Source organism: Anabas testudineus, chromosome 14 (genome assembly GCF_900324465.2).
Source record: "Anabas testudineus chromosome 14, fAnaTes1.2, whole genome shotgun sequence".
In the NCBI taxonomy this organism is placed as follows: domain Eukaryota; kingdom Metazoa; phylum Chordata; class Actinopteri; order Anabantiformes; family Anabantidae; genus Anabas; species Anabas testudineus.
In genome coordinates, this window is record NC_046623.1 from 16,016,924 (window position 1) to 16,260,716 (window position 243,793).

The 243,793-nt window shown below is 39.8% G+C and overlaps 5 protein-coding genes across 11 annotated transcripts; 3 read left to right on the forward strand and 2 right to left on the reverse strand.

Annotated features, from left to right (window-relative positions):
- Positions 1-20,240: 20,240 nt before the first annotated feature.
- On the reverse strand, positions 20,241-82,470 carry kctd16b (potassium channel tetramerization domain containing 16b). The gene is made up of 2 exons (XM_026372455.1): positions 81,187-82,470; positions 20,241-20,698 (listed from the first exon to the last, which is right to left on the reverse strand). The coding sequence occupies exons 1-2, from the start codon at positions 82,010-82,012 to the stop codon at positions 20,241-20,243; spliced, it is 1,284 nt and encodes a 427-aa protein (XP_026228240.1). The 5' UTR covers positions 82,013-82,470.
- Positions 82,471-93,987: 11,517 nt separating this feature from the next.
- Positions 93,988-99,747, forward strand: yipf5 (Yip1 domain family, member 5). Of its 2 annotated transcripts, XM_026372983.1 has the most exons (7): positions 93,988-94,071; positions 94,987-95,104; positions 95,251-95,423; positions 97,109-97,254; positions 97,392-97,573; positions 97,826-97,990; positions 98,185-99,747. In XM_026372983.1, the coding sequence occupies exons 2-6, from the start codon at positions 94,995-94,997 to the stop codon at positions 97,986-97,988; spliced, it is 774 nt and encodes a 257-aa protein (XP_026228768.1). In that variant the 5' UTR covers positions 93,988-94,071; positions 94,987-94,994; the 3' UTR covers positions 97,989-97,990; positions 98,185-99,747. The 2 variants fall into 2 exon arrangements, with proteins under 2 accessions (XP_026228768.1, XP_026228767.1); XM_026372982.1 differs by having other exon boundaries at positions 97,826-99,747.
- Positions 99,748-119,835: 20,088 nt separating this feature from the next.
- Positions 119,836-172,961, forward strand: LOC113169602 (glucocorticoid receptor). 3 transcript variants are annotated; one of them, XM_026371156.1, is made up of 10 exons: positions 119,836-120,320; positions 122,204-123,486; positions 153,571-153,740; positions 154,937-154,963; positions 159,535-159,651; positions 162,332-162,592; positions 164,111-164,255; positions 165,927-166,057; positions 168,033-168,190; positions 168,407-172,961. In XM_026371156.1, the coding sequence occupies exons 2-10, from the start codon at positions 122,213-122,215 to the stop codon at positions 168,557-168,559; spliced, it is 2,436 nt and encodes an 811-aa protein (XP_026226941.1). In that variant the 5' UTR covers positions 119,836-120,320; positions 122,204-122,212; the 3' UTR covers positions 168,560-172,961. The 3 variants fall into 3 exon arrangements, with proteins under 3 accessions (XP_026226941.1, XP_026226940.1, XP_026226942.1); XM_026371155.1 differs by lacking the exon at positions 119,836-120,320 and adding an exon at positions 120,913-121,200; XM_026371157.1 differs by lacking the exons at positions 119,836-120,320; positions 154,937-154,963 and adding an exon at positions 120,914-121,200.
- Positions 172,962-173,491: 530 nt separating this feature from the next.
- On the reverse strand, positions 173,492-232,111 carry LOC113169604 (rho GTPase-activating protein 26). Its single transcript, XM_026371158.1, has 24 exons — positions 231,395-232,111; positions 205,790-205,885; positions 204,059-204,120; positions 203,469-203,540; positions 199,340-199,441; positions 199,139-199,249; positions 198,691-198,795; positions 198,000-198,129; positions 197,371-197,471; positions 196,390-196,484; positions 194,805-194,883; positions 193,910-193,946; positions 193,722-193,787; positions 193,118-193,192; positions 192,932-193,016; positions 192,284-192,342; positions 187,364-187,469; positions 184,592-184,751; positions 183,871-184,015; positions 183,461-183,638; positions 178,046-178,081; positions 177,820-177,930; positions 176,747-176,838; positions 173,492-175,383 (listed from the first exon to the last, which is right to left on the reverse strand). Exons 1-24 carry the CDS (start codon positions 231,546-231,548, stop codon positions 175,295-175,297), a joined length of 2,346 nt encoding a protein of 781 aa, XP_026226943.1. The 5' UTR covers positions 231,549-232,111; the 3' UTR covers positions 173,492-175,294.
- Positions 232,112-236,312: 4,201 nt separating this feature from the next.
- On the forward strand, positions 236,313-239,688 carry LOC113170219 (putative fibroblast growth factor 1). Of its 4 annotated transcripts, none has more exons than XM_026372211.1 (4): positions 236,313-236,394; positions 237,203-237,419; positions 238,256-238,359; positions 238,670-239,688. In XM_026372211.1, the coding sequence occupies exons 2-4, from the start codon at positions 237,251-237,253 to the stop codon at positions 238,853-238,855; spliced, it is 459 nt and encodes a 152-aa protein (XP_026227996.1). In that variant the 5' UTR covers positions 236,313-236,394; positions 237,203-237,250; the 3' UTR covers positions 238,856-239,688. The 4 variants fall into 4 exon arrangements, with proteins under 4 accessions (XP_026227996.1, XP_026227994.1, XP_026227995.1 ...); XM_026372209.1 differs by having other exon boundaries at positions 236,315-236,386; XM_026372210.1 differs by lacking the exon at positions 236,313-236,394 and adding an exon at positions 236,536-236,688.
- Positions 239,689-243,793: the final 4,105 nt, after the last annotated feature.

Genomic DNA, 243,793 nt, shown 5'->3' on the forward strand with positions numbered 1-243,793 from the left:
TTCACAATTTACTGACAACAATCACCTGGATTACTGTTGATAAGACTCTTAACTTTGTGTCTCCTGTACTATTACTCAAATTCTTCTTGCAGTCAGAAACATGTAAAATCACAAGAACAGTTCCATTGTGGATTTTACGTCACAAGGCTGCAAACGTGTTGCCATCAACCTCGTCATCACTGATCTGTCTCTGCTGAAAACTCCCACCATCTGTTTTCCAGGTCTGACAAAGGCAGTAGGCCTAAAGCCTCTGTATTGTTGTGTTGCCATTTTATGACACTATTCCACTGTTTTAATAACATAAACCTTCAAAAAACATATCAGTTCTTATAATAAAGTCATCACAAAACCCTCAGTATTGATCAGGCTATTTGACCGACCTGTAACATGAGAGAAATGGTAAAACCTATAGAAGGTGTAGGTTTAGCAAAGGCAGATTCCCTAAAGAGTAGAATATGAAATGTTGCAGCGGCTGGGACTTGTTCACCTTTGGATCTGCTGGTAAAACAGCGAAAGGTTCTCTGGAGGCCATAGCATATATGTATTTTTAATGTAGGCTGGAATTTGCTCAGCATTTGCTGTTAAATAATTTTGTTTCACACGTCTCCAGTCAAAAAGTAATATTTTTCAGACAATGTGAACTGAACAAGGAACAATTAAGTTTAATTTGATAGTTCTCTTAGAGATTCAATTAGAATAGATTGTGATACATGGAGAAGATGCTTGTGCACAGGAACATAAACCCTGAAAACAATACTGTACATATTATACCGTATACATTGTCTGTATTTATAGAGTAGTATAGTACAGTTTATTTGTTCACTACTCTATTAGAAATCAGAACTGTATACCTTTAATACAAATACAACAATACACCTTTAGTTAATTTAACTTTTTTTTATTATAGATTATCTAACAGGGAGCCTTGTTTAAAATGACAGAACATCCCTGGTTACAACTCCATGCAACAGAGCTATGAGCCGGCCATTGTGTCTATCACAATGTGGCTATCAACTGAATCTTGGAAGAATGAAATGACAACCAGTCTTTTTTCCTTTTCTCGACCTGTCACACAGATGTTCTGCATATTTCCATCACCAGCTCGACTTTGCCACACCAAGGAAATTGTAATTATTTCTACACAAATTTATATAACTGTCCACAGCTGAACATGTAAGTTCAGGGCTCAAAGCACCAAGAAATACAGGTGAGGTCTTACAAGCTTTTATTGGTTAATCCTAAATCAGTACTGTAAATAACACTGTAACTAAAACTCTATCTCTCAAGCAGTAAAAGTAAGTAATGAGGAGGGAGGAAGATTAAAGAGAAAAGGATGGGACAGTAAAGATACAAAGGCAAGAAAAAAGAAAATGGGGAAAGAAAGGAAGGGATGGGAATAAAAACTGAAATAAACTGAAATGATGGAGGAGGAGGTTAAGTTGATAGATTTCAGTAGTCGGCTATAGAAGGAGTGATGTGTCCAAGTGAATGTTAGTATGGATTTCCTTGTGTTAACAGAATACCTTGGCTTGTCTTGGCTTGTCCAGGGGCTTAAATCTATCAGATCTATAATCCATCATCAGCCGCAGAGATGATGATCAATACTGCTGCAGCTGGGGGCTGTGGCCTAATTGAACAGTTAGTGCTTTGTGTTGTAAATGAAGTGACTGGAAGTCAGCAAAAAGACCAAACTGAATCTAAATATGATGCTGAAAAAAGGTGAATGAGTGTCTCTGTGTGCGACGTTTGCAGGCTTTCACCCACAAATGCTTTTTACCTGAATGCTGCTTTCCAGTGTTAAACATGAGTCATCATATCATCTCAGTCAGTAGTAGAAGGGTAATGTTTCTCTTACAGATAGTGTTATGGCAATAAGAATTTACTAAACGTCACAGAATGCAAAAATGCTGAATAGTCAGGCTTCAAAGTTTCTTTCATACATCATAATCCTTATATATGTCCCATTGGCTTTAACAGCTCTTAAAATTATAATTATAAACTGTCTATATAATCAATTTCTAAACTGTAAAGCTTTGTCATTCTGAACACGGCTTGAGCTCTACTGTGAGCCAAGGTGTGCAAGGCAGAGGTGTCTGTGTTCAGAGCGATATAACTAGCCTAGCAAGCTTCTAAAAGCAGCTAATTAGTGCTAAGATGAATGCCCAGCAGGGAAATGAGCCAAGGTTAGGTCCCATCTGGCCCTGTTTCACACAGATAACAACTGCAATAGGCCTTCAGACTCATCTAAAGATAGCTATGACCTATGCATGTGTCCCTAAAATCAAGTTTTTGTTTTTTTTATACACAACACGACGTTTATTTTGTGTGGCTGATGTATTGCTTACTTGTGCAAATGCTTTGTAGTATGATTCCTTACAAGGTTACTTAAGGGTCAGTGTGCTTCTTGTTTAGGGTAATTAATTTACTCCCAGTCATGGTCAAATGGAACGGTGAGGTATATTAAAGGTCAGTTTCAGAAATGAGTTCATGACTCAGAATGAAGGTTGCATGTTTTTGTTTTTAAGTTTAATAAGAAAACCCTAAATCCTCAGGCTTCTCATCTAAAACATGATTATTAAGAGAAGTAGTAGTACATTAACCTAATCACCAAACGTGTAGATGATTAGATACTAAAATTCCTCATTTTAACAAAGAGCCGGAGTATTTGAATATTGTGAAGATTAGAAACGAAGTCACCATTTATCTGAAAATTACACTGATGCTCTATAAAAAGCAGGAGGAGTAAAACAAGCCGGGCTGACCATTTGACTGGCAGCTGGATTGCAGGAGCACATCAAATCATTGAGACAGCGTCCAAGTGACCGTGACAAACACACAATCTGTAAAACAAGAACAGCTGAGGTTTTTATGGTGGGTGTTTGAACAGGGAGGGTGAAAACACATTTGCGTTTCTGCCAGCAGAGAGCTGAGTTCTCGCACAGCCAGATGGCTAGTGCTGGTGCTGTCTTGATTCGCCTATCTGGGGCACCTAAAATAGACAATTACACTCCTTGGTGCCAGAAACTGGTTGCTACACATCAGCTGAAGTGGTCGAGTGTGAGTGCTACACATAAGTGTAGTGTGAGTGCTACACACAGCAGACTAAATGAGACGTGTAGTTGAATGTGGTTAGATGTGTTTTTTTCATCTATGCATGTTGCCCATTAGCAGATATTAAATAACTAAATTGGTTTTAAGTTAAATAATGGTGCTGTTTTTTTTATGTCAGGGTATTTCAGTAAGTATTCACAAATGTCACATTTGTAAAAACGTTTTTAAAATATGCATGATTGCGAAAATAAATAAAGCCATATGGGCACTTTAAATGTTTACTATTTGTATTAAGCCAATATTGAAACATGATCAAAATATTGCCAACATTTGGAATGACGGTTTCGTGGCTTCGATCCACAGGGTCCCAACGACCAAACACAAGGTTTTTTAAGCTGTTTCACAACATACAGAGAGGAATACCTATTATACCTTAAGTAGATAAAGCAGAGATGCTCTTCAAATGAAACGCTTATTTATTAGATATTATTTTTTCCTTTTAACAACAAAGGGTTTTATTTTTCTCATTAAGCACTACTTCCTGGTCTTCCATGTGTTTTTAGCCACAGTCCACAGTTGCCTCTCTGTGAACAGGCACTGCGAGACGAAAGCATGCTGCAGGTCAGAAGGCTGTTTCTCTCAGGGTGGTAAACAATGAAGCCAAAAATAGGCGCTCCCAGATATGCACACCATCTTTGTTATGAATCTGTGCATCCCTGCACCTTTTTAGGGGTGGAGTGAGCTGTGGGTCAGAAGGTGTTTGGTGTACATTCCCTGAGAGAGAGAATACGGCGCTTAATAAGTGACTTGATAACAAGAGGAGGGATCTCATAACAAAGTGTGGAAAGAGGGGAGAAAAGCTCATGAGTTCACCACTACGATGGTTAGTAGCTAACAAATTAGCAGCAACTGAGCAAATAAGAAGAAATGGGTCAGAAGAAAGATCATGTATTCCTGCTGTGGTTTGGCATAACTAACCCTGTCTCCTAAAACTAACATCCCTACGATTTACATCTACACTGTGATCACAATCACATTCTGCAGGCTGCATAAACACATCTATGTTTTGTATTGACATGAGGATGTGTTGACAGTTGACAGAACAAGTTGTTAAGTTGCAAATATGTTAGAACTGGACTTATCAATAAAATGTTTCACAGACACTTCACCACTCTTTGCAACTCGCTTTATATTAATAAATATTCTGTCAATAATTACATTGCATCATAATAGGATTATATTTGCTACTAAAGTGCAGTCACACTTACAGATCATTTGCACAGAATGTCATTTTCAGCCATACATAACACCTACACTAGCCTACATTGTAAACTAGTTTAAGCACACAACCTTGATAAGATACTATACTATATATCCAAAACACAGCCAACTGGGTAGTCTATCTATCATTTTTATTGTTAGTTCTTCTGAAGAAAAACACAGGTACTGTCACACCAGGACCAGTCAAAATGAGTCTTCAGCTCAACAGCAATGTGGGTTAAAGTTTATTTTCTCTGCCTCTCAGCGATGCACCCTCTGAAAAATCACCAGTCAACCTGCTGCTCTGTCTCAGTTACAAGTGCATCTCAAAGGTGAAGTCACCAGAGGGGGTCGAAAAGACTTCCAGATAGCCCTCATCCAGACATCTGTTTTGCCAGGTGTGGCTCATAATGCCTCTTCATTTCAAGCCTCGGAGGAAATAGCACAGTTAATTGAAAAGGCCTTCAGGTTCAAATGCTTCTTTCGTCTCAGTGGACTTTACTATAGGAGCGTTTTTACCCATTAGAAGTGCAGGAAAGCACTGCGAGAATGCTAAAGTATTAATTAAAGCTTCAGTCAATGAATGTAAGGGTGATGTATTACTACATTTGCCTGACCACAGGCTGTGAAGTTTGCATTTTGATTAAAATTCATCTAAAGACAAAATCCGACTGAACCCAGCATCTGAATCGGATGTTCTGTCACTGCTGTAACTTCTCATACTTACAGTTAATATAAAATATGATAACTTAATTTTACTGGTGGTTCGTCACCCATCACTTAAGTGAGGATCCTATTGACAATAAAATAAGAAGAAACAAACAAAGTTTAACAACCTTTTAAATGTAGTTGGGGACTTTTAACAAAGTGTTTCTGATTCTACACATTTCTCTCTTATCTTTTTTTCTTTTTAAACAAAGCAGTGCTAATTTAATTTCTGATTATTGCAGTCTTGCCAACCAAGTCCAACGTCAACACTGTAGTGCTGAAAACATCAATCAATCAAATGGTTAATGCACATAGCATTAATCAAAACTGTCTCTCAAGTCATTTATCACATTCTCAATCATAAATGGGGAAAAAAGTGACAGTTCATTCTGTGGTGATATGATATGATGATTTGGACTGTTGATTAAACCAAACAAGCAATATGACGACACGTCATGTATGAAGAATTATAATCATATTGATCTTCTGACAGACTAACTCATTATTTAAAAAATTGCCAGTTTCTTCAATTGTAGTTAATTGTATTGTTTTTTATTTAGTTTAAAATCTTACTTGGCATTTGATTTATGGTTATTTAGTTGTTCTGATTGCAGCTGATGGGACCTAATGGGCTGCTATCATTGGACGTTAACTCCCTGCAGGTAAAATTTATTTGGTGCAGGAATGAATTGAGAACCACGCTGTAGATCTGCTCCCCTTTTCCAAAACTTATTGATGACATTTCTAATTCATGTACCTCTCCTCAGTCTCCCCGAGGACATCTCTTATTATGGGCTGATGCTGTCTGGGTGCGGGGAGTGTGACAGCTCACTCTCCACAGCAGCATTTGGATTGTTTGCTGCTGCGCACAAAACAATAATGTATTTGTCACCCACTGCCAAATGCGATACTTTCCACCGTTCATCTTTTTTGTGTTCCATTTTCTGTACAACAAAGCAAAAATATGTCCTGTTTTTCCCATGACAGGCAGGGGAATAGATGGCGATCTGAAATCTGAAGTCTTTGGTAAAACTGCAAGCCATTACTCCAGAAACAATTGGCTTGGTGTTTTCATTCATGAATGTCCAGGCAAACCAAAATGGTCTGACATGATGCTGCGGAAAATTAAGACACACAAAAATAAATGTCACATCAGAGGCAAGAAACATATTAAGGTTTCAATATTGCATGAGCTACGATGAAAAATGTGACACGGGTACCTACAAGTACTCGAACACATTGCTGTTTTTTATGTTTGGAATTCACCACAAAATGTAATGTGTTTTTAAACTTTATTACAACTTGGATCTAACTGTAGTTTCATGCAGTAATAACGTTGTATTTACAAGTTAAGTGATTTAACAGGGCATAGGGATAGGACAGGGGCTGAAGCGGTTTTTCATTAAAGTTCAGATAAGCCAAAATTATTTTAAGAGAAGACAGAAAAGTGATTACCTGAAAACCTTTTTCTCATTGGCTCTGTTGTACTGATGCCAAAATAGATGTTTTCAGACATGCACTGCAACCTGGACTTATCTAGACGTTACCTGGAGGAGCTGGATGTGGGAATGCATATGTGAATATCAGTTGGATTAGAATCCCAGCTGTGGCCTACCTCAAGTAGTAGGTCCTCAGGCAAGACCTCATGACGCTTACCCTGCCTTGGCTTTGTGCCTTGTACCTCATTTGTAAGACGCTAAGGATAAAAGCATCTGCCAAATGACTAAATGTAAATATAAATGTAACGTGTAAATAGAGCATATCATGGTCTGGATGGCTGTGGGGGCACCTTGACATTTCTATCATGTGACAGGTGCAAAACCACTCTACTGTAAGTAAAACACTGCAATTTCCACAACATACTTTTTGCACCATGGGGCAGTTTTGGATAAAAAATGACTCTTGAGATACTTCCAGCATGTGTTGCATTCAGTATTCATTTACTTGGAGTGCATTTGTGTTCTGCCTCTCATACCGTTTATTGTAATTCATGTTATGAGCATTTGTGTGTGAAAATATATGAGAGATTAAATAAAGGGCTATTTATAGAGAATTGTGTAAGGGGGGTATTCTCTGTGTGGGTTGGTGCATTAGTCTCTTGCAGGAGTTGAAAGGATTAGTTTTCCTGGAGCAGAAAGATTGGGACTTCCTCTGTGTTGGCTTGGAATGTAGTCAGAGGCATGACAATGATGTCACAGCGGTGACCCAAGCATTCAGACGGAGACCATGGGGTTGGGTCTTATTTGAATATTTCTCTTGTAAGAATGCAGCCCTGTCAGAAGTAGCTGTCCCATCCATTCTTGTCTATCTAGGAGTCTGGACCTAAGCACTGAATTGATTCCCTGTGATTGGCTTGACTTCTGGAGTACAGATCAAACCCCTAGTACACATCATTCACATAATGAATGAGCCAAATTAATTGGATGGATGGGGGAGCTTAACAGTAGCTTAATAGTTAAAGCTATTATGCTCGATTTGTCATCCAGTGGCAGCAAGAACACACTACACACTGGAGGTGCCTGGGTTTGCTCTGCAAGAATCAAAATGTCCTTTTTTCATCTGTCATCTTCTTTTTTTGTGATCACTGAATGAACTAAACATAATTGGTAAATCTGAGGGCTGAGATGTGTGGTACTGTGGCAGTCCAGTCTTATCTACTTTCACATTGAAACACAGTGCCATTTTTCATGTGCAAAGCGGTTCAATATTGATCTGACGTTGCCAAAAGAACCAAAGTTTTGCTTTGCTTTTATTAAAAAGAGAAAAATGTAAACAGTTCTGTTTACATTTGAAACCCCAAATCTCCCTACACTTATCTTTCAAATCCAATTTGTTGTTGTTTCAGTTCTAGTCACTCCACGTCTGGATGGACCTAGGATTTTATAGGGTATTTTACAGTCAGACAGTTTCATGGAAATCTCTATTTGCTGCTGTGCTGTTTACTGTTGCGTGTAATACTTACTGTTGCTGCAGACATTTGTCGACCATTTCCAAGTCTACCAGAGCATATATTTTTTTAATCCATCCATGTAGGAAACACAGCGAAGTCAACATTTGCAAATGTTTCTTAGTCTTTTTTTATTGGGACTGAAGAATTAATCATACAGCAGGTAGTTGTTCACACTTTATTTTTTTGTCTCATATAATATCTGTATTGATCTGGCATAGCACACAATGTCTATCAGGTAGGATAGAAGAGCTTGCATATAGTGATTACTAGAAGGAGTAGCGGTTCAGTGATGGACAGATGGATTTAGCTACACGGAGGACACGGGCGATTTACATTTGGCCTAATGTGCCATTTGCATTTAAATTTTTAAAATATTACATATAAAAGCTATATACTTAAAGGGTAATTAATTATACACTCCTCCATTTACCAGCTTCCTGTCAAAAATTCACCCACAGACAAGCATTTATAGTATCCCACTGGGACGGGAACAGTGACTCAGTGTAATCTTATCAAGACAACCCACAGCCAGACTAAATTGTCTCTCTGCCACCTGCAGTGGTAAGGATACACCACCTTTTCTGCAGGCCAAAAAACACATTTCTTACATATGTGCAGTCAATCTATGAATGTGTGAAGTAGGTGATGGCTGGCGAGTACAACAAAGAACTAACAGTGCACACACAAGGCAGCAAGCTGGTGTTCAAAGGTGAAAGGAGCATTTCATATGTTGCCTTGACCTAAGTAATAGTTATAAAAACAAAAGATCCACAGAACAGCTATTATATAATAAAACAAGTGGTTTTATGTGTATGAAGAGATGCAACATCATGACCATACACTGCCAACACTACTGCTCCTTCTAGTCCTTCAAAATCTTAATGTTAGGATTTTAATAATAATCTAGAAAAATGTCCACTCATGCTGTGAAACCAATTTGTAAAGACTTGAGCTGACATTAATTTTGGATTTCATACCACTGTATTACAGGTTGGGACACCAGCTTGACTAATGAGCTCTATGCATGAAAAAGTAACTCATTTGTCTGCTTGCACCTGTCTGCTCTGAGCTGCTGACCCTGGTTCGATGCTTGGGGAGTTGAGCGTCTCTTAATCTCAACAGCACTCACCTTGCCAACCTAACACAGGCCCCTCATCCTCTCCGCAGACCCGCACTCAGATTTCAGGCTTCATACACGATAATATCTGGACTGCCATGTTGGCAGGTTCCACTGTTCTCCACCATTTAAATCACTAGTGGCCTCATTGGCAGCAGTTAACAGGTATTCACATAAAGAACACACTGTTTTTAGATCTCTCTAGTCAGACTCTCTCTGCTTCTTCTTTGTTGCTAGAGCATATTGGCTTTCAGGCTTCCCACTTTGTAATCATTGGCGAGACTTAAATTTAATGTTGCTGTCACTTTGCCCAGGAGGGAAAAATATTCTATTTTAGAGTTTTTTAGATTTATGCTTCTGCAGCGTGACTGTGCGAGCTTGATAATGGATCAGGCAATGTAAGATATTTTTGTGGCAACAAACTTGTCTTATTTTTACACACTGGAACTTATTTTTACAACTTATATTTTTAATAAAATACTGGAGCAGCTAAAGTATTATAACCCATAGTTATTAATTAATTATAATAAATTATATTTTGGGTGGTGGAGGAAGCTGTTCCACTTACACAAGCTTCACTTTGGTCCACAGATGCATGAGGTTGTTGACTTTGCATTTATGTGCTACTCTAGTTTAAGCTGTAGTTCTTGTTTTTATCACGATAACTGCTTAAGTGCAATAAAACAGGGTTAGATTCAGTTCACTGTTGTCGCCCCCAGTGTTCACTCAAAGTTAGTAGTAGTAGTATTCGAGGTAAAGGTCCATTAACACCATTTTAGACAGAATATGCAGCGCACACTAAAGGTAAAAACAAAACAAACAGCTTTGACAGAACAGATCTAACATGATTTATTATGCACGACTACACTTATCTATGTCATACTATATTTGTTTTCCAGCCACACCATGCATAGCACAATTAATTACAGTGCTTGTATTAATGAGCATCCTCTATTAATCCAACAGAGTGTTACATAGTCACAGCCTCGTAGCGTAGCTAACAGGGCCGGATCACAACGTGTAAAACGAACACTAAATCTATCATACAGTAATGCACACACACAGTAATAATTATGCACACATAAACACAAAAATGCACGGACCTTGCTGGCGTAAGAGATTTAAAGGTGATTTTGCACCAAGTCGACAAAGCATGTTTTCTGCTATTCCCTCAGGGCACTTTAATTAACACATTAAATATTACAACATGGTGCAATATTCATGTCTCACACATAGCGCTACCCCGTCTCTGCCCTTTGTAGTGTGCTCATATAGCCTCTGTGTGTGTGTTTATATGCACAAACATAGAATATATGTTTGTGTGTGTTTGTACAGTATAAACTGATTTTATCACTAAGTTAATGAGGTTATGGAAACATGTCTATTGCAACAAACTGCCAAAAGCACTGCAGAAATGGCAGCTGAGTGTTTTTTTTATTTATTTTGGCACTTGTTAAACTTGGCGCTCTGTCTTGGGATGGAATAATAGACGCTTCTGGAAAACATTCTGTGGAATAACAATACGCTTCAATATCCAAGGCCTTCAAACAGCACTAATGACACGTTTTTCCTGATTGAGCTGTCATGAGCTTATATTGGCTTTGTTGATCCAGTACCAGCAGGAAAAATACACAAGCTGTTGACAACAGTGGCAGCCAAATATTATGAGTCATCTAAAAATACACCAGGTCAACAATACGATAAAAATAGTTGGGATTGGAGCTGGAGAATTGCTGTATGCACTCAGTTTTTCAACTCATCCCCGACAAATGGTTAAACTTTAAAGAAATCATTCCCAGCACTAAAGACGATCATCTTCTATTTGAACCAACACCAACTCTGCAGATGCACATAACACTTACACATCTCACCCTATAATTTACACATCAGACTGAATAACAGCAGGCTAATGGACTGGGGGTTGTTGGAGCTTTCTAACTGGAAATGGCATTCTCTTCATTTGTGAAAACATAGTGCACAAACAGGCGCTGAAGTGATAAGTGATCCTGTTCGCTTAAAATGAACTAATGAGAAATGTTAAATGTATTGTTAAAGTCCAGGTAAATCATTTAAATCTGTGCAAATCAGAAAGTAACAGTGCGTGAAGTGGAGACTTTTTGACTTTAAAAAAATGTTTTTTTCAATGTTGCCTATTATCCTTCATCTGACTGATACATTATGCAGTGTTCAGTGTGCCGCCAGAATAATTACGGGCTTTTCACTGTTTAATTATAACAAATCAACAAATGGATTAATTAAAATGTGCATTTAAATGGTGCAATAACAATTAAGAGTAAAAACAATACAATTCCCAATCTTTATTTTATTTAAAATTCTATATTTAAATAGTAAAATTAACTATTTTAAAAGGCTTTTAAATTACATCCATTTGATGTTATGCATCATCTACTTCCTCTAACAAAGCAGTTTCATTACTACTTTTAAGAAGAGACAGCTGCCTTTAATTTTTAAAATGTGTCAGCAGTGCGTCAACTAAAAATTACATCTGTAACCTACAGAGCAGCAGCAACAGCAGCTGTGTTTGACAAACTGTCATGTGCTGTTGTTATCTGTGTATTCTGTTCACTTCTGTTTCCTCTATGTGTTACCACATGTTACGCTGAGATACAGTACATCTTACTGAAGGAGGAGAAAAACTACAGTAGCAGATGAAAGAACACAATGCTGTATGAACCTGTCTTTAACTATAAATGTACATAAGACTACATTAACTAAAATTATTGCTTGAGTATTTATAAAATAAAGTGTTCCACCGCTACTAGTGTTTGAGCAACGTGCACTACCAGAGTTAGAATAATAAACCTAATTCCCTCAGTGAATATAAAACTGAAATTAAAGGTTTCATGTGGAATTTTCCTGTAAACATATTTACATTCAGCATTTCTAATCAAAGTGTATCATATTCATTATCGAGGCCTAACAAAGATGATGCTGAATGCATTTTATGCCTGATGAAATGTGCAAATCTAGTTTTCAGACTGCAGTGGCAAGAAAAAGTATTTAATAAATAACGTGGTGAAACGTGATCTGATCTTCATCTAAGTCAAGAGCATTAACAAATATAATGAGCCTAAAGTAATAACACACGAAAAATTCTGATGTGTCATGTCTTTATAGAGAACAATCATAAATACCTCATCGTGATAGTGGAAAAAGTATGTGAACCCTTGGATTTAACTACTCCCTCTACCCCCCCCATTCCTCCAGAAGAACAGCTTTGGTCACCCACTTCTTGGTAGAGTAGCCACAGTCCCGAAGTGTCTCCATTTGTAGAGTGCTTGATTAACTGTAGACTGGTGAATATCTTTGTCTTTGACATCACTTTGTAACTCTTTCCATCAGTAGAATGTGCTTATGTTCTCTGAATGCCCCTTTTGGTCAACTATGGCTCACATGAGCACATTCTTCTTGGGCGGGGTATTAGATTTTGTCAATTAAAGTAGCTCTTGTCCACACCTCCAAACTAATTTTTTTAACTCAAGCTGTTTCCTGACTCCAATTAGTTTTTTTGAGGTCATTATTCAAAGGCTTCACATATTTTTCCCACTATCACTGAGTTTTTTATGGTTGTTCTCAATAAAGTAAACGTAAGTAATTAATTAGTTAATTATTGATTATAATTTTTCCTATTTTATTATTTTAGGCACATTATATTTGTTGACTCTTGACTTAGATGAAGATCAAGATCAAGATTAATGTAGAAAACCATGAACTACCACTCTTGCCACTGTAATAGGTAACTTACATTGTTCAATCGGCTAGCAGACTACAAATTCTCTCCTTTTTGTTGATATATTTCTGTATTTCTTTGCCTGTTACAGCCAAAGACTACTGTAGCGAGACTGAATTTAATGGACACTGTATGAACTATTTGCATTACTGTGCATGGCAAGAATAAATAAATGAGTCATCATTAAATGCAAAGCATCTCTCATTCAGGGAAACAAAAGGCTCTGATGAGCTGGACGGAGAGACTGTATTAAGTTTACCTGTTACTTTTATATTTTTACTGTGCTATTTGATATTTGTGGTCACATATTCCATTCTGCTGGTTCTGATCTATAAACAGATAGGGGAGAGACAAACTGCAGCCCAACCTTGTAGATGACTATATTATGGATGTGGAAGTAATACAGGGGTGAGGAGAGCTCGGGTCAGGGGGCATCATTCACAGGTGGATAGGCTATGAACTATAGTGCGTGATAGCCAAGTGTGTTCAGGTGAAAACTATTCCTCATGGAAAGTTTTGCTGTTTTTACCCACAGAGCTTTTGGACTCCACAGTCTGCTAGAATCCTTCATCCACAGTCAACAGAGGGGACAGGACCTCACTTGTTCATGTCTTTGCTTGCCTGCTCGATAACACTGAGTAAGTACACTACTGTAGGTTGAAGTTCTGCTTGAACAAATGGGATGGTTGGAGAGTGATGTTGTTCTCACTAACATATAGAAAACCAGCAGGAGTCAGTTATGAACTACGACTACGCTTAACGACAGGTTTAGCATTTAGAATAGACTTAAACAAAGACAATTAATTAGTCGGATTGAAACCAGCGAGGATACAAATACACATTCACCTCAAGGTTTGGGCTTTGACTTTGTGTAACATGACCACCTGGGTTCATATGTCTTCACATATGTCTCCTCAGAACCATGTAAAGCATTCTAAGGCCCCTTTAAATCTATCTGCATGTATGAGGTATATCTCACTGGAAACTGGAAAATAAGTCTTAAACTGATTTTTATGAATAGAAAACTAAGGTCATGTTTACTGGCTAATGCAAAAATATGCATTTCTGCTGCAGTGCATGCAGGATATGTTGTACTAAAAGCTATGCTGTGGTTTCCAATGCACAGCAGGACCTTAAGTAATGTTTGGCTTGGTTCAGTTAACACAGAAGAAGAGATAACACATTAAATGTTCCTTTACAATTCTTGTCAAAGCAATAGTGGCTTCAGGACACAACTGAAGCTGATTCAGCCTATTGTGGACAAAGGCTTTGTACCATTGTTTGCGCGACAATGCTTGGCAGTGTGCATCATTGAGCAGTGTTGATGAGAAAATCATCCAGGCTAGTGGCAACAATGGTGATACACATGGATGATCTGATTGCAGTGCAGGAGCGTTCGCTTTCATCTGTAATGCTGGAAACCAGATTATGGAGCCAGGGCTCTAATCATGGAAAGTAGTGCCAGCACAGAATCTCTCGCAGCTCCTAATGTTTTATTTCTTCTTCTGCATCTGTCTCCCATTTCTGTTGTTGTTTTGATCTTTACTTTCTTCCCCTACACCTCTAACGCTGTTTGCCTTGTGTTTGCTTCTTTTTTCTTGTGTGCTCCTTCTTATTAGACAACAGAGAATTTACTTATCCATAATTCCTGTGATTTATCTTTTTTCTATATTCTGTCCATCCACAATTGCTCCCGGTCTCTCTAAGAATCACCTGCTACCCCCATTGCCTGATTTTCAGATGATAACCAGTCCCACTGATGCTATTTTAAGCCTTCAGTGCATAATCTCCCTCCTCCTCCTTTCCACGGAGAGCTGGAACCCACAAAGAGGAACATAAAGCATGCAGTCTTCACTCACAAGACTTTTTTTCCGATTGTGACTTTGAAATCAGTATAATTAACTGTATTGTCAGGGGACAAGCCTGTCTGATAGAAATAGCGGATTTCTCTCCATATGCTGTTTCTGAATAGACAATTTATTTGTCCTGTAGTTTTGTTAGAGTAGGTAGAAGCATTTTTTTCTCTGGTTGATTACTCAGTCATTCACTGAGTTGAAAAAGGTCAAAACGATTGCTGCACCTTTCTCTCGTGCTACGTCTGATTTGTCTCGTCTGTCGTGGTGGCTTCCTGAAGAAATGAACTTTCATGGACTTTAATAATGTCATCTGCATGATCAGATAAAGTGCTTAAAGTAGAAGAGGTTGCTTAGTGGAAATTGCCTGACTCGAATTTCATATAGCCAACGTACCCGACCTTTATTGTAAGGACCACGGACAGTTTTGTGCCATATGCTACAGCACCACCTTCTAGTCAGCTCTTCAATTTGTATTAAAACGCTTAGTTTAATTAACGGAGGATTACTGCATTTACATTTAGTTGTTTGGCAAATGACGCTTTCACCTAAGCAACTTACAAGGTACAAGGCAAAAGCAGGGTAAGCATCAGGAGATCTTGCTTAAAAGGCCACTACTGGATGTAGCTAGGATTCGAACCCCAATCTCCTGCATGGAGGATGGGTTTAATATGTCTTCAAGCATTGTTTATTTCAGAGGACAGTCCTGAACCTTAGATGTCACTGATCATCAAGCAGTTCTCAGTTAAGAATTAATCCTAAATGAATAATGAATCATTATTTCTTTTCTTACCCCATAAGATTAATGTCACCGTCAACAACAGAATGATCATGATGGATCCAACACACAGAGAATAAACACAACTCACAGTTTGCTGTACACAATGTCTTGTTTATTGTTTGTACTCATACATTTTCAAAATGACTATATGCTTCGTATCTAAAGACTCTCAGATGAATCGTAGTGTCTCTAAAGGCAGACGTAGTAAGAGGACGTCGCACCTGGAACACAGGGCGACTCTCACCGAACTTGCACAGTTGTTGACCGCTCACAATCAATTTGATCCGTTCTGGAAGTAAAGAAAACCTTACAGGGACATGTTTTCATAATTTCACAATTACTAAAATACCATTTAATATTTGTTAGAGCCACGGTGTACCAGTTATCCCATGAGCTGCAGGCACCTGGTGAGAATCGCTCTGTTTTGCAGGAGCTCAGTCCCACTGCAGAGTTGACTTTTTATTTGATAATGTTACATACCTGTGGAGAAACAGCAGACACTATCAACACATTTGTGCTTATCAGTTTTTTTTTTCTTTTTTTGCAAGTGTTTTTTTTTTCTGTTAAATATCAGTTTTTGACATAATCTTTTTCACAAGAACAGACTAAGTAAAATCTGTTATACGTTTTGTATACCAACATGCTCACAATGTTTCTGAACCATTTTTTCTTTTTTTCTTGTTTGTGTCAACAACATACATCAAAACAGACACCCCCTTTTGTTTCAAACAGTGTGTGCCAGGTCTACCATGGTGGTATCATAATATTGCAATTTGCCTTGTGGTTTCGCAGGCTCATCAAAGGCAGGAGGAAAATAACAGGTCCTGCACTCACATACACAGGCTTCACTTGCAGGGCATGACTATAACTTCAGAAAGAAAATCACAGATTGCAATCGGGCACTGCACAATAACAAACTGTCAAACTTCAGCCTCATCCTTCTCACACATCTCATTCCTCTGAACAAATTCTCAGTCATTGTTCATAAATAAAATTTACATCATCTGTTCACTTCAGCCCCAAAGGTGAAACTGATTTTCTGCTTTGCTTCTCATGACAGACACATTATTTCGTGACTGTATTGTGCATGTAAGGTGAACATAAGTATATCTTTTTCAAATACTTTCTTCTTTGTGTTTATTAATGCTATATATTGTGCAAAAACAGCTGTAGTCTACTCTAGAAGGCCACCAAGTGTCTTGGTATTTATTTTCAATCCGTGTCTGTCTATTCATATCTGTTGTCTTGTCGTTTATATGACGCTCTACCTTGTTTCTGATTCATCTCCAAATAAACAATCTAACACATTTAAAAAAATGGCAGACAGAGTCAAGCAAACACAACCCTCTACAGTTACAGTATTTCCTCTCCCGTACTCTTACTGGATTCAGTATGAACAGACTAGTGCAAATGTCAAACAGTAACTTCTTCTTAAATTCTTTATCAATAATCAGAGACGTTTATTGTTCTAATCAATCAGGTTTCCACCCGTTTACTCACACTGTTTAATGTGTTTAAATCATTTGATCACATGAGGAGTAATTGATGTAAATGTCTTGATTTCAGCCATCGTGCTGTTTTTCGCAAAGTTTAACAAAGCAAAAATCAGCCAGAGGCAAATAGTTTGCGAGGTCAGTCTGAACCTACTGTACGTAATTCATCAACAAAATCTCTTTAAGTGAGTATTTTACCTTTGGTCTAGACCTATGCAAACTGACAGGGAATGCACCTCATCTATTTATAATGTACAGGAGACAGTTTTGTTGTATGTTGGCTCTGTGCTAATAGAATCTGACTCTCAACTTGAGTGTGTGAGATCAACAGCATCATAAATGACAGGTTGCATTGTCCTATACTTGGAGGGAAATCGAATAGAAACATGCTTGAACACTGCCAGCGGCTGAACCTGTTGAGATTTGAGCTTTTCTTTTAGTTTTGGGGCTGTTTTTGAGCACTGCATTAATTTAAAGATCTACCGAGTGTATTTCTGTGTCACTGAAGTATCTGAGTCTCCAGTGACTGCCTCTGTGGTGCTGTCAGACAAACATCCTGACAGATCATTTACGACACTGTTGTATTGAAAAGCAACTATGTTATCAGAGTTGTAGTGGCAAACAAATAACGTGTTATAGGTGTGCATTTTATTGCCCCTTGTCCCTGATGGCGCAACACTATAAATGATAAAATGTCTGTATTACATTAGCATCCGTCTACAGTCACTAACAACCTAGTAGCAGCCACACCTCATGGATTTGCATGTTATCTACAGAGAGTATAATACATTATTCTGGTTTGGTATGATCTATGGAGTTTATTTACATAGAATATGTTGTTTCGATTAACATATTTATAACTTCAACTCATAAGATACAGTAAATGACTTTAAAATGAAAATGTAATGTTCGGTCAATGTATAAAAATAAGTCATATTGATTTAGTTTACATGAAGAAGGTTGGTTTTTATCTAGCACATATTGCAGCCATTTAACTGTAGACTCTCATAAACCATTGCAGGTATGTGGGCATCACTGAATATAAGTAGCCTTCGTACCCAAGGACCACCTCTCTCACAGGAAATTCAGTTCACTGGCGATATAAGACATTTGATTCTATATAGATTTAAAGAGGTCTGGATATAAAAATAACTAGAATTAAAACAGTTTAACATTTTTATTACCATCCATCCGTCCATTATTGTGACCGCTTGTACACCCTGGACAGGTCGCCAGTCTGTCATAGGGCTGACATATAGTGGCAGACAACTAATCACACTCACATTTACACCTATGGGCAATTTAGAGTCACCAATTAACCTAAATGCATGTCTTTGGATGGTGGGAGGGAGCCGGCAATTATATTAATATATAGGGACATATTTAAAAAACTTTTGAATATGTCAATATGATGCATATTCTATTATCTCTGTATCATTTTAATTGAACTGTATACTGTGATTATTCATAAAGCCCACTCCTCTGCACTTTTAAAAGCTTTCCATAACTAATATATTAGAAGTCCGATCATGTAAAATCGCTTTTCTGTTCCTCTATTTTTATTTTCTTCCACTACCAAGGTCATTTTGAACATTAATCTAAACAAGATGATTCATAAATATTTATAACTTAGTAACTCAAACACACCCCTCATCACAGATGTCTGTCAAACATTTAATTCTCGTTCCTATGTTTTGCTGTATCCATGATCAGCCCAGTTGTTGCCAATCATTTACTTCAGCTACTTCCGCTTACTGACATTCAGTTGAATAAATTACGTGATGAGGGTTTGGAAGCTTCCTTCAGTATTTGTAGTGGGGTGCATTTCATTTGCGTTCATTCCTCACTGTTACATCTTGAACTGTAATTCTGTCATAAATGTATTTTTTTATGTATGTGTGTGTTTTTGTCTTTTCTAAATTTCTCTTTTAAAAAAATTGTGATGACAATAACACCACCCATTCTTGCATTGTGTGTACTTTTTTTTTTTTTAATTGCTTTCTGCTTTGTGTGTAACTACTTTGCACGCCAATGACAGGAGTTCATAAATGAATACATAAATTCATTGGCCTATTTCTGCAGAATACATGAGCAGCTTGTCTTTGTCAGTATCCCAGGAGCTGTAAAAGAAGAGCCGTGTCTCTGGGTTTTATCACCAGACCCTGTCATCAATAACTATCGATTACCACGTCAACAGTCGGTGCAGAAAGCATCAGTCTGTGTTGAATGAATTACCAAATGCTGCAAACCTGCCTCACTCTACGCTTCTAATGAAGATGTTTCTATTATCTTTTGATTGATCCCTCGCTGTGTTTCTATGTAGGAATAAGTGGCTGTTCATTTTGGTAATATGTGTGTATAGGTATGTTAAATCAGAAACTTCATATTTCCCCATGGTTTGACAAACAAATCCAATCTCTTACTCTTTCAGTTGTGCTTTACACAGTAACCTGGGTATTGTTCTACATCTAGCCAACATGGTAAAAATCAATGCAAAGCAAGGCAGTTTGATTCACTCGGGGTACATTTGCAATTTAACTGATATGAGAACGGAAAGTTAATTCTGGTGCTGATGAAATTGTACCTCCTCCTGCCTCAGAAGTCCCCAAATGTTGCCTAAAAGTAAAGTTATCAACCCAGCTGTTTACGCCACCCTGGCAGCACAGAGCTCCGGGTGTATTTATAGTGAGAGCACTGTTGGGACGGCATGAATTATTAATGGATCTTGATGCAGATTTATCTGTGACCTCTAGGCCACCTGAGCACGAACACACACACGCACCAGCAAACACACACATTCACATACCAAGTCACTATTGTGTTTGTGGGCTAATTTTGTGACTCTTGTGGTGTCTTTTTCAGCTAAATAATGATAGATTACCATGTGTGTAGTCCAGTAACCCTCAATAACAGCCACCAAAGACACTTGCAAGCCTTCGGTTCGTTGATTGGTTCATTGAGGAGGCTCTCAGGGATAAATTATTCAAAGCTCTGAAGCATTCAGCAATGTACGGCACATACTTACAGTACATACAGTAGGCCTAAACTACATACACACATACTACATACGTCAATAAGAGCAAATGTCTATTTTTATGCTTCTTTTTAGGTTCTGTGTTGACTTTCAACCTACTGTCATACAGTTGAAGATCCCCCCAGAAGCTGGATTTAAATGAGTTTAGTATTATCTCCATTTTGTTGCAAAAGTCATGATCAAAAAACATGTAAACTGATCCTTGGCCTCATAAATCTGCTCCCTCTGTCCAGTTTCCTGGCTCAGAGGCGATACTTTCTCAGCAGGTCGGCTTGCCACATGTACTTCCTCTCAGGGAACCTTTCTGGGATCTTGATCTTGCGGAAGTCTTGAATGCACTTTTCCAGCTCTTCCTCGACTGTCGGCTTCTCTTTTGTAGGTCTTTTCTTGCAGGTGCTGGTGTCACGGGAGCTCGCTGTGAGCGTGCGCAGCAAATCACTCTTCCGCCGATGTTCAGACTGCTGGAGCATGGTAACGGGGCCCTTTTTCAGTGGCCTATCCAGGGTTTGGACATTGGCATGGGGGTGTGACTGGCGACTTACTGGGCCACAGATGACTGTTCCCTGGGGAGAGCTGGCCTCTGACTGACTCTCGGAGCTGGAGGTGGAGAGCTCATTGAACGAGGTGCCACTCTCACCATCACCTTTGTGGTTCTTGCAGCAGCAGTCACATGGAGGAGAGGACCAACGTGATGGACCACCTGAAAAGACAGAAAAATAGAGAAGGAGCTAACATTATATTTTATGCAGAGCTATTTTTTCACCTTTTTTTTGGGGGTCAATCATCATGAAGAGAAAAATGAGACAATGGCACAAAGAGAGGCACAAATTAGTCCGACGGGAGAAGAAAGGCGACGTAATAAGCACTGAAGGCGCAAAGAGAAGAAAAGTCAGCTAATACTAAATGACTATCACCTAGAACAAAGTGACATGACACAAGGGACAACTGGCTTGCATCCAATCCAGCCATGGAAGTGAACTGAATGACTGTGACAAGCTTGTATTGTGCAGAGAACACAGCTCATAGATCCATGCTGTCACACAAAACAAGTAAAAATCAGGTGCAGACACACAATGAAGGTCCAGATTCACATGCTGCAAATGTGTTTACAGCAAAAACACTGAAGGAAGTGGGAGTGGGACTTAAAGAGGAGTCACTGCAGTACAAATATAAGGTGTTTTTCTTTTTTGCTAATATTTAGTGTATTTATATCATATATTATATTATTATATATTAAGGTTACAAAGAGTCATTCAGTTTAAAAATGAATGTTTCAGCAGCATTTAAGTGACCAGCTATATGCAGTGATTTTAATTAAACATCTAAACCTGGAGACGTCTTTTGACCTGCTAATTGTCAGTTAAGTGCCCCCATCAGCAAACATGCTGATTCCGGTTAGCGTTACTTGAAAGCCATACTTGACAACCTCGTCTTTCTTTCAAACCTTTGAAGTGTTTTCCCATTGCACTGTGAAATAAAATTCTGCGCAATGTCTAGAATTGATGTGCTACAGGTCATAGGAGAGTTTATATCGAGCTGCTTCCCCTCAACAGTACAGTAAACTCTACAGTAAACTCGAGGCAGGAGTGTGTGTCAAAAAAAGTTGCAGTATCTCACAGAGTACCTGAGGGTTGATGCGATTGGTACAGCTGCCCTATAGTTGTGGTCTAAACCAATAACGAGACAAAAGCAGAGATTCACAGTCATTGCTGTAAGAAATCAATTGCTCGGTCTAGCTTCTGTGCGAGTGTGCAGTAAACTGAGGGATTGAGAAGAACCATAGAAGCACTGCACCTCTCACTCCAGGAAACAGCCATTCATTTTTCATGCTAACCCCCTGAATAATTGAAGGGGTATCTGTTGCTGATGGACTCCTCTCTGTTTAGCGAGGCGAGGGATCAAAACCCCGGAGGCAAACACACACGTGCGGCGGCGCACACAATTCTGAAACCCCGCCCTTCATCATTTACTCTACCACACACATGCAGGCAGGCTTCAGCTTTTCTATTCATCAGTAGTACCATCATCTTTTTTCCATGTGCTGCTATCATTTCACTTCAAACAAGATAGTAAGAGGCTATAAATAATGCTGCTTAAAATAAGTGGCCTCCTTGCTTTTAATTCCCTTTGTTCTCAGCAGCATGTTTGGTTCATTTTTCAAGTAACAGAGTAGAAATCAGTTCATCTAAACAATATTTGTTCCTGAGTACCAGTAATGAACAGTTACCACATATTGCAGCTACATTTAATAGACTATAAATAGAAACGGTTCTTGGACTGCTTTGACACTGACTCCCACTGTTAGTCCAAGTGGTGAGAGTACTAACATTAAGTACACAAAAATATACTTTCTATACACACACTGTTTGTGAAATGAACATCATCCATGTCACAAATGAAAACTAGATTAGCCTCAGATTTTAAAAAGATGTAATCGTTAGGTGTAATCTTCTTGATCGCCGTCCAACCTTTTTAGTGGCTTTTTAAAGTACATTTATGTCACCATGACTAAACAGCAGACCCTCTGATTGTAAATGGTTTTTTAAATTTATGGTCTCAGACTCTGTATTTGCCTTTAGCTAATCTGTCTTTCCATATAAAGTTAACACGATGGGACAGGTGAAGCTGCAACATCTCATATCTTATGTGTCTTAAAGAGCCTTGCTAAGTGTGTGTGGTGGTGTGTGTCCATGTGTGGCCTTGTGATGTACATTTGAAATGTGACCCTGTGTTTAAACTTTGGCATTTAGTAATTATATCCACAGAGATTCAGCTCGTTCTGACAGTGACATGCTGCTTTAATTTGCAGGTGTTGTGAGAGGCTATCAGCCTTGCTAACACTCAAGCCTGCTAAGGAGGGGTGTGATTTAACATTTCAACCAGTTCTTGTTAAAGTTTTACCCTCATGACAAATAATTCTGGTAAATAATTCAAATAGGAACACACTTTAGAGCTATTTTAAAATTGAAGCGCAGATTTGTAAAATAAGTCACTGAGTGGTATCTTCTGCGCATTGATACTGTAACCACAGAAAATTATTTGTCAGTATGCAGGGTTGATGCTTCGAAGCACAACGAGACATATTAGCAGTTAAACCAATTACTCCTGCTAATTGAAGTAAAAAAAAAGTTTGTAGACTTGCACTTTCTAATTAGTATTTACACTGCACCACGTCTTGCAAATTGAGGTGAAAATTAACTGTTTATGTTTCACTTATTCAGGTTTATTTCATTAATTTTCCATCTGCCTGAACTAATGTTTCTTTTTTAAAGTTCTTTCCATCTAAAAAACTGTAAGTAATGTAAATTTCTCTTCATCATCCATAAGGTTAGTGCTGTTTAAGTGCAAAGAGGACACAGTAAAACATTCAGAAATACTTAACACAAAGCCTTTTAAATTTTTTAGCTACTTCCCATTTCCTCTGTGCAGGAACTTACAGAAAAGCATCATCAGCATATATGTGTGTCAGTATGTAAGGACAAACTAAACAGTAATGGTCCCAGTACGGAGTCTCCCAAGGCTCCATAAACCAAATTAAGGCATAAACTGTTTCTCAGAAATCTCCAATCCAATTTTGCCTCACCACAGCGGAATGATGCGTTTTGGCAGTGTCTTTTGGAGCTTCCAAATTTACACTGACAGAGGTGCGATAATTAAAGGTCAAGGTTTTCGAGTTTCAAAGGCTGTATTAGCTACACAAACCGGCTCATGTAATTATGCTGGGGACAGAAAGATGCATCTTGTTACCGAGTGGCCCAAAAGATGCCTGCATCCATCACTCAGGTGGACATTCGTAATTGGAGGGTTGTTGTTTTTTTTCTGCTCATGGAGTCATTTAAACTGCAGGAACTGTGATAAATTTCCTTGCATCATGCCTGAGCAATCCGTTTAATAGGATGATGTCATGTCCCTGTTCTGTGAAAGACGTGATTGTGTTGTTTAACAGGTAGCATGGACTATATAGTTAAGTTCTGACCCAAACAGGGACTTATTTTATCCTATAATAAAAGCATACTTCACTATTAGAAAAGGATCAACTTCCTGTCTAGTCATTATCATAGAGCAGGTCTTTTAGGTCTTTAAATGCCATGAATTTGACAGTTTCTCTCTGTGACAGCTAGGTGACTCACCTGAATGATCCGCTCACTCATCAAATAACCTGAGGTTGATTGTTCGTACCAGTCAGGAGATGTCTTGAAGAGAGGGTGTCTCCCTTCCCATCAATCACGCCTACGTGCATGTCAGCACTTTTGGATTATATAGAATAAATCACAGTGGTGAGGACAAGGCGCAGTTTCTGTAGCAACAATGTGCCTGAATTTTAGCTGAATGTTAGCAGAATAACATTTTTATATCTTATGGTACCTTAAACACATCATAAAATCTTGACACCCATTCATTATTTCAACATCAGTTTAATTTCCAATTAAGACACTATATTCATTCAAAAGGTGCCACTTAGAAAAGGTTGCATTGACAAGCTTATAGTTAAGTAAATTGTTCTTTTTCCCTTTGTTCCTCATGTTGTATTAATTAATTAATATCACCACTTATGTGGACAGCACAAAGGAGACAGGGGTGGTTCCAGGCCATATTCATCTAACTGTACTTTTCCTTAAGGAAGCGTCTTTATGTCTTTATTGGCTTCCTTGTTAGCGGTAAAAGGCCCGGTTGCTCGTTGCCATTATAATCTCAATGAATTATATATTGGTGAAAAAACTAAAAGGTCAGAACAACAACAACATGTGTGCTGATAAACTACAGCAACAAGGGAAATGCAGGTAAATACGTATTTCTTAATGATAATCGGTGTTGGAGCGGATCTAACTGCTACATTCTTGTATTAATTGTGTAAATTTGAGGAACATCAAACCTACAGCATTACGGATCAACAGAGATTAGGGCTTTTCAAGGTCAAGTATGCCGTTACATGACGTGGGGAAAAGGGCTTAAATTCCTTCCTTCAGGGCCAAATGAGTGTGTGTGTGTCTGTGCGTAAGTGAACATCGAAATATATACATGCCCACACATGTAATGTGAGATGACGCACCAAATGTGAGCGCCTAACGTAGGTCAGTGTGTGTACTTGCCTGTAGTCATACATCATACTTGTTGTAGTGTAGCATGCATGTGTTTCTGCAACCAAAACTCTGTTTCTATATGACTAAACTGCAGGAAATGTAGTTGCCACAGGATAATTTCTGCCAAAATACCTGATCTGTACAACGTCCAATTCTGTAGCAAAGGTGATCACGCAACACTTAGTTGTATAGGAGTGTAATTGTATGTGTGTGTGTGTGTGTGTGTGTGTGTGCCTGTGGTCATCCCTCAGTGTGAAAGTGACATTGGCCTTGGAACTATTATCTGTATGCCGGTGGGCAGAGGGAGGCTGGTGTCAGCTGGGGTTCCCATTCATGTCATCAGAGGTGACAGATTGTCGGCCGTGCCTCCGGCCTGCATCACTCAGCACACACACCGTCAGGTTGTGTGTGTGCGTCCGTGTGTGTTGTGTTATACTGTACTGTATGTGCAGCAATTGATTCATGTGATCTCATGTTGTTTGTATTCCAGGGGAGGTGGACAAGAGCTCTGACATGAAGTCTAATGACTACCACGTGCTGTTACACACTCTCACACACACACACACACACACACACACACACACACACACACACACACACACACACACACACACACACACACACACACGCATAAACAGACAATGCTTCTTGACAGGTGCTTCTAGCTTTGTTGTATTGATCTCAGCGGGGACATCCACAACTTGTGTTGGCTCTGGTCAGTAAAAAGGCCTGACACTACACTCACAATTAAATAGACACAGACACACTCTCTCACACACACACACACACACGCTACATAATGAAAATACAATCACACACAAACCTGATTTTCTTTCCACATGTTTCTATGAGCTATAATTTGCTTACATCAGTTACTATTTAAGGGTCGTCTCATTGTGTTGAACTCGCAGTTGTATAATGTGTTGTTTGATTTACAGTTTAGTACACAGACAGTTTCAATATGTGTGATGGTTATCTTAATATAACACAGGTATTTGTATTCCAAAATAAGCCGTCAACACTAACACATTTTGTGTTATGTTTGCGTTTAGCTGATACAGTGATTACCCAGTATAGCTAATATAATAAGTGCAGGTTTAATGCCCAGATTTTGGACTCTCAGACTTTCTCTCAGGCTAAACAATTTCTTTTCTCTTTCTCACAGTGTTGATAGAATTCAGTGGCATAACTCTGCCCATTTAATTAATTGGCGTGAACATAGTTTCTTCACTTGTGAAGCTTGTGGACAGCAGTGTTATCTGGAGACAGACACAGAGTGAACACATATAAAACACTGAGTGTGTCTCTAATTCTACTATCTTCTCCCACCCACCCACCAATTTAACATGCAACACCACTGACGTTTGTCAAATCAAAGAGAGCGGAGATCCAGAAAGCACAAAAAATTACTTTTAAATGTCTCCAAACAACTAAACAGCATTTCCTTTCCAAGATATTACACGGTGAGTCCAACAGACTCAGATATTTATCTCATTATGTTTTCTTCCTGGCAAAACAAAGCTTATTTTCCTCCCAGTTTTCCTCTTAATTTATTTTATAGTGCAGTTTCTATTTTTTGTCTGGACACTTTCCCCGTTCCTCTCTTCCTCTCCCCATGCATCTCTCCCTTCCCATTCCTCTCTTAAGCCTGTATCGATGGGTTGGCGCATCAGTGGAAGTGTATGGACGATTGCCCTCTGATTGATTTCTGTCATACAGCCTCTCAGCACTGGGAGGCTGTTCACCGGAGATAAATGAGGTTGGCACAACAAAAGCAAATAAACCTCTTCTATCTATCACTCCCTTCTCCACTTCAACTCTACTGTCTGCATCTCTCTGCTTTTGTGTCTCTCTCCCTACTTCTTCTTTTCTCAACTTCACGTCTTTATCATTCTCTGTCCTTCTCAGTTACTTTCCTTTTTTTTACCTCCCATGTTTCTCTCCAACAGTCGGTCCTTCTTATTTATATCCATCTTGGCAAGTCAACATCCACAGAGGGTGTCGTGTTAGATACAACTCCTCAAGCAGTCGCTTCAATTGAGTCAAATTAAAACTGAACAAACAACAGAACAGCTCATTTATTATTTCTGGGGATAATGCAAATTAGCTCGGAGACATCGTCAGAAACGGCTCTAAGTGAAATCTGAAGATACAGTAAGCTCACTGATTAGAGTTCAAATTGAGTCATTCCTGAATGGGCTTTGACAGAGATTATCTGTGCACTTACACATTGTTAGATACCATCAGAGCTCATTTTTGGATTAAGTGTAACTTTTTCTATGGACTCATCCATTTAACTTCAGCTAGCTCCATAAATGAGGGGTCGGTTCAGCCAAAAAATTTTATAATAACCAGCAGATTATAGTACTTCAGGCCTTTGTAAAAAGGTCCTACGATCACATAATGCCATGAGGATAAAATGTAAACAAACCATTCTGTATAACCGTTGGTGTCAGTACTGAATGAGTCTTACGTCATTTATGTAGTAGTACAGTTTCTGCTGTGTTTTACGCTCAGCACACTGGTGACTTTGATGATTACCACAATTCAAATCAAAACTGAAATACTAATTGATCTCAACCCTCACACCGCTGCAGTTCCAAGGGAGGTTAAGATTATACGACTTAGCATTCAGATTATCAGAGCAAAAACAAAGTCAGTGTGAGAGATAGTCTGTTTCTCCCTTGAGCATCAAACCAATGTGTAGCACCATAGAGAATCAATCACAAAAAAGGGAGAATGAGATGCTGGCTGTACTCTGTGTGATTTTCTGGGCATATGAGTCTATTTTCTGGTTCAGAGCTGATATCAGTTGTATAAAATGGATTTTATTTTATTTCAAAAACTGCTCTTTGTATTCACAAAGTCAGTCTGTTTCTCGCTGCCAGCCGAGCAGCTTCCAGCACTAAGGCACAACCTGATGTCTTCACAGGTTAAATGTAATAAAACATGTGATAATGTGTTTATCCCTACAAGGAGATTCTTTTTTTCTTTCACAGACCTTACTCCACGGAGAGGTCGCAAGAATGGCAATTAAAGTTGGCAGTGATTCAGCATCTTGCCCAAGGACACTTCAGCATGACAGATGCTGGTCAAGCCAGGAGCCTGAGCCTGCTTTACATCTCAGCTGTCTGGTTTTTAGCTGTGGGAAGAAGCTTGGTTCGTCAGATATTGATTAAACTGTCCTGGCCATGGGAATGAGTTCTGGACAAAAATGTCAACTGTCAAATGTAAAATCAGCACATTCAGGATGCAAGAGGCATGTATTCCTTTGCAAATTGTTAGTTAGAGCCATATTTGCAAGGTTGGCATAATAAATAACAAGAATTAAGCACCCGGCTCCCTCCTTATTCCCCCTCTCTTCTTCTTCCAGTTTTCTCTTGATGCTGCATAATTAGTTCCTCACACAGCAGCATGAAGTGATGTGCGACTGTTCAGCTTCTCAAACCAGTCACTTCGATTATGCCAGCATTTTCTCCCTCCTGTATTTAAAGATTGCATACCTCGGTGTAGTGTAGTGTCTTTCTACACTCATGTTTGTTTTGTTTTGTGCATTTGTTAAATGAAAAATGCCTCTCTCTCCCACAAGCAGGTGTTGTATTACGGAGAGCAACACTACTGTATGTGGTTGCTGGAGTTTCCACTTGTAAATGTACATTTGTTTACCTGTCACTTTTTCTACCCCATTCCTTTCTGCCTCTCGATCCCATTGTCCCTATAATTTAGAGTTTACTGTAAACGTTAGTGTCTCTCTTTTAAACCCAGATCACTCTGCAACAGCCTAAAAAATGTATACAACACATGCCGACGCATTCATAATTCACCATATGTTACAGAAACACACTGGCAGGCTTTCCTCAGAGATTAAAAGTGGAACTTTGAAAATCTGGCACAGCTTCATAAAAGAAATGTGATACCACTATCACTGGCTATTATTTTAATTTTATTTTGGATGAGTAAGAAACTATTAGTAGTTGCAGTAGGGGGAGGTGCAAAGCAGAGTAAGAAGCAGGGAGAAGAGAAAAATGTAAGAAAAGTTGGTCTTTTTTATTTTATTTTATTTTTTTTGAATGGTGGAAAGTTTTTCTCAGTTTCAACATGAAGAAAAATAACCAATTAATGTCTGACATAGAACAGCCGTCCTCCCGTCCCCTCATGCACAAAACCTAATTGCAACAATGGGGACTTGGTTAGCTGTACTGATGCGGGCACAATGAAACTTTCCTCTTGAAGACCAGCTCTGCTGATTACTAATCAAGCCTCTACACATGCAGAAAACAAATCTACTTTAGAGTTTTTTTACACAGGCACCAGCCGCTGCTAGCATTCATTAATAATACTTGTGAAAATTATCACTTTCAAACCCCCATATTCAGACTCCACTCTTAAACATGATGCAAATTAATGATCCTCTTCTCTCAAACCACCGGCGCTGTCCGGCCTCTCACTGAATAACAGACCATCACTGCTCATATTGTTACTGATCATATTCACCTGTTCCCTTTCATTTACGTTACCAAATGTTAGGACAGAAAATTTGAAAGTAGCAACTGCATCATTTGCAAGATCTATTGTGGAGATGAATCTGTTGCTTCATGTATTGGTCTATTTTGGTCTTTCAGAATATGCAGAAACAAGGATAATGTAGCCAAAAGAGTTTGACGTGCGTGTATCATTGAATATATGAACAATATATTATAGAACAAACCAGCCATAAAATATGCTTTTAGTTTCACAGTATTTCTTGCAAAGTTTGTTTGCTTTGCTGGGCTTTTTATTCTGTTTAGGTCTATTCACAGTCATCCATCAATCCACAGAACTCGCACTCAATTCTACATTACTTTTTCTCCATCACTATGATGAAACACCCACCTTGATTTCTTTTTTCATCATTTGAGGTATGAAATGGCAGCAACAATTGATTGCAAATGGCAATTTATTTTCTACAGCATGGCGTTGCCAGTTCCCTTGCACTGCTTTCATATATTTACATGTGAACACGACTGTAATGTCACCTGTGGGCTAACAGGTGAATCATGGGTTGCTATGAAAAGGTGATTCTTCACGGTGTCAGAAATCCAGTTTTTTTGATGAGAAAGCAACCAAGCCAGAAGCCTGTAGCAGCAGAAATGTTGACACCGTGTAGCCAGCAGTATAAGGAAATACAGTAGAGACCACACATAGGTAGAGTGCTGTGTTAACAAAAAAGGAAACAACTGAACTACACAGTTTAGGAGTGAAAGGTGTACTGGTTAGACAGAGATGACAAATGGAAACTTCTAAAAGGCCTATGTAGCCAAAGACCTGAATATTTTATTAGAAGAATCAGACCAACGCACTCTGGAAACATTTATTTCTGATGCTGGGTTTTTAAGACAATGATGTACAGAACTAAGAACACACTGAACATGGATACAGTTTGTGGAGACACACTCAGCCGTTATGTATATTGACATGTTTGTGGTTATAAAAGTTCACACTGCATATTGGTGCTGACAAACAGAAATACTCCGTCTGCAGATGAATTATCTGCAGATGATGTCGGCACAAACAAAAAGGCCGTAATCGGCAAACAATTGCAAGAGCATTATCGCTGCCCAGCAGAGCACTCACTAGTCACTATCTCTGTCTCTCTGTCACACCCATTCCCCCATTATCCATTTGTTACACACACACACACACTTACACACAATGTTAGGAACGTAAGGAAGGGTGCTTCCATCCATCAATCAATTTTCTGCTGCTTATCTGGATCATTTAGTTGCAGACACCTCTCTCCTCAGTTACATTTTTCAGCTCCTGTTGGGGAATTCCAAGGTGTTTCCAGACCACACACAAGACATTGCCTGGAAAACCTCCAGTGGGAGTAAATTAGCTAACGGAGAAAGCTAATTTCAGCTGCTCATATTCGTAGTCCTTTATCTTTGATCACTACCCATGGCTCGTGATCATAGGTAAGGGTTGGAAAATAGATCGACTGGTAAATCAAAAGCTTTGCCTCCCACTTATTACTGCTGACACCGCCCCAATGAACCTGCCAATCTTATGGTTCAGTTTACTATCACCTGTGAAGAAGGTCTCAAAATACTACTACTTGAGGCAGAAACCTACACCAGAACCGAAGGAAACAAGCCCCTATTTTCAAACAGAGAACCATGAAATTCTGACACCATATTTTAATTTTTACTATTTCCATCATTTGCATGAGTGATCATTCATTTTTCATCTTAAAAAAAAGACTATATTATTTTTCCCCTCGTTTTTTTATCCCTTTCCCTTTGATTTCAGTTTCAATTCACTCATTTCATCCACTCTCAAACAGTCTCCACTCTTTGTCTCTCCAATCGGTCATCTGACCCCTCTAACCCCTTTTCCTCCAACATAATGAAGTGCCTTGCTCTCTCTTTTTTCTTTCTTTTGTCTCAGTCTTATTTCAAATTTTGGGAATTGATGGTGGAGCCTCAAAAGCCTTTTTGGGTGTCCATATTATGGTTGTCAGCAAAACTTAATCTACATTACAAAGCTGACCCGCCTCATATTCAGGTTATACCTAATGTATTTACTTGAGGGTTGTATTGAACAGTGTGCAGGAAATGCCGCAGCTTCGACTTCTGACATTTCTCATTCTATTTAATCCTCACGACTGCCTGCTGCTATTTATGTTTATTGTCATTCTTGGAGACTCAATACACCGCGGTGCAGGAAAATCCCAGAAGGCTGCCTGTTTCTGAGCAGTAATGATAATACAATGTTCAGTTAATTAAGTCACACATCTTGTCCGCGGTAATGTAACTGAAACTCTCAACACTGTCTGCATGAGTGACTGCTTGACTGAGCTGTTACTACACACAGGTGGAACAAAGCAGCCATTTTGTGTATTTATCTATTTTTTTCCATATGCAGAAAACCATTTTCATTATCACTCATGACTCAACATCATAAAATGGGGTAAAATTGTGTATTTACTTATTGAGCAGCTGATGATGATAAATGATAATGGATGATGGATCATTGAATCCAAGAAGCCTGATTGGTAAAAAATAAAAAGGATTTTCAACATGAGCAATTTTAGATACAGGCAGAGTCAATGCGGATGTCCAGGATGAATAGTTGGAGTGATGACAGGACTGACTGAAAAGTAGAGGAATCAAAAGATTAAGAAAGGCTGCTGTTGGCTCAGAAAGGTATACAGACTGAAAGGCGTCTGATCAATACAACCTTATCATGGTGCTAAATCCTCTCACGTCCTGGCAGGACTCTCTGTACTTGCCTTCTTTATCTCTGATTCCATCATGGTCTCTTTTTTACTTGATCTGTTTTACTCTTTTAAAGCAGGCAGCCACATGGTCCGGAATTGTTGTTCTTTATTGAGAGGAAAGGCTGAGAGAGGAAACAGATGCAATGAGCTCTGAAGAGATTTGGGCTGAGGCCAGAAAGGATAATTTTCAATTTCGGCTTTTAGGCAGGGTTTTACCACTCCACCACCTTTCAGCATTGTGAATTTCTCTATCTTTTATCTATTCTGTCTGTGCATGTGGCTGTGAGAATGCATGCTTATGAGAGTTTAACGTCTCATCCCCATGAACTGTGCAAAAACAAAACACTACGTGAACTTGAGAACTGCTTTTCCCTCTTTACGCTCCACTCCACGCATCTACTTCATGTTAAGGGCCTCAGTCTGGAGCATCATCTGTAATGGCTCATCACAGTTGTCCCATTTCACCTGGAGTATTCCCAGCAGGGAGGATTTAAAGAAAACAGAACAGGACAGGATGTGCAAGAAAAAAAACATGGTTGGTGAACCAAAAGGAATAGGGTATTCCCTGAGGGGAAGTGGCATTCTTTAACATAACCTACTATAAATCTCTACATGTTGATACTCTCAGTACAGCACAGTTTGCAGCCTCTTCCTTCCAAAACCTCTCATCTATTTTCCAGCTTATTCTTCCCACTTCGCTGCCAGTCATCCATTCTGTTGCCTTTTTGGCAGCATTTTGTTAAAACTGGAGACGTAGTGTTTCTCTCTGTGTGGTCGCTGTGTTAGCAGTCACCACTGCTTCTCCTCTAGCACCGCTCATGATGAGATGGCAGACAATGGGAAGAAGAATGAGGAAGAAATAAGAAAGAAACAGCTTTGACAAACAAAATCCACATAGTGCAAGCAGCTGTAAGCAGTATGTTGTGTGTGTGTGTGTGTGTTCTCTTGTCTGTCTGGGCAGCTTGTTAGTTTGTGTAAACGTGGGTGTAAACAAATGGTCATACAGCATTTGTCTCAAACAGGGGACGGACATATAGGCCAAATCTGATGGTGCTAATGTCAGTAAGGACAATGACAGAGCTGGAATACTGGTTACCAACCACAGCACTTCAAAGGCTGTGCAGCCTTGAAGGCAGCAGCTTTGAAATAGAGTTGGAACAGGAGCGGTTTTGGAGAACCACAAGCTCTGGACAGCTTCCCAGGGGCCTCATTAGGGACTATGCATGATGTGTAGATGGAAGAAGTAGGGCACAGCTATCAAACACACAGACACAAACACAAGATCATAAATGTTCTCACATGTATGTATGCACATGAACGCACACATATGGTCTCTCTCTCTTTGCCAAGCACATTCATACATGCAGACACATAGCAGGGGGCAACAGACAGCCTTAGAGCATGACTGAATGCAAACGTAATTGGCAGTAAAGCGAATTGTCAGACTACTGCCATCATATGCACAACAGAAATAGGTTTAGACAGATGAAAAGCAATAAATGATAGTGTCACATATGATTTGAAATTAGTTTTTTGCAAAAGCGATAGGAGCTAAATGAAATTTTAGTCCTTAGTGTGCTATTTATGCTGTTATTACGTCAGTTTAGTTAATTAATTTAATGTGGTTGTGTGCATGCTTCTGGGTGTGGGTGTGTATACGTTTGTGTGTCTGTGTGTTGAGTCATTTGCTACAACAGCTTTGGCACATTGTGACTTTTAGAGCGTTTCCAGAGTTGATCTCACGCTAAGTGTCATTAAGCCACTCGTCTTTTCACGCAGCTGGGGACCGTGTGTACGTCTCAGTCTTTGTGGGTGTGCATCTGTATATGTGTTATGTCTGTGTGTGCATACATCTGTTTGCACGTATACCAACTCTGAACAGTCTGGTTGTGGACACCCCACATTTAGCTCTTATACAGCTCACTGATGGAGGTCCATATGGAGTCAGTCAGTATCTGCTTCATACATCCATCACAATGTGTGATCAGTGCTTTTTTTAATAGGTAGGCCTCCTCACTCACACACACATATATACCTACATGAGTGTCTCCTTGTTTAAATGTATCCACAGTGTCCATCCAGACATTAAAACGATTAAAAGCACATAAGCCAGACACACCTTTCCACTGTGTGACGTGGCTGTATGTCATTCCAAAATGCTTGGTCAAAAACATTGTTGACATTGACAAGTCAAGCAAGTGTTGCATCTACTGAAGTAATGAGTCTGATGTGTCTTTCTGGCTATATGTGCTATTAACATTACATGTGATACAATAGACATTGACAGTGGGCAGTCTGCAACTGAGAAAAAAAGCAGCAAACAGGTATTTATGTCTCAGCGCTACTTGTCAGTAGCACCATTCAATAACAGAAAGAAACTGTACTATAATGAGCCCAGATGGCACAGTAGGAGCGTCTGTATTCCTCCCCTCCCCACCACGAGTACAAGCATTTACAGTATATCATATTGCAACATATTCTAATGGAGGCAGAAAAGCAAAACCCAGATTTCTGTGCTGTTAAATAAACTCAGGAAGTTTAGACTTATGCGCTTAAATGTATTTTACTTAAAAGGACAAGGCCACAATGTTCTTTATAGATCCAGGGCTATATGACACGTGTTTATGTACATGGATGTGTTTTGTATACTTGAGTGACCTTTTAGGATCAACACATCAAAACATTTGTGACTCCCAGTTCAACGTCATTTTCCTGTGATGAAATTCTCTACAGCCATTTCTACATGTGTCTATGAGTTCATGTATATACGTATGTGTGTGTGTGTCTAAGTTGAAACTTGCTTGAGCTCATCAAAAAATTGTGTGTGTGATTGAATGTAAATTCAAGTGTTGGTGTCTGCGCTTGCATGTGTGGATGCTTGAAGGATTTACCAGATGTCAGCTCCCTTTAGCAATACGTGTAGCTCAGCAGGACAACACAGGGACCAAAATTCTCCCTGAATCGCTCCCATCTTTCGTTTTTTCTGTTCCACTCTTCTAAACATATGTTGCTTGTCATATTGGATTGGATTTTGAGGACTCTTAGTGGCACTGATTCCAATACACACCTCTCTCTCTAGCCCTCCGCTCTCTCTTCAGCTTACCAGCTGTCTGCGTGAGATATACCACATCCCTAATCTTCTAATTGGTAGCTAGTATCGGCCATTACCTGAGCGATGACAGGGTGGAATCGATAAGAGGCACAATGCTAAATGATGTGTCCCACTGTTTCTCTCTCTTTCTCCATTTCTCTCTGCCTATTTCTCAGCTTCTGCCTATTTTGTTCTATCACCCTCTCTGTTTAAATTCACGGTATCCAAGGCAACTGATGTTCAATCTCCAAACGGCGCCGAAACAAACACTCTGTTAATTTATCTTTATTACTCCCTCATTGTTCTTTTCTTCATCTTCCTCCCATGTTTTACACACATCACGTGCATAAACTTTGCAAAGTGTCTCTCCACTCTTCATCAGCTTAGAAGTACTCAGTGAAAACCTGCTTCTCAATCAATGCCACTAATTTAGCCCCAGAGCTCATGATGCATTATTCACTGTCTGTCACTGCGTGACATAGTGCGGCCCACTTGATGAACAGTCCTTTAATGGACTTTAATGAAAGATGTGAATGAAGGGATGCTTTAGAATATTAGTAGCAAAAAGCAGAAGATTCGATTCATTTTTAACACAAGAGATGGAGAAAGACAAGAAAAGAAAGAACAAGCGTTTTTGCTGGGTTTTAGAGTTGCTCATCATCGCAGGCAAATGAGCATCATCATCATCATCAAACTGTTTAGCAGCATTCATTTAGAGGTATATAAAAACTATCTCAGGACAGTTCCAAGCTGTGGGTAAACATAGGTCTTTCATCAGTTTTTCTTTTCAATGTGACATTTCATACAGACCATTTGAATAAAGGTACCCTCATTGCAAGCTGTGTGAATATACTGCACTTCTTGGACCATTGTCACGCCTCAGTTTCTCAAACATGTGCATGCATACAAAGCAGAAAATGAATAAATTCCCCGGGGAGAATTATGTAGGGTTGAAAATCGTATTTGAAGCCTTCAGCGAGCGGCCCCACCAGATTATTCTCCCAGGCAGAGCCAGAAAATGGTGACAATCAGTGATTTCTAGCACAAGGCAGAACTTCATACAGCTCTGTCATGGTCGATCAAACACCAGTAAACAAACAAACCCCAAAAATTAAAATGAAGGGGAAAAAAAAGTTGACGGATGTTCTCTTTTATGGTATAAAATGAAAAACACATTTAAAAGTCCACACGGAAAAAAACAAAATGAGAGTGAGGGAGAAATTCGTGGAGTTGTGGTCAATATATCTGACATCTTATGAAAACAGTTTGTAACCTGTAACAACCAAACTACAAAGTGTTATTCGATATACCATTTGAATCACCTTTGTTTAAATTAAATCCTTAAAAAATGTCATTTAAATGTCAGAAATAATGTGGAAATAAAGAGAGAAACACACTGGAGCTCCTGAGCCTAGAAATAATAAACAATTTTGTTGTTCTGCTCCCTATTTACTAAACATGAGATTTTGTCAGTCTCCTGGTACGAAGCCGCATCAACCCTTCATTACAGATTGTTCTCCATCTGCTGGGGAAACAAACAGCCAGGGGTGAAAGAAATGTGCATGGTTCCCTCATTTTAAAAACAGCCAGATAAACAGAAAGAGACATCTTAATAGAAAACAGAGAGGGCTGTAAAATTTCTCCATTCTTCACTTTAGCATTTTTCTAATTTAGCAGAATTAGAGTTGAAGCGTCTGTAATTTCTCTGCAGACTAAGAATAGTAGCTCCTTTATTTAGAACAGGCTGCTGAAACTCCTGCTTGCATGTTGTCTTTTAATTAGGACATTTTCATAGTTTCAGGTTGGTAATCTGTGAATATTCCTGAAAAGCTCTCACTGTTCTCCAGACCAATTAAAATAAAACGTACAAAATGGCCTCGGAGGGCTCCTTAGGTAGTCTCGCCTTTTGCTCGACAGGCTCTTTGTCAGAAACCCATCTGGCAGGGCAGAAGATATTTACATATTGAGCACAGAAACAGATATCATTACACTGATACTGAGCCAGTACGTCTGTATTAAGGGTGGAGGACGGTGGGGTTAGATCAGCCCAGCCTCATTCTGTAGCACTAGCACTAAAGCTCCATCTCAAGTTTCAAAGCCATGTCACGTTTAGACAGCGATGTGCAGGGATTTTATCAGCAGAAGTACTTCTGATTTTTCATTAGCATCCTTGTTAGGCACATGCTGACAAAATGTGATGTTCAGTCATTAAAGCTTGTGTTAACTGAGCTCTAATCACCCTGTCAAAGCTCAACAGTGGATAAATGTTGAGCTGGGTGAGCTGACAGGTTCACTGTCATTCTCCTTTAAATATGTTATTTTGTGCTCAAAACTAATTTTATAAAAACACGGCAATACAGAACGTTAACATTTATGGTGTTATAAGGTACAATCAAGTAATTAATATCTTTTTTGTCCCCACAACATGCTTGAATATGTTAACCACACTATAAAAAGACTAAATATGCAAAGTAATGAAAGAGAATTTTGGATTAGTCAACGTTTTTTCCATTTGCCACAACAGATCACTCTGAGCTAATGTTTACTTGGTTCCTATGTTCAGTCCAAGGCCCCTGGTGAAATGCTAAGCAAAGCTGCCTTTTTAAAGTTTTTCTTTCTATGAAAGTGAAAATAAAACACCAGCAGGTTATGTCAGTGGTCTCATAGCTACAGCAGTGAATGTGAAACACAGTCTGTTTACAGTGTCTACCAAGGACATAATGATGTATATTGTTATATTGGACAGGTAGATTATTGAATCTCAGCCCCTGCCCCTGAAAAACCCTCTCCATGTCTATGACTTTTTCATAAGGATACTGTTTATTAATGCGTTGTCATTTGAATGTATATATTCACATGTACACCACTCTGTCTGTGTTCAGGATTATTTCTATTTCTAGATGAAGTTGCTGTTCATCTGTGTCCTTGATGCTTCGACATTACACGAGGAGCACGTTTTATTAATAAGAATCTTTCCCTTTTGGCTGTCATATTATTTATTCATTCTATCCATCCTTTAGCTATACCTGCATGGCCTGAGGGTTTTGGGGGGACTGGTTATTATCCCACCTGAGGGTGGGTCAGGGGCAGGATTCACTATGGAGAGGTCCACAGTCTATTACAAGGCATGACACACAGAGACAGACAACCAGTCATACTCACACACTCAGTTATTTGCAGTTTAGGCTCATATATTAATGTGCATATCTTTGTATTGTGGGAGGAAATCTAACACCAATAATATTTGTATTTATTTTTTTGTTAATTATTCAATTTCCTGTTCACTCTCAGGCCTGTGCACCAAGATAGAGGATGTCAGCGTTGGTCTATTGTACCACGAGAGTGGGGACAGGATTTAGACAGACACTCATTAACCTCAACAGGAACAAAATGCCAGTGTAACAGCAGCACTGAACAGGGCTGTTCACCTGTTAAACGAGACAGGTGCAAAACACTTAGTGACTCACTTTGTTCACTGCTGCCATTATACTGTGTAACCAGAAGGGGATGTGTTTTAATGGAGCAGAGAAGAGGATTTTGATAGCTGCCATTTTAGGAGCAAACAGCTAAGTGTATAGTTTGGTCCCTATGTAAAATCCATGGACGTGCTGCCCTGTAACATCAGTGACATTACATCAACTGTTTATCACTTTAGATCATCTGTTGTTAAACCTAACAACTCATTGACTGTGTGACTCATGTTGAGGACATGCCACCGCACAGACAGTGTTATCTGTATTACAATTATGTGGATCATATTATAGTTTCCATGGAACATATAATCTGGTTACTCGGATTTCTTACATAGCAGGGCGAGCAAATGACCCAGGGAGTTGGAAAAGTGGAAAAAGCTGGCAGCAGTGTAATCTACAGTCTGTTCTTGCTGCTTGTTGTTGTTTTAGTTGCCTGCTGTTCTTTTCTCTCTTCTCTTTCCACTCACCCTAACCGGTCGAGGCAGATGCCCGCCCACTATGAGCCTGGTTCTGCTGGAGGTTTCCTCATCTAAAGGCAGTTTTTCCTCTCCACTGTTGCCTAAAGCTAGCCCAGATGGGATTGTTGGGTTTTCTATATCATTTTTTGTATAATTATTCTCTGTAAGGTTTTAAACCTTACACTGTATAGTGCCTTGAGATAACTTCTGTTGTGAATTGGCGCTATACAAATAAAACTGAATTGAAAATTGAATTGAATTGTCTGTAGTCTCCTCTCAGGTGTTTGATGCAGTTCTTTTAAAACAGTGTTAGAGATGCACAGTATGCAAGTAACTCTTTAACAAAATGCAAACACCATTTCCAGAAAAGTTGGCTTTTAAAAAAGAAAATGAATAAAAACTAAAACCTGTGATTTGTCAATTCACTTGAATTTGACAGTATTTTTATTTGATCAAAGTAATTCTATTTTATAAATGGAAAAATATTTAGAGTTCGGTGCCTGCAACAAGCTTAAAAAAAGTTGAGATAGGGGCTAAAAAATAGACTTCTAGAAAAGTTTATAAAATCTCCAGGAACAAAACTAAAACTAGCAATTAGTAAGAGGTAAAGATGTTGTGATGAACATACGTATGACTGTTTGCAAGCAGAGGTACCAAACTTTGTGAGAGAATTTGCATTTGTTTATCAGTTCAAAAAGAGAAATTCTCAATGCAAGACTGCAAAGAATTTTGCACCATCTAGAGTCATAACATTTTGGAAAAGACTTGCAGACTCTGGGGAAATCTGTGTGTGTACAAACAATTGACAGATTTCATTTTTATTGCATTTTATAAATAGTCCCAACTTTTCTGGAAATGGGGGTTCTGTCATATTTCTGCCCTGAGTCCTTCTTTTGTTTTATTTTTGCTTGTTTCCCCAGTTTTTAGATCCCCAGTGTTTCCCTACTCTGTTATCTATGGCTCACAGACACACACACAAAGTTACCTGTTCTCTGCCACACACACTCTCACACACAGCTGCATTCACTCATTGGTTGCCTCTGCTCTCAGCCACACACCTGAATTCAGTCAGTAATTAGGTCAATAGTGTATATATTCCACCCACATTGTCTGTTGTGCTTGTTAGTGTATGTGTCATGTATCATGCTTGTTTCTTGGACTATGTGATGCTTTTTCTGGGTCATTTGTCTATTTCTTAGTCTTTTTTGTAGTATTTCTTAGCCAGGTCTGATAAAACGGTGCCATTCTGCACTGGGGCTTGTCATATAATAGTAGTATAGTTGCAATCTGTTTTCCTACAACATTCAATGGTTAACACTACATGCATACATACAGTAGACTTGTTGCACAAAATGGATTCAGGCAGTAATGCAAGATGCATAAACATATTGTACAAATAAAGAATACTCAATATATTCATAAATATGTTTTACATTTTTATAGTGGGTCGATCATTTTGACTTGGTCACTTTATAAGTAACTCACATGCTGAGAAAGTGTGCGCACCCCTGAGCTAAGTGTATAGTTTGGTCCCTATGTAAAATCCATGGACGTGCTGCCCTGTAACATCAGTGACATTACATCAACTGTTTATCACTTTAGATCATCTGTTGTTAAACCTAACAACTCATTGACTGTGTGACTCATGTTGAGGACATGCCACCGCACAGACAGTGTTATCTGTATTACAATTATGTGGATCATATTATAGTTTCCATGGAACATATAATCTGGTTAATCTGATTTCTTACATAGCAGGGTGAGCAAATGACCCAGGGAGTTGGAAAAGTGGAAAAAGCTGGCAGCAGTGTAATATACAGTCTGTAGTCTCCTCTCAGGTGTTTGTTAAAAAGGACTGCATGTAAGAGATGCACGGTATGCAAGTAACTCTTTAACAAAATACAAACACCGTTTCCAAAAAAGTTGGGATTTGTCTAAAAGGGTAAAAACTGAAAGCTGTGGTTTGTCAACTCACTTGAATTTGACATAAGTACAAAGGAGAGATGTCTTTTTCACTGATCAAAATAATTATATTCTATAAATGGAAGAATATTTGAAGTTTGAAGCCTGCAACACGCTTGAAAATTGCGATAGAGGCAAACAAGTTTATAAAATCTTCAGGAACAAAACTAAAACTAGCAATTAGTAAGAGGTAAAGATGTTGTGATGAACATACGTATGACTGTTTGCAAGCAGAGGTACCAAACTTTGTGAGAGAATTTGCATTTGTTTATCAGTTCAAAAAGAGAAATTCTCAATGCAAGACTGCAAAGAATTTTGCACCATCTAGAGTCATAACATTTTGGAAAAGACTTGCAGACTCTGGGGAAATCTGTGTGTATACACAATTGACAGATTTCATTTTTATTGCATTTTATAAATAGTCCCAACTTTTCTGGAAATGGGGGTTCTGTCATATTTCTGCCCTGAGTCCTTCTTTTGTCTTATTTTTGCTTGTTTCCCCAGTTTTTAGATCCCAGTGTTTTCAAATACTCTGTTATCTATTGCTCTCTCACACACACACAAAGTTACCTGTTCTCTGCCACACACACTCTCACACACAGCTGCAGTCACTCATTGGTTGCCTCTGCTCTCAGCCACACACCTGAATTCAGTCAGTAATTAGGTCAATAGTGTATATATTCCACCCACATTGTCTGTTGTGCTTGTTAGTGTATGTGTCATGTATCATGCTTGTTTCTCAGACTGTGTGACCCTCTTTCTGGGTCATTTGTCTATTTCTTAGTTTTTCCTGCACCTTTCAAAATGTCCTGTGTAGTTTGTTTTTCTGGATTTCTGGGAAGACCTGTGAGGGAATTGCACAAAGTCAACATAAGGGATTAAGCCAGGATTTTCCACATATCCTGGTTGAACTTGTCCTTGACTTGATTGCACAAAAGCTGGATCAATTAATCCCAGTCTGGTTAACATGGAGATTTATTCTTTGTTGCCTGTGTTGTGGTTATCCACTCATCCTGGCTTTGTTTAGCCCAAAGCAGGTTAAATAAATCTCTGAAATTAGCCTAGTCCAGAGCAGGATATACGATTCCTATGGGGACTTATCTTTATGTTTAGCTCTCTGAACTATTAGAATTTAATGTTTTCTGCTATATATTCCCTCATTTCTTTGCTGTTTCTTGACAAATAGCAGCCGGGGCACAATGACTCAAAGCACTTTCCCAAAATCTTATCACAGAAAAGTTGCGAGGTCTGATAAAACGGTGCCATTCTGCACAGAATTACAGGGTGGATGCACTGGCTGTGGCTTGTCAAATAGTTGTAATCTGTTGTTTTCCTACAACATTCAATGGTTAACACTACATATTTATTTCCCATGTTCTAAAACATCCAAATGTTGGATCTGGAAAGAGTTTTCAGTAGTAGCATCAGTGGCATGATTCCAGGAAGTCCTAATCTGGACCAGGTGTTAGAGGAATGGATTTGAGTGTCACTATGTAAAATAGGTAAACAGGCTGGGGATGCTGTCTACGCAGCCTTCCAGGCTGATGAATGAAATGGCTTACAGAGGACACAAGCACTGTGACATTGATGGACAGTCCGATATTGCCTCCCTAATCTTACCTCCACTCAGTCTCATACACACATTCTTCTATGTCCCTCTCACCGCTCCATCTCCCACTTTAGTTTTTTGTTTTCTCAGTTTTGTTCTGACTCATCTCTGCTCTCTCTCATTTATCTTTCCTTCCTGCATTCATCTCTCGTCTCATCATGTCCTTATGGGCTCTTGTGCTGTTTCCTGACTGTTCTGTGCCTCGATCGCACTCTGCTGTACAGCCTCTTCCTTAAGCGCTGCTGCTCCTCTCTTTGTCCTTGTTTGCACACACACCAACACACTCACAAACACACAGATTCCTATAATCATTTCACAAGATCAAGCAACCACTACTTTGTGTGAAGGACACAGGGGAAAGGTACCAGCCAGCAATCTCGAACATGATTCACAAGTACACACACAAATAAAAAGTAGATTTCTTCTCGACTGTAATAGATAATTCAATACTTTAGTCTACCTAGCTGTCACTTTGTGCTAAAAATCTCTCAACTCCCATTTCTTTATGACTCTATTTCCGTTCACTTGTTTATCTTGTAGCCTCTGATTTTGATTGTATGAATTTACTTTTCTAACTTGTATTATTTCAAGGCCAGTGTGAGACATTTAATCAAAGATGTAGTTACACTACTAGACCAGAGGGAGGCAGTGAAGCAGGAAACTGTTTCTTATCCAGAAAACTAAAACACTTCAATCAAGTATTGGGTAAGGTCCAAGCACCACTTTGGATCTGAGGCTTCACTGAAAGAAAAAGGTTAAACCCAAGAATATTGATCTTTCTTTAGATAAGCCAACGAGTCCCAGTGGTTGTATCGTCGTTTTAAGCAAGGTTAACTAATTAGACATTTGCCATCTACACGACAAACCAAACTAACAAAATGCAATTTAAAATTTACAATATTTTTTGTACTGCATGTACATCACAGACCAGGCAGTCTTCTAAACGGATCTGCCATGAGCCTGAGTCTGAAGTAAGCCTGCAGATCTGCTGTCTGAATCTAGCTTTGTTCTGTTTCTGCTGTGAAGCACCTTGTCTGCTCTGACTTCCTTTCTGCTGCCTCTCTGCCAGCTTGACTCTCTGCCAGACGATTAACCTGCGTGGACTTACTGTCACTTCTGTCTTTTTGTGCCAGGAAGGAATATTTTTCTCTCTTTCAAATAAGAAAAGCACTGCATTGTGTGATGGTACAAAATAAATGAACATCCATTAAGGCTTAATCATTTTGCATTTTGTCTTTCCTGTTTGTGTCATTTCCTTTGCCACCCACTAACTCTGCTTTTTCAGAGTGATGCTTTTGTGTTCAGCTTTCTTTCATCTTCTACCTATGTCCTCATTCTTTGTGTGACCTGGTTGTGCATAAAATGGGAGAAGTCCAGCCACCATGGGTTGGAGAAGTGGAAAATAGCAAAGCACTCTGATATGCCTTGGCTACAGTCTGTGGTTTGATTACAGCAATCAATCGAGAGAGAGCGATAGATGGAGAGAGGGAGAGCGTGTGTCCACGTGTGTGGGGGGGGGGTTGTGGGTCGGACAAAGCAGAACAGACAGTCACAGAGGACTCTCAAACACACTCAACTCTGGTGCTCATCTGAAGAATATGTGGGACGAATATCAAAGAGAACACTGGATTCTCCTGAAGGAGATATAATAGAACAACAAGAACACATTATATCCCTTCTGGACCACAGTTTGATTCCTTGACTTTCTGTTTTGCTTCGTTAGAGATCGGCCAGTGTGGGTGGTTTCGTTTTGATCCTAACATGCTTCAGTGCTCTGTGTCAACATATCATTGGTTCCCAGTGATGCATTACTGCCTCACCCCAATAACAACTTGAGTGTGGAACACAGGTCAGGTAAACCACTCGGATATTAAAATCGTCCTGTGTTGAAGGACTACTATGAGTTGTTGCAGTGTCAACACTGCAGTATACAGCAGAAAGTATTAATAAATGATTGTTGTCCAATTAAGAATAAGAAATTCACAAGTCATATCTCTGCAACAACTGTTGCCAAACTCCAGTTAACAGGGCTGCATATTAATGAGTATATTACACAACACTTTCTTCAAATAGCCTTCCTTCAAAGACTACCAGCCAGACGAAAATAGACCGACCAAGTTGTTTGAAATGCACTGATTTGACCAAATGACTTTGAGAAGCATAATGATGCAACCTATGTTTCAGAGGTGAGTTGCACACATCTGTTAGCAATGGTCTGTCTGGAACCAGCACCAGAATCAGAATGACTGGATAATGATCTCAGGGACTGAGAGAGATTGATTCATTCTTACGTCACTGTAATGAGAGATTATAAGACCCTGAACAACACTGATTGGACTCCCTGAAGAACTGGCAACTAATGTTGGACAATTTCTTCTACTGACTTTAGAGACATTTTTAAAGTGCCAGGAGAGACTCTGAAAATGGAGGAGCTGTCACATAGTGTACAGCAAGTCCTTACATAATTTCACAGTTGCTGATGAAGCAAGCAATTGAGTTTTAACATCAAACAGCAGGATCCACAGGGAAACAGATCCAGTCTGTAACAACAAATGTTATCCTGATGTGACCTTGTATATAGTAGACATATTGAACAGGAAAAAGGCAGGATTGATAGATTACATTACATTAACTTAACATTACATAAAATAAAAATCAACATCTCATCACAAGCTCTGTCAATTCTGTCAAATACCCTTTTTGTTTGTGTAGCCTGACAAAGACAACTGAAGATGTTTTCTGTATTTTTGCAACCATTATATTGTTTCAGATGTACCTTCTACCCCTTGATGACTTAACCCTTTTTCTAAAAAAAGCCATTTCAATAAACCTCTAGACTGGATGCACCACTCTCACTTCACATTGTTCTAAGCAATATATAATAACATATGAGTTAATATACATAACATCAGTCATGAAACTTAATTCATAAATTATCCCACATTTTCATATGCAAACATCTCTTGAGCTCCCTCTCACGACTTTTTAAGCGTGTTTTCCTATGTCGTGATGGTCTTGTGGACCTGTTGCTCGTTTTCTGTACTAAAGTGCTTTGTTACTGTCACAGTTTCATAATTTCATATCTTATAATCATCATGAAAAATCATGCCTGCACCCTATCTGGCATTATGTTGGGTTCATTTAAAATGGAAATTAGAATTCAGGGCCTCAATTGAACATCAAAGATGTATCCAGAGTGCTCACTTTAGAGAAGGATGAAGCTGCATGTAATACAGCTTTCCTTTATTTTAGTTTTTTTGGTCCCATAATCACAACCTTTTATTAGATACTTGGCATCATCAAAAGAAAGTGGCCCCCATCTCCCTCATTTGTACTGCCATCTACTCACTGCTCTAGTGTTTACTACCATCACCTTCGCCTTAGCTACCTTTGAACTGGCCAGGTGTTCATCTGGGTTTCATTTCCATAAATAAATAAATGCTGTGCAAACAACCTCAGAAAATGCATAATTGATGCACAAAACAAAAAACTGCTGCAATCAAATGGAGGCAAAAAAAACAAAAAAAAAAAAACAGCATTAGTGTTTAGTATTAGTATATTCTTCAATTTTAAGAACATGTTTAAAATGTTGCATTGATAGATGCTGACATTCCTGACCTACCATGTGTTTAAGTCCACCTTTTTTGAGGTTCAGTAGAATTTAAAGAATAAGTAACAACCTGACAGACTAAAGTGAATAAAAAACCTTAGTGAGCTCTCTCTTCTCTCCCTGCAGAATCGTAACCTTCATCCCTCCCTCTGCTCTCCTGTAGTGTCCCATTCCCGCTCTTCTCCATCACTCTAGGAAGCCTGTGCATCACCTACTCCTCAGTCTCTGGTACTGCAATAGATTATTTATTCAGAGGGAACACTATAAATCATGTCATTCTTACCAGCATGCGATGCCCAGTGAAGGAGAGCAAAAGAAATATGAATGCATGTGAGATTTATTCTCCTAGAACAGTGTGATATCGAGGCTCTTTCAGCATAAAGTAAACTTCCTCTTCCTCTAGAGGAAAAATCTAAATGTTGAAAAGCATCACAAGGCCAAGCATGAAAATGTTTAAAGCGCTGATTTATATAATATATACTTGTATTCAGCAAATACATAAAATAGAAATTAGAGGCACATTAGAATGTATACAGTACTTTGTAAAAGTTTGATATCTAATAAAGAAACGCAACACGTTATGCTTATGTCTGCAACATGATCGCTTTGTATGAAAGAGGGGTGCAAAAAGTAGCTCACTGGAGCTAAAGGGGCCATTTTTCAACTTTCTACTTTTAGTTTCCTCTCTTGTTTCAATCAGACACGACTACCCCTAACAACTGAATTCTGTGATTGTATGGTGGTGTTCTGTTTAGTTTTGTTAGTCAAACTTCCTGATTGTTTATCAAGTAGAATTGATGTTTCCCCCCCCAAAAAAATCATGTCAAGTGTAGTTTAAAGGTGAAGCCCTACAACACGAAACGGCTGTGACAGTTTAAAAATGTTTACGTCTCCGGAGGGTGCCTTTTAAAACTTTGCAACAAGCGCACCAAAGATGTCAAAGAGTGAGCCAGGTGACAGCTGATGACAGTGCAGCTCCATCTTATTGGTGTCATGCACTCTATAGCATGCCGGCTATGGAAAGGCTCGCAGAACCGAGATAACTTAGAACCTTCTCTTCTTACCTGTCTGCACAGACACAGATGATAAAACAGAGAAAGAGATGTGGACAAAGGGAGAAATAGAAAAAGCGGGATAGAGGCAAAGATGAGATGGCTGTCTTTCAAACTGTGTTGAAGACAAAAGGACATATGCAGGGAAAGTGATGGAGAAGGGAGTGACTTAGTGAGCCAAATGAGAGCATGGCCATATATATATATAATATATATAATTACAGCCATTACCATCATTAGTCTTGTACTCTGATTCACTTGGCTCCCCCTCTGCCTGCACTCTCGCCAGCCTGCACAACGCCCCTAAAATAGCCCTGTGTTTTAAATTATGCATGATAATAGAAACAGACAAATTGCAGCAGGACAATTCCCTTCCATCTCACTGGCATACTACTGTTTAACAAAGTTAGGAAACAATGAAATCTTCTTCTCAGGAACAATCATTTTACCACAGCAATCAATTAGAAATATTTTTATTTCACATCCTGTGTCATTATAAGGCCTTCATTAGAATTCATAAAATGTTGGAGTGCATGCAATCCAGCCTGCACACTCTTGATTTATTACAGGTGGATGAGGCCAAGGCTTTCTTCCTGCTTGGATGGGTTGTGGGAAATGAAGTGAAAAACAAATTTGTGCAGAATAGTGATGAAATATGTCCAACTGATATAATAAAATGGGAAGACTTTTTGATATACACCGTTCTTTAAAGGTCTCATTACCCATGAATAGTATACCTCCACTGCCCTTCATTTTCTAGAGTGTAATACCACAGCTATTCAAGGAAAAATAATTATAACTTATTTAAAAATGGCTGAAAATGCCTTCAGAACAGGTAAATAAGAATAGCTGTGGCCTCAGAGCTTTTGAAAGACATTTTTCAGTAGACAATGACTCAAGCATGTGCATTAAGTGATATTTTAGCTACTTAGTCGCAGAGGAAACCAGCTGTAAAACCAACAATGATAATTTATTTACATATCCCAAAAACACAGAACTAATCTCAGGTGATAGTCCAAAGTTAGTTGCTAATTAGCAGAGATTGGTTATAATTCTGACATTCAAACCACTTAATGTTTTTACTTTGAACAAAATGTTTTGTATACTATTCTTTTAAGCTACGTATGTGACATTTGGGAATGGAGCAGTAGCTTAACACTTCAAATCAACCCTCTCTGCTCTGCCAAGCCCTTCCCCTCCCTGCTCGGCCTCTGCTAAGCTTTGCTGCACTCTGCCCAGCCCTTCAGATGTTAGTCTTGAAGCATGGGGACCACCTCCTTGGATACGTACTGAAACGTTTCAAACTAACAAGTAGCTTTTTCAGTCTGATAACTTCACTTAATAACTGAGAATCTGTAGACATACATCAAGCATTACTCTTATAGAATTATGACTGCGACAAAATTCAGCCGAGCAGAAATAATTGCCCTGTTAGGGCTGGCTAAAAGTGTGGATTTCACTCAAGAACCTTTAGAACAGATGGGATATCACTATGGAGCTGGTGAATTGTTCACTGAGTCTGGTTCACAGAAGCCGTTTAAAGTACCTCTTTATATTAAGCTTTTGCTTTTCATAATAATATCTTGAATTAATTAATTAAGCCTGACTTTGACGTTAGTTTACTACAAAAACTACATGTATTTTATGCAGGAGATGGGGTTTAACATTCACCATGTCTGCAATAATCCTGTGAAATGAGATTAGTACTGAACAAGAATCAGTAAACTTAAGTCTCATCATTTTGTTTACCGCTTAGTTTTATGTATCTTGTTGACTTGAGTTTGAAGGCTCTAATCGTGGCAACTTGGGCAAACAGAATATGGGTATTTTCCTGCGCTGATTTAAAAAATGATTGAAATTGTTAATTTGAAAAGATCTTGGAACCGTGTCTTCCCCAGTGACTCAACACTGACTCAGAGGAGTTTTCTAAAAAGGGTCGGCTATGTATATTTTTGTTTGTATTGTATTTTTTTTTTTATTGGCCCAGCCTGTGCTGTTACAGCAGAGTGCCTTTCAAAGAGCTCTCATTAAGAATGCAAATAAGATAAGGTTCAATTCAGCAACCACAGAGGCCTGAGAGCAGGAGGGAGGGAGTGGAAGAGAGGTTTTCATATGAATTCAAAAGAGAATCTATGAGGCAGAGAGAGAGAACGAGAGATGGGGAAGAAAAGTGAAGAAACGCAGTTTTAGAAAAGAATTGAACACCAAAGGAGAAAATGGGGGGGCAGAGCTTCCCGCACAGACTTTAACACACCATTGACTGTTCATTTACAGAGGAAGTGACTTGGAGGAAGCGTATAGATATGTTTGTGGAGATACAGTGGCACTAGTTTAAATTGCTTAAGGTATTTTCCATTTAGATTTGTGTATTTATGTGCATCACCAAGCTGTCAGTCCTGTGATTCAAGCTCCAGTGAGCTCGACTCTGTGGTGCAGGATTGTCATTACAGGAGCCGCTATGGTACAGGGACCCATACACTCTTCCTTGTGGTATGGCACACCCACACTCTCATGATGATTATTACTTATTAGTGATGCAGCAAATGGCAAATCAATCCTCAGTTAGTGACTTGCACACATTTTCTTTGCCCACAGAAGCATTAGATGTTAGTGGTCATCCCATTTTCAGCTAGCACCTTAGCCACTAAATCTGATGAATGTGTTACAAACGGGCTAACTAGCAGACCCAGTTGCAGAATGACATGACGAGTGAAATTTCCAAAACAAAATTTATTAACAGACGTAACACAAAAAATACAGAACAGACTTAATGTAATGCAAAATAAAAACAAACAAAACCCTCAAAAGGAGGAAAACGACTAAACACTGCAAAAGGCAGGCAAACTAGAAATTCACTAATCTCAATAACTAACAAAGAAAAAGCAGTAACCGCGATACAAACGGAAACTTAAAATCACAGCCAAAGCTGGAAATAAAGAACTGCACTGTGAGAAAAGCGCCAGGATGACAGGCCAGTGTAGAGTCTAGAGTCTGTTGGTTTCCTGAGGTTGGGTACAGTTGTGTCTGGTCGACCTTACTCTCTTGGATGGCCTTCATCAAGGCCTCAGCCTCTTGCTGCAATCTGGATGGAGTGACACTGGCTTCCTGCTCACTCAGACGCAGAGCGAGGTCCATCATCTCCTCCTCTGCCTTCTTTGTCACGATCCCAGCCTGGACTGGCCTCACTTGGTTCCTTTTGTCTGTTGCTCTTCGATCGCTGGGACTAAATAAACAAAACTAGTCAGCCGAAGTTGGAACTAACAAGAGAACAACACGCAGCAAACGCCAGAACAAGATACAAGGTAAAGCTAACGCTAACAAACAAACTGTACTCAATCTTACAAAGCATGAATGAAGGCCAGAGGTCGGGGAAAAGGTGAATGGAGGGAGCAGGATACAAACGAGGATGACAGTTAAGACACTAGCAAATGACAAGGGAACAGACAGTAACTTAAATACACTACACACTGAGTAACACAAAACACCTGCTAAAAACACACACCTCATGTCATTCGTACCAGGCGAGACATGCCCCCGGAAGTAAGGGGGGAAAAAAACACTAAACTAAAGGAAAACTAATCGTAACAGAGCAGGAGATGCCAGCACACTCAGTCCCACGTGGATCGGCACCGCCAAATGAGAGCCCAGATGGAGGGCATGGAGGCCCGATCTGACTGATCAAGGAAGAGCGGGGGCTGGTAGCTGTACGCGGCCTCGAACGGCGAACAGCCCAGGGCGAATGACGGAGGGGAGTTGTGGGCGTATTCAATTCATACTCACCATCATCTCCTCCTCTGTCTTCTTTGTCCTTATCCCCGCCTGGCCTGGCCCCTCTAGCACGAAACAGCAGAGGATCTTCCAAAACCTTAAAGTCCACAATTAGTCCCTTTTTGTTTTGCCGATGTTCAGCAGGAGGTGATTCTCCCGACTCCAGTCTTCCAGGTGGGAGACCTCCCTCCTATAGGCAGTCTTGTTGTCAGAGATCAGTCCCACTACCATGGTGTCATCTCCTCCTCTGTCATCTTAGTTACGATCTCTGCCTGGACTGGCCCCTCTTGGTTTATTTTCCTGTTGGTTGAGGTTGGGCACAGTTGTATCTGGTCAACCTTACTCTCTTGGATGGCCTTCATCAAGGCCTCAGCCTCTTGCTGCAATCTGGATGGAGGGACACTGGCTTCCTGCCCACTCAGACGCAGAGCGAGGTCCATCACCCACCCCCCTGCGTCTTCTTTGTCACGATCCCTGCCTGGACTGGCCTCTCTTGGTTTATTTTCCTGTTGGTTGAGGTTGGGCACAGTTGTATCTGGTCGACCATACTCTCTTGGATGGCCTTCATCCCCACAGTAGAGGCAGAGATCTCCCACCAGTCGGCGCTGTTTCTCGGCTGCCGGGAGACGAGTCCGGCCCAGATGCATCTGGTCCCCTGGGTCCAGTGACGGAGGAGAAGGAGGTGTGGCCAGGTGTCTGTCATTCTGCAACAGCGAGATCCCTGGAGGTGAACCCCCCGATTCAGTCGGGGAAAGAACTGGAGAGGCAAATGGAGGGAGCAGGATACAAACGAGGATGACAGTTGACACACTAGCAAATGACAAGGGAACAGACAGCAACTTAAATACACTACACACTAATGAGTAACACAAAACACCTGCTAAAGACACACCTGATGTCATTCGAACCAGCCGAGACATGCCCCCTGAACTGCCTCAGCTGGCCGGAGGAGGGAATTGTAACACAATGTGCACAATAGCAGTACAACTTAAAGCAAAGGGCAGCAGCAATCTACTCTCTGTCAGTCTCTCTGCAGAAATAAACTTCCAGTAAAACCTTGTCATACAATTTAGATATTTAGTGATTTCTAAGGTACAGCATCTGGCCCTAGTCTATTCTTGACATACTCCACATGTGTCTGCATGATTTTACACTCATCCATTCATTTTCTATACTTCTGTTTTCAGTTAATGGTTCTATAATGAAGTCGAGACCACCAAATGGTCAAATGACCAAAAGCTGTAATGAAAAGTGGTGTACAAGATTCCAGTTGGACAACCAACCAAAGCAAATGTCAAACCTGTGGGAATCAAGATTTAAGCTGCAGGTGGTCCTCGACAAACCGACTAGCAGAAATGTTGGTAAACCATTGCATCATACTGTGTAGGAGTGAGCTTGAGGAAAATGACAAAATGTTTCAGTGACAGACTCCCTAAGTAAATGGACGCTGCTAAGTTATGCATCAGATGGAGCTTTGAGGAGCATAATAAATTACAGTAGGATGTGCCTTTAATCCAACAGTTTGAAAGGTCAGAAATGAATTCTCACACATGGAATTATTTATGAGTATATACCACCAGATTCCCACAGAAAATGTTTTTTCCAGGGCTGTCTGAGCTGCTAAATGAATGTTCTCAGAACAACAATAATGTTTTCGTTGTGATAAACAAGTTCAATCAATCACAGGAGTGGATTTGATGGATCTGTATGTACTGATATGTTTCAACTGCTGATTACAAAGCACAGTGAAAATATGAAAGCTATTCTTCAAACAGATGCTTGGCTAAGTAGACACAGTATATTTTCATCAAGGCTGCTGTTCATATTTAATCTTATTTTCCACCACAGGTGAGAGCATGATAGGTTCTTAATTGTGGAAATAGGATGTACCAGCACTAATTGTGAAAATTATCATTTTAATGGAAGTTCAAGCATTAAGGGGAAGTGCCTTGCAGTGACTGCATAGTTAACTCACTTGGTAATCTGCACAAACGAAGCTGGTTAAAAAGTATTTCACCACCTTGCACCCTATGTGTGCTCTGTTATTATTCCAGCACAGTATTTTTTTATTTCACTGAACTCCAGTTGCACAGCATCATTCATTATTAAAATCTAGTACTGCTTATTTTGGTGCAAAATGATATTTTTATGAACCTGTACACTGTATTTTAACATTGTGGCATTGGAATTTGTAGAAAATCTTTACAGCCCAGAACCATGTTCTTCTAGTGCCTTAAAAACACAGATTAATATGTCAAAGGCTACGTTAAAAGCAGCTGCAGCGTGTTTGCCTTTGATAAGAGATACGCAAAATCAGTGAAGTGTGTTGAACTCAATTAAATTAGAATTATCTCCAAAACCTGTCCCTTCATACACAGTAATTATTCATGTGTATCTTTTCATTAATTTTCTTACAAGTAAAACAATCTTATAATAAACATAATTTTTTAAACACAAAAAACTATTTTATTTTCTTAATTAGAATAGATTTACTGCCACTGCCTTGTCATCTTGTTCCTGTACTTAAACAGGACCTCCATCACTACTGTATTTGTGTGCATGTGTGCACCAAACAGGCTCAGGCCATTTATCAGAAACTACTCAATACCCAGATCAATGATGTGAACATTTAGAAAATGGAATGAGCTATTCCTTCACCTGCCTTTAACGTGAAAATTGATTCCTGTAAGACAGCCATTGCTGATTATAATGATGTGAGTGAGGCCATCGACTGGCTACATAAGACTGAGTAAACCTGCCACTGTGATCTTGTCTTCCCTGAGCGATCTTACTTGCTTCCCCACAGCCCTGCTGAGAGCCTCGCCCTGAGCTCATCTCTAGCCAAGCACACCTGAGATATGGCCACAGACACGGCCTCCGCTGCTGGGCCAACATTCTGCTTCATCACATGCTGCCCTCAAGAACCTGTGAGTAAACCTGTGGAAGCAAGGCTGTAATCATAATGATGAAGGTTTAGACACCACACATGCAGGTGTTGCTTAATTCCCTGTTTATGTCACTGTCCATCTTGATGTTTTTTTCCTTTCCCATGTCCTTCCCTCATTGGTTATTTAGCTTTCCATTTGTTTCTTCTTTCTCTTATTGCCCAGATCCACATTGCTTCTTGCCAATGAATTGCCAATTAGAGAGGCAGAATCTTAGGGGTTATTTTAGGAGGCACTTCACCTTCTTAATTTCCTGTTTTCTAGGGATGCAATTAGTGAAGAGGAATAAAACAACAGCTAACCAGAATAAGAACACCATTCAACCAGCTGCCACAGCAAAACTAGATATCAATGCTGATGTAATTGGAACAGTGCTCCCTTGTAATTGGCTTAGTTTTCTCTGAATATTACACGGAAATGGGAAAACTGACTACAATATAAAGAGAAAGTAATAGGATTGTTCATAGTAATTATCTGTGTGTGTAATGCACACACAGAGGCTTTCTAATGCTTCTGCATACACGTTTATGTGCACACAAAAACAAAGGGCTGCTCACAGCACATACATATACAATAAGTGTTTGAGCTTACTAGATATTACTCACATTGCACAAGCAGACATAAATGGGTCAAAGAGTAGTTGAAATGTGTGTAGGGACACACAACACCACCTGAAGTTTTTGCCCTGTGTTCTACCAGATGCCTCAGTTCACCTCCTGTGCTTCATCCCTGTTCTCCGTAGATGAAAGGAGCTGCTGACTCTTTTGGCATGCATTAGCATTCAGACACCCACCTTCCACCTTATCTGCTGTCAAAACAGCCACCTCTAACTTCCACAGAGAAACACTTTGACCACACATCAATGACAAGCCTCCTTATCAATAGCCTAAACAAGCTTGGTGCACGTCAAAACCACAGGCAGCGGGAGCCGAGAAGCTGGAAAAAAAAACAAACAGTGGGGAATGTGCCTCTGCAGAGAGAGACAGACAAATATACAGAAAGAGAGAAAGCAGTGAGTGTGTCTGACATTTCTAGCGTTGGTATTTTGCTATATGAGGAGACCGAGAGGAATTGAAGACACATGCCCTCCTCCTTCATGCACCCACACAGCCCTCTCTAACATTTGTTTAGGACATCTTTGCAATGAGTTGCCTGGACCAATAAAGCACAGAGGGAGACGATGACTTGTAATAGAGTGGCTCAGAAATGGATCAAGCAAACACAACCAAGAGAAACTGTAAGAGAGGGAAGAGAGATTGACAGGATTAGACAAAGAGACAGCTCAACTGATGACAGAACAATTGCTAGGTCTGATGGTCTGTCATGATGAAGCACATATCTGCAGAGGGCAAATCTGGATGCTTGCCATTGGCACTCTATGTGAAGCACTGTAGATAAAGAGACTGAACAGTGTTTCAGTGTTGTTCATCTATAATGTTGGAAATGGTTTCTGTGATTAGGAAATCCTGGTTAGATGTTATACAAATAGCACATACTCACTTTATAAATGTATCTTAAGTATAAATGTTCTGACAGTAACTTACAAACTTATGACTAATTGTTCCAAACACCTACTCCAGAAAGTCTCACACTCCTTTTAGAGACATAAAAAAAAAGCAGCAGAAGTTGAAGTAAAGACTCTTCACTCTTTGTCACTCGGTGAGTCAAGTTCCTGCTGTTCCCATAACTGTCAAAAAACTTTTCGTTAAAGATGTCTGAAGGCCACATTTTTCCAGCTCCACATCCACACACTGTGTAAGACAAATTTCATGTTATTAATTTATAGACTCCAGTTCCAAGCCCAGAGACGACACTGGTGACATTTTCTCAAATTTGATAAATCTCCCCACAGAGCAACAAACATGCCATTATACAGCTGTTTTCACAGCCTCTGTTGCACTGTAACAAGTAAACAACTTTTGATGTGACTTTCTGTAGAGTTATCCCTTAAGATCAGAGGAGTGTTAGACACTCCATCCGCTGTTTTAATGCTGCAGGACATTTTCCGTCCATTAGTACCTCTACAGTGTTTACTACTCTGTCTCAGCTAAAAGCTGGTCGGACAGGAGATGTACAAACAAAATATCTCTTCCATCTCGAGATGATTAATGGAGACTGAATGACAAACAATGGGAGAACACATGGACGAGTAGCCGTGTGTTTAATGACCTCTGTCAAAAAGGTCTCAACTTAGAATCCAAACTGAATAAATGTAGCTGCGCCTTGAAAATCAGATGCATAAAGACACAGTAAGGCTCTTAAAACACCTTATATCCACTGACTACAAGCTAATGTTACCCTTTTTACATAAGTGAGGCCCACAAATGGCTAGAAACACCTCCTAATATGTTGTGCTCCACGTTCTGACAGTTTCAACAATAACAGACATTATAACTTTGTAAAGTGGAATTCATGGCAGAGTTGCATTAAATTCTACAGGTACCAAATAAAGTGGCCGCCGACTCTACTACTCTTGATCTTCTGACTTTAAAAGTCATGCCTGCTACTCTTCTACTTGATGCAAAGCCATTTTTGATATCTTTATTGCTGTTGATGCTGTGTGACAGCTTTGCAAAATGCTGACAGTGATCAATGGGTATGGCATGAACCTGACCTATAAACCTTTGCCTCTAAAATTACCACCCTCTCTCCGCTTCATTTCTACCTTCCCTTCATCTCTGCTCATATATTTGTTGTATCAGCGGAGTAAATATGCCAGCGGCGATTGAGAGTTTAAAGGTCATCTATGGTTCTTGCAGAGATGGGGTGGGGTTGGGGGGCTGAGAACAAAATGTTATTCGCAGTCTGGGTAGCGTAGCCGGTGCCTGGCCAAAGGGGAGGTCACAAGGTCTAATGAAAACAAATCCATCACTTTGCTACTCGGGTGGCAGGTCAGAGAGCTGAAAGGTGGCAAGGGGCACAGAGGAGCTTTAGGTTATGAAGGTAGAGGGAGGGGTGGACAGAAATGAAAATTTACATGGTGGTGGGATGATGGTAAACAAGGCTGAGTTAGCCATGTGGAGTGAAGGAGATCATCACAGCCAGGCCCATCAGAGGTCTCAGAGATCTACTTAAGTGTTACTCAGTAGTAACTGAGTAGAGTACAGCTCAGGTCTGTCTCGTGAACTCTCGTGGTTCTTTCTGTTGCTTCCTGTGATGATGTGTACACAGGACTTTATAAACTAAAGTCTACACTTCATAAACAAATGGTGTACATGTACATGTGCATCAGCAAAACAGAGGTGCAGCTCTACAGCACGTGTCGACTACCTTGATAACTGACCTTGCTGAAGGGTGATTGGTGAAAGGAGAACTTCCCCTCAGTGATCACTGAGGCATTATTAAAAGGATATGAGCCTTCAATTCATATCACTTTGACCGTTTTACCAGCATGTGGCTTGATATAGTATAAATGCTTTACAAATCACAAAACCTGGTGTGTAAATCTTTTACAGGAGGCACACAAAGGAAGATACGGGCACGGTATTGAATGCTGCCAATACATGTCACCAGAGCACATTTCAAACCAAAATGTTTAGCATAAGGCTGGCAATGCCAGGCCTATTTCTTCAAATAAGCAGTAATGCATTTTATCCAGTTATGGACACAAAACAGCATTCATAATCTGATCCTACTGAACCTACACATTCACTTACAAATATAGTAACGCCCACCATGAAATGCTTAGTCATTCTTAGGGGGAAGGCAGCTTCATTCTGAAATCTGATTGGAGTGCTGACTCCAAGTCCCAGGAAGTTTAGCCAGACAGTGTAATTGCTAATCGTTCAAGCTTGAGACACACCTAACAAGGCATGCCCCTTGCCTTGAGTGCACGCCATTCTCTAAGGCTCTCTGGCTATAGTGAAATTGATAGGCTACCCCTTGAGACCAGAGTAATGTATATCTTTCTGCAGCTTCTAATGGGCTAATGGGGTGAGTGTGGAAAGAATGGACAACATCCTGACTGGCCCAGTGTGAATGGTGCGGACAAAAAAAATCCAGAGAAACCGAGGCGGTGGTGAGAATAACCGCGCAGTGCAGGAGGAGAAAATTGAAGATAAAAAGAAATGCCAGAGAAAAAGAGTGAGTGTGATGAAGTGACAAGGCTAAGAAATTAATAGATTTGGATAAAAGAATAAAAATATAAAATGCACAGTCGTATTAGACGTAGTATAGTAGTTGTAAGAGGGTGGGGGGTTAAGAATTGAAAGGGAGAACAGAAAGGTGAGAGGTAATTATAAAGATAGAGAGCGGTTAAGCTAGATACAGAGAAAGAGAGGCCACGAAAGAAACTGAGATAGGGTGTTGGGCGAGACAGAAATTGTTAAAGCGCTAAGAGGTTGAGCGGAAAAGCAATTTAGAGCTCTAATCAGATTGCTTTTGAATGTGCAGGAATTAGACTTTTGGCCCAGAAGCTGTCTTGGCTACAACCAGAGACACTGAGCATCCAACACCCAAGTACAGTTGGATCTGTGTCAGCCAGACAACGCTTACAACACCAGAAACCAGTCGTGTGTGTGTGTGTGTGTGTGTGTGTGTGTGTGTGTGAGCACAAGTACTTCAAATTAGGGGATTCCATGTTGGACTGTCAGGTGAATCTATGCAGTTTTGTTCTGTGTGTGTGAGGGTGTGTGTGTTGTAAGACGCTGTGGGGGAGATTAGCAGATTATAAAAATTAGTTTAGCACATTCGTAATGGTTGTGCTGAAGAAAGATTAGACGCTAGTTGTGGAGTTCATTGTTCTTAAATGTGCAGTAAAAGGCAACGGTAACAAGGATTTCAATTAATGACTCCATGATATTCATTTTACAAAAGGCAACTCAATGAATGCATTTCATATAAAGGACGCATTTGCAATATGGCTGGAAGGAGCCAACTTTGCTTATCCACAGTATAGGCTACTATATTTATTTATTTATTTATTTTATGTGTTACTATACCAGTGCTTGTCTACTTGTCTGTGTTTTCTAGGCTCTCTCTCTCTCTCTCTCTCTCTCTCTCTCTCTCTCTCTCTCTCTCTCTCTCTCTCTCTCTCTCTCTATATATATATATATATATATATATATATATATATATATAATATATATAATACTATATATATATATGTGTGTATATTATATATGTGTGTATATATATATACTATTGTGTATATATATATATGTGTGTATATATATATATATGTGTGTATATATATGTGTGTATATATATATATATATATATATATATATATATATATATATATATTATATAGATATATATCTATCTATTATATATATATAATATATCTCTATATATATATGTGTGTGTATATATATACATCGAATTATTTTCGACACAATTCACTGTCAGGGCAAATTGGTGCAGTGGGCTGAACTTGAGTGTCATGGGTGATGGAGAAGGAGAAAGGATAATGAGGAGATAGACGCAGGGGGAAGCTGGGCAAAGAAAACTAGACAAAGAGGGTGATGGGGTAATGGAGAGTTGGAAAAAGGGGGTGGTGCTACTGAGGGTAGATAAAGACACAAATAGATTGTGAATGGAGATGACGATGGATGTATGAGAAGCGAAACAAAAAAGATGAGTAAGGAATGATTAATAACCACAAGTGAGTTACTACTATTACTACTACTTGACAGTACAGTGCTTAGTTTTACATTTCAGCTTAGACGTAGGTTTAGGAAGTGGTTAGGCATTTGGTTTTGGTTACAGTGAGCACATAGTGGATGCATTTTGTCAATGGCTGTCTTTACAGCCATAGAAAAAGCAACGTGAGCGTGTGTGTAGGAGTGGATGGTGAGGTGGATGAAGAGGCGGTGTACCGTTTGCCAGCATGTGAGGGAATGTGGAAACAGAGAGACATCCAACTGATGAGATTAACAGTATATTCTCTCTCATTCTTTTCCTCTCGTTCTCTCACTTCTTCTGTCTTTGTGTAACCTGAATACTTTGATGTGTGTGAGACTCTGAGGAAAAACTTCAGCTCTTTCCAAAGGCCCCAAACAGCAGAAGAAGCGTTTGAAGAGAGAAGGCAAACTTGCCTAACTGTGTGTGGGTGGGTGGGAAGCACAGATCCTGGCAATAAGAGCAAATGATTTTTATTCTCTAATACAAACACAGTGAAATCCACAATATAACTTCTACTGTTCAGCTGAAACATACTTTAATTTAATATCATTTCTATTTAGTTTTACAGTAGGCACCTTCTATTACAGTATGTGTGGTCGTAAATCTCTGCACATTCTAATGCACAGAAAGAAAATCAAGCTTTGAATGTTGAGACCATATGAAGAAAAGCAGCATTTGAATGTTTCAGCACCATGGAAAGAGACTGAATATTTCAGCACCAGGGAGAGAGACGTAAGGAGCTGAAGAGGCTGTGTCCCAATTCTACACTACAGCAATTTTAAGTATACGTTTGATGTCACAGATGTAATAACTGACATAACCCCCAAAATGCTACCAAACGTCATATCACAGATTTCTTTATTGTGTTATTGTGTTCTTATATGGTGCTGTAATTGTGTAAGAAGAAACACCCAAGAGAAGTGTTTTGACGAGACCTAAAACATGGGACGTAAGCTGATAAGTTGATCAACTTGTATTAAGTGTAGCATGTTTCTGATGCATTAACAGATTGGTTTATTATTATTATTGTCTGAGGTTCAAAGCAACACAACAAATGCGTCACTGTCCACAACAGCATCATCGTCTTTCCAGGAAATGTTTTGACTCAAAAGACGTTTAAAATGTTGGTACACTCGCATGTGTGTTCTTATTATTTTATTACCATTTCAATGTGTAAAGTCGTCAAAGACAATAGAATATTCTTTCATGTAACGAAGCATTGTTGTCGTCTTAAGATCTTCTGCCTCATTATTTCTTGTTGTGACTCAGGAATAAATAGACAAAGAAGAAGATCACTGTCTCTAGTCGCATCCTTTCCAGCTGGCTGCTTTTTAAATCGGTTCTTTCAAGTGAATTAGTGCAGTGTTCAGTCTCCCTGAGCCACTGATACATTTTGTATTTTGCCAGGTCACATATGTCCAAGTTCATTATGCTTTCATCTTGCACAGAGAACAAGTTAGGTGCTTGTTCCTCTGGGGAATGAGTGCACTCTCCTCCTGTTTGGGTCAATTTAGTATTTGCTGTCATCATCCTGACCACTTTGTTTTACTGGATGTTTGCTTGGAGGCACAATCCCAGAGAGGGCTGAACTGTCAATGAAGGATGCTCTGTGTAATCTGCATCCCTGTGGATCGAATGGAACCCTCACCTTGGTAACTTCCCATGGCAACTTACTCCAGAAACTGTGACATGAAACTGATTGAAATTCATTTATTAAATCCATAATGGTGACCATGACAACAATAAGATGCTGTTTTTGTTTGTTTTAATAAAACAAAGATATGGTTTGTGGTAGATTTTGTAACATGAAACAGAAATAAGCACATTAAAAACCAGCCTCTTTTTAAAAGAAGGAGTGGAAATAAAAAAACCCAAGAGAATGATCATCATCTATTTGCATCTATTTTAAACCAGAGGAGGAAAGGAACTGGGTTTACAGTGTCACATAATGACGCGTCACACTTGGCATCTTCACAGACATGGTGGGTTAATACGGTAAGTTAGATAGGACATCAACATTTTTTTTTTATAGATGCAGTTCTCAAAACATTCAGTAATTTAGGGGCAAATCTGTTGTTGAAAATTCTCACAAAGCACAACGAGGATCAGTTATATAAGCTTCATCTATGTTCTAATCTAGCAAACACTGAATTTCAACAGTTGCTTCTGTGCAAAGAGTGGAGCAAACAAATTCCAAGACATGCTATATATCAAATTATGCCTCAAAGCCTCAAACACTCTTTCAAGTCCAAGTCTTTGAAGTTTCATAATTCTGAGTTTGTCATAAAAAGGGTTTTGTTTAATGTTGTCTGAGTGAGAGTGGAGGTGACTGGTTTGACTGCAGGACAGTCATGTGGCTGTAATGTCTTTTCTTTTCAGTAGGTCATTGTTACTTTACCTTGATCATAATAAAAAAGCACCAAATTACTGTTTTTAATTTGCTTTTCCTCACAAAAGTAGCCTGAAGGTTAGATCGGTTCTCACGCTCAAGATGCCTTTGAGCAAGGCACACAGCCTCCGATTGCTCCATTGTAGCTGCTCAATAGTAAATTGTTGTTCTGCAGAAGTCCCTGAAGTTATGATATGAATATAAAGTGTGTTGGTGTAAAGCGCATGCTTGGGGGGGAAGAATTAAGATTAATTTCCTGGATAAGTGAATGTTGCTGATTATAACGAGGCAACAGCTTTGCTCAGTTTTCACTTTCTAGAGAGGGTTCGCCCTCCAGTTACAAAGGCTATCAGTGGCACTTTGTTTAAAAGAAGTTTTAATTCTCTCTCTGCCTTTGTGTGTCTCTCCCTCCTTCTCACTGGGAGCAGCCTCTAATTAATTAATAGCATGCAACTGTAAAATTGCTTCCACCCAGAGTTCTATATTATGTGCTACGCCAAGTATTTGTAGCAATTATATTTTCTGTGGTATTGCCAGATTAATGATTGAGTATTAGCTATGTAGTTATTACATTAACTATTTGGGGTAAATACTTGCTTCGATGCATCTTTTTGGCGTCATGCTAAACCTGACAATGTTGCCATCCTTGTTAGAACCAGAGGCTGGTTTGAGATTAAGTTTAGCTTTAGGTTAGTTGCAAGCTGATGCTTTAACCCTGTTTTCTGTTTAGTAGAAAACAAAGCGCTTGTTTTTCTGTAACTGTCACCACTGTAGCATTTACTAGTTAATATCTAGAGCTCAGTATTGAATGAAGACAGATTGATTTTGATGAATACTGATTTGTGTAACTGCACTGTTAGTGTGGCCCTGTCTGTGGTCCTGATCATTCTGACAATGCAATGCATGGCCATCTGGTAACATTTTCACAATTTGTTGATTTGATGGAGGAGAGAAGACGTTCAGTTGAACATGTATAAGCAGCAACTAGCAACAAATATCATGCAACAGCGTTAAAGTCAAATGAAGAAGACATGGAAACCCGCAAATGTTATACACGACCTCACAAAAGGTGCCTTTCACAGACGTTGTGTTGCTTTTACTTGTTTACGTTACTTTCACATCTCGGTGACTGTATGTGTAGAGAGTCTTTTTAAGTCTAACCACCCTTCACCAAATGCTGCTAAAAGGTAGACTGTCTCTTAAGTGGGCACTCTGGCCAAGAGGGTGAGATAATTGCGTAATCCTTTCTTGGCTTTGCAGAGTTGAATTGTGGGCTAACATTCTTTGAATGTAATCATCCACATTGATGTTCGGCAGTCAGCGCTCATCCAGTCATGTACTTATATGTAAATTAGTTTGTCCATCGGTGGCAGTGACTTGTGTAATTTTGTGCTTTTATGTAAATCAGGTTCACATGAAATGCATAAGGTGAATGAACCTCTTAGTTCAGCAGACATTATACAATCACCAAATACAGAGGTGAGGACACATGCATTAATTACAGCTTGCATATTTCTTGATGACACAGAATGACTGAAGCAATAGGGTAGAGCATACAGAACATTAGGTGCACTGTGGGATTCAAACAGCAGCAACTCTTTAATTCACGAGATGAGCACAGAATTAAACGGGCTGCGTAATCAGTAGCAATTCCATGTGAAGAAATATGTCGAAAAATGGAAACATACGAGCGCATTCAGGGTCCATAATGGCTTTTCATGTTACCTTAACAATATGCTGATTATAGCTGTATGTTTTGGGCTGAAGTACTGCTCTTTCTACAGGACTATTAAATGCAATATCCACTCTCAATGCAACACCTGTCTCTTTCCCTTAATGTCTCTTTCATTCGCTGCCTTGCAATTGATTATACAAGTCAAAACAGTCCTCTGAATTAATGAGAGCAGAACAAGCTTTTCTATTCAAACAAATAATGAGCGACCTCAAACTATTAGGATGGCAGTTATATAATGTTTGCTGATGCTGTTTTTATTGAAAAATGTGTATTGTGTAATGAATGTATTTTGCTAAATTACGTCTCTGTTCAACTTTATTATGACAAGAAAAGGGCAACACGGTGTTCGAGTGGTTAGTGCTGCTGCCTCGCAGCTAAAGTTTGTGTGTTGTACTCAACCCTGTTTAGGACTTCTCTGGATTATCCTGTCCTTCCACAATGCATTGCAATATGCTCCTAAGTTACATACAGTATGTAATTGCTGAGTTTAAATTGCTCACAGGTGTGATGTGAATATAAGTGTCTCTTTAGATCTCTTTGTCAACCCACCCAGGGTGTATCCCTCCCTTCACCCCGTGACAATTAGCTCCACCATCCCTACAACTCTTTGCAGGATAATCTGTTTTTAACAAGGTATGAACAAAAACTTTTAAAATCTCTTGACGACTTATGGAAGAAAAGCATTATTGAAGTGAAAAAGAGCGAACTGGGACCACCGTCTAGATCCAAAGTTTTGTTGAGCGTTTCAGTACAATAAAGGCAGTTTCAGTGGTTCAAAGTCAAATCAGCTTTCCTGACACTTAATTTATCAAATATCAGCATGAATCCCTGCTGTTAACCTCCTGCAGCAGACGGTCACACTGAGCCCTGGAAGTTGTTTACTTTGAGCGACTGTGAGTGGAGGCTCATTTTATTTTGGAGGGCTATTATTACATCAAGTAAGACTTACAGACAAGTGCTATCTGTTTTAATTCATTTTGACATCTGGAATAATAGTGTTATGAGTGAGTTGAAATATTATACAGGGACAATCTTGAGAAATAGTTATAAGATTGATAGGTGCAAAATCTGGATGAAATATCTATAGCCCGTATTGCTTTTATTGCATGCTATGAAGCTAGAGGTCCCCAGAGCACACTGAGACACACAAAAATGAATTCAATAGAGAATTCCATTTGGGACCAGACATTTCCTCGAGCCATCAGCACTCGTATCATAAGGTACAAAAGACTCCCAGTTCGTTTCTGCCAGAACAATCACAACTTCAAAGGCCCCCACCCTAACAGCTACAGTGAAAAATCATTTTCAGGCAAACCTCAAGGTCATGTCTCCCTGAAAGGTTCCCCACCAAAGAGTTACTTTTAGATGCTTTCAGCTTGTCTGAAAATGAATACTGGTGAAAACAAGACTCATTCTTTTCATTTTTCTCTTTTCACGATGTCCCACTGGAACCCTGGTCATGTGGTTTACTCTCTGACAATAAGAAGGGGGAAATATTTAAAATCTCTAAGCAGCCTTTGCAGATAATGCATTGATGAAGCTGTGTTTCAGTTGAGGTGTCACAGTTGGAAAGGCCATGTTTTATTCTGGTAATGTAACAGATGCCATTTGCCAGCAACTCTCTGGGCTACACGCCAGGGCTGCAACTAACAATAAATTTCATTATCAGGTCATTTGCTCATTAGTTTAGCAGTAAGTCGATCATTTAGTCCGTAATATGTTACTTTCCACAAACCAAGTTGAAATCTTCCAATATCTTGTTTTTGCTAAAGTCAACAGAAAATGTTATTTATTTAGTTCCTTATTTGTGGAAATGTGCTCCATGTATCAGAGAGAGGTGCAGTCAACCTATAAATCCCATAAAGTCATAATCACAGAAGCAGCAGTGCAGAGAGATTCACTCCCTTCTAACCAACCACATCATTTCAACCACTTCTGTTTGATTAGTAATTTTTGCAGCATTCATCTAATTGTAATTTGATAAAGACTGATACCTGAATGGCTGTGCAGATGGTAGAGAAGTGTAGTAGAGCAAGAATAGACAGGGATGGGTGGAGAAGAGTGGATTGATTTCAAGTTTTATGCTAGCACTAGGTGCATGAAGTTGCACATTGTGGTTTTATTGTAATCTATCCATCCATTATCCTAACCACTTGTCCTCTTAAGAGTTGTTGAAGTGCTGGAGTCTATCCCAGCTGCCCTTGGGCGAGAGGCGGGGTACACCCTAGGCTGGTTGCCGGTCTAACAGAGGGCCGACACATGGAGACATACAAGCGTTCACACTCACATTTACACCCATGGGCCATTTAGAGTCACCAATTAACTTGAACTTCCTCCCACTTTGGACATTGGGAGGAAGCCGGAGTACCCAGAGAGAGCCCAGGCAGACACAGGGAGAACATGCAAACTGCACCCGGCGGATTAAAAGATCAAAGTACAACGGTTATTTCATACAAAACAGTTTCTTGGTTACACTTCTTGTTGCAGTTACATAACACTGCATGTCTGTCTTTCTTTCTCTAGGTTTATGTCTGTATCTCTCCATTGTTCATGTGAATCTATCCGTGTGCGCTATTCTTGCTGCTAGTTTGAGCTCTAGAGTGGTGGACTCTCCAGAGGCACTGCCAGCCAATAGCTTCCTTGTCAAAGTGCTACCTTATCTGATGATCCATGAGCGTGTGAAGCAGCAGTGAAAGCCAGCTCATGGAGTGGAAATATCACTTGATAATAACAGCTCAGATTCCCTCTTTCATAGCACATGACCTTGCGATTGATGGTGCATACAATGCTGGAGATGCATGGGGGAAACTTCCAGGTGAGACAAAGATTATATATGTTGGCTTGAACTGATGTTTTTGTCAGCTGGAAAAACAACTAAGGGGTGGAAGCCAAAAAGTAATTCTCTCCCCTAGTGTCGCGGTGCCTTTGAGAAATGCTTGTAACTTGTAGTAGAGGGGCATGCATACTGTAAGTTACAAGCACATGACAGAAAACTGTACCCAGCAGCTAATAAAACAAAGCAATCCTAAGAGAGAGAAAGAGTTCTTTTCTTGGGGAATTGAAGCTAAAACTTTTTCTTTTGATAAATGTGTTAAAACAAAACAAACATCATGTTCTTGTTAGAATGAATCACCAATCTTTTCACAGCTTAATCATTGTGCTCCTTGGTGTTAAATATCAGAATGCACACTACACACAACTTCCTTTCCAAAACGTATCCCAGCACATCTAGTTAACAGCAACATGGCATCATGCACTTTGACTGGCAGTGCTAAAATAGGTAATGGACAGGCTGACAGGTTGCCCAGTGGTCACAGAATGACAGCGGGACAAATGGACAACATGATAAGACAACAAAGCATGAAGTATAACCATATGGGAGAATTCTGACATTCCGACATACAATTTATTTACCTGCTACCACCAATAGGATAACCTAGACACTGAATCCCCTGTGTGCTGTTTGCTTGGTGGTGCTGCAGTGGTTAGGACACAGTCCAAATCACCTGTCTACTGTCCAAATACTTTACTATAAATTGTAATCTCATGTGTATAATTTCAGTCCATTTCTCTCTCCACCTGCCACATAGAGTAGCACCCTTGTTGGGCCATTACTATGTGTAATATTATATTATTCATACTGCAATTTCAATCTCTTTCTCAGTTTCTTTCTTTCTCTAATGCTGCTCCTTCTCAGAAACTGTATTCTTCATTTATCTTATTTTATTCCTGTTATGATACAGTTGTCTTTTCTGTATAGTATCTGTTTTTTGTAAGTATATTTTTTAGATACGTTTCTGCTTCTGCAGTGTTTGTGGTTGTGTTAGATCCTTTTCTTTCTAAACATCAACGTGACTATACTGCAGAAATTTCAACAAATTCCAACTGAATTGCAATAAATTGGAGAAACTGCTTGAGTTTAATTGAATGTGCATGAGGATGCTAAGTAGGGGTAACTTTAGTGAACTTTTACCTGCTAAGACGGGCTTTCACGCATTATAAAGTCATTTTGACAGACTAGGCTTTTAAGAGTCAATATTCTTCCTAGAACATAAAAGACATAAGTAAAGAGAAAACACAGACATGTTCCAGGAGCTATTGGCTAAAATACTTCTTTGTGGTATGACAGCCATGAAAGGTTCTGCACACTACACAGGTGTTTCGAGTTACCCTCGCTGATTAGGCATCTGCTTAGGTTGAAATAGTGAGGGGCTATGTCGCCAACAATTATTCTGGTGGATGTTTTCCAATTAAAGCTAATATGAGTCTGAGGGTGCATCAGTCTAGCTCAGTCTGTCACCGTCTTGAGTAAAAGTTTAATAAGACTGACCTGCACGGGTGTAAACACAGATGTGTAGAGCCTGAAGAGGGCATTTCTATTAAGTAGGTACAATTAACTTAGTGAGTGATACTGTAGAGAACAGAATTAGGATTATCAACAGCACAGGATTCCTGTAAATTTACTTTGTTAGCTGTGACTCTGTACAGTCAAAATCTGTGATTGGACACCAAAGATGTAAGTCCATTCCTGCCAGAAATACATTTTTACCTTAACCACTGTAATATTGAAAGATATCATCAGATAAAGTGTCATTTAATATTTTAGACATGATATAATGAAGTGCACACCCTACGACGTGAAGCAAAATGAGAACCTGGAGCCAAAAAATTCAAAAATCATTCTTATTCTGCCGCTAAGGCTTCCAGCACATCACCTACCCTAAATGAAGTCACGCTGAATCGCATTCATCACACCATAACCGAGTTGATCACATGAAGTCCTTCACTCAGCATGAATGCACAAAGTCATCACTTCAGTTGGCTGGTAGCTGCATGCAGCAGATGAGAGGCATCCATTCACATTAGCACCCCACCCACTCATAAAACATCACTCATTCTCTCTCTGTGCTACTCCATATTGATAATGCATTCCTGTCTTACTGTAAGCATTAGGGTGTGTGTGGGCATGTACGCGTGTGGGTGTGTGCTCAGTAAACCAATGTGTTCCCGAATGTCCTGCCTCATTTTCTGGTCGTTTGGCTGGCAGTTTTGTTTTGATATCAAAATTTAGATGTCACTGTGACTTCTCATGCGGTCATTCAGCATCTGACTGACAAGAGCGAGCACATGAAAGCACGCACCAATTATAGTAGAGATGTAGTAAATGCAAACGGACAGGCCAGATACATGTGGTCAATTATTTAGAGTATGCTACACGCAGGTGCATGCATGCACATTGGCTCGCACTGTTATCCTGAGATTGAAGGTAGGAAGCATTTCTATCAGTGTTAGCACGAAGGCAGGAATATATCACCACCACAGAGATATGGGGAAAAACAGGAATCCAAAATCCTAAATGTACACTCCAAACCATCAATGTCTGACAGAATAAAAAGCAAAACCAAAACCAAACAAGCAACCAATTAAAATAAAGAACAACTTAAAAGGATATTAAAAGGTAGCTTTGTGCCAGGGCCAGCGTTTGGATCTATCCATTGCTTTTATGATAATATATCAAACTTAGGATTTGTCTAATGAAATTGGAATTTATATTCCAGTCCTCATCAGTGATCATGGGCTTTGGTTAGAGACCAGACAGATGAGATGAAGATTCAACAGCCTCACAGTCTCACCCAGAGCTGCTTTGTACGTCAGCTCAGGCAAGAGTTATCACATTTTACACAGCTAGTATCTTAGACGTGGACATTGGTGTGAAGCCATATTCTGGCACTAGCTTTGGAGGCTACATGTGTTGAATATCCAGATGTGTCCATACTATAGCTACTCTCCTCAAATGGAGATATGTGTCTGCAGAGACAGCAAGAACTGTGATGGTAATTTGGGCTGCTTGTATTTTCTCCAACATGTTCTTTTTTACAGGCTGTTGATAAAGTAGTGAAGACTCAGTTATCTCTTCTTCAGTTAAACATTTTCTTGTCTGGCAAGGCCGCAAGCTCACTTTCTAAGAATGTAAACACATTTTGGGGTGTGTAAAAATACACTTGATGTTGTAAAACACATCCTTCTAGTGTTGCAGTAATGTTATCAGTCAGTGAAATCCAACACTGAACTAAATGACTTCTTACACTAGGAGCATCACTGCGTGGTGCAACAACAGCACAGTGACAAGCAGGAACACTTTCTAAGGTGTCAGGGCTTACCTCTTCAGAACGTACAATAACAATATTTTAGAGGAGCTTATAGAATTATTGCTTCTTTGCACTGAGTCAGTTCTGCTGAGCATCTGATCAGGATGCTGGTAGGATGCCTCTTTGCAGAGGTATTCTAAGCACGTCCACCTGATAGGAGACCCTGGGGCAGACCCAGAATGTGCCGCAGGGATTACATATCCCATCTGTCCTGGAGATGCTTCAGGATCCCCCAGGAAGGGCTGGAGAACGTGGAGAGAAGAAAGGTATCGGCCGCGTGCATTGTTTGATTCAGATGCACTGAACAGATGCATGCTTGGTCTACTGTAAATAATGTGTTTGTGTTACAGAAAGAGGCATACCTAAAACACAGAATGGATCAAAGATTGAGCGCAAAAGGCAGGTAAAGGTCGCTTTCATTCAGCATCAGATGGCATGTAACACAACCTCTTGCCCTTTTTAATACATTTTCAAGACTTTCAAGACAGGGAGTCCACCCAGCCATTGGATGATGGAGGTTTAGGGTGCATGCTGGGATCACTCCACAGAAATTCTCTCTAGCAAAACAGCACTATAGTAGAAATTGAAGTTGATAACCTCCTGACAGAGGAACCTGAGAAATTGTTCATAATGTGGCCTTTTTTTCCCCAACTTTTCTCTTTTCACAGTTGAGCAGCGTTGACTCATAATAAAGTGCAGAAAACACCTAACAAGGAACCCAGCTTGACTTACCAGTGACTCGCAGTCCCACTCATCTTCTTCTACTGACCTTTAAAGGTTTATTTTAGTGTTGTGGATGACCGAAAAGTGTGGTTGTTTAGAGTATTTATGTTTTTTAGGAATAATGTAAGAGCAGCAAATGGCAAAGAGGTGCTCTCCTGTGCTGAGAGTGCCCCTATTTCAATTTCTCTTGCACGCTGCGAGTTCCTCTTTCTCTCTCCATGGTGGTAGTAACTAGTGAAAAACCACACGTAGCTTTCAGCTAAACGTGAACAGTAAAAGAGAAGCAGAAAATAGAAATGACCAACAGGACAGTTGCTTTGGCTACTGTTGATTTTAGTCTTCAGGCACTTGCAGAGAAAAGTAGAGGCCAAACAAGAACATACAGTAAAGACAGAGTATTAAAAGCAATAGTACTGTTACAAGCCTCACAGAAATGAGAGCCAAATCACAGCTAACTCCAACTCTTGCAGAAAGAAAATGGCAGAAAAGAGACAGATACAGAAAAGCCTGGAGCAGTGAAAACGGCACAGACCAAACCCTCCACTCGAGTTATCTGAAGAAGACGCAGGCGAAGAAAGAGAGGAAAAGAGGTGGGTTAATAAGAGAATGGGCTGCAGAGTGAGACGGAGCAGTAAGAGCAGTGAAAACAACAGCAATCAAAAGCATCTGCCAGCAGCTCCAGCGCTGGCAGCTGTACCACTTTGGGCACTTCAGGTGAGACATTTGAAATCAGCAATCCACCAGCCAGAGATTGTTTACAAAAATACAGAAGGCACAACACCTTGATGCTTTAAATGCTCAAGAGAAAACCAAAAAAAAAAAAATCGGATCGGTGCAAAATGCTCAAAGCAGCGGCAGATACAGAAGATAAAGGTGAGACCCAAGAAGAAAAACAAAACAACAGAAAAATATGCTTGTGGCCTGGGTGCTTGACGCCCACTTGTAGATTTCGATCCAAAACATGTTTCTATGCTGCCAGTGAGCTAAATCTAAACATGTATTTGTATTTTTGCAAGCGTTTTTGTTGTCTATGATGGATTTGTTCATACTTGGCTCTCTCCACAGGCCATAGCTTAAAAATGCTAAAACCCAACAGGCACAAAGATACACAGATACCATCACTGGAGAGTAAGCATTGCTCCATTCTCTCTTTATATCACACGCATAGTATAGTGTGTGTAATATTATTTTATGCTCTTGTTTGTTTTTCCTTTCACCGTGATTTTCAGTCCACATTTTTGTCCCCTCTGTTAAACATTTATTCTCTCTCATAGCACATATAATGGCCATTTGGTATCATAATATTTTACACGCTGTACACCCGGCACATAACAGCAAATACCCAGAGGGTCCATGTGGTCAACTCAGGGATACTCTTAGTGTTACAGTGAGAACACAAACCCCCGGATCAGTTGGAAATAATTATACAAAACAAGGCAAAGCCCCTTGATAACCCAGAGGAGTTAAGGTATCAGCCAAGCTCTAAAGTAAACTCTCTGTGACAAACATCCTGAATGTTTATTTTAAATTACAGCTCATAGGTCGACCAACTCAGTTTGCATATTTTTTCTTTGACTTTGTCTCTATTTTAACCTGCTTTGGATTTAATTACCTGTACAACCTCACAATCGTTACTATCACACAGTCCTTTGCTGAGGACAAAGAAAGTGGAGCTGAGGAGGACACGCATGAAGTGGAAGTGAAGCTGGGTGAGGTAGAGGAGAAGAGAAGAAGAAAGGTGTTTTGCTATATCGTGAGTGATGGCTGAGGATGGAAGGTAAAGTGACATTTGCTATTAGCTGTTGCATGAAAACAGGGGAGTGGGATCCGAAAAGGCCAGTGTCCTCTACTCCACCTCACACAAACCATCAAGAACACTGCAACACAGGCCTAATCAAGATAAATGAGTATTGCTCTTCAACAAGGACATGGTATTATATCATGAGACAATAACATTATTGCTCTGATCCCACTATAACGGCCTGAAGTGTCCTGTGTTTGCGTGTTTGTGCCTCTAGAAAATGCACATGCATGAAAGAGAACATCAGTGATCAAAGGGACAAACTGCTGCAATTATTGTTTTCCTAGGTGAATTCTGAGATGATGAATGTTTGTTTTACTCCATTTGTTGGTGTTTTATGTTCCAAAAACATGTTCATATACAAATTAGGCCTATGCTGCACCAGAAACAAGATCCAGACTTCCACTTAGACTTGAATCTATATGCAGACACAAACAGATGCCCGTTAGTTGGGTTAGTTTGACTCTGAGAGGCATGCATAGCTTACTAAATTCCCTAAAGCTTTGGCCAGGTTAATCTTGGTGCAAACAATGTGTCTTTAGGCTAGATTGTGCTGTCTTCTCTTATCTGCATAAAACATGTGAGTGTATGAGTGTGTTTGTGCGTATGGGCTGATGAGTGTTTGCGCCGCGATGTGCTTGCTGTTGTCCTGTAAAACCAATTTACCAACAGACCTCCTGTCTGCAGACCATAATCACACAGGTTCACATCCAGCAAATCATTATCTACACAAAGCTAATAAAGGCTTGTGTGGTTAGGAGACCATTATACAGGTTGCATGTGAGCATAGAACCCCAGGTAGCAACCCATTACTTTTGCAAACAAACAATCAGACCGTCTGTGTTGATGCCACAGATTGTGCAGTCCTCTGTGAAAAACACTGAATAGTAAACAGGAGTGTAGGCTAGATGGTATGATAGTGGACTCCATAAATCATCTTCACTATACGACAGAAAACACAGAGTCATTAACCACAAGCTCTTCAAATGCACTCGATCGAGCACAGCCAGATGACAGCCGCCAATCTGATCCTGACATTTCATTATTTTTTCTTACAGTCCAAATAGATGATGTGTTTTTTATTCTTTCATTATGTGAGTGTAATGCTTTCTTTTGCACAGATCTCTTAAATTAATAGTCTGTATCATTGCAAGACATCTTCGATTTCTTACTATTTGCTCACAGCATTGGTTAAATCTAATTAACCTTTTTAATTCAAAGCAGGAGCAGGTCAAGTGCCCTGTGAACTACTGTAGCAGAGGGCTTCAACAAAATCCCCTGTTCCTCTCACTCACTGCAAGATGTCCATTAGCAAACTAAGCTCTTATTGTTTTCCTTGCCAATAATAATGATAGGAAATCATATCACCAAACTAAATCACCAGAAGGCATTTTGGATTTGATGATTATTGAAGTTACTCGAGGTATTCGCCGCTGTCAGATAAGAGGTCACTGACTTTTTTTTATGTGTTTTTAGTCTGGTCTAAAATAGACTCCTGAACACACAGGGCAGTCAGGCTACAGCCTTTGTCAGCCTTGCAGTTCTTTAAATTGAATAAAGTCTTTTGTAGCTCCAGAGGGAGCTGTGCAAAATGGACTCAAATTATGTTATTTGGGACAATTTATTAGATTTCCCGTATTTTTCTACATTGAAGACTACATGTTGAAAACTGGAGGTATGGAGTTATGAAGATGTGAGATTACTGAACCTTCCTGCTTGAGAGTAGTGTAGAGCACTGTAGGTTGACGTTTTGTAGCACCAGGTTCCTAATGTGTGTTGGTGTGTATCACTTTACCACAACTCCAGCAAAATTAAACCAAATTCATCTCTTCCATCAAGGTGAAAATGCATGAGGTAAATCTCTCTCTCCTCTCCCTGTTTTATATTCATAAGGAGAAGGGAACACCACAGTGGGAGATATTGTGTTATATCTATAGACACAGTACGGGTGTTTAAGTGAGCAGTCTAATCTATAATCTTCTTTCTAATGAGAGCTATTTTTCATCGGTGAGCTTCTTGCATAAATGTGTGTGTGTGAGGGGGAGGGGCGTATGTGTGCATGCTTATTCCTGCAGTATATGTGTGTGTTTTAATGGACAGGGAGCTTCACAGCCACTTAGGAACGAAATGGTGATGACAGTATGCTCTAGCGAGCAGCTGAGTACTCTGAAATGACACGGAGGGATTAGTAATGAGACCGCAGTATGGTTTGGAACCATTCACTCCAGTAGCATAACTTTCAAGTAACTATTCTAACATAATATGGTCATTTCTACTTTATTTGATTTTCACTGTAAGTGTAGCAGCATTAATAATCGGTCTGGATATTATCTGGACAAGATGTATGTAATGTTATAACAGCCAGAGAGGAATTATTTGTCGCATCTTGAGTCTGTTAAATAAAGTCAAACATGTTTAAAATATACAGTTTTATGCCTTTACTTGACCTTTACCTATATCTTTTTCTGTGGCATTAATAAAAAATGAAGCTAAATGTCATCTCTCCTTCATTACAAATAATAAAAAGAAAAAGAAAAAGAAGAATGGTGATATCATAGTTTTATGAACCATCAAAATACATGATGAGTTACCATTGGTGGTTTAGTTAATTTTCTCTGGAGTTGCTACATTAGTGCCTCTAGCTTTCTTAATGGACATGAAGATTTCATTTCCACTTACAAATGAAATGCCTCTGACATTCTGCCCCAGGACTCTATAAAGAACTGTGCAATGAAATTAGACTGCTATGACCATATGCTCGATCAAGCAACGGACTACTGCTGTGTGAGTGACACTGTGTGACTCTAACGAGGCACAGGGGAATAAGGAGTAATCCAAAACATGATCGACCTGTGAAGTTTCTTCACAAAGTTTAAGTGCTGAAAGTGTGAACATTGACCAGTTGACAGTCACACTATCTTCAGAAGATGAATGAGGTGGAAGGAGGTAAAAAAAAAAGATGCTGAGCTAAATCTCCAAAGATCCTGTGTGAAGATTTCTGTGAGTTTCTGCCATGTTGACCTCAGGAGACCAGACTTTAATACTCATCAATAGACACCGCAGCCAGAAAACCTGGGTTTAGGCTACTGTACCATGCTGATGCAGTGGTAGTTAACAGAAAGAGCTAATGAGGGAACGTACGTACATATTTTTAAGTGTTCTCACTTTCCTTTTGATCTAAAAAGTCAAGCATTGATCTATCTGTGACTTTGTAAGTCTCCAGGTGACTCTTCTAGTCAAAGATTTATTAACTAGTGAGCACTACTGTTTCAGTATGGGCTGGAATCACCAATAAAGATAGATTTTCCTTCAGAAATCATGTCAAACCTGAGCAAACCCTACATGAATACTGCTGTTTATGTTTAAATATTTCATTACAATTACATGCATGTTCAGGAACTCAGGAAATCTATTATTCTCACACTAGAGGCATCATCAAATGTCATGTTTTGTATCACATCCTCTCTTAGCAGATATTTATCTGAACTGTGACATGCACTCCCATAATGGAAACAGCAATTACCAGGGTGCTGGGAATTCTGTGCATCTTTTACGTTGCGTTTCCAGCCAATCTGGACTTGCACATAGCGAGGCTAATAAAGCATTGATGCATTGCAGCAGCCAGCCGGTGGGTTGAGCGAGTGAAGAGGCTCTCCAGCTGCAGTTGCTGTCATTATGGCAACGCTCCACACCTCGTCGCACCGCAGAGAACTTATTCCAACACAACAGGCGAAGAGCATCAGCATTATATCAACTGTGCCTACCACTGCAGAGAGAATAGAGTGTCAAGAGTCAGAGAAGAGGAGAAAATGGGGTGATAGACAGAGAGGAGAGGAGGGAGGGGGTTGTTGTTGATGATCCTGTGTTCACTGTCTTTTCATTCTCAGCCTCTCCCCTCCTCTCTCTGTCTCTCTTGAGCTCTGTAGTCCCTCATCTCCTCCAAAGGCTCAGGATTATGGGGAACTATGCTACGTAGCTACACTTAGCTCCCAGGGGAAAAGGTCAAGGGGAGACTAGACAAACAACAAAGTCTATCTTCTTTGCATATGACTCACTAGCCATTTATTTGCTCAGTGTCAATCTATTCACTTTGACCTACATGTATACTGCAACTGAGTTCATTTTCATTCTGAAATTTAGCTTTCCATTGCTCTTACTCACATATCAGAGGTCCTATCACACTCCTATCTCCCTCTTTCTTTCTTCTGTCTTTAGATGGATGATTAAACTCCAACTGTTTTTAACAGTAGCAATCCTATCGACCGCCTAAGGGCTAACTTGTGTTATGGTAGTGGTAGTTGCAGGAGTAGCACCATAGTCTTCACAGTAACGGAGGTATGAGTAGGAAGCATACAGTACATCAAACAGTGGTCTCCACCTGCTTCTTCTCTCCTTGCTTGCGGTCTCAGTCTGAATAATGCAGAGCTGAGGTGTATGGTAGTGGACTCCCCTGTGGAGCTGAGTCCAGGGTAGCAGCTGTCCCCATCAAGACTCTCCTCAGAGCTGTCACGGCCTGTCTGCTCCTCAGCTAATCACTTCCCACAAGCCTGCAGCATGGGACCGCCGCTAATGCCGTCACCGACTGGGCTGGGAGAAGCTCGTGGGATAAGCGTGATGTAGTTTCATATGGAGACACGTTTGTGTTTGTGCAAGTTTGTGTATTGTGTGAGTGTGAAGGGTTTGTTGAGTGCAGGTGTGTTTTGCTAGCAGCTCAATGGGTGTGTAAATGTCTCTGGTAGTGCAACATGGGTTACACATTAACACACAAGCACCATAACCATTACCATAAACCTGTTCTTCCCACCTGCCAAACACATTTGCCACAAAAGGAGTTACTCATCTGTAATAACAAGCTAATGGCACAATGTGTCACATACCGGCAAATACATATGGTCATATCAGAGCGGCCAATGGTAATGACACACACCTCACTTCAGTTGAGGCAAAAATAAAGCAGAGAGAAATACATACCAAGCTAAAAAAAAATACAATTTCCCCATCCGCTCAGCAAAAATATTTCCTTTCTTGCAACACAGAAGATGTTTTTCGACATTTCTGTTGCGATATGCTCTGTCAGGCCCTGCAGTGAATACTACGGAACCAACTGTCAACAGAGATGATTAATTATCAGTCACTCCAGCCATGCAGCAAATTGGTAAATACATTTGCCTTCTGGAGTTTCAGGGGCCATCCAGAATTTGAATGCCCACAAACAGAAAAGAGATTGACAGGTACAATCAGAGAAGTGTAGAATCCGGGGCAATAGATAACAAGCAAAATGAGGATTGAAAGATATAAGGGAGGTTCAGGCTTGTGGCAAGAAAAACATGAAGCTTGTAAGTGGAAGATGGTAAAGTTGTGTCAGTCAAGTTGTGGCACAGAAAATGAATAATTGAGACACTCTACCTAAAGAGTGGTGATACCTGAAGATTTTTATGTTGGGCAGATTTATTATTATATTGTGCATGTTTGTTCCTGGATGTGACTCTCTGTGGCTCAGTCTGCTGGCCTTCCAAACCAGCTACGGTAGCTTTCAGTCATCTTAGGAAGCTAATTGTCAAGGGTAATGCTAGCATCTAGTCAATAATTCTCAGCAAATCACTTGTCAAAAAGGCAGATACATGATGTGTGTACACAAACACGTGGACAGATGAATATCACACCCATATATGCATCATTTAATAACCTCCATTCTTCTGGGAAGGTGAAGGCTGTGGAACCTAAAACCCATCAGCAAGGTTTAGATAAATACAACAATAGCAACAATGTCGATGTATAAAGGGGTCACAAACATGAAGAGGCAGACCACACAGCTGAAGATGAAGGTAAATAAACAATCATGAAGATGGACAGGCACCCAGACTGAGATATGAACAAGAAGCGAGACAGGAGGCGTGGCAGTGCACTGAGGCATGTAAAGGCAACTGGTGCTGCCGTGCCGCTCCCTGCCCTCGCGGTCCACAGAGCAAAATGAAGCTGGGGAATGGAAGGCGGGGAACTGAGACAAGAGAGAAAAAGCTGGGTATGATTGACTTGAGCGAAATGAGCAGACATGAAAAGAAAAGGCAAGGAAGATGACGAACAGGGGGAGGGGGACAGGGGAATGATGAGTGTGCCGAAAAATGTGAGAGGCAGATAAACAAGGGAGGCTGTCAGTGACTACATTTAATCCACTGGGCGACTGCAGCATTTAACAAACTCCCCACTTGATTCTGTGCGTGTGTGTATGCATGAACACCTGTGTACAGTGTGTGTGTGTGTATGTGTGTGTGTGTGTGTGTGTGTGTGTGTGTGTGTGTGTGTGTGTGTCTGTACATGGCCTTCATGTGACTGTGTGTTGAGGTACAAGCCAGACAAACCTGTGAGTATGTACCTTCTATCACACTGAACAGTTGTCAACACAGCCAGGGAGCAGTTGTTGTTTGTTAGTGAGCATAAAGAGGTCTTCTGAACCAGCCCACAGACATACTGCAAGATATTGCATAAGCAGGAAGTGTATTTGTGTGTGTGTGTCTATATGAGACTGTGTGTGTGTATCATCTGCCCCCACCACCACTTGATTTGGCTTGTTAGCACTACTTCTGGGGGTTGTGAGAGCCAAGAGCCATTCAGTTATTGTAGCTGCTTCATGCAGGCCATTAATGCCGAGCTCATTTAGCCTGGACTCAGCCCAGATAATCGTTTTCGTGTGTGTGTTTCTTTTTATTTTTAACTCCTGTTTGCTTTGTGACCATGTGATCTGTTGACCCTTGTTAAGCTGGTAGTGTTTTTCCTAAGGCAGAGCTCAGAGGTTTTAACCAGAGGTCCTGGCCCCCTTGGAACAATAACGGCCAAACATCGGGAGGATTGGGCACAGGAATCATCAGTGGCTAAATACTTGGTTAGATGTTCTTCTTGAACTAAAGTCAGCGTCCCCCGTTTGATTCACGACTGTGTAAATTCTACAACACAGCATTGAAATGTAAAGGAAAGCTGCACCTATTCAGTCATGAAGATCATCTTGGCCAGGTCTTTGACAAAGACGTTGTCAACATTAGTAGAATTTCCTTGGTTACAAAAATGTTGAGTTAAAAAATAAAATAAAAAAATCAAAAAAACAACGTTCGATTTCAGTATTGTAAGTATATTGTAAAATTGTACACGTCACTGTGACTACGGGAGCAGTAATGTATGCTGTGTGTTGTGTACAGTATTAGTGAATATCATGATAGCTGCCTGACACATTGATCTCAGTACTGTTGGCAGCGTCTCCAGTTTTATTTGTGGCACCACTCAGCACATTGTGCAGTGTTTCTTACTGTAGTTATGTAACAAGACTTTAATTTAATGATATTTTAAGGTAGAAAATCTAAAGCATTAATTTCCACATGTGTATTAAATGGTTTCACTGTAGCTTTGTAGCTATTCATGGCCACAAAATCATGGTTTTTAGAATCAGACGCTGAAAAGAACTGTTTTTAGACATGTCATTGTCCTACAGCATACAGTGGGATAGTTCCAGACGCCCAAAATCTAGCTGTTCTTTAAGTAGTTAATGACATCTTCACTTTGTGGGCTTCATCCATTTACATCTAAATATGTTCTGTGGGTAATAACAACTTAGGCACATTCACTACATTGTCTCTTTGATGGCAGCTTCACTGTGTCACTTATAAAAGACTGTGACAAATTAAACACTATCAGATCGAAGATTATTTTGTTGCACCATAAAATCTTACAAGAGCCAGTATACAAGTCTTGATAATCTCTTTTCCTCTACTACTCCTGCCAGATTTTTACCAGATAGTCTGCCGCAAAGATAAAGAAATGGAAGGGAAGAAATGGGAAAAGCCAGAAGGAAACGCAAGAAGTTGAAAGGATGGGTTGGATGAAAGCAGAGGGGAGGTGGAGTAGAAAATTGCACTATGATGGGAAATTGCAAGCTCTGACGAATCAGTGCTCCGGTGATTGCTGTTTCTCAGATTGGAGTGAAAATATTAAAATGGGGTTAAATCTTGAAACATCAACCAGCCTGCAAGTGCGTGCTGAATGCTGCAATATGCTGTAATAGGTTTGAACGCACTGAAGTCAGAACATGAACTAGCCTGTCAGTTATGTGCCTGCTGCTAAGGTTTCCCTTCCGTGGAGAGATAACAACACCTTGGCTTAATCCCTATTACCAGGAGTGATGTTTAATTAGTTTTGTTCCACAGGGCTCAGACAAAACTTCACACGCTAACCAAGTGTGGATGGTTTACTCTGTTATCCAAGATGAAGCAGGCTGCACAAGTGAAACTCCTGCATGGTGTTTAGTTGTATTTGTTCTAGGGAGCAGCTCTGAGCACACTCTTCAGAGAGTCTTTGCCAGAAAGGCCCCAACCCCAGATGTTTGTAACACCTGCACCAGTAAAACAAGTGCGCCTACTAGTGGTGGTCTGCAATTTGTGTGCGTGCATTTGAACTATGTACGTGACACTTACGGTAGAAGACGTATTCTGTGTAGCTGGACCAGACTTTGTCCTCAGTGTGCTGGTTGACAAACGAGGCTGTGACTGATGAGTTGCAGGCCACCATTTGGAAACCACACTCCGACAGCATGTCAAAAGCCCTCTCCAGGTGCTTGAACTTAAGGTAAAACCGGGAGGTGTACCGATCCGGGGTCCTGTCCGGGTCCCGGCTCTCGTTCAGGGTCTCCCCAAAAACTTCTTTAGCCAGAGCCACCCGCCCGCATATCAGTATCCGAGGTACCCTCCTGAACTTGGCGTCGGTCTGACTCTCTCGGCCCATGGTGCACGACCCTCGGTACCCCACAGTGATGAAGCCGCTCTTTCTATCCGCGGGAACGAGGGAGGGCGGCGGGCACTGTCGGTGGTCGCTGCCCTGGGAACCATCCTCATAGTCGCTGTGGAAGTAGTCATCCGGGCTGTGCTTTATGTCCTCAGGGGTCAACAGCTTCACTAAGTCGGGCAGTTGGAAGTACTCCGCCTCTTTCTTGAGCCTCCCTTTCTCCGGGAAGTGGTCCGGGAGCACGACTTGCTTGTCTCGGAGGTAGTCCAACACATACCGGAATAAAAACCCGTCTCGGTCGATGAAATACCGGCCCTTGGGGTCTCTCGCCAAGTCATTAGATGCATCTTTTTTGGAGGAGAAAATCTTACCAAGCAATGAATTCGGGGTGCCCACCAAAGTTGAGTGACGCGTATAATAAACCTGCCCCCCTACGTTTAATTCAACCACATCTGGGAAACTGTTCTGAACCGACGCCTGCTCTTTGGGGTTAGTCCTACAGTTTCCACTCAGCGCCATCGTTTGCGTCCTGAACAGCTGCACACAGGCTGCACACCTATTTTATAGCAAGTTTAAAAAAAGGAAAAATATAATGGATCGGTGTCAGAAGTTACCTTTGCTGCGCCCTCGGTCAATCTGATCCACAAGGCCTCAAACTTCATCTCACAATGATGTAGAAAGGCATTTTTCATCGATCTATGCCCATTCTCACCTAGCAGTCTTTAGCAGTTGTCGAAAATGGGGTGAAGATGGCAGTCCGGGGCGCCCCTCTGTGTCTGCTAAATAAAAAAAGCCTGAGATGAGTGAGAAAAGAATCAGTGCTGCTACAGAGGAGAAACGTATCCGGGCGCATCAAGAGCGCGCATCAATGGCTGTAGGACTCCCATCGCTGCTGGAAAAAGAGCATTGCAGACGGAAACGTTGGAAGCTGAGAGAAGCCTATTGCACCAAATAAAACAGAAACTTGTCCGACTTGCCTTTTTGCTTCTGAGAGTATGATTCAACTAAAACAAATCCTTCTGCACACAAGCACAAATTTACGCAGCGGAATTTATCACACGAAAAAGTCCAACAACTTATTTCAGGCTTTAGTCCAAACAGAAGCAGCTGCTCATGTGCTGTTGTCACTTTTGTTCCCTCTTCTCTTGGAGAGCAGCGGATTTTCCGGGATGTGCAGACCGGCAGGAGGAGGCAGACTGTTTTTCAGTGGCGAGAAACTTCGCAGAGATTACACACGCAAACCTCGGGAGCCCTGTAGTGGTTCTCCCTGTAGTCTGTCACTACAAATATGTCGTTCCGGTCTGACTCGAACTACACCTCATTCCCTGAAAACATATCTCACGTGATGTCCTCGACAGGTGTTAATTGTCTGTTTCAGTGTTTGTTTTCCAGAGCAGCAGAAAGAACCGACCCGCTGCTGCTGGCTGCTCAGACCGGGAGCTGTCCGCGGTGCTGAAACGAGCATCTCTCACCCTCCCCCCTCTTTTCTCACCCTCCCTTCCTCACTCTCCTACCGCCTCCCCTTCCCTACATAGCTGGGTGGTGTCTTCACGGCTGCCCCCTTCCCCTCACACGCACACACACACACACACACACACACTGTGAGCTACTACCAAAGTCGAATGGGGCGATTCCAGGCTGCATTTACTGCTGTGTGTACAGGAGGGGAACAAAAGTGTCATGACTTGATCACACTTTCACATGGGAAACCACAACTGGTGGGTTTCCAGGTGAAGCGTGCAGACTCGGTGCTGTCAAAGGTTAAATGACTGTTTGATTTAATTTACATAAGTTTTAGCAGCTTCGACTGTCGTGGAATTGCTGCATCCATCTTTGTGCTGTTATTATAATAATATAAACACTCACAATGCTGCAATTTGTCCCCCAGCTTGAATCAATTAGCATGGCATTTAGTTGGAATACATAACGACGTATGGCTTTCATGGTGCAGTGTGTGTGTGTGTTATCCGTAACATTATTGTGTGTGTGTGTGTGACGTTTTCATTTTCGACCGCTTTCACAAATTAAAATATTTTATTGCCAGTTGTATCCTAGATCAGGATAAATGGCTGGAAGTGTCGCTGAGTTGTAACATTGTGGGAGATTTCTTGCACTAGAAATGAGCAACAGCGCCTCCACCTGCTTCTTTAGCGACATTCCCATGAGTTCCTCTTTCAGAACCGCCGGCTCCTCTTCACACAGAAAAGTAATAATTAGTGTGTGACAGCTGTTTGTTTAGCCAGTTTGTTCCTTCTATGCATTGTCATATGTATTCATCTTCCTGTGTTGGGGGTGCATTTTGAGCTGTTAAGGACATGAAGTCATTTTTTATTTGTTCCTGCTACTTCAACACCTGTCAGCCGCAGGACAAGACTTAAAAAGGACAAGATTTAAAGATTAAAGTATGCACAATGTAACGTAAACACATTAGCTGCAGGGAATATAAAATATGAAAGATCATCTGCATCACAGAAGGTCAGGTTATTTTCCTTTGGGTTTTTATTTGTCCAAATCTGCTTCAAGCCAAACTACATTTTCATCACTTTTACATCTACAGTGTTATAATTTCTGCCTCTGGCAATATTATATCACTGCTGTTGTCGTTACAATTTGGAATTACATCATATTCAGTTTGCAAGCATTGACTTTAATTTTGTAAAAATAACTTCAGTAATTTTAAATTTTTACTGGGACGTTAGGAAGCAAGATCTTGACGCCTGTGTAGACTCTTAGGCAGCCGTGCCTGCATGTAGCCTGAATTATGAATAACTCTTCCCTCTGTCCCACATTTGTACCATAAGACTTATTCTAACCAAATGTGTGTATGATGAAACCAAAGAAATTACAAAATGGGGGTCACTTTGAAATGCAAACACTCTTCCCAGAATCCAGTATTTAAAAAGTATGAACATGTTAGAAGAAAAGATAAGTTCTTGTTTTTGACACGGTTGTAGCTCAATATGATAACTACCAGCGCGTGCATTGCATCATAAAATTGTAAAAGAAGAAAAAGTATTTTGTTGTTGTGCATAATAACAAACACATTGGTGCACTGTGAAGAATACTACACAGAATATATTAGGTAGAAATAGTAATATAAAAGTGGGATGGTAGTTTTTCTGTGCAACCTCTGGCAATTCATAAAGAAGTTCTAAGATTCAGTCAGACAGAGCTGACGCTACAAGAGAAAAATGGGGCAAGCGAATGAATGATAGAAACAAATTGAATAAAAGACCGAGTAAGAGCAAGGAGGTATGCCTGGCTGGGACCTGAGCAGTCACCCAGAAGTAGGCCATGACTGTAGCTTCATCATAAATACATAGTCACTATGCAGCACCCTGCTGAGCTGCTATTTAAAGACCAGATGATTGACCACCTGTAAGGAGTTAAAGCTGTTTGTGCTAACATAATTCATTTCAACTCAGCCTTTTCTGTCCCCAAGTGAGCACTTGATTTAAAGACATAAAAGCCTGCAAAACACACACGGGAGCCGTCACAAAAGTGGATGACACAATCCTGCATCATTTCTATTCTGAGTGCACGTTTCAGAAATATTTCCACAAACACTGCAACACATCTTAGGTCATGACTGTTAAATTAAAAAGCCAGTAAAGACCGTAATTTTATATTTCCCAAGTATTCAGTGAGTCAAACAAAGATCGTTTCAAAGCTTGAAGGACAGGTTGTAACATTTGTTCTAGTTCTTAGTTTGTTTGATGCTTTATATCTTTAAAATTTACTTTTTTATTTTGTTTATGCAAAACATATGATGAAACAATAACTTAACAGGTACAATTAAATTTTCCCAAGATATATACAATATTAGATTAGATTAGATTTTGAATTTCTGATTGCAGAAGTCAATCCACTGTCTGAACTTCTTTGACACATATCAACTCACAGCACAGTCATTTTCTTTCTCTGCTGTGCAGACAAGACTATTAAAGGGAATTATCAGGCCGGTCACAGATGGTTGAAATAAACAGCACACTACTTCCACTTCCATCTCTCATTACAGCCACGCTGAATGATGCCAGGCCTTAGATGGGAAATCTGCAAGTACAGCAGGCATTCAATACATAAATTCAGTGGACTCAGAGAGGATGAGTATTTACCAAAATGAGTTTCTGTGCTAGCCGCAACTATCCTTCAAACGTGGACAATTATTATTTGTTATTTCAACTTGGCCGTCTATTTTTAACTTTCAGATGTTTCAACGAGCAACAACTGTGACTCTTAGACTTGGATTTTAAAAGAAACTAACTGGCCAAGGAGAGAAGAGGTGACTAAGGTAGTGTACGGAGTTTGTCAGGTGGAATAAGCGATTTTGTAAAGTGATTGTAGATGTCACGGAAAGGACATTGCTGATGGCATTATGCCTGCTTATTTTGAACTCATCAGTGCTGCCAATAATGAGCTATCAAGTATTGTGAGTCACTGCATGATTAGATGCTCTGAAGGCAAACTGGAAGGGGTGTGTGCAGGTTTGCATAAGAGCTTTGAGAGGGCAGCAGTTGGAGAGTTGATCTGTCTGCAGAAAGAGAGAGAATCAACTTAATGAGGACTGTGATGTTGGTAATGATCAGTTGTATTGTGACTAATCATCAATTATTTTAGACAGTTTGATTATTTATCCAAACACCCAGAGTTCTACATGTTTGAAGAAATATCGTCTGCTGATGCTCATTCCCCCTGAGATCATGAGATGTTAAGAGGCCGATGTCCTGGTTAAACTCCCACTGTCTTCCTGGGCAGATACACACCAACACCTCTGGCTACTAATGCAATGAGTCATCAAACTTAAACGAGTCTTCCAAGACTTTGCTTTGAGGTTTTTAGCTTATTATAGATGGCTGCTGATGAACTCGTCATTAAGAAATGTCCTGCCTCTGCAGTATTGATCTTCAAAGATAAACTCCATAAAATCCTTGTGGGAATCAGCAACAAGTCCCAATGCCCCAGATTTGCAATCAAAACAAGATATTTTTAGCTGATTCCAGAAAAATAGCGACTCACCACTTGCAGTCAGTTAAACTGAAGAAGTAGATGTAGTTGCTGCATTTATCATCACATCTCACATGATATGATCGATATTATGATCTATTATCACTTTCTTGTAGAAACTAATTTCTTCTGAGGGCTCAGAACACAGATCAAATGGCAGCAGAATGACAAATTGAGGACACATTTCTCCTGAATGCTAAGGTTTGATATTCTCTTGGTTATTGAGAAATAAAATTACAATATCTCTGGATTTCTGCCTGTCAAAAAAAATCAGTTCCTTCGTGCTTTGTGTCGTTTTGCAGCGCTGCTCCTCAATCCCTCATCATCCACTGTGAACAGGCCGAGGCAGCTTTCCCCACTAAACTAGGTCCACTGCTCTCCCTGGAGACAAGGCTATTTAACGGAAAGCCCACTAAACATTAAGGGCTTTGGCAGGCAAAGCAGAGCAGGGTGTTGAGGGGCAGACAAGTGACTCCTGGAGCCAGGACAAGTAGAAGCCTCCAAGATGCCACAGAGAGCTGGGAAGTCTCAGCTTGTCTTCTGGCCAGTAACACAGCAACAGAGCTGTCATCCCACTCACTAACACTGATTCTGCAGGTGTCATCAGTACTGGTGAAGGCATCAAGAAAGCGGGTGCATCACTGAAGCCAAGTTTGAACAGAACAGGGAAAAGGAAGCCAGTGCTATTTTGGATGCTGCAGGAGTTATTCTCATGTTTATATGTTACCTCTAATTGTGAAGCTGGCAACAGGAAAGATGCTGAATGAAGCTCAGGCCATTTGTTATCATGTTTTTGTTTGTGCGTTCAAACCAAATTGTATCTCAGATGTAACTATCCCACTTCCAAGTTTGTCTTCATGATTCTCTTCATACTGTCTAATAAATGTTTTAGTGTAGTTTAAACTCCTGTAGCATAATCAGAATTCATTATCATGGTCAGTGTGTCACTGAGACGTTTATTTATATTGCTAGCTTTGCTTGATTTAGCCAGAAGCATACTTGGGTTTTTTTCTGTACTACTGCAAGTGGCCAAGTTCCACATGTTGAAAGAGACTCTTTGTGATAGTGCTGCACCGTCGTTTCGAGACCCTTTGTTTGTTTTGCATTTGCATTTAGTTGTTTTGGACCCTTGTGCTTGTTTTACATTTGAATATCACTGCTTTGTATCTATGTTTAATTGTTTTATAACTATAAATATAAAATATCTATTTGAGGTAGTTCTGGCTGTTTCATTTATTTTAGGATAAATGGTAAATGTCCTGCATTTATGTAGCACTTTTCTACCTTACTCCAGCTCAAAGTGCTTTTACACTGCGTCTCATTCACCCATTTGCACACACAAGTACACACGCGTGTATTTTAGTTGTAATGTGTCTCACTGTGCTTGTTCTGCATGTCCTTCTTCTTGATTATAGCCCCTAAAATAGAGGGTCTATGAATAAACTTGTCTGTATTTGTTCCACATGGTTCATCCAACCCTAAAATGAAAGCTGAGAATCTGTGAATTGTTTCTCAGACTCAAATGATGAATTGTGTCCAGATATACACATACTGTACTGTATGAGTCTACACATATGTGTTTTTATTTTTCGTGCAAATTTCCAGGCCTGGGTTAAAAAGTTGACAGGCACTGTTTACAACTTAGAAACAATCAGGAATGTGATTCATTGTAATGGCAGATGGATTGGGGTGTGACATTTATTAGTTTTACTGACAAGGATTTAAAATATCAATTATCACTCAAATATTACAATAACCCTAAGTGCATAATGATGTTGTTGTGTTGTTCAAAGTAAACAGATAATTGTTAGTTTAAGAATTAAAACAGAACCGATTCACCAGCATTAATCAATGTTTTATTCCCACATCAGATCAAAGTGTAATGTTGTTGAAAGTTAAAACCAGGAGGTTTTGTTTGCATCTTACTGTAGCTGGCGTTTTATTCAATTTGCACCCTGTGAGACTCAGGAAGCAGTTGGCCAGGATCAAGTTGTGGGTGTAGTGAAAGGATGGGAGGGGGCGGAGGATCTGACAGTTCCACAGTGAAGGAAGAAATCTCTGTTCGTTTGTTAAGAAGAAAACATCCACTGAGTCAGACTGTGTGTAAATGTATTCTGACTCATCTCTCTGTCTTGTTTGCATTAGACACAGATGAGCTGTAATGAGCATGTATGGAGTAAATCATTCAGTCTGATCCATGTCAAACCTTATATGCTGCACATTAAGCTCCAGTCAAATGTTTAAACAGACATCTGCAGTTTGTCTTTGTTCTGATTCTTTTAACACCACTTTTTTTTGCTGCCTTTTTCTTTATTCAGGCAACTGGAAGCAACAACAACAACCTGCCTTCAGCTTTAACACATAAAACGTCCTGGCACAGCAGAAACTGCAATTACAACAGGTGTACTGATCACTTCTCATTGGCAACATTGACGTTTTTAAGAAGAATAAGTCCTAAAGGCTAAAGGCTGAGATAAGCAAGATAAGATTGGATTTTTGCCAAGAAGAGAGTCGTCCCATATCCGTACCATTGTCTCCAGCTCTGAGGCAACTCCTTGGCAGCGCACAGCACAGTCAAGCCTAAAGGGATCTTGACCCTGTTGATTTGGCAAACCATGCAGATGAGATGTTGCTAAGCACCCAGTCTCTGTCTGCCAGTGTAAAGGCCATGTGGGAACGCTGGGGAGGGGCAGATAGCTGTGCTAGTTTAGTGCCATAGTCAGCGCTCCTGCAGTGTGTGTTTCGTGTCTCTCTCGCCTCTCTCTCTCTCTCTCTCTCTTCAGTATTATCCAGGCATTACTTTAGGGCTCTTGGGATTAAAGGTTGGTTTCCACATGTCCTCAATGTGTGAAAAATCTCTTGATGGGTCTGAGTCTCCCAAAGTCCTTTGAACTGTAAAAATCCCTTTAAAGGGGTAGTATCCTATTTTCCTGTTTAACTAACACCATCAGCGAAAGCTCTAAATGTTTCAGAGGATGTTCAGTATGTGATTCATGCTGCATGAATTTATTAATCGTTGTACCATCTATTTATTTACCAAATGTATATTCACCACGTTCCACACAATTCTCCTCTCTGCTCCAGCACTGAGATACAGAGATGCAGTGTAAAGTAAAATGAATGAACTGGATGAAGCTCCCTGCACATGCAGTGAAAATGAATAATTTCTGTCAGTGTGAGAAAGTGAAAGTGACAGATCGTGAGTAGGAGATGTATAATTGAATGTGTGGTGGGTCTCTGTTCACTCCTGTCATCGTTTCTTTCATCGGGAAAGCAGAATGTCTAGTGGGGAGTCACCCCAAACAAAGAACACGAGTTAACAGTACATATAAATCTTGAATGTTTGCAGCTTTATATTCAGCTATAAATACTGTCTGTATTCTGTCTGTGAGGACTGTAAATAACCATCTAAATCAACTATAAAGTTCAGGTTCAGTCAGGAGTCCATGCTTATGCCTGGACTCATCTTTTTGTGCTGATGTTTAACATGCTTACGACTGCGCATTCAATGAAAGAGAAACTGTATACGACTGTCATTTTTCCTCAGCTGCAATATCCACAGGAGCAAAGCACAGCTAAGATCATACCTGTTCTCGGAGGAGTGTCAAAAAGCATTCTGGGAAAAACACGATGAAGCAGAAAACTGAGGAGACGGGTTGAGGGAATAGGTTTACAACAAAAACAAAAGAAATTGCCACACTTCATCATAGCTGCTGGAAGTTCTGAAATGCATTAAACATCGAAAACTGATGATATGAAACCGTGTGAGATTCCGTGAGGGAGGATTTTCTGGCACCGAGTGGCCAGACGATGATTGGATAATGTAAGTTGGCAATTCCAATGGAGTCCCAAAAGAAATCTCTGCCTCTTAGTTCTTGGACCCACTTTTACCTCTACCATCAAATCTGTTGGATGGGAAAATGGACACTGAGGGAGCAGAGCGAAACATTTCAGGAGGCTGTTACAATTAGACTGATGTTATTGGCCTATTACTAACCTTAAATGATATTGAGTGTGTCCTATATTTTTATTAATATTTTTTATTGGCACAAAATATTGCTCATTAACAAATCTCCAGCCAGACACAATGATCTTTGCATCAACCCTCACGTCAATTTATCCATGCATTATCAGTGTAAAGTGCTTTCACTGTAAGATGTTGATTCTGTATCGGCAGAAACCAACATGATGCTGTCCATGTTGAAAATGAACTTACCTTTATTAATATATTGTTAAAAAAACTAATAATAGAAGTGTATACATGTCCATAAAAACACATCTTACACTGAATTGAGTTAGTCTATGGTCAAATCCCACAACAAAAGTTAAGAGAACTTGGAAATTAAACTTGGCAGCATGGCTCTAGGAAGGAGAACCAAGGCCATGCAACTGTTTATAATATGAGATTTATTTTAGAAGCCTCTAAATCTGTTTTGACAGGTAGAACACTCGTGGGTCGACTGGTGCTGTCCCTGATCGCAGCCAGAGGCAGATAGGACAAGGATGGCAATACTCCACAGCACACTCCGCCAGGAAGCATCGGTCTTCTATCAGGGCTTACCATTTCAGAACCAAAGGTTTAAACAGATTGACACCCAGTTAATTGTGCATGTGTTCATTTAGGTTAAAATGTAGAAGAATAAATTAGGCATAGATATCTCAGAGGAGCACATTTGATGCATTTAATTGTCTATTTGTGTGATGATATGATGTCACATTTGAGTAGTGCCTCTATTCCAGCATGGATTCCTCAACATAATTTAATCACTCAAATAAAAAACAACATGTTCTTTTTGAAGAAGAAAGTTTGCTTTTACATAACAGCCCTTGCACCACAGTGTGATATTCTTGTACTGTTTAAATGTTGTTATATTACCGGCGTTATCAGTGTATTCAAATAAGATGTATTTTCATGTTGATTATCATTTTGTCAGGAGCTGTTTAGTCTCAAGTGGGTGAAAATCCTGTTTTGGAACAAACAAACTTGACTAACTCTTCAGATGCTGATTGTTATTTTTGTGCTCACTCACAGAGCAAAGAAAGCTGCTCCAGAGAAAGGGCCACGCAAGTACCAGATGCCTACTAATTCACGATCTGTGCAGCAGTCCTATCAATAGCGTGCCAGGATATTGAATCAGATGAATTAAGGGAATTTAATCTTGTAAGTGTTCTGAGGAAATATGTGCTTCCATGTCTGCTAAAAACAGAGCTATTTCTGTGTCACATGCTCATTACATCATGTGCAAAAGGAGCAAAATTATCTCCTGTACCTACAAAATGTCTTGTTCAGAAGAACATACAATAAGATAGCTTGACTCCTACTCTTTGATCCTGGAGAGGCAGGGAGAGAAATCTTAATTGAAGGTACAGTAGGTGGTTTGGGATGAGAGGTTGCTGCTGTAGAGGAAATTCTCATTCATTTTAATCCACTCATCCACCCAGGCAGTGACAGCAGGATTACAGCAGAGACTTTAAAGAAGAAGCCAATTATGACAGCATGTGGAAATACACTGCCCTTAATTCAATTACCCTTTCTGGCACTTTTCAATTTTCTTTCATTAAGTGAATTAAAGAAGAGAGGCAAGTTTAGAAATGACTGAAAGTCAAAAGAAAGATGAGAGGCAATGGAGTGGAGGTGACTCATTTCTGCTTATGATTAGTCAGGGGTGTTTGCTGGAAGAATTCATGTTTCTTGCATCAAATTCATTTTGTTCATCACGAGGCAGAGAAATGATCCATGTCGGGCCTGCACAGCAGTGAGGTTTGTTAATCATATTCTTTTGTTGTTATTGTTTTCTCATCCTTCCCAATTTCATGTGATGTTGCACTCGCTTGTCAATCAGCATAAAAGGACACCTTTAATGGAAACGTCTGAGAGCTATCTAGGACCGGCGGTGGTTCAAAATGTGATGGTTTGCCACAAACTTTATCTTAACCTCACCTTAACGTATGCTACCTCATTGAGGTAACTTCTTTGTGCAGCTTTGCCCTACAGGTTTATTTGTGTATTTTTGTGCGAGACCTGTAACTCAATCAGTGTTTCTCTGTCAAAGATGGAAGAGGCTCAAGATGTCTCTCCTGAATAATGAGAACGTTTCCCTTTATGCTATTTTTCCCACTATATTATTTTTCCTATTTCTCCTTCTCTAACTCCAGGCTAAGAGCCACGTTTATGTAATTTAGTTCCGTTTCACCCTGCACCAGTTAATTTATGGTTAAAATTCAGACATTGTTATGAATGCCAGAGGTGCTTTTGTTTCAGCACAGAGGCAGATATAATCCAGTTTTAATAAGCCCTGGGTAAGAGGACAAGGTGGTAGTTGTTACAGATGTCAAATTGGTTATTATGAATTTCCCGGTTTTGCATTGCAATAATAAAAAGTTGCTATTTCTTATGCATTCTCCTGACCTTTTAAAAATTCAAACATGAAATGAAAAAACATTGTACTGTAGATTGGGAGCAACAATTATGTTTTTATTATTGTTTCTCATATGTAATCTGTCACTCATTACTGGTCACATCCACATCTGTGATGCTCTCTCTGTTGGTCATTTCCTACTGTACATATTTCCTCTCAGCATAGGTCATCTGCCTATTAATTATTTCATGTTGTTTGTCATCATCAAAGAAGATGGATCTTCCTGCAGTCGTTGGTAGCTGTGCAGTTCTGCTGCACAGGGGGAATGATTGATCTGATCCTCTGTTCCCTGATGAAAGAGACTACATTGCTTGGAGCTCAATTGTCCTGTTAAATCATCTTCTAAATCAAGTCTGTTTGTTCAGCCTACATCCTGAATCAGAATCTAGTAGGGTCTCATACCTATCCCTGGTGGGCAAAGCTATAGATTCTGAAACATACCCCAACTCTTTGAGTTCATCAGGTCTTTTTTAATATTAATTTGTCTGTTTTTATTGTTTCCAAATTAATAATGCTTATAGGAAGAATTGCATATTTTTTATAAGGACCTATAATGCTTTTTATACACATAGAGCATGACCTTTCAATAATTACCTGGTACTTTGATTCCATTTTGTCACATCATGATAAAATCACTTAATGGACTATCCCTGTGACATTTGCTCAGCATTCTTGCTCTTGTAAAATGCTGATGTCCTTTTTTTCATGAGGGCAATCCATAACATTAACAAAGTGCAATCACTTCACGGCTTCTGACCTTTAAAATCAAATCATTTCTGCTGCCATAATATCTCCCACTCTGTGTAAAACCAGCATTTCAGAATAGTTCAAGAGGACTGTTTAATTTAGAGTCAGCCTATAACATTCAGCCTAGCATTTGTTTCAATCGGGTAACTGTACTGTGAAAGATGTAAATCAAATGTTTACTGTTTTAAAACACTCATGCAGTAGCAAAGCTTTTCAGTACATCTCATTGGTGATTATAATATTACGCCACCATTTGTCTGTAGGGGGCGCTATATGTTTTGCAAACGGAAATGTGTGTGTCCCTCACGGCTTCCCGTTGGCTACATTTCAACCCGGAACCTTTCAACTTGCTGCTGACACGTAGCAACCGCAACCAAGTTGGCAGAGCTCTGGGCATATTTATCACAGGTATGAGCTTCTATTTATGATCAATTTGTACGTTAAAAGTGTTTATTATGTAAGAAAGAAAGGTTAGACCAGCGCTACATATGGACGCCAGGTCTCTTACAGTTATTACCCGTTAGCTAGCTAACGTTAACCTAAGCAACAAGCTGCAGATTTAACGGTACGTTAGCCACCCAAAGGTTAGCTAGCAGTGTTGTTTATGTGGCAAAGCTTGTTTTCTTTTCTTGAGTTTACAATTACTGTGTCATGTGGTAGTTGAGATATTTAAAAATAATAGGATAACATGCAGTGTTATCTTAGCCTTCTGTGTGAAGCAGTCTGCGTTAGCTACTTTAACTAGCTTAGTTAACTGTAAGGCTAACATCGTGTGGAGTTTACGTTAATGTAAACGTTGTTTTTGGCACCTGAACCAAAGATTATTATATGATTTCATTTGTTAACGTTAACAGTCGATAGACGTGTTAGAAGACGTTAGGCTACATATTTTGGCTTCAGGCTAAAGCTAGCGGTACTTAACCATCATTAAAAAGCACAACCATGACTCTTAATGTTAGTGAAGCAAGTGTGGACGTGCAGTCGCAAAGGTTTTCGCATCTCTTGGCAAAATACTAATTTGGTTGATTTTTAAAGTTTGTCTTCGTTCAGCATCAATGCAATGTTGTTGTTGTTTTTTCTTTCCACGTACAAAGCATAAAGCAGTGGATGTGGCATCTGCCAAAGTTGGGACAACCCAGTTACTCAGACTTTTGCACAGTTTCTATTTTGTTTTTGATTGTTGGCTTTTAGATGCAACACTTGTATTAACCCTAACCCTTACTTTCACCAAAAACCAACAACATGGACAACTGGATATCAGTTAAGTAATAATGTGATCTATGTCATCTGTTGATTGTTTTTATTTTTCTGTGTTCCTACCAGATTGAAAGATGTCAGGGTTTGACAATTTCAACACAGATTTTTACCAGTCCAGCTACAGTGTTGATGACCAAAACCAGGCTGGCTATGGCTACAGCAACACTGAAAATCCCTACAACAAGTAAGTGTAGAAAGCTGCTGATTCTCTTTTTGTTAGCTGAAGATAACCACTTTTTGAAACATCATCATTAAGACAGTTGCTGTTATTAATAGATATGTGCATTCTTTCAGTGAAAAAAACCTTTTCAATATTCTTGTGTTTCCCAGGCAATATGGTCAATATGACTACTCCCAGCCCGTGGGCTATGCCTCCCCAGGAATGATGCAGCCCCAGCAGCCATACACAGGACAAATCTTCCAGCCCACACAAACCTACACACCATCCCCATCACAATCCATGTATAGTAGCAGTTTTGATGATGAGCCACCGTTGCTCGAAGGTAGGTAAACCACCTTCTTTAGCTTGTTTTACTTCTGTCACAGCTTCTCCTTAAAGAGTTTAGAAATGTTGAAAGGAAATCAACTTGAATAACACCATTAACATACTCATACATAATGGCAACTGTGCTAAAATTCTTCTTTATTCTGTCAGTTAATTGCTATTGCTGTTTTTGTAATAATAAAAAAAAAAAGACCATTTTACTTTTTTTTTCTTTTAAAATTAACTTTCAAAGATGTTATTATCACACACAGATGTATTTATGTGTATGTGAATAAAAAAAACTGGTTTTAATGTATGTTATTGAACATACATTTTTACAGCTTTGCTGTCCCTGAACCAGAACCTGTATTTAATACTGCCTCTTCTTTATAATTGGCCTTTTCCATAGAAGAAGCAAACTGACAGCTAATCAGCATGAGAGACTCAGCTTCTTGATTACTTTTAAATAGATCCTTTTCGTGTTTGATCCAGCTTATACTGCTTTGACCTAGAGATGAATTTTCTTTTTGCTCTTCCTGTGCTTATGTGTAAATTTCTGGTGCTACACAACTACAGATAGGTCCCAAATTAAAGGAAAAAAACAAACACTTGATCCCTACAGTAAGAAGATCTGGTGACATGGCATATTTGCTGTCATGGTTTGGATTCACTTGTCCTCTTAGAGAGAAGGATCACTGGAAATCAGTACAAAGTCATTCTAAGTGACCAACCTGTTGCGAATTATCTCTTCCAGGATGACAGTGTCCCCATTCATGGTGCACGGGGGATCACTGAATGGTTTGATGTATGAAAATGTTGCATCACATACTATGACCTTCACATTCTCCAGACCAAACCAGTTGCAATCCTATGACAGATTTTGGACCAACACATTAGATAGCGCTCTTCACTACCATCATCAGAAGAATGGTGATCTTTCCTTTCCGGTAAATTTCCAGAGACATAGAATCAATGCCAGGGTGCACTAAAGCTGTTCTTCATTTAATCCAAAAAGTGGCACTAGGAAGTAACCGTCTGTACCAGCAGGTGGCAGTAGTCTTCGTCATTCTCAAAGGGAAAGCAGAAAAAGTAGGACTGCATGTAGACAAACAGCTGGATAGTGTTGTGGTAAGATCACTGGTTTGAATCCCGGCTGTGGCCTACCTCCATCACCTCCAGGGGTCCTTAGGCTAGACCTTCTTACACTTACCCTGCCTACCCTTGTACCCTTGTCTCACTTGTAAGTCGCTTTGGATAAATCCCAAATGACTAAATGTAAATGTAGACAAGCACTTGGCAGCGCTATTTCTAGTCTACTCTCATTCACCATAGACCGTTAGAGCTGCTTCTATTCAAGGATATGTCTGGTAAGTAGTTGTAAATACCACTGGGGTCAGTTTCCCTTCCCGTGCAGTGATTTACTAAGTTGAACAACCAGTCAGAGTGGTCCACTTCATCATTGGATCCAGAGATTCAACACGCTGAGTCAACCTAAAAGCCAATTAAGGGGTCCCACTAGTGCCAGCAGTAACACAACACTAAAATTTTGAGTAGTGAGAGTTTTACGACCTTTACTTTGTGCACTTGTGGTGATTTTCCTTATGAATTTGACAGCAGCCTGTATTTCCTTTGGAGTGTCTATGATCATAGTTATATATATAACTGATGTAGGTTTTTTTTTTTCTTTTCCATGTCTTCTCTTAGAATTAGGAATCAATTTTGACCACATCTGGCAAAAGACTCTGACTGTGCTCCATCCACTAAAAGCAGCAGACGGCAGCATCATGAATGAGACAGACCTGGCTGGCCCCATGGTTTTCTGTTTAGCCTTTGGAGCAACACTCCTCCTGGTATTTCATAATTTGTTTTTATTTGTTAAAAGGTTGAATTGTTAGAAAACAAAACTTTAACATCCTCCTACAACTTTTGGGTCAGCATACATCTATCTGCACTGCTATCATCATGTGTCTGTTATTTCCATTCACAGTCAGGTAAGATCCAGTTTGGCTATGTATACGGTATCAGTGCAATTGGCTGCCTTGGCATGTACTGCCTACTCAACCTGATGAGTATGACGGGCGTCTCTTTCGGCTGTGTGGCCAGCGTGCTCGGATACTGCCTCCTCCCAATGATCCTCCTCTCCAGCTTTGGAGTACTCTTCTCTTTACAGTGGGTACACAAAACAGTTATGATGATATAACCTAGACATCCTACCTACACCTACATCATAGACTGTCTTTGTACATAGTCCAAACTTTCATTTGCCGTCTAGTAGTACCTTCCAGTTACAGCGTTATTATATGAGAATAGTGCAACTTCTGTATGTCAGTGTTACTAGAGCTTATTAGAAGTGCTGCTTTCTGACAGGTAATTGCTGAAATAATTGAAGCTTACTTTCTGCTTCCTTCTCATCCTTTTTAGGGGCATGATGGGAATCATACTAACAGCAGCAATCATTGGCTGGTGCAGCTTCTCCGCCTCTAAGATCTTCATCTCTGCGTTGGCCATGGACGGACAGCAGCTGTTGGTTGCTTACCCCTGCGCTCTCCTATACGGGGTGTTTGCACTCATCTCTGTCTTCTAAACGTGATTAAAAGTTTAAAATTACTTCTTCGCAGTTTCTGTAATTGCAGTCTAATTACCGTCAGTGTAATTATTGGCTAATTATACTGTTATTACAGAAAAGGGAGCTGCTGTAAAAAATGGCACCATGGTTTTTGTTTTTTTCTTCTTTTTATAAGCCTTCACCTCTCACTACATTCTGACTTGGATATCTGCAGGCTGGACGTGATCGTCTCACTCATGTCTACTCTCCTTCATGGTCCCTTCATGCATTCTGAGAGACAGGACTGTTGAACAACCCTAGTGTGGACAACTCTGAGCCTTAAATGGCTTTGCACAGTCATATGATTTTAAGAACACGAAGGGGAAGAAGTGAAAACCAGAGGAGAGAAGTTAACTTAGACAAAGGAAGGAAAATGTTCTCAGCAAATCCTGCAGCTTAATTTGGAGCCAGTGGAAACGCCACATATCATGATTTATGCAGAAGCTGTTGTAAGCCATGTCTGGCAAACATGCATAGAGTCTACAACTGCAAGACCAAGGGAAACGCTTTCCATTCTGCACAGACAACACCTTCTGCTTCTCCAGGACTGAAGTGGTCTCAGCAGTGATCTGATATTTGATGTCAAATCAGCAGCTCTGTCTTCTCGTGTATTGTTTTATCGAGATTTATTTGAGTTTTGATGCCTTTCAAGAATGGAAAAATACAGATTGCACAAAAACAATTTCCAAAACCAAACAGTTGATTAGTTATTGAGAGTGTCACAGATACTGTATGTGTCTAGATAAAGACTTCTCTATAGGTTGTTGCTATAGCTACCATCCCCTGCATTTCTTACATCATTATTTTAGAGTCGACTCACTTTGTATGCTTTGATGTGTCATCTCCTGTTCATGTCTTCTCATACACATTAAAGACGTCTTTAAAGGTTATCTGCCTTGTGATATTAAAAGGTGCATTGTCGTTTCAGACAGGTGTTTGTTGTAGAACCTCTATTAAAGACTGAGACGGGGATTTTCTGTGGCCTGTGGACTTCTATGGTGTTTCCTGTGGCAGAAGAAAGGCCACAGTGCCCTCAAAGAAGGTGAAGTGTTATACATAAACGTGGACATTTTATGACATGTCGTTAGATCAAAGGAAATTACCTGCATGCTTTTGACCACATGGTTGCCATTTTATTAGCTCTTAGCTCTGGACGACCTTTAAGGTTTAGAAATGGGTGTATATGTACAGAACGTGTGCAGACGTTGACTGGACTTCCAGAGAATATGTTGATTATTGGGATTGGCATAGTTTCTCCACTTTCAGTTGACCAATCCACTGCTACCATCTTTCTTTTTTTAAGCTTTATTCTCATTAATTAGGGAGTAATTATTGAGATGTGCACCATTTTCTCAGTGAAACCATATTCTATACCCCCAGGCACATAACACAGGAGCTAAACTTAAATGCACTCCTCAAATGATTGATAACCCAATTATAAGGAATGAATAATTCAAAAATTATAATTAAATGCTTTTTTCTAAACTCAACATTAAGGACACACTTTGCATTTCAACCAAACATAGCTTTGACAGTCTGCTCTACCATGGCACAGTATTCATATACACATCTGTATACACAGTATGATCAGTTTTGTGTATATGGATTTCCAAGGACAGTAACATCAACCTGTTCTTTAGTGTCAGATTGTTTTTATGGTTGAATGTTTCCACTGTCACACTTTCAGAGGGATGTATTTAGCTTCTGACTAAATAAAACATTGCTTGTATTTAATGAATTGCTTTTCCTAATAATTTTGTGCACACACACTTCATCTTCTGAGCTCTCACAGAACATTCTTATATAGGTAAGCAGGGTATTGATTTGCACTCAGCTTTTATGTATGTACATTAATAAAGTTAAGAAAATGTGTGTGGGGAAGTGATTTTAACATTTTAGTCCAATTTAGTATTTTAGTATTCACAAAACATGCTGCAGTGAACTTATCCACACAACACCACTGAAACCTTCATTATTTATGTTCTACCTGGATTTAATGAAGCTGACAATGCATGTGAGTAATAAGTCAAACGTTCTTCAGCTGTGTTCACAGTACAGATCGAAAATAGCAAAACTAAAAGCAACAGTAGAAATTTAAGACCAGGAAAGTGAAACTAGTCAATATTAGAGTAGAGTATTTAGATCAGTAAAGTTTGAAAATCTTGGTAGGAGCCAGATGGTTGCTCAAGTGATGGAATCAGCAGCATAACAGCAAGAGACGAGCTGTTTTATATTTTTCCTTTTCACCACCTCCTCTAACATTTACACCCAGCTGCCTCCAGATGACAGTGTTGAGTTACATATGATCAGTCCACCCAGATGGCTACAGGTCGTGTTTCTGCTGTGTTCATTCATTACAGCCTGACGTTTCCCCACAATGACTACGGGACCACCTTTTTTCTTCCAATCATTCCTTAGTCATTAACAGGAAAGTGTTGACACACCATGAATTAGATGTTCATGTATGAGTAGCTTTAGCCTCACCCACACCAGCTCGGTATTCATACGTGTTTATTTCGTGTTTGTTTGCTCAAACCTGTCTGTCTTTAGGCACTTCTTATCTCTCATAGTGGAACCTGTCACTTGAAAACCACAAGAAAATAAACTAATTTTGCTTGATAATTAAAGCTTTTTAATGCACACACATGGAAATAAAGTGATATTATTATATCCACTTACTGAAATACATTCAGTCTTCTTGAGCTGCTGTCACTAACCCCACTGATTTTATTAAAAATGCCAACAAGTCAGAAAAAAAACACCATCAGCTGCAGTTCAAGCTGTTTTAGGGATAGCTGACTAGTTGTCTCCAGGGAATAAGGGCCACCATTCTGTTATGTTATCTAATGGAGGATAATCTCACCTCCATCTGGCCGGTCTGAGCCAGTGCCTCTTTATCTGAGCTAGCAGCTAATGATGAAACCGTCTCCTGCCCTGTTAGAAAGAAATACAGTGGAGAGGAGAAGAGGGGAGTGGACAGAAGCAGAATTCAAGACTACAAAAAAATGTTGGACCCTCACGCCGTCCAGGGCATGTGGCATAAAACCTGTGCTAAAACAAAAGTGCAGACCATGATCCTCTGTGGTGAGACCATGTGTGGGATAAGTCGAAAGAGGACACAGACAGAGTAATTATAAACGTTACATAAAATGATACGGGTGTCTTTTTACAGGACACAACAATAATCCTTTGTAACATCCTTTACAAAAATGTTAAATTGTTTTGCACGTTCTTCTTTTTCTTCTTTTGAAATTAATATATTTTAGACATGAAACTAGAAACTTGTTGGTCATATGACAAATAATAAAATTGCCACTTCTGGTGATGCCAGTATGGACAAACTGTTTAGAAACAAACTATTTCTAAACAGTGTTTTCAGTATGTTACTCATAGAAATAAAAATAAAGCACAGATGTCATTTTATTATGTTTATCTCTATGAACTATTTTTTAATGACTGAGTTGCCCTCTTGTTACTGTTCTTCAATAAAAGTTTGATAGATCAATACGTCACATTTTCCTAAAAATAAATACCAATTTGACTATTTTTAATTATTACTTTAAAGCGTAAATACAATTGTTAAAAATACAATTCAACGTGTCTTTTCAGTGGGAAATAAACAGCCACCAGAAAGTGTCTCTGCACTCATCACTGAAAACAAAACAGGAAAACACATTACCAATACCCATTCAACCAATGCAACATACATTATCATTAGCTTTGCCAAGTCAATTCATTTAAAAGCACATTATAAACGAGAGGGGTTAAAATAAACAGAGAACTAAAACACATCATACAGCAAGGAGACACACATAGAAACACCATTAGTAAAGAGTAAGTGGACGATATCGCAACCAGGCTTAAAATCATTTATTTTTTACAAATGGACACATTAAATGTCATATTTTTTTAAGATTTCATTGATAAAAAAACTACATAAAGTACAGTTTACTGTCATTTTAAGTAAACTTCAGTCGCCCACGTGGTGACTTGACATTACGCTCATTAAAGAGATCACTGTGATGTGTATTAATTGTGTTGTAAAAGGTGAGAAGGTGTTTATGTTTGAAATGACAGCAGCAGATGTCGCTGGCTTGGGGACCAGATGTGGCCTGTGCTCGAGCTGAGATGCTCGTCAAAAAAGCCTCCCAGCAATGAGGCTCATTAGGATATTATCTTGAATGAGGGAGCAGACAAGCGACAGGTGGAAATGTAATGATTGGTATTCAGCAACGCAGCTCCGCCTTTTAATGCATCTGCAAAGCCAACAGCACATGAATATTCACTGAGCAACTGTTAGCACAGCACTGAGTGTGATTTGCTCCTGCACTTCATTAGGTTAATTGTCCCCCTTCATGGCACTGCGGATTCTAACAGTTGATTCAGAACTCAATGAACTAACGCAAACACTTTAAGGGACCATCAGCAGAGTCCAGCTGAGGAGGAAAGCGTGGTGTGTGTCAGCTTGACAGATTTGCTATGTGTAAAAATGAATAGAAGAATAATCTGTTAGATGATACACACGCAAAAAAAAACACATTCACAAATGCATTCTGCATTTTCCTGTTTGTAGCCCTACTCCATGCTACACGTTTTCCCCATAGAAAGGTTAAGAACAAAAATAAATGTCATTTTGAGTGTGTTTCTGAATTGGCAGTGAGGAAATTGTGCCGACAGCAAATTCAATATTGCTTGAAGGCCACTCTCACAGCAGGACTATGGTATTTCATACCAGGTGTAGCTAAGAATTGTATTAATGGGCGCTTGTTGAAAATGTTCAACTTAAAGACTTACTTGTAATTCACTGGGTATGAATTTGCAGAACTAGTGAGTTTGTGGAGCTATTTTCTACAGAAGAAACTCAAATGTTCATGGATAACATCACTGCACAAGGATGAAGTCACTGATCAATAGTTTGAGACAGTTTCATTCTCCACACTAAAAACGTTCGCTCCTGAGATCCCATTCAACTTATTGGAAGAAAAAGTGCTTTCTCTTTCTCTTTCAGCTCCCTGCACCACTGCGAACTATCTACTCCAGTCTAGAAGAGATGCTTCACTCCTTAACTTGATTCTTTTACCAGCATCTCTTCTGTTTGCTCTGGATTCCTCACAAAATGTGTGTTTTTCATTGTAAGTGTGTATCTCTATGTCTGCAAAAGTACTCTCCTCTATACCAAAAAGCGGTTTCCTCTGTGGCAAAGGAGTGGATTGGGAAGGGATTATGAGATATAAAAAACAAACAAAAGGAATAAAGAAGGATAATCTAGATTACCTGATGCTGAATAAGCCCAGCAGCATCTGGTGGATGACAAAGACTATTGGAAGCACAGTATTGCATAATAAATTATGGACGTGTATATAATGTGTTCAAAGGTTTTATACATGCTGCGTTTTTATGTCATATTTTTAGTTTGACACTCAGTATCAGTCACAGTCTGTGCAGTACACACTCTCTGATTCTGTTCAATGGGACAGGGAATGGTGCTGAACATACAGTAATGCTAAGAAACAGTAAACAGTCCCTCATCATTAGAGTCTGCTTGTCAATATCGTTTAACCCCATTAATCTGTGCGGATACCATACAAAAGGATTTTACTGTTCACTTAACTGAGCAGTAAAATTGTTTGCAACTCCGAATTAGAGTGGCTATAAAGACTGGAAACCCATCTGGTCTAGCTGGGGGCATACTTATTCAAAATGCATGACATGAGCAGAATAATTCATTCAGCTAACCACAGTAAACAGCAACTGAGTAATGTCATGTTGTGTTTGTGTTTTCATTAGTTTTTTTATATATATATATTTAAATAGCTCATACCCCAGATCAAACATTTGCCTTCGGGTTTAACAATATGTAAAACCTTGAATTGGATAAAGGAAAAACACTAATTTAAATTTGTGACTTGCACTGTGCGTACACTCAATCTTTAACACCACGGCATGAATTTGATTCCCCTTCATTAAAATTAGAACACAGAAACTAGCAGTACTCATTCATGTTTTAACCTTAGAAGTTTTTTTTCTTGCAACCCTAACAACCTCATACCATTACATCTGAACGGTCACAATCACAGATTTAGGTCAGCTTTGGCATGACCCTGGTGCCAGCATCTCATATAATATGTTGCTTTGCAGCGCTCTGAGAACACAAAGCATCTTTATTCTGTCAGAGAATGACTCTTATCAAGAGTATTATATTACCATAATTGACTTTTCTAACAGTGTTTACCAGGGCCTGGCCATCACACAGTCGTCGGATGAATTCTGCACTGCTCCGTGGGGTAAGGGTAACATCATGATTATTTTAAGAGTCATCAGCTGAGTAGTTAAAAGTAGTGAATGCAATGGCAGCAGCGGTTTGAGCCACTCTCTCACTCCTCTCTCCAGGAGCCTGGAAGTAATTGCCGTCATGCTGGAGAGCTGCTGAGGGATCTATATACACCATATTGCAGCAGTTGCAGAAAAAAGTTTTGACAGGGCCCTATATAACTATGTGGTTTTAATTATTAATAAAATGGTCAGTGAGAAATGATACTGGACTTGACACCATGGACCAAGACGCAAAGTAGAAAAAAGACATGACAGAGGAACGTCCAGAGGAGAAAATGACAGCAGCAGAGGAAAAACCAGGTCTAAAAATAAATAAAAAGCAACAAAATGTATTTTGAGATGTGAAAACTATAACGTTACTTCTACACTTCACCTTCGCTGGCGTCAAACGTGGCTCCAACAGGGAGAGGAGACAAGGTTTCATTTAGGGGAAGTGGTGCAATATGATCTGTCATAATTTATCCTTACAGTAGACATTCACAGTGCTTTTACAAAGCCTCGCCCTATTAGTCATTAAACCAGGGTCTTAAATCAAGAGTTTTGTTGTAAGTCATGTTGGGATATTACACAAACACGACCCTGTTCTTTATGTATGTGTCTCTTATCTAGGCTGGTGCAGAAAAGGGATACAGCTGAAAATTAACCTGGTATAAACCTGACACATACTTACAGTGCACTGAAATAAGTTGTTGCACAAATTAAACACTTCTTTCAGTTCCCGGAAACCTGATGGAGAAAGCTGAAAGTTGCAGTAACAATCTAGTCATTTGTTTCCAGTATGACAGGGGGTGTTCAGAAATGACAACCAATCAAAGTGTGTGCTCTGTGGCTCAGTAGATACTGCACAATGAATGGAGCGCTTCCAGACAGTAATGGAAACAACTCGTTGTGCCAGGCAAAATAAGTAGTCTGGCATTTGCCACAACTTGTAAATGGACTTACTTCATTTAATCAGCTGAGTTTTCTGATTTTATTATTTACACAATTGTTGTGTAGCTGTTGTTGTTGTATGTGCAGTTGAACAAGACTTTGTGACTTTGAAAGAATTTAAAACCTATGATGTGTGATTTGTAAGTCCTATTAGACATATTAAGGAAGTATGAGGTGAACTATACAGCAGGTTAGTGTAAAGTTTCTTAATGGCCAACAGAAACACGCTAATGTCAATCATTTGACTGTTTATTCCCTCATCATAATCACTGTTTTTCTCATCCTCACAGAACTGTACAGGCAGTGCCTCTGTGTCTTCAGCCACGCTTGCGTGATGCACAGTTTAATGGCAAATGAGATCATTGTGCTCTAATTGTTAGAGTACTAATCACCCAGAGCAGAGAACTGAGACTTCTAAACTAGAAACTTCAGCAGCGAGTTTGTTGGGAACCGTTGAATGTGTCACAGCACTGGGTGAACAACAGTAAGCCTCATGATGTGCTGTCACTAGATCACAATTAAACAGTCCTGAATCTGTAGCTGCTGATACTCTTTTACACTATATATTTATTGTTATGGCATAAAGGGAGCTACACCCACACTGGGAATATAATACAACAGTTTGGTTGACATACTGCGGGTGTTTTAAGGCTATAAGACCAAATCTCTTTGGTCTGCCGTGCAGCACACCTGCAAAGTTTGGTTATGTTGGAATACTGCAGAAAAAAGTTGCTGCTACTTTTGCTGTTCACTGTTGCGTATAATAAGTAAGTGTGCTTGCCAATGTTATTCTTTGCTGAGCTGCTTCGCTCCACAAAGCTACTGTAGGTGTTGGTGTGTGCATAGTCTTGGCTATGTGTACTCAGTGTTGGTGTGACTGGAAAGAGCTTTGGCAAATGAGTGATATAATGAATAAATGAAGTGCTATAAGAAATTATTTTAACAGTTCATATTCATTTAATATCAGTGGCAATTATTTTTCTACAGTTTTTGCCAATATTGTAAACTAGGATGCTTTTAGTCAGACTTAGCTGTGACCACAAGAGAGGTTGTTATATCTACCAGTATCCATCAGTGATCTGCAGAAAAAGATCTAGTGATATAAATATCTTAAAGTCCATATGTGACTTTACTGTATAGCAGACAGTTCAGTTCACACTGATGCAGAATATCAGCTGTACAAATATTACATTTTATTTTCACAAGACCCTCTCTCTGCTAATATTTAGATTAAGAACTACAATATTTTTTCTGTCCACTAAACACTCAGATTAGAAGCGCTCACCCTTCTATCTTGGGGCAAATTGTGCAACACAGTCTTCATAATGGCCGTGTCCAACCTGGAGTAGGCATGGGAACATTCACTCCGGCTGCATCCTGATTGCACATTAAAGCACTATGACTGTAATTGATGCTAATTTACACATCTAATTACTCCTAGATAAACAAGCTTCTCATTAGCGCAACAATTAGCCAGGTAATAAAACTCTTGATTTTGGATGACTTTTGGATGGAAGAGGAGGGGACAGATTAAGATAAAATATAGTGCTTAGGTAACAGGGACATCTCTGAACAAAGGGTACATGAGGGAAATGTCTTTTCTGGTAGGGGCTTTTATTTTGAAGAGGAGATTTGTTTGCTTGCTTGTGAGGTTAAGTTAACTCAAGAGTTATTAATCTCAGCACCTACAAGATGAATACATCTTTTTCTAGCTGATTTTACTTAGTTGTCAACAGAAAATCTTAATGCAAAATGAACACGTGAACCGGTGTTTTTGTCTTGTTGGTTAACTCAAAGCTCTGAGCTGATTTATTTTCCCACAACAGAAAAGAAAAAAGGTTGTGTCAATCAGTGTGTTTTCAGTCCTCAGAGAATCAGAGATTGATTTCAGTTTTACCTCCCTATTGTTGTTCCACTTTGGCACACATTGATTTCCACTGGACTTTGTCTTTTGGACTTTAAGTCTTCAGTCTCAGGGAGGTCTTAAGTGTCTTGAGTGAGTGAGTTTTTTGTCTCTGTGCTAACAGCTCATTGACTTTAGAAACTGGTGATTCACTACAGTGTGGGCTTAGATGCTGATCATGTTGTATTTCATCTGTAGATAGGTATTAATAAATATAGTTTACTTCCCTGAACAGGATAAATCTATATAGAAAAATAAGTATTAATTAAGTAAAGAGGTATGTAGGCAGTGGTTTACTGAAGATTTCAGTACGGCGATAATATATGAAACATAGCTACCGCTAATACTAAACAATACTCAGTCTTTACTGTACAGATTTAAATAACTGTTTTACAAGGCAGAAGGACGTCTGGCTAAAAGAGCAGCATTTGGTTCTTTCATTTCATCCAAAACATTTGTGAATGTGTTGGAACTGGTGCAGATGAACATGAGAAAGTATTTTGATCCTTCATGGAAACTGTGGTGTGAAGTTTCAGTTGGTGTGGGTTTGCCACTATGTGACTCATCATATCACCATCATCGCAGAATGCTGCTATCCCGTTCGGGTGTGTGCATGTGTGGGCCTGTCTATTTGCGTGACCCCACCACCACCATCATCACCACCAACCGCTCCAACCAACCCTTCAGCATCAGTCTCACTCACTCTTTGATCACTAATGTATGAGATGTGATAGCATGAGCAGAGGGGAAAAATCTAAATACACACAGAAATGCTGATTTTTTAAAAATAAAGCAAGTAGCGATGTGTTTGTGCCATTACGTGATCGTGTTGTGTAATGTTTTCCTAGTGTTTTTATTCAGTTTTCCCCACAGCCCACAAACCTGACGGAGTATCAGTAACAGAGTTTGGCTTGTTTGAGATGCTGCAGCTGAATCAGTGCAAATATTTATTGAAAACTACTCCAATAAAAACACAGTTACCAAAACATAAAATAAGAAGGTAGCTGTGCATATTTATTGCACAAAAAACAGACAGCCATATTCCTGAGCTACTCAAGGTTTTTTTGTTTCCAACTTTTGAATAGCTGAGAATACTTCCGACTCCGCTGAGATGGGAGCTGACTCACTGATGCATGAATCACAGTCTTTTCTTCTTTTTTTTTTTTAGCAGTATACTGCCTACACCCACCACAGTTCTTTTAAGGGATTCTTCAATTGCGCTGAACTCTTGCAACTGCCTCTCATCCTCGTATGAAGAATGAAACTGTTGCAGTAGGATCAATTTATAAGGACAAAATTATAACTATTGATTTCATTTATTATCACTTATTGTATAAATATTTACTATAACAGAAACCACACAACACTGATATTTTAACACCATACAGATTTGATATTCTGGACCAAACATGCCCATCCACATACAGTGTGATCATTTTTTAAGTCCTGTATTCGTTTAGTTGCTTTCTTTTCAAACAACATCCTGTTGCTTCCAGATGGCCTAACTGGAAACATTTTATTATATGAGGATTTCCGTTCACTACCAGCACAGTGTTGTAGTTGCACTATTTGAATCTGTAAGCACTACTACCCTAATGCGTGGCCCATCAAGAGTGTCCCATTGTGTGGATACTACCCAGCTTTAAGCCGTATACTCGGTGCTTAGTTTATACCAATCATTTAGCACATGATAGGTCGACCCTGAAAGGTCACAACATGGCAAGTATCCATGGTGACAGCTTTGCAAGTAGAAAAATGAGCTGGGATCAGAGCTGCAAACTAAATGAAATCAGTGTGCAACCTAGTAAACACATAAACACACACACACACAATGATGTCAGAAGGGAAGGAAGCTGAATACAAAGGAGGAGAACAAGGGAAGGTGGAGTAAAGATGAAGAAAAGATGTTTAAACTGACCACGTTTTTTATCCTCACTGAGCCACAGAAAACAAGAAACTTTCACCTCATGCACACAGTTGTTGTTTTATGGATTTGGCAAATGAAAAGATGTGTCAGCTGTTCCCCCAAAACCATCTTATACCACAATCATTTTCCTGTTTTCTTTTTGTGATGTCCGCAACTCCAAACATAATAATGACTGAAGCAAAAAGAGGCATCGATCTGTTTGTAAAATGTTTGTTTTCAACCCGGGCTAAATAGATGATCAATACATATGTCTTCACTTTGCAGGCACTTTCTTAATTGTGAGCAGTTGAATCACAGCTCACCAGACATCAACACACAACACGAGACCTGAATCTGGATCAAAAGCAAGGGTGGAACTGTAACATCCCCTCGCATTCCCTGGAGGATATTGCCTGTGGTCATGCAGTATTGGGGAAAAATGTGTTTTATTGGAGCTTGCACTGAATATACTTTAACTTAAGCCAACAAAATCATCCTACAAGGGCAAATTATTGCAGATTGTAAGAGTAAAAGTAATATTTAACACAATCTTTTTTCTATTTCAGCCGCACAAAAGGTGTGCTCTCCATCAAACCACAAAATATATAACAAATGTGTCCCTGTGGTTTTCTTGAGGTCGGTGTTTTGAAAGGATTTGAAAGGGCTTTTTTTAGACTGTGTCACTGGCTGTGAAACCTGTATGATCCATTTACAGCAAACTGAGGATTTGTTACCTGATTCTGTTTCACTCTCTTTCTCTCTTGCATAAAAGAAGAAGTGAGTGGGATCGCTGTCTCTGTCTCCCCATCTCTGATTGCCAGGTGAGTGAATCAGCTGTGAAAACACCAGCTGGCTAAACCCTAAAACAAAATAAGCAAATAACCTAACAGGGATTCTACAAATGAGTCAGGGCTGTCATCAAACATCGTTATCAACAGGGCGCGTCCCCTGCTTTCGTTATATTCACACACATTTTGCTGATGTAAACTCAATACAGGAAACTTGGCTCATTAAACAACACCTTAATTATGAGTGCATGGACCCCTATTTATGTTGTTGTGATATTCATCATGAATACATTGACTTTATTTTGTGTTACACAATGCCAATTTGTTTACACTGCACACTACTTCTTCTTCTCTTCTAAATTTAATCATTTATCATCCTGTTTAGAATATAATTGCCTTTATTTTCAGTCTACATCATGTATACAACAAAATTGAATGAGCTCTTGGTGTAAACAATATAGTACAAATATAAACTACACAGATGTTCCACACTAGTCACTGTCTGCACGTCTTGTAGAAAGTCTGTATGATCTGTATGTGAAAGTTATGTAGTGTTTTGAAGTCTGACGGTGCAGGGATATAATCTGTTTTTCAGCCTATTTGTCCGGCTTTTCATTCTCCTATATCTCTTGCCCGAGGGCTGGAAAGTGAAGAGACACTGACCAGGGTGTGAGTCAACCCTTAGGATTTTCCTGGTTCTGCTGAGACACAGAGACTTTGCAGTGTCGTTTAGTGAGGTCAGGGAGCAGCTGATGGTTCTTTGTGCTGTACTTCTTACCCTCTGTGGAGCTTTCCTGTCCACGGTTGTTGAACCGGCATACCATACTGTGATGCAGTGTGTAAAGCAGACGCTTTCTATCATGGAACGATAGAAAGAAGTCAACAGCTGTTGTTCCACCTGATTCTTCCGCAGCACCATGAGGAAGTGGAGTCTCTGTTGAGTCGTTTGGATTAGTTTGGTTTTCTAGGTGAGATCTTGGCTGATGTGTAGACCCAGGAATTTGCGCACCATGCAGTCATGTGTACAGCAGGTATAGGTGTGGACTGAGCACACAGCCCTGAGGAGAGCCTGTGCTGAAGATCCACGGGGCCCAGCGCTCACTGTTTGAGATGTTAAAGGACCAGTCTCTCAAATAGACATGTTGGACATAGAGACTGATCCAGACTGATCTTAATGTTTTGTTAACTAATCACAAGCATGCAGAATATTAATGAGAACTACTAGAAATTAACCAAAAAACATTTTATACCTTCATGGTTATTATATATATATATATCTTTAGATTTCTTACAAACGTCCAATTGGACTCGGTGTTGAATCAATTAGATCTGATTTTTGTCAGAAGAAATTTAATTTTTTCCAGATTTTTTATAATGTAGGACTGTTAGTTATTTTTCTGCTGGTCCTACTTTGTTACCTAACATAATATCACTGTTCCCCATTCTTAAACCATGTAATCAGAATATAACCTCTTGTTTTCTTCCTGTGCACAACACAGTGACTCTTACATCTGTACATGTAGTTTTTTTTATTAATGACTTATGTACAATATATTAATTAATTTGTGTACTTCAATCAAAAGCATCAGAAAAACATTTTTACCTTATGACTTTCATTGTTTTCAGTTAAGGTTTGCTTTGGATCTTTGGACGACATCATTTACAAAAATGATAATGTTCCATCAAAGCCCATAAAACAGTAACATCACACAGTCCATTCTCCTGAGTCAGATATTTAGAAATAGTGAAGTACAGCTTTAAATAGTACAGAATTTACTCAGGAAGTCAGGATTTGGCAAGAATGTTTCCAGAAAATGTCCATGTGAGCAAAAGTCGTAACCAACTGTTGACACATCAAACACTTTAGCTTTGACTTAGCATGCTGATGGTATGCCTGCTGCCTCAGAGCCAAAAGCCAACGGTTAGTTTCATTTTCACATAGTCAGGCAGGTGCTGTAAAGCCTGTTGAGACTGGCAATATAACTGTTAATCCCCCTCCCAAAAAAACACATCGTTAACTGTCAGCAGAAGAAGAGGAATCATCACTTTATTAGTGAATTTATTAGGCTACTTTAATTTATATGTGAACTGTCGTTAACGAGCGTGATCGTTGTCCTGAAGTAACTATTCATTAGATATTTGCAGCACTTTCACCCACAGCTGCATCGTGGCTTTAGATTTTCATCTCTATAAATGACTCAATGAATCTTTAGATAGCTAATTTCACATAACCAAAACACAGGTGCTTTCCAGAAATGTGGAAATGCAAAGACCACTGAGGTGCCTTCAGGTTCCATCGGCCCACTCATTGCTGATCATGTGGAGGTTTAAGTCATACTATACCACTGTTCCACTACACCAATACCACTTTAAACCAGCAGATCTGTTTTCAGCCTCTTTCCAAGCATTTATTTTAACCCAGACCTGCATCTCTGTAGCCGGTCTATTTGTATTAGGTGTCTAATTATCTTACACCTTTATAAATTTAAAATTCAGACGTGTAGAGGTTTGACATTTTAACCTATTTACTTCTGTATTGATTGAAAGTTAATCATTATTAATCAGTTAATAATTGTCAGACATGAGTTTTTTAGAGCAGATTCTTGGGAACAGTTCCAGATTAACTTAATGTTCTCTTACACTTTCAAAAGACAACTTTTTTAAACTTGCGTTTTGATTTCGATAGTTTTATCAGCGCGCATGGTTCGCAGTGAAATAAAAAGGAAGACAAAGGAAGATGCACTAACTGCTCCAGGATTATTAGCGTGACTACATTCTTAAGGGCTATTAAGTGTTGTTTGCCCTGATTGTGTTAGAGCAAGTATGGGCACATAACCTATGGTCATAGTTTAATGATTCTAGCTTTGCTCTTGTTTTTTTTTTTTTTTTTTTTTTTTGCTGAACACGTTCATTAAGTACAAAGTTCAGTGAAAATGTCGTAAACTTTTTTTTGCGTGTGCGACAGATCACTTATGAGTAATTAAAAGTGAGATTTTAGATTATGAAAATCACCCTGGAGCACTGACTCTCAACAAAATCCTTTGGGGAAACAGTACAGTCAAGCCGACAGTTTTGAATGCACAGTGGCAGTTGACTGTTTTTCCCCTCCGGATGTTTATTACAGTGCAGTAAACGTACCAAATTATTAACTTATCATATGTTTAGCTGCTCCCTGTGGGTTTTTGTGAGCTTTCCCTGTGTCACATTTGCCATTTGCGCTATTTGCCTGTTGTTGTTTAGATTGTTTCCAAGTTTAACAGTGAGTGGGTTAGATGCAGGCAGAAACTGGAGCTAAGTGCAAACATTAAGATAGGGGGTGGTTTTAATCTGCCAGAATTTACTGTACAGGCAGTGAGGAGCACACACACACACACACACACACACACTGGAACAATCTCATGCCACACAAAACATTTTCAATTCTACTGTCTTCTAGCCAAAAATCCAAATCAAGTTTTGGGGTTCATGAGCAGAATGAGAACAGTCTGTCCTGATCTTTAATTGCATCGAACCCTTTAAAAGCTCATTAGCAAAGCTCTTCTTAAGTTCAGCTGATATGCCGCCGCAGCAGCAGCACGTTTCATCTGTCCCTGACTGTTACTGGCATCACTCACAGCACACCGAGAGCGAAACCGATTCTTTCTCCCACTCTTGGTCGTGAACTCTGTCTCTCTTCTGAACTGTCTTTCTCTTTTTTTGTTGTGCAGTCAGTCAGATTAGACGTTACACTATCAGTGAATTCAGTGGTTTGATCATGAGGAATGTAAACAGCACCTTCGCCTCAGCTAACCTAATTTCCCGGTTGGAGGGAAACCATCAACTGTGTGTCTTGAAAAAATAGCTGAAGAGTAAGTTCCTCGCTCGTTTCTGTTCTTGTTTTGATAACAGAAGATGTAAAGATTCAATACAAACCCTAACCCTAACCCTTATTAATCCCAGAGAGATTGTTTTGCCTTGTTGCAGCTGCTCTCAAAAATAAAAGGAACCAGAACCACACAAATACAGAATAATATCAATACAGAAAGAAAAGAACATGTAAATGTGGTGAATAATAATAGTCCAGGGTGGAATGAAATCAACATGGCCTACAAACCTACTAATTCAGTCGACAGTGCAAACATATCAGGGACACCATACTATATTATTGTTTGATATCATTGCATGTTTTAAATACTACCTGCACAGTTGTAGAGTTAATTGGTATTCGTGTAAAGAACTTTATATTTCTACTATTTGAATATCTGCAACTCTCTAATCTGTCTGCAAAAGGTATCTGTGCCTCACTCAACTCCTCTTTGCATATGCAGAAAGAACTTTATGTCCTGAATACGCAGTGAGTTAGGGAGTTTCTACACTTTCCACACACTAACACAACTGTGGATTAGATACTGTCACACAATAAGCACAAGTAAGAAGCTCCAACAGGTCCCATCATGAGGAATTTTGTACCAGCACAAAAATAAAATGTTTGTCTCCCAGCTGTGCAGCCACTTTATAGTGAGCTAATTGCTGCCTTGTAAGGTTGATCTCCACTAAACCCCTCTTTTGCTGCTAATAGATCATATTACTTTGTGAGCTATTGAATTTAAAGGTCACAGTGGGCAGTTGACTTGAAGGTTAGCTTAATGTGGTGCTCCATATGCAAAGCAGATACTGATGCTGAATTGTGACGATTTAAATCGTTCGGATTTGTTGTTCTTGCTGAAGTTTCCACACATCACAGACACAGACAGTTTCTACTTTTGCTATCTGGGACGTTTCTGCCACTGTTCAAAGAATATAGCACAAAACAAATTAATGAGAGGGATGGAATGAGGTTAGAGAAGTTATCAGTTTCTCCCTTTTTTCTTTTCCTGTGTTAATGATGATGAATAGCTCAATGATGGTACATAATGAGTTGAGCTTGGCTCGGCGTGATCAAAGAAGATCCTAACCCTAAGACAATGAAGAGCACAGGTGTGACCTGAAATGTGGTTATGTAAAGTACAGCGTATAATTTATGCCAGGCTCAACCAGTCTATTATAGTGCAACACTTAATAATTAGTGTACAATAGCACAGGGCGATCTAAAGTCACTGCGGCATTTAAGAGGTTGTATCCTACTTCACATTCTTCATGTTCATAAGCTGAATAGGTTGTGGTTTTAATAAATCTACACCCAGTGGTGCCCCTCCCACTCTGCTGGAGGTTGTGCAGGACAAGCTGAGCAGGATTGGTTGACGTGTGAAGGTCACCTGGGTCTTTTGACTGCAGAAACTGGACCATGTGGGGGTTTAACTCATACTTACTTACAGGTTTGAAACAAGTCGTGTTCTGGTTATGCTGCAAAACATGGAAATACCCAAATTATTATTTTTGAACAAGGCCTTAAGTAAGTGAACTTACAGTTACTAGTTGCAAAACTGACTGAAATAACTCTACTTGACATACATTTCCTGATTTCCTGAACTCTGTGACACTACTGTATCTTCCCATCTTTCAACACACCCATCTTGCATAATAATAATTAATTTCAGATTTGTTTCGTAGAAACCCTCCCGAAGTCACGGAGGTGTGTTCACAAACACGTGAGCACTTATATTTCACATAAGTCTACTTTCTGTTGTATGGCAGGGAAGGAAGAAGGACATGTGCCAAAAGCCATTTAGGAAATTGTAAGTTATCGTTCAGACCTCCTGTCTCGGCTGAAGGTAGTAGTTTTGTTCGACTATTGTATGTAGGAAGTACTGTACAATACAACATCTTAGGGGCTGAATCCACTTGATTGGTCTGTCATTCACTGATGTAAACGACACTTCTTAATCTATTAATAAATGTGTGAAATGTGTGATCACATTCAGAAACTCAAGGCTGCCAATGACCCTATTTATTATATCTAATCCAAAGCCTCTGTACATTTCTCTGTTCACATTTCAGTTTATTCTTATGTCAGATTTGTGGCTGACAGGGTATCATCGCACATAAATAAAAGCAGTTCCGTTCTCCGAAGGCCTCGATTGTATTTGGGTCAATGAGTTTCAGACATTTCACGTCAAGGTGGAAGTCTCTTTGGACGATCCCCTGACTGGTGGCGTCAGACTCTGGGCTGGGCACACACACATGCTCACACACCCGCATTTCACATCGTGACTTGTTTGTAGTCTGTCCACAAATCCTTCCTAGCTGAGTCGTTTTTGTTCTTTTTCTATGAGATGTTTCCTAATGTCTGTCACAGCTTTCCCTGTGTGTCAAAGAAGAAATATTGAAGGGTGTGAACAGCCATTAGTATTTCTTTAAAAATAAATCCTTCCTTCCTTTCTCGACTTCCTCAAGAGAAATTCTTCCTTCCTCACTGTACTTTCTAGTCAAAGTCTGATGTAACGTATAGTTGTGTAAGTTCTGTGTGAATGTTTAGTCGTAGTAGTAGTAGTAGTAGTGTTACAATCCTTACTTTTCTTAACTTTAATTTCCTTCTTTACTTTATTTATTCAGAGTAGTTTAACAGAGAAGCCACATCTCTTATGCAGGTAAGTCCTGATCACATTCACAAGCTTCCCTCTCTAACATTTAGGCCGCCACTGCTCTTTGAGCTGGACCTCGGCCTCACAGTTTACCTTTTAGACTGTAGTATTTGGTTTGTGTAGGTACATACACTGACAATTAAAGGGACAGTGGCTTCACATAAGCTTCATTCATAGAACTGCTGTAATCTTTATCATCCACAGGTAACAATCTGAAATTGAGAAAGAAAGAACTCAGTGAACTAAATGAATAAATGCTATTGTTCATGAAACAGGAGACAATCAGGAAATCTTTGCAGAAATAACAGCAACAGGGAAGAATATTGGCATTCTCTGATACTACAAGATTTATTTTTAGGTGGGCTACTAGTGCAAGAAAAGGGCGATAGGTCGAGTCCCAATACTCACTCTGTATAACCCTCCATCCAATTACAACTCAGAGCTGGGCCAAAAGGCCTGCAACCTCATCAGTAGCTGGTTCACTGGACAAATTTTGGCAAGCAGACAGCCCTCAAGGTTAGAGATTTTGGCAAATGGAGCAGTAAAAACAAATCTTATCCTGGCCTCTAACATGATGCACTTGTCTGTCTCTTTTAATTAATTTACCTCCATTAACACCAGTTAAGCAAGAGGCTTGGAAAGTGCCCCCTTGGGTTATTTGACAACAGGGATAAACCACAAACGGCAGCATCGTTGATTCAAGTCCAAAAAATGAATCTTTATTACAAACACTTTATCATGTCATGGGTGAGGTTTGAGAATGAGTCCTGGTAAAAGGGACTCTAGGGAGTTTAGGTTTTTTAGCGGTACTTTCCGTGCTGTGTGACACATGTAAAATTCCTTTCACTCCAGTGTGTTCAGGTGGTGGCGGACATGTACGAGCCAGATATCTAAAAATCTCCACAGATAAACTAGCTGCAACAGCCACACGACCAGATACCACTGGGTTTAATGAGAAACTGTGTCTGTGATTTGAATGAACTGGTCCTTTTAACCGTGGCTCTTACCTGTGATTTTGCCAGATATTTAGATAAGGCCGCAAACAGTGCGCTGTGTTTTGGTGTGTGTGTGTGAGTGTACATCATGTGCTTCTGCCTGGATCACGTCGTTCTTCAGGTAAAAGTTTAATTCGGCACTGTGTGTGTGTGTGTGTGTGTTTTTTCCAAAGGTCGACATTTGAAACCCACACTTTGGCCTCTATTAGCCTCTATCAGCACATGCAAGTGCATGTTGTTCAATGAATATTCACAAGTAGTTATCTATACAGCAGCACATTCACTGAAACCAGTTGAACCTACACCTACAGAGTAATCCCAGTAACGTACGTCTCTGTGAATTCCCGGTTGAACATACATGCACACAGAGCACCACACGTCCAGTGTTTTTAATTACTTATTGTTAAATAGGATCACCCATTTTTACCAAGCTTAAAAAACGCACAGTGTTCCCTGGGATGTTTTGAGAACAGTGTGGTTTTCTTGGGCCCTGGGGAGCTCCTACCTCTCTCCAGCCACACTTGCTCTTAATGAAACATCCGCATGCACAGGACACACTCCTGCTCTGTCTAATGAATTAACTTGCATGGAGGGCCACACCTGCACCCACCCTCCCCTTTTCCTTTTTCCGTTCTTCTTCTTCTAGCTGTTTAGTTGTGCGTCTGCTCCTTTTCTTGCAGGTGGAACAGCTTGGGTGTCTGCGCCTGCCTGCACAGCCTGGACTGTCCACTTTCCTTCCTCTCCCCTGCTCCTCGTCTTCCTCTTCACTCTCAGCCCATTCTGCTGAGCTCATAACTCAAATTGGTTGTTGCTCCTTCAGTGAAAAGGAAAATTAATTTCTAGATGAAACCTTGTCTGGAGGAACTGAACAACAGAATTGCATATTAGCGTTGTAGCAAAACATGTCGGCCTCCTCTATAGCAGTTATTTACATTTTTATTTTATAGTTCTCAAACATTAATTGATTAAAATTAGCTGTTAGCTGATCAACTAAAAACGACTAAAGCTAAAATGTTGATAATTTATAAATTCTTAGATATTAGTTCATGTTTCATTCTTAACATGCTGTTGTTCTGTGTTTTATGTGAATGTTTTATTTTTTAGGTTTTGAACTCCTTTCTTCTTTGCAGTATATGTTGGAGATTTGTTTATTGTCATTTCACGACTCATTCATTCATTTTCCTACGTACTGTGACAGTAACACCTTGTTTCCTTATCTTATCTTTTCTTTTACATTAACCTTGACCATTCTCCTAATTTTGCAGTTTGCCTTTATCTCATCTCTCTGCAGGTGTTTTATTATTGCTATTATTATCATTACTAATAGTTTAGTGTCAGAGTATATGTTTTATGATTTTACCATCTGGAAGGTGTTGGTTGTCTACTCCACTTTATCTCATCTAAAACAGATAGCCTCCTAAACGGGGGCCCCTCAGGCAGAAATCCCATCGACCGCTTATCTATGTAGGGGGTTGAAAACCATTAGGAGTCAGGTCTAGGCTGAAAGCTCCCAGAGTGCTACCGACTATCGACCTGCGATTTGACCCCTCTCTGCTCTGGCAAAAAGCTCCCCAACTTCAGCTCTGCTGTGATGATTAATATCTTCACTCTGGAAATCCTGGAGGAAAGTTTGCCTGGAGGTTGTTGTTTCTGAAATCTGCATAAAGGGATGTGGTTTAAATCAGCACTGGCTGTGTTTGGAGTCTTTTATCAGTGGCTACGGCTGAACTGAATGCCTGAAGTGCAATTTGCCTAGCAGGAACCCTGGATGAATGGAACTGAAAGTATGAGGTGTCAAAACAAACTGGTCTCATGTTTCTTGGTTAGATGTAGTAGCTGGAGTGCCTTGTCAGCAGTCCGCTTTGGTATAGATTGATTTATTAAGATATCAGTTAACAAGAAAACAACTTATAGCCTAATTAAAGGCTTAGTGGTTGTATTATTTCACTGGGCGAAAGCATATTTGCTCATTTTTACTCAGAAACTTGACCCTAAAATGACCTGCAATGAAGCTATAAATGTTTTTACAGTAACCATGCGTCCTGGCGTTGGTGGCTGCAGAGGCTGTAACATAACTTATGTTACTGTCTCCTCAGTTCCACGGTGCTTGAAGGTTAGACACGTTTTGACAGATTCCCCAGCAGTTCCAATGGGGAAAGGGGCGTTCACCGGCAAGTGTCAAACTGAGAGCTGCGTCAAGGTGCCACAGGCGCACAGGTGACAGGAAGTGGAGCTATTTTACTTTGAAATAAAACGAAACAATCACATTGGAAAAACTTCAGTGATTGAAAACGGTTTAGTGGGATGTCTCACCTGGTAATAAATGCACATATGTCTGAATTAAACGTCACTTTTCCATCCTTTAGAATAACTGTAGCAACCACAGAGCTTTTATTCTGAACGCAGGAGGAGGAAGTGCTTCTCTTGCTGGAGTTGGTTTGACACCGTCTCTCTAACTGTCCGCCCTGCCCTCCCTGAGTTTGCAGTTGAGTGCGCCAGGGCAGCACCGCACGGCTGAATTATATATCTTTAATGCACTCACTGGTTTAATGGCGCAACAGCAGAATAATGTGCCGCAGATCCGTCGATTCATTGTGGATTTATCGTGAGGCTGCGAGCAATTGACCCATCGATCACTTTTTCCTCGCTACCGGCAAGTTATTGACACAGATCGGCGAAACGGCGCACACGGTGGCTCGCCAGCTCCAGCTAGGTCAGCGTCGTTGTTGACTTTAGTTATAAAACAGTTGATATTGCGGAAAGCATTTGTTTCTGCAGCACGGGAGAGAGGCAGCTTCAAATCCAGCTGACATTTCAACACGCAACATTACTTCAAGGAAGGGCTACTGTTGCAAAGGTGGACTGAGGGGACACTGCGCTATTTCTCTGATGTTTTTCCAACTGGGACTTACTGGAGATGACCTAAACGGTGGAGCGCAGTCTTTTTTCACTACAGGTACCTGCCACTTCCAACCACTTGTGTTTATATGGCTGCAGAAATAGGCAGAGAGAGGGAATAGAAAGGGTTTTTCCTCCGAGGTAGGCCGACGGTGCGCGTCCTCGGCTCAACGCTGTGGGCAAACTGACAGCACTGCGCCGTGTGAGACTCCGACACTATCGCCACCGCCGCTCGTCGAACCGTTTTGTACCGTCTTGTAAGGAAGAGAAGTGTTGCACAAACTTCAACGGCCCCGTGGCTTATCATTCTCCCCGACTCTCTCTCCGGCTGTAGGTTTGTGATGAGTGTAATTTCCCATGCCAGCCAACAGGTTGCACTAATTCTGCAGCGTTGTTCTGTGCTGTTCGACAGGAAAAGTACAGAATGGAAACCTCAAACTTTTCATGTGTAACACACCAAGGCCGGTGTTATCTTTAATCTGTTTCAGTCTGGGAAGGTTGTGTGGTTGAAATGCAGTAGTTGGCTCTCTGCACTTAGAGCCGTCTGTAACGTAGTGTGGGCGGGGAGAAGTGGTGAAACCTATTGCATGACCAAAGTGAAACTCTTTCTAATTCTCCACTAGAGAGTGCAATAAAAATAACAAAGCATTTCTCATATTTGCAGAGAAATCATCGAGACTCTCAAGGGATTACGCACACGTCTCTATTGGACTTGACTTTAAGAACCACAGCGCAGTCAGTATGTGCACAGTCAGGCCTGTAAACAGCTGCCTGTGTAGCTCATATTTACAAGCTGCATGGAATTAGGTATTCTAGGATGAATGTCAACGCAGTTTGAGACTCAGAAAAACAAAAAAAAACACCTAAAAGAGCCCATCGAGGACTAGTTCTGATCAAGGCGCAGGAAACCGAGCTGCTTGGCAATGCGTTTATTCGAGGTAACAGTTTTATTTTGGATATTTACTGCGTTTCTAAAGTTCAACATGCGCCGCACGACGTCGCCATGTATGTGAAAATGCGTAATTTGTAATATTATCTTTCAATTCAGCCTGGTTTCTTTGACTGGGCCCCTCCAGATGTGGCAGCTGTCATTGTTAATGATCAACAGAAAAAGGAGTGAGCTGCAGAACTCGTACTCGGGAGAGATTTCTTTTGCAGAGGTTGCGTTTTTATTTAATTTCTTATTATTTTAAAAATCCATGGCTGGTCTGATTTGTTAAGAAGCAGTCTCCCTCCAATGGAAATGGTGAATCGTGACTGTCACAGCTGCCCAGAGCCCCACAGTACTTAAATGTCTTTAGAAAAAGAAATGTTGTTGCACACATGCTGTCTGTGCCATTACTTATAACACAAGTTATGTCTGGGCATGTCTTGTTCTTCTTGACTTTTAAAATGAGAGCAGTTGAGAGCAATAACATGAATGTGTCTCTCATTTATGCTATGTAATCCCCGTGGTCTACTTTTTTTAAAATTCAGAATGCAGTCAGTCTAGTTTCTGCCATTTGAGTCTCTGCCATATTGTTCCAGTGTGGGTGTGAAAGGAGGAGATGGCTTTTTTGAGTTGGCTGCAGTCGTTTCTTAAAAAATAAAAATAAATAAAGAAGAGTAGAGTGTAGGCAGAGGCGTAGTGGTAGACGAGCCTTGTTCTGATGGTGCTGGTAAACTGTGCCATAACACATTTTCAATGCAGATGTTTCAAGAGACCTATTATTGTGAAAGATCAATATTAAGTAGGCTTTGCCATTTTCTTTTCTTCTGGATGAGCGTCATATGTGCCACACTGTAAAGTGTTTTTATAGGCTAACGTCGTCTCTTCTCTCTCTCACTGTCTGCGCGTGTGTGTGTGTGTGTGTGTGTGTGTGTGTGTGTGTGTGTGTGTGTGTGTGTGTGTGTGTGTTTGCGTGTTGTGCCCTCTTTCACTCACACGCACTGTCGTGTCAGGATAAAGAAATGGATCAGGGTGGACTGAAGCGCAACGGTAATCGAGACGACAGCCTGACATTTGGGGAGACAGGAGCCGGAATAGGCAGAGATACGAGTGGCACAGCTGGTTCAATGCTCCAGTCTGCAATGCACCTGCCTGGCACTGGGTCTCTGACCCAGTCCTCAGTGGCTCCCAACGGACGGGGTGGGATCAAAGACCAAGGAGAGTTTGGAGGCCTCTTTGAGCCCCCTCAGCATCATGTCCTGTTTGACGAGCCGGACATGAAGGAGGGTAAAATCAACAGAATGCAGAAACAACACCAGGATATTGGTCTGTTGAGCATGGAGGACAGTTTGTCTCTTTCTGATCTCGACCAGTTGTCCACTTCTGTTATTAACACCTCAGACAACTCTGTTCTGGGCAACCTCCCCCTACCTGATCTTTTCCCCCAGAACATCAAGCAGGAGGGGAGTTTTTCTATGGATAAGGTCTTGGGAACTTACAGTGGACAGCCAGGCACTGGGCCATGTGCTTTGGATGGCAACAGCGGTCACCTAATTGAGGAAACAGAGATTTGGCAAGACCTGGACCTTTCTAGCTCTCTGCCAGAAATCAGTGATTTTGAGCTGGATTCAGAAGTGGCACACTTGGATAACATCCTACATGACACAAGTGGTGGTGGTGGTGGTGGTGGTGGTCCTGACAGCGGCTTGCTAAAGGAAACAAAATCTGTGGTTGGTAACGGCGGAAGCTGTGCCAATGTGAACGGCACAGAGCAGCAGCACCACCCCATACACCATGTGCATCACCAGCAGCAGCAGCAGCAGCAGCAGCAGCAGCAGCAGCAGCATCTACTCCAGCACCAGCAACATCAGCTTCACCATCAGCATCATCCGCCTCAATCACTTCTCTCCAGTGTTATGATCAAGGAAGAGAAAGATCCTGATGATTCTTTCATCCACATCCGTACTCCTGGCGTGGTCAAACAGGAGAAGCAGGACAGTGCTGGTTTCTGCCAGGCGCAGTGTCTCCAGGGCAGCATGAGCTCGCTCCAAGGAGGAGTCCCCATGTCCTCGCCTATGGGTGTGGGTGCAGGATCTGGCTACCACTACAGAGTCAGTCCATCCTCCAGAGTGGATCTACAAGACCAGAAGCCTTTTGGCATATACTCCAACCTGCCTCCCGTGGCTGATAGCTGGGCCGGAGAAAGCAGACATGGAGAGTGGTCCGGGATGCAGAGAGGCAACGATGGAATCCCCTCTGCTCCATCCTCCTCGACTTTTTCTGTCAACTTCTCCAGGTAGGTCTCTTTCCTGTCTTTGTGACTAATTCAGTGTTAGTCTACTATTGTGTTGTGCTTGACTTTGGTGTCTGTGTGCTCTTAGAAGAGACAGAGGGGTGATGACATTTTTAAGAAACGACTTGTTATCATATCTGAGCTTGAGAAAAACGTGTTTCAGTGTTTGTAACACTGAAATTAAATTAAGTGCGGAGTGATGTGTCAGGACACCTCAGTCTCCCACAGGACACTTTAGGTGTGCATATAGGATACAGAAGCATCACTTAAGCCCAAACCTTTCAGTTCACTTCAGTAGACCATGTGAGCTCAGGTGGTGTTGCATTTTCGTCTGTAACTTTTTTCTTGTTATTGAGTGCAGGACTGGCACCCCTGGGGTGGAGGACCTGCAGCTCTTATCACCTCTAGTGAGCAGACACAGCAGGGCACATATTGCTCCAATCCATTCACATTTTAAGAAAACCACGATAAATGACGGTGTGTTTTTTTTAACAGGGTTAGTTACTTGTCAGTCACTTGTTCTCCCTTACTTAGCAAAACATCGTGATTTGTCCGTGCGCCACCGTCTGGTATTCTTCTAAAGTTGTGCTTCTACACGGTATCATAGAGTTACGTAAACTTGTCAACCCACTGGAAATGAACGATTAAGAAAACAAGATATGTGAATTTCTGATGGAGGCAGGATGGTCATGTTTTATGTGAGGCCAGCGAGTCCTGGGAGAAATTCTGTGCGTACGTGCAGCACAGTGAGAATGAGAAGTGTCTAGTGGACACACCTCACTTCAGCTCGGAAGTACTGTCTGATAACTGCAGTGGTCGTTAGTGAAACGTTAAAAGGGAGATTTATTTGTACAGATTTTTGAGGATTTTAAAAGAAGCCGTAATCTTCATAGTTGAAGCAAAAACACATTTTACAGTTTGGCTTGAAAAGTGACTTCACTAGTTACTCAAATAGTTATTTATCATGTTTGATAATTACCGATTGATGTGTTGATGTTACATCTCTACATGATCGTTACTTTGCATCTTTCAGTACAAATACTTTAATTATACACACCATAGTTATTTTACACATGTACAGGACTAAGTATGGCCTCGTTACCTCATGAGCAAGTAGAGCCGTCAGTGTATTTTATGCTGTATTTCATCAAGCTCAGCTAGCTGTATGGGAATTTTCAGCATAGTTGGAATGCAGTCATGTTTCTTGGCTCAGGGCTCTTGTTATATAACTAATCATCAAATAGACAAATGTTACTTTATGCCCAGTATGAACCTTGAAATAAACATTCATAAAATCTAAAATGAATTAATCTAAGATTTTGACATTATGTATGATGGTCCTTTTATTAAGTAGATATTCAGTTAATCAACTTGAGCATCACATTTTTTTCTACATGCTTCAGATAACACAGTGATACAGAATATTGCTGTTAATCTTTCCATCTGTTTGCAAGTAAAAAATCCTATCATAAAATGTTCTGAGCAACGCTGACCCGAAAAATGGGTTAAGAAGCTGATGTAAACTCTTCTCCGTCGCTGTGCTGCGTGCGTCAGTGTGTGCCAGAGCAGAACCGCAGATAGCAAGACTGTGTGTGTGTGTGTGTGTGTGTGTGTGTGTGTGTGTGTCTCTGTGTGTGTTTCTGTGTACACACAGAGAGTCTGTGAGGCCACGTGTACAGATCTGCTGGTGTGCTGCTGCCTCTCTCTCTTTAAACTGTCACTCAGTCACTTTTCTTTCTCACCTTTTCACCTCTGTATACATGAAGATGTCGTGCAAACACACACACACCCATACTCTTACGTGAGAAGTGCACTGTTAGAGTCAGAGCAGACACTTATCTAAATATCCTCACATCCTTTTTAAATATGACAACTGCTCTTTTGTCCATTGTGTTTTGGAAGTGGTAAAAGAAGTGTTTAAAACTATTTTTAATTATTATTTTTGCTAATTCATAATAAAATTGATAGTTTTTTAGCTGCATCTAAAAGCTTGTACGTGCTGGTCACAGTGCAAAACACATCTGGCCCTCCACCTGGATAGAAGCTGCAGAATAAAGCCTCTGAAAAAGGCCACACTTTTGTTCGAGTGTAGCTGTCTGGTTGTCTGACTGACTGTCGTGTGACATTTTTTAGATACATGTTTTTTTACATGTAGTTAAAACAGATATCAGTCTTTTTTTTTTACTAGAAGTGGAGTGTGGTAAAACTAGGTGACCAAACTGACTGGAACAATAATGTAACTTATAATAGAAACCCTGAGCCAGCATTGCAATAATACCAATAATAGCAAAACAATATAGCTAATTGATTTAGTTCAGTCAAACAGTGACAATATTAAATAATATAATTAATAATAGCAGTTACACTGAATATCTACTTCATTATGTATGCCTTGTGTACTACATTGTAATTTATATCACTATAAGAATATAGTAATTTTTATTTTAATGTTGATTTTAACAACTTTGTATTTACGTCTTCTGGTAGAATTCAGTGTTTAAAACCTTTGTTATAGTCATTTTTTTTTTACAGGTCACATATATAAGAAGTACACTATATAAACTGCATGCATGAAAGTCCTGCTGTGTGTCCTCTACAGTCATTTCGCAGCAGGTATCAAAGGCATATAAAACAAAGCAAAGCTGAAGTAGGTCAGAATTGTGTCTGTTGACTCAGTTTCCTGAATTTGTAATCACTTAAGATTATGCCAACCTCAATTTGCACTGTTTGTTTGAGTTTCTGTTGCTTAATAGGCCTACTGATAACCTTTGCTGTATGCAAGGCTTTGCAAGGCTTTTTGTCTTCCACTGCTTCCACAGTAACGTTTTAAACTCTACAGCCACCTTCCAGTGTTGGAGTGGTACAATGAGACTGTTGCTGTAAAGAATCAGGATCAACTGTGCTGGCCAAGTAGGTTTGCACATACAAGGAATTTGACTCCTGGAGTGAAGAAATCCTTCTGTGAAGCCTGCTAATGTTTTTGTACAGACTCTATCTTTGATGGCCCCCAAAGGCTTGTGTGAAGGCAGACATGTCAGCGGACAACAGCAAAGACAAGTTTCCCAACAGCGTGACAAGGAGCTCTTTCATTCATGCTCTATTCTAACTATCCTCTAACTGCCTGCCCAACCCTCTCCACGTCCACGGGTCTACTGTACTGAGTCTTTGAAGTAAGCATCAGATCACTTTAGTGCAGGGAGCCAAACAAGATCTTAACAGCCAAGCTGTTTCTTTTTTAAGGCTGTTTGGGTGACTGCTGACTTGTTTACCCTGGTGTTAGGTGTTGTGAACATATCTAAGGCCTATTTCACAGGCCACATGGTGGATTTAACCTTTTTAACACCCTTTGAGAAAACTTAGAATTTGAACTCACTTCAAAATATGAAAAGACATGCACGATAAAACCCAAATAAAAAGAGTATTATGCATTCAATAGTCCCACAATAAATACTGTTATTTGCCAATCTCTTTATAAAAGTGCTGAATCAACTCAGCTGAATCAATTCAATTCAGCATGTACTGTAGAGCTGCTTCGCTGTGCTGTTTGTTCAAAGGGAATATTATTTTGTTCATGATGTGTTTTTGATAATCCACTTCCTGTACTCTTGCAAAGATGGCTGCGCATATCAGGTTGAATATAACCATTTTATTTTGTTCATTGTGTGCACAGGATTAGATTAGGTATCAATTGTGGTGATCATTGTGCTTACTCCACACACATTTGTTCTATTTAATACATGTATACATTATGCCACCATACTGTGCACTATGATACAGACACACAAACCCGCAAATGCCTCGTTGGACATCATGTGATCACTGTACGCTTAGCGAAGCAAGTTGGGAGGATATTCTTTGGTGTGTTGTAAATCTCCTCCTCCCCTCGTCCTGACTGGCTTACTGTCCGGCCTAAACTAGCTCAGTTTGAAGTAAGAAGACCAGAAATTTATAGCATCAATTTGATTGCTGTGTGTTGAGATGGCAACAGATTCTTTTTTCCAGTGCTAATGCATTCTCAGCTACATCCATATCTAGAAAAGCAAACTGTGCCGGGATATGACAGAAGTGAGGATAAAAATAGCCCTGGCTGATCTGACTCACAGTGCTTCATAAACAGACGACGAGATTATTATGTTTGGAAACAACTCAATTAGGAAACAGGAAGTGTCAAGTCTGGTGACTCAAGTGGCTCAGGTCATCGTCCCCTCTGTTCTGTTCTGAATTTAAAAGTTATGATTATTATTGTTTTGATTATGTTGGTACTTTGCCCTTACCCTTACCTGAAATGAACTAGTTGATCAGGTAATCTACACTTAGCTCAATTTATTTATTTTTTGGGGGGGCTCATAAATGACAGACATGAGGCTCTTAATGGTTTGCGAAAATCCTTTGCAGTCAGTGAGTGCCTGAAATCACTGACTGTTGAAATAAACCACCAGTGACATAGTTCCATTGGCTTCCCATGGCATCCTTCCACCATGCTTGACAGATGATGTGGCATGCTTTGGGTCATGAGCTGTTCCGTTCCTTTACCATACTTTTCTCTCCGAGTCATTCTGGTACAAGTTACCAGTGTTTTGCACCTAGTTGTAAATCTGTATTCTTTTTAAGAGTGTTCCAAACTACTATATTGGGCACTCCCAATTTCTTTGCGATGTCTATGATGTTATTTTTTTTAAGCCTGATGGCTCTCCTCACTTGACTAGATACCTCTTTAGTCCAATGCAAATGTAACACTCAACCACCTCCAAGTATTTTATCTGCTTGATTAATCATGTAGTAGGCTAACAAGGGAACAGGCCACACCTGGCCATGCAACTGCTTGTTAGCAATTCTTGTCACTATTATGACCTCCAAAATGGGGGTGTTACTGTAATATTATTGTAATTCCTTAATGATTAATGCCACACTTTTTGTAAAACCTCTTGAAGACAGATGCCCCCCAGATATATAATCATTCCATTATTTATGGATCTAACTGTATTTGACTTGGCTTTAAGGGTACTATGCTTGAAGTGCTGGTTTTCATCAACATTTGTAATGTCTTTAACTTAAGCAGTGGAATAGTGCACAAAGTTACTTTTTTCCAGGGCAAACAAACAAACAAAAACAACTTGTACAGTTTGACAAAAAAACAAAAACTGAACGTTAGCAACACGGCCACAAACAGCAGCATGTGTAAAAAAACAAAAAATAATCCCAAGCCAAAAAAAAAGCTACAGGCATTTGAAATTTGCATTAACTAGAAACAGTGCAGAGCATCTCATCGTTTTCCTGGGGAAATTGGTCAGTGGAAATGGTGAGCTAATCCTCAAACTCCCAACAAAAACAAAAAAGGTTTTATTATTTGCCCTTGTGTCATGCATGTACGAAACAGTGAATCATTGTTTATCGAGTTTGTACCTCTTTGTGCCCCCTTATAATCAAAAAATAATAAAACCAGTCTGACTTGTCTGTGCATTTTTTTCACTATGTTTCTGCTGGCAAGGTAATTTTTTTTTCTCCTGTACCATGTTTGTGAAATTAAATTCTATTAAGTTTGAAACATTTAAATATTAAATACTCTATATATAGTTGAAATTACTTCACAGCATGACTCATGCAGATAACTTTAATGCGTGTGTACAAGCCAAACATTTTCGCTTCATTAAATCTAATAATTCTTTGATGATTTGAGAACTATTGAAGCACACGTGTTTGTTTTACTTGCACAAATGAGCACACAGCTCTCAAGAAGTGGCATGAGCACACATGATTTATTTTCATGCGTAAACAAATCGAAATTTCTTGACTGCTGATTAAACGCAGTGTGAAATGCAAAACGGTTAGTGATATTCCCTAAAGTTAGCGGTGAATTAAATAAAGTACTTGTCTGATCATTGATTATCGTCCACTCTTCCTGTTTCCTCCATTTGTTGTCTGAACAGATTTTGAAGTAAGCACAAAAACGTTCAGGTTCAGGTTTTGTCTTTGTGACACTAGTGCAGAGAAGAATGGGGAAACTCCCAACAAGAACACAGATATTACAAACAGGACTTAGTGCTGTGTTTCTCCGCTAGTGCTGTATATTCTCTGATATGTCATGGCTTGTTTTCTGATCGATGAGTCAAGTTGGTGGAATTTCCTGCCTTCGTTGCTTTCCAGTTTAGCCCGTCACTGTAGAAACCCTGAGAGCAGTTGGGCACTGGACCATTTTGTGTTTTTCTGTTCTCTTTACTGTTGGCTTGGTTTTCAGTCTGCTTGCTCACTAAACTGTGAGATATTTTGTTGTTCTGTATGTGTTGTGCAGCCTGTCTGCCTGCATGTGGGTCGTCATCGCTTGTTCTCTGTCTATCTTTTATGTAATACAGATGCGATCAATTTAACCTCTCCTTCCCAAGTCAGCAAGAAGGGGAATGCCCTTAATCTCTACAAGGAATTTGCACACTTCTTGATTTCTGGATATTGAACCAATAATAAGAGCTGTAAATGTAACCTCAATGATTTTAGTTATGTTTAAATTATCTCACTGTTTTTCTAAAATTCTATTGCAAATAACAAATATTAGTGATATAAAAAGTGATTCTGTATTTCATATGATTTTATTGATTTTAGTTAAAGTCTAATTTGAAACTAATGTACAAATATGACTTCAGAGAGGAGCGTTTCTGAATTTCTTCAGGAATATGCTGCTCCCTTTGATCCCCTATTGGGTTAAGTTTTAAGAAATGGGAGTTTGGAATTCTGCTTCCACCTGATACCTTCAGTGTCAGTAGGGTGGCAGAGTAGCCTGGGAGACTGTCCCCACAGGGCTACAGACCCTTCTGGCACAGAGCATCTAACCTGCATGTGTGAGAAACTTGATAAATCCCGCTGCACTTAGAGCTGCAGTTAATTTCATTTGCTGATGGTCTTTTAATCATAGCTAATAACAAATACATCCTCAGGGCCATTCTTTCAAAGAGTTAATTGGACAAGGTAGAGTTACTTTGAAAGGGAAGGAGCTGATGACTGTCAAGTGTCAAATTTAAGATTTATATTGATATTATTCACATATGGTTTTGAAAAATGCCTGATGGAGTACTGAAACGCCCATTTTGATTGGCAAAGCCCCAACATGATTATAAGGAGCTATTTATATTTTTTGTTTGTTTAAAAGGTGTGTTAATCGAGTACTGGCTGGTGTAAAAATGACAGTTTCCTTGGAGACTCGGCCGTCTTTTTCAGTCAGACGGTCTTTTTCACACTGACGTTAATGTAGGTGGATTGTCATGCTGCCCAGTTAAGTTTATTTTGTAACAACGGTGATATACATTTTATTTTATTGCATTAGACCTACTGATTTCTTTATTTTTAATCTGAGCAAACATGCATGGAACAACTTTCTCTACAGTACTCATTTGCGGCCTGCTGGCTATGGCGTAAGTTGTCAGACAACGCACCTAGTGCCATAAGTCAATGATTTACCTGACCAAGGCAACTATACATGTGGAAACAAACAATAAACCCCCACAGCTGCTCTTCAAACTTGGTGTAATCATATGATCCATTGCAGCTGGTTTGAGGTAAAAATGATAATGACCTAATTTTGCCTTTGTTAAATGCTATTAACAGGATTCAGTATTGGTCTGGCCTTTATTTTTATGAATGACCCACTTCTCATTGCATGTTTGAACTATTGCTACACACTGAAATCAAGCTCCATCTAGAAATTGAAATGCACTGCTATTAAAAGCTGAACTGTGCTGTCAATAGTTGCACTACAGGTTGCTTTGCTAGACCGTGTGTTTCCTTTAACACTTTAAAACACACTTTCCTCCAAAGTCAACTTTAGGAAATGACTTCAGATGTTACCACATACTGTGAAAGCACCCCTTCATTTCCCCAGCTTTCAATATGTTGGTACCCTCCAGTCAATATAAATTAGTGTCCACTCGATCCTGTAGCTCTATATCGTACATAAGAATGAAGGAAATAAGACATAAATTTAAAAAGCATGCCACACATTCACAAGAACTAGCCTTATTTATTTCCAATTAGAATCAGTTTGATTGCTGCAATTCACAAACCAAGTAGTTTAAAAATATAATAATAGCTTTTCTTAAAGTACACACCCTATTGTTAATGTGTGCAGTGGGAACAGATCCTGTTTTTTATTCTAGGTCTGCCATGCTTGAATCTACATTACCCGAGGTAGGACAAGTGGAACTTTGTCATGCGGTCATGGTGTATCTGTCTGTCGTGACCCTTTTTACTTTCTTTATCATCACTTTCTACAAAACTTTGGTTTGTGTGTTGGGTTAAGTGAAAGTAAAATAACCCCAGCCCTTCTTGGTACTTAGATTTAATGAATTTGAATGGGAATATTGACCCATCTCTCTGTTATGCATTAAAATAGACTACAAGCCCCTCTGTGTCTAGTGCTTGTGTATTTTCGGCACAGCTAGTGCTAAGGTCAAACCACTATTTTTAAAGGCGCTTTAGGTTGTGATGATAATGTGTCGCTGTGAGTTACAGTGTGCCAATTTTCCCCCCGCCAAAGCAATGTTGGAAATAGACCTGTGTGGTGGAAGACGCAATGTGCCAGTTATATTATATTTATTACTTATCTAGTGGCATGAGTTAGATGGATTTCAACTGTGGGGGTAACACTGACAGCATTCAAAGCGTGTGCTTTTTAAAGTTGTTGTTACCCCTGATAAAGCTCACAGTGTATTGATGGAGATGTTGCCCTATTAAAATAGGTACCACAGATATGTCATCTTAGGGCATTGTTGGGGCTAAAACAGCATTTAAATTGAAACTTGATACTGGTTGGTTTGAATTTATAAAGTGATGACTAAGTTAATGTTATTATGATTTTCTTTTCTGCAGTCAATTAATTACAATTGTAAACTGAGTAACTGTAGTTGGAGATGAAAATTGAATTGAATTAATTTTAATTTCAAGTCTGTTGGATGAATTGGCGCTTAATCTGGACTAGACACTAAACATGCATCGCTGACAATGAATCTTATGTTTGGTTTCACAAGTCAAAATTGAGTTCCCAGTTGAAAATTGTAACTGGAACACCCTGTGAAATTGGATTTTTTACTCACAAAGTTGGAAGAACCTCACTAACCACAACCTCAAACTGTAGCTTTGCACAACAGAGTGAAAGCTGTAGTAATATATTGTTTATCAGCACTTACGTCTTATTTGTGTCTCAGTTCAAACAGTCTTACGCAGGCCTGTCTAACTTGAACCTTTACCTGTAGACATGTTGTTGCCATGTTTGTTTCCTGTATAATATGTTATGTGCAAGAGTCTGAATGTATGAATTACGCCTAGTTTACAGGCTTAAAAAGAAAAGAACATTTTACTTTGACTCTAAATTGTAGGCACATTATTTTAGGATTAGAGCTATTGTGCCACATGCCTACCAAATCTTCTTGAGAGCTCCTACCCTCAACTAAAGAACATGTAGCTCTACACCTGTGGGAAACAGAATGATTATCAAAAGTGTAGCACTGTATAACCAACACCCCCGCATTACCCTCTTCCTTTTCCTCCGAACACTGGCTGCCTTTTTTGATGTCCCCTGCTTACTGCCTTCCTTTGTACTTGTCACCTTTTCCTCTTCAGATATCTCTTTGCTTCATTGACCGCATTCTGTCTTTCTGCCCATTCTAGGCATTCCCCTATACATCCTCTGTTGTTGCAGCCAACAGTAAAGAGTGGTACCCTCGTTGTTTCCCTGTAGCAGGCTACTTGTCTTCCGGAAAGTAGGCTGGTATACTAAAAGGTGTAAAAACCGTGAAGGTAGTGAGAGTAGCAAGGACTATTTCTGTGATCATGAGACATGAAGAACAGGTTCACTGATTGCTGGCAATAAACATTTAATGCTTACTGCAACAGTAAGGTATGTTTGTTTTGTTCCCTTAATTACAGTAGTAGAAGACAACACCCCTTTGCAAGAGAAAGAGGATTTTAAATTTAAACATAACTTTTAGGGTCAGATACCGACAGTGAATCGGGCTGCAATGATAGCCTCATTTCTTTATTGATATGTTTTTTATTTATTTGGATATGATGTGAAAATGTTATATTTTCTATTGGTACCATTCTGCATGACTAACACATGGGAAATGGAGTAGAGCTGTTTTGTTAATGGTGTTATTGAAAGTAGATAAATCTCAAAATGCTTTGAAGTGGTGCTATTACACTGTAGCAGGAAGAGTGACGAATCATTGTGGTCATCACTCATATCGCTAAATCAGTCACCGTATTTAAATTCAAATTCCACCTTCGACAGTGGCCTCGATGTCTCACGGGGATGCGATGGAGATTACAACACAGCCGTGCATCAACTAGTTTCTCCTTTTTTTGCTTTCTGCCACCGGCTTTTTCTCGTTTGAGATAGTGTTGTGAAACCCTCGAACGTTTCAAGCATCCAGCATCCAGAAGCTATACTGGCACTGGGATCCAGCGTAGCCCGTAGCCCGTAACCTTAGAGGACCTTTCGTCTCTTCAAGCTATAATGGGACTCATCTGAAGTCATGCCTGATCCCTTAATCATTACGAGTGGAAGCTACATTTTTTCTTAGATATGTTATTTGCCTTTCTGTCGGCTTGTTCACATAACTTACACTCAGGATATTAAAAACACTTTTTCATCCTTCAGCGGCAATTTAGCAGTAGCTTGATGTGCGTCAACCAGGCTGTTTGGACAGCTGGCAAGTGAATCCACCGTCTTATCATAGAGGCTTGCAGAAATAGCTGCCACAGTGTCAACAAGTGCACGGTCTTGATTCAGCTCGAGTCCTCTGAAGGCATTCTGCAGTTGTACACAGCGTGCCAATTTCTGCTGCTAAAGGGCACTGTGCTAGCATGATTCTAGTGCTGAAGTGGGACCTTGGCTAACTGCTTTGGCAGCTTTCTGAACATATTGGCTTAGATCTGATCTGATCCCATTTCACATCGCAGTCATTGTTTGTCTTGTGGAGAGTTGTAATACAAAGCAGCAACGGGAGCAAACATGTTTGGAAGAGGAAGCCCAGATAGAAAGGTGTGTGAAACCTGCTGTCATGCCTGATATAACCTTACAGGGCAGAGCTGGTGACACCAGGATTTTTGAATATTAAAGAAAAAACACTCTGACTTACTTACGGGTTGCTCTGACCTGTTTACAGCTTCTGTGTTTTTACATCTCCTTTTGCTCAGGCTTGGAAGCTGGCCAGCTGTGTTATATAACGGCTTTCACAGTTGTATTCAAGCAGACTGGAGCAGCTACTTCTGGAGCTCTGGCATTGCCCTGTCATGCATACCTTGAGTGCACCACAGAAGGCCATGATTTAGCTGCTTGGAGTCATGGGTGGCCCTTTTTTTTTGCACAAAAGCACACATAGATTACAAGTAATTTGCAGAGGGTCTCAGAGTTAAGGGTGCCAGCTGAATCCCTGACTACACACCTCTGTCGTTCAGTTACCTGAAACCCATTAATAGTAAATGTAATGATGATTTCTTTATTATATATTACTGTAGAATGTATTAAAAACACAATCTACACAAACTACATTCCCACTATGATCATACAGCTGAATTAAGACCTGTCAATCAGTTTTTCCTGTGGTATCAGACTGTTACTGTGAGCGATCAGCTGAGAACTGTAGTTCTGGCTCCATTAAGGACCGTTCTTCTTTGTTTCTTTTCTGACTGTCCTCACTCTGGGAGAGGAGGAAAAGGAGGAGGAGCTCTACTGTAAACGGGCCATAATCCAGCTGGGCTGCGTTCTATATCTGTCTCTGTCGGCAGCTTTCTCCCTGATGCTTTCTCTCACTCTCACCTCTTTCCTACTGTTTTCTCGTCTCGTACTTTCTGTTTTTTCCACTCTTCAGCACACTAAGTCTTCACTTTTCTTCCCTCTTAACATTGCAGTTTTCAACTCTTTGATCTGCCGTTGTTTTTATCAGACATTGTTTAATAGTCAGAATTGGTCTGAGCACGACACGGCTTTGTTTTCTACACTTTCATGTTGTTTGAGAGTGCACTTAAAGTTTGTTGTTGTTGTAAAGCTGCAAACCAGGGCCGCTCTTGCTCAAATTCCTGACAAGCTTCCTATTTACCAAATTTAGGTCACCTATTTCTCCTCACATCTTGCAGAGGCAGAGGAAATACGGTGCACAGTTAACGCAATCCATGCCAAAAAGTTCAAATCAGAGATTAGAAGGCGCCAGATTTCCAGGAGGAACGTGTCATCAATCTTATTATCTAACCCTGGAGCAAACAATTATTTTTACTTAAAAAAATGTCAGACACTAGTTCAATATATATATATAGGATGTACAGGTTTCAGTTATATAAAACAAGTTGGGACCTGTCATTTTTGCTTGATAAATAACTAACCACAGTGAGGCCTTAATACCACAACATTCACATACAGTTCATGACTTGATCATTCCCTCATCGCCTGTGTCGACTTGATAAAAATGCTAATGATAAACTTCTCGTGTTACCTTTCATACATTAGATACAGCTCAACGTACGCTGCTGCACCTAGAAAACACGTGCATTCATCAGATCTCTTCGCCTGTGTAGCACTTTCATGAGTTTGGACTTTGTTGTTTTGTGTCTTGCATAATTAATATTGCGCCTGCTCATCTGCGGATGCCTGCTCACCCCAGCTTTTGCACATTAAACGTCTGGGGCCTTATTCAAATGTCAGTCATTCCCCAGCTCCACATTAGCCACCTCACCATTAGCCTTTTAACCATTAATTACAGCTGACACTCTCCCTTTTTACCTCAGCCTGCTCCCCGTTGCACTCTCTCCTTTCTTTTCTCTGGATGTTTGCTCTCTTACCACTGTTTCATCACTCTTTCCTCTCTGTGTCCCTTTTGCAGCAAAGCGGTTCATTTAGAATTCATTAGCCTTCAGCTCTATGCAGATTGATTTTAGCAAATAATATATTAGTGAGAAATATATTTCCTATTCTGAAAATAAAAAAACAAGCTGCCAGTGAAATACATTTCCTTGAATTTTTATGATCCCAGCTGCATAATTACCTTTTAAATATGCTACAAAAGCTTAGATGTATATATTTGTAAAGTCAGGTGCTTCCATTGCACATATTTAAGGCCCAAAGCTTGAAATGCTCATGTGTTTGCATGGTGGCTGGTAGGGAAACACTCAGGTTCTGGTGTCTGGCCAATTTTCTTCATTCTCAAGAGTTTTTTTTCCAAAATGATGCATTCCCGCCCACCCTCTCAGGTTATCTGCCACAGCTCTGCTTACAGGCCAGCGCTAGTTTGACGGTTTGTGCAGAGGCCAATATATCTTGCAGGAAGTGTTGTCTGGCTGTGAGGGAAAATTAACTTTGCTTCTTTCAAAGATGAAACAATTGAACAACAATTGATGCAGTTACAGGCCTGCAACAAACTTCAGGCAGTGTCATTATCTGTTGACGGGACTTCACAGGCAACTGTTTCTACAACCTTCCGCAGTGTGTGGCCGGGTTTTCGGTTAGGGCGTTGCTGAAAGATGGTGCTATTCCAACCAGGCATAGTTTGGCCCACTGAAAGACTTTGACAACCTGGCCAATCAGAACTGAGTGATTGGAGGAGGGGGGAGACACAGGATCTCAAATGAGCACTATTAGTCACTAGACACTATTTAGTGTCAAGACCAGAGGAGCTGTTGCACAAACTTGCATTATAACATGTATTTGCACTTATTTAACTTCAGAAGTATGTAATCTTTAAATGCTCAGTATTTGTAGGCAGGAGTCTTGTATCACGTCAACATGTCTTTGAGCAATAAACTAAATCTCCGTTTGCTTACTCATGCCCTTCCCAGGTTCCTCCCAAAACGTCACACAGTAATATAAATGCCTGAAATATGGTGCAAAGCTGCACGATCACAAGCTAGTGGGCAGGAGTCGGATATTAACAGGAAATATTGTCTTGTTTACACACTTGTGGATGTCTGCAGGCTGATGTTGGTGTAAAACATAACACTGTGAGTGAGAACGCTCCACCACACTTACTCATGCTGTTTCTTTAGTGCCGTTGCTATAGAGCTGAACTCCAGGGTCAAGTTTTTTCACCATTATTCTGAAAACCGATTTTTCAGCCTGCAGTGTCTAAGTCATTTGGGTAAGTCTTGCTGGGATGAAATGCCTTTGACCCGTGTTAAGTTGTAGCTCTGGAAGACAGTCAAGTGCTGTTAACTGCACAAAACGCCCAAGCTGCCATTTATTTTTAGGTCCAGATAGTTCTCCTGGCAAAGTTCCCTGTTGTTATGAATTAATTTTATTAAATTTTTCTGTCTTAACTTACTCATGTGGCTAACGCTCAAGATAAAAATAGAGAAAAGACACCATTGTGAGCAAAAGTATATTTGGCAAGCTTTGCCTATATTTGAAAAGAAAAATGTTAATCTAGGTTAATCACAGCCAGTGCTGAAAATGACATTCTTATGCAACTAAACTGCAAATGTGTTCTTCACAAAACAGGATTACAGCTTTCAAAATGTCATAAAAATCTAGAAGAGAAAAATGCAGCTTATTTCACACATTGCAACAAATGTGCTTCTACATAAATCAAATAATTGAGAAATAAATAATGTAAAATAAATTTCACATTATATTAAAGAGAAAAACAATTCTAATCTTGATAAATTATTGATTAATGTAGAATCACCTTTCCTGCTGGTGGATTATTCTTTAGCCTTCATGGTGTGTTTTTCTTTAATGGTTTGAAATCCTGGTCACATTAATAAATTGTGGAGCCGGTTGTGATCATCATTTTCTTGTTTCTTGTGTTTGTAGTACACCTAGATTTTGTTGTACACTCACTTGACCTGCTGTTCCAGCCTAAACACAGTAGCAGTCCTCCCACATTTATTCATAATCAGCTCAAAATCATTTTAACGGCAGATGTTATGAATACTGAGCTGCCTGGAGCTGCTTGGTGCCACCTGGGGAGATAATCATGGAAAGGAATGAGGAGTGTGTTTGTGTTTGTACATGTGTTTGTATGCATGAATGCTGGATGAATTGGTACATACACCCTCCCTTAAGCACACCTCTGATTGGGGGACTGTTTTTTGGCCCATTAATGTTGACCCATGGTGAAAAGTAATGGTTTTATTTAGCTCCTCTAAATCAGTGCTGTGAATATTTATTTCTTTTTTCAGGGAGGATCACATGTTGCTAATATTTTCTTTTTACTTAAACCACAGGCCTTCAGTGTCAGGAGACTCCAAACCAGCCTTTATCCCCCTGTTCTGCCACGCTCTGCTAGGCTCCACTATGCTCCTTATTTAATATTAGTCCTTATGAAATTACAGTAAATAACAATGCACTTACCACTCAAGCAGAAATAATTGACTTCCTATGAATATTTGGGACAAGCCTCACTCAAAGACCTGTAGTGAACATCTCTGCTGAATATTTAAGGAGTCACAGCGTTCTTCACAATAAAATATGTTTTGGAGCAGATTTCTGTGTGCAGCTGTGATGGACATGGATAATGGTGTGGAAAGGAAGCTTTTAATGAGGAGATCAAAAGATAACTACATTTTATTTCCATTTCCTTTTTTCCTTTTTCCATTTCTTGAGTTATTGTTATGAGAAGATGCAGCTGACGTGCAGCTTAACAACATTGTGCCAAAATGTGGAAATGAATGGGATCATTTGAAGATATTTCCAAATGTTGGGTCTGTTGTTGTTTGAATGATTTGTCTGGACACACTTTGTGGAGGTTGTAGACACACACTGTGTCAGATGTTTCAGTTTTCAGTTCATTGTGGAGATATAAAGGCTTCAGCATGTGGTTTACAATGCTCTCCCTGCTGTGTGGCTGCTTTGTGATCTATTTTAAAGATATAATCATCCCAGAAAACAGAACAAAACTAACCTGGCACAACACCCACGGGCACTCACTGGGGTCATCTGAATCAGAAAATAAAACACACTCAAAAAAATGGTCAAATGGGAAAAAGTAATTAAAAATGATAGCTCTTGTCAGCACTCCAAACCCTCCTCGAATGGGATGTGGTGGAGGAGTGGGAAGTCTGTCCTTAAAAGATCTCTGCTTGGCTATTCACATGTTGATTGTGCCCTGAAATGAAAAGAGCACAGGACTAAAGGAAAGCTCAGATGAACAATGATTTGTGCTGGCTCGAGCACCTGGGGAGATTACCATGGAAAGCTATGAGGAACGAGTGTGTGTGTGCATTGTTTGTATGTGTGTGTGCATGCAGGATGCATTAGTACACACGGTGTCCTGAGCACACCTCTGAGGCACTGCTTTGGGGAGTCTGTGCTTTATTGTGGTTGGTCCATTAATGTTGAACCATGTTACTTTTACCACTAATGGTTTTATTTTCCTCTGTTAAATAAATGCTGCGGATATTGTTTTTTTTTTTTCTTTTCCATTTACTTGGCTGGCAGGGCGACGTTTGTGGAGACTCATTGTTGGTCATGTGTATTTTTAAACTCCAGGTCTCTAAACACATTTAACAATATATATTCATGTATGTTTGTGGCTTTCCTGTCTTAACAACTAGAAACGCTGTCGTCATTTGTATGTGAACCAAGCCACCAACCTTTGGATGTGCTCAGCTCTGATAAACATACACTATTCTAAGTGCTGTTGACAGAGGCACAGGCAATTTCCCCTCTACCTGCTGTGAGCTTGTTGTAGCTGCTATGCTGCTGTGGTTGTTTGGATTACAATAATAGGAGCATGGACAAGTGAATCACCTCTCCAGAGCTCTTATCAGGCACTTTATGCTTTCATGTTCTTCTTTACATCAGTCAATGAGTTCACTTGAGAGAAAGTGAATATCTGGAGGAGCCCTCCCTCCTGTAGGCAGAGCCAAAGAGCAGCACCGAGGCTCATGATCCATTGGCCTTCTCAGAGGAAGCTGAAATGTTAGAGAGGTAGGCCAGTCAACTTGCTGTCAAGGCCTCTGGCCACATGTTCTTGTCTTCAGTGATCCAGACACAACCAACCCTCCTATGCTGCAGTCTGTCACAGTGGCTTGTTTTGAGATCTCTATTTTGAAATCCTCCTCTCCGTTTCCCTTTATCATCGTTCACTTGCTGTGTTTGAATAAGGTCATAATAACAGTGGGTGCTGTTTGTGAAATCTCCGTTGTGAAATCTGAGAAAGTGATTTGTGCAATCTTGTTGTTTTTTACCCCCTAAATTTATTACTTAAAACTAGTTTTATTTGACTGGGCTTTATTTTCCTCTCATCTCCTCACTGCAGTCATTTCATAACTCGGGGAATTCTTTTTTCTTTCTCTCCGGGATAATAGTTGGCCTCTTTTATTGATTGAGGGAGAGCAAGCTCTGCATTAAAACCAGGACAGTCACAAAAACGTAGCGCTGCGTCCTTATGGACGCAAGGTGAAAGTTTGCCTTTGAATTCAGAACACACAAAATTTGTTATGAGTCTTTTTAATGGGATACGAGATTTGTGTGTGTGAATATCTGTAATTTTGTGTTTCAACAGTTGGTAATGTTGTACTATTGTAACATATAAGTAGTAGTCGAGTATAATTCGGCCTTGTTTTATCTTCTTTGCTGGCAGTTTGACATCTGTTGAAAAAAACAAACAAACTTTGCTTCGTTTAATAACGGCTAAATATTTAACCGATCTTGCTTGTAATTCACCAGACGGCATTGTTTGCAGTGCGCCTTGGGCTGGGGTGGAACCAAATCAAATACACATTCGTGCAGTGCTTGGCATGCCTTTTTGTCACGGACCAGTTATATAATTTTAGGAGATGAGCAACCACAGGTGTGTGGGTTTCTTTTTTTTTTCTGCTTTTAGTTCTGCCTACATAGCTTCGCCTGCAGGCAGCTGAGCTCTGCCATGCTGTTTTGTTTTGTCTCTGTTATGGTTTGACTGCTCAGCCGCTCTGTCCCACATTACTGTCAGCTATAAATAAATATATTATGGATGAGATGATGGTAAAAAAAAAATATGAATAGTCAAAAAGAAAGGAGTAAGGTACACGTTTTAGACCAACAGACATATGTATTGATTTTTCTATTTACTTAAAAACGTCTCCATAGAGTTTCTGAATATGATTCTGAGTTTCCTGGTACCAACGATAAAGAGTTTGTTATAGTGTCAATTTTACACAAGGTGAAACTTGAAATATATAAAATATAACAGTAGAACAGTTTTGACTCTGAAGACTCCCAAAAACAGTGCTGTCAACATCACTGTGAGCTGATAATTGGATGTAAATAGAGTAAGATGTCATAATGGTCGTGGATTGTGAAACGTCGTCTTAGCCAACAAGTTAACGAACAAATCACACTACACTGCTGAGCACAGCCCTCTGTATCATGATCGATTAGTGGAAGCTCAGTGCCAAAATGCTGCTGGAGTGGGGAATTTAAGGTGAAATCACAAGTGCTTGTAAATTTAATATTTGTCATGTTGCTGTGTTTAAGAACCACTATCGATATCCAGAAACACTGACATAGAGAGTTAATGTGTTGCATTCAGAAGCTCTGAAAATTTGGTGTCACAATGACATTTGCTCAAGTCTGAACTACAGCAAGGTTTAATATGCAGCATATTTTAAAGTCTAGAAAAGAACCAGCTGAATATACAGTTTATGTGCTATTAGCTGTACTGTATTGGTAACAGTGCAGCTGCTCGCATGAACTAACCAGCCAACTATGCACTGTATACTGTTTGTGTATATAAATACAGTAAGCCAGCACTTTGGAGCTGACTGCAAAGCTAAAAAAATGTGTTTCCACGTTAACCAATTAGGAACAAAATTCAACAGGAACTAACTCAATTTTACTCAAATGCATCATTTGTGACGGGAGCCGTCAATCAGTCTGCTTCTCTACATTCTCATTCCGTGCTGCAGTAAATGCTTTGTCATCTTAACACAGACGTCTCTGCAACAGGAAACCAGTTTGGTGGAGTGATTACATTTCACACTAGCACAGTGTAAAACTTAAGACGCGGCTGCTCTATGTATCACCAGCGCTGTAGAATAAACATAATTGAAAATATGTTCCTTAACAACCCTCTGCTGCTTGTAAAGTTTTTGTTCCAGTTAAGAGTTATACCCTGAGCAAACGCCTGTGTCCTGCCCTCTCTTTGCTTTCTCGCTGTTTGTCAGCAGCATTCATTTAGCATCTTTTACTTCATTAATCTCTTTGCAGGCAGACATGGTGGGTGTATGCAAATTGAACCCTCCATTAGACAGCCTAAACTGTAACCACTCTGCTTTGCTATTGTCGATGCTGCTGTGGACATTTTTTCCGCATGCTTGCCTACTAGCTCGGCCTACCTTCCTGCCTCACCGAGTATGTGACCTGCTTTCCACCATCACTCAAAATGCTGGCAGCGAAGGGCACAGTACCGACTCGAGCCGACTTACCAGCTCCCACAGCACAGCACACTTTCAGATGTGCAGATTGTCCCATAAAGTTGCTCAGTGAGTGTAAATTCATTTAAATGTTTGTAGAGATGATCACCAAACGCCTGCAGGCCACAGCACCGTCTGCATAGTGACTGAATTAAAATTGCATAAATTCAACAGAATTAAAGTAGATAATCTTAGGAGAGATACAGTGCAAGGAAAAAACTACTCTCCACTCAATTTTTCCACGTATTTATTTGTGGTTAGAACCAATTCTATTCATTAGTAACTAGGGGGTATATAAAAACCACTTGAATGTGTGTAGTAGCAGGCAGTAATGTTAGTTATAATCTCTTTTCTCTGGTTCCCTGGGCACAAACACTTATTTTCGTAACCTGGTGTCAGGTCTGCCTTGTGCATATATCGAATTTCAGTTTCTGCTGTATTTTGTGTCTAGTGGCCTGACATTCAACACTTGGTTAACCCTAGCCCTCTTTCTCTGCTATGTTGTATATTTGAGTCTTTTATGTGTTTTAGTCCAGTGAATGTAGGTTAAACAGTGGAATAGTTGTGGGTTATTTTTCCCACAACAACGTGGCACAACACCAATGCACTATTTTAACCCAGAGGGAACGTAGATGGTGGACAAATATTGAAATTACTCTCACTAATATATGCATCTGAAATCTCTAACGATCTTTTTGTTAATGAAAGGTTTCTGAATGCTTTTAATGTCAACATTATTCATGTTCTTCTTTTAGAAAGACACTGAACACCGCAAACAGTAAAACTAGCAGGATGTTTATATCCCTATGATTTACATGTTTATGATCTCGATAAATATTTGTGTAGCTGTGGTAAGCTCCTCTGCTATTTATCTGATTTTGGCTGCTGCATGTCACTGCTACTTGTTCACAGCAACCAAACAATACAAGTCGACAGTTACATTGGCACAGTTGCCCTTTTGTATAGAATTACAGCATCATTATTATATCGCAAGTGTTGTGATATTAACACAGATTTTATCATAATAAATCATGACTATTCTGTTGTGTTGTTGTGAGTGAGAGAGAGAGAGAGACAGACAGAGAAAGATCGTGTGAAAGCAGGGGAAGAAGTCTTTCTTATGGGTTATTTGTGGGGGCTAAAGGATTAAGGTGCTAAATGAAAGCTAATTACGTAAGGACACCAGGGGAAATGGGTGCAGTGTGTCCTGAGGCTCCAGACATCTATCTGATTTAAGGCACACAACGTGTCAGCAGCAAATCGAATCTGCAAGAAGCAATTCAAGGTTTCATGCAGCACACACACAAACATACACACATTTCATTGTGTTGAGAATTGAGGTACAACAACACACAAATTGGTTTTATTACAGCAGTTTAAGAATCATTCTCCCCGGCTGTGGACAGAGGTCCTAACACATAGTACAAGGATTGTTTCACCTTTGGGCCGCTGAGCAGCTCCACCGGAGCACTTTGGGGTGAACCTCTGTGTTGTTGATTAGGGAAGGACATGCCCTGCTTTTCAAAATTGAATTAACAATCAAAAGTGTATAAGACCTTAGACCTTACAAAATATATAATGAGTCATATTCACTCGACAGTGGAGAGGTCTTTTTTGTTCATCCAATAATCTAAAATTCAAGCGTTTACTTCGAGTCAATCGTGAGCGGCTTTGAGCTTAAGGAGTCACAAGACTCTGAATCAAGTCACTCCACTGTGCCCAGCCCTCGCTCCTCCTGCTCTGTTATGCTCTGCCCATCCCTTCAGGTGTTAGTCTGCTGAAATTACAGTAAATAAGAGTGGTACGAAATCAAAAATAATTGATTCATTAGAAAGACAAGAAACTTCTGCCAATAGCTGAAAAAAACTTTAGTATAAAAGAGCAAATTCACATTTGACTGAACATGCACTTTTTCCAAGAACCAGATAATTGTTTATTTGGAAAATTACTAACAATGTGTGATTATCGAAATAGTTACGAGTGAGTTTTCAGCTATGTGACTAATGATTTCATTTCCACTTGCAGTTTACATTTTGTAGCAAATCAGTCATTTTTTATTTTTTAATTATGTTCATTGTCACCCTATAACCCAGGAAATTTACTTTTCACAATTTGAATTGTTTTAATGCTTAAAACATCTTGAAGTATTCATAATTGCATCAATATGAAATAGTCATGAATAATAAAATAGTGCAAATAAATCAGGACAAATGTAAACATGCAGCAGTTTGAACTAGCTGCCGTGGCTGTGTGCATTGAGAGCTCCAATAAAACGCTCAAAGTCTGTGTTTACTAAGATGGTATCAGTTTGACACGTCATGATAAGAATGCTCTCGCTGTGCTGTAGAACAGGGATGAACTTGAAAAATTGAGCCATCGCCCTTCATTCTGTTTCCTGTGGTATACACCATGTGGCCCAATTTCCTGTAAAGCGTCACATTCCAAAACAGCATAGTTACGCTCCAGGGATTGAACACATGACCTCATCTAAACTGTAACCTTCTCAGAGAAATGGAGAGAAAACGTTTTGTCTCACATTCAGCTGCTTTCAACTTTCAATTGAATGTGAAGAGGCCTAAAGTCCGTCCTGTTAACACACTTTACATTTGATCAACTCTTTATCTTCTTTTCTGGGCTGATCTACTCGGCACTGAACATTTACATTTATTCATTTAGCAGACACTTGTATCCAAAGAGACTTACAGAGTACAGGGCAACAAAGGCAGGGGAAGTGTAAGGAGGTCTATGTATGTATGGCAGCTGAAGTTGGATCAGGCAGGTTAGTGCTGTAAGCAATGACTTTGACTCAGCTGTTAAATGACTTTGCTGTCCATTATGTTAAACAGCAAGATAACATTAGGCGTGTCAAACAGAAGGTTACATAACCTTATTTTTGTTTTTAATAAGCTTGTTATCGTCTGTTTTGACAACATAATCGTGTATCATGATATGCGTAGTTTTTGTAGTATCTCCTGATTATCACAACATAATTCTGCTAATGTTAAAGTCTGTTCACTCAGTCTTTTTGTGTTCTTGTTCTGATGTAATTCGAGAAAGGGGCAAGAATTAAATTGTTGGAGCTGTCTCTCTGTTGTTTGTTTTCACACCTCTGTGAAACATAATAGCAAATATAAATGCAAATTTACAAATCAAACGCTCTAAAACATATCACTTCTCAGCCGCACATTTTTTTGTACTGTGTTTTACACGTCCCTCATATTTTGCATTATGTCAGGAAAATGCAGTGCTTTGCATTGTGCTGTATCTGTTGTACCATAGTTTTAGCATGCTGTGTGAGCACTCTGCATAAACACACACTGCATCAACGCAAGGTGTGTTTAAGACAGAACATTTGCATTCAATGCCACTGACCTAAATTTAGAATCTGAATTACAAACTCCCTGGATCACTTCCAGGTCACAGTGGAAGTTACTGCTAATGAGATGCCCTCATGGCTGCTTTGCTAATGATTCTCTATGAGCATATGTGCCAATGTATGTTAGAACACAGAAGCACAGACAGAGACACAATAGAAAAATAGGGAAAAATAAATGGTTGAATGGCACAAACATCAACTGTAACTCAATACATGAGAGGAAGTGTCTGCTGAAAACTCTTTTTTTCTTATTTGAGCTTTCACTTCTCCAACCCTCTGACTCACCTCACTCTCCTCGGCCTTTGCTCATCACACAGAGGCTCAAAAAGATGTGGTGGGCGATTTTCTGAAAAGGTTTCCTTTCACGTCGGGATATGTGGAATTACAAGACTTAATTTGCATCTGTTTTCTAAATGAGTAAAGTGGGATCAAACTGACGTGAATATAGGCAAATAATACTAAATGCAGGAATTTCACTGCCTCCAAGCTCAATGTAAAGCGATATAGTTTGTTGTTTGAAATATATTCGGATTTGGTGTTTGTATCAACATGATAACATTGTCAGTTGTAGAAGTTGAAGAAACCAGCACTACTACAGAATGGATGTGAACAGTGGTCTCTGTTGCCCAAGTGTTGACTCATCCACCCACCCCAGCTTCCCCACTAACAGATTTTGCAGCTCAGTTTTGTCCACCTCTGCTTCTGACATGCTACATGCTCACAAAGGTCTAGTCAGGTAAATGTGCAGAATGCATCGCATGAACAAACAGCGTGTGATGTCATTTTTCTAGTCCTGCCTCAGTGTCTACATCACAGGAGGAAATGACCGAAACAGTTCAAGTTACGTGGGAGAAAAAGACACAATAGGCTGATGCTATGAAATGATGATTGAAGTGACAGCAGTGTGTAGGAGAGATCTGAGGAGGGGAGGGTGGGTGAGTGGAGTTTAGTGAGAGAAGAAAAGAGGGAGCCATCGACGATCACATGATGAATTCTGAAACAAGGGCAGCTTTATAACTGTGCTCCTCTCTGGCAACCAAAGGCTCCACTCAGTAATTCAAAGACCAAATCAACACGCTTGCACAAACATGCACATGCACGCATGTAAACGTGTCCTATGACACACACAGAAAATACACACATGCACTGTGTATGCTTGTCTCCGGGTAGGTGAGTTGGATAATCCCATGACTCGCCTGACCTCCTCCAAACTCCCTGCCAGAAGTGACACTCGATTGGCTGAGAGGCAGAGCAAGGGAGGGGGAGCTGTGGGTGGAAGGCGTGTGCTCTGGCAGCGGTAATACGAATATTATATAACCTTGGACGATGAGGTGGGGCGAGGGGAAGAGGAAGGAGGAAGAGGGGGAAGGAGCTATGAGAGGGAGCTGGTGAGAGAGAGAAGGATGTGATGGAGAGAGGAAGTGAGAGTAGGGAAAGGCAAGGAGAGAAAAGTACAGTAAAACAGTGAAATTACCCAACAGTGATGATGAAAGAGGTTGAGAACCGGACCGGATTGTTGCAGTTGTGACTGCTCAGTAACTGACAGTTTACAAAAAGTGTAGTGTAGACACAGAGATGGTACTAAATAATTATTTAAATATATGTCATGCTCAGTATGTTTAACACTCCTTATCTGACGTCATCTTTTCAATAGAGTACAGGGAAAATAATAATAATGAATTAAACATGTGTAATGTCTGCATATTGCATATCAAATTATACAGTGTATAAGGTTTCAAAACAGTATGCCAAATATTTACATGTTCCAGTTGCTCCAATGTGAGGAGTTCCTGTCGGTTTCTGTTTTATATCAGTGCAACTCAGTGTCTAATAGGGTGTTAGACTAAACAAGACAGTTAAACGTATGTTTTGTTATTCTCTGACATTTTCCCTACGAAAAGAACCATAGGCTAATGGAGAGAATAATCAGCAGGGTATGAGTGTATTTATTAGCAGCAGGCCTACATTATATCTCTTTTCCTTTTAGAGGAGGATGTGTCACAACACCACAGTTTTGCAATACTTAATATATTGCAACACATTATTAATATGGCATGGTATCTGTGTTAACAACAAAGGAATATTGACACTAAAAAGGACAGTAATAACTTTTGTTGCTTGCGTGGCATCTTGACAGAATTGAGCAAGAACACAGTCTAATAAATTATCGTCTCTGGCTGAAAATTGAGCATGTGTACCCCTAAAATGGGCTAGCGGGACACATTTCGCATTTTGAATGCAGATTACACTTCTTAATAATAGAATAATAGATGGCCTTTCAAAGAACCCACTCACTATCAGAGATTAGACAGAGCATGGCGAATTGGTGAAGTGCCAAGATTATAATAATAAAGAAAATGAAACACAAATGTATAATCATTCAGCAAAGAAAATATATATTAAATGGTAAAAACAGTATATTAAAGAAATTAGACCTTCTCCTAGATTTTTAAAAACTAAAATATACCCTAAATATAGGTTTTACAATGTTAATTTTATGAAAGAGAATAGGTTTGAGACATTTTACTCGCGATTTATTAAAAGCAAATCTGTGCTTATACACAAAAACATTTACCATAGTGTTCAAAATCAATATTTCCATATCTGTGTCAAGCATCAGCGCTGTGAATGTTTCTCACGAGCCATTTTCACATAAACTCCAGACAATGTCAGGAAAATCAGGTCCAGACATTGTGTGGGGTGGTTCTTTCACACATGTAGCACACAGCGGGCGATTGCGTGAGTCAGCTGCGTTCTCACATGGGGAGAAACTCCACTTGATCACAGTGAGGGGAGGGGGTGCCTGTGAAGAGCGTGTGGGAGGCATGACATGACTCAGCAGGGGTCACATTCCAACATTACCCGGACTTTGTGCTAGAGGTCCTAACATGCAGCTCACCCAGGTAATGTCTAGATATGTTCACAGCTCCAGTCCACGTCTGACAGCAGCTACATCCTCCATCCTCTGCTGGAACAAACCACTTCTCTCTACCACCACCCATCTTGCTCCTTCTGCTCCCACACATTTGCCTAAAAAGGCTTTGATCTTAATGGAAAAACGATGCTTGCTTCATTCCCACTGTAATCACTAGTATATGGTTCCCTGGTGACAGAGCGGGTCAGCCCAGGACACTCGTTCTTCTGAGTCTATTTGAGCTCTATCATTTCATCCAGAAGTGAAAATTGACTTCCTGTTGTAGAAGTACAGTATACTATTTGTGTGAGAGGATTTTGCTTTGTAAACAAAACAAAAATCTTTGGGCACATACTGTCTGTTGCAGCATGATTTAATTTAATTTAATTTTTTTGTTTTTGAGTTTTGTTGCCAAAACCCAGCACACACACACATGCAGTGGAAATGTGTTCACACACACTAAGGCCGGGATAGAGCTGTTCAATGCTTCCTCTTTAAATAATTAAAGACCTATTTCCAGTCTGTGGGTCCTGAAAATTTTCTTTCAACTGTTGAAAGAACTTTTAAATGCTGCTTTTTTCACTGAGCATCAGTCTGTCTTCAGTTAGCATCATAATACTACTGCAGTTGCAATGGGAACTATATCATTGTGGGACATGACATTGTTCGAGAAGCATTTATTGATTTGTCCTTTTTATATCATGGACTATGCCTTGTTAAAGCAGTTGTTGCTCAATATAAGGTTGTTTAACCAAACAGTAGACTGGTTTACAAAGTACCAATCAGGTGGTGCTCAGTGTGTAAACGTTCATGGATCCCTTTAAGATTCAGTGCTTAGTCCACTTTTTTTTATATATAAATAGTTTATGTTAATGCAGATGGGACTTTTACTAATTAAATTATCTAAAACTAAATGAATTGTCATTTATAAATATGCTGGTTGTTTGTCTTGATTCATTCCCTTTAAGCCACATACTTTTAAAAGCTGAAGAAACTAAGAATGAAGTAAAAAAGGAAGTCATGAACGCCCGGCTAGTTCGCAGTTCTCGATTACAGTACATGAACCAGCACAGCGTCTTCATATTTCACATTCATCTTTAATTATAATGTCGGATCACAAGGCCTGTATGTGTTGTCTGTCCCTGGCTCAAGGACAGAGATGAAGAAAGAAAGCTTTCATGTTTTCTGCTCTGATCTCCTCAAATAGTTTACAGGGGGAAAATAAAGAACTTCCCAGATTAAATTCATGGTGGTTATATTAACTTATTCAAGCATCATACCTCATTTCATGGTTTATAACACTGTGTGTTAGCTATTGTTCCGTGTATCTGCCGTGTATTCCACAATTGGATTTACCAGGTACAGTACAGTATAGCGATCTTCTGCTTTTTTTGTTTCGTCACATTTGCATTTTTATTATTAAAGTTTTCTTTATGATTTCTGTTTATATCTACCAAACCTATGCATGTATGTGTTTCATTGTCATTAGTGCTCTGTGTGTGTGTGTGTGTGTGTGTGTGTGTGTGTGTGTGTGTGTGTGAGTGAGTCACTGTGTAAGTGCATATCTGTTGCACTCTGGTCCAGTATTGGGGCGTTCCTAATGATGCTTGAAGCTGCCCTGCATGGCTCAGAGCCACACTTGTTTACCGAGCAATGGGAGGAGCATGTGAGTTCAAGCAGGAGTGTGTTTTGTGTGTGTGTGTGTGTGTGTGTGTGTGTGTGTGTGTGTGTGTGTGTGTGTGTGTGTGTGTGTGTGTGTGTGTGTGTGTGTGTGTGTGTGTGTGTGTGTGTGTAGGGGGGATATAAATGTGTAATTCAAACACCACCCTGTGGTCATTTTACATTTGCAGGGTGCACTACAGTTAACTTTTATCATAACAGAGTAGAATATTAATAGAATAGAATGAATGGCAACATATTTTTGTGCAAGTCAAACAGCAATCAGTAATCAAAGAAAAAAACAATAATGAATAACACAACAATGCAAAGCGATCATCTTGTAAAGAAAACGGTTTAAGGAGCAAATGCAGTGTAAATGCTCCTGTTCCTTTTTTTTACTTAATTGGTTTGTGGTTGTGTCAGGTTATCTCCCACGTCAGTGGAGGTCTGTTGTGTTTCCTGCTTCTGAGCAATCTCGAAAGAGCTGTCACAGGTCAAACTCTGCCCTCCAGTTAGCTTTCACAGCATCTTTTAGTGGAATCCAGCATTAGCTGCTTTACATTGACAAATAATGAGAGTGCCAGAAAGATGAAAGATAACCCAACATGATCTTTGTAACAGAGATAAGAAGAGGACAGTTTCCATAAATAGGCTACCACTGCCAGACTGACGATGCAAAGATAAAGTCGGTGCAAATTAGACAGCAACAGCCAAAATTTGCAGATATACTGTGTTGTATACGAGGTCTAAATAAAGTGTGTACAGATCGTGATAAGGATCAGCAGAATTGGCTCATTTCAGTGAGCTTGGTAATAACTGAAAGCCTGCAGATGTCTTAGGAAACCATAGAAAAATCTTTCACCATGGAGTCTGTGACGAATTGAATAGTAGTTGCAACTGTTCCACAAGGTGAAAATGACTGTTGGGTACATACTTCGGTTAATACAGTGGCATCTGGGTTTCAAATTTAGGTCATATCTGTGTTATCTCCTGCAAAGAGTTAAAAACAGATGGAAGTTGTGGGTTTAATAGGTTTCAGAATGAGCCATACAGAGTCATTTAGGAGTTAGTCATGAAGCCGTCTAGGTCTAAGTTGGAGTGATGTGTTTTATGTTTGAACAAACATTTTGTGCTGTTGTATTTTTCACCTTTTATTTTTTTCGGTTCACAAAGCAGTGGCATGATGTATTGTTACTGGACAATCAGATATTTCAGTTGGATTTTCTGTTTTCTGTTTTAGCATCTAAACAAATGTGTGGAAATAATGTCATAACTGGGAGGATCATGCTCCCTCTTCCAGACTCCCTCCCCCCTGTGTTTACGCCATCTGCAAAGCAGTGTGATTGTATATTTTTTCCTCACTGCTGCCAATCCTGTCTGCGTGTGTTGGGATTGAACTAGGGCTAAACATGTTAGCTGGATGTCTCCCAGGATCCACCACCCCTGCTCCACCTTGGTTGCAGTTCAATTTACATAAGCAAGTGTTGTCTTTCCAACGACCGTGAGCCCCTGGCTACTGTGTAGTTAGGTCCTGCTTGTTTGTGGAGTCGGGTGGGGGCGACTTCTGCTCTGCAAGATGGACACTAAGAAGTTTTATTTAAGTAATCTGCAAACATGACTCTGTAGCTTGAAACCCATTGAGAGGGAATATGGAGACTCACCCCTGGATTATTAATAAATAATGACCCAGCATCAGCACCAAGCTATCATGTCTATAGGTCTGCATTTAAAGTCATTATCATGCTTAGCAAACCAACACTTACATAATATTGCTACATATTCCAACAAGGGCACTGCCAAAACAAACGAGAGAGAATGTAAGCCTTTCTAATGCTGTCAAATTCCTGTAGTGGATTACACAGCAGTGTCATTCTAACACAAGTCTGGAGTCCTAACCTGACTCTCTCTCACTTGACATGTTTGCAGTTTGCCTCCAGTACATCTGACAAATTACTTTCGGGACCTACATCAGTTAAATTCCTGGGTGCAGTTCAGGTGTCGTAGTTACTCTAAACCTAATTATAGACAGTGGGGATAATGACAACTCTGTGTGTGTGTGCAGTTTCTCAAGAGGTTTAAACAAGGCTTTAATTTGCATCCTAACACAATTGGAGGCTTGGAATGAGATTTAAAGCTTAGTTACTTCACAGTGAAGCTGTTGCCACTGCTAGTGATTCGCTGGACTGGTGTGTAGAGATCTGAAAGTCACAACATCACATCTGCGCTAGCCTCAGTACAGTACCACTGCCCTCTGTAAATGACAACCAACATGGTTTCTTATCTGGCATTTCATCCTCATGTCTGTAAAAAAACACGTGTGTGTTCTTGAGTGCTGCTTTACATATTCTAAGCCATCTTTGCATCTCAGTTGTTCAACTCGTGGATAGTTTTGTTTCATCCATTAAAAAACTTTTTTGATTAAAGTTTGTGGAGCCTGTGATTTCTTGTGAGAACATGTACAAAAGACTTTTTCTAAGTAATAGCATTATCTCTCTAAACATTAAAGGCCTCGTTCCCATCCAATTTTTAGAGTTTGCTATTGAAAAAAGACTTTAGAGATCAGTGATTCAGCGGTGCAATTAAAATGTTTATTACTTTCAGTTTAGATATTTTCCTTAGCTAACCACACGCTCAAAGGGAATTCATGTTTGCTGGCAAATGGGGCTGTGTAAACCCATAACCCGTCCTGCATTGAATTCTACATAAACATCTCAGTTTTTACATGAAGATCACATATATTCTCTCTCTCTTTCTCTATCTATTCTAGCTCCTCTCCCAGAGCAGGAGAGACTGGCAGTTCTGCAGCAGCAGGCCAATCCAAGCCCAGTGGGCAGACCCATAAGATCTGTTTGGTGTGTTCGGACGAGGCCTCGGGATGCCACTACGGGGTTGTAACCTGTGGCAGCTGCAAAGTGTTCTTCAAGAGGGCCGTGGAAGGTTGGTTTCACACACCTATACTTAACTACACTATTTAAAGTCCCTTGATCACTTTCTCATTCATTCAGACAGGACACACAATGATAACTGCATTTTATACTAATCTTTATGAGACAAAAGGTTAAGAACAACTATGTAACCCATAAAATATGACGTTATTTAAACCCATTTTCTTTTGGACCAGTGAATTGCAGCCACGTTCATTCATCCATTATTCTGCATCTGCAATCCCAACCTTGTGAGCCCGATAGCAATGATTGATTCTATCTGAAATATTCAGTTTCATTTGAATTACAAAGCGTCAGTCCTTGAAGCTGTAGCACAACAAGTGAAACATGTCTGCTTTTTTCTTAAGCAGCGTTAAATTGAATCATATCTCATAATTCAAGGTCAGAGCTGAACAGTAGATTTTCTGTCACGCTTTAGTAGAACCACACATCATAAAGTTGCATTTTTGTGGTTTTGAATCTTAGTCTTGACCCTATGTGGCACCAGCTTCTCTTCTCTTTTCTTTCCTGTTTGTCCTGAATGAAATTGGAGACAACTTGCAATTGTGATTAATAAAAAACGACAACATACCACGGCCATGATACTAGGTAACACAGTAAAGCCTTACAGAGGAGCCATTGCTTCACAAACACTTCAAACCTTGTAATACGATATTCAATTGATCTCTCAGCCAAGCAGCGTATGTGTCAGGACACTTGTGTTGAATCTAACTACCCTGACAAAATCGTGTGGTGGGAAGGGCAGGAATGCACCTGACAAAGAGAAAGTAAGGAGTGTTAGTCTTTCTATTGTGTATTCTGCCTCCCTCTGATTGTGTTCCTCCATTTCCTGTGTGAAGGTTTTCTGTGTCCTCTGTACCTGGGGAAATACTTACTCTAGGGACGTAGTTACTCTGAGTGTAAATTGATTCAGTGAACATAGATAGTTCGGAAACATTTAAGAACAGCTGTTGGTTATTTACAACATTAAACATTATTTAAAGACTAATTGTACTTGATATGAGCAGGACAGTCTGCTGTGGTTCTGGAGTTATCTAGCATATCAACTAGGCATCAATTCCAAGCTCTCCAAATAAAGTGTGTTTTTTATTTTTTAAAAGAACTGCAGAAAGTAGCACTGAGAAAGTTATATCTGTTACTTTTGTTTTTCTCCCCCCTCTCCATTCTCCGGTTCTCTCTATGGTGAAGGATGGAGAGCACGACAAAACACAGATGGTAAATAAATGCACTTTTAATAATAACTGTGATGATCATGATGGTGATGATGATGATGATGATGATGATGATGGTAATTCTATGACCTCTGATTTCCCATGTCTCTGTATTCCTTCAGCACTGAAATATGACCAATCTGCTTAGACACATGCATCACGTCTCCTCCCAACTATTAATGTTAATGCATGCAAATGTTCTGATTCACTAATTCAAGACAGCATTAATTGCCTGTTAGTGATTATTATATTTTTTGCTCTTTAGTTTCTGTTTGGAAGCCCACACCTCATCATCCTCACAGGTGGTCGATCCGATAATTGCAATCACACTCCGTCTAGTCAGATCTTTACTTTTGTACGTGACCCACACTGACCCTCCAGAGATCTGATGTTAGACATCACTCCTCCTCTTCTGTTGCTTGTGTGGTTTATGTGTTTTATTTGCACAGAATGTTTTCATGCATAGATACATAGATGCATAGTGTTTAGGCCATCTTAAGGTTAAATTTCTAAAGTTTTATTTAGCTCAAAACCTGGGGGAATTTTAGCAACCTATAAAAAATTGTTTAAAACTACAGTATGTGACATTTATCTTATATGTTTTATTTGGAATGTGCTCCACAATATATTTTAATATAGAACGATGTTGACTGAGTCTTCTGTGACTCTGTACTCTGCACTGCAGCTGTTTCCTTGAAGCTTTTGAGTGAGCCTCACCCTTTTAACCAAAGTAGGGTTGGGAGCTCATGACTGTCAGTCAGTGTCTGAACACGCTTCTGCTGTATTGCTCGTATGACACTAAGCTGCTAGACTGAACTGCAAAATAGTTTAAGAGCCTTAAATAACAAATCCTTCTTAAATAAGTGACCTGAGTCTAAGATTATAAATATTAGATTTTGCTGGTAAATCAATTTAAAATTGTCAATATCATCGCTTCCCCTGATTCTGCTAAATGAACTACATTTTGACTCATACTGTGACTCAGCATCATCTCTAAACTTGAATTTCTGGACTTTTTACGACGTGCCTGTCCATACTGGTTTACAGCTCGTTTCTGCAGTGCGTCATTTTTCCTCCATCTCATTACTCAAACATTGGGTATGAATGCAGATGTGGTTTCTATGGTACATTTTAGAAGAAATTCTGAAATCACAGAGCATGTTTTAAGTATACTTGGAAAAAGTTTCCCACACAGGAATCCTTTTTCAAATGTCTTCCAGTAAACTGCTTCAAAGTCCTTGAATTACCTGCATGTTTTTATTTACATGTAAACAAGCAAATCAACAAATCCACTAAATAAAAAAAATAAAAGAAAAGTTTGCTTAAGTTAATCATTAGACAAGAATACCGACATGTATAGTTTACTATATGGTCATATTTGCTTTAGATGGCAGGCATGCAGATTAAGAAACTAATAATACGTGAGTTAAACCCTCCGGTCAGGTTCAAGGTCTGGTCCTCCTTAGTGCTAACCACAGGCCCACTGAACAAACACTCATTAATTGCAGTCCAACATGCTCGTGTTACCTACAAACCCAGCTAGAGGCTTCACCAGCCACTGCTGATCGGATCTGCCAGGCCCTTGTTAAGAGATTAGGCCAGGTTAAGGGAGAGAGGATATCAGTGGGATTCAGCTGGCGCATTTGACGCCACAGATGGCTGGTTACGCTGTTGTTTGCACCGACTTCCTGTGATAGCGGTGATGGCTGCAACTGGCAGCCTGCAGGCTGCTAGCTCGTCGTCACACCGCCAACTCTGCAGATAGATTTCCAGTCAATGTTGAATACAATTAGTAGGAGGTGGGTGTTGAAAGTGATTGTTGCTTTAGTTTATAGTGCTATTTCAAAGTACAGTTCACATTGCTTGCTCCAGCTTGACTGCAGCATTCATTTAGCTTCAGCTGCCATCAATGTAGGGCACTGCTGATCTAAGCGTCATTAAGCTGAGCTAATCATTGGCTTGATGTCCCAGATTCATTGTTAGCTGGTGCTCACAGTAGGCTGCATGCATTTAGACGGCTGTATTAGGCTCAGTGGTTCCTTGTGGGCAGAGTGATATGGAGCACTGCATAAATAGATAAAGGAAATTAAATATGAGCTGGTTCACTGGTACTGAAGTGACTACAGCCTGTCACATATGAACACCGGTTACAAGTCTAAGCTCACTCACAACTCCTGACTTTAAAAATATTTTCTTGGCACACACTACTCAGCCTCAACAGAAATGATCACAGGAGTCACAAACCTGGAATTTCCAAGGCAAGCCTCGCATTTCTCTTTTCTTGTCAGTCACTGATATACTGTGCACTACCTCGAGTCATTTGACATTAAAAGTGCTCATTTGTTTTTCTGTATCGACCGTCTTTTCCCATTTTCTCCCCTTTCCTAACATTTTATTTTCAGGCACTGTTTATCTGTTTACATCAGATTGTGATGACACACACTCGTAGTGTTGTACCTGTCATTGACAAACTGGCTCAACCCGTTCTGTTCTCTGTACTGCAGAGAATCAGTCATTGTTTATTAGCTCAGCATTAGATGAGCATTCAAATTGTGATCTCTGACTCCTCTTCCTGTCCACATTTGGAAGTAAGTTGTATGTGTTTGTAGCTCAGTGCTCAGTCACTTTGGATAAAAGTGAAATGATGAATGTAAATGAAAGGGTTGACAGCAACATTAATCCTCAAGTAATTCTTATCAACTCATACCTTATGACCTCTACAAGCCTTGATAATGACATGTAAGTTTACATATACACATATTTTTCTTACAAATAAATCGGCTGTAAGATGCATATCGTGACATTACAGTACAATATATTGTACACTGTATTGTTTTTTTTTGTTATTATTGCAATGAGGTACTTGCTCCATTATGATGTAGTGATCCAGGAAAAAAAAGTTAGATAAAAAACACATTTCTATGTGTTTTTTTTTTTTTTTTTTTTTTTGTATCTTCTGGTTGTAATAGTCTGTGTAGATGTGTTCTATAATCAGTAATCCCACTATACCAGGAGTGACTAATGAAACTTACCTGTTCATATCTACAGTAATTGGTGATGGGGGAGTATGTTATAATTTAGTCATTCTGCAGTCCACAAGGGGCATATGAACTTTAATAAGGTGTACGTCATATTTTTCATTAGAAGAATGCAACCCCTAGGGCAGCATAGTGATATGGCTGTGCTTTCCAGTACTTACAAATACTACATTAGTACGGGCCATGGCCGCAGTATAAAGCTAACTTTGAGTGGATGATTTCAGCTTTGATTAACGTGTTTCACTTCATCTTTTTTTTTCCTCTCGCTGGCAGACAACATTTAGTGACACGTTTTTCTAAATCACTGACTACGCTCTGTTCTCCACAGTGTTACATGATCTCAGCAGCAGATGTGAAGTTTCTTACTTAAGTTCGTGACTCATCTAGATCATCATATGTGATTCGAAATAATCTTGACAGTTGTATTTGATGGAATGGCGGTCATATTGAAAGTAAAGATGATGGCCGTGGCATTGTTGGCATAGGGCATCCACTTATTAATTGTGTATATTAGTATTGATTATTTCTAAGTCTGAGCTTGGACTGATGATGTAAAGTAGATTTTCAAGGCTGGACATGATGTGAGGTTCAGAGCTGTTACTCAGCACGTTATGATATTTGTATAGAGAAACCATACTGATGTGAAATGCTATGAATGTTTTTTAGTTTGGGAGACTTTGAATCTAGTGAAGATGATGACAGCACCAACTGTCAGTAACAAGACAATACTGTACTTTTTTATTTTTTTTATTGTTGCCAGCATTCCCATGATAAGCATTCACAAGTATTATCTGTGTAGGCGAAGTCTGGTAAACAGTGAATGCCTCCTCTGTGCCACAGGCCTCCACTGTCCACACAAACTATTAAAAACACATGAATGAACCACTCTGTTGTTCTGGCTAACACGAACACGGACATTGTCATGTCGTTTATTTCAGTTGATGTCTTGTTGCTGTAAATACGACTTGTGGCTGAAAAAAGTCCCCTTTGATCAACATTTGCTAAAAACTACAGTTCTCAGCTGTTTTACGTTACTTGCTCGGGGTGGAGAGCCGCAGACACTGTTAGGACATTAGAAAGTACTGGTTGGTCTTTTCATCTGATCTGATTTAATTTATTTCTATGTTGTTTGAATATCAATTTAACAAACATTACTCCTTAAATGTTTGATTGGGACAGCTCACTTTCTCCCCTCAGGCCAAACATGATATGCTGCCTTCTTGTTGCCTTATTTATTTTTGCCTTATTCTAATTATGTAGAACATCAATCCTCGGTTAGCATAAGAGTAATTATGCAAAAAGGAAAGTGTTCAGATTGGCTGAAGGAGCTCTGTTCATGATTATGGATTGTGCCAAGTGAAGATTTGAGGAAGCGAAGGTGTCGACAGCAGAAGGATGCAACACACTTGCCAGGCTTACTGTAGAATCAACAGGTGGTTCATAATACATTAGTGCTCAGGCTAATCCTCCTCAAACCTTCTTATCAAGCTAATATGTCTCCCTTTTTTCCTCCTTCCTCTTTTTCTCCATTTTACAGGCCAACACAACTACCTGTGTGCAGGGAGGAACGACTGCATCATTGATAAGATTCGCAGGAAGAACTGTCCAGCCTGCCGCTTCAGGAAATGTCTTCAAGCTGGAATGAACTTGGAAGGTAAACAGTCTGAGCCTTGTTCACATTTTAAAGTCATAATGATGATGACAGGGGAGCTTTGGCTTTTGTAGTATGACCTCTGTTACAAGAGATGCTTTATCATGTCGTTTCGTTCAGTAGAGATAAAATGAAAAGAATAAAAATACACATTATCAAAACAGAAAACTAAAAAAAAATTAAAATCAATATAAGAATATAAATAGAAAAGTCACTTGGGAGCCTGAGGGTCTCTGAGCAGTGTTCCTATATCCACTGTAACCACGTTTGTCCACCACTAGAGGTGTACTCAGCAGATGCTTGTATCGTCCAGCCAAGAAGAAGATAGAAGTAGTGGCTGGTTCCTCATCCTTCCTGTTGATCTTATAGAGTACCTTAAGGTAGAGAGGATGATGGTAATCTCCCTACTGACCTGTAATCCTGGCTCCTGTAGCATTTGTGTTGTACCTCATCAATCTCTAGTTGTGACTTCAGGTGTTTCTTATTCTATTGGATAGCTATCAGATATTATTTGTTTCAGTGTTAGTCTAGATGTTGGTTTTCGAAGTATCCATAGTTCATCCTCTTCATGTAACATTTTGTCCTAACCGGGAATCGAACCTGCGCCCTACCGTAAAGTCAGTGGCGCTAACCGCTGAGCTTTCCAGCGGACGTACATGCTGAAGAGGTGTAGCAGCAGCACAGTGCAACTATTACAGAGAGCAGCTGGTGAGGAACAGTATTTATCATGGGAATAGCATTGTGGTAGAAGCTGTCCTTTAGTCTCTTAGTTTTAGCCCAGATGCTGCACAGTGTCCTGCCCGAAGGGAGAGGAACAGTTTGTGTGCAGGCTGGGTAACGTCTCTCATGATGTAAATAGTAAGTGGTTGGTGTAAATGTCTGAAAGTGTTGGCAACGTGCAGCCGATTATTTTTCCTGCTGACTTCACCACATGCTGCAGTGCCTGCTTTTCCTCCAGTGTGCAGCTAGCGTACCACACAGTCATGAAGGAGGTTAGGGTGCTCTGCACAACACACCTGTAGAAGCAGGTGAGCCTGTTGAAATGGAATAAATAGATCATTCAAAAGTTTGGCATGGCTTAGCAAATACAGAGCAGAATAGAAATGTAGGGGACTGATAGCCTCCACCCACACCTTCCTCACCCATGATATTAAGAAGTGGAGAAGCACAGAAAAATGGAGAAATTAATAAGTTGGACCCCAGCCAGCTTCAATAAATAGAAACAAGGTTTTTGTCTGTGGTAAACAAAATACAGGGATATGTTATGAAAATACTTTGACAGAGATACATGATGAAACCAGCCGACTTCCTTGTCACTATGACACTGCTAAACACTCTTTCCACTATAATCTCTAGTATGTCTGATTTCTACTTTGCTGAACATCACCCAGATATAATGGAAAATGGGCACCCACCATCTGCTGTCATGTCACAACACGTCCTGCCCAAAAGGATAAGATGTATACAGTAGAACTACAATCTGAAGTGTTGGTAAAAAGCGAATTCTTAAAACGGCTACAGAGATTGAAGTAGATAAGTTGTGGCCTTTGGACAATGCTTTTTAAGGTCTGTGGATTTGAGAACAACAGAGCAGAAATTCTGAAATTAATAATTTCCTTTGATTGACCTTGAAAACCACATAAAATTCTTGAATAGCATGTACCTGAACAACCAGAGTGTGAACATGTTGTTCTAAGCGAGTTCGAATGGGTGCAATGTGGATCTGCTGGTGTTAGTCACTCCTCTGTGAACCTGCCAGTGTGCTTTTGTTTATGAATGTGCTTTTTTTTTTTGTACACATGTGCTGGCATGCAAGCGATGCAGAATGAGAGAGTGCTATTTCTGCAATGCACTATCTTCTGTCAAGACTAAGTTGACAGCAATGAATCACGTGCTGATGTTTCACCTGATTCAGCTTCAGTGTATCCTACGTTAAGGAAGCAACAGGTGGAGCAGAACAACTGCCTCAAGTGCTTGGCTGTTGTGTTATTTCAGCTGATGTTCCCCTGAACATGATGATAAAATTGTTGTCAATAGTTTGTACAAATCAGTCTTGAGTGAGATTGCATGCAAACAGCGCAGTGTTTGTCAGACAGAGGTGAAGGTAGCTCCATATACAGGGAGAGACAGACAGAGAGAGGGATTTGATGGACGTCAGTGCATCAGCAGACAAACTCCCACCAGAAAGGCTCTTAGTTGCCATAGAAACACCAGGAGAGGAAATTAAAAAAGGTAGAGGGATGGAAAAAACATGTTTTTTCATGGTAACCTCCCAACCCTTGGCATGTTTTGCACATTTAGTGGGAGAAATTGTCAAAACGATGCTCAGGTAATGTGCACGGTGTGAGCAAAAACACAACAGGTTGCATTTACTGTTGTTTCACTCGAGACAAAGTGCGAAAATGTGAAAGAACTGTTCCTCTGAGAAAGGGAGTTGCTTTGAGGACTTGTGGTATTACTGGGCACAAACCAGCATAAATACCAGTATTACATCATGACATTTAAATGTAAGTTCAAGTTCTACTTAATTTAATCGTATGTGTTTGTTTTAAGTTTATTTATTGAGCATTTTGTTAATTGTTTCAAACAGTATATATCAGACCAGTGGAAGGATCAGTAAATTCTCTTTCTTATTGGTTTCCTTTTCCCCTTTTGTATTCCTTTGTCCTGCCGTGCACCCCAGCGAGGAAAAACAAGAAGCTGAAGATAAAAGGGGCTGGAACATTAGAGCCCGTCAACCCCATGCCTGTTCCAGTTATCCCCAGGTGCATGCCCCAGCTCGTGCCCACCATGCTGTCTGTGCTCAAGGCCATCGAGCCAGAAATCATCTACTCCGGCTATGACGGCACACTGCCCGACACATCCTCGCGGCTTATGTCCACTCTAAACAGGCTTGGGGGACAGCAGGTCATCTCTGCAGTCAAGTGGGCTAAGTCGCTGCCAGGTTGGTGCCACTCCTTACCATGTGTTGTCTTTGATTTGGTTTAGATGCAACTGCTCAGCTTGTACTTGAGTCTAATGTGCAGTGAAGTGGAAATCACTTATGGAATTTAGAAATGTGTGCACATCATACATCCCACACACAATCACAGTGCCTTTACTTTTGCCTTCCAGTTGACATCTGTTTGGCAGCATAATTCAAATTTCTCAGTAAAAGTAAAGAACATAAGAAGCTTCTAGTTCCAGGGAAGAAACACAACTTGGTATAATTCAACATGCAACAGTGTCTTTCTAGTGGTTAGAACAGGCAATAAGTGGTGCTGTAGTCAGAATAGTAACTCTGGTAGTTGGCAGTGGAGTCAAAGAGCAACAGATGTTAAACTATCATGTAATGTGTGCCCTCTGCAATGGCTGAATCCATAATTACACATGGGAAAGGAGAATAATTGTGATTTATAAAGAAAACACACACATTGTATTCCAGGCACCCAGCTTTTCCAGGTTCTAGATTTAGATCACGTCATGACTAAGGCTAATGTATTTTAAAATCTGCATAAAGATGACGCTAAATTATTATCTCTGCAAAACAAATGTCCTTACAACATATCTTAAAGTAATTCCAGATCAGTGCATTTAATGTCAGTGTAACCTTTAAGGACAAAGTGTCAGAATTCATCACTAGGTTTAAACTAAACATCAGCTCTTATGGAGCCATGACATTCATAAAGAGACCATTTGCTGTTGTCTCCAGTAGGTTAATTAATGCCGTAAATATTAAGATAAGGTTATTGCATAGTTTGAAACATTCCCAGTTTCCATTTCACAAAAATGGAAACTGAGTTTTTAGCCACAAGTGCTAGTTTATAATCATGACAAATAAGCCACATGACTTGATAATCACTCCAAGTATTTGCTGGGAGATTTTCAGTACTCTGCCACAGATCTAAAGTCAGGTTTCTCAGAGAGACCATAGAGTAATTTTTTACTGTGAATTATGTGTGTGACAGCGTGATCAGAGACAAACGTGGCTCACTCCATGTTGTGAGTGCATTGGCCACAGCTGGCAGCCTGTCAAGGTGACAGCGAGGAAGCACTGTTACGGGAACGGTTCAGGAATAAGCCATGGTTTTAAAACAAATGTAATGTGAAAGGGTGTTTCATCTGCAATTCCACTGTCATCATTTTGCCAGTGTAAAAGGAACTAAGCAGCAATTTGAATCCAATTTGAACATCAACTTAACTAGATCACCCTTTATTGTTTTGTTTAAGCTGTCTTTGTAATTCTATTTTAATGATGTATTGAGCAATTACTTTTTCTTCTATTCAGTGTCTCTATTCATCTGAACTCAAGATGTGACATTACAGAGCTGCACATTTAGAAAAACAGACATAAATTTGAAGATTTATTGAATCTTTATTGTTCAAGAACAAGTATATAGGTTTAACTAATGCCGATAAACTAAGCTGAGCAGTGGCCACCTCATCTCTGTTATTCTAAACCTTTGTAATTTGACCTTCCTAGGCTTCCGTAACCTGCACCTGGATGACCAGATGACATTGCTGCAGTGCTCCTGGCTCTTTCTCATGTCCTTCAGTCTTGGTTGGAGGTCCTATGAGCAGTGTAATGGTAGCATGCTCTGCTTTGCCCCCGATCTCGTCATCAACAAGTACGTACCACAGCCAGCAGCCCTTTCTCCAACACGACATTTTGTTTATCATTTTATTATTTGAGAGTTAGAAATGAAAATTGATACCACACTAATGTCTGTGACGTATTTATGGAGAGGAGTTAATTAGGCTCTCTAAAACACTGAATCGGGTATGACACGCGCCTGTGTCAGGGGTTTTAAAAAATCTGCCTATAAGCAGTTCTATGGATTATCAGCCAACGTGTCGTACCTCGTTTGTTTAATTCACACACAAACGTTGAAACATGTGTTGTCTGTTTTTTTAGATCCGTGTTGGAACTACTTCTTGGTCTCTGCACTCAAGCTCACAGACATTAGTGTAGTGTTGATATCTGTATCTCACAGTGGATCAATCAGCCAATGTTAGCCTATTGCACATATATCGGTATTGGTTGATGCGTCTGCCAATAAATAACACCAAATTGCAGGGGATGGGAGAGATGCCATACTATATCTGAGATTAATTAGATCATAAGGTGAGCCTGAGTGCTCAGTGCACTGCAGTATCAGAAAACACATGCAAATGAATTAAGAAACCGACTTCACTAATTCGTCAACAACAAAGGTGCAAGATTCAGGAAAAAAAACAAACAGCTTCACAGAACAGAACCGATGCTCACAAATCAGGAAAAGACAGCAGAGAGTGGATCAGCTAAATACTGAACCATCCAGTAAATAACCTTCTACCACACAAGTGTCACAGAGAGACAGTTCCCATGCGACTGCAGTATGTTAATTACAAAACCTCAATAATTTAACAAGCAGTGAGTAAATTGATTGTTCTTAGATGTATCTGTGCTAACCAACGTCTTTGGAGTCCCCAGAGGAAACAGGATAAGGCACAGGCTCATCTCCTGATAGCTTGTCTATTTGTACAGTGCTTTCAGGCTTTTGAAGCTCAGATTTCAAATACTTAAGGGAATTTAAACAACATCGTCACATTTAATCCTCTGCTTATCTTACATATCTTGGTTTCATCGGTCTGTTAGCACTTGGCGGGGTTTCTGGCTCTTGTTTTTATAACCACCGACTCTCATGCAACCATTTGGAACTAGTTCTTTTGTCCAAGGTATAAATGCTTTTTTCTACATACTGAAAAGCAAAGTAGCAGCAAACCTGTTGAACTCCTGCCACTGAGAAACCTGAACCAACTAATCATTCTTATTGGAAATACATAGAAACAGAAACCTGAAGTGTGATGTCATTCACAAATCACACTTAGACTGTTAAAGGGGTAAAAATAGGTATGAAAGGTGAAGAAGTCGTGGCCAATAGCACCGCAGTCGGTCAGAATGAATAGATGGCTCTGAACCCGAGGCTATGTATCTGGAGAATGTGCTGTATTGATTTTAGAGGTTAAAAGTAATGTGGGCTGTGTGTTAGTGGAAGTGAGGTGTGAAAATCCATCAGGACTGATTTCACAGTCCGGTTTTCACCTGAAGGGTTGAAGCGCTTTCCTGCTGGGGTTATATATGGAGAATTGAATAACAGGATAATGTGAAAAAGCTTTAAATCTAATCTGTATGTTTCTCCTCCTTCCATCTCCCTCTTTCTTCTCCTGCTGCCTCTACCTGTTCTACACTTATCTTTTCCCCCTCCACTCCACTCCACTCCACTTCCCTGCTTCGCTTCTATTTCCTCTCTGTTCAGGGAGCGTATGAAGCTGCCCTTCATGACTGACCAGTGCGAGCAAATGCTGAAGATCTGTAATGAGTTTGTCAGACTGCAGGTGTCCTATGACGAGTACCTGTGCATGAAGGTCCTGTTACTGCTCAGTACCGGTAATGAAACACATTTTTACTTTACTTTTAAATTTCAGTAACGGCACTTATTCTGGGAATATTTCATCATCACGTTGTCACTGTATCAACCACAAAATCCTGCTAAAACCTTTTCATTGCAATTTGATATATGCACAACTTGTCAGTGTTGTATGTTCAGTGGGATCAGGATAAACAGTACTTCAGTAGAGTTACAGAGAATGGATGAGTGAATATACAGTATCTGGGTCAGTGTGTCGTCTGCAGACATTTCTACATAGAGTTATCACTGTAGGCTGATAGGATCACACTGAATGAATGAATGAACAAACATTTAACTCCATGAATCACTGAGCATTTGATTTGATCAGGGTTCAAAATGTGCACTCATTCAGTTCTTGTGCTCATGCTACAAAGAGGTAATAACAAAGCATCATTATAAATTAGTATAATTAGTTTATATAATATGATATAATTATACCACAGTGATATCAGCTGCGAATGAACTGAGTACTGTACAGTTTCTTGTCAGAGTTTTCGATCTCAGACGATTCAGTTTGTTGTTGTGTAATCATCACAATCACAAACTGCCAAATGAAAGCACATTATGAAAAAACTCATTACAACAAAACCTTCTTCTAGTTTCAATTATTTCAGTGAAAATTGGTCTCAGTAGAGATTTTCATCTCATATTCTTTGGAATTAATGTTCACTTGTAGGTAGTGATTTCCTGGGTTACTTTAAAATGTACGAATTAGTGAAAGAAAAAAAAAGTATAGTTGAAAAGGTAAAATAATAGGTAGTTATGAAAGCCATGGGCTATTCTAGTCAAGCTACACTGTGTAATTGGTGATTTAAAAAAAAAAAAAAGAAATCACTCAAAAGCCATGCAAGGCATAAAAGTGTGCAGATACATTTGACTTTTTCTTATGTGGCTAAGCGGCTAAGCTAGTGTAGTGGTAAGATCACCGCGCTCCATGTAGGGGTCCTTAGGCAAGACCTGCTTTGTCTGGTTCCTCATTTGTAAGTCGCTTTAGATAAAAGCGTCTGCCAAATGACTAAATGTAAATGTAAACTTATGTAAATTTCCCTTTGCTGAAGAGGAGAACATTCAACTTTGCACTCGTTCTCGTTGAATGACAGGGGAGAGGATGCTTTTAGAAGTGATTTTCTCGTTATGCAGCTGAAATGACATTTCTATAATGAACAGTGGTTGCATTTTATAACCTACAGTAAAGGACTGTTTGATGCATTGTGAAGTACTTTCAAAAGGCACTTTTTTCTTTTAGCACAATTAACATCTGCAATACAAATTTTGAAATATTAAAAGAACACAAATGGATAATAATAATGCATTGAATAAAAAGCATTGACAGTATTTCACTAAATAATCAAACGTAGAGGGCACAAAGGCAATTTGTTTTTAATCTTTCTGCAGACACATTTACCACCCAGGCCACATGTTCTGCACAGTAGCCACTAATGTTACCTTTAGTTTAGCATATTTTCCACTGTCTGCAGGATTCTGGTCAGGAGGTGTGTGGATACATGTGTGTGTAGTTAACCAGCTCTTCCTGAGGGTCCTTGCTGGGGTCCAGTCTTAATGAAGTTTTAATGTCCTGTGCTGTTGGGGCAGAGAACAGGATGAAGAACAGACTTAGACTAATACAATCATTTGTGATGTTTTTTTTTTTTCGTTCGAGACAGATGTTTGAAAAGAAAGATAAATACTAGTGACTACTTTCACTATTCAAAGTTGTGGTCTTGGTCTAATGTGGATTTATTTCCTGCTAATAAAATGAAATTGCGAGTTTAATCTCAGCAGGGATCCACTGATGTTATAAAGGCTTCAACATTTTCAAATAATCTCTGTGTCACTCATTAAAAAATGAGTTGTTTTTTTTTCCATTTTGTTTTACGAGTCACTGTCTCGTCATCGGCAGTTCAATTGCAAACTTATGCATCTCTTGTGTTTATGTTGTTGTTTTGTATCTAGTACCAAAAGATGGTCTGAAGAGCCAGGCAGTGTTTGACGAGATCAGGATGACTTACATCAAGGAGCTGGGAAAGGCCATCGTCAAGAGAGAAGAGAATGCTAGTCAGAACTGGCAGCGCTTCTATCAGTTAACTAAGCTACTGGACTCCATGCAGGAGGTTAGAGAAACACACACAGTACATTAGGTTTTACTAATTACTATTCTCTTGACATACTTGTCAGTTTTTTCTGTCATATCCTGTGGTTCAAGTGCATCAATGAACTTGATCCTTGGTGTAAAAGCCTAAATACACTCTTCATTCACCTTCTACTTTCTGTGTGATCAACTCTCACTAACCTACCTGTGTCTCTGCCCCCTTGGATGTTTCCTCCAGATGGTCGAAGGTCTTCTCCAGATCTGTTTCTACACTTTTGTGAATAAAACCCTCAGTGTGGAATTCCCAGAGATGCTGGCAGAGATCATCACCAACCAGATACCAAAATTCAAAGATGGGAGTGTCAAGCCTCTGCTGTTTCATCAGAAATGACTGCCTTAAACTGTGAAGCAATGCCTTAAATCCTGCCCTGCCCTGCCCATGTACCTCTCTGGGGCCCCTAAGCTTTCGCTTGACCTGCTACCCGAGTGCTTTGATTTGATTCCTTGGTTTTCACTGGACCCCCTCTAGGAATTCTGTCGTGCCCCTCCAGGACTCACCCATTCAGAATGTGGCCTTACAGTGTCTGAACCAGTCCCAGTTTTGGCCAAAGATGAGTAGGACTCCCTACTGCCAACCTGCAGCCCTTCCTCTTGGCTAACCAAGAAGAATGTGACCTTCAGGGGGAAGTGTTTTGGCTCTGAATGACTCTGAGGACACATTTGGGGGGATCTGTTATTTTGTAGCCCCACTATCACCCTGTCCACCACCAATTTTCTTTTTTTAAATGTAGTTTCCCGTGGTGGCCACCTACCCTATGACCTTTCCTCCCGCCTCCAGTGCTGTTCTGCTGTTTTCATTAATAAGCCAACACTTAAAAGCACCTTTTCCTCCTAATACTCCTAACTCACTGGATCAGCAGCCTGTTGCAGCTTGCCCCAAGTACGAGCTTACTGTTCCTCTGCTCACCTGCTCAGCTCGTCTCCGTTTGCCCTTCCCAGTTCCACTGCGCAGAGAATGTAACGAGTGTTCACTTGTGGTTTCCAGAGAACTGTTGGCAATGAAAGGAACAAAGAAAAACACAGAAGAATTAGAAACAGAATCTTTTTTTTTTTTCACCTCTGGACCCAAGGACAGTGAGGATGACATGTTTCCAGCTCTTTACTCTTAGTTATAAACCTAACTAATGGAAGAAAAAAGAGGGATATTCTCCATATATTTTATGCAGACATGTATTTCAGACCGCACATGCAAAAGTCACACCTGCACACACACACATTCACTGAAGAAATGTTTACACAGGTTGTATCTGAGAAGGGAAAACCAGTGCCTTTTAGCCTGTACAGCTCTACATAGCCATCTTCTCTAAACTCATTTTTTCCCATTAGAATCAAATATTTGACATCCTTCCTTATGTTGTGTCTGCTTAAGTTTTGAAACACTGGCAATTTGTTTTCTTTGTGGTTTTCTTACCATGGGCAGCTCTCTCTGCTCCGATACACACACGGGAAGACTACATATGGTACAGATTAGAAACATGGAGCCCAAAATGAAACGCTCATATCTTAAATTTTAGGTCTTAACATTTAAGAATGAAACATTTTGCAAATTAAGTCTTATCTTTTACCCATTTTCAGTATAAATGCTAAATATAGGTGACCTAATGATATCAACAAATATAAAGTTGAATACACATCCAGATATTTTCACCTTCACAAGCTTGTGAGAAGCTCTGTGCTAAATGGACACTACTGGAATTTAACCAAGACATATCTGATGTTTTTTAACATGTCAGAGCGGCCTGGCTGATTTAAACATTCCAAGACCTTTAAATCTTTTAATAACCAGTGAGTTGTTAATTGGAATGAAATTTGTTTACAAATCTTTGCAGCTTATTCAGATGCATTTGCACAAATTGTTTTCTCACAACTAAATTGCATTTTGGAAAACACACCCAAATGTCTGTGTGTTGGTAAAGAGCCATAATAACGTAATTAAACCCAGTTTTAAGTCACAATTTTCTTTCCTTTAACTGCCAGATGGATTCATAATGAGTTTCTAGTTTAGTTAATAGATTTAAACATTTAATTTAAAAGGCTTTAAATTGTGCTTTTCATGGAGCTGCACTTGGAATGACTTACCTACAATGTATGTTCGCATGGTCAGAGAGGAATGGACACAATCCCCATGTGTGTTGTAATCTTACAGGTGTTCTGGATTGGTTGAATGTTCTTGATACCTCTAAATACTTGTCTAAAAAAGTTTATCTGAATCATCCAGATATGGTTAACTTAACCATGTTGTACCCCTGAAAGGTAAACAAAACAAATATATTATTTGGGACAAACGTATTGTGTCACTTAAAGTATGGTTTTAGATAAAATACACCCTTTAATCTAATCTCAGAGTGTTTGCACAAACAGAGTTATAATTAGTTAAGAACATAGAAAACAAGATAAATACATATATTTTATATGAAATGTAAAAAATAGAGACACCCACCTCTGTTTTTAGCACAAGATTTCACCTCTAAAGTTGGAAATACTTTTAGGAAGATGCAGTTTCTTCCTAACGATTTGTGAATTTAAGCTCAGGCTAAGAGGAGACGACATCAGCAGGATGCGTCCCACTAGTGCCATATGTAACAGCAAGTTTTTATATTTTTATTTTCAAGAAATGTGAAAGAGTCTTTATTTCAAATTGTGATTTGACAAGTAGTGATGTGGTAACTTTGCTTCAGGTTGCTCAATTTTGAGAAAGATATTAGTTCAGTGTCACCTACACCAGCTTAAAAGTACTGATTGTTATATGTATATGATAGACTTTTTTTTTTTTTTTTTTTTTGGAGATGCACAAAATATTGTATTTTTGAAATTACAAAGTAAGGAGAACTTTGTCTGCTGTCAGACAGGCGGTGATCATTTGTAATGTAAAAGCATGATTGTACCAGCTTACATGATAGCCAAAGCGAATATATTAACCACGCAGTTGTACACTGGCTTCAGCTGGAAGCGTAAATGCAATGCACCCTCCCCCCCCCCCCCACCCTCCTCATAACACATGCAGTTCCTTTTTCCTCACTCCTATAACTGCCAACCTCGCTCTGCCTAAAATGTCGACCGTATAGATTTTCAGTTTACTCTGAATGGTACTCCTCCCTCTGCAGCATGCAACTCTGAATGGCAGTTAACAGACCAGGTAGCAGGTTGCCATAGTGACTGGTCATTTGTATGTTGCTTACAGTTAACAACACAGCAGGCTCTAAATGCATACGAGCCACTATTCAATAAGAGCCATCGTGTTTTTAAACAGCCATTCTACCAAAGGATGGTCATTTGCAGCAAGGTTGTGTCGTGCACAGTTCAGGCTTTCAGCTTCGCCTGCTAACCCGTGTCACGGCCGGGGGTTTTATAGAGCATGGACTTGACGTGATGGTTGATTATTCTGGGTCTTTGGGTAGTATACAGTATTACTCTTTCCAGGTGGTGGTGTTTCAGAAAACGGCTTCAACATGTAGAGTAACCACATCCCTGCTCATTTCTAAATGGCCATAGGTATATATAGCAGCGCCGACATATCCAGTGCAATGTAAACAGTGTGTATTATTACAAAATGTTTTACATAGACATAACCTCTATACTCATACATCACTTTTACCACTTTTCAGCATTATGTTCGACTAAAGGCCTTGCAAAAGGGAGACAGAGAGCCATAGAAATAAGATTTCAAATCAGGAACTAAATAAACCCTTAAACAAATATCAATGCTTTTCGAGATTGATCTGTTGTAAAAAAAATATATAAATTAAAAAAAGACAATATTTTCTGTGATTTTGAATACATCAGTTTGATCCTCTTTGATATAATAATTTTACTCAATTCTTTTTTATACATTGAATGTGTCGAGAAAGTAAATATTTTTCTGTTCGTTGGTTTGTGTTTGATAAAGATAGTTGTGTTGAATACGTTAGGAAGTGTTAAACATGTTAGTCTTGTGAAGTACATGTAAATTCTATGAGTCAATGAGAAAGTCTATATGAACGCTCACTGTGTTTCAAAGTTATAAAGGAAACGAGAGAGGGGGAGGGCTGGTGCGATGGACTAGAGGAAGTTTTGTGTTATATAAAAGTGACCAAAGCTGAGAAGAAGAAAAAAAGAGAAAAACAAAAACAACAAGAAGTATTCAAGCAGTTACATTTTAAGTAGCACTTATTATCCAACTTCTAGTACTTCTTATTTTATTTGAAAGGTGTCTTTTGTAAAAGGCTAGGCTTTGGATCCCATGTATATCGCTGTCAGGATTTACTGGTCACTTTAAAACAGAAAAAGAAAAAAAAAAAAGTTGAATCTCTGCGTAAATCTACCAGAGTCTGATGGAATTGCACTACCCTCATACTGGTTGATAAAGTTTATTTTGTATAAAATACATGCAAATATTATCTTTAAAGATTAAGGGCAGATCATGTTTCACTGGTATATATGGCTATGGCTTTCATTGAAGTCTGTTTTACTCATATTTCAGTTATGTAAATGTAATCCAACCTTTAAAAAAAACAAAAAATAACAATAGTTTGTATTACTTCTGTATTACACCACTTCTGTAGTCAGTGTCGGTATTTTCACCTATTTGATTAAATGTTGAAGTTATCTGTGTTGTTCTTTGACATTGGATTTGGCATTGTGTCGGTAACAACTTGGATGATGTTTTTCTCATCACTAGTTAAAAGTGAAAATTCAGAACAACTGATTTCTCTTTAATTCAGCCATCTTACACAATAAAGTATCCTGTTTTTCAACTCTAAGTGCCAGAAGTTTTCTTTTGAATTTCAAAAGTGAATTATTAAAAATTACACACACATTTCAATACAGTTTTACTGTTATTCTGTCTGTTTAACTGTCTTGATCATTGATGTAAGTACGGTTTCCCACCATATAAACTGTTGTTATTTGCACTTAGTACATGTAAACCAATAATGCTGTAAGCGGTATTTTGACTATTTATTGTATGGTTGGAGTTACTACTGTTTGTTTTTGTATTATATAAACTTGGTGACTTTCTTAATAATGCCCTATTGGAAAAATCTGATGTCAGTTTTATGGATCCATCACGGAGATCCATCATGCAGTTTCTGTACTGCATTTTGGAAAATACAGTAATTAGCCGACATGCAGAGTTTTACATAAGAAGACTGATGCTACATATGACTAGAGTTGGAGCTGCAAGGTGTTAGCATAAAGAATGAAAGCAGAGAGAAACCAAGAGCCACTTCTTTACAGCCACAGTAAAAATATTCAGTTCACGGACTGAAGAAACATTCAAAGCTGCAGCTGATCAACATTTATCTTTAATTCTGCACAATCTTATCAATTCACCAAAACATCAGGAATAATTAAGGCTGTAGATAGACTTAAACAATACAAAAATCTGGGCAACAAAGAACAAAAGGAGGAATTAAGTTAGTATACTAAAAATACAAAATATAAAATTTCATACTTAAAAAAAATTATACCTTATCAAATGCTGTGTATTTATTTACAATGTCAATAAAATTCCTCAAAAAAAACAACACAGTTCAGAATTGTGCCTTTAAGAACGTCTCATAAATAAGAAGTTTAGATATGAACAAAGTAGTCTCATTTCACATTTACGTTTTTTTAACACTCCCATTTGATTTTCCCTTTAAAATGCTAAGATGTCCTTTAAATAGTCTTGAAGTTGTCATAAATGACAATAGTTTAATGAAAAAAGGAAAAGTTCAGCTTTAACTCAAATTAGAAAATTCATTGGAGCCCCAAAGCAGACCAGCTTCCATATACTGTACACAGCTAAGGAACTCCTACAACAAATGCATGATTTTTTTTCCTTCCAATGTCTGAGCTTCACTCAAAACCCACGTCTACGTCACATTTACTGATGAACGACAGCCTTGTCTGTAAATTCTGGATCCAAATGTAAATGTCTGTCCACTGCAGATAATCACATTAAAATAAAGAACAGAATTTTGCGATGGGTGATGATGTTCACAACGGAGCGGATGTGTCGCATATTGACTTTGAAATCACTTCAGTTGTTTGCGCACTCCATTCTCTTAAATATTAAAGCATCTACCGTAAAGCAACTAATCGAAAACTTGGAGAAAATAACCATAAATATATACAGTATGATCAACTATGTGCTTTTTTTAAAGCTTGAAAAAGAACATTGATGGTTAATCTTCTTCAACATCCGGGTTGAATGAATTGAAATCATGTAAACATGACTTAACACTACATACGACCCAGGATCCAATTATTTCCAACACTCAAAAGAATGTACGAGCTGGAGGAACAGAGCGAGGCCTTGCAGCTGTGCTCATTTTACCCAGCAGTAATGAGTTAGTACTCCCACACTGCACTGGAAACCGCTGAACTGCTTGTGGATCTGGTTTAAGATTTTTCACATTATTTTGAGCCCTGCAGGGCAGAGGCATTATGGAGAAAGCCAATGCTGATCTTTTGGCAAGACATTTGGAGCTCTCAAACATTATCCAGGTTGAATCTTGGGGAAACTGATGGATAACTCATCCTGGGGAATTGCCAGACTGCCACAACAGCAATGGCTCACAAGCACATTTGGAGTCATGCAATAAAACCCAATGATTTAAATCAGCTGCAAATACTCTAGTCCCCCCCCAGTGGGATTAGCAATCACTCAACCGCTCAACTAGCAAGTTCACAATCTCTGTCGACTCCACCATCTCCACAGGAAGAGCTTTCCATTTCCATCTGGTGGAAAAAAGCCAAATTAGTGGCAGTGCAGTTCGAAATTAAAAATATCATAAGCTTCTTAAATATCAAATCAATTAGACAAGTGATTCCCTCCAGACACACTTTCCTCTCTTTACATTCCAGGTTCATTACTGCAACATGTTCACCAGGACCTAAGAAGCCATCCACGCACTAATCCCTTAACAGCCAGAACCACCGTTTTTTTTTTTTCCAGTGCAATTTATGTTTCTTTCTCAAGTCTGCTCCACTTCATTCCTGTATCAAATCCATTTGATATGGTTCTGCTTGGTCCAGTTTCAAGTCCCAGTCTAGTCAAGAAAAAAGTCGTTTGGTCCAGTTTGGGCCTTTTTTCAGACCTGGACTATAAATACTCCACATAGTTTTCTGGTATCAGTCCCGTTCGACCGTCTAGAGTCCCTTCCAGCCAACCGGGCTCCCTGGAGGCATGAACTGGAAAGAGAAGAGAAACAAATTCATTTATTCTCAAGGGAGACAAAAATGTCTGTAAATATGAGACACTTCAACGTGGACACAAGCATATGTGCAGAGAGTAGAGACAGTTTAGGGACAGAGCAAAAAAACTGAGATCACGATGACAACCTGAGATATTTTCCAGTGAACCTGGAAGTGATCAGAAAGTTAGAGGATATAGTTTCAACATTTAAAATGAAGAAGGAATATTTCACGTTCTGCACTATGTTTAAGTCAGTGATGTTCACGTTAACCTCACGTAAAACAGGTCAGATCTCCTTGACTTTTAATCCTTTCACTGAAGATACACTCTCGATTTGATATAATCATCTGAGGCTTGTTAAAGTACAACTTCTTGTTGTTATGAATATAGCCATGCATCGAGTGTTTAGCACAACACTGCTGACTAAGTAGCATTGTGATAGTGAGAAGGCTGCAGGATGAGCTCCACTGGGACAGCTGCAGTGTTGACATACCACTGTAGGGATTAGATGTCCCCAAGGTCACATATTAACTCAAAGAGCTCCGGTGACACTGCTGGGCATTGCATAACTCAATAGTCTTTACTCAGCTAATTCTATTTAGGGTCAGGGAGTCTGAGAGACACATTACCAAAAAAAGTGGACCCCCCAACAAATCCTTAGTGTGCGTTTTGGTTTTCCTGCAGGGAAACAAATGTTTTCTCTGGTCTTTATTAGAAGAGATGAGCAAAGAAAGCCGGGGAGGTAATTGTGATATAACAGTTTTAGGAGCTACATGTTGGAGAGACTGAAATTAGGCACAAGAGAATCCTGAGACTGTCTGATGAGATTCTTACAGTGAGGAGAGACAAAAAGCAAGAAGGGAAGCTGCTGAAAATAGAAATAATAGTTTCAATACTTTCTTGTACCATCCTCTGTGCCACTGTGTATGGTTACTTTCATAAACTATATATATATATATATAGCTGTTTTTTCTCTTATGAAAGATGTTAAGTTCTTGACTGCATTCAAAAAACAAAGTACTCCAAGTACTTGATTACTTACGGTCTAGTCTGCCTGACAGAGTCTAGTATTCTCAAAACAACACACACACACACACACACTAGTCAGGCTTCTAGTAATCATATTAAAATGACAGAGACATCTACATATCATTACAGAAATTGAGTTGGAAGGTTTAAAAGTTATTACAACCATTGAATATCTGGATCATTTCAAATGTATTTTCAACACCAACAATGAAATCCAGCACTTAGGCTAAACGAAGTCCAGCACATTCCCAAGGTTGACTTTTCCTTCTGTTTTCATACAAATAACAAACCCACATTCTCTCTTTTTTTTCCTATTAGAGTCTGACTCACCATTTTCAAAGATGGTCCCAGCGATGAAGGACAGTTCAGAGTCATGCTCTGCCTTGCAGGCATACAGCGCTCGAGCCTTCCTGCCTGTAATGCTGGAGACATGAAGAAATGTTAGAGTGAGAGTAGGTTCTGGGCTGCTTCAGAACCAAAAGAGAGTTTCACAATCATACTTTACTGTTTTATAATTATCAAAAGGCTCTATTGACGCAGGATAATGCACGTATTGTAGCATAATTCAAACTTACTAGTTGTGATTCACTTGGACTATCATGGATTTCATGCTCTAGTTGACCTTACTGGACACATATCATATATATATTTCACATCATCATCTTTTACAAGTCACTTTTTATATATCTGTAACCTTCACTGAATCATGTGCAGAACCCTCTGTAGAGGTTAGCGGTTTCAGGGACTTAGAGGGTTCAAAGCAGTGGCAGTGAAGACCACCTGTTCATAACTTCTGCAGCAGGGTAGGACATCTCAAGCTTGAAACCTGAAGCACTGAAATGTAGTGACAGACACAGTTTGTCTGCCAAGGATGCGTTAACAGCATCCATGTATTTAAACAGATATGTTTATATAAGAATGGCCTCTGCCCAATCTTAGTAAAAATAGTTAAGTACATCCTTGATCCAAAACGCTGCACTGATCCCCCCGAGGAGCATTTTAAATTCTGATTTTCTTTTTCACATGGGGAAGGTCACCAGTCACAGTCAACTACATGACATCATGTTGAAGCTTGTAGAGGCAAAGTGTCTTGCTCAAGGACACTGGAAAGACGCTTGCAGGAATAAGCCCTTGGGTTAAAAAGCTTTTTCGTGATTTGCCTTGCCCACTCTCATGAATACAAAGTAGACGAGACTGGCTAGACACTGTCATGAGGAATTTTTAGCATTAGCATATTTCCACCAGCGTTCAAGTAATTTCCAGCAAAAATACTTTGACAGTGCCGCCGTCATCTGCTCACAGTTACACTACTTGGCAACTTTGTTTTGTGGTACAACTGAGTCTTCTCCGGCTTTTCTTTGATTAGTAACATGTTAACCATTACAAAAACACTGTGGACCAACCTGACAGGAGACGAGTCACTGGAGGCTGATGACGTCGGCTGAGGACTTGATGGGGCAGAGAACATTGGCCAAGAGGGAGAATGTGGTGAAGTGGGGCTGGGAGATGTCGCACTGAGGACCACATACACGCAACATGACGCATCAGTGATCAGACACTGGCTGAAAATTACATATGACTTTAATTTGTCCACAAATGACTTTTGTAAATTAAAGACATTTGGCTTACATGGTTGGTATGCTGCCTCGGCTCTTTGGGTTGAGTCTGCAAACACAAAATAAGAAAAGTCAAACATTTGTGGACATTTTTTTTTTTTTTTAAACCAACCACATATTGATCTGGATCAGTAGTATAATGTCCCTTCATATCTCAGGAGACATCATATTACTGACAGGTTTTCCGCTCTTGCTGTCCTCTTCATCTACTTGCCTCAGTTTTCCAGCCAAAGGAACAGAACATGAAGTCTGCAGTAGGATTGGCTGACAGAGACTATATCACAGTATTTTACAACATCAGTACACAGTCTGTAAAGTTGATTAAAAATAGCCAGCTATGAGCCATAAACAGACTCAGCAGAGTCAGGAAGCCATTTTTAGTAGGTTTGACAGCGAGTGTTTCATATTCATATTATTTAATCTATTGATATTTTACACATATTGATTCCATGAGCTTTAAGGTTTATCAGTGACTAAACGGAGATGCTGTAATGTGGTACAGTTCTGTTTCCATTCCCTCTTTTTTACAGCACATACTGTACGTAGTTAGTCAGGGCTAAAGTGTTTTTTCCTCTGTGCAACATGGACTCGTTCATTTCAGGGCCCATTTTTATACGACAGTCTTTCCCTTTTGGATGACGTGGAATATAGTTGCCATAGTGACGCTGATATAGGCGAGACTCGGGATATCACATGGTCTGCCTTCATTTAGGGACACACACATAATACACTAGTTTAAAAAAAAGAGTACTGATAAATGTCTTGAAGACGTGTAAGGACGTCTTCATCTACAGTTTCCATCAACACTGTGCTTCAGCAGATAATAGTGGCCTCAACATTTCAGTGGAATCGCATGTTGCCAGGTCACAAATGGAGTCGAAATTGGAGGTAAAAAGTTTGTTCTTGACCTTAGAAGCAGCAGTTTCAACAAAATGTAAGCCGATTTGAAGCTTTTTAATGCACCACACAATCAATTCAGAGAAACTCTAGAGTGATGACTGTGTTGACGACATTTTGTGAATCTTGGAACGATTATAAACTTTAAAAAAGTAATTTTGCCATTGAGAGACTGTAATATTGGGGCTGAAATACAGGGCCTTGCAGGTAAAGCTGTAAATCAAACTGAATCAACAAACTCGTGTTCGATATCTGCAGCTTTATCACTGTTTAGCTAGTTCAGTCTGTTTCTCGCTTTAATGGATTCATTTTGTTTTGTAATTCGTTACATTTTGTTTTGTGTTTTAGAGATTCAGCTTCAAAAAAAGCTGTTTTAAAGGACACATAAGCCATTTATACCTTTAACTGTCAGTTAAAGGGATTGTCTCAACGATCCATCTTCTGTCACTCACAGCTCATCAATGTGAACTCTCATCTCCTTCCTCTTGTTCATTTTCTTTTCGTCTGCTCTGGCTGCTCCAAACTCATTCTTCTCATCTCCCTCCCTCAAGGAGAGCTGCTGGAAAAGGCGATTTCCAGCTGACAGTCAAGATATTTTCATTCACTATATAAATCAATAATGTCCTTCTCCTCATTTGAAAAGACCAAATACTCCTCATTCTCTGACAACACTTCCTATTCGACAACCTAGAGGTTACAAAGGGAAGCAACTGGTTTGATGAAGCACATTTGACAGCTGTTTTAATGAAACTGATCTCTTGTCTCTTCCCTCTCCACCTGACGGACCATCCATTCAACACAAGCACTCACGCAAAGGCACATTTGAACGCTGCCTACAAAGATAGCATGTTATCTAAAATTCATACAAGTTGCCTAGAGGTGATGATTGACATTTTTACAACTTTAATACTAAAAATAAGACACGCCAAATCAAAGTAACATTAGCTGTGTAACCTATAGGGTGTGTGTTAATAAAAGTTATTAAAAGCTGCTGTGCGACAACAGCATAGTGACAAATCGCTTATCTTTTTAAGGTGACAAATACAGTTTATAACTCAGGGAGGTAGGTATACATCAACGACTTGCTAAAGGTTCTTTGCTTAATAAATCAGCATGACCCTAACGGCTGAATGTATATGTAAAGGGGTGCATAAATCTCTCGGAAATATTTCAGTAATGTGCATCATAAATTTTAGTCTCTACTGATGTCACACAGCTGTCACTGAGCCCTGCGATATCTTTATGTTTTTAATAATGGGGGAAAGATGCTGTTTAAAATACAACAGCACAGATTTAACTGTGCTGCTTCCTCGCACGATGACATAAGTATATGGCGCCTTGAGGCTTATGAAGCAGTGACACATTCCATCTTTTTATTGTACACTTAAGCACCTCCCCAATAAATTATCAAAAAAATTCAGCTCAGTGATAAATGAGCCTTTATTCAGAGCTTTTTATTTCTACCTTATCCTTCGTCCCAGTTAAAGCAAACTCTAAACTTTTTAGGTGTTGCCTTGTTAATGATTTCAGTATAAAATCTATTTTTGCAGCACTAATTCTAACAGACTCGTGTCATGCTCATTACTCAGCTCCTCAGTTTCTCTTCTCCATTTGAAATTCAGTTTTTATTCATTAGTTTGAAGACAATTCAATGATTCCTGCTGATTTCTTACATCAAAACCCTTTCAGGCTCCAGTAATTGCTAGGCTTTTAATGTAATGTGGATTAAGCTGGTTGGTATTTCTTTCAGAATCATAGTGCTGTGAAAAAGTCCAATGTGCTGAATTTACCATGTGAGAGCAGGCTACAGGTCATTTATCCCCTCATTGTTATGCTTTATTTTTGACTTTTTCATGCCATTACTTGTGCTGTTATTTAAATACTGTAACTATTTGCTAACGTTTATTAAAATAACTTAATATGGGTCCTACACACTTTAAGTTAGATTAAGATTTAGTTGAAACACACAAACCCAATCATCCATACTTGTTCTATCACAGTTGCAGTTTTAAACCCATTTCAGAACTTGAGTTAAATCATTCATGAGCGACTGCCAACACTCAGATCTGAGAGCTCTGGAGAGAAAGATGTACTGAGTCAAGAACCTAGCTCATAAGTAAAAGCAGCGGTAGCAGACACATAGTGACTGGTACTACATGCAACTGTGTGTAAGTAAGCGTTACGCTGTGGGGAGAAACCATTTCTCTGACCGGTTTCCTACAAAACCTTCGAGTCACAATTGAGCTTTTTTCAGCATTTCTTGTGCTTCGTATTCCTCAGTAGATTAATTTAATACTCTCTTCATCTGTGACCTCTCTTGTGCTTTTTTAAAATTTTCTCTCAAATGCCAAACATAATAAAAAAAGTAAAAACTTTCCTCAGGGGAACAACAGGAAAATTGAAAGAGACTTTTGCCATTTACACTTTCACCTCAATACCTCAAGAACAGGGTTGAGGTCATGGTGTCACCAGTTATATTAATCACAAACTGTGCCAACATGGGACAGTAATACTGATGTTTTTTCATTGTCATCAAGAGTCATGGTGATACGATTTATATTTTATTATATATATTTAGACAATTGAAGAGACCTTTGATTGTTTTCCACCTGTTATTTTTCTGGTTGTTTTTTCTTAGAAAGCTATAACGTCTGGACCTGGAAGGTATGTGCTGGTTTCGGAACCAATTACACATGACAGACTATGTTCACTGACCATTTAAAAATGGGTGCATGTTCCGCTGTAAATTGGTTTTAATGAATTAGCCAAAATAAGGTGCAAAAAACTGACTCAACTGACATAATGCTGAGATTCGTACATGTAATGTAAATAAGTCATAAGACTTATTAGATTTAGGTGCAGATCTAAAAAACACCAGCCACATTTGTCAGTAAATGCATCAGTGCAAACAGCACAGTATGTGTCGTACACACACCTACCGGATAAATGGCACTGGAGTTCAGTATTTAAAGTCAGAGTCACAGAAACTGCAGAAATTTTATGCAAATGTAAAATGTTATTCAAATCAATAATTAATAACCTGTCAATCAGCCAAAACTGAGTAGTAAAATACATTTTTATATCAAACTGTGGTTAATTACAGCACAATTACTATACTCTACTAAAAATATACCATTTTCAGTGATGGAAATTAACAACAACAGGAATTAACACAGACACACACACACTCACACACACACACACACACACACACACTCACACTCCCCTTTGTGTGGGACCACTGCCTTAAAAGCACAACCGTGCAAAATCTGAAAAGCTTTCTATTGATCTTTGCCTTATTAGCTCCCACTTCACTGACTAATCCAGCTGGATACTGTAGCTTAGGAGCTACTTTCTCTCTCCCCATGTGTGCAGTTTTTGGATTGTGGGTGGTTGTTAGGTAACTGAAAGTCATTCAACAGTTCTATCTTTGAGTCTAAAATATAACTCTCTGCTGTGTGTCTGTTCACACTAGGCTGGTAGAGCTTGGACTGTAGTTAGTACGGAAATGCCCCATTAGGTGCCCTGTCGGGATCAACAATTTGTTCACTGCAGCCTTTACATGTCTCTTTAATATGAGTCGTTATTCACTTTTTACTGAAACTGTTTTTTAGTTCTGATTTAACTGAATGATCTGTGATATGATCGTAATGCTCAGTCACAGTTGAGGAAACATCATAAGTTAGGATTAAGCAAATATGTCGGTGAAAAAATAAAAAGGAGTACTTTGTACACACACACATACAATCTCACACTAGACTCTGGGAAAATATTTTTGAATCACCCAACCACCCCATGTTCCTTTCTGTGCAGCATTTTACACATCAATGCTAGTGGCAAATATTGGCACATGTTATTGTAGTTGATCAAATATTGGCAAGTTATTGTAGTTGATCAAATATTGGCACGTTATTGTAGTAAACTGGTATCCCTGTGCAGCTCATTACCATCAGCATGACACGCCATAATACTGGACAAAGTGGAATAATCTTATGTCCCAGGAATAAGAATGAGCTAAATAAATATGGTTTAGACAATTTAAATAAAATTAAACCTGTTTACGTTAAAACGGTCAATTAATTTATAGAATTTCAATTCAATCCCCTGGTCATACACATTCAATAAAACTAAGTATTTCAACTTTTTGTAGGTTTTGTGCAGTTGGGAGTTCAGTTCTACAAATGTTTCCCACAAGCTTCTGGGACTTGGACAACCTGCCAGTCACAAGACTTCTACTTAAGCTCCTTGCTGTCACATACAGTGGCAAGAAAAATATGTGAAGCTTTTGGAATTTCATGGTTTTCTGCATTAATTCTTAATAAAATCTGATCTGATCTTCATCTAAGTCAAGAGTATTAACGGTTAACGCATAAAAAAAAAAAAGGAAATAAAAGTAGTGTGTCCTTGAACATTATCATTGTTTTTTTTTCAATCAATAACTGCCTGTTTCTGAATAAAATGAGATAAATAAAACTGTAAAACTGTTAGGGTTTATATTATTATATATTAATATTATTATATTCAAACTCACAGTGAGCTGGGTCGTATCTGCCGGGTGTCCTGCTCTCCATCGTTGCTCGTTAGGCTGTGCCTCGGGGTCCGACCTTGGCTGCTACTGCTGCTACTGCTGCTGCTACTGTTACAGTTGGCAGAGGAGGAAACCGGCTGCTGCAGCTCACTGACTGTGGCGACACTGTTCCTCTTTTCACCTAGAAGAATAGAGAAAGATTTTAAAGAGAGATTTTTAAACTCTGGTTGTGTTTTCAGCAAGAAAAATGGGCATTGTTCCTCCGAACTGATACTTCCATTTAAGATATGCCTGTAAGAAGAGTAGATTCTTAATTTTCTATCAGAATTAAGTGAATTGTAATGAAAAAAGTTGTAAGGAGATAAGTCCAATCAGTCAATACATTTAATTATAAATTAGGTGGTTTAGCTCACCTTTATGGGAATGTGTTGGTGTGTGGAAGAGTGTGAGAGGTCTCTCACTGCAGGATGGAGGTTTGCTCTCATTGCTTTTTCTCCTAGGCATGTTGAACGGCAGATTGGTCAGAGCCCCTGCAGAACTCGGTACATCCCTGAATATCTGTGCAAACCAGACAGTCAGAAGAAACGGTACAGTATGCACAAAAGATGAATGAAGATATGAATAATGACAATATTTTTTCTTTGCTACACAACATGTTTACAGCACATTCTTCCTGATGCTATGAAATTCCTGTTCTTTTATATTACTGTAATGCATCAACTACAATTTACGGCAAAAAAAAAAAAAGAAAAGAAAAATAAATAAATTAAATTAAATTTTATTTAATTAAATTAAAAAAAGACCCACTCAACAATTTGCTAGGTTGTGATTTTAGACAAAATAATACTAAAAAGATGATGTCAGAACAATTTGATTTCATAATGGCATCCCATGCGACTTAAAAATGTGTCAGTACAATACATTTCCATACCTTTTACAAATAAATAGAATACTTTCATTTTACCAAATAGCTCTGTCATGAAAAGGAGACTAAAAACTGGAAAATGGACCCTAAGCACAGTTACACCAAAGTTAATCCCCTTGACAAAGCCATGGGATTAATTTAAGCCTGCGCTACGTCACTAAATACTGTTTGTGCTATTCATCCGTACTCACAGAGTCACACCCTCTTACCCTGTCATGGTGCTCTATGAGGATCTCCACTACAATGTTTTGGAATTTGATGTCCATGATGGCTGCCACTGTCTCCTCCTGAGGACGGAGCAGAGTCGGTCCAAAGACTACACCGAGGTTGGCGATGGTCATCAGGTTCTGTTGATGATGGCTTGCCACGCTGTTCAGGGGTAAGACAGTGGAGTGGCACCACATTTAATATAGAAATTCCTTAAACTAACTCTTAAATTAGTCTCACCAGTCTCATCAACCTGTTTTCAGCAGACGTTTGTACATAACGTTTTTTCCTAATGGACCCATCGTATGCTTCCAGTCCAGCACAATAGCAGACAGATTTAGCAAACGGCTAGTGAAGACAGTGAAGTATTTATCAACTGAAGAGCCAGACACCTTTGTTTAGGACTAGAAAATTAAATTGAGTTCCCAGAAATAATGCTGATGTTTCTTTGCTACGTTTATTTAGTGGATGATATGTCAGTGTTGTGTTTACAGGTTGTTTTACTCCCAGCAAACTCCATAAAGAGCAATTAACACCACTTTAACTAAACCCAGATGGATAAAATTGTCTAATGAAAGGCGTTGCTAAAGAAAATAGTTGTTGGAGAAAACAAAGAGTCTTTGTCACAGGTGAAACAGACCACAACAAGTGAGTTATGTGACTGACACATCGTGTGACACAAGAGGTTGAGTCAAATGTCTGCACAAGGAAACAGAAAGAGAAGTCACCAAATACTGGTGATCTGGAAATAATCTGGGTTTCTGAAACTAGATAAACACGAGAGTGATAACTATTGAAAAATATACACCTGTACTGACACATCACAAAGAAATCTCACAATTGCCGAACAAGCAGTTTGTCCAGTCTGTCTTTTTCATCAATACCCGGTGAGAGAGTCCAAAACAAGCAGGGAAACAGTGTGTGCCATATTTTATAGTTTACGGCATGAAGCCATTGTGGAAATTGTGGAAAACAAAATTTCAAAAAATAAAATCTCTGGGTATTCAGTTCCAGGAAACATTTTTCAGAAAACAGCAGTACCATAACTCACAGTATGTAACTTGATGTCAAACAGACAAGTTTAATACATATTATTTCTTGTTAATCACCAATTATCTAAATATAGTGATATTTTGTGCCATATTAATCAGTCCTACCTTATGTACTCCATCTGAACTGCTTGTTGATGGTCTGATTGCTTCTAAAGCCTCCTTTCTAAAGCCGATAATATGACATTCAGAGCACTTTACACTATGATTAGGCTACTGTGCAGGTGAGAAATGACTGAAAGAGCACTGGCAACCACAGCCGTCTGCGAACATCTGGTCAATACAGGTTACAGCATTGACTGGGAGGAAGTCAAAGTCATGAAGCAGGAGTCACTGGAGGACACTAGTGATCATTGTAGCATGGAGGCTGCAGCTAATTTTCACTGTTTATGTTTTGGTTGGTTGATTTGGTTGTTCATTTTCATCCAGATGACATGCCAATAAGGTTATGGTTGTTTTAAAGTAAGGGAGCTTGTCGGCAGGAAAATTATATTAAAGTGGAATACATTAACAAATTTAACTTGTAAATGCGAACATTTACAAAACAAAGGAGGGACAGACTGTAAGAACATCTTGCTACAGAGAAAGTGACAATAAGTAACCTGCTCTCGTTCGTTTCTTCCATCTCATCCGTGATAACTCACTGTTTAAACTACGTACTGTTGTTTTTTTTGTTTGTTTTTTTACACAAAGCTCACTACATATTTTTGCTTTGCCTAAGGTTGTTTAGTGTGATTCAGCCATTCAACCTATACGTAACAGATGAAGATGACTGACAGCAGGTTTAATCCACTAAGCCCAGTTGAAGAGTGTTCTCAAAATACTTGCAATCGCCCACGTGCTGAACAAACATGGCTGATGCCTCATTTGTCACACATTATACCATGCCGCTGTTGCTGCTGTTGAGGAAAAGTCAGACAAAGCCACTGGGCTCAGATGTGGGCTTAGCATGAAAATACATTGCCAATTTGGCTGCATTAGCAGAATAAATACACATAAGCCAATAGAGTCATGATCTGTTCTTTACCTAAGGATACAGGCAGCTTGTGGTTCTTTAAACTACAGAAACATCGTATTTGATAGATAAGTTGGCATTTTGTTAACTACATGCAGGCATCTTATCAGGACATGGGCCATAGAAAAACATACATCCCACTGATTATACTGTATACTATATTTGTCCTTTGGCAAAACAGCAAATGCTAAACATCTTAAGGGGTAAGTAGTATTCCATTATCTCCCAATAAGCAATGATTTGGTGATTTACAGGTCAATGAGCCATAGATGCCTACAATTAAAATGAGCTAAATAACCTTTTTATATGTCTGTGAGACATTGGGACTATAAATATATCAAGAAAACAAGTAGTAACTCACCAAAACACCCTCTGACCTGCAAAGCATTGATTTACTACTTACTGGGTTACAACTATGAAAGCTCCCAGACTTCCTGGTATCAAAAGTGCAAAACTGCACCTGGCCACTGAGGAGATCTAATCCTCAAAGACATGAGTTAAAAAAAATCTATTTGGTTCAGCAGTAGACTAAACTGCCATAATTACTGTAGCAAACAGATTAGTAGTACTGATGCTTTTCAATGATGAACAGCTTCCAGAGCTGGCATTATTATCTGTGTGTGTGTGTGTGTGTGTGTGTGTGTGTGTGTGTGTGTGTGTGTGTGTGTGTGTGTGTGTGTGTGTGTGTGTGTAGTTATATCTCCACCTACTTGGCCAAGTGTTTAATCAGCAGCTCCAGCATCTGTCTGTTCTTCTCAGGCAGCCGGTGCACCAAAGCATGAATCTCTGTCACCCTGGCCTCTGGGTTGTCCATCTCTGCACAGAGACAGTCAAACGGGGAGAGAAACTGTTAAAGAAATACAGTCCAGTTTGTCAAAAACTGAGCAGAAACAAAAAACCGAATGGGTAAATGGTCTACAAGTGGCAAACATGCAGGAGGAGTGTTTTTATTCTGCTTGGTACAAAGATGTTATGTACTGTAACAAGTGTCCATTGTGCAAAAAAGAAAGCAAGGACTAGATACACAGACAAGAATAAGCAAAGAAATTCAAAGAATGGTGTAAAGTAAACATCAGTCAGACTCAGTGGAACTGTTAACCAGAGGTAGCCACAGTAGATAACATATATTTACTATAAGAGAGTTTTAAAGATACCACGTTCAGCCCTTCTCATTCATTTGAATGTTGTGAATCAGGGAGCAGAGCCACACTGCTGCGTTAAAACAGTTTTCGTGTAAATACAGCCTAGAGCTGGCTTTATCACTATCAGTTCTTATGACAAAACCAAAACCAACAATGACATGATGCCAACAACCATTAATCTCCTTGTTGCTCTATAGTGTATTCCTGTGAACACCGTTTGATTTTGAGTCCGGCCTACATAAGAACTAAAACTTCACACAGAAGTTGTTGGTCACTGAAAGTTTCATTCTGCTGCGACTGGAGAAGTTCTGTGTCCTGGCTACTAACAGGTAGACAGGCGGGCAGGGGAGAGATTTGTTTTTAATGAATGACTATAATAAGTTACGCCCCAAGAGCCAGTCGATAAATAGATGACAGCAGCCTCGCAGTAGATCAACCCTCGGGGCCCTGGCTGTCAGCGCCAGGCAATACACTCACAACTGCCAGAGCATCTCAAACGCAGACACATTTACACGCCTTCTTACCAACTAACAGCAGACAAGCTCCAGCATATGCGGTTTACTATATACTCCATACAGTGAATACGAACAAAACGCTCACTTACACGTACACACAGAGAGACCAACCCCTGCAAAAATATTCACTGAACATTCAGAGACACACATGTATCACAAACATTAAAACAAATGTAACCACACACGTATACACACAAAGTCAAAGCACTTTAATGCACGGGCACATCCACTACACCCACACATACCACCAAACAGATGCACGCACATGAGTTGTTGTTACTTCTGATGCATTTTCTTGTGTCCACCACTTCACACACATTATGCTGAAGCACACACGCTCTTCATTCTAACCACAATTCATAACTCAGGTACAAACACACACTGCTCTGGAATTAATTTCCACTAAATGCCTACCAAATCCCAGGGGAGATATAAAGCACAAAATTAAACATGATTCACCAGTTACATTAATCCTATCTTTTGTACCAACCTGTCTCATTACCAAGAAATGTCCCAAAATAATGAAAGCCATGTGTGCTTTTAGGAGTTTATTAGCTGCAGACAAACAATAAACTTGTACTGCAGCACAATGTTTTGCCTTGATTTGAACAGTTGAGACACAAAACAGGGTGGTCAGTAAAAGAGGTGTTTGTGGCAGTTATGGTGTGTGGGATTTGGCTTCACTGTTCGGCCACCACACACACTGCAATTGGTGAAATTATAGTTACAACTTTCTTTTGCATCAACTCCACTTCCTCCCTGCTAATCCGCTTTTCAATAGATTTTCACCGAGTCACTTTATAGTAAGTAACAGTGCTTGTAATCAATTTCTCTCACATCTTCTGGAAGTAATTAATGAAACAATCTAGTTGAATACATTCTAAAAATCAAGTCAGTGCACTCTCCCCATTATTTTTGATAATCTGCAGTATTTAACAGGTAGCACTTTGGTTTGTGCCATTTCATCCCGATGAACACTGTTTAATTTGGCAGCAGATTGTAGCTTTACAGCTAATTGCAGCATTTAAACATGTATGCAGCTTGTGTCATTTCACTATTTCCTCATTCAAAGTTATTAAAACATATTTGCTGAAAGCATAATGATTAACGTCAAAAGAGCATTTTTCAACTTTGTGTAAAGTCATTAGGAGGCATCAATCAGGCTTTCCAACACTATAACTGATTAGCTGTGTATTATTAGAAACTCTATGTAATGTAACTGTGTTACATTCTGCACACATGAATAAAATAAACTGTTTCTGCATGTAAACTAATGTAAAGGTGTTCTAGTGATGTTTCACTGACAGCAAGCTTTGTACTCACATCATTGATGTCTTATTTTTATAGGCATGAAATGTTTATGCTATAGGTCGAGTGTCAACCACGTGTTGGCAGAATGATGGGTGGGGGGGGGTGTAAATAGCAGATGTTGGACAAACAAATCTCCAGTTTTCAGTTTTGTTTCTTCTGTTTCCTGTCAAGCTGAAAGAAATGCTGCTCAAAGCTGGCAGGCAATCACTTCCAGAAATGATGTAAATTATTATTACACAGGAGATGAGAAAGCATAATGTTTGACAACTGATTTGATGCAGGCTGAAATTACACCACCTGCCTAACAGCAACATTACACTGCCTACATCCATTCATGCAAACAAAGCAGATCTAAATTATTAACTGGGGTGTTTCCGTTATTGAGAATAATGATAAGTGGAAAGATGTTGTTGTTGGCCAAGCTTTGAATTTAGTGCATTTTTTGAGTGTGCTGTGCTTCTTCTGCATACTGTGTGCACATGTACCATTGCATCATCCTAAAAAGAAAATAGATAATGTTTGAGATCAACAGGGATCATTGCAGTTTCATCAGAAGCTCAATTTACTGGTCTATCTAGCCTTACCTACCCTTTTGGTTTTATATGACACAGTATTTATCCACACAGTTTGTTTCAACATTATAAAGTTTCTTAAACGAATCTCCATCAGATTTGTCGTTTAAAACTAGAGATTGGATCTTTTAAAGTCTGAAAAGAGATTAAACTTCTGTGATCATCTTTCACCCCTGAATCATCTTCCCCCTTTTATCTGTTTCGTTTTGATACCAGGTTACAAGGTGATAACGACAATGATAACAGAATGTTTGGTTAGCAGCTGCACAAAACAACACCAGTAATCAAAATTAATAACCCATGAAATCCTGGTGAACCCCACAGTGATTGCTGCATGTCTGCTTTGTTGCTGGTACATGCTAAAAGCCGGTTTCTGAAATCCAGGTGGCACCTCCCTCCCTCCATCCCTCCCTCCTCCTCATCTTTCTCTCTCCCACTCCCTTCTTTTCCACTCCATTTCCTCCTTTTGTTCTACCTTCACCTCTGCTGACTGTTTAAACCAGAGAAGCCTGGGATGGCAGAGAGAAAGCCGAGATGAAACTAGAGGTGGAGAATGGTCCGTGAGCACGGTGATGGGAGGAGTTGGAGGCAATGCGTGAAAGAGAGGAGGAGAAAGGAGTTCAACTGAGGACGCTGTCCTCATAACACCCCAGCTGCTTCTGCAAAATTCAGCCTTGGAAAAAATACAAAAGTGCATACTCACATGCAGATGCTTTCTTAGAGATACTTTGTGACATGCAAATACAGACAGTCACAACAACACACGAGTTTTAAGAGATGGAAAGTGATATAAATCTCTAACATTACACATTATACATATAGCTGTTATTTTTTATGATTATTACAAAACCATGCTACAGCACAGGCGGTCCAAGTCGAGCTAGCTACCTCGGAAATTATTTGCCTCATACATACGTATATTAATTTATTATTTATTAATTTATTTATTTTACCTTAATGTAGCATGTGCATTTCCTGAAGTTACTTCCCCTCAGCTCAGCTTTCTAGAGGATCATCTACTGACTAACAAAGAAAACAGGTCTGGGCTATAAAATGGACTGGATTAGACCGACCTGCACCTGCACTAGTTAAAACATATCAAATGTTCAAATATTCAGTAAAGAAGATGCAGTAGCAGCACAGGCACACTAGAACCTAACTAAAGGAAATCATCGTGTATCAAACCAAACCAGACAAATCCAAGAAACACAAAGTGTACTATAACAGTTTCTGCTTGCTAAAGTTTATTTTGTTGCTTAGGACCCACACAACAAGAATGGAATGCATTGAGAGACTACCGTGTTCAACATAGATGAGTGCTTTTTGAAAATGACATTATTCTCACTCACTCATTCAATACACCACACCCATCAGGTGCTGGTACAAAATAACTTTTACAGCCACTGTGGGACCCAACAATCCCCACTACACACAACGCTTCTGCAAGGTTTTCACTTTTCCCATCAGCTTCTCTCATGTGAAAACTGTATGTATGACAACACTACACACAGCAGGTCAGTAACATAATGTGTTCCTCACACAGCTCAAAGTGGCACAGTCGGTGGGCTCGGCTACCAGAGGAAAGAGACAGCACATCCTGGGGGGCACAGTGGGTGTTCTGGTGTCTCAGTGGGTGAACCCTCAATTTGCAACTGGTTTGAAAGCAAGTCAGGAACTCATTCATGTGATGATTTCTCATTCTCCTATTTAACTGGAGCACAGCCCAGGAACTATCTTCAAACAAATTCTCTGACGCAGAAGACAGACGTTTTTTTGTTGGACTGGGATTCAGTTTAACAAAAAATAAAACAACCTTTCTAATCTGTATTTAATCTTTTTATAAACTTTGGAACATGATGTGATCCAGGAGGACTTTATCTTAGATCAGTAGTAATCTAATGTTTACCTAAAGACTCTCCTGCTTTGCAGGTCGTTGTATGAAAGCATGCACAGTATGTAAACCGCATCACATGATCCTTTTTAGGAATCATGTGATCATTCACTAAAACTGGTGAACCAAGGAATAGCTGTCATGGGTTCTGCATGACTAAACTCGTATTTGTGAGATAAATAAGAAAGAAAATACTCACTAGCAGCTTTGATGAAGCTCCTCTGGTACTGGTACGTCATGAGAGGTGCAGGCAACATTCTGGAAACACAAAAAGGGACATATGAATACAGACACTTCTGCAGTGAATCTCTCCATTTACAGCATGTGCCAGTGTATTGCACGTGTGTGTACGGCATGTGCAATGTGTCAATACGTGGATGTTTGTGTATCTGTGTGTTAGCCAGTTGTGCAGAGTGCATTCATTCAGGAACAGTAAATTGAGCACAGCTTGAATTCTACCATTGCTCTTTCCAATTGTGCATTTCTCTTCCACTTAGCTGCCGGTTCCTGGCCTCCCACATTCGTGATCCTGATCTTTCCCTCATTACCAGTGGTTGAGATACTCTTGAGGAAGTCATTTAAATGTCAGCTGCTGTACAGGGACCAGCAGGTAAGACTAACTCTATTCAGAATACATGACTGCATGTAACTTTCTGAATATGAAGTGCAACACTGCTGAAACATATTTGTGCTAGAAATAAATTTAAATCAGAAAATGCAGGAAATACTGCATGAATAAACTGAAAAAAGGATGAGAAAGCATTTATTCAAGTATTAAGGGAGAAAATATAAGGAACACGCCATAATATCAGTATAATTTCATTCATTTAAACCTTTTCACACAAACCTGAGATAGTGCTTGATAGCACTTGTGATAGTCTTAATCTCCCACTCTGGGTTTTCTAGCTCCACATCAGCACATGTCTTTGGATCTGATGGACAAAAATATGAAAATAAACCAAATGAATTATAAATGAAGAATTAAATTAAAGATTTTATTTTCAGTTTTAAGTGTGTGACTCTTTGTGTTTACCCATAGCCAGGTTCAGTAGTTTCTGTACTCTGGAGTTCACGCCAACGATCCTGTACAAGCCCTGCTCATCTATACCTAGAAGCAAGAGAGGCGAGGAGAGGTTACCTCAGTAACCGCTGCCACCAATGCTTTTCACACCTGGCACCACTATAAGATTGCCTGTGAGGCTGTCACGGATAATCAAACTGCTCAAATCTAAAATGGAGGATAAAGACAATAACTCAGCGTGCAGCAGCCAGCCAGGTTTAGTGCAAACACATTATTTCAGCACAATTCAGGTCCTTTAAGAATCAAAGTAAATTTACATTTACTTTGACATCTGTATTTTGACATGTCATTGATGGAAATAATAATAATCCTGGCAGGTTCATGATTATATGGAAGCTGTATATATGAATGGGATACTGCACTATGAACATTTACTGTGAAATAAGAGAGAAGGAACACACCCTGAAGGAGGAGAGTTTTACTAGGTTTATATGAAACACAATACTGAACATAAAGAACTACCTTTGTACTATTTCAGTATTTATTACAAAAGTGAAGTATGACACACTAGAGAAGCAGGAAATACACACAATCAGATTCAACATTCAGACTGTACCTCGAGTATCCACTGCGTATATGAATTTTTTCATCACGTTGAACCCCGTGACATCCAGCTGGACCACTGACAGAGCGGGACATGAACACAGAGTGAGCATCACAGCGGAACAAGACACCGAGAGGTTTTAGAAATATAGAGTAATTTTAATGTTGAACCATAATTAGCAAAATACAAAAACTACTTACTTCCTTCAGCCTGGTTGTCTTTGTTCAGATTGTACACCTGCAAATAAAAACAATATCACACTGAACATTAAATATCTAAGCCTGTGTATTTATATACAAATCTATTCGAGTTGATTTAGGTACTTTTGAGACTGTGGTAAGAAGCGAGTTTATTCACTATCAAGGTGAAGGTAAAAGAGCCGGAGCCAACAGAACAAAGAAGAACGCTTTTAGCTGTAAACATCAACATGACTTGTTTTTATTTCAGATCATCAGAGGAGCTGCTTCTTGTTCGAGCTTGCGCTGGGTTTATTGGTGCCGATTACCGCTGCATGTTTGAATGCAGATGTGAGGATGAGGTAGGTGTTGAGACATGAACACGACTAAATGAGAGTGTAGAAAGTTGCACTAACACAAGGGCTGGAGAGACTGGCTGTCGGTCAACTTTCCTACTGGGGAAAACAAACACCACAGTAATCTACTGTGTGGCACCAATGGCTGCGTCTGCATGTGATCCTTGATTATTTACTGTAAACTGTAGGAGTTGTGAGCAGCTCTCCACTTAGATTTCCCCTGATACGTACATTTCTAACATTTTTCCATTGTTAGACCTGCATAATGATCTCGAACTGATAAACTACCTAAGGAAAAATGAGGGGGAACTGTCCTCCTCCTTTCCAATACCATTAATCATCTCGTGTCACCTCAGATTTATCCCAGGACTCCTTAGGTGCTCAGACTCGTCCTGATTGAAACCCTCTGCAGGTTCGTTAGCAGGTTCAGTGTGTAACCTCAGAGTGTACTGAGGCAAAGTCAAACTACCATTACAAAAATTATTTTTTAAATGTTGACGCTCTCATTTTGCTTAATGGACAAAAGTTTTACATAAGAAAAAACGGTAACCGTGGTAACCTACCGGTTCTCTCCCATCCATGGCCTCCATCCACAACCTGCGGTCTTCTTCTGACAATGCCTGCATGGTGATCACACCCGGCCTTCACACACATTAAAAAAGGCACATTGGTTTATCAAAGACCAGGGTCAGTAGCTCACAGTCTGTTAAACAGTATTAACAAATACTACACAGACATAAATATACACATGTAAATACTGTTCATACAAGCATTGATGTAGTACTTAATATACGTATTCAACAGCAAAGTCCAGTCTACTCATTTATGGGTTTCAGAGGTATGAGCACGGTATAATTTCCAGTATAAACAGATGATAAAAACTGGGCTTATTAGTTCAAACCTAGAAGAAAGAAGTCCAGTCCACAGAATCCGACTTGAATTCAGTTAACTGAGCCTTGTGTCAGAGCACACAACACACACACAAACACACACACACACACACACACACACACACCCCTCATTACTCATGTTCATCCCAGTCTTCTACAGGTTTTTCAATCTGTCCTATACAGACTGTCACTGGCAGTACACTCATCATCAGCTGTCACCATCGCAGCAGTATAACTCCCTCTACACACACACACCCCTCAATATACACACAGCCTTTTAGTCATGATACAGCAGCCACCACAGAATCATGCTCATGCAAACATACTGATACACGTGCATCATAATCTGTACAGAGATACTGTACATTTACAAATGCAAAGTGACTTCTACAGTACATCCTTAGAGACACACCAAGAAATGTGCACACTATTAATATAAATAAAAACAAAACGGGACGGGAGAGTAAACTAAAAAGTGGAGATGATGTTAAAGTGACTTGATTTGGCTGAATTTAAGGAAGAGGGGACAGGGAGGGGGGAGAGAGAAAGACGTGGAGGGGGAGGAGGAGGAAGAGTGTAGAAAGCAAAGCACCACAGGAGGCCGAGCCTGAGAGGCCAAACGGCTTGAGGCCCAAATCAACTGAGCAGCACCCCCCTGTGCATCGTACCTGTAATTACACCATTTAAAAACATCTCACGTTGCTGTTATGTGCTACAAGACGACAATATCCACACTGGTGTGGAGTTCTATGAAGAGAAAAACTGAAAATGTGGTTGTTGTCTAGGATGCTTTGTCTTTTTCATACAGGTTTCTCATCATAGTTTACAAGGTTGGTTGCTATGATCATATATTGTGCAACCAAAATCGAATGCACTGCAAGTGTGACAAGTACAAATAGAAATTCTGTTGCTCTGGACTTATTTAAGATATACTCTTGGTATGTCATGTATTCTGGTAGCTTGGATAGCAAATAAATGAAGTTACAGGTTCTTGTGTTTACCAATGCATTACATACCTCTGAGTATGTAAATGATCAATGTAAAATGTTCACTATAAAGGATGAAGTGAGGCTTGAGAGAAGGACAGTTTTAGCTGTGTGTATGATACATTATCAAATATGTTCTCAGAACTCACTTCTGCAGGTGGAAAAGCTAAACATAAAATGCCTGGATAGACATTTGAAAAGGAAACGGTCACGTGATTCAGTGATGCAGGTCCACGATGTGAACGGGTGACACATGCAGTGAAATCACTGACCTGTCCACAGCCTCCACGTCAAAACAGAATCGCTTTTCTATCGAGTCAGTCTTCCTCCTGGTGCACGACTTGAGAATAAAGCTCTCCTCTTCTCCCTGACAAAAGACAGAAAGAGCATCAAAGTGTAATAGAAGCAGTTTCTGTGTTTCAGTTGACCTTAACCTGGTTTATGTTTGAGATGGCAACTGATGTTTTCGTTGACACCACTGAGAAAACTAAAAGTGAATTAAGCAAAACACTGAGTCAGTTTTTCAAGTGAACTTTGTTTTTAATAATTAATCATTACTAATTCCTTCTTCTTGTGTTATAAAACTCAAGCTTCAGACTCAGAAGTTGTTTAACTTCCAGTTGGAAGCACATCAAGAAAACTTTGGACAAACACTAAAAGTGTGAGATGGGCAAGAGCAGAAATTTCTGCAGGGACTGACTAACAAGAAATGAGAATTGAAAAGTTTCTATGAATAACTAGGAACATTGGTGTTACAGTGACATTTGGTGTTTAAAAAAAATAGAAATATTTGGGCATATTGTGTCATCACAGACCGAACGTTGCAACACTGAACTCTCATGGTGCTATTGTGGGAAAAATTGTTTTGCCTTTGCTAAAACTAACATCTCACTGCATGACTGTACACTGGTGTAAAATGATAATGTGCGTCATAAACCCTAGCTTGATATGGAAGGACTGACATTTTCTGTGCATGATTTCCTGTCAGAAACCTTCATTGTAGCTTCCTTAAAAATATCTCATGACAGTATGTCTGGTAATGGTAGTAATAAAAAATACACAAACGGTGAGCAGAGTATTAATAAGTGTTGGAGGAACTGAGAGCAGACAGTGTAACGATACGCTGAAGTATCGTCACATACATCTGGTCAGGTAGTGTGAACTTGACCACTATTAAAGTCTATGTATATCTGATACTTTGATTATTAGTATTAGATTATTGTGAATACAGTATATAGATGAGAGCTGCTCACCATTTTCCCTCCTGATTTAGGGTCGAACAGTACCATGGTGACCCTCTTGGGATCACGATGGTATGTACAGTAGTACTTCACCCAGCTGGAAACAAATGAGCCTGAGATAAACAGAGAACGACATTAAAAATAATGTAAAGGTTCAAATAAAAACCACAGCAGAGGAAAGAAATAAAGACAACAAGGTGATGTGAAACGCTCTGAGAAAGACAAAAAACAGAGACGAGGTTAAAACAAGCTAGACAAAAATAAATAAATAAAAAAAGATTGAGTCTTAGGGCTGTTTTAGTGCTAGACATGTTACCATGGTAACCACACGCGGTCAGCGCTGCTGTCACGTATCCAGCAGATCAGACTGGACTTCATCAACCATAGGTTAATTACGGTTTGTTTGTTCTGCTGCTCTGTCAGAGTGTGTGTGTGTGTGTGTGTGTGTGTGTGTGTGTGTGTATAAATAGATGTGTGTGCGATCCAAACATCACGGCTCTAAAGTGCACGTACTGTGCCTACGTACACGCACAGACACATTCATTCATGTTTCCATGGTACTGCAACACTGTAAACTGCTGCTGAATTCTGTCTTCATTTCAAGATCAAACGCACACAGACAGATGTGGGCTGATACGTACGCTTCTCCTGCACAAACAGGTATCCCTCCATGGTGTGGTGGCTCACACTCTTGTGTTCATGTGGATTCTCTTTCATCTTCCTCATCAGACCCTCCACCTCCGACCGTGTGCTCTCAAAGCGGTTCCTCGTCTGTCCAAACACAAAGATATAGGTTGACAGACCTTAGGCCCTTAATCCAATTTACCCAACATTGAGAACATTCAATTTTACAACATCATCAGAACCTTTACTTAACTAGATTTCAGCAGAATGTGAGAAATGTCGAGTAAAAACCTCTATGCCCGTCGACTTCACCCTGAATATTTGTGTTCTTTTCAATTCCAAAATGTCCCTTCAAATACTGGAGTATGAATAAGAGTGCGTCCTTTTTGTATGAAATGACATTTGCAGATCACTCTGATTAACTTTTCAGGTCTTTTCATCCTTCAGTCGTTTCACATTTGGAGAAATATTTTCTGTGTGGCCTTTGAACATGAGTCCCTGTAGCCTTTTAGGCACACAACCCTTCTTTTGACTTGTGGATTATAACTCAGCAATGTATCTTTTGATTTGAAGAAGAGAAGTCTCTCCCTATTTTTGAGTGTGGGTTACTATCAGTGAAATGCTGTGTGTGTGTGTGTGTGTGTGTGTGTGTGTGTGTGTGTGTGTGTGTGTGTGTGTGTGTGTGTGTGTGTGTGTGTGTGACCTTACATTCTGTATGCTGATGGTAAGATCAGTCTTGAAGTGGTTAAAGTCCTTTGCCAGCTCATAGCCGTGGTGATAGTAGGTGAAAAGGCCTTGGAGAAACGCCAACAGCTGAGGCAAAATAAAAACGGCAAGAAAGTGAAGACATGAAGCTACATTTAAAGGATAGATAATAAATTAAATAGATGTAGAAGAGAACATTTTTAAATAACAAATTAAAACAGAGGCAGTGAATCTCGTCTTTTTTGTACACAGCTAAGTCAGGTTGGTGCGGTATGTGCAACAAATCATCTTTATTTGCTCAGCGACTACCACAAAAGTGCCCTGCAGCAAGGCACCAAAGCCTCCAAACTGTTGCTTGCCAACAACAGACAAAAATAATTGTATCTAGAAGTAGCTGTGGATATGTCAAAGGGAATTAATAGGCAAATTAGATTAAACGGTGTCATCTTACAGGCTCCACAAAGTCAAACATCTTCCTCTCTTGGACCTCCTGCACCTTGAAGACATATTCCAGAGAAACCTCATAGAAATGCTGCCGTACATTATCGACCTGATTATCCGCCTGCAAAAAGGAAGGCATTGAATATTTACATGAGAAATGTTCTTCGTTAGGTGGCAAAAGAAAGACATAAACTTAGACACATTATCTTACATCATGCAGATGCGACTCTTTCTTCTTTGCTGAAAGGCTAAGGTGCTTCTCCAGCACTGCACAATACTTCTCTGTCTCTTTGTCATACTTTTTCTTGGCTTCCTGCAACAGATAAACAAACAAAACAAACTAAATAAACATATTTGGGTGCCAGAATAATCAAGCTTTGTACCAGTTAACTCATTTCTGTGAGGAACATTCGTGATTTTAACACCTAATCTAAATCTCATCATATTAACGTGTAACAAGACTGTACAAGTAATTTGATCAGTCACTACAGCTGCAGTTAAGCACAGCTCTCATGTTGCTGGCAAAAAACGGAACGAACGAAGAGCAGATTTCAAGAACAGAGCGCAAGGCGCACTTCATTTAATGTGATCTTATTTTAGTTTTCACATCTGTATGAGTTCAGTTTGACACTGCTTCTCCAGGGAACACAGCTGCTTAGAGAACAACAGACTGTTTCATCAGTGGTGAGATCACTGACATAAGAGACGGGCAGATGAATGGGTGAAAACAAGAGACAGATAGAGAAGAATGTGTGTTTCTTTAGATTGCTCGAGAGGAAAAAAAGCATCTCTTGGTCCAATAAGACCAAGTTAAAGGAAAAAAATCTCACACACAAAGGAGTCCATTCTTTAGTAACCATGGTCTACTGATTGTACGGTGATTAAAAGGCATTATTTAACTTCAATCTAATTGAAATCAGCTGAAGAAAGAAACATGGACATCAGTAGCGAGAGGGAAAGAGTGAAAAAAGAGGTTAGAAGTGAACACACAAACATTAGAAGGCAGGTCAGGGAGGGGCCCCAGGGTGTTATTATCTCTGTATCTCTGCCCTCGTTTGTTCATGTTGCCTTTTATCCAGAACTTATAACATGACAGGACTGGAGCTTCACAAAGACTCTAAAGTCTGGTAAACACTAGTAATGGCTGTTAAACTAGTATTTTATAATCTGCTCTGTGGTTACCAAAGAGCTCTAAGCATGCATTTTATTCTCATCCCCACTTTACTGACACGGGAAAGATAATTATGATGATAATGGATACTATAAAAGGATCCTATAATAGCTCTGTTTAATCTACATTTTATGTCACAATAAAGTGCAAAGTGTAGTTAAAACAAACACATGAGCAGCACTGGTTTTAGAGGACGTGTCATCTGTCGCATCTTCCGGTCTGGTTAATCGTGCTGATGAGAACAAGTTTTTCCCCCACTCCTCTGGAAAGGAAATAAAACTCCCAGATCAGTGAAGGGAGCATATTGTTGCCCGGTCAGTGATGTCAACCACCGTTGCAGTCACATGAGACAGGTGTTTTCATTTCCAAAGCAGTTTCATCAACAAGTCGAGTCCTGAGGGTCACGAGCGGAACAGACAGCAGCTGTAGAACGCATTAAAATGAACATTCCTCTAAACAACAAGCTTCTGTTTAAAGTCGCCCTCTGACTCTTAATCATCACTATGGAAATCCCCACCTCTGCTACTTTCAAAACATCTTCCTCATTCTGTTTCATGGCTTCATTTCGACTAGAAGTATGTAAAAATATCAGCTTGATTTTAATGTTTCTGTGAAACTAGTGTTTCCTCTCCACTAACCGGAAACCGGAAAGCCTGGCCGTGTACTGTAGGTTCATGTGTGTGTAAATTAGCCACTCAATGCAAATGTCATGTTTTCTATCAATTTAGTTTTTACATATCTACATGTCTTAAATAAAAATGTAAAAGCATTTGAACCAGTTCACTTATTATTTCTATCCTCAGCCAGCAGGTGGCAATGTCTTCACACTGTGATCCACGATAAGTGAGACATGCTTCCTCCAAAGAGTGGCACTAAATTAATGTTTTGACACAGGATCATACTGTATAGCAACCCACTGACACTTCATACCACCAGATCGTCGCTCCCTGCTTGTTTCTGCATACAGCAAATACCACATCTGACACACAATTAAAGGAATATACTGTGATGAATGACTAACATTAGCAGAAGCAGCATCTGCTGTGTCCTGTACTGTGTTTACTTAGTCATTTTCTCCATACTGGACAAACCAGATTACCATACTACTCCCCAAGACTGAAGAAAGACTGAAAATTTAATTAATGTTTAATAATATATCTAAACTTCTGCACATATCTGACACTTATAAAGTGAATTCTCATAAATCAATGCAGCCGTACAAAATAAAAGCCAGCTCTGGAGCTACAGCGCCAGGTGAAACTGTACCAGTCTAAGATGTTGAGTTCTTTTTAGGGCTAAACTGGGATTAGTATATCTGCAGAGATTATGTATTCACGTCTTAATCTGGCCACCATGTCACAATCAAACAATGACCTGCTATAAGAGGATGGATTAGCGAAGTATCCACTGATACCATGTTTAATAGTGCATGTACATATCAGGAGAACCCCCATGGCTCCTGATGTAGGTCCAACAGGCTGCACAGGGTAAATGCACCATGACCTGCTGTAAGAAGATTATAAACACTAAAACGTGGCATATTTACTAAACAGGGCAAGAGATTTCCCAAAAGCTATACACTGTAGTACTTATCTTTCAACTTAGAGCATTGTACTTTTTTTTTTAAACAACCACAGAACAAACTAAATCTGAATCAAACTGCATGTGACTCTGAGCAGTTTTGCCCAATCCTGTCATTCAGGTATGAATATTTTGTGATTGAGTGATTAAACTGAGGGATAGCTGTCTCAAAGCCAAGATACAAAGATTCAAACAGCCTCTGGTTCAGCTACTTGCTTACTTTTACTTTTTGTTCAATGTTTCCATGACCTCCTGCACAGTCACTAAAGATTTATACTCACTGAAAGAGTAAAACAACAGTGGCCGTGCCATGAGGGAGATCTGCTGGCCTCTGAGACCCCCCAGTAGGAATGAGTGATTTATGGCAAGGATTATTGTATTGCCCTAATCTATCCAGGTCATGTCGTGATAGCACTGATTTGTTAGACACTCAATACGGCAGAAAAGATTCTGACATACGTAATCTGTGTTTTATTTTTAGTTTTTTTAACCATCATTTCACATCATTCAGTGACTTCAGACTGTTTGGTTTAAATAAAGAAACTCCCCAACATTCGAAAACCACAAACTGTGGTAATGCCAATCAGGCAGGAGTCATCTCAAGGCACTTTACAGTGTAAAGTTTAAGAACTTACAGAGTATAATTGTATATAAAATTACATAGAAAACCCAACAATCCCATTTGAATATTGGCTCTGCCAGTGACGCCTCTACCAGCTGCAGCACCACATTTTATTGATTTACTTATTTATGCTTCACTGCCAGCATACATGTACAAACATTAGGAAAAAGCATGTATTAATTTGTCATAAAACATTATCTGATCTACATCCAAGTCAAGAGTAACAAATATAATGAGCCTAAAGTAAAAGAAAATTCAGATCTTTCATGTCTTTGTTGAGAACAACCATAAAAACCTCATCATGATGATAGGAAAAAGTATGTGAACCCTTGGAATAACAACCTTGAAGGTGAAGACTAGAGGTGAAGACTAGAGCTACTTCAACTGACTATAACCACTAATTTTTTGAGTTTCCTCCACACAAGACGAATGTGGCTATGTGAGCCATTCCCCATCAAAAGGGGCTTTCAGAGGATCTACAATCAAGAATTGATGATTTACAGAAAGTTGGAAAGGATTACAAAGTGATGCCAAAGACTTTAGAAATTCACCAGTCTACAGTTAAACAATCTACAAATGGAGACACTGTGGGACTGTGGATACTCTACCAAGAAGTGGACGACCAGTCAAAATGACCCCAAGAGCACAACAAACACTCATCAATGAGGAAAAGAAACAACCCAGAGAGACAGACAAAGATTTCAAGGCATCATTGGAACTGGCCAGTTATTAATTACATATTTTTATCACTAGCACTATGAGGTTTTTATGGTTCTAAATAAATATAATCTGAATTATTTTGTGTTTTTATTTTAGGCACATTATATTTGTTAATACTCGACATTTTACAACCAATTCATGCAGAAAACCACAAAATTCAAAAATTTCTTGCCGCTATATCATAACTGGTATACAGAACATGACTTCTCGTACCATCCATACGTCTGCACACCGTCACCTCCTTACCTTGGCTGCACTTATCTGTTCTTTCCTGAACCGTTCAAGAGGCATAATCAGCACATCATTGGCATTCTCAATCTGGAGGAACAAACACACAAGTCACAGATTAGCAAACATAAATGGCTGTGAAAGTTACTATATGATTAGCAATATGATTTTCTCTGAAATGGCATCATATCATACAGTAGATCTCTGAGCTGAGAGGTTCAATGCAGCTACAATGATTGCAAAAAGCAAAAAACAAAACAAAAAAAAAAGACGTTTAATCACCGTCTAAATAAAAACAACAGAATTATGTTTTTGTTAATCTGATTAATTCATTTAAAACTATCAGTGTAACAGTATTTGCAGAATATTGTGCTTCGTCAGTAAAGGTTCGTCTTCCGTCTTATTACCTACAAACATTTCACTACTCAGCCAATAGATCCTCAGAAAAATTTGGTTGTTCTTGATTAGTTCCTTTGAACTAACAAGTCCAGTTGCTATGACTCAACTTCCAAATAACAAGGTTTAAGTGTAAAAACCAGTTCCTACCAGTTCCCTCCCATCAGCCATCTACATTGTAATATCTCCTACACAGCTGTAAGGCCACTCACCATCCGTGTCCTCTCATCCTCCAGGTTCTGTAGGACTGCTGCAAACTCCTGAAGAGACTTGGCTAAGGACACAGAAAAAAGAAAATTGGAAATAAAGACGGAAAGAAACAAAGTTAGTGGTTTAGAAAAAGTAATGGTGAGCGACACACAAGCAAAGGCGAACAGTAACAGAGTTTGAAGGAGGTTGGCATGATGGAGCGGTGGTGAAGGTGCTTTGTTTCTGTTCTTGGACGTGTTACAAATTCTTTTAAAGTCATGACACAGCAGAGTAATCAACTAAAAACAAAACCACACTTCAGAGCATTAGCTTGCATGCTGCTTCCAAAGCGAGCACATCTCAGTGCTCGTTTCCTCAGTTGCTGGCATGTGAGGCACAGTTTCATTGTTTTGGGTCAGAGTTTCCACTTCAATTGCCTCTGTCCCTGTATGACACTTCACACACCCACACACTTCAGTGTTCAGACACAGGGATTGCACATAACATGCTAAGCATGTATATAACATGCAAAAAGAAAAGCACACATGCATGCAAATAGGATAGTTGAACCCAAGTTTATTCCTTCCAGAACACACACTCTGCTGTTCATCAGACTGGGAAGTTTGATCCAACTATAAAAGAGTGGAGCCTCAGGACCATGTAAGGAATGCATTAAAAACTGCACAGCTCATGAATTTTAGTCTAATCTTTCAGCTCAATCATGTTCTTGATTCATTACACAATAAAAAAAAAAAGTGAAATTACAATGAGAATTTGCACTTAAACAGTAAAAGTAACAGTAAACAGATTTTCACAATGCTAATAAATAACCAATAGTTTCTTTTAAACCGATATGATGCAGTTTGATCATTGTTCCACATAGAATATATTAACATTTGACACGACAGTGTCATAAAACTGGTGCAGCCCAGTTTGAGCAGCAAGCTGTTCAGGAAAGATAGTTAAACAACAGTGATGGGTGGGTCAGGCCAGTGAAGAGTAGCAGCCTGCACAGACAGAGCCGGGCAGTCGAGGGCGTGGTGGCTGCAGCATGTTTCATAGCAGGTTGTTTGGACAAAAATGAGCATTGAAAGGTTTCTAGGAGTTCATCAAGAATCATACACATCAATATGTGTTAGGTTTAGGTTAGCAGGATGTTTCTGGTCAGGCTGGTCAGAGAGCAGCGACTGATGATATGTAGAATACAACAGCATTAAGAGGGTAGGAGCTATAAAAGATCCCACTTCATGTAGAATACTTTATAATGTTTTAATTATGAAAAGAGTGGTCGGGCACAGTTTAGCTGGCTCCACCTCGGTATTCCAGCCAAATCTAATAAAAAGATCATTTCCAACTGTTATCATGCCTTAATGACTCCATCATGGAAATGAAATTACATTTGGATGAAAGAACGTTGAATTCTGATCTATAAACTATCATAGGCAACAGGAAGATCACAGAAAATCTAATAATAGGGAAAAATGACAGTATTTGAATTTATAGCAAATGTCAGAGAATAGCCTGGCAGTGAAAATGATGATTCATACAATTTTCATTTAGCTTGGATACTCGGAACAAATACAGAACAGATTCAAAGCAGATGCATCATTTGAGACTCGATTGTCTTTACATCAGTGTTTCTAGGCCTTCTCTATTTCAGGGACTCCAAGTGACACAGCATTGTCTATTGTCCATTTGCGAGCTCTCCTCTGACGGTAAAGTCAATGTATTGGATTTCATATCAGCAAGCTCACCTATGCAGATCTCATCATCGGTCTCGGCGTCTCCAATGCACTGGAACTTAAAGTCATTGAGAGAGTCAGCAAACTTCCTCTTGGCCGTTGACAGACCTGCGAGAAAGCAGAGGAAAGAAAAAGAGTTTGGTTTACTGATGTTTTATTTTACCAGTGAGGACACTTTTGAGACATTGTGCATAGCAAAAGCCATATTTCATGTTTACTGGACCTTATTCTGTGGGAGTTCATAATGATTTAACCATAAACTCTAAAACACTGCATCTGTACTTTTAGATTTGGACTACAACTATGTAATAGATTATCATTATTCATACCAATTACACTTCTCATGCAGAAAATGAGAGGAAAGTGCTTAAATGTAGACAGGTGGATAGTGCAAGTGCATCCCCAGTGGCATTAGTGATGAAGGTCGTCAGCTCCTAAATGGGTGTAGCTCGTGTGTCTGCATGTGCAAAAAGTTCCAATAAATTTCAGTCACACCAGCCAAGCGAGGCGGTGAAGTCTTCGGACAGATGGATGCCTCTCAAATATTACAGGAGGTGCTGAGAGCTCCTAGGAGACAGGCACTCACAGAAGGTTTGGCTTTCTGTCCATCTAAACTCAAGGCAGGGTCACCTCTACTACAATACTTCCCATTGCTGGGTTGGCTAGGGTCAGCAGCCTACACATGACTGACGTAAAATAGAAGAATGATAGAGGGCAGGGCACAGTTTGTTAGAAACTACAGATAAGGAGAGGAGGAACACACCACAACCAAGTAACTGCATGATCTTAACACTGAGACACACTACTGGAGTTATAGGAACATTGTTGAGGACTGTGTTGTAGTCAACCCCAGCAGAGAACGTTCATTTTTCAAGACAGGACAGAGCATACACAAGCAAACGTGCATTTCAGCAGTGTTTTGGAAACTATAGATGAGTTGTAATTAAATCCAGACAAGGATGCAGAGAACGAGAGATCAATAGTCTCATGGAAAGACAGATGTGTGTCAGGAAAAGGACAGTGAACACACAGAGAGAGAAGACAGACAGAGCGTAACTGGCCATGTTCATATAAATACCACAGTGCCACATGTGTGTATCTGCGTGCACACACACACGTTCGGAAAGAACTGCTGTAGCTTGCCAGTCGAAGAAATGAGATGCAGGCCTGGTTGCTTCTGCATGTGCTGCCAGAAACACACACACACACACACAAGCATAGTAGGATGTCAGTTAGCAGTGAGTCACAGAGGCTTCGCAGCGTCAAAATAACTAATGTACGACCAAAATGAAACCACACTCCAACCTTGAAGGATAAACTGTGGTTTAAAAGCACCAGTGTCCAGTAAAAAAAAAATGCATTCAGGTCCATTACTTCTGTGACACATTATAATAAAATGACAACCAGAGCAAAGTCAAAGGGCAAAACAAAAAGAAATAAAAACACATGTAATGAGCTACATAGAGAATAGGCCGAGCTGAAAATGGACAACAGCGCTTCCATTCTGTCCACCGGACTGAAAAGCAGCTCACTGCCATCAATGTAGATTGTATTAATAGACTTGTACAGTAGATGAATGGTCACATCATGAATGTGCAAAGTGAGCTAAACTTTTAAACAGAGGTTTCAGAATCGGCCCGTCTTAAAGGTTTTAGTTTACATTTAATTATATTTCTTTCTAATAATGTAGCTTAATAAATATATATTCTTATTTTAAGTATTTAATTCAATTACTTAAGTCAGCAATATTTGAAAGGCTTGTAGATATACAGTACAAACGACTTAATTACAGGTCTGTGCTGAAATTATCATACCTTATCATCATTTGTCAGTTATTTGATAGTGTTGCTCTAATTAAACAATAAATTCTTGAATTCGATGATGTTGATGTGTATACATAACACCAGCAACTGCACTGTTTGTCTCTGACAACTGACATATGACTTTATCCTGCTTTGGAAACAATGACTTTAGGGTGTATCACTCAATACAGTGCTGAAAAAAACAAACAAGAATGCGTTTCTGTTTAGCTTACTTGGCCTTGGCCCACGTCTCACTGTGCATTTTGGCAAATCATGTGATGAGGTAACATATGAATTTTTTTCTGGCTTGTATACGCAATTACATCATGCATGTCATATCACACCCAACACAAAGTCCTCAATACATGCTGGCAAAAGCAACATACTTCGACACAAGCAAACACACACAGTGTTCAGATTTCTGTACACATGCAGCTCACTCAAACTGAGTTTTCAAATTCAAACCACATTATTGGCTGATAGAACTCTAGAAGATCTCGCCAACACAAATAAATTACTACAAATCATAAAAAAAGATGCCACAATAAGTACATTGTCCAGAGACGACGTGTAATATTTACTTAAAGATGGAGCGAGCAGCGACGGCTTACCATGTATGGTAGCTTCTTCAATGCTGTGATTCACAAGTTTAAAAATATATATTTAAGGTTCGTTTCTCAGGACGCAACCATTTTAAAATGTTAAAGAGCAGTTTGTCAAAAATGACTTAACTTACACCTAGTGGTATTTAGCCCTGGACATTTCGTTTGCTGAGGTTTTCCAGATGTTTAGGATTTTTACTGCCAAGTTACTCCAAATCATGCAAAGTCTTGGGAGTGTAAATCTGTCAGTAATTTCTAACATCAGTACAAAAACTGCTGACAGTGAGGTCAGTCAATTATTCAGAGAAACAAACACACTGAACATAACAAAATAAATTCAATTTCTCTTCACTGTATTAAGATGGCACAAAGTTTAGTGTGGTATCTGACCTGCAACAACCAGTGGCACTGGTAATTTGTAACAGCGTCTGGATAATTACTGTACACAGTACAGTAAGTCTACTCTATATTCATTTGCATGCACACGTGCAAACATGAAGACAACCCAGCTTTAACAGTGCAGTGCAGGTTGGTTGTTAATGTCATTAAAGATCAACCTTGCATTGTTCAGGGGTTCCGCCTGCACGATGCAGAGCTGATGCTCTGCTGTCACTGCTGTTAAGTGTTTGTGTGCATGTTGAGGCAGGAAGGACAGTGACAGCTAAAAATAAGTCATGCTGTTCACAATCGGCCTGTTCTATCACACTTTTGCAAGAATATTTCTCCTTTCCAAGTCTTTCTGAGCCCATGACACGAAACAAAGGAGAAACACACACACACACACAAATAAACATAAGGACAGGATTGTCCTCACTAAACTACACTACTGAGATCTGGGAATGTAGTAACATTGGTAAGAAGAAACAAGCACTCAGACATTACCACCCCCATTTTAGTGAAGTGTATTTGAAAGAAACACACAAGGTCTTTCAGTCTTCTACACATAAGACGCATCAATTAATCACTATAAACTATGTACAAGAGCCATGATCATGCCGTTTCCAGTGATAGTCACAGGAAAATGAGCCACTAAACTTATTAAACATGGATGTCTGCACGGTCAGCTTTAACACCGGGATCAAACAGGCACTAATACAACATGTAGGAATTTAGAGGGTTTGTGTAGTAATACTGGTGTACTAGTCTGGATGCTGCTGGAATCAGGCATCATGCTCACAAATGCGAAAAACACACACAACACTAAACTACACACCAAAAGGAATCTGTAATTAACCACAACCATGTAGCAGCACTGTACAACGGCCTGTTGTGTGTATTAACTCACAAACACACACATACACAGTGAAAAGAATGGGCCTGTGTGATATCAACAGGATATCCAGCAGTAGCTTGAATTGTACAGTAGCTTTGTTCCACAAGCACGTGAATAGAAACCCTATTCATCAAGTGGGGAAAAACACACACACACGCACAGACAGACACAGATTCATCTGTGGAGACAAAGACAGATTTCAGTCTCCTCATCTAATTCTTTACATGACCCAGCAGCCGAGTAAGAAGAGGAATTTGTGGACTCCTGTAAAACCGACCACCATATCTGTCAGCCTCCTAACTCTCCCTTTGCCAAATGTGTCGCTTTCTTGTACCACACAGTTTCCTGATCTCTTCATCTTGACAGAAACACAAAATAACCCTTGTAAAAATACAAATAAAAAATAAAAATAAAAACCCTGAGCATTGGACAGAGCACAACAAGGTCAGTTTGACATTTAGCAGAGAGGAAACACTTGTTTCACAGGAACAACAAGTCACAGCAGCAGGGAACGTGTGAGAGAGTGAAAAGGCGAGGAAGCGGAGATGGCTTCTTTCAAGCGTTGCCATGGTGAGTGCAGGATGGACAGAAGCCGGGGTCAAAGATCACCCTTGTTTCGTCCATACTGCTTAGTCAGTTTAATGGGAGGCCGAGCAGGTTAGTGAGGCATAGATGGATGACTGAGGTAACAAATACAAATACAACCCACTAAAAAGATCACCACTATCTGCAGAAGCTTAAATTAAGTAAAAGAATAATTATTAATCATAGTGGAATAAAAATGTAGTCTCTTCAATTGCTAGAATTCATGTTGATCTGAACGTTGTTAATGTTACAGTTGACTTGTGAGTGCAAGAGAGTCAGCTTTAAGGTTTGGTTATGGCACAAGAGAAATCACATCCAACATCATTTCAGCGCTGTGCAAGTTTGTGTTGGACGCAACAGCAATAACGTCACCTCAGAGATCGAGAATCAGAGTGAGGGATTTATCATAGAGAGAGAAAGAGAGAAAGCAGCTCTGCATTATATTTTATCTCATCACCTTCCAAGGGTTAATGTGGCTGCTTGTACAGTACATGTGTCATCAGGACAAGCTGCTGCCAAGATGCCTGGACAAACTGTGGGGTCGTGACTGACTCTTTACACATACTGTACTTGCACACATGCAGTGGAAACATGCATTCACAACCACCTCCAGTCTGGATCAATGTGATTTAAGACACCGAAAAGATTAGCATGATCAGACAAAACATTAAAACGCACACACACACACCCATGCAGTTTCTCAATTATACACTAATTACAGCCACTTGTATAAATAACCCTGCTGGTGGTTTAACTGCAAGCCTAGGGTCCTCAACGCCTGCCATTAGCTGTCATTTTTATTTTGAAACATGTCTAACCACAGAAGGCAATGAAGGAGGAAATGAGGTAATATTAAAACTACAATTTAGCACTTAAATTTGACACTGGTTCAAAATACGTTTCCACTTTTTTAAACCGTGAAACAACTAAACTAGCTGCTCAGCTCTTAGTTCTCCAGGTTCATGTATATGATGTTATTTAATTTGTTTATGCAAACTGGATTAAATAAAAACTCAGATTTATGTTTGTTCTGTTTACAACTTTAATTTGGAGAAAGCTCAAAGCATCGATCCCACGACACGTGTACAATACAGGAGGTTTCTACATGAACTGATTACAAACATTTGTTTTTAGATTTACTGAAATAATGATGTGAAGGAAAACCTCTGTATGTTCGCCAGCAGCAGCTCCGTGGACCAGAAATGCCACCATGCTGTTATCGAACTCTCACATATGAGAGTCACACACACACACACACACACACACACACACACACACACACACACACACACACACACACACACACACACACACACACACACACACACACACACACTAACTTACAGGGGCACTCGCTAGCCCACATTTGGAAGCACTTATAAAAGCAAACATGGGCCAACACATGACACAGCACTGGTGTTGACAAAGAGACACACACACACACACACTCCCTTTGTTTATCTTTTTTTGGCTTTCATCACATCTGAATGTGTCAGAGCAGCGACTGAGGGGACAAGTCCGTGTGTGTGTAGCGTAAACGTTCACTGTAATTAGCCGAGAGCAGTCAGAACCTTCTCATTTTCCGTTACAGTACATCCAATCTTCCATCAAGCTAAACAATCTAAAAACAACACACATGCAGAGACAGTGCACACACCCCACTTGCATCTTCATTCCTGTTGAATGTGTCAAACTGCCTATCCCAGAAAGGAATCCCAAAGAATTTAAAGATGTAACACCAAAGCACTGTTAGTCTAAAGTGGCTTTTCTTTGCCTTGTAATAGCAGTCGCACTCATCAGAAACGAGCTGAATGGCGGTCAGAGGCCAACGAAGTGATTAACAATGGCTAAATAAAGCCTGGGAACAAAAAAGAATTCAACAATGACACACACACGGAGTCCCAACTCAAATGAACTGAGAGTCAAATGGAGAAGAGGGGACAGGAAGAGACAGGGGAAACTGGGAGACGCAAGGGGAAGAAAGTCATATAGTTTAATGAAGGGAAGGAGGGAAGTGAGCTGAATACAGCTCTAAGAGAGGAAGAGGAATAAAACATATTTTAGTGATGAGGCATTCAGGAAAAATAAGCCTCTATGATTTAATATTATAAACTACCTTTAATGACCATGTCTGTTGTGGCCTTCCTGTCTTTTGAATTAACTACAGCTCGACTGTCCAGACTAATGATGTACTTCATGTTTTAGTGATGTATGTTAGTTTAAATAAAAATTAATTGTTAAATAAATGAAATAAAAATCCTTGATGCAATTGATTCACGTGGAGTTTATTACACTTTAGAAACAGACAAATTCTAATCAAAAATGTAATAAATGTAAATGTAATAAATAAATTGGACTAATATATTACCCCGTTAATCGTTCCGCTCTGATTCTAATGAAACATTTTCCGGTTTCAGTAGATAAAACTGTATTACTCACTATATAATCAAGTCTAATAGTTGGAAATTCTCATTGTAGCTCTGACTGTTGGAGAGAAACATCGTCCATCATTGAGGCTTTAACGTTTTCTCTCCTCTTGTTCCAGGCCCATAGTTATCGTATCTTGGCAACAGAGGTCAGGGCAGCACGAGGAGCAGGAAGTTCACCGTTTTTTTGTTTTCACTTTTATCCTTTGTTGTCTTTCACTTTGCTTGCTTTTCTGTTTAGTCTCTACAAGCTTCTCCAACTTCCCCGGCCTCTCTGCCTCACTTGCTCACCCTGTAACCCTCTTTCAACCCCTCTCTCTCGCTCCCTCTCTCTCATTTTGGCACTGCCACGCCTGTTGCTGACACAGCGAACACAGACAACCAGGAGGTTTTCCTTTCTCGTTTTTAAAAAGAGCTTATGTGGGGTGAAATCATCCTGCGGACCGCCGGCTGCCGCTGGAAAAATCCACAGCAGGAATGTGGGACAATCTCACTTGGAACCTGAGTGGAGGACAGAGAGCCAGCAGTGCCCAGCTCTGGCTAAAACCAAACTCGTAATTTAAAGGAAAACACCAAGTTTTCAGCCAATTTTATAACATTCTTGTGAAGTGAGGAGAGCACAGATGCCACAAGTATTCATGTGTCCCCACTTTCTTTGCTTTAGAGCTGTATTCATGATGCTGTTATAGAGCCTATCGCTGTGGAAAAGAGGAAATTAACTCAAATTATTTACGGTTTCATTTATCAGTTCATCTTTTGAATCGTTTAAGGGGAGAAACTATTATGATCTACTCTGTAGTGATTTTAGTTCCCACTTTCACTTATCACTTATCGACTCGAACGTTTCCTGTAAACTGGAAAATAAAGGAGTTATGTTTGATAATCAGTTGCAGACATTATGACATCTACTTATTGTGCTCAGTAAATGAGCTACTTCAAGCTTCTCGAATGTGACGATTTGTTGTTTTTCTTTGTTTTCTACCACTGTTAATAGAAAACTTTGGGACCTTTGGACTGAAATACAAAGATATTACAAAAACAGGCTCCGGGAACTTAAGTATGTGATAATTTCTACGAATAAAGCACAGTTAATTAAAAAAAGATTATACAGATTCGTAATGATAATTATTAATGGCAGTTTTTGGCAGCAGTCTGCTGTACTGTACTGGATGTATTACAAACAAATGTTAAACTCAACTTCTTAATCTCCAACCATTACAGCCCCTCAGTGTCCTGAAAGAGCTGAAGTTGTTATTTATATGACAAATCAGCAGCTTTCTTGAGCTTTTGAGCTGCCAGTTATTACTTTTAGTTTCTCATTTGTCAATCAAACTGAAGATTTATGTTCTTTTATGACACGGACGGCAACAGAACTGCTAAAGAAAATATTTATTCTGATGACCTAACTGACATTAACTCCCCCCAAACAAGTCATAACAGCACTGGCATTAAAACCATGACCCATCTAACTCTGAGCCCTTGTGTCCTGTTTAAAACAGGAAATATAAAAGAATATATGACGGCTTTTTCTTTACACAGAGCTGAGAGAGAACACAGTGATATAGAAACACACAAAGGGAGATAAAGTGACAGAGCAAAACACGCTGACAGAGGAGGGAATAAACAAGGCGCCTCACAAACAAGGTGAGAAAATATCCAAGGGAACAAGAGACAAAAGATGACAGAGTAGGTTGTGGCTTGTTGTAGTTGTTCTGAGCTGCCTGGAGACTCTGTTGTCCCACTTGAGGTCATCGCTGGTACAAGACAAACTAAATGCCATTCCAACACAAACAGTGGAAAACACATTACTTCTTTGTCATTATGTCAAGAGGTTGTGAATAAATTATATTAAAGCAACAATGCAGCTCTTTTCACACACACATTTTCGACTGATTTGCCCCCAAAAAAACCTTCTAAACAATTCAACTGCTTAAGTCTGGCTCTTACTTTGGCTTCTCACAGACTATTACTACACACAAGGAAAAAAATATACTCAAATCATTTCAAAGCCATTTTCCCCAAAACTGTGCAACATCTAAGCTGCAGTTTAAAGTCCTATTTGGCACATGATGGAGCAGACGAGCATGGCGGGAGTGTGGCGATAGGAGAAAGGGAAAAGAAAGAGGGTGGAAACCACACTAACCAGATTAGTACCAGTCTCCAAATAGCCTTTGTCCACTTCCTCCCCTATGCCAGACACAAACCTGATCTCTGTTCCAGCAACATAAAGCAAAACACTGCCTGCAACTCTCTGCGAGCAAAACTGTGACATCAATAAAGTCAGTTTACTGCTGGTTTTGTTAAAGCTGCAAAACTGAAGTTGTGCACTTTCGTACTGAGAAGTAAACTAACTGCCTGATGTTTGCCAGCATCATTTTATGTTGATGAACAAGTCGTATCAGACTTTAAAAAAGTGCAATCACACAATTAAGTTGCTAAAAAATGCCATTATACAACTCAAATTGTTGGATTTGGAGAGTGCTGTTGGAGTTGGTCGCTGCCTAGCAGCCATTGAAAAGCCAAAAAAAGCAGGCATTGTCGTATTTTTGAGGCAGAATTGACAGGCTCTAAATGAGTGGAATTTATTACAACTATTACAGCTCCTACATATCACCATGCCAGACCTAAACACATTAGTATCCAGCTCTACAGCGTGGCAACAAGCCTGCTACGAATGCCAACCCCACTTACAGCAGAATGCTTAGATAAAATGCCAGTGAATTATCTGCCAGCATGCCGTCTTAGTGCCAGTGCTGACTGCATCGAAGATGTTTGGCATTCGCACAATCTTCACCGTCTAAGATGACAGAGGACAGCAGCTCTAAGCACGGACTCTGTGAGACATTAACCAGGAAATAAATTAGAAGTCTCTAACGGGATTGGCTGAAATCCTCCCTGACCTCATTCCATCAACTCTTATGAGACAGATGGAGGAAAAGATTATAACAGAAGCCAACAAAGACAAAAAAGCAAATATGGGAAACAGATTATACACCTGCATGTCTTGTGTATGAAAATGTCTGATGTTTGGAATCATATGCATGAGTTTGAATAATACTAAACTGTTAAGCTGAGTCAGGTAAATCATTGGAAGGGATTTGCAAAATATAATGGCTTGTAAAATTGTAATAACTGGTAGTGAACTGAGGAATTTGCAATCTAGCCAGTGGCCATTAAACTTGAATGTGCAGCTCTGAAGGCTACATACATTATGAAGTATGAGGAAATCAGTAGCTGAACATAAGAAGGGCAGGAACGTACTTTATAGTGATGCATATGCAGGGAAAAAGGCTGCATCATGACATTACATCATTGTTTACATATTTCTTACATACTTTGTTTATGTCTGGAGGATTTAAAGGTTGTCCACTAGTGGGAAGACTGAGGCCTAATCATCCTCGACTGAAAACAGGATCCGTTTTTGCACAATCTGACACTCAGGGAGATTGTGGGTTACTGTTGAGATCACATCAGGGATTATGACAACAGCAACATCACTGTTCTGCTGATTCTCAAAGATGTGATTCAAAGACGGCTCAAAGCAGTTTCTCTTCTTACAGCAACACAGACAAAAGGTGAAGCTGAGATTATATTATACTGCACCCACTGGTCACCTGATGGCTTGCACCTTACATATAGTTAATTTCTGAGAACATGCACACACACGCACACACACACACACACACACACACACACACACCTCAAATATTAATTTAACACCACGATTAAACTGATTGCTTCGTCAAAAAAAGTGCCACACTTGAGCGTCATAGACGTTATATTTTTAGTTTCTATTGGTCAGTAAATCGACTACTTGATCGACAGACAACTGCTCAACATTCATGATGTTTGTTGCAGAATAAACCAGTTTCTTAATTTAGATTTAGAACAATAAAGGGAATTTTCCCAACTTCCTAACATTTTATAGAGAAAATTGTTCAGTGAATTAAAAAAAATTACAAATATTTTTAACTTAGCACTTTGACCGTTCAAGCAGCACTAACAGTACTCCCAGACTTACAGTGGCCCCCCTCCCTACTTTGTCTGACATACCTCTGCAAAGTTTGAAACAGGAAGTGCCAAACAAGAACAGGAAGAGGAAATAGGTTCTCTGTCCCGACTATTTTCCAGAGAAAAACTAAACCCACACGCCATCATGGAAACATCGTTTTATTATAAGGCTGGAAATATTTTATGTATTTCTGTAGTGGTAGAGAATTTATTTATGTATCATATGGAACAAATAAAACAGTCGGTACTGAACAAACTAATACATTCTCATCTTTATCACGCTGACATTTTTATTTTTTATAAAAAAACACCAACAACTACCATGCCCAACATCTCTAAGCATAATTTACAAACCTACCAGTTATTAATACTTGCAACAGAATTAAAAGACTAAACCTGGGTCTGCTGTACCTCACTAAGCGGACACAGACTTCAAATAAATTTTGCTTTGACAAAAAACAAAAAACAACAACAACAACAACAACAACAACAACAACCAGTATGATGCCATTTTATTTTCAGACTCGGTCTAAAGGGCCACCACATGGCTTTAACTTGTGCCAGGGAGCAGCTAACCCCTAAGCAGATACAGAGAAGTCAACTTGTTGTGTGTCCAATGCCATCTGACATTTGCCAGCCAGCCTAACAACGCTGCCCCCCCTCCTCACACATGGCTGCCTTTTATGTGTTGTGCCGCTGGAGATTTTGCTGGAGGCATCGGGGATATCCAGCTTCAAACATAATCTGCTGCTCTTTAATCTCTCTCTGGATGCTAACCTACAGCTCTCTTACATGTGCATTCCTCCCTCCTTCTTACTCCCCCTGCATAGAAGCAGGGAAATATGAATTTAAATGAATATTCTTCTGACTCCATGAATGAGCTTCAAAGCCGTTCCCACCAACCCCCAACCACACTTCACCATCGCCTGCAATGAAACATCACCCTTTAGCAAGCCACGTCCCATGCAGACCAGCCAAGCCTCCAAGCTGTAATCTCCCTCCCCTCTTCTCTCAGCTTCTATCCCCAATAATCCTTCATTCTCCCATTCACTCCCTATCAAGACATTACCAGGTTATCAGGGCAATCCTATTAATTCACTGAACCTGAAGTGATAAATTTGACCCACTCAGCACTTAATCTGTATATCAGCAAGACGACAAACCAGGGTGTAAAGAGCAAATATGCAGAATTTAGTGTGATCATAGCTACAAGGTAAACTAATAGGGCAAGTGTGTGTGTGTGTGTGTGCGCATATGTTCATGCTGCGGTGCGTACGCATGCATGTGTGAGCAAGCTGTCTCTGACACCTGCTACAGCCTGGGGAAAGCTGCTGTGAGGCTAGGAAAAGCCAAGTCACAGCATAATGGAGTAATACAGCATTAACATGTTGGAGTCCAGAGTTCATACGACTTCTACAGTAACTTTTCTACAGTAGGCTGCAGCACTTTACATTACTGGTAATCAAATCATTACTGCTAAGCTGGTCTTAAAAACATCTATATATCTGATTTATTACAGAAGCAAACAGTCCTCGAACACTCCCCACTGCCAAGAGTAGAGGCACCAACACACGCTTTATTAGTATCCAACCTCATACACACTCCCATAATCTCATTTTCTGTTCATTGGCTCTTACAGTGTGAACAAATAGCATATAAAGACATGTTCTGTCCTCCGAGTGTAGCCTCTCTCTCTCTCTCTCTCTTTCACTTTTCTCTCTGTGCCTCTCTTAGGATGGATCAGGATGGATCACTGCAGCTTTGGGAACGGCAGCCGAGTGGCTGCTGTTCAGTGGTTTGACAATTGAAGTCCTTCCTCCAATGCTACAGTGACACAGAGATACACTAAGATGTAAGGGACACAAGAGAGGATGGGTTGAAGGTTCAACAAAGAGCAGGACAAATTAAAAGGCACCGTCCTATGCACTCACATGGGATTTGGTTTTGAAAACCATGTACAGCATTTTGTATTAAGGCAGTAAATAGGTTTACTTACAGGGGTTGTGCACATGCATAGGCTCATAGATCAATTCACAGACATGTTAATGTGCAAAAGTTGGATACTGTAACTAAGCTGAATCACAAATTCTGACGTTATGGGTACAAGTGAGGCATATAATATTAAACCACTGCATAAATATGAAACATATGTGCCAAAGAGCAGAAAGCAGAGTGAGGATAAAGTAAATCAGTTTTAGCTGCTTTAAGAGGCTAACAAGTGCTGGTCTGTGCATGGAAAACTGACTTTGTAGAACCTGCAGCAAGACAAATGAGATTTACATTATTGTGGTTTTGGTGTTTCCATTCCTCGCCAGAAAAAATTGCTTTTATCACCATATGATCCTCTAGAGCATCCCTGCAGCCTGCGTTTGATTTTCACTAAACATTTTTCAATGTGACATCTTCAATTTTACAAACGATTTTGTTTTTAAAGTGGAGTTTTCAAGCTGCATGAAGATGTTACTTCTTACAGTAAAGGTTTACCACGATATTACATTATCACATTTGCCTATACAAGTAAAATCAGCCCTGGCGTCAAATAAAAAAACTGCATAAAAGATTTTAGTACTCAGATATTACAAAGAGTAATAGACAAAACAAAGTTACAATGCATCCAAACGACAGTAACTAATTCAACTATAAATCTCTAAGTGATCAGACAGCAAAAAAAATAATTACTGCACCATTTATTCCTCATGAGACTCAGAGAGGCGCCGCTTATTCAGCTCAATAAGCTATTATCTTAACTGGGGGCCGACTGAGCCAGCTCAGTCGACAGACTAAACTCAGCTATCTACTGTACACATATAGACTGGTGAATCTTCTTTGACCTCAGTTTCAACTTGCAAGTCAGAACACCACAATATAAAAATAAAGAATGACAATATAAGTCAAAATAAGAAATGTTTCTAAATGTTACTGTCCCACAGTTTGTAGAGATAAAAATAACCACCATCTCTTTTATTCTGTTTGGTCAACCCCTCCAAGAAAATCTTACAATTTTGATTACATTAATTTAGATGAAATTAGTCATTTATCACAAATAAAATTATTTCTTAAATGTCTGCACACATTTTTATTTCAGCAGATAATTGATAAAAAGGTTTAATGACAACACTCACTCAGACAAAATAGATGCTCTGTAGTCACTGCTTCTTCTGCAACTTTCATGTCGGAGATGAAACGTAACACTGCAGAAACTGGACCAGCTCCTTAACTCAGCTGAAGTCTGGCCTTGGATTAAGCTCATTCTAGGCGTCATCACACCTCAAACCCATCACCTCATCCAACTCTGCAGAAGTTACTGTATGATCTCCCTCCTGTCCTTCCATAAAATTCCACTTACACAGAGATGGAAAAACATCCAGTGTGTAATGTAAGCCTTAAAAAGAAAAGATACCGACATAACATCCAGTCTGACTTGAAAATGTGGAAACACTGCACATTTTTATTATTCAATAACCAGAATAATCTGCGCCTCTGCATGTACACGTCATTAAACTACAAAACACTATTGGTCCTACCTACATACCCCATACTGTCTGCGTTTGATTTCATTTATAACAGATGAACACAGTTAATCCCTGCCCCCCAAATTCAATCACCACCCTAATCCCTCAATTATCAATAATCTTTGCTTGTCCACAATCTGACCCTGCAGAATGTGATCAACAGCAAAAAGGCAGAAGTAAGAATAAAGAATAAAAATAAATAAAATACAAATCCTCAAATCCTGAGGAACAAGAAGAGAAGAAGAAAATTAATGAAACATTTTCCAGTTCCTACAATAATCTCCAGTCCCCAGGGCAAAACCACAGCTAAACACCAGGTCAAGCCAAAACAATGACAAGACAGATGAAAATAGATAAAGCAAACACACACACCTACCAGATTATCCTCACTAAGCCAGAGTTTCAGCTTTACACTGGGTATAGGGTGTGCACATCAAATGTGTGAGGGTGTGATAACCTGGGGACTACATGCACTCACTGGCCGCTTTATTGGGAACACCTGTACAATCTCATGAAATCCAAAACAGCAGCTCTGCCACAAATTCTACTTTTACAAGGTTTTATTTTATCAGTTGTTGTTGTCAGAAAGGTGACACATGTACATGTTTATTAATGAGGTCACAGTAGGGGTGGAGTCAACTTAGAGTGCACTCTATGAGGAGGTGTTTCTAATGTGTTGGTCCTCTACAGGGTGGTGTACCTAATAAAGTGGCCAGTGAGTGTTTGCCTAGCAGAGGGTTATTTTTGGAGCAAACGGGACAAAACGGATGAGAGCTAAACACAGACATGCACACTGTTAAATACACACATGCACACTCCCTTGCTCTCCATGCCAGTGGACTGTGGTTTGTTTGGGTTGGCTGTGAGCAGCAATAGAGACGAGTTTTCTCCTCAGCCCACCCCTGCACACGCTCTGTCCTTTACACTGATATGCAGCGGAGACTACGGGGGGTGAGCATCTATATGGGAGAACGTAGTGCAGTAAGATAATGTATTAAATTATAGCATAACCTAATAGGTTGTGACTGGAAAGCTGCCAGATCAAATCCTTCAACCAGCTGGGAAAAGTAGATGGTGGATGTTGAACAGTAGCACACTTCCTTCCCCCAACAAACAGGACCAAAAAGTTATTTAAAGCTGCAATAAGAGTTTTATTGGGCACTAGGAGAGGGACAAACTAAACAGCATGTCATCTGACAAACTGCTCCAACCTATTATCACATTTTAATGGTCCTTTTTATCTTCTGTCTACTGAAGAATGATAATTAGACTGGAAGTCCACTACTCACTGTCCTTTTAGCTCCAGTCTGACTTCCACTAACTCCTGTGAAAAATGTGTCCGTTAGCGCTGTTAGATGTTCCACTACAAGTCTTTAAGTGTTTGCCATTTGGTGCTAGACAGACAGTATTTATCAGAGCATGTTGAACTATAACAGCTGTTTGCTGCTGCTGAGAGCAGAGCAAATAAAACAGGAAACGGTAAATATGAAAAATGAAAAGAGAGCAAGCTTCATCCATACAGTGCCCCTTGCTTTACTGCCTTTCCCAACAGGAAAACTGCTGTCTTACATGATTCACATGTACTACTGTAAACACATTTCTAAACAACAACAAATCAGCAAAAAACACGACAGCCACCAACACAGAGTCGCCTGCAGCTCCTTTTTCATTTGCATTACCACAAGTTAAGTTGGCTCCATTTCACTGCCTTAAAAACTGACACTTGAACTTTGTTTCTTTGCCTCATTCCACTCACTTTGCATGTATTTGCACCACCTCCAGTGTTTGTTTCCTGTATTCATTCTAGACAAAGTAGGATGAAACTACTGCTCCAGACAAGGCAACTTTACAGCCTCTTTTACCATAAAAATGGGTCATGAGTCTTCAAAACACTTTTTATTTGCTTGCTCTCCTTTGTGGTTGCAGCTTCATCCCGAAGACTGCTGACTCTCCACTAAACAGGACAACAACAGTTGCAGAGAGGGCACGCCTCAGCTTGGGTCACTGCATTGTGTTCAATAATTCAGTGCATCCGTTCCATTTGGAAACCATTTTGCATTCATCTCCAGCACAGTTTTACACATAGTATATCATTCTAGCATAAATAGAAAGTCTGTGGTCGGGTGTGATCTCACATAACCTTCCACTATTTATTAGTTTGTGTAGACACACTTCATTACAGTATGTGTCTGAATCTGAGAGCAATCTAGCAACTGTTAGTAGTTTTCTGAATCACAGCTATACACAGGCCTACTGTGTTTGCTCCAGATTGATGCCTGGTATGATTACTTCACCACAATGGAGGTTTTCTCGTGTCTTATTGTTATAAAAATAACACAACCTCAGGCAAGACGCATTGTAAGGCCTAACCAGGCAACCAGTCATGTCTGCTCTGGTAGAAAATGAAACAATGTGAGTGATGGAGAAAGTTCGAGCCTCCTGCACTTGATTTAATACGCACTCTTTCACTCAAATAAAGGCCAAGTCAGGTTTCTCTGCAAGCACTTATCCCATTTTAATAACACAAAGCAGAGTTACTTGAGATAGGGAAGTGGGATGAGAGAGAATGAAGGCATTTCCATGTCAGACTGACAAAAGGAAATGATGAGGGACAGAAGGCTGAGAAAAAGAAGGTCAGGATTGATATGTTTAGAAATAAATATGCAGAGCTAAAGGAAAGAGGAAGGGGAGAGCAAAAGGAAGCAGGAGGAGGAGGAGAAGGGCAAAGTAGAGTCATTGTTTTAGAAGGTCACCTGTCGTATTCAACGGCAGCCTGACAATGAAAACCTTAAGGACTTACTCAGCATTCATTCATGACTTGTTTAAAATCTCCTCACAGCATTGAGACTACGATTAAGAGGCTTTTCAAGGTCAAGAGTGGGATGTTGACGTAACATTTTAAAGGTTAACATTTAGATTCTTTACACCAGGCTTCATTTCACCAAACGCATTTCTTTGCAAGAAGAGGAGCTGGTGAAGGAAATTAGATTAGACGAGTTACAGAAGGAACAAAAGGGATAGAAGGATGCAATATCTATCCTTGACAATCAAGGATAGATATAAGGGGCCTTGTTAATATCCTTTTCCATAAAGGCACCAATGAATCACTAATTTATTCAACAGGTGTCTATTTTTTTTTTCAGGTTTCCGTGTTCGATAAAGAAAAGAAAGCTTCAGACTTATTTCACAGGAATAGGTTTAGGATTTGCTTGAGGTTCTTGAACAGATTAAGTTGTTAACACCTTGACAGCAGCTGTATTTCTATGCAGATTCACAATCATCCAAGTCGTACAACGACTCCACAGAGGTTAAATGCCTAGAACTCCCTGAAACCTTTCAAATGGAAGTCCAATTGCCATCAAATGCAAACATGTGTTTTACGGTGTCCTGGTAGCTCGCCAGGCTGTAAGCACTAACCACAGTCTCACAACTCACTGAGATTAAATTTAGCATATGGCTTCTGTCTGATCAGCCTCGTGTCTTCCTGCTGTACAACATACTCTTCTATGTCACTTAGTGGCCTGAACCGTTTGCCAAAATCACTCTTTACACTCCTACAAGAACACGTCCAAACTTGCTTTAATTAAAGGAAACATAACTGCACTCAAGAGACACTCGCATCAAGGGAGTGACAGTATTTTGTGTCTGTTCCTGTAAAATACTAAATTGGCACAGGTCAGAATAAATAGTATAGAAGTATGATAGGATATTCTCAGTTGTGAAATATCAAAGTAAAAAGTGCAATATTTATCTGAGAGTTGTAGTAAAATAGCTGTGTAAAGTAGCAGGAAGTGAAACTAGCAAAGTACTTCAAATTAGTACAAAAATGCAGTACTTGAGTAAAGGTACTGGTTACACTCTCTAGCTATCCTCAACCTTTGTGCACAAAGACAACCGAGCTTTCAAAGCACTGAAATCAAGTCCAAGTTGCTTCTTAAAACACAACAAAGAGGGGTTGTTCTCTCGTGTATCCAACACAGTATCATCCTCCTGGAAATAACAACCTACTCACAACCTCGAGACTCATTTCCTTTAAAAAAAAAAAAAAAAACATAATAATAAAAACTTGTAACACTGGCTCGTCTCACTTCGCTCTGACTCACCGTTCGAGTTTTGATCTGGAATGAAAACAGTTTGTTTAATCAACAACATGTGTCAGCATGTATGTGTATGTGAGTGTGGGAGAGTAGGGGAGTGTGGGTGTGTATTTCTGCCGGATTTAAGCCACACTTGTCAGGCTACATCACCCACTTCTGCAAGTGTTCTGGTAACTTTTCAAGACGGTCCTACTGAATACGACACCGGCTGCAAGTCTGGGCAGAGACTACTACAGTGGCCTAAGGTTTCAGGGGGTGAACCACACCTTTTCCACTGCAGGCTGAGAATTTCTTATTCATTATCATGAGATCTTTCACCTGGGACTGACAGCTCAACACTGCAGGCTGTGGGGTAAATCATAACCTGGAGCTGAAGATTCAGTTTCAAGAGGTTCAGAGACTTAAATAAATCTGTCTGTCTTCCTCCGACACTTCTTTTTCCTGTAGGGTAGAAAAAAAAACTGATTTTTCAGGAGCTTCCTGTCTGGATGACATTGGAATTACTGCACTGAAAGATATTTTCCTCCTCATCCATCATAAAATGCTGCAAACTAAGTAATTCAGGTCACATGACACTTTATAGACATCATCCAGCTGCTACACATGACAGGAAACAAAGTTTATTTCCACTAAAACGATAAAGTGGCCTCTGATACGGCAGAGCTGCACACATTCTGCAGTACATACGCAGTATGTGACCTTTAACCCCTCCTAAAAATAAAAATAATAATCCCTAAACAGAAGGACTGAAGGTAACAGGAGAGGCTTCACAAGTGGAACAGGAAGGCTTTTTAAAGTCTAATCATTTTTCTACGTTAACATTCCCTGAAATTCAGCTTCATTCAAATTCTCAGTAAAATGAGTTCAGACTTGTAGCCAGAAACATGCAGATGGAAGAAAAAAAAAAAAATGTTATTTTTATCGGCTTCATTAGGTTCTGATCATCTGTAAAATCCTGTTTCTCTGTGTTAAACTTTCCAAGTGAAACACAAACTTGACATTACACTTGAATCTATCTGAATGACACCCCACAATCATGCAGGAGGGTCGGGTGTCAGGTACAGTAGTTCACCACCCTCCATCTGTAGTTACAATTAAACAATTTGCTTCCATAAACATCTGCAGTAAAAGCAGGTTTTAAAACAGCTGTGAAAAGTGCAGCTGTCTCTTTTATGACCCAACGGCAGCGATCAGGTAACGATTTGCAGCAATTTAAAGAGCATTCCTCAGAGTTCACTTTCCCTCCTCTCTTCCTGCTCCATTCCCACATTTTTATGATCTTAGGAGCAAAGTAATGTGATCAAATTAACGTGTTTGTCCCCAAGTGTCAGATTCTCTCTTGGAGTAATATTCTGTGAAAATTGTTATACCTGTTGCACATTTCATTACCCCGAATGTCTTCTCCCGTTATACTCTTCTCTAAATTTTAACGCATAAACAAACTGATGTTTTTTGCTAAAAATCCAAATTAACCTTGGTTATTCAAGTCCCCCTGGACTCAGTGTTTTTTTATTTATCACTTGAAGAGCCTGATCTTCTCTTTGCAGAGTGCTAGTATGTGCATTTGAGTGCAAGCTGAGTTTAAGACACAAATTACCAGCGACTTTTGGTCTTATTTTTATTTATTACTACAAATCATTTGTTGCCATCAGGTGAAGATAAATGTTTTCTCCATTAGTTGTGTGTAGTTCTCAAATTTATTTTAAATTTCATACAATTTTCTGGGGCTACAGTAAGTTTTTAATTATTGTTAAAAAAATCTAAACTGTCTGAGGGTGATATTCAAACCTAAGTGTGAAGCTTCAGTTGCGTCAAGTTGAGATAATGATTGACATGCATACATTTAGGACAAATCAGTTCTATTAAAGAAACACCAAGACTAGAAATGGTAAAATGGACTGTGCGTGCTTAACAGCATGAGTCACTATGTGCAGTGCTAGACCGCAGTTGTACAGTTCTGCAATTAACTTACAAGTATGTGTAAGTATTCTGCTGAAGGTGATGCAGTGGTTCTAATGAAGCTCAAGATATTCAAATTTAAACATAGCGGTGCTTATGTAGGATTCCCACTTCCTGCTTTACAGTTCGATGTCTGACATTTACTCACTCATTTAGTGCTTCACTATATTTTAAAAATATGCCACAATAAATGCATCTGTTCTGCAGTTCCTCTTTCTGTTCCTCTGACACATTTTTCTAGCTAGTGCTCTAAGTTGTCCCTCCCAAGGTGTTGCATGTGTGAACATGAACGCAGCTGCAGTAGCAACAGACAAAAGGAAAATGTGTGATCTGGTAACATCCCCATGCACATGAATCTGTGGGGCCTTTAGAGTGTGCACTCAGATACTGTAAGTCCAATAATGTCATGACAGAAAACACGAGTGGTACCACAGTGCATTATTACTGCGCAGGGTAACTAAATAGGTCCCTGAGATAAAATATTTATCAGCCTTAGTGCAGCTGGAGTCCAGGTCCAATACGCCACATCAAAGATTCAGTTAATGAGATGAAGTGGCACACTGGGTGGTGGAATCCTACTGTGGGGACCAATATGAGCTTTGTCAGTTTTCTGTCTGCATATACAGAAATGATATTACTGCAAAAACCTCTGCTCAGAAGTGAAATATTAACACATTCCATGACCTCAAGGCCCTAATATATTTTTAATGAGCATATTAGTTGTACATCTACTTGCCAGATGCTCTTAATGAATGCAACCTGTTGATGAAACATTAGGAGTTTCAATGTGCCCACTGTTACTCTGCAAAGAAGTTCAAACGTGCTACATGTGCACTGCAACATGCCAATGTTTACAAAAGACCTCCATCACAAGTTACTGGCACTTTTTAACGAGATGGGCTGATCTGTAGTGGCACTGAAAGAAATGTATCAAGTAGTCAATCTAAGACATTTATAACATTTTACTGATTTAATTGCAAATCAGAAAAGAAAGATAATCAGATAATCAGCGCTGTTATATTATTAATCATCTCTTCACAGCGAGGAGCAAAGACATGCTGCAGTTCCTAAAATGGGAAGATGTGCTTAAGTAATAAAAACTGCAAGAGCAACATAGGGCTTTTGAAAATCCACTATTTTGTAATAAAACAGTTGCATAAGAAAGACAAACATGTTCATCTGTTGAAAAATTCTGGGTATCGGTGCCACTTCCTCCTTTCATGAGGACAAATACACGTGTAATTCTGGTCCGGTATGGTATTACAGGGCAGCGCATGTGTGCGCTTGATAAAAGTGAGCCAATAATACCACAAAAGCTGGGCTGAGTGGTGCCCTAATTTCCTTCTCCTCCACCCAACGTCACAGCAAGAGGAAGACCCCCAACCCCCACTGCACTGTACTGCAGTGACAACACACATACACACAAGAGCACACAAACACACATTCGCTCAGAAACACACCGGTATAATAGAAAACATGCATGTTGTATGATGTCTGTACCCAAAATACTCGTGCTGCATTCACAAAAACACATGCACACACTCTTTGTTCCCATGTGATGTGTGTGCAGAGGAATTCCTTCAGACTGTGACACCCTGCCTGGCTTGTTTTTCTCCCCCATCCTCGTTTCTTTGCTCTTCTGTCTTCTATCTGTGCCTTCCCCTACTCCGCATACTTTTCTCCACAACCTAGATCACTCTACTCAAAGCTGTTCTATAGTCAGATAGAAAATAAGGCCAGCTTTTAAACACCACTGTGAAAGACAACACCCCCACCTCTTCTTTATCCTCTTTCTTTTGCCCCTCGGCACACACTCTCCTTTTGCTCTGAACCTTTTAAAAGAGGGCCGTCAGCCATAATAGAGAATTAGCTACGGAGTGATGTGTATTTGTGTGTGTGTGTGTGAGACCCTCATCTATCAGCACGGTTGACAGTTGGGCCACTGAATGACTGCTATTACCATTCTTATTACTCAGCCACTGCACAGTGTGTGGCTCCACAAACACAAAAACACAAGGTAAAGATAGAGACAGAGATGCGTTACAACAGCGCATGGTCTACTGAAGGGAATTCCCACTTCTCCTCCCATTTACACACACACGAGGGTACAGTTAGGCAGAAACTTGTTTGTGAGGTTGCTAGGGGTAGTTAAACTTGAAGTCAGAGTCTGAAAATGAACACTAATGGGTGGAGGGCTGTTTTTAGCCAGTTACAGATCACAGAATGAAGCACACGTCTGAACAGTGCGTGTGCTGTTAGGGGTCATGCCTTTGATATATACGCTGTACTTTTTAGACCAGCCGGCCTTTCATGTTTACCATGTTATTTTCATAAAGCAGCGATTCTTGGAGAGACATTTTAGTTTTAAGTTTAAATTTAGGCATCTAATGGGCCTCTACAGTCTTTGTTTTATTGGGTAAATCTGTTTTGTCCATCATGATTGGATTCAGCTAAAACACTTGCTCAAAGTTCTACCGTTCAGCAATTTTTGTTCAAACTAAACCAGAGACAGACGTGTTCCTCGGGCCCTCGCTTTCATTAAACTGGAGCTAATTTAAACAACTTCAGGTCATCTGGTGACGGTCGAACACATAACTGCAACATCCATGGCCAGAGGGGCTTTGTTGCATGTCATTCCAGCTTTCTCTGGCCTTGTTTCCTGTCTGTCGCTAGACTGTCAAATAAGGGCCAAACACCCAAAGTAAACAACTCCACTTAAAAATGCTTTTTTAAAAGTTACTTTGAAGATTCATTATCAAGGTTAAACCAAATCTAGACCTACAGTACTATATGAGCACTAATCTAATACATGTAATTCAACTTTTCAGCTTCATGTTCTGGCTCCATGCTTCTCAATGTCATGATCATAACTGATTTTGACAAATTGTCATCAAATTTCCCCTTTTCCTTTATCTTTGTATCTCTGCATCTGTCCGTCCTCCTGACATGTTAATGTTCCATCTGGCAGCATCATCTCGTTCAAGGTCAGCTTGAAAACGGTGCACACGGAGGTTACTGGGCTACACAACTATTTGTTCAGGAGCTCTACTAGATGCATATTTGAATTTGCACACAGCCAACTAAGCAGCTGCATCCTGAGCTGCATTTTATCATGTCTCATTCTTGCAGGCCCTAAAGTTCACAATTTAATGGTTAAGGCAAATGATCTGGACGACAGAATATGTCAGGCTTTCAATCTAACATGTGTTTGTGTGCACAACTGTGCATGAAAAGATGATGATACCATGTCTTAATGGTACAGTAAGATGACTCTCAGACTAAAACATTCTCGACTCCAGGAAGCAGCACTGTCAGTAGAGTGGACAATGACCTCATTGTGAAAAACTAGACCATGACAGCTGAGCCTCTGGACTCCAAACATGTAATAGCCGTCAGATATACAGTATATAGTTACCAATTTGCTTTGTTTTATAACTGCAGTAATGCAGTGTTCATTTGACTTCAACCCGACGATACAGTGTACTGACAGATTAGAGTGAAGGGGAAGAAAATAAATAACACTTTCAGTAGAAAACATCATGTCAGTGAACACTGTGTCATTAGGAAATGAACAATCAGGGAATCAGGGTGATGCTCACTTCCAGGTTGGCCCACAGAAAAACCAAGATGAACACACATTTGGTAAAAACACATTTTTTTAAATTATTACACTGTATACAGTATAGTAGCACTGTGTCAGTTCTGCAAAGCACAGCACATTGTGATTGTGAAAGCTTCACTTTCTTCTTGGTAATGTTCATTTAGTCATTCCAGCAAAACACACGAAAGCTGCCAGGAAACATGGGGTAATCCCTTCTAGCGACACTTAGTGATGTACAAGGGGCCTTCCCATGACAGTCACTCTTCCTCTTTGTGTCAAGGTGTGTTGAAAAGGTGCAGCAGCTGCATGGAGAAGTTCAAACTACTGTTTGGATTCAACTACCCGTTTCAACCGATTCACCTCATACACCAGCAAAAACCAACAATACTGTGTACAGACAAAAAGATTAACCAGGGAAATTTGCTGACTTGATCTCTGTGTTAGGCGGCGTCCTGCTACAATGGAACAGAACAACGAATGAATCTCTCTCTCATTCCAACCTCGGTGAAACACGTCGAGCAGTTTGATTTCTAGATCTCATCAGCAGACAAAAGCCAGCCTGTCTTTACAGCTCTGCATCAGCTGACAGAGTGGTGACAGAGAACTGGAGCTAGTTTGTTTTTAAAAGGTGCTGACGACAAAGTTCACTTTAACTGGCCCGATGATCTGCCCTGGACTTTCCAGAATTTGTGCCATCTGGATATGAGCAGCGTGTAAAATATATCTATATCATCTTTGCATCAATTTGCTGACAAAGATGGTGTGATCCAAACTCAAGAGAGGAGAGCAGCGACTAGATGGATCTTTGTGGTGAGGCTGTTACGTCAACTGGTTGCAAAACTTAGCTTGTAACTTCATGTTCCCTTTTTCCTAAACATTGTTCTTAAAATTGTGTGGAAGCGATAGACACACTGGGCAAAGAAAGACGATTCCGACTGTGAAATGCAAACATCATAAAATAGGATCCAGCCTCGTGTCCTTATGGATCCAGGCAGAAACAATCCATCAGATTCTTTCCTGAAAACACCAAAGCCTGACCGAACTATTTAGATTTCCATGCCTAACCCAAACCTTCCATTAAATGGGCCAGACGGCCTTTCAGAACTGGATCCAATACCTCGCTCTGGTCCCCTGTGAGTCCAGATTACATCAAATAACAAAGAGAAGCAGGTCTAGTGTCGAATAAACGACATCAATGAAGACGCGTCCCCATTCATTCATCTAGTAACAGCTACTTTACTGCACTTTGTGGTAGTTGGAGCTTTTATCAACTTAAACAACTTGATCTCATCACACACACACACACACACACACTTTCCCTCTAGATGCCTCATAATGTAAGCTAATGGACAGAAATGTGCCGACAGCTTTCGAGGACTCTCCAGTCTGGACCGTTCACTTCCATTCACCCGCCCTGCCTTAACTTCTTGTGTGCATCTTATCAGAGACACACACACACACACACACACACACACACACACACAGAGTGCAAGCTTTCCATTTGATACAAGTGTTAACTGAGATAAAGTTCTCACACACACACACACACACCTGGAGGAGTCTCAACTCTGCCAAAGCACCAACAAGACAGCAGAGACTGATTGTGTCAAAACCACATGTCTGTCTCTGTGTGTGTGTGTGTGTGTGTGTGTGTGTGTGTGTGTGTGTGTGTGTGTGTGTGTGTGTGTGTGTGTGTGTGTGTGTGTGTGTGTGTGTGTGGACAGCACCCCTCACCCCCCCATCACTTACTTTTCAAAGCCTGGATCAGCGCCTTTCCGTCTTTAATCAGCTCCTTGATGGACTTGTTGGTCTTGTCCAGCTCCAGCTCATGGGACTTGAGTCTCTCTCTGAACTGCGGACTGTCCAGGTAGCAGTCACTGAACTCCAGGGCCGGCAGTCCCATCTTGATCTCCGACACAGCCTGGAGGACCCGGCTTAAAGCTCCCGACAGGAGGAGGAGGAGGAGGAGGAAGGAGAAGAGGAGGAAGGAGAGGATGAAGGAGAGGAGCTGCTGCTGCTGCTGCTTGAAATGATGGAAAATCCAATTACAACATGTAAACAAGGGGCCGGAGATGATGCCGACCTGCAAAACCCTGCTCGTGTGTTTTGGGGTAAACCTTCAACAGGACAGTGATGTTTCGCTGTGAGAGGCAGAATCCGACCCAGCATCCAATTAGAGACAATTAAAAGCCAATCAGAGCAGGAGGAGAAGCGTCGACGGCTTCACAATCAAGCGTCCACTTGCTCAGGTGAACCGGCGCTGCTTTCCTCTCCAGGAGCTCATTCTGGACCCGGACGAAGTGAAGCAGGGAGGAAGGAAGAAGCTGCAGAGACACCACAACAAGCTGGAGGTGAACCTCGTAGCGCGGCGTCCTCCCCGGGAGCTGTTAAATGCTCTGATCGCTGCTCGGTCCCGCTCAGCTCGGCGCCGCAGCCCGACACGGATAATCCCCGGACTGACGTCCGTGTCGGCCAATGAGATCACAGGACGGGAGAGGTGACGGCGCGGGGGCGGGCGTTCAGGGCGCAACGCCAGAGCTACAAATGCAGACAGGAGGTCTCACTCTGACCGCGTTTCTGTACTCTGGACTACACTTGTGCATTTACTGTATGTATATCAGTGACATTAAACTAAATAGATCACTGTTTAAAACAAATACTCGGTGAACTACCTCAAGCAGATTTTTAATATGCTTCTAGTTCAACTTGTGTAATGAATTTTACACATTTGGTACTTGCTCCTGAACCTTTACTTGAGTTTGTGTACTTAACCTCTGCCCATCAGATACTGCATCCTGCAAGGTTTGTCTTTCAGTTTAACGTCTAAGTCGACAGCTACATTGGCAATGGATTAAAAAAAAAAAAAAAAAAAAAACAAGGGAGGGAGTGATGTGAAACAAAGGTTCAATGAGTTTTACATTACATTAATTTATCAAAAGCTATTATGGGACAGCGGTAACTCGAGGCTCAGTGACTGGGAACTATTATGTAATACAATATGATGCTATTTTTTTGGTATGCATAATAGAAACCATCTTTTGCAGCTCTCAGTCTCACAGAATCCAAATCATCCATCTAATCAATTTGTAAATTCAGTGCGGTGTTTGCGTTCATGCAGGCACTGGTATGCCTACCACCCCGAAGGTGTTTACTTAGACCTTAAGGGTGTTTGTCTGAATATGCTGTGGCACAGTCACTGCGGTACAATGGTAAATACACCGAAACACTACAGTGCATCCACCCCGTTTCACCTTCTGGAGACATTCCCGACTCTGTAAGTTGACTTGAACTGAATGCACAGTTCACTTTGGTCGATTTGAGTTTAATCTGTTTTAATTTTGGCATAGATGACAGATTGGTACAGATTCTTCCTGTCACCAGAAGTCATTTCCCTTAACAGCACATGTACAGGAAGGTAAAATGAAAGTCAAGGCTGTATCAACATCCTACAGTATTTTCAGTACTACTCTTATTCATCCATAACACTGTGGGTATACGGGCCTTTTCCAAACAAATGTATTAAAGTCAAACATGAAAGTCAAAAAAGGTGACCAGTATATCTGCATATGAGATGTTTGGAGGTGAAACACAAAGTCAGTTTGCAGATAGTTCAAGCATTCAATGCCATCTTAATGAAACAGTGTTTTTAAATTCCCAACAAATCAAAAGGACAAAGCAGCTGCTCCAACTCAAACCGAGCGGCTGAACCATGCACAGGGACGTTCAATGACTAACTGCTGTGAGCCTGCAGCAACAGTGCAAGAGTAGAGTGTGTGCATGGAAGCTGCACGGTCGGTTAAATACCTGCGGAGTAGCACATCTTCTCGAGCACAGAACAGCTTTGTGCTGGTTGGTGCAGGTTGGTGGGAGGGAGGCTGACGTCATTTGAGCCGGAGCGGGGAATTTCTGTGCAGCAGCGTCTCCCTTGGATTAAACCCTCCTCCACACTCTGGCTCCCTCTGTTGCCTCGATGTTCCAATGCATCAGATTTTTATTCTTCTTTTATTCTTAGTGCACTTTGAATTAATTTGTTTTTTCTGCAAAAAAAAAGAAACGTGACTGTTTTTCCTGATCTGCAGTGATCATTTGAGCCACAGATGATGAAGCTGTCACATTTATGTAATTGTCACATGCACAGTAGGTGTCTGTGCGAGATGCGTGAAAACAGCTCAGATTTAGACATGGTACTTCCTCTGTCAAAGCAGAGTGTGGTCCACAGAGATAACCATTTACAGGAAATGACAGTGGTGTTTGTCATGCATAGTCTAACATAAAGGTGGCTAGAATTGGTCCCTGTACTGTCTGTGCTCATGTCCATTTGTGTTGAGAAAATTACCTCAGAGTCAATCATGATTAAAATCATTTCAAAATAAACATGCTGGTAAATATAAGTAAAAATAAATCTCATTAGTACTGAAAGGATTTAATCTGGATTCTTAATGTGCCTCAAAAGGCTGTTTCTTTTTTTCTTGCTCCTCTCTAACTGAATCAAACTTTCCAATAGACAGCAGCAAAATGATTTTTATGGGTCAGCTGAAAATACCTGCATGCACGTATCCATATTCTTTTTATATATTCTACCTGTGTAACAACCCTAAGCATGTATTACATGAAGGGGGTAACATAAGAAAAGTTTAGTATTCAACAGGTCAAGTTCAATTTGGTTCATTGCCAGACATGGAAGCATGTTGCAGTCCAAACATAAACCTCCCTGACAGCACATCAGCAGAAAAACAGCAGAGCATGAGTTAAATATAAACGGCAGCTATCACTTACCTGTCGTCCTGACAGGAAGTCAAATTAATTAATTAAAACTGAAGAAAAAAGACACGAGAGGAAACCTGCCCCCTCTACACAGGGAACATCTAGGTCCAGACAACAGGTAGCTCAGGTGAAAAGCAACCAAGGTGCCATGAGGCCCACAAGTGCAGCTCTCCACCCCTCCTATGCTGCAATCAGGACCAATAATTGGCTGCAGGTGATTTTTAATTATCCAATGAGGATGGGAAGGGCGGGACCATAAGGACAAAACTGGAGAAAACAGCACACATGGGGTAATACAACAACCCGAAAGAACCGTTAATTGTTGAGTTTTTAGTCCTTCTCAATAGAAAGTAACTGGCTTTCAAACGTTTTGTGTGAGTTGAAGTTTCACTGATGTTGACTGATGCTGCCATCTCCTGGTGGATGGAGGTAAAGCAGCTACCACCCTACTGGACTCAGTGTGGAACAGGTGAGAGAAAAGTAGGTCAGACTACACTTTTTGGCAGTGTTCTGCTTTTATGCTTCACATTCTCTGCATAGTCTTATGTCTGATGATTAGAAAACGTAGACAGGCTAAGTTACTTTGCAGATGTCCAGAGGAGGACACCTGCAAGAAAAAAGCCAGAAACAGAACAAAACTGTGAACAACTCACCCAGACCGCAGCCTGCTGCTGTTTATTATCATGCAAGGCACAGACAGAAGGTCAGACAGTGGAACACAGACAGAGAAAGTCTGCAAAGATGAGACTAAAGTATTCTCAGAAGCCGTTTCCACCAGTTTGAGGAATGTCAACACCCTACAGTACATATCCAAATATATATTTTTCACCCCAGTGCATTCGGTTTGAACTTCACCACAATGTAGATGGCAGGGATTTGGGAAATGCCAGTCAACTATCTTTGTTTAGAGACAGAACCCATTTATAAAAAAGTATTTTCCCATTTCTCGTTACAGACAGGAATCTAAGAGGTGAAGTGATAATAAGTCACTTCTTAAAAAATAGTCATCGTATTCAATATTACTACTACTAAGTGTTTTAAATCTGCAGGAATGTGAAGCATGTCCTGAACACCTAAGCTAAGCATCTGAGCAGAGACTTGGCTCGGACAGGAGAAGTACTGACATAAAGTAAGAGTAATTCTGGGAACTGAAGTCATTCTCTTTGTTTCTTTTGTACAAATGTTTATATTGTGCCGTTCACCAGTGTCTCCAGGAGGACACAGCCGTAAGAATGTATCAGCGCTCTGTCAGACAGACAACCCTGCTCATTTTCAGGCTCTAGCTGGATGCCATATCCAGGACACTTGCGTCACTCCTCCAGTCCCCCTCCATTTCGGCGTGGTAATATTAGTCCTGACGGTGGCCTGTTAAAATGAGTGGGTGCTGAGGTGAGAGAGGGAAGCGGGAGTGCAAATACAGACAGACATAACCTACATCCCTGAAGTGCGTCCACTTCTCTGGTGAACTGCAGAGAAGAGAACCTGTGGCACGAAAGGCACAAGGAGCTGGTTTGACCCGACCAGGACGGCATGCTGGCTCGTCAGGACTGCTGCAGCACGACCTTCTCACAGGTAGATCAGTGATTCACTAGAGGAGCCTCGTTGTTTGTGTGACACCAGAGTTTCTATTTCTTTATTGTCTTTTTGAGGATGTCATTTTGGTGTTCCACATTTTTTTAATTCCTTAATACTTAAACAACCCATCCATTGATTATTAATATTTTATTTCCTGTAGAACTTTACTCTAGTCCAAACATCACCTCCTGCAACCACCCTCCCCCCATCCAAACATTCACACAGGTTCAATCTCTCCTCCCACACATCCGCACTTTGACTCAGTTACCGGATGGGCTTTTGACATCATGCCCATCAGCAGCTGTGTCCGAAGGTCCTTGTGGATGAGTCTGGCACTAAGTAACCTCTCATATCCAGTAATACAACATTCTTCTCCGGGTCGTGTTCTTAGGAAAACAGGCTGTGAGTGGGTAGGCCTCACATTCCTCTTGTGGTTTTCCACTGCTGTGCCTTTCGCTTTCCTTCTCCCTCTCTCTCTTATAGCTCTCCAAGACATTCCAGATGTGGGCCAGCTTGGGTATAGCAGCTACAAATGATAACATGGACTAGAGTTGTTCAGTGCTAGTGTTGAATGGCTCCTTTACTGCTTCTTTGCTCCTTTTTAGTTTGACAAGACAGACTTAATGACAGCTACTGCTGCTCTGGGATCTCTACCCTACAGGACATAGAAACTGAACTGACACTGTGGCTTTCACAGTCCAAGGGTAAGACAGGGCTGTGTTTGGCTGCTGGAGATTTGTTTGATTGTATAAAGGAGTGTTAATACAAAACATTACCACTTCAAAAAGTATGAGGAGAGTAGTTCTTGTCTTTACAATAATGTGGACATACTTGTTAGATTAGGTTTAAAGAGTAAAACCACTGCAGTAAATTGTCTCTGTTCTTCGTTGTGTCCCGTGTTGTTTATTTGGTTGCTGGTCTTGCACTGACTTCAGGTGAGTTACATCACTGCCATCTGGACCCGATTTTCACAAAAAAAGGAAGAATTTCAGTGATGCTCAGTAAGAAAACAAGTTTGGGCATGTAACAGCTCCAGCCAGCCTCCATCCCTTAAAAGGTTAAAGGGATGTCAGAGAAACACAGAGACACAGAGCGAGGGGGAAAGTGATTGAGCGAGACTGGGAAGAGAAGACTTTCTTGTGATCATATCATAAAAGCAGCGTCACCCTCCCCTCAGACATGAATGGTGAGCACAGTGGATCTCCTCTGTCCTTGCAGGCACAGGGACACCGCTCTGCTTCATCCACACCTCACACTCTCTGTAGGATGTCTGAGGGCGATGTCACAGTGCTGCCGTTTGGACCCGCATCTTTGGACCTGTCGAGGCAGGAGCGTCCGACACTGACCAGGCTCTACAGCCAGAACGGAGGATATCACCTGAGGATTTTACCAGATGGAACTGTGAGTGGTGGAAGACTTGATCCCGACCCATATGGTGAGGAAGAAAACATCTGTCTTTCTTTCTGATGTATGATTGGCTGTTGGCTGTACTATTATTAAAGGGTTCAGAATTGAAAGTTCAAAGTAATTCAACTTTTTTCATTGTTAAAATAAGGATTTATATTTGGAAAAACTGAACTTGTAGACTTGTAAGGCAGAATATTGAGGTACAATTTGATGATTGGGATTTAAAATCATAACAACTTAGCCTATGTGCACCTGTAGATGTCAGGGTAGGTCCTAACAATACCTGATAAATACTAGCCACATTTATTTTACGAGTAAAATGATGGTTTAGGGTCACATTTGTGTGATGTAACACTGAAAAAGACCTAGTATAAAACACACTGGCAGATTGACTGGTAGGTGTAGTATCAGCAGTAGTAGTGTACAGAAAGGCGTTCTTACTGTATGTCCAGGCAAACAAATCAGATAGGGAACGACAGGGAGCAAAGTCTGAGGGCAATAATCCAGGAAGAATAATCAGTGGGCCGGCAACTCGCAGCAGAGTCCAGAGTGAACTGTAACAATCTTATAAATGATGACGGGGAAAAGAGGCTGTTATATATACTGAGACCTGAAACCTTACCAGCTAATTGGAAACAGGTGTAGGGAAGTGTGATAGGTTGGTGAGCACATCTCAAACAGAGCTGTGTGGACAGGAGTCAGCTGGAGACAACATGGGGAGCTAGGAGGGACAGAGCAGACTGGACAAAAGTATTATAACTAATTATGACTGATTACATTGTGTTGAATTAGGTTTAACTTACACTTTATGTTTGGAAATGTAATAAAGAAATCACAAATCTGTGTTGTGTTCTTGTGTTGCAGACATCCTCAGGCTGAAAGCTGCGAGTGTGGGTGTAGTTGTCATCAAGGGTGAGAAGACAGGAAGATACCTGGCTATGAACAAAAACGGACGCGTGTACGGATCGGTGAGATACGACAAACGGTTGTTGACATGAATGTGTAAAACGTTGTTGTACTTCTTCTTCATATTGAACCAAAGCAATGATGTTGATAGATGATGAAATGAGGCCGTGATTATTTCACTTTGTTTAGAAGCCTTTTCAGCTGAAGCTATTTTCATTGAATTGTGTAATATCCACATTAGTAACTTGTCAGTATCCTAGTAGCCTATTTTAGTAGTGTTATTTTAGTTTGTACGCCAACATTTAAATGTAGATTGTTATTTGTTATTCAGCACTGAATTAATACTATTCCCTGTTTAATCGTTTGTCTCAGCAAACACTGAATGATGAGTGTTACTTCCTTGAGAAGTATGAAGAAAACCACTACAACACGTATCGCTCTCAGAAGTACAACTGGTACGTTGCACTGAAGAGAAACGGCCAAGCCAAAGCAGGACCAGACACCCACCAGGGTCAGAAGGCCGTCTTCTTCCTGCCAAGGCCTGTAGGCAACATGTAAAGCAAGACGGCACCAGGAACCATGGACACGCTCACTGAAGTCTTAACGTGCACTTCGACTGTGCAATGTTACGCTGGGCAAAGTAAACATCACTTAAATGCAAGAGGCCGGAAACGCCTGAGGGAACCACATAATGCTGTTGTTACAGTTAGATTAAGCTCTGATTTAATTTTAATAACCTAAATGTTGTTGTTTATTCCTCTTGTTCTAATGTAGGGAGTTTGTAATCAGGCTCTTACAGGTTCTCCACACAGACTAACATAAAGAATACTCCCTTCCTACAAACACACACCATCTCAGCTGACAGAAAATGGGATATCAGTGCATTTGAGTCTTAATTAATGGGTGTTCCTTGAATCCTGGTATTAAATACCACTGCTAGAAAACAGCAATGAGCCACTTTTACAAAGAAATACTTTTAAACTTAAAAGTGAAGACGTAGAAAAACATGAACATCTGGCACTGAATTCAACCTCAAACCTCAGCTTTTCAAGGTCTGCCACACAGTCCAACAGATGTTTCTACAAGCATTTTACATGTTGCAAGTGAAATGACTCAATATTTATCTCTAACATTATACTTAAAAGCATTTAGTCGTACTAAACGTAATAAAAATGAATAAAAATAACATGTACATATACAAAGAAGGAACAAAAAGGTAACGTGATGACCTTTTCACAAAGTAATACATATTGTATTCAGTCATTTTAAATGTAAGTCAATGATTTAATATTATTTTTGATTAACTAATCAAAGACATATATTGAGTGTTTTTGATAATGTGTTAATGTGAAAATCTGTGTCTTTATCAATAAAGTGCACTGTTAAATGTGTTTACTGTTCCTCCTTAGAAATAATATTTGGTCACAAGATGGCAGCAGTGCTTTAGGTTCTGTCGTGTTTCCCTCAGGCTGGCACTGAGGGCGTCAAACGCTCCAGTGTTTTACTCTCCGTTTATTATCGTTACACATTCAGGTCTCGCCAGATTCCAGTGAAAATAAATTATGGGCAAAATAGGTAATCTAAGAAGCCACACAGCTGCAATCGATAGCACGTGTTTAGCCAGCAGTAAGTGTAAATGGGTTATAAGACCCAGGCTGTTGGCTGTGCTATAGTGAAGGATGGAAAAGGAAATGACGTGCCTCAATTCTTATCCCACTTTGTACAGTTGTACAAGTAATATTTAATTTGGTTGATTTAACTCAGAAAGAAAGAAAAAAAGAAAACGTGATTTAAGTTAGAAACTATATAATTAATGAGAAACGTGTGTTTGAGGGCACCAGGGCAGAAATGTGCTGTTGAAAGTTTGTTTCCTCTAAGTTTTCATCAGGTACAATGCACACATTATGCACGGCAGCAGCAGGTCTCTTATTCCTGACCCCGGGTTCTCCTGTGTTTTGATGGAACATAATTCTATTTAGGAAATAGCACCATGTGGGAGCAAAATACTAAGTTGGCAAAGCCGTCTCTCTGCAAGATGCAGTCAGGATCGCAGTTTCATGTGGAACCTAACAGTTATTTTATTTTAGTGGGACAAATGTGAAGTAATCAAATTACACAAACCCTGGGTTGTTTGGACCCCTGGACTTCTGGGAACTGTAGCTAGCTGCCCAGTGTGCCCAGTAATGCAGACATGTTGCTTTCCTCGCTGAAATGCTTGCATCTATAAAGTTGTGACAGATGACACCAGCACAACATAGAGAAAGACCTCCATTCACTCCAATCAAGTAGTTTCACCACAGTGTTGGAACCAACAGCGTTCTTCATCTAATCCGCACTACATGTCCAACGGCTGAAACAGAGGATCAGACGCCGCTTTGCCAAGAAAAAGATCTCGGAGGAAACCTTGGGACGAGGTTTAAGACATTTCGGAGGACTGGCGCTGATTCATGGCTCCAACAACTTCCATATTATTGTGGGATTTTAATAGAGTTGGCGGCGAACATTACAGTAGGATTATTACTTTTCCAAGTAACAAGAGTGTGACAAATGACTATTTCAAATTGAATTCCGATCTGAAAAATAACCTTCTGATAAACCATGTAGAACATGTCAGAGGCTCAGAGCTGAATTATCCTACTTTTAATCCTTGTTTTGAGCACTACTTGATTACTTGATCTGTATTTGTGTCAGCTAGTATTGCAGTATAACTTTGACTAACCTTCAAAATTTTGTGTATACAGTATGTTTCTGAATAAATATTTCTTGTTACACTAAAAATATGCACAACTTGCAATTTGTATCAGCAATACTTTTATTTAGGGAATAAATCTTTCTTGCACCACCTAGTGTATAATCAACTTTCAGTATCATACAATCTGTGACCTCTCATTCACAGGACAGTCTCTCCCCTTCCCACCAGGCCACCCTAAGAACCAACCCAACAAGCACATACACAGTACACACAAACCTGGTTGGCCAGTGGCCTGCAGGGCTGTGCAGGGCAGGAAGGGAATCATTCACTGTAAACTGAACAAGGACTGGCTTCCTCTGGGAGTCCCTTAGCCTGACAGCAGCCAAGATCCCTGCAACGCAAAGCACCGGAGAAGACTGACACACACACATGCACACAGACACACAGATAAACAAGAACACACCCTGGAACATATTCTATCATCTGTTACTTGTCTCTCTGTCTTCAGTCCCATCTTTCTATACGCTGCCTTCCTGCCTGTCTCTCAATTTTCTGCCTCCTTTACCCTTCATCTCAACCTTGTTGTACCCTCTATTTGTTTCCCTCTACATTGTCATATTTCACCACAAATACTGTATTTTTCTCTCCTGTTTTCTGGTGTAATGCACCTTTAAAGGATAAAAGACATCAACCCCCGTGGTTGCTCTGCTTTCCCCGTTAGCTCTCATCCTGTTCTGGTGGCCTTATCATGAAAACAGAGTTGCTTTGTCAACGTTACTGTATGGGCACCATTGCCTTCACATTTCTTCTCCACACGAGCAACACACACCAGCAGGAGCAGAAACAGGGGAATGCATATCAGTCAGCTGATCGCACTGAGATAGGGAGAATGAAGGCAGACGGGGGAAGAGAAAGCAGGGGGATAGAAAATTTTGACAACCTAGATACTTGTGGTTGGCTGGGCTGCAGCTGCTTTCCTGATAGATAAGTTGTGCTGGATAGACACATTCTGAGGGGGCACGAAACATGCAGGTTACATGCAGAATGAGCGCAAATGGCATTTGTCAATCAACACACGTCTGTCTGTTTGAAGTGCTGCATGTTTGACTTTCTTATTTTAAGTTGTACTGGTTTGGTTCAGCAAAACTGTGCTCTTCTTCTCCGATGGTACACATGAACATCTACTCGACCTGGAGACACATGCACACTTCAGACACACATCTCAATGCATTCTGCGAAGCTGCACGTTAAGAAAGCTAATTGGTTTACGTCACACAGTCAGAAGAACAAATAGAAAAGAGGATGAAGCAGCAGAAGATGATCCGACAAGGTTAGAGAATTTTTCCACAGCATGGAGCATCCAGTACCTGGTGCTGTTTTTGGTATCACCTCCCACCAGTCTGTTCTGAAACTAATCTGTTTCCCTGCTTTGACAAAAAGCCTCACATCAGGGAACAAGAACGACATTCCTTCAGTAGTCTTCACTGTTCCTGTGTATGTCACCAGTTTCATGAGAGATCACAGCACTTTCATAGGAGGACCAGATCAGTGAAGGGTTACTATTTCAGTGGAAAACGACATACCTGTGACTGTAAGAAGGAACCTGAGGAAGTGAGGAAGGGGTTGACATTAGTTAGAGTACATGTGATTTCTGGGAATGATGAATTCCACACACTCCATCCACTATCACAACATTAGCAAATCACAGGCACTATTTTAATATTAATCATTCTGCAAGAGGCACCGTGGACCAGTCCATCACAGGACTGACATACAGACACATTCACACCTATGGGCAATTAGTTAAGTGAGGAGCATCCAGATGGACTCTTATTTGTGTAATGCTAAAAAGTACATGTAAATTGTGAAAGATGAAAAATAATAGACTGTGAGATTGCTTCCCCTGCAACAACCACACACACTCTCTCTCACACACACACACACTTCACCCCAGTGTCTCACATATTGTGAATGTAACTCTCTAAATCACTGCTTGTGCTTCCGCAACTATGGGAGAGCCGTCATCCATTGTTTAGTTGAGTAGGCACACACACCTTGTAGAGACCGGAAACAGGCCTCTCTTCTAAGCTGTGATATTTCACATACACAAATACACTCTCACACACAGACCAACTGCAGTGATGACGCCTGTGATGGTCAAAAATATCCTCAATGGAATAGTTTGCAGTGAAGTCATACCTCTTTTTGCTCCTTTTGATCCTTTAAGCATCATGGGAATTTAGACTACTGGCACTGACGTTGCACCAGAGGTTATTTAAATCACAATCATTCCCACATACAGACAATATGCAGTTAAAGTCACTATATATATCCATCATAACACCAAAATAGAAACTAAACCTCAACGTCAGCATCATGAGTTCCTCTGGGACACCTGATTTTCCAGTCAAGTAAATGGTGACTGAGCATAACTAATGATAAAATTTCCTGTCTGAACATATTTACCACATAAGTCTTACTTCTAGATTTTCATTTTTTGTAACTTTGATGACAATTTTGCAATTTTGTCATCAAAGGCAAACATAATAAATTAATAATAAACATCTAATTTCTCCATTTCTTTGAATAAACTCTTCTGGGTTTGAAACAGGAAACAGACTTCATGTATGAACAGTAGTGGAAAAGACCCCTCCTCTTGAAAAAAAACAAACTTGACAGCATTTGTGTGAAGGATATGATGCACAAAGCATTACAGGACCCTATTTTCATTTGGTTGGAAGTTGTCATGGAATGATTCTTATTCTGGCAGCGAATGCGTAAGCAAAACCATTACACCCACTCAA

Coding starts and splice junctions, on each gene's coding strand:
- yipf5 (XM_026372982.1), top strand. CDS start 94,995: ATGTCAGGGTTTGACAATTTCAACACAGATTTTTACCAGTCCAGCTAC. Junction 95,105..95,250: donor ACTGAAAATCCCTACAACAA/GTAAGTGTAGAA, acceptor TGTGTTTCCCAG/GCAATATGGTCAATATGACT. Junction 97,574..97,825: donor GGAGTACTCTTCTCTTTACA/GTGGGTACACAA, acceptor CATCCTTTTTAG/GGGCATGATGGGAATCATAC.
- LOC113169604 (XM_026371158.1), bottom strand. CDS start 231,548: ATGGGACTGCCGGCCCTGGAGTTCAGTGACTGCTACCTGGACAGTCCG. Junction 193,788..193,909: donor AGACAACCAGGCTGAAGGAA/GTAAGTAGTTTT, acceptor CCGCTCTGTCAG/TGGTCCAGCTGGATGTCACG. Junction 177,931..178,045: donor CGAGGCAGCATACCAACCAT/GTAAGCCAAATG, acceptor TGTGGTCCTCAG/TGCGACATCTCCCAGCCCCA.
- kctd16b (XM_026372455.1), bottom strand. CDS start 82,012: ATGGCGCTGAGTGGAAACTGTAGGACTAACCCCAAAGAGCAGGCGTCG. Junction 20,699..81,186: donor CACAGAATACGTCTTCTACC/GTAAGTGTCACG, acceptor CTGTCTTTTCAG/GTGGTCCATCACGTTGGTCC.
- LOC113169602 (XM_026371155.1), top strand. Junction 123,487..153,570: donor TTTTCTGTCAACTTCTCCAG/GTAGGTCTCTTT, acceptor TATCTATTCTAG/CTCCTCTCCCAGAGCAGGAG. Junction 154,964..159,534: donor AGCACGACAAAACACAGATG/GTAAATAAATGC, acceptor TCCATTTTACAG/GCCAACACAACTACCTGTGT.
- LOC113170219 (XM_026372208.1), top strand. CDS start 237,164: ATGAATGGTGAGCACAGTGGATCTCCTCTGTCCTTGCAGGCACAGGGA. Junction 237,420..238,255: donor ACTTGATCCCGACCCATATG/GTGAGGAAGAAA, acceptor CTTGTGTTGCAG/ACATCCTCAGGCTGAAAGCT. Junction 238,360..238,669: donor ACGGACGCGTGTACGGATCG/GTGAGATACGAC, acceptor CGTTTGTCTCAG/CAAACACTGAATGATGAGTG.